Below are 288,358 nucleotides of genomic sequence, written 5' to 3'. Positions count from 1 at the left end.
CTTTGCTCTCATGAGAACTCTGGTTTTATTCATGTGCAAATGTATGCAGATGCACTTTAAATTTAGCTCATAAAAGTGGATGTTGACTGATATTTTTTATGGGATGTAGGTGTAATCCAATTGGAACCACTCATACATAACTCACCCAATTTCTTCAAGCTTTAGAACTGCACTATCAAAAAAAAAAAAATGAAGTACAAGGTCAGTACCAACATTTTGAGCACACTAAGAATAATAATTTTGGGTTGCTGGATTTAAGCTTTCAGTCAGGCAACTGTGCTGCCATCCTGAGGGCCTTTGTTGCTCAGCTGCTTTGTATAGGTGAGTGAAAGTGCTTAGAAACTTTAATGTTATCAAACTCTTCTTGCTTCCCTCAAATTTTCTCAGACGTTTTGCCTTGAGGTAGATTCTCCAAACCCACAATGAATTTCACTTTGGACGAAAACTAATGATGACCTAGGAATATAAGGGAAATCAAGCACCAAAGAAATTCCATGGCCTGTGCTACATTCTTTTAACTTACCGCCACATTCTTCAGATGTTTCCACTGAAGGGGAACCTCAGATATTTCCCTGAATTTCATTCCATACAACATTTCATTTTATGATGAAAATGATGTATAGATGGTATTTGACCCCTGTTAAATTAGCAAATATATATCATAATTGTGATAATTTATGTTAGAAATGTAAAGAAAAAGAAGGAACTTTTTATCACATGTGGTGGACCTGCCCCAAGGTGAAAGACTTCTGGGAAAAGATTTATAATGAATTGAAAAAAATGTTGAAATATACATTTATAAAGAAACCAGAGGCCATTCTTCTTGGAATAACAGGTTTGGAATTGCCCAAGAAAGATTTAAATTATTTTTGTATGCCACAACTGCCGCTTGAATTTTATTAGCAAAAAAGTGGAAAACGCAAGAATTACCTACGGTGGAAGAATGGTAGATGAAGATGATGGAGTTTTCGCAGCTAGCCAACCTAACCGGAAGAGTCCGCGACCAGAAGGAGGAGGAGGATCAGGAAGAATAAACAAAATTTAATGATTATTTAGTTAAATATGTAAAATTAAATTAATTGGAAATAGTTTGCAGATATTTAATCGGTTTAGGATTTCATATAAGTTAAGTGATGAATCAATATGTTTAATTTTAAAATTAAAAGATATAAGGATGTAAATGTTTTAGTTAAATTTCATTAGAACTTTGATTTGGAAAACCATTAAAAGAAAGTGCATGGAAATTCAACCAAGGGGAAGCAAGGAAGTCACTTAACAATGTTAATAAGTGTAATTTTAATAAGGTTATGATCCATGGTTTTTGTTTGTTTGTTTTGTTTATAATTTTGTGAAAATCAATAAAACATTTATATATAAAAAAACAACATTTCATTTTATGCCCATGCTTTTGTGGGAACTCTGCTGCCTAATAACATGTTGCAAGAAGTTGTCGTGTTCAAAGGCTGATTTTTTACCCAAAAAAATGCCATCTTGAATGGTCCCCCACTGCAAAGCAGGACCACCCGTCTACCAGGAACCTACAGATTGGCCTGAGAAATCTAGATTTCATATTCAGTAACTCGAGATGTTTTCTCAACACATCTGCTTGCCCAGTGCTCATAATAAGTTGTAAAATAACTGAAGAACGAATTATTATAGAAGAGTCTTTATTCTGTAGCCAACTCTTGATTTAGTAACACAATAGTTCCCAGTTGCATGTACATTTCTCTTTTAGTACAACATTTTGGAAAGAGACATACAAAAGGAAACAGTGATTCCATGTGCCACTAAGGTTCAAACATCCTATGATGTATTACAATAAGTAGATGATGATAGATAGATAGATAGATAGATAGATAGATAGATAGATAGATGATAGATAGATAGATAGATAGATAGATAGATAGATAGATAGATGATAGATAGATGGATAGATGATAGATAGATGATAGATAGATAGATGATGATAGATGATAGATAGATAGATAGATAGATAGATAGATAGATAGATAGATATAGATAGATAGATGATAGATAGACAGACAGACAGATATAGTCCCTTTCTTACTTTCTTGCTCTGTCTAGCCTTATATGCCTGTCATTATATGCCTCTGTCCTAATATGCCTGTTGTTTTTGTCCATAGAGTTTTCTTGGCAGGGATATGGGAGTGGCTTGCCAGTTCCTGCTCCAGGTGGATCACATTTAGTCAAAACTCTCCACTATGACCTGTCCATCTTTGCACAGTGCAAAATATGGTCTGAAGCTCAACATCAAAAAAAAACCTAAGATCATGGCCACTGGTCCCATCACCTCCTGGCAAATAGAAGGGGAAGAAATGGAGGCAGTGAGAGATGATGATGACAGCAGTCACGAAATTAAAAGACGCCTGCTTCTTGGGAGAAAAGCAATGAGAAACCTAGACAGCATCTTAAAAAGCAGAGACATCACCTTGCTGACAAAGGTCCGTAGAGTTAAAGTTATGGTTTTCCCAGTAGTGGTGTATGGAAGTGAGTGCTGGACCATCAAGAAGGCTGATCGCAGAAGAATGGATGTTTTTGAATTATGGTGCTGGAGGAGACTCTTGAGAATCTCATGGACTGCAAGAAGATCAAACCTATCTATTCTGAAGGAAATCAGCCCTGAGTGCTCACTGGAAGGACAGATCCTGAAGCTGAGGCTCCAATATTTTGGCCACCTCGTGAGAAGAGAAGACTCCCTGGAAAAGACCCTGATGTTGGAAAAGATGGAGGGCACAAGGAAAAGGGGACGACAGAGGACGAGATGGTTGGATAGTGTTCTTGAAGCTACTAACATGAGTTTGACCAAACTGCGGGAGGCAGTGGAAGACAGGAGGGCCTGGCATGCTCTGGTCCATGGGGTCACAAAGAGGTGGACATGTCTAAAAGACTAAATAACAACAACAGCTCTGTCCTTGACAATATCAAATGATGTACTTAAAGGAAAGAAACATCATATCTTTAAGCATATAATGGGGCAACGTAATGAGCCAAGATGCATGCCATATGTACTCTTGAAGATAAATTATGGAGGAGGAATGACAGTGTCTTGCAACTGAGGCTGTTTCTAAAATTAAATGATTTCAAATGGGAATTGTAATGTTACTTGGGCATCAGGCATTCCATCCCGGTGGCATTGCAAGCCAGCAGTCCTTATGACACACAAATGTCACCTTTTTGGTGGAGATTATGCTTCTGACAAAAGAAATGTCATGCTAGAATGCTTCAAGTCCCAAAGTGGAGAAAATCCTTGAATGATCTTAATCTGTTTTGCTAGATGTAAGAACAGTTTTGATGAATCAAGGCAACCCACTGGGATTTGCACTTCCATGGAGGTTGAGCCAACAATTTATGGTTCTAAGTGAAAATGAGATTGATAGCAGTTTTATGAGTTTCACTTTGCTACAGTTTCTTCCCCGTCCTGCTTTGGGTCAGTGTTTACTCTATAATGAAGAACTTTAAAAGACTGAATAGATGAAAAAATGAAATGATTAAATGAAGCAATTGAATCAAACATAACAAAATGCAAGGTCTGCTTAATAGTATCACAAGCATGGGCCAAGTGACTATTATGCCTGGAAGCAAATTATTTTAAATTATATTTGCATTTCAGGGTGTATATAAAACACAGAGCACGGGAGTGCACTGACAATCTCACAGAGGATGTAAATATTTGAAAAGAGAAAATTAGATCAGTGAATCTGGATCGTCACTTGTTGATAATTGTCAAATGTCACCAATGTATCATTTCAAATATTCGCCCATTTTCTGATGATTGTCAACTCTCTCAGCATTTAGAATATCTGCTGTTACAGAAGTTCAGTGTGCAGGATGTTTTGCAAGACTCATCTAGTTTATTCCAGAAAGAAAGAAAGAAAGAAAGAAAGGAAGGAAGGAAGGAAGGAAGGAAGGAAGGAAAAGAAAAGAAAAGAAAGAGACACTGTGCAGCAGGTGGTTCATTGCCATTTCAGTTTTACAAGCAGTGAATGGCCAGGATGAGATTTACCCAGGAACTTTTGGTTAATTCACTGAGTTTAGCTCCAAAGAATTGCCCTCAATCTGGTGTCCTCCAGTGAGCTGAATATAAACCAAAAGACATACCAAAGGTTTGAAGATATGTATTTTATTCATGGTGTGTAAAATACCAAGTTGGTTTACTTGGACTGCAGACAGCATCCATTGCATATATTCAACACAGTTATATGAGTAGCTCTGCAAAAAAATATTGGAATAAACATGCTTTGTTCTCCTCCCATATCCATATTGCACGGATTTCCTTAGATGCTGACATTTCTGAAATGTCATAGTTTATGAGGAAATAATGAAAATCCAGGTAACATGGCAGGCCATGGTGACCTTTCACTAAGAGATTGATATGAGCTCTTAAGCAAGCTTAGGAAGGAAATTCAGAGGTAAAGATGGAGGTTCAAATAAGTAATTGGGGACTTCAAAGGTCAAAGTTGTAGCAGCATTTGAATGAGCATGCTGAAGCCAGCCACTCTTCATTTTAACATTTCTATTTGGTACTTATTGCCTGCAAAGTAGCTTTGCAAATGGCTTAAACAGCGAAATACTGTAGACATTTTTAATTTTAACTGCAGCTGTCCCCCCCCCCCCTTCTTCCTGAGCACGTATCACACAGTCAGAGACTAATATCATCAAAATGAATCGAAACAAACTTACTGGTACTGAGATCAGCAGCTGGGCCCATTTTATCAATATGCTTCTGATCTTCCAAATATAACCATTTGAGGAAAGAGTAAAAGCACAGCAAATCTAGCAGATATTTTGAGCAGCTATAGAATACAAGAGTTGGGATGACATATGCAATAGCAAAAATTTCAGAAGGGTATGTTTGTGATGACTATTGTAAATTAGGATTTGTGTCCTGTAGAGGAAGTGACAAATCAGTCTATTTGTGTTTCATATCAGTTTTGCATGCAGTTGGTCATATAGCTCAGTTCTGTCCAGTTTTTGCACCTCAAGAAAATGTACATAAATTTTCCATTTAAATTGTACACACTTTCCTCTGAAGTACCTTTTTTGAACACATTTTGTGCATATTATTGCCCTAAAAATGTGCATGTTTTGAATGCATTTTCTCCTAAAATTAGCATTCTTGCGTTCATTTCCCCCCCTGAAAACATGCATTCTGTGCACACTTTTCAGAACCAAAACTGCTCCACAAAATAGCTGCATTTATCTCCACATACAAGTCCCAGACTGGTGAACAGAAGCTGTTTTACAAGTAATGGACTTGCAGATATTAGTACAGAGAAATACTTCCTAGTGGGCTCCAATTATTAACTTTACGTTTTGAAGTTCTTGCATTTTTTAAAGAAAACAGCACTATCTACAACTAGGGATGGATGAGTAACTTGATCCATAGGCATCTTAATAATTAGACTGAAAACAGCCCACTGCTAACATGTATGAAAATTAGCGTCATTTTTTTTTTATTTTAGTTTTCACCCCAACATTTTCAAAACCAAATTATGGACAGCACACCATCAAAATCATATCAGGGTGTTGTAAGATATTTGTAATGATTTTACAAAGACATGGTGGCTTCACCTTAGCCAGAAGGGCATGGTTTCCGAAGCCTTTGCTGTGATTCCAATCCAAGCAAAGCTAATCTGTCCCCCTGAACTGTACATAAGGTCTTTGCTCAGCCTCGGGTAAGTTCTGCTTTTAACCTTGCCTGACCAAAGGTTGTTTCAGGGTTGAGACAGTGCAACTGACTTCTGCTTTGCAAGCAATCACAAGGAGCAAGGATTGGGCTCAGGGTAAGCATAACAACCCTCTGGGAAGTCAGCCCTCTATAAGTGTTGGCTATTACAAATAACTCGCTGAATGCTAAGCAATTTCTTATCTGGCTCATGGGTCGTAACCTGGGCCTTGGGGTGACTTTATAGGGGAATGGTTTGTCCTCACACCCTATGATAAGCAAGAGACAAAAGCAGAGGTTTGTTGGCATCCCCAGTTGTCTGCATGCAACAAAACAGACCGAGGTTGAAATTGAATTTCAATTGCTGTCAGTTGCTCCAGCTCCTCAGCAGTCTCTCCTGTTTAGCAAAGTGGGCAATATAAAGTCAACTGGTGGTTAGAAGTGTGTTCTTCTTAACTGTGCCTGCCAAAAAAGCAGGCTCCAGACATCTCCAAAGCCCACATCTCACTGCTCTTCCCATAGTCAAACCTCTCTATCTTTCTCATATTAGCTGAACCTGAAGATGCCAGAAACATTGTTTTCCAGCCAAAGGAGCTGTGCTGCCACACTGTGCACTGAGAAGCACAATTTGAAAGAAAAAAGAACTATCGTCGGGTGAGGTGTTGATGTGTGTAATGAAATAGACAAGATGCCCATGACCTGGCAACAGGCCCTGGGCCTGGGTGGTTTTAATTCCTTCATTTGTTCGCTGCTGTTCTTCTTCTTCTTAAAATAAAATCCCTTCGTAATCTTGGTTAGAATTTCAATAAGCCACACAGCATGATGAAATCTGCTAAAAAGAAAAGTCAAGGAAAGGAAACCACTTCACAGCTCTTCTGAAATGGAAATGAGTGAAGATGACTATAGAAGTCCACACTATGCCAACCCCATTTGATAGGTGGGAGCAAACTCAACATAATTGCCATCTGCTAGCTCTTTCTCCACTGTAATGATGATAATGATGATGATCGTTATTATTATTATTATTAATAATACCCCACCCATCTGACTGGGTTTTCCCATCAGAATATTCTGACTAGGTTTTCCCATCAGAATATTCAAAACACGATAAAACATCTGAAATATACTCAGAGTTGAGAGTGGATTTCATGCTCTTTATTCAGCTCATAGTGGTGAGGAGGAAGGGAAGTTCCCCCAGAATGTCTGCTTTGTATACATTATTTACACAATGGGCCCCACGTGATTGGCTAATTCCAGGATTCTCCTGTAGGCCAATCAGGTTGCAGATTCATTTCCACCTGGAGCTGGTGGCTCCAGAGGACCACCATTAGGTGGCTCCTGTGGACCAATCAGACTGCTGCATTCTGGAGCCTATTGTTCCAGGACCAATCAGGCTGCTGCATTCTGAATCCTATTGTTCTAGGACCAATCAGACTGATGCATTTTGGATCCTATTCAACTCAGTACATAACAACATCAAACATTACAAACTTCCCTAAACAGGGCTGCCTTCAGATGTCTTCTAAAACTCAGATAGTTGTTTATTTCCTTGACATCTGATGGGAGGGCGTTCCACAGGGTGGGCACCACTACCGAGAAGGCCCTCTGCCTGGTTCCCTGTAACCTCACTTCTCACAATGAGGGAACTCCCAGAAGGCTGTCAGCACTAGACCTCAGTGTCCAGGCAGAATGATGGGGGTGGAGACACTCCTTCAAGTATACTGAGCCGAGGCCATTTAGGGCTTTAAAGGTCAGCATCAACACTTTGAACTGTGCTCAGAAACACATGACTCCTGCTGCCTTGCCTGAAAGCTGAACACTCATAAACAACACATTTCAGTCTGATATATGTATACCCTGCTGGTACTGCAAGAGCTTGTTATCATTCATTTATCTAATTGCTTTCCCATCCCCTTTCTCCCATTCTATTCAATTGCTGGTAGCCAGAAGCAATGGACTCCACCTGAAATATTTAGGCTGTCAGAAGCGTTGGTGGAGCTCTAAAGGAATGGCTGTAGCTCTGTGAGATAGTATTGTTTTGCATGCAGACCCCAGCATCTCCAGATAGGACTGGGAGGGAATCCAACTTGAAACCTTGTCAGTCAATATGGACAATACCGAGCTAGAGGAACCAAAGTTTTGATTGTTTATAGGGCAGATTCCTATGCTCCAAGCTGCTAGTGGAACTCCATCTTTCCTCTTCCATTTCTTTGCACACTTTTCTGGCTAACCATGGAAATCCCTGGTCTGTATGAAAGTTGTTTTATATTGATCATACCCTGGTCATGTGGGCATATAAAATAGGCAAGGCCACATATCGAACCAACTTCTATTAGTATGAACAACACACTGTATCTCTGGTGGGCTTTTTTCCCAGCTGGAACTCATTTCTGGAGGAGCTCAGGTGGGCTCCATTGCAATTCTAAGAAAATGAGGGATGCCACAAAGCCTTCAGAAATTAAAGAGGTGAGAACTCTCCCTTAGTTACTTGTTGAAACTCTTGGTAATTCTTGATATCCCACAGAACTTTCAGCTGAGGAGGAAACATCACAGTTGACTTCAACCTGCACTTATGCTTCAGATTTCACTCAATGCACGAGAACCTAAATATTTGCAGAGCTCTCTAAGAAAATTCCACTAGTTTGAGCCAAAACTCTTCAGAAACTTTTGCTTAATCTTGATTTCCCCCTCATCCCTCCCATTCCTTCTTTCCTTGCACACCATTTCTTTTTAGATTGTAAGCCTGAGTGCAGAGCTCAACTCAATATTGATTTATGAGAGCCGCTTTGACTAAAGGATAGAGTAAAACAAACAAGCAAACATATAGCTTTTAAAGCGGAGCAGCTTAACCCTATAAGCACAATAAGTTGAACTAAAGAAGAGGAGAGTCTGTCCTTGGGTGTTCTGAAAGGGAAGCCTTTGATATAGTGTGCTGATAAGACGCTTACTCTATTAAGCTATAGTGATTCAAACTTTCATGCATCATTTGACAGAGAAAATGAGAATTTGTAGAAGTAATAGCTAATGTAAAGTATATTAGTCTGCAATGCAGTTAGACAGGTGGAAAAAAAGAAGTTTACATGCTGATGCCATAGAGAAGAATACCAAGGCATAAGAACAGCCCTTTGTAATAGAATAATTGTGATTCAGTTGAAATATGGCTGAGAGTGACAACTCCACTCTATGGTTTCATGTGCTGCTGCTGCTGCTGCTGCTGTTATTTAGTTGTTGTTGTTTTCCCCAAAAAATGACACTCAAAGCAACTTACAGAAAAATGAACATTAAAACCAAGTATACAGGCAAGAATAAAACAGCCAAACAACAACAAAAATAATTTCAGGCCTAAAAATAAATCAGTGACCATACACATAAAACTTATGATGGAGAGAATGAGAACAGGGGAAGCTTTCCCCATAATTGAATTTCCACACTAGAAAAGGCTTAACCTGTTCTGTTCACCACCACCCCCATCTGTTAAGGGCACAATAACCCTGCTTACCCCCAATGCCAATCCTAAATCAAAGCTAGGGGAGTTTGGTACCCACCTACCTGAGAGTTGTTTGTTGTTGTTTAGTCGTGTCCAACTCTTCGTGACCCCATGGACCAGAGCACTCCTGTCTTCCACTGCCTTCCGCAGTTTGGTCAAACTCATGCTGGTAGCTTCGAGAACACTGTCCAACCATCTCATCCTTTGTCATCCCCTTCTCCTTGTGCCCTCCATCTTTCCCAACATCAAGGTCTTTTCCAGGGAGTCTTCTCTTCACCATAATTCAAAAGCATCAATTCTTCGGCTATCTGCCTTCTTTATGGTCCAGCTCTCATGTCCATACACCACTACTGGGAAAACCATAGCTTTAACTCTACGGACCTTTGCCAGAAAGGTGATGTCTCTGCTTTTTAAGATGCTGTCTAGGTTTGTCATTGCTTTTCTCCCAAGAAGCAGGCGTCTTTTAATTTCGTGACTGCTGTCACCATCTGCAGTGATCATGGAGCCCAAGAAAGTAAAATCTCTCACTGCCTCCATTTCTTCCCCTTCTATTTGCCAGGAGGTGATGGGGCCAGTGGCCATGATCTTAGTTTTTTTGATGTTGAGCTTCAGACCATATTTTGCTCTCTCCTCTTTCACCCTTATTAAAAGGTTCTTTAATTCCTCCTCACTTTCTGCCATCAAGATTGTGTCATCTGCATATCTGAAGTTGTGGATATTTCTTCTGACAATGTCTGAATAGACATGCATATAATTCTACTGAATTAGGTACACAGTGAATTATTATTGGTGCCTGATTCTTAGCTTCTGCATAGCAGGAGATATGCCTAAGCCTCTTTGTGACATTTCCCATTTGTCCCCGTGGAGGATTTCTTTATTATCCATTTGCAACTATTGCGTAGTGTATTCACAGATAATAAGTTCTAGGGGGTACCTGATCTCCGACAATCCCACCACAGGAACAGTGTATCCTGGTTGCTGGGAAACAGGGCAAGGTTAAACTGCAGAGTCTCCAAGGACTAGCAGATAGACAAAAGCAGGAAAGGTGCAGGAAAGGGGAGGAGAAAACAGCAGCTCATAAGGATCCCGGAAATTCCTGTTGCCTGGTATGCAAACAACTCACTGGTCAATCACAGCTTTCTGACTTTACCAGTTGGCTAACACTGAAAAGCAGGAGCAGTCAGGCTGCCCCATCTCACAGAAATTACTTAGAAGGGTACATTAACATTTTGGTTCATAACTTTTTTTTTCCAGGAGCGCTAGAGACTTACCGTATTTTAAAAGAAGGAAGTTTGGAGTCTCAGGCCCTTGCTGACCGTGGGCTGGCTACATCATTCATTCCTGTACCTGCCATTCAGCAGTCCTGAGAACATGTCTCACTTTCCGCAAGTTCTGCTCTGTCATTCAGTTGTGTCAGATCTGAACTACAAGCAGGTGTGCTAGTTGTTGCTCAGTTCCATATGCCCAAATTCATTTTTGGCTGAGGCGTGTTAATTGCTAAGCCTGCAAACAGCCTGTGGAGAAGATGGGGATTGGTGAAATATCTGCAATATCATAAAGACACCACTGACTTCCTTAGGGAGTGTAAATAATAATAATAATAATAATAATAATAATAATAATAATAATAAAATTATTTGTACCCCGCCCATCTGGCTGGGTTTCCCCAGCCGCTCTGAGCGGCTTCCGCAAATACCAAAAATACACTAATATGTCATACATTAAAAACTTCCCTAAACAGGGCCTTAATATGTCTTCTGAATGTCAGGTAGTTGTTTATCTCTTTGACATCTAATGGGAGGGTATTCCACAGGGCGGGCGCCACTACTGAGAAGGCCCTCTGCCTGGTTCCCTGTATCTTGGCTTCTCACAGTGAGGGAACCACCAGAAGGCCCTTGGCACTAGACCTCAGTGTCCAGGCAGAACGATGGGGGTGGAGATGCTCCTTCGGGTATACTGGGCCGAGGCCGTTTAGGGCTTTAAAGGTCAACACCAACACCAAGCAAAGGCATTTGGGAGGCTGGAAGTTTGCAGATTCCTCAGTCTGTTCTCAGACTCTCAGCTTTTGGTGAGAAAAAAGGCTGTTCTGGGGAAGAGAAGGTGGCGAGAAAGACATAGTCACCGAGGTGTGGCTCATTTTTGTATAAGGTAAGATAAAATTTGGGAAAGGGCACTTGAGCAGCCCGAACTTGAACATTAATTGGTGCTTTGAAACCGGGGAAAAGATTGGCAAGAGTTAAAATGATTTGTTGCACAGTCAGTTGTGAAAGTGACTTCCAGTGACAAAATATATTACAAGCCATTAAAACTCCTGAGCTTTTTGGACACATCTTCAGCAGCCGGGTGATAGGTATTTTCATTCCTGCTGCACTTCAATGCATCTGTAACTTGATGGCACTCATAAGCAATAACCCGAATTGCCTATCAGAGGAGCCATTTCCTCCTATTTACAAAAATGGGAAATAAATAATTTAAGGTGCCACCCGTCTTGTAATGAAATAAAGTGAGTATGGCAATGTGCATAATGAAGCAAAATACCCATAATACTTGACACCCGAAAGAGATGACATTTTGGTGCATAATGACTTGTTATGCAAAAAACTCACTTTTATCATCTCTTGACACTTCTCCTGGAAGACTTTTCCTTCACTCTGTCTAAATGTCTATTTGATTCGGGTAACTGCAAGGTCAATGCTTCAACCACAGGGACCAATCTAACCAGTTAAGCATCCTTTAGTACTACTGATGGAAATACAAGCAAGCAAAGCTTAAATCTCTCTCATTGAAATCAACTTGACTTCAAGATGGATTTCCCTTACAACGATTGGCTGAAACCGATCTCACACAATAATAGAATAATAATAAAAAATATAAATTCATTTGGAAGAAGGTATTTACCTTTACCGTTACCTATTTAAGGGGATGCGAGTGGCGCTGTAGGTTAAACCACTGTGCCGCTTGGGCTTGCTGATCGAAAGGTCGGCGGTTCGAATCCCCACTACAGGGTGAGCTCCCATTGTTCGGTCCCAGCTCCTGCCAACCTAGCAGTTCAAAAACATGCAGTGCAAGTAGATAAATAGGTACTGCTCCAGCGGGAAGGTAAATGGCATTTCCTTTACCTATTTACCTTTACCAGTCAGATTAAATCAAATAAACAAGGAATAATTGGTGTTTTGTTGGAGGGGATGCCAGGAAACAGGGAACTATGTTCACATGTGGTGGGGGTGTAAATATGTACAATTTTTTTCGGCAAAGGGTTTTTAAGGAGATAACAGAAATCACCAGTTTAAAGCTGACCAAATGTCCAGAGGTAGTGTTATTATCAATTTACGATAGAGTGGAAGGTTCACAGGCTATGAAGGACTTGCTCACAAATTTATTGACAGCTGCATGAATTATTATAGCTAGAAAGTGGACGGGGCAAGCAGAATATAAAATGGAAGAATGGTATAAAGAGGTGTGGGATATAGCTATTGCTGTGACAATAAATCAACACATGACATTAAGGTAAGATGGGGGAATATGCAGAAGAAATGATTTTGAGGAGATAGGGAGGGTGTTTGTAGAATTTGTACTGTTAAAATGGAAAGGGGTCAAACCAGTGCAAGATGTGTTGAAATTTTGGGAAGTTGGATAGTTACAATGGAATGGTCTCGGTGGTGGGGTGCACATTTTTGTTTTTATTTATTTATTATTATTACTTTGTCAAAAAAAGAATGCATAAAATAAAAAATAAAATATCATGCCTGGGTGCAAAATGTTAACATTAGTTTTATTCCTTACCTGAATGACTCCTCATAGCACGCCCTTAATGGATAGGATCCAAAGGCTTGATTTTCATTTGTTTTTCTGATGGCAGGAGTCTATAGGAAGAAGGCAACATTTGAACCCAGCTCACTGAACCCAAGCCTTATGAGGAATGTCTGAAGGAGATGGGTATGTTTAGCCTGGAAAAAAGGTGACTGAGAGGAGATGAATTTTAACAGGGAGAAATGTAAAGTATTGCACTTGGGCAAAAAAAATGAGAGGCACAAATACAAGATGGGTGACACCTGGCTTGAGAGCAGTACATGTGAAAAGGATCTAGGAGTCTTGGTTGACCACAAACTTGACATGAGCCAACAGTGTGACACGGCAGCTAAAAAAGCCAATGCAATTCTGGGCTGCATCAATAGGAGTATAGCATCTAGATCAAGGGAAATAATAGTGCCACTGTATTCTGCTCTGGTCAGACCTCACCTGGAGTACTGTGTCCAGTTCTGGGCACCACAGTTCAAGAAGGACACTGACAAACTGGAACGTGTCCAGAGGAGGGCAACCAAAATGGTCAAAGGCCTGGAAACGATGCCTTATGAGGAACGGCTAAGGGAGCTGGGCATGTTTAGCCTGAAGAAGAGGAGTGTTATTCTAAAGCAGCAATGCAGCAGCAAGCAAAGGCTATAGCAGCCAAGTCTGCTGCTTGTGGCTGGAAAGCCAAACAGGAAGTATGTGACTGTTGCCATGGAAACAAAGGGGCAGTCCATTCTGTACTGAGCACCGGATGTTAGCTCAGTGTGTGTGTCATATGACCTGTACAGGATGTACATGGGTGGAGTTTCTCTCTGTTTGTTGAACAGAGCAGACATGTTTTCTCTGTACTGAAGTGAAAGACAGGAATAAAACATGTAGCTACATTTCTGTCTGTGTCTGATTCCCCTCCCTGGGGATATGCTGGAGAGCAGGGAGGAAGAGAAGCAGTTGGTGTGTTTTTCTCACAGCCTGAGGAAAATCGCCGGAACGGACCTCGAGTGTTTTTCCTACCGGGAGTCGCCGGAGGGAGGTCAAAAGAATTCAGCCGGTGCCTGGAGAGATAGGCACATACCTCTGACCGGCACTGAATTCTGACATTGGTAGCAGAGGATGGTTGCTACGATCCATGGGAGTCTGCATCAAGGAGGCTGTATTCATCCCTCTCCATGGAAGCCTGAGATGGAGGCTGATTCTCTGCAGCTAGAAGCTGACCAGAAGAAGCTGAAAGCCAAGCTACGGAGCCCAGGTATGAGATTTTCGGGCTTAAGAGTGTGAATGCAGATTGATTAATTCTCTGCTTCATGGGAGCAACGTTTGGGAAAAACAGCTCCGAGAGAGAAGAGTCTGCATTCCAAACATTCCTGTGGTTTTTCCTGTCCAAGGAAAGGAATGTGGTTGCTTAGCAACGCAGGCTGGTTTCAAGATAAGGGCTGGAAGTCAGGCTATGCCCAGATAGGCACAAACAGCTCGTGTTTTGACTAGGCCTTTACAAAGGAACTGTGAAAGGGGACTTTCCAAGCGGCCAGTGTTATTGCTGCCAGGTGCACAGAGTGTAAACAAGCCAGCTTTTGGATTTTAGAGGCTTGTGTTTGAGAGTCAATGCAAGGACTCAAAATGGATGTCAAGAAGGGAGTTCTGCCTTCTCCACCCCTTTTGACCAGTGACAATTATGCATCTTGGTCTATTAAGATGAAGGCCTTGCTGCAGAATCAGAGATTGTTTGGGGTGATTGAGAACCCCATCCCTGCAGCACCAACGCCTGTTTGGGAGTCACAGGATATGAAGGCCAGAACTGCTATAATTCTGTGCGTGTCAGACTCTCAGCTTGTTCATATACAAGATTTAGAGCACGCGAAAGATGTTTGGGACACGCTGAGAAGGACACATCAGAGAGATGCAGGTTCTTCAGCGTTGCTGTATTTTGAGAAGCTGACTAACCTGAGGCTTGCGCCTGATGGAGATGTTCAAGCGCACCTGACGGAAATGAAATTTCTGCGTCAGCAGATGGTGGAACGCAATTTCCGTCTGCAGGAGGAAGTGTTTTGCTTCATGGTGATCAACAGCCTGAATCGGACTTACAAAACGGTTGCCAGTCAGCTGGGGTCTCTCCCAGCGCAAGATCTAACGTCGGACAGGGTCTTTGCCGTGGTTCTGAACGAACATGACAGACTTGCCGCCCTGGAAGTCAAGGACAGGGGGAGGGAAGAACGGAGTTCTAACACCCCCACTGCTGTAGCTACTGGAGGAGACGCTGTAGCTTTGAACGTTGTCCGATGCCACAATTGTGGACAGACTGGGCATCTTCAGCGGAACTGCAGGAAGCCACGTCAGAACAAAGGAGCCAAGGGAAGCTCCACGAAGTCTGAGGAGTCAGGCAGAAGTCATGCCAAGTCACAGGCGAAGCCTGCAAAGGCTTTGATGTCCCTAAAAGCCACACCACAAGTGGAGAATTCCTTCATTTTAGACACGGGAGCGACGGTTCACATGACCCATCGCAGGGATTTGTTTTCGTCGTTTAAGAAGCAAAGCTTCGTTGTACAACAAGCCAACGGTCAAGAGCTGGAAGCCACCGGAATCGGGACTGTGTATCTTAAAAGTCTGAACTTGACTATAAACAATGTTTATTTGGTTCCAGAGTTGAAGTACAATCTGCTCAGCGTTTCGCAGATTGCCAAGAAGGGACTAAAACTGTCCTATGATGATCAACACTGCGAGATCTACAAAGATGGAGAGTTGTATCTTTCTGCCGAAGAGAAAGATGGACTGTATTTGTTGACTTTTGATCAAAGTGATTACATGGATTGTAATTCTTGTGATTCTAACATGATTTCTTTTGCAGGTGTAGCCAAGAAGAACACCAAGCAGGTCACCTCGAGGGTCGACAAGGCGTTTCAGCGGGTGTATGCTGATGTGATTGGTCCTCTAGCACCATCTAGAGGCAATGCAAAGTATTACCTAATATGTGTTGATTCTTTTACAGGTTTTGTCTGGATTTATCTTTTGGAGAGACCGAAAGAAGCCTTAGAAAGGTTTAAAGAGTTTTGTGACAAAGTTAAAAATATGCATGATGCTGACATAGATTGTCTTTGCACAGATGAGAAGCCAATTTTTCTCTTACAGGATTTCCAGAGGTTCCTGAAGAAGAAAGGGATAAGACACAAAATTGCAGCTTCCGAAGAAGCTTGGAACAGATGTGTCTGTGTTAGAGTGAACAAAGAATTGCAAAAGGGAATGCATGCGCAATTGCTTAGTTCACATCTGCCACATGAGTACTGGGCTGAGTCGCTAATGTCATTTTGTTACACGTGGTTGAGAAAGGTTTCAAAAGAGTTGGGAAGTTCTCCTTTTGAGAAACTGTTCCACAGAAAACCTTCTGTTGCCCATTTCAAGGTTTTTGGGTCTCATGTGAGGACAGAAGCTCCAGGTGGAGTAAAGAATGCCAGAGGCATTTTTGTGGGTTATGAAAAGGGTCTCTACAGAGTAATTTTGTCTGAATCTGGCAAGGTGATTCTCACAAAATTTCTAGAGAGTGCTCCTGAACAGGAGCGAGTGATTGTTCACACATTTCCCACAGGAGATGATGATGATTCTGATGATGATGATGATGAGTTTGATCTTATTGAGTTCAGTAGTACTGATGATGACAGCGATAGCTCAGACAGCTCAGTTGTCACAGTCATTGAGAAGAAATCTCACATAATGACTAGACCCTCAGAAGAGGAGGATGAACCACTGATTAAGCTTAGTACTGGTTCTTCAGAGAGTTCAGAGGCTGAACCAGAAAGCAGAGAAGAGCAGCACCTCTTACGTAGGTCTGAGAGAGCAACGAAGGGTGTACCACCCAAGAGGTATTCAAAAGAGTTTGCCAACCAAGCTATTGCATGTGTTGCTGTTGTAAACGACCAAGGTCAGATTGAAGCTGTGTCTGAGTCAGAGACAAAGGCACAACAGAGAGTTGCTAACCAAGGTAATGCAGAAGCACTCATTCCTTGGAAGTCACACAACCAGAGAGGTACATTGGTAAATCCAGTGGCGGGTAGTTCCAAGGGTGGAACTGAAACAACAGGGGAGTGTTATAAGTATAACAACTGTTTGTTTTCTTCTCTGGATGACGCTTTGCTCGCAGCACGCATTGATACTTTAGGGGGAGTATGTTATTCTAAAGCAGCAATGCAGCAGCAAGCAAAGGCTATAGCAGCCAAGTCTGCTGCTTGTGGCTGGAAAGCCAAACAGGAAGTATGTGACTGTTGCCATGGAAACAAAGGGGCAGTCCATTCTGTACTGAGCACCGGATGTTAGCTCAGTGTGTGTGTCATATGACCTGTACAAGATGTACATGGGTGGAGTTTCTCTCTGTTTGTTGAACAGAGCAGACATGTTTTCTCTGTACTGAAGTGAAAGACAGGAATAAAACATGTAGCTACATTTCTGTCTGTGTCTGATTCCCCTCCCTGGGGATATGCTGGAGAGCAGGGAGGAAGAGAAGCAGTTGGTGTGTTTTTCTCACAGCCTGAGGAAAATCGCCGGAACGGACCTCGAGTGTTTTTCCTACCGGGAGTCGCCGGAGGGAGGTCAAAAGAATTCAGCCGGTGCCTGGAGAGATAGGCACATACCTCTGACCGGCACTGAATTCTTAAGGGGTGATATGATAGCCATGTTCAAATATATAAAAGGATGTCACATAGAGGAGGGAGAAAGGTTGTTTTCTGCTGCTCCAGAGAAGCGGACACGGAGCAATGGTTCCAAACTACAAGAAAAAAGATTCCACCTAAACATTAGGAAGAACTTCCTGACAGTAAGAGCTGTTTGACAGTGGAATTTGCTGCCAAGGAGTGTGGTGGAGTCTCCTTCTTTGGAGGTCTTTAAGCAGAGGCTTGACAACCATATGTCAGGAGTGCTCTGATGGTGTTTCCTGCTTGGCAGGGGGTTGGACTCGATGGCCCTTGGGGTCTCTTCCAACTCTATGATTCTATGATTCTATGATTCTTTGAGACAATCTAGGCCTGGACTCTGCGCTTGCCATCTGAGGCCCTTTTCTATGTCCCCATCCCAAGAGATTTGGTGGGTGGCAACACCTGAATCGGGCTTTTCTGCTGTGGCTCCCTGTCTGTGGAATGTTCTCCCCAAAGACACTCTTTAGCTGTTTATTTATTTATGCTGTCTTTATTATGCTTTTATTATTGATGCTCCATAAAATCCGTTCTTAATGCTGTATACTGCCCTGGAATATTTTGATAAAGGACTGTATATAAATCGAAGAGATGATGGCGATGGTGTAGATGTGCCAAAACACAGCTAGCCTTTGAAATTTGTACTTCTCTGAATTTGCAATGTTATTCTTCACTCAAGTAATAAGTACGAATATTTAAAGGGGAAATGTGTATGAAACGTATAAGCTGGTTAAAAAAGCATGCAAAAAAGCACCAGTGAGCAACCTGGCTGCTGAATTCTGCACTAGCTGAAGTTTCCAAACCGTTTTCAGAGAGCTATTTTATAGGTAGGTAGGTAGGTTGGTTGGTAGATGTATTTATCTATCTGTATTTATTTGACAGGACTGGATCATCCACACTACTTTATCAAGTAAAAAACACATGTTACACAGTGCTGGAGCAAGTGAGGCAGACATGTTGGTACCATTAATAACACCTGGAATGCTGGGGCTCTCCCCAGAATTTGTACTATGCAGCTCTGAGACAAAACACTGCATTTGTGAACTACCAGCTCACAAAAGACCTGTAATTACATTTATGCTGTCAGAGCTGCCTCCAGGTCCCAGCTCACAGAGGACCAACGCTAGGCTGTAGTTATATACAAAAGTCTTTATTGAGATTCAGTCTCCATTTCAAAGCCGCAGCGTGCAGCTCTACGTCCCGAGCTTAGACCGGCGAAGTCCTGTCTGAGTCTCCTCCCCCTCCACACCAGTTTAAGACTCTCGCTTTGCTCCACCTCTTCCTAAATTCCTTTCTCCTCTGGGCCCTCCTGCCCGCTAGGGTCTCATCCTTCCTCGACTCCTCTGACGCTGACCCTGACGATTCTTGCCCCTCCTTCCGGCGGGCTTTAGGACCTGGTTCCCTATCCGGGCTACCTTCTGTGCCGCTCGCCTGTACCTTTGAACTTGGCGCGCGCGCCCAGCCTGCAACTTTCCTCTTAACCGTTAACTCGCTCTCCGATGGAGGCGTGGTCCACCCTGACTCATCTTCTCTCGCTGGTGGTGCATATGTGGGCTCTGACACCTGGGACTCCTCCCCCCCACTACGCTCTGGTGGGGAAGCTGGTCCTGATTTGCAACTGGTGCTCTGGGAGTCCCCGCTGGCCCCTTGCTTCTGGGGTGTCCCCCTTGGGTCGCCCCTTGCCCTGCCCATCGGCGCCCCCTTCTGTGAATCTTCCGATTCGCTGGAGAGGCTCATGGAATCTATCGGGCTGCTGTCATATTCTCCCACGCTGCCCTCGGATTGCTCCCCCTCGCTTTCCATCTCCTCTCCTCCCTGCGCTCCCGCTGAGTCCCTGACATATGCTAATTTCTGTAGCACTTGATCTGAACAACACATTATTGTGAGAGCTTCTAATTACAAAATGCACATGATTCCAGCACGTGAATTTGTAAAGTGAAAATTGCAGAAGGGAAAAACAACAACAACAACAACAACAACAACAACAACAACAACAACAACCTGGTTCAGGACTGCACATGAAACTTTCAATAAGGAATATTAGCGAGTTTCAAAAAGGGAGGATGTGCACACTGTTCCTTTGTGCCTTTGCTGTTTTTCAAATGTTTTATATGAAATCACTTTTGCCTGAAACAAATAACAAAAACCAAAGCATCCTCTTCTCAGCATCAACAAAATAAACGAACTTGTGTAAATTCCTTGAGGGGTTTTCCTCTTTGCTCGGGATCGGTTTTGAAAGCATCATTCATTGCATCACTGGATTCCCCCCTCTCATTGTTTTCTATAAGCTCCAGGCGTTAAAAATAATAATAATCCAGATTTGCCTCCATATAAAATACAACGAAATTCATGTAACTCATTGTAAACAGATTCCCGATTTCTCCCAAGGTTACTAACCCAATTCTTAAATGCCAGAAAAAAGAAGGCATTTAAATATATATTGCATTTGCTAAGAGGACACTGCCACAAAAGCAGGGAAAGACACGGTGTTAATCTTAAAATACGTTGCTTGCCTTTAATTTGCAAAATAGATGGCTGTATTCTGCCATGTACACCTAGTTTCCCCATGAGCCCTTGCTTCCTATATGGGCACTGTGATTGAATTTTACCTATTTTGCAATGCCTCCTCCTAGAAATAGTGGGGTATTTGATGCCTGGCTCCACACAGCTCCAAAACCCTGAGCATTATGCATACCCTCCAACATTTCTCCAATAAAAATAGAGATGTCCTATTCCATCATCATCATCATTTTATTATTTATATCCCATTCATTTGACTGGGTTGCCCCAGCCACTCTGGGCAGCTTCCAACACATATAAAACCATAATAAAACACTAAAAATAAAAAATAAAAATGTCCATATACAGGGCTGTCTTCAGATGTCTTCTAAAGGTTTGTAGTTATTTGGTTTGGGGGTTGCACAACTCCATACCCTCCAGCATTTCTCTGGTGAAAATAGGGACATGCTAAGGAAAAGCGAGACATTCTGGGATCATGTCAGAGACTGGGGTGGCTTCTGCAAATCCAGAACTGTCCCTGGAAAATAGGGACCCTTGGAGGGTCTGCATTATGCAGGGCTGGCCCAGCCTGTTTTGCCACCTGAGGTGAAACAAGAATATTGTCAAGTTTAGCATTTCTCCCACACAAGACACAGAACGCTGGCAGTTTAAGTAAAGGTAAAGGGACCCCTGACCTTTAGGTCCAGTCGTGGCCACTCATCTCGCTTTATTGGCTGAGGGAGCCGGTGTATAGCTTCTGGGTCATGAGGCCAGCATGACTAAGCTGCTTCTGGCGAACCAGAGTAATGCATGGAAACACTGTTTACCTTCGCACAGGAGCGGTACCTATTTATCTACTTGTACTTTGATGTGCTTTCGAACTGCTAGGTAGGCAGGAGCTGGGACCGAGCAATGGGAGATCACCTTGTCGCGGGGATTCGAACCGCCAACCTTCTGATCGGCAAGTCCTAGGCTCTGTGGTTTAACCCACAGCGTTACCCGTGTCCCATTGGCAGTTTAAGTAGCTGAGGTTTATTTCTCAATAACAGACTTACAGCAGTCCAAGCTTCCACAACTCATCCTTCGCGGTCAGAGTCAGTTGACTCGACTGGCTTCTGACCCCTCCCAAGGCCAGATATATGCCACGTCCTTGTTGCGATGCATCCAAGGGAACGGGGGCAATTGGCAGGCCCCCAGCTGGCTCCAGCCCACCGGCCAATTGCTGGTCGAACTCCAGTCCTCGGTTCTGCATGTAAAATGTGACCTGAGCTTCAGAAGCCATCAGAAGCTGGGCACGCAAGGCAGCAGAGATAAGAACTCTTTGCAATGGAAGGGCAGAGAGAGGCTGTGTAAAGCGTATTCAGAAGCATTTTATTCAGCATCAGGAAAAAAGGAAAACATGTCTGCTCCCCTTCGTGTCCAAGCAAGAAGCATAAGCAAAAGCTATACACAAACAGATGTTCCCAGCAAGCTGTGCTGGAATGTAAACAGACGTGATGTGCTGGTCCAGGGGGAAGGTTACCATACTCTGGTTTCTCTTCAGATCGTATAAATCTTTTGCCTTTTACCAGGGGGAAGGTTACCATAGGGCGAGGTCCAGGACCTGAGTCGAAGGTCGGCAGACAGTCCTCCACGGACGAAGCGGGGTCCACAGCGAGGAACCGGGCAAGGACAGGAACTCTGGGGGAACAGGACTGGGTGCTGGCCAAAACAGCTCTTCAACAACGTTGCTCCCGCAACCTGGGACCAGGCTGACTGGCCTTTATGTTCTCTGAGGCCAGGGGCGGTGCCGGCCCCCAGGTGACCCGCCTCTCCTGGCCTTAAGGCGAGCACTCCTCCTGGGAGAAACCAGTTCCCTCCGCCTCTCTGCCCTGAGCCTCTGCAGCTCAGGAGAGGCCGGTGGGTTACTGGACCCAGGAGGAGACTCACCTTCCCCTGACAGGGCTGGGAGAGGTGCACCTGTAGGCAATGCGTCCTCAATCGCCTCTGGAGCCAGAGTGGATTCACCTGGTGTCTGCTCCTGAGGATCTGGCACAGGTGCAGGCGCTTCAGAATCAAGGCCCTGCCCCAGTTCAGCCGGCCCCGGAGGTGGGGACTCCTGTGCAGGCTGGGATTCTTCCGGTTCAGCCTCTGAATCGGATTCCCAGGTCATCACATGTGATATACAACAGCTCTACACATCTGTTTAGGTGTAACAGAACATCAATATCCTAACAGTCCTTCCCCACCCCCTGCTGGCCCGCCTCTGTACTAATCGCTTGCTTCTTGGCAACTCAGGTGCAGCCAATTCCTCTTCCTCTGGAGATTCCTCTCTGCTGGATGTGTCTCTGACAAATATGCACCACCACTGCCACCAGAATGTCCCCTCTCTTGTTGAATCCTGCAAGAGAGGAGGTGTTCCACAAGGTCACATCAACCCCAGGGGTTGGTAAGATGAGCATCAACACAGCATGCCAGAACGCCTTCCCTTTTACCAAACTCAAACTCGCTCAGCAATGCTTGATTTTCTCTGTCCCCGGGGCAGAAAAGATAAGCAGCAATGCTGTGTAGTGGAACTGCCCTCTCTCTCTGAGTTTGGCGAGAGAGGGACACCCTACAAGGCCTTCACAATCATCTTCAGTGTGGTGAGCCAGTGTGGTGTATTGGTTAAGAGCGGTAGACTCGTAATCTGGAGAACTGGGTTCACGTCTCCGCTCTTCCACTGCTGGGTGACCTTGGGCTAGTCACACTTCTCTGAAGTCTCTCAGCCTCACTCACCTCACAGAGTGTTTGTTGTGGGGAAGGAAGGGAAAGGAGAATGTTTGCTACTTTGAGACTCCTCAGGGTAGTGATAAAGTGGGATATCAAATCCAAACTCCTCCTCTTCTTCTTCTTCTCTTCTGACCCTGGGGTGGGGAAGTTGACTGGACTGGCAATGCTGTGTGCTGGAATTTTCCCCTCCCACCAAAACTCAGGAGGCTGTTCTTTCAGCAGTGGAAGCGGTGGGGCATTTAGGGAGCCACCTCTTGCAATTCCACCAGCTGAGGCAGCTGCTTTGCCTCATTGGTGAGCCGGTTTCTGGCATCGTGCCTTAACCATCATGAACTTGGCACTGGCTATTTTGAAAGCTCCCAAAGCCAGAGGCTGGGGCAGGACAGGTGCAAATATTTTATTTATTTAAAATAAATAAATAAATAAATAACCATTTATTCAAAAGTTACAATACAGTTACAATAAAATTTTCAATCAATATACAGTCAAACCTCTACTTACCACCGCCTCTTCTTACAGTTGTTCCAAGTTACAACAGTGGCAAACCTGGGCAATCATCGTTCGCACATGCACAGAAGCGGGCAATTGCCGCCCGCACCTGTGCACAATGGCGCCTCTCCCAGTGACCCATTTTGACCTCCAGACGGACCTCAGGAATGAATTATGGTCTCAAATAGAGGTTCCACTGTACAGTGGTACCTCAGTTTTTGAATGTCTCCGTTGACAAACATTTCAGTTTTCAAACGCCATAAACTCAGAAGTAAATGCTTCGGTTTTTGAACACACCTCAGAAGTCGTGCGGCTTCCGTATTGAATTTTCTGTATTGAGTTTTCAGTTTTTGAACGTTTCAGAACTCGAACAGTCTTCAAGAACGGATTACGTTCAAAAACTGAGGTACCACTGTATCTCCCCCACAGATACCTCTGTGATGACGAGGGTATGAAAATATCCTGTTCTTCTTCAATAAAAGAGAAAAGGGGAGACCAGATTGTGTCAAAGGTACCTTTTTTGGAGATGCCTTTGATTAGTCGTCGATGGTATATGAGGCGTTCTGATAGAGCACTGCTCCAGATGTTATTAATCCAAGCCTCTACTGATATCTTAGAAGTTTCCTTTCACCATTGGGCAATAACTAGTCTAGCTGCTGTGAACAGGAGGGGAAATATTTCTTTAGATATAAGGGTAGAATTTGGGGTCAAATCAAATGATAATAAGGCAAGTGCCCAATTAGGAGGGATAGATTGTTTAGTGATTTTGGAGGTCAGATTAGAAACTTTCCCCCAAAAGACCTGGACCATGGTACACTCCTACCTCGTTCTCCGCAACCTTTCCAACATAATGGTGAGCTTAAAGGGTTTATATTTCCAAGGCAAAGCTAAGGACTGCTGAACTCTTTGTAAAGCTGATGGAATAGTTCTGTTTCCCTTCTCCTCCTTTGCTGCAGTCTGATGGAATTTGTGGTGTTAGCTGCAGGAGAGTCAAAAGAGAGCACCTTGTTTAAGAAATTAAGATAAGCCAAACCCTTCTCCCTCCAAAAAGTTTGGGATATTTCTCCCATTTCCCCCTCATTCTGTGGGATCTGCACTCCCACCTCATATTGGGGAAAAGAGAAAACTAAAATATCAGCACATCTGTAAGCGGATTACCACTTTTATGATGAGATGTTGTTTAGTTGTTTATTCATGTCCGACTCTTTGTGACCCCATGGACCAGAGCATGCCAGGCACTCCTGTCTTCCACTGCCTCCCACAGTTTGGTCAAACTCATGCTGGTAGCTTCGAGAACACTATCCAACCATCTTGTCCTCTGTCGTCCCCTTCTCCTTGTGCCCTCCATCTTTCCCAACATCAGGGTCTTTTCCAGGGAGTCTTCTCTTCTCATGAGGTGGCCAAAGTATTGGAGCCTCAGCTTCATGATCTGTCCTTCCAGTGAGCATTTATGACGACATAGCATATGTTTAAATTGTTGATTCGGCGTGTGTACTTCTGCTCTAGACCTTACAAATCCCAACAGTTCTTTGGATTTGTTGGCTCAGAATATGAGAATGATCTTCTGACAAAATTCAGCTCCCACATTTCAACACATTTCAAATACATTGGGGAAAGGAGGTAAGTGTTATTTTACATTTGGGTACCATTTTCTTATTGGCCACTAGATGGAACTATCAGGAAAGACTTTCTCAAAAGTCCAGCTAGACACAGAAAAGAAACTAATGTCTGTTTCATTTTTCATTTATTTTTACATATGAATTTTGGCATCCAAATACTCTTTTACATTACCCTTTCTATTCAGTGATCTCTGCGTACAGCCTTTGAAGTTGTTCTTCCATATTCTATAGAACTGCAACTGCAATTATTCCAATGTTGAATTCAAGGGCAGGGTTGCCATACAGTGGCACCTCTGGTTGCGAACTTAATTCGTTCCAGAGGTCTGTTCATAATAATAATACTAATAATAATAATAATAATAATAATAATAATAATAATAATAATTTATTATTTATACCCTGCCCATCTGGCTGGGTTTCCCCAGCCACTCTGAGCAGCTTCCAACAAAAGATTAAAATACAATAGTCCTTCAGATATTAAAAGCTTCCCTAAACAGGCCTGCCTTCAGATGTCTTCTAAAAGTCTGGTAAGCTGAAACTGTTCTTATCCTGAGGCGCACTTTCATTAATGGGGCCTTCCGCTGATCGCATGCCTCTGGCTAGCGATTTCCGTTCGCATCCTGGGGCAAATTTTGCAAACAGGAGTAGCTACTTCCAGGTTAGCGGAGCTTGTAATCTGAAGCATTTGTAACCAGAAGCATTCATAACCAGAGGTACCACTGTATTTCAAAAAGTAAAAACCAGGACACTCCCCAAGTTGTTGATCTATTTTTAGGAAAACCCCAAATTCAATTTTTCGATTGACTTGCCTAAGATCCAGGACAAAGTGCCACATTTCGGAAATCCTCCCCCCCCCCCCGATATCATTTCTGCCTTTTAAATCCTGGAAATGTCTGTAAAAATCCAGACGTATGGTAGCCCTATTCAAGAGCTGATTCCCGGACCAGCTCACAACTCTTTAAAACAACCAAAAACAAATACGTATATAAAGATACCTTTTCCTTTTAAAAAGTTAGCAGAATTTTTTTCCTGATCTGCATTGAAGTCAGAAAATGTTTTGCCACCCTCTAGCTAATGTCGGAGGAAACTTCCCTTCCCTTAAGCGGAAGAATCCCAAATCTTCAGGAGGTGCTTGACTATGCTATAAAAATGCACTCAAGATTCTACATTGTAAGATACACAGATACCCATGAGAGCAACATTTGTGTGGGCGGAAATGAACATTACAATTTTCAGCAATAAGAAAACAATGCAGTAAACAGACTGTGTTATTTAATTAGTATAAGATTTTCATATATATTTATGCTAATAACTCTTTGGAGAAGAAGTGTTCAGAGTGTACAGATGTAATAAAATCCAGAGCTTAAAGAAAACTAGGGATGTATTTTAAAGTTATAACGCCACAGTAAAAACAGTGCTTATTAGTGCGAGCGAGCACAGTTATTTATCACGGTAAGTGGTGCAACGTGAGCCATAAAACCCAGTAAAATAGAGGTTTGCTCCATATGCTCATCAAGAGAGCAGTTTAGGTAGATGGATTAATATTCTCTAACCTCAGCCCTTCCTTGGAACGGAACAAGAAAATACAGCAAGAATTACTGTGCTCATATTAGCTGCAGACTTTGGGTATTCCGTGGTTTGGTAGATGATTCAAAGAAGGAGTTTATAAAATGGGAGAGGCCGCTTTCCTCTTTTGTGGCTCAGCTCAGCCACAGGGTTCCAGAATCGGATCAGGTGAACTCAGACAACACTCGGGTCCCTCCCTGGCACATTTAAGCCGACTGTGCTCCCAACCAGATTCCAGTTGGCAAATGATCATCCCACCCACCCTTTAAGAATGGCTGTGTGGGTTTGACCTTGCTGTGGAGTCTTAATTGGTCACTGTATTGCAGGCCAGGGAGAAATTTCCTTGCAGACAAATTAGTTCTGTTTGAGGATTTTGCCTTCTTCACACCAACTGTCATCACTTTGGCAGGAAAAGGCATGGGTTTGGATCCCTTAGTCTAGCCAGGTGGTAACCTTTTGCCATTGTAATGTGGAGAAAAGCACATCTTGGCAGGCCTAGTTTTCTCACCTTGCAACAGTGGAATATAGCAAAAGCGTCTTCAACAAAAAAAATCCCCTCATCAGCACATTGTTAAAGTGACAGGAACACTGACAGGAACATGTCAAAAGGTTGGTCAACCCTGGAATGGTAAGGTAAAGGTAAAGGACCCCTGGATGGTTCAGTCCAGTCAAAGGCGACTATGGGTTTGAGGCGCTCATCTTGCTTTCAGGCGCAGGGAGCCGGCATTTGTCCACAGACAGCCTTCCGGGTCATGTGGCCAGCAGAACTAAACCACTTCTGGTGCAACGGAACACCGTGACGGAAACCAGAGCCCATGGAAATGCCGTTTACCTTCCCATCACAGTGGTACCTGTTTATCTACTTGCACTGGTGTGCTTTAGAACTGCCAGGTTGGCAGAAGCTGGGACAGAGCAACAGGAGCTCACCCCGCTGTGCAGATTCGAACTGCCGACCTTCTGATCAACAAAACCAAGAGTCTCAGTGGTTTAGACTATGGTTACCAGACATCCTTGTTTCCCGGGGACAGTCCCCAGATTTACAAATCTGTCCCCAGACAAAATCCATCCCCGGAATGTCCCCGGATTTCATTTAATGTCCCGGATTTGTATTTTAAGTGTTGTAGATTTATTAGTAGGGAATGAATGTTGTGTGATTGGTTCAACGGCACAAGACATATGGGGACTTCAAGCAAGGCAAAATGGTGGGTGCCATGGCAGCGAGCAGCTCCTAAAGCCCAGAGCCAACTGCGCTACCAGGCTGGCTCCAGGCTGCTGAGACTGCTGCTGCCACCGCCACTGCCAAGGGGGAACCGGGGACACCTGGCGTGTCAACTGGGGGGACCCCTGACACCCCCCTGTGACCCAAATAGAGCCGGGAGTGAGAGCGCCCAGCCACCCGGCTGACTGTCCAGTGGCGCTCCGACACCAGTAAAACCCTGGAGTCGATGCAGGGAGAAGGAGGAGAAGGAGAAGGAGAAGGAAGAGAGAGAAAGAGGAAGGAGAAAAAAGAGGGGAGCCACAACCTTGCCGCACTGCCACCACTGAGGAGAGGTAGGAGAGCCTGACCCGAGTCTACTCCATGGCGGCTAGCGCTCCAAGAGAGCAGGATAGGGCCCAGAGGAAGGCTGCGCTACAGAAGAGACCACAGAAGAGAAGATATTTTTAAATAATAATAATTTTTTAATAACTTTCTTTTAAAAAAGTGCCCCTGGATTCTTTGGGGGGGGGAAATCTGGTAACCTTAGTTTAGACCACAGTGCCACCCACATCCCTAATAGAGCAACCCTGGAATAGAGCAACAAATAACAGGAAGGGAATATTTTTCTTAAACCCTCCAGCAAAGAAACAAACTCCTTCATCCCCATATTTTGGTGGGGGTGAAGCAAAATTATGTCGCTGCTTACTCAAGTGCATGCAAAGCACCTTCTGTTATCACTGGCTGAGGGAGGGGGGATGGGAGGCAGGATCATGGCCTAACTGAAACTGTGCAATGGCTGAGCAAACTTTCCATTCAGTATAGAAACTCTCCAGGGAAGAGACAGGACTTGGTAGTTTTAGGAATTCTGTCTCAGGATTAATAAAATGCATTCACAGCTATGCAGCAGGCATTTACAAGGTCAATAGCTTCTGAAAAATATAGAGCCCATTTGGTAGCTCTAAAGATGCTATACTTCAAGAGGCAGCAGTAACTACGACATGCGAAAACTAAGATGTATATTTTAATCCGAAAAACTGTATTAAAGTAAATCTAAGGAACTTTAGAAAATAAATACTTTCCAAAGTTGCTAAATCATTAAGTGCCATTAAATGTAATTAATGGTTTGTAATTTGTGTGTGTGCGTGCTGGCATCTTAAAAATACTTAATTCCTTTCACGCATAATGGAGCTATTTGTTATTCAAATTGCTTCAATCATTATAAGCGAAAGAGGTTTTAAAAGAATGCCAAGTCATTAATGCAAGCCCAAATTTTGAAAGAAAGTCATGCAAATGTTCCCAACGAAGTGCACCAGAAAATGAAAAAAAAATAAAAATCTAATATGTATATAAAATAATAGCTGCTGGGGTTTGTATCAGCAAAGAAAGGGGGGGAGGAGAAAGAGACCCTGTAAATAATGGCATGGTCCTATGCATGTTTACTCAGTAATACCGGTAAATCTCACTATATCGAATGGGGCTTACTCTGAAGAACACAGGAGCTGATTGCGTTGGATATCTACTTTTTTGTTCAGGGAGCTCAGAGTGCTGTTTTATCCCCCCAACAATCTGTGGGGTAGGTTAGGAGTAAAATTACAGTGGTACCTCGGGTTAAGTACTTAATTTGTTCCGGAGGTCCGTACTTAACCTGAAACTGTTCTTAACCTGAAGCACCACTTTAGCTAATGGGGCCTCCTTCTGCTGTCGCGCCGCCGGAGCCCGATTTCTGTTCTTATCCTGAAGCAAAGTTTTTAACCTGAAGCACTATTTCTGGGTTAGCGGAGTGTGTAACCTGAAGCTTATGTAACCTGCAGTGTATGTAACCCGAGGTACCACTGTATTAGCATGCTCAGAATTATCCAGTGAACTTCACAGCTGACTTTAGACCTGGGTGGGGAAGCATTTTGGGCTAGGCTTCATTACCAATTTGCGAGCCTTCTTGGGCTGCATAGCACTGGTTCGTGTGGCCACCCATATGCACATACCCAGCAGTGAGATTTGACATTTTATCTTTTAAAAGCTTACTTGCAGATGATGATGATGATGATGATGATAATAATAATAATAATAATAATAATAATAATAATAATAATAATAAAAAATTTAAATCCCGCCCATCTGAGGGGCTCCCAACAGAATATTCAAAACACAACAAAACATCAAACATTAAAAACTTCCCTAAGCAGGGCTGCCTTCAGATATCTTCTAAAAGTCAGATAGTTGTTTATTTCCTTGACATCTGATGGGAGGGCATTCCACAGGGCAGGTGCCACTACTGAGAAGGCCCTCTGCCTGGTTCCCTGTAACCTTACTTCTCGCAGTGAGGGAACGGCCAGAAGACCCTCGGGGTTCGACCGCAGTGTCCGGGCTGAACAATGCTGATGGAGACACTCATTCAGGTATACTGGGCCAGTTACTACCCTGGAAGCTGGTGGTAGCATTAACTCTGTTCAGTTTCTGTTAATTGATTCTCATGAAAACTTACAGATTCTGGCTTCACACAATTAACTCAAGGCAGTGTCAATTTACTCTTGGCAGAAAGCCAAGGTCTGCTTGACCTAGAAACTACGTACTCCGATTGGTTAACGACCAGCACTCAACTCTGTTATCTAGGAATGCTAGCACAGTTTGGGGTTAGGTGTGTTAGGAGTAGGAGTGCTGTGTATGGTTAAGAGAGAGAGAGAGAGAGAGAGAGAGAGAGAGAGAGAGAGAGAGAATTTATTTTACTTTGTTTTGTATGCAGAAACTCTGCTGGTTTCTTTTCCTTTTAATAAATCCTGTAAATAGTTATTCTGAGTCTAGCTGACTAGTCATTTCCACCTCAACTAGCTTCTTCGCTGTGCAGGAAAACTCTTCTACGTTTGGGCTAAAGCCATTAGAGCTATGCCTGACACTTCAAAGTTCCATGAAACTCTTCCCTTCCCAGATAGCCTCGCCCACAATAAGGTTTGAAAGAGCCTCTACTGGAGCCAATAGAAGGCTTTCGCCCCAATCCCACCTACCATTACAATACTGGGGCATTTACAAAGGAATGGTAGGGTTAACCCTTCTTTCCCCAGCTGCCCACCCTCCACAGTTAGTAGTGAAATGTCTGGGTTCAAAAGACTTCTTTTTCAATCCAAATTGAGTGGGGGGTTGAGGAGGGTGTGGTGTGAGCTGGAAAGAGAGGCTCCAAGGGTATCCAGCCTGAAGGTGGGTGGTCTCCCATCCTACTCATAGACACTACATTCTTCTTCATTTTTAAATAATATTTTTATTGATTTTCCAGATTTTCCATTGGAACATCCATTTTATAAATAAAATACAAAAGAAAAACATTTGGCTATATAAGCCCAAAACTTCTCTCATCCTCGATTAATGGTTTTCCAACCTAATAACTGTATATGCATTTTATTCTTATTAATATTACTATTGAATCATACTTTTACACCATCTATTTATAAATTACATTTAGTAATACGTGATAGTTAAAACCTACAAAACTTCTTGTAACCCTATTAGCAACGTCAAATGTTTACAGTTGTCTTTCAGATACAACATAAATTTATTCCAGTCTTTCAAGAAATTTTGGTCCTGCTTGTTCCAAATCTTCCCAATCAATTTTGCCAATTCGGCATGGTCCATTAATTTCATCTGCCACTCTTCTTTTGACGGTATCTCTTCTTGCTTCCATCGTTGGGCTAGTAATATTCTCACCACAGTTGTCACATATAAAAATAATGTTTTATCCTGCCTATGTATTTCTCGACCTACAATTTCTAATAAGAAGGCTTCTGGTTTTTTCACAAATGTATATTTCAACATTTTAAAAAATTCATTATATATCATTTCCCAGAAGGCCTTCACTTCCTTATAAATCCACCATATATGATGAAAAGTACCCTCTTTTTCTTTACATTTCCAACACTGATTTGTTCTATGCATTTTTGCTAGTTTCACTGGTGTTATATACCATCTTCGTAGACACTACATTCAGCCAGTTGTCAATAATGGATTATACCTGAGCAATTCACACAAAACTATGAATGAATGATGGGCAAAAGCTAAAGTAACCTGGACCTGGTGAGTATTTTCAATAGGAATAAAAAACGATAATTTTTCAGAGAAGCACTTCTGTCTAGTAGTGCATTATAGTAGCTTCCATTATAAGTTCTCAGGGATTTCAGAGCTCCTTTAAAGTCCTTAAGACCTAAGAATGCAGTAGGAATCATAGGGTAGGATCAGGAAATAAAACAGCCTGCAGAAAATCCACAAAAGAAGCTTCTTCAATCTTCTTCCAGCAACCCAAATGCTTTCCGGAATAACTAGAGCACAACTGTTGGAAATGACTCTCATGGCTTTCTGTAGTTTGCCGGAACTTGCTAGAGTGTCCATGAAAATATCTGGTTTCCATGGAAACCACAGCAAACAGAGCTGGGCTGGCAGGACTACAGGGAGCGAAGAGGTTCGTGTTATATGGCATTCCAGCAACCTGCAGAGAGGCTGAAAGCTGGACAAGATGAAAAGTTAAAAGCAAAGGCACACGCCAACTGGCCACCTCATAATGCTAACGTAAGAGAAAAAACAGACAGGCAAGCAGTACCAGCAACACCTTGTGCCTTTCTTCAGCAATTTCTTCCTCACTCATGCAAACTTCATTGGGGTATCTACTCCCCATTTCCTTTCCACGAATTGTCAAATTAAATGCTGGTCAAAATACTGGACTAGCATTACCTATTATTAATACACACATCACTATACTTACGATGCTTTATAACATAGCAGCAAAGCACAAGACTGGTCTTTGTTCAGGGGCACTTACACACCAATATGTAGAAAACTACATCAGCCAGGTGCATGCATGGGTGGGGAAGAGGGAGAGGTTCTTGGCTGGATGAAAATCTGAGCCAGGGAAGAACTCAGTGGCTGTAATATTTGCTTCGTGTTAAAGGACAAACACTGGGAGGTCTGTCTTTTGGACCAGAAAATCATGAGTGTTCATGACAACAGTATATCTGAAAATGCCATCTTTTTAAAAAATGATGATGTTAATGACTGGTAACAGAAGTCCATGCTGGATCCCTCACTCTAAACAAATATTTTTTTAAAAAAATAATGCAAGCAAATATCAAAAAAGTGACTATACACAGTAAAGATTTTCTTCCCTTAAACTCTTTGGACCCCAAAGACCACCACCAAAGGTCAGTCCCTCCTAATATGTGTAGGGGAAATATTTCCTTCCATTTTCAGTGGTCTGGCGTTCTACTCAAGTCTTGCAGGAGACTTGTGCAGAAAGGGCAGTCAAAAGTATCCTAATAGCAGAACATTGTAACAGTTGACAAATGCTCTTGAAGATAAAGATCTCAGGGTCCAGGAAGAAAGTGATATTTTGGGTAACTTGGTTCAAAACGATATACCCAGAAATAAGTCCTACTGAGTTCGGTGGGGCTTGCTTCCAAGTTATCATATATGGGATCACAGCCTAAGTCAGGCACAGGCAAACTCGGCCCCCCAGATGTTTTGGGACTACAACTCCCATCATCCCTGAACACTGGTCCTGTTACATGGGATGATGGGAGTTGTAGTCCCAAAACATCTGGAGGGCCAAGTTTACCTAGGCCTGTCCTAGGCCTTCAGTACAGATGTTCACAAGTATGCGGCCAAAATTGGCCCACCACCAAGCGGAAGCCACCACCTGGAGATTTCAATTATGGCATCCTCTATAGAAAATATGAAACTAACAAGGTCCTGGGTTCCAAGTTCTCCTACTGTTGAATGCTGAGTGAAGTTAATTGAGAATACTTCTTGTCCCTATTGTTGTCCATAGATCCAAGGAGACAACAGGACAAAGCGTTTATTTCACTGAAATTCTTACTGTGAGATTGGTCTCCTGGCTGTCTATGAGGGTTTTAATAATTTCAGCCTTTACAGCACTCGGGAGACAGTTTTGCCTGGCACTTTAGAAATCAGATTGCCTGGAGCTTCATAGAGGCTTAGTTTTGCTTTCTTTTTTTCTTAAAAAATGCTTTACAAAATGCTACTGAAATGGTGGAAATATGTGTGGAACTGCAGTCTAGAAATGTGTGAGCCCTTTGCGCAAGGAGGTTATTGGCTTTCACCAAATCTTTAAAATCATGTCCCTGTTCCCACAAATCCTGCATTATCACTCCAATACGAGCGATAGACTCGTAATCTGGGGAACCAGGTTCGTGTCTCTGCTCCTCCACATGCAGCTGCTGGGTGCCCTTGGGCTAGTCACACTTCTTTGAAGTCTCTCAGCCCCACTCACCTCACAGAGTGTTTGTTGTGGGGGATGGAAGGGAAAGGAGAATGTTAGCTTCTTTGAGACTCCTTAGGGTAGTGATAAAGTGGGATATCAAGTCCAAACTCTTCTTCTTCTATGTATTTCCAGACAAATGCTGCATCGGTTGTTGCTTATAGATGCACTCATAGAGGTACTTCTGCATTCATTCTTGACACCTTGTTTCCATACCTATTGAGCATGACACTTTCTTTAGTGAAAGGTGTATTGGTTGTGAGGCATGCTAAAAGCTTGAGGTGACAGTGGGGACTTGGATGATGGTCACCATTGTCTCAAAGGTACTGTTAACTCCCTCCCTCAATATATAACGATATTCTCCTGCTCTGTTTTTAGGGGAGAAGGAGCTGGGAACAGGGCCATCTTAAGCATATCCAGCGCCGTGGTGCAAAGCTCCCTCGCCCCCCCCCCCATTTCCAAGAGTTTTTTACCATTTTGTTTCTACAGTGAGAATAAAAGGGCACCTCCAGCGAGGGAAAGCTCAAGTGTGTTGGAAAGACAGAGTAATTCTGCTCACCTCTACTTAAAAACAACAGACAAGGAAAAAGAGATTGAGATATGTTTGTGCTGTTGACAGAATGTAATCTATGATTTTAATTGGGTCATAAATCTCTAGCTGGAAGGAAAAGAATTTGGGGGCTGTGAGAAGAACACTGCAGAGATTCTCGGAGTTGGAAAGCAGTATTAAATCTGCAGCGTGTTCGAAAATAGCCCACCTAGGCTGAGGGGGAAATGGCGAAGATCTGCAATGTGTTTTACTAGTGAAACAGAATGGTTTCTAGCAGACTGTCACTTGTTCCAAGACATCAAGGAAAAGGATGCTGAGATAAGACACATTGATGATACATTGGGCTAGAGATTTGGGGTATAATATTCAACTTTCATCTTGGGATAAGTTAGGGAAGAGGAAATAAAATTTTCTACATGCTGCTCATTGGAAAAAAAACCTATGTGACAATGATGTATCGTTGGTATTTAACACCAAGTAAAATTGCAAAAAATGTACAAAACAAGCTCAATTTTTTGTTGGAAATGTAAAACGAAGGAGGGTACTTTTTACCATATGTGGTGGAAATGTAAGCTGGTAAAGACTTTCTGTGAAATGCTATATAATGAACTAAAAAAAATGTTTAAAAACACATTAGTTTAAAAAAACCAGAAACTTTTTTGTTAGGTATAATAGATGAAGGGATACCAAGAGAGGATAAAAGACTTTTATGTATGCAATGATGACAGTGAGAATGCTACTAACCCAGAGATGGAAGGAAGGAGAAGAATCAACAAAAGAAGAATGGCAGACAAAACTGATGGAGTATGTAGAGATGGTGAAACTGATGGGGAAGATCCGAAACCAGGAAGATCAAGTATTTTTAAAAGACTGGAGTAAATTTTTAATTTATTTAAAAGACCACTGTAAACAGTTAAAATCTCTGGCAGGGATGTAATGACACTTGTAATGTGGGATTAACTGTGGTAACTATGGATATATAACAGATGGACAATGGTGAAAGATGAAGTAAATTTAATCTTAAATATGGAAGCCATGGAGGGAGGGAAGGAGGTCCGAAGGTTCGAAATAACCTTTTACTTTCGTGTTTGCAATGGCTAAAGTTAAAATGTATAAAATTGTGAAAAACCAATAATTTGTATTTTTTTAAAGAGAGAGATAAGCCCTCTGAGAAACTTTGAGATTCAGTTCTGCCCCAAATCACGATGGGAGAAGACAACAGCTGGGAAGAGACAGTACCATATATGGAAAGAAGGAATCTCCATTGACATTACAGTTTTCACATGAAGGCAGAATAAAGATAATAATTTGAGTTTCTCACTTGAAGCTTTATAAATAGAATGGAAATGATTAATTATGTAGCTGGGATTATTAAGAGATTATTACAAAGGGATTATTATCATAACTGAAATGTAACTGACATTAAGATTATGGAACGCAGTGATAAAAGATCAGAAATGCACCCAATCTACCATGCGGAGAGCAACTTAACTAAAATGTATTAATTGGAAGTTGATTGGCATTCTGATAATTATACAATTTGGGAATTAATTGTTATCGTTATAACTTGGCTATTATTGGAGGTATATTGGAAAACTATTTTTTAAAAAAAATCAAAAAATGGAATGAAATGGCACCTTCATCAGAAACTAGCTATTTTAAAAGGATGCTGTCAGAGCTGCCTCTAGGTCCCAGCTCACAGAGGACCAACGCTAGGCTGTAGTTATGTACAAAAGTCTTTATTGAGGTTCAGTTTCCATTTCAAAGCCGTAGCGCGCAGCTCTACGTCTTAAAGCCTAGACCGGCGAAGTACCGTCTGAGTCTCCTCCCCTATGACACCAGTTTAAGATCCTAGCTCTGCTCCACCTTTTACGCTGCTCTCTCCTCCTCTGGGTCCTCCTGCCCGCTGGGGCATTGCCCTTTCTGGACTCTTCCGACGCTGAGTCGCTTAGCTCCTCCCCCTCCCTCCTGCGGGCTTTAGGACCCGGTTCCCAATCCTCACTCTCTGCTGTCCCGCGCTCCTGTACATTTGAACTTGCCTCTCGCGCCAACCCAGTGACCTTCCTCCTGACCGTTACACTGCTTCTGTCACTGCTTCTCTCTTCCGGGATAATGGCCGGATCTGACCTCTCCTCCGTTGTCTGACTCCCTGATGGAGGTGTGGTCAGCCCTGCCTTATCTTCTCTCCCTGGTGGGGAATGCACTGGCCCCGATCCTTGGGACTCTTCCCCCCCACTCTGCTCTGGTGGGGAAGCTGGTCCTGATTTCCAACTACTGCTCTGGGAGTCTCTGCTCCCCCCTTGCTCCTGGGGCGTTCCCCTTGGGAACCCCCTACCCCTGGCCACTGGCGCCCCCTTCTGTGAATCTTCCGATTCGCTGGAGAGGCTCGTGGAATCCCTCAGTCCACTGTCCTCTTCTCCTACGCTCCCCTCGGATTCCTCCCCCTCGCTCTCCATCTCCTCTCCTCCCTGTGCCTCTGCTCCTGAACCCGACAGATGCATTCATCCAAAAAAGTTTTTAAAACACACACACACCTGTGTCCTTCAATTTAAAAAGTAATGTCTTGCCTCAGAAAGTAAATTGATTTTCTGAATATTTACACAGCATTGTTTCTATGCCCAGAGACAATTAATTTTTTTTAGTTTGCTCTTGTGTTGTAAAATATTCTTCATGTACTCAGAGCATATCCATAAATTATCTGAAGAGGTCACTCTGACAAGTGCAATTACTTAATGCAAAATAATATTTCACATTCCCACAGGCTAGTCAAAGGCATCCTTGAATGTGAGGAAGCATTCGATATGCACTCTCAATAGCTTTTGAATCACTGGTGCTGTGTACACATTAACATTTACCCCAGTTCCAGTGTTCTCCCACTGTGGGTATATGAAACTGAGTACACATGAGTTCCGCAGACCATATGAATTAAATAGTTTCCAAAGAAGAAATGCTGTTTGGTGCATCTCCCCTCAAACCAGGTTCCATCCAATTTGAAAATGGAAGCAGTAGATAAGTGTACACTTCAAACATTGGTAGTGCATTTAATTTGTTATTTATTTCAAAAAACGGATGAAGAATTTGTTCAGACTACCCTTCAAGCTCTACCGAACATCACAGAACTTACTTAGGAATCAACCTCTAGTCAGATTATGCACTTCTCAGGTTTGGAAATGCAGTTTTGCTGCACAAAAAGGGTAGAAAATGAGAATTGAAGTTATAAGCGCATACGTTATGGGAAATTAAGGGATTGGGAAGCATTGAAAAATGGGTATTTTATGACAAAAATGTATTCAACATGTGCATAATTTAAATGTGGTTTTTTTGGCATTCTTTAAAAAAAAAGCAGGCAAAACCGGATGAAATAGATTTATCATTTGCGTCACCAAAACTGAAACTGAACAAAATTAGTCTGCTTAGACCAGGCATGGCCAAACTTGGCCCTCCAGCTGTTTTGTTACTACAACTCCCATCATCCCTAGCTAACAGGACCAGTGGTCGGGGGTGATGGGAATTGTAGTCCCAAAACAGCTGGAGGGCCAAGTTTGGGGGTGCCTGGCTGAGACCATCCCTGTCTGCATCCCACAGAGAAACATAAACAATTGAAGTTTCCATGAATTGATCAGAAAGTAGGGATGGAATTCTGCTCCATCTCCACCTATGTACCCCCTAAACCTTTCTGGGGGTTTCCTCAAACCTGCAAAGCAAATTTAGGTGGTGTGAGTAAGTAAAGGGGGGGGGAGCAAAGGTGGACCTTGTTCTGGTCATACAACTACTCCCCCACCCCCAAAATGAGTGGAAGAGTATTTTGTTGGGTCTGGTGCTTTTAAAGTAAACCAGCCTAATATGTGCCCTTCAGGCTAACGCACAGAGCAGAATACAGTTATCCTTCAAATGTCACGCCTCCAAATTGTGTGATGCTGTTTTCGGCTCATTAACGTGGCAAGGGGAAGCATACTTTGGGGGGGCATGCAAGCAAAAATGCACTTTTTAAACTGTGGAACCACTTTGAGATATTTTACGGGAAGTGATTTATAAGTGGAATCAAATAACATAAAATAATAAATATTTTAAGATAAGAGGTACACGGGAGTGTGTTTTTAAGGGGAAACGTGTACAATTTAAAGTACATTTGGGGTGTAATTTTATAAAAGCAAAATGAGACCGAACAGATTTACAATTTAACAGATACAAGCAAGATATGGAACAGAAATAGATTGAGTGGTCCATCTGTAGAAGGAACACAAACATCTTCAAAATCTGTAACCCTGTTGTGACCTTCAGATGAACTGAGAATATGGGCTTTTGGGTAATCTCGTTCACATTTGGTAGTTAAGACAAAGTGGAGGAGTAGAGAAGTTTTGAAGTACTCATTCTACCTTTATAGTCATGTAATCATTGATTTTTCCCAATCCATAGTTATGCTGAATAGCATGATTAACTGAATACTATTCTACCTGAGTAGGATTATTATATCAAATGAACCATTAAATCAGATGTGCTCCGAACTGCAGTCCAAACCCATCTGCTCCAAATGATTGTGTTTACACATTCCTACACAGAATTATGGTCTGCACCACTTTGCTCTTCTGTGGAAGATCCTAAATAACCCATTTTTTAAATGTTTTCCTGAGCTTCATATTTTATGTTTTGCTAGATATTTGTTGCCTTGTACTAAAACCCTCTCTCAATAAACGTGAACATTTCATGGCAACTTCACTTCTTTCAGACATAACCCTCCAATCTTTCTCCTTGCCTTATTGAATTCTAAATTTAAAAACCCACAGTAAAACCACCAGATGTTAAAACCAGCTTTTGACAGACTGTGGGAGTCAAAGATTATTCATCCAAAGAGACTTGTGCAAAGTATATAAAACTTTTTCTTGTTGAATGGATATTACGAGACATGTAGTGGCTGGACCGATCTGGATTGTAATTACATAGTTTTAAAAGCTTTGTTTTTCATTATTAAATGTCTGAGGCTTCCTTGTGAAATCAATGACAATATTCTCTAATGCACTACTTGGGTTTATTTCTTGATATAAAACAACAACACAAGCTGTTAGTAGACCAAGTAATGTGAAATACCGAAGTATAGTAATTTAAAAACCTTTCTAGATTATAAATAGAAGACAATTTTCCACTGAGCTTGTAATCAGTCATTCTTTCCTAATTCTTCTCCTGTTCAATAGCTCTCTGATGTAAAAAATGCACAATGGACAAACAAATATTTTCCCTAACTATACACACGAAATATTTCAACAGCTCCCAAGTGGAATGTAACCAGATGATAACTTCTTCATTTCCAAACATTATGTGAATGTTGGGAAATTATGGTGGGAAATCAAGGTCCCGTTGTTCGGTCCCAGCTCCTGCCCACCTAGCAGTTTGAAAGCACGTCAAAGTGCAAGTAGATAAATAGGTACCGCTCCGGCGGGAAGGTAAATGGCGTTTCCATGCGCTGCTCTGGTTCTTCAGAAACGGCTTAGTCATGCTGGCCACATGACCTGGAAGCTGTCTGCGGACAAACGCCGGCTCCCTCGGCCTATAGAGTGAGATAAGCACGCAACCCCATAGTCGTCCGTGACTGGACCCAACGGTCAGGGGCACCTTTACCTTTATCTATCATCTATCTATCTATCTATCTATCTATCTATCTATCTACCCAACATGCATCACTTTATACTTGTTTACATTGAATTGCATTTTCCACACACTGAATTGAGTACAACACATTTACTCAGTTTGTATAGCTCCTTTCAGAGCTCTTCACAATCTCTTTTTGTTTTAACGACCCCCTCAGCAAAATTGGCCATCTCCATTTTGGAACATATTTTGGAACCTATTTTGGAAATGGATAATTTAGGAACAAGTTTCAAAGTACAATAGTTTTATAAAGCCTACTGAGATCCCTCCAGCTGCAAGGATTAAGGATGAACTTAGTTGCGGGGTGTGTGTGTGTGTGTGTGTGTGTGTGTGTTCAATGCCATATTCTTATTTTCGAAATACTTTTTTCTCTCATTGCCATTTAAAAGAGAGACAGAGAGAGATTGAAATACATTTCCACATTTCAGTCCTTGAAGAGATTTGGATATTCATGAAGCAGAGAGACTTTTATTTTAAAAGAAAAAGAAGGCATTAAGGAATGAGTGATGCTTGAACAGACTTCATAGAGGGGATTAAGTCCCGCTGCAGAGTTTTGAAAAATGGCCCAAACCATTCCTAAAGAAGGCTCTTTGTATTAATGCTTTAAAACAAAATGTAGACTTTTGAAAGGCAGAGAAATTCAGTCTGAAAACAAAGATAATTTAACACTATCCAGAATGCTGAATACACCCTAGTCAAGTACCGTATTTGCTTAGTACATAGGGTTGGGCAGGTCCATTAATGTATGGAAATATGCTTGTGAAGCTGCCCTTTCCATGGAAATGAAACCTTCTGCCCAAGGACCCCAGTAAGCTGGAGTTAGCATAGCCAGCATGTGATTCAAAGGTAAAAGGTAAAAAAAGATAAAGGACCCCTGGACGGTTAAGTTCAGTCAAAGGTGACTATGGGGTTGTGGCGCTCATCTCGCTTTCAGGCTGAGGAACCCAACGTTTGTCCACAGACAGCTTTCCGGGTCATGTAGCCAGCATGACTAAACCACGTCTGGTGCAACGGGACACTGTGATGGAAATCAGAGCGCATGGAAACACTGTTTACCTTCCCGCCGCAGCGGTACCTATTTATCTACTTGCACTGGTGTGCTTTCAAACTGCTAGGTTGGTAGGAGCTGGGACAGAGCAACAGGAGCTCACCCCGTCGCAGGAATTTGAACTGCCGACCTTCCAATCCGCAAGCCCAAAAGACTCAGTGGTTTAGACCACAACACCACCCACATGCCGAAATATCAACAGCCAGCAGGTTATACACCAGTGCTAACCCAAGCTCTGCTCCTGGGCACTGCATACAAGAATCCCTACCTCTTGCTATAAATTCTAACTAGGCTCTGCTACAATAAGGTTGTGCTGGTGTCAATAACCTCAAATATGGCTACACTGGGGTGGGAGTGGAGGGAAAGAGATTCAGCTGGCCTAAATTGTGTCTATAATAGTGACACCCATGGCTTTTTTTCAACCGGAACTCACCAGAACTGCATTCCGGCACTTCTCAGATGGGCACCATTGCCATTATAAGAGAACAAGGGAGGCTTTCATGATGAGTTCCAGCACCTCTTTTTCTAGAGAAAATAGCACTGGTGGTACCTGAAACATTTCCCTGACAGAGTTTCCCTTTCTGGTAGCAGAGTCAGAGATGTCTTCCTGTAAGAAAAGACATTGTTGCTTAACGAAAATAACTTAAACCATTTTATTCGACTATAAAACATAACAGAAACTTTGAGCCTTTAAAAGCAGCCAGCTATCTTTTCAATATTTTTGTAAACTAAGAAAATCTTTAATAAAAATACATTTATTTATTTTTTAAAAAGGGATTCAATCCAGTAGGAGGGTGCATACCTTGGTACTGGTTTGAATTAACAAAATAATGTTTTTTGTTTGATAGGTATTTTTAGCCTTGTGAATTTTTCGGTTTCATTGTCGTGCATTTTTCCTTTTCCTTTTTTCTTTTCTCTCTCTCTCTTTATTTCTTTTATATAATACACATTTATTCTAGAAGTTTGATAATATGATTATGTATACTGTAATAACTATCTTTAATCTAGAAATATCCAATGCAAGATTAGTTTGTGTTTTTTTCTTCGTTTTGTTTTTTGTATGTAATGTATAAAAGTGAGTAAAAAATATTCTTTTTTTAAAAAAATACCACAAACACACACTAGGGTTTCTTCTTCCCATAATGACTCTAGGTGGGTTATGGGTTATGGGTTGTCCTGCAGGTTTTAACTATTCACGTTAATGTTTCAGGCACTTTGGTACACCCTTGTATTGTTAGTCTTGGGATCAATCCCTATTATTCTCCCTTCTAGCTGTTCATCTTTACTATGAACAATAGATGTCTCATGGTTGGATTCCCAGTCAACAGCCCTTTCAACATCAGGTTCCCTTGGAGCGGAATGTAATTTGTAGAGGGCGACCCAGACCTTACAACCAACCAAACTTATAGATTTAAAAAATAATTTAAAAAAACCATAGAGATACATTCAAAACATCCCACCTACTTCTAAAAGGCCACCGAAAATTATATGCCAAAGGCCTGGTTATAGAGGAAGGTTTTTGCCTTTCACTTAAAAATATATAATGAGGGCCCCAGGCAAGCCACTCTATGGAGAGCATCCCGCAAGCAGGAAACCATTGCAGATACAGCTTGTTCTGGTATTGTCATCCTCCAGATCTCACATGGAGGAGGCACACAAAGAAGAGCCTCAGATGATGATCACAAGATCCGGGTTGGTTTATATGGGGAGAGACAGTCTTTGAGGTCTTGAGCCATTTAAAGGCATTTAAATTCTCAAGCGAAGCATTATCGTAGTATCACTAGCAGAAATAGCAACCACACTTTCGGTATCCTATTAGAGAAAATAGGAGCGTCTCCACCCCATCGTTCAGCCCCAACACTGAGGTCCACCTCCGAGGGTTTTCTGCTGGTTCCCTCACTATGAGAAGTGAGGTTACAGGGAACCAGGGAGAGGGCCTTCTTGGTAGTGGCGCCCTCCCTGTGGAACGCCCTCCCATCAGATGTCAAGGAAATAAACAACTATCTGACTTTTAGAAGATATCTGAAGGCAGCCCTGCTTAGGGAAATTGTTAATGTTTGATGTTTTATCATGTTTTTAATATTCTGTTGAGAGCTACCCAAAGTGGCTGGGGAAACCAAGCCAGATGGGTGGGGTATAAATAAATTATTATTATTATTATTATTATTATTATTATTATTATTATTATACATTGATGCCATGACACCAGAAGAGTCTGCTCCATTGCTCAATGCATTATTTTACTTAATTTAAACTGAACGCCATAAATTCTTACTGCCTAAGCAACATTTTTTGGGGGGTGGCTTCTGATTTTCACATGGAAATTTGTCTTTAAACAATGTATATGGTTTCACTGAATCAGAAGACAAAATGGTGTTTGTCCACATCACTGGGATGAAACTATAACTAGTTTTGGCTCAACGCCATCATTTTCACCAATAAAGGCATATTAAGCAGGCACACACAAAGTTGTCTGCTGCCTTATCGCTGGGACGTTAGGGTGAAAGGCAGGTAATAGAAAGCTGTGTATGAAATTTTGGAAATTTGGAATGAAATGCTGAATTGATTTGTTGCTGCACATTAGCGATCAGGCCTGACCCTAATTAGGCAGAATGAGGCTGCTTCCCCAAGAAACAGGTGCTGGAAGGGATAGGTGGGGAGCACTTGCAAGGTGATGGAAAACAACAGGTGTGATGGAGGATGCCACAGTTAAGGAGGGTGCCACCCTCTCCTTCATGAGTGATGCTGTATAAAATCTTGGCTGGCCCTGCAGAGATAGCTATCTAACTTGAAGTGGAAATGGCCAAATGCCACAGTCCATTATGATCACTTGCTTCAAGACCTTCGGCTTTAATTTATATGTGTGTGTGTGATCTTCAAAGTGCTGAGCAAACATCAGACTAATTCATTATCTGAACCATTTTACTGTAGATTCCAGGAGATGTGGCAATCAATTCAGAATTATGTTCCAGATTCTTTTTTTTAATCCCTTCCCATTTGCTATCTTCATCTACAAGATCAAAGAGAAGCCTTCAGCGTTTGAGCTTTGCCCATTTAACAATGTAAAAATGGCATGTCTCATTACAGGTATCAAACTTTACTAGCAGGATATATCACTGTAATTAAAATAATCTTTTGTGTAAGGAAATGGGCAGCTTCGGGAAAATGGTACTGACATGAAGTGCTTTCGGCTTTTAGGCAATTCATTGAAATTCAAAGGCTGCAGAGCAAAGACATTACAGCCTGATTACTCTTTGATGACCGGTGAAAATGGTGATTTTAGGTTTCCTTTAACTGGATGGAGGTTTGGAAACACCTTCCCAATAGGAATAATATTCTGTTACAGGAGTTGGCAGTAGGGTCAAAGCAGAAGACTGATATGACTCAGTCAAGGAAGAAAACTAGTTAACTGCTTGGGGTTCCACAACTCCCGTGTCACCTGCCTCTGCCATATAAATGTCTAGAACTGTCACTTTCAGAGGAGGCACACACAAAGAGACAGCTCAGATCAATGATATTCTCTGCATTCAAAGGGACAGAATCCAGAACTTCAAGACTGGTTCAATTAATAAACACTGTTGTAAAGGAAAAGAAGGGACATGGGTGGTGCTGTGGGTTAAACCACAGAGCCTAGGACTTGCTGATCAGAAGGTCGGCAGTTTGAATCCCCACGATGGGGTGAGCTCCCGTTGCTCTGTCCCTGCTCCTGCCAACCTAGCAGTTCGAAAGAACGTCAAAGTGCAAGTAGATAAATAGGTACCGCTCCGGTGGGAAGGTAAACGGCGTTTCAGAAGCGGCTTAGTCATGCTGGCCACATGACCCAGAAGCTATACGCCGGCTCCCTTGGCCAATAAAGCGAAATGAGTGCCGCAACCCCAGAGTCGGTCACGACTGGACCTAATGGTCAGGGGTCCCTTTACCTTTACCTTTAAAGGAAAAGAAGAGGCAAAGAAGTAACAGACATTAAACAAGATCATGAGAAACTTGATTCTTGATTCTTATTACACTTCTCAGCACTTCTCACAACTTAGTATCAGCTGAGACCCCAGCACTGGGATAGCCACTAAAGAGAGCACACCTCGTACAGTATATTAAGTATGGTAGTCAGATATATTTTCAGCCAGCACTGTGATCCCAGATGGCCCCTGCTCAATCTAAAATTCTGCTCAGGTATGACCTCACCAAATCTAAGCTTGAAACATGACTTCAGAGTGCAAAGGGTAGCCAGCATGGTGTAGTGGTTAAGAGCGGTGGACTCGTAATCTGGTGAACCAGGTTTGCTTCCCTGCTCCTCCACATGCAGCTGCTGGGTGACCTTGAGCTAGTCACACTTCTCTGAAGCCTCTCAGCCTCACTCACCTCACAGAGTGTTTGTGATGGGGGAGGAAGGGAAAGGAGATTGTTAGTCGCTTTGAGACTCCTTAAGGGGTGTGAAAGGCAGGAAATCATGTCCAAACTACTACTACTACTACTACTACTACTATTCTTCTTCTTCTTCTTCTTCTTCTTCTTCTTCTTCTTCTTCTTCTTCTTCTTCTCCTTCTTCTTCTTCTTCTTCTTCTTCTTCTTCTTCTTCTTCTTCAAGTTTATAAGCAACAGTTTTTAAAAATCCCTATTTCATGAAGGGCAAAATATCCCTCACTCCTCACTGCTAACTGAGACCTACAGTCTCTAGTGCCCTAGTGCTACAGTGTTAAATCATTCAAGTTGGAAGCTACAAGAAAGTCCTACTCAGAGTAGACCCATTGAAATTAATGGCTCCAAGTTTGCCATGCCCATTAGCCTCACCAGCTTCCTCATTGGCATCCAGTATGCCGCTTCAGAGATTATGATCATCTGTCCAATTTCAATCAAGTAATTGTACAGCACATAGCATGGTAATCCTTCCGAGCCCAAGGGGATGGCTCTGATAATGAGATTTCATTTCTGAAATCTTAGCCATGTCACTAAATCAATAAAATGAAATGAAAACAGAATTAAAATTATGGGCATAATTTTCCATGGTACAGTTTTGCTAGTTGTAGGTCAGGGAAGCGGCTTACTCGCGTGTTACCTTCATGGTCATCTTTTCTGGGAACACAAGGCATTAGGTCAAATGACCAGCAAGCTGGCCTAATGGACAGGGAGTTCAACTGAGGAGACCTGCACAGGGCTGTGTCTTCTCTCATTGCATTGCAGCATTTAAAGCAGGACTGGGAAGAGTCAGTAGCAACTGGTGAGGTGATGCTTTGGAGTACTGTTGCTTTCCCAGCTTCCCATCACAGTGGGTTGCTGGTGCTTACCATGAAGACAGGGGTGGGGCTGTCTGGTCTGGTGCAGCTTGTGGCAGTGGTGCCAGTCTACATTGCCCCAGGCCAAGCTCTTGGTAAGTGCCAGTGCACTAATACTTTGAGAAGCCAGGAGAGCAATGGTGCTCCACCCACACTGCCTCAGTTATTTTTCCACAAGGGCTGACACTGATGCCAAAATCCAGCACTGCCTGAGCTCTGCAAGTTCAGCTTCCTTCCGATTGAAGTCCAGAGTGTTTGAGGACCGGGACATTCGCAGGGAAACCAAAATGCTATTGTACTACCAACCTTACTGTATGCGTGTGAAACACGGACCACTTATAAACACCAACTCCAATTCCTCGAAAGATTCCATCAACGGTGTCTCCGAAAAATTTCACACATCACTTGAGAACACAGGAAAACTAATGTCAGTGTACTGGAAAAAGCAAAGATCACCAGTGTCATAGTCATGATCCCTCAACATCAACTTTGTTGGACTTGTCATGTTGTGCAGATGCCTGATTATCGTCTTCCAAAGCAACTACTCTATTCCAAACTTTAAAATGTGGGTAATGCGTAATGCTGGTGGTCAACAAAAGAGGTTCAAAGACTCTCACAAGGCAAATCTAAAAAAATAAACACTGACAACTGGGAAACACTGGCCTGCAAGTGCTCCAACAGCCTTTACCAAAGGTGTCTTGGGCTTTGAACTCAGGACGAAAGGGAGAAATGTGCTAAGAGGAAGGCACGCTTGGCAAACCCTCACCGTGATCAACTCCCACCCAGAAACCTATGTCCCCACTGTGGAAGGACATGTGGATCCAGAATTGGCCTCCACAGTCACTTACAGGCTCACTGTTAAAACCATGTTACTTGGCTACAAGTGATCACCGAAGAAGAAGAAGAAGAAGAAGAAGAAGAAGAAGAAGAAGAAGAAGCAGCAGCAGCAGCAGCAGCCTCAGTGGACATCACTGGAGAAAATGATGGTCCTCCAAATGTTGTTGAGTTGCTTCAGCTGTAATCCAGCTGTAATCCAGAAACATCTGGAGGCACCAACAAGTCACCTATCTCTGATCTTACAGCTAAGATACTACCAATCAACTAATGCCGAATAAAACAATTGACCCTTGCATTTGCCATGTACTCAAACTCCTGAAATGTTCTTGTGCCCATCAAGATTATCCTCGATTTAGCACCACCAATACATTTAAATAACATCTGCACTAGGTCGCATGTGTGCATAATTCAAGGTTAACTAAACCATTCATGGACCTAACATTTTCATTTCTGTTGCTTGATCTCAGCTTGACCCCAATAAACAATTTAACAGAGGGTAGAATGCAAAGAGGAGATCAATATAGGCTTTAACCTATGCATGTGCTGTACATTTGAGAGGGACATAATTTACATGTTAAATGGGTGTAAATGTGCAGAATGCCTTTTAAAAGGTTGAAAAGGGGTGCTTCCTGTCAGGCAGCTAAATAAAGTCTGGAATTGCTGGGTGTGCCCAAGAGGCAGTCATCTGTTCAAGCAGGCAAAATCCATTTCCAGGGTAATTAGCCCTGTAATGAAGCAGCGTGGTTCAGCAGATGTGTCAAATGTGTTGGCTTCCCTGAATATTTATGGATTCCGTCAGTGGTTCCTTTGCAACTCACCTGTTTGGCGATCTTGGACAAATCAGGGCCCAGCACAATTTAACAGTGGCAGATCCATGTGTTAAGCACATAGAAAGCAAGTTGGTGGCTGTCTGGTTTTAACACCAAATGGCAGGTGAGGAGTCCATCTCTACCTTCCTACAGAGAGCAGGGCTACAGATTGGTGAGTCAAAAGCACGTGTATGTGTGTTCTGCACTCCTTCTGGGTAAATCCTTGTTCTTGTGACCCCAAAACTGGCATTTTCCACTATTTTTCAGGAAGTTTTGAGTGTTTGACATTTTATTATGTTTTTATATGTGCTGGAAGCCGCTCAGAGTGGCTGCGGAAACCCAGCCAGATGGGTGGGGTAATAATAATAATAATAATAATAATAATAATAATAATAATAATAGTCCTTGCACTGCAGGATACCCTCCCCTCTCCAATATGTGAAGCAGCAATAATCACTGGCTTCAGATGCCTTGTAAATACCTGTCTTCCCCCCAACCCTCAGGCTTTTCCTGATCCATGAAGATCAGTACCTGGTTTTCATTTGCTTGAGTTCCTAATTTGTTTTTATAAGCTTTTATAGTATTGTTTCTTTTTCTAGTTTTATGTTGTTGTTTGTTTAAATGATATTCTTGCTTTTATGTTCCATGCCACTTGGAGATTTTTAATATTTTAATGCTTTAAAATAAATTAATTCTTAAGTATGTGTTTACATAGGGACACAGGTGGCGCTGTGGGTTAAACCACAGAGCCTAGGACTTGCCAATCAGAAGGTCGGCAGTTCGAATCCCCGCAACAGAGCTCCCGTTGCTCGGTCCCTGCTCCTGCCAACCTAGCAGTTCGAAAGCACACCAAAAAGTGCAATTAGATAAATAGGTACCACTCCGGCGAGAAGGTAAACGATGTTTCCGTGCCCTGCTCTGATTCGCCAGAAGTGGCTTAGGCATGCTGGCCACATGACCTGGAAGCTGTACGCCGGCTCCCTTGGCCAATAAAGCGAGATGAGCGCCGCAACCCCAGAGTCGGCCACAACTGGACCTAATGGTCGGGGTCCCTTTATCTTTAGGGTTGGTCAAATCAGTCTGTTGGAAATCCATGTCCCATATACATATGTTCATCTCTAATTCAATTCTGTCCCTTTACCTTTACCTATGTGTTTACATAGACATTTTCCTGCAGTTTTTTTAAAAAGCAGTTTAATGTGGAAATGGGACAGGATGGACTTAAGTGGAATAAATGCTAAAGTGACAGAGACTAGACACAGTCCGTGTCAAGTATTTGAGCACTGTGCACAGGCCAGTAGCTGCCACATGTTTTTCAGCCTGGCAGTCTGAACCTTAGCAGGCTTGAGCCCTTGCCATGCTAGCCAGAGAAATAAAGAGTACTAGATGCATATGAGGTGAATAAATAAATCAATACAAAAGAACCTCCTGATGCATTAAAACGGGATGCTTCAAAATTGGAACACTGAACAGAACTTTGGATAGTTCATTTGGATGTATTTTTGAGTCGTAATTGCGAGGAATTTCAGAGGCTATAATGACATATTGTTCACTCCAGAAAAAGAAAAAGAAAAAAACCACCCCTCATGTGGATAGAATTCACAATTAACGAGAATATGCAAAAATTCTAGATGGCAGCAGAATTGCTAATTGGATCGATTGTGTGCTATGTTAATGCTACACGACAGAGTTATTTTTGTGAATATGCTTCTCTTTGCAAGAGTTCTTTCAGTAAGTAAGCCCTTAGCTACAAAGCCTAGCCTAGTATTAAGTTGCTTATTTAAAAGAAAATGGTGGATCAAAGGTAGTTGGGTATAGGTATAGGTAAAGGTAAAGGGACCCCTGACCATTAAGTCCAGTCATGACCGACTCTGGGGTTGCAGTGCTCATCTCGCTTTATTGGCTGAGGGAGCCGGCGTACAGCTTCCGGGTCATGTGGCCAGCATGACTAAGCCGCTTCTGGAGAACCAGAGCAGCGCACAGAAACGCTGTTTACCTTCCCGCCGGAGCGATACCTATATATCTACTTGCACTTTGACGTGCTTTCAAACTGCTAGGTTGGCAGGAGCAGGGACCGAGCAATGGGAGCTCACCCCGTCGAGGGGATTCAAACTGCCAACCTTCTGATCGGCTAGTCCTAGGCTCTGTGGTTTAACCCATAGCGCCACCCGCGTCCCTGTAGTTGGGTATAGACAGCTATTAATGGTAAACATGGAATCACCTGGAATGCTGGTGTTCTGAGTCCATACAACTCTCAACATCACTAGGGATGGGGTCTTCAGGTATGGGAATACCATGGGAGCTGACCAGCATGAAAGGACCTAGCAGGTATGGTGTATCGATCTTCAGACAGGAAGTCTTACGGGATACGGACCCTGATTCAATGTCATGCCAGTTCCACTTTATTTATTTTATTAAATTTCTATAACACTGTTCATCTGAGGATCGGGGGGGCGTTACAAAACAAAAACATGAAAATACATAACATAGTAACAAACGAAAACAATAATCCCCCCCAAAAAACCTTAAAAGGCCATAGATTGTTTAATGAACCAAAGGTCTCGAATAAGAGGAAAGTTTTTGCCTAGTGCCTAAAGATATGTAAGGAAGGTGGCAGGCAAGCCCCCCTGGGGAGAGCATTCCACAAACTGGGAGCCACTGCAGGAAAGGTCCATTCTTGTGCTGCCACCCTCTGGACCTCTGGTGGAGAAGGTACATGAAGAAGGGCCTCAGATGACAAGCACAGGGTCTGGGTTAGTTCATAGAGGGAGAGGAGATAGTTGAGGTACCGTATATACTTGAGTATAAGCTGACTTTTTCAGCACATTTTTTATGCTGAAAAAGCCCCCCTTGGCTTATACTCGAGTGAGGCGGGCGGCAGCGGCAGAGAGCCGAGTGGCCTGAAAGGAGCCCTTTCTCACTGCTGGTTCCGCCACTGCCACCCTCCTTTCACAAGGGCAGGCACAGGAGCCGCAGTTGGGAGAGGCACTGCGCTGTGCCTCTCCCAACCGCGGCTCCTATGCCCGCTCTTGTGAGTGGCAGAGGTGGTGGCAGAGGGATGAGTGGCCCAAAAGGAGCCCTTTCAGGCTGCTTGTTCTCCCTCTGCTGTTGCCACCACCACCTGGTTTGTGGTCTGTTGAACTGGCTTATATTTGAGTCAATAAGTTTTTTGTGCCTCAGCTTATATTCAGGTCGGCTTATACTCAAGTTTATACAGTACAATGGCACCTTGGGTTACATACACTTCAGGTTACATACCCTTCAGGTTACAGACTCTGCTAACCCAGAAATAGTACCTCGGGTTAAGAACTTTGCTTCAGGATGGGAACAGAAATCATGCTCCGATGGGGTGGCAGCAGCAGGAGGCCCCATTAGCTAAAGTGGTGCTTCAGGTTAAGAACGGACCTCTGGAACGAATTAAATATGTAACCAGAGGTACCACTGTATTTTGTTCTGAGCTGTTTTGGGCTTTGTAGGTCAAAACCATGACTTTGAATTGGGCCTGGAAAGTAACTGGTACCCAGTACAGTCAGGCCCGGAGTGGCATTACATGCTCAAATCACCTTGTACCCTGCAAGGTAGCAAATTCTGAACCAGCTGGTTTCCAAACATCTTCAGAGGCAGCCTTGCATAAAACGCTTTGCAGTAATCTAACCTAGAGGTTACCAGAGCATAGACAACAGAAGTTAAGCCTTCCCTGTCCAGATATGGGCAAAGCTGGGCCACCAGTCAAAGCTGATGGAAGGCACTCTGTGCCACCAAGGCCATCTGAGCATCAAGTGACAGCAAAGGTCCCCCTAAGCCAGTGGTTCTCAACCTGTGGGTCCCCAGATGGGACTACACCTCCCATCAGTCCTAGCCAGCATGACCAGTGGTCAGGGATGATGGGAGTTGTAGTCCAACAACATCTGGGGACCCACAGGTTGAGAACCACTGCCCTAAGCTATGTATCTGCTCCTTCAGAGGAAGTGTAACCCCATCAAGAGCAGGCAACTTCCCATCCATCTTGTCTAAGGAACCACCCACTAACAGTGCCTCAGTCTCATCTGGATTGAGTTTTGTTTATTGGCTCTCATCCAGTCCAGGCAAGACAGAGGGCAGGGCTTCAACTGCAGCATCATTTATATCAATTGGAAAATCCTCCAGGGCTTTCTGGAAACCCATTGGATCCATCAGCCTCCAAGGGCGGGCCGTCCTAATTTGTCCCCCACCTCTGCAGAGGGGGGAAGTTGCTGAAAACCTAAATCTCAGCAGGAAGTGATAGGACCATTATCCCCCCCCACACACGCACACACTTTCATATCACCTTCTTTCTGCCCAGTTGAGAATACAAGATCCAGAGTGTGGCCTGCAACGTGCATTGGGCTGATGATATGTTGGGACAGCCCCATGGTCGTCATGGCAGCCATGAAGTCCTGGGCCACCCCAGAGCCAGTTGTCTTGGAATGGATGTTGAAGTTTCCCCAAAACAGCAGTCAGGAAGTCCTCAACAGGGCCTTCGAGACTAGCTCTGTCAGCTCAGGCCAGGACTGGGCACTGAGGAGGCAGGAGGCGGTAAACCAACATAGTCACTACTCACTGTAGTCAATAAAAGTTGTGGCCTCCTTTCACCCACACCTGTGTTGTCATTCTTATTCAATTGTTATGCAATCCCTTTCCTTCTTGTTTCATATCTATTAGATTGCAACAATGGCAAGGACAGTTCTGCCAAGCTACTCTGGGTGCATTGTTTGGCTGAGGAGCAGGAATATTTAAAACAAAATTAAGTAAATAAATGTGTGCGTCTGCCCCAACATTGTGGAACAGGAGAAAATTGCCAGGAAAGCATGAGAGAGAGAGAAAGAGAGAGAGAGAGAGAGAGAGAGAGAGAGAGAGAGAGAGAGAGAAATTTCCTTGCATTTTCAAGACAGAAGCTTGGAATGAATGAGTGAATTGTGAATTAAGTGGGATGGGGGTGGAAAATTCACCCAAGGCTAGTTTATATTATGACGGATATTTTATTACTTTTGTAAATTTGGGAGCAATAACCATTTTAAAGCATCATGAATATGCAACAAAATAGTCCAATTCCTATAAGCATTCTGTTCCTCTTCTAAATAATTGAAAGCTGCTACATCTTTCTTGGAATTGGTGGGGGTTCGATTTTTCATGCAATTTAACCAGACAGATGTCAAATGTTGTGTTGCACATATTATTTTTTCGTACAATCTTTTAAAAACTAAAGGCCTGTTATGCATGTTATCTGGTAGCACAAAACTTTGTCAAGTCCAGTCAAGTAATATTTTTTTAAAAAACTTATTTATCTCTAACAATAGATTCTCACTTCCCACAACTGCTTCTGAAAAAAGGCCAGTTTTTGAAAAATGATTTGTCATGTGGCATGGCAGGGGAGTTCTGAAGTGATGTTCACTTTTGCAAGCACCTCTACTCAATTACTCAATGAAGGAACCTCTATGAATAAACCTCTCCTTACCAAAGGTAGCACAAATCTCTTCTTTATCCTTGCTTAGGAAACTGTAAAGTGCTGTTGCTGAAAATTCGTTCTGCTTGTGCGCAACAGAAGGACTGGCAGAAAACTGAAGAATCTATGTGGTGAAATGCTCTTCCCTAACACTGGATGGAATGAAAAGCAGGATAAATGGATGAAACAGAAGGACGGACAATGGCAATATGTGGAAGAGTGTAGATCAAAATTAAGCTGTTGGAATGGGGGGGGGGGCGGACATAGGGAAGGCATCCCAGTTTAGCCAGGGGGGAAATCCTAAAATTGTACTATGTCAGAAACATGAAAGACATTTAAAGTGAAACCTTAAGATTTTAAGTGAAGTTGTAAAATTCCACTGGAAAATGTTAGGATCATGAGCCTATCCCCCCCCCCCCTCTTTTCCTTCCTTCCTTCCTTCCTTTTTTAACATTTGCCCATACAATGGTAATTGCTGTTGATGGATATAGTTTGGAAATGGAATTGTTTGGACTTTTATCAGTAAATGTCAAAATGTTCTGATATTATTCTCCAGACCATAAATTATTGAGATTTTAAATGGCTCAGAGAATAGTATTCATCAGCATTTTGACATAGGCTTATGGGAACTAGTTCTATATCCTTTGTCTCCTGACCAATGTGTTAGAAACTGGATGATTAAGTGAAGTTGCAAAATTTCACTGGAAAACATTGGGATCATCAAATTTCTAACACTTTGACCAGGAGACGAAGGATACAGAATTAATTCCTATGAACCCATGTCACAATGACAACCAGCCGCTGTCCCCTTACAAAAAAAGGCATGGCACTATTATTCCCCATCCCCCCATCCACATGCAAAAACGAGCACGAACCCCTTCATCTCACATTGTCTGTCTTACACTTACACATATTCTACCCATCATCTCTTCTCTTCCCGATTCCCTCTTTGACTGTCATTGTTTCCCCATCTGAACCAATAGGAGTGTCCCCCACAGGCTTAATTGCCAGACAAGTGGAGGTGATTTTTCAAGGCTCACAACATGTAAGGTGCAGAAGGTTAACCTTTTCTTCCTCAGTTGCCATCCCCTACCTACATGGTCATTAGGAAAAAAGGTTTCATTCACATGAATTTGATTTTTTAAAAACAGCAATAACAACAATATCTAATTGCCACATGAGGGCCTCTGATTTTTCAATGAGTTGTTGTCAGCCTGTACAAATCACACACCCAAGAAGCAAGTAGGAGGGGAAATATTCTGAGCAGCATTCACCTAACTAGCTCAATCAGTGGAAGGTGAAAGCCCTGTACGAGAACTTCCACTTGTACAACAGGTCTTCCACCACCCCCTTCCTCTTTTCCCATACCCTATGAAATTTGCTCAGGGTGTCAGGAGAAGATGGAGAGGGTATTGTTCCATCTGGCAAGCTGGAGTTTTTGCACAGATGGAACAATTGGAAACACATGACACAGACCTCCACCCTGATGGGCACATGGAAATGGGCACTTGAGCTTCAGATAGCATAGCTACACAGGGGGGAGTTGTGAGAGAAGTTGCTACCACTGTGACACTGCATAAGAAAATGGCTTTTATTAATTCACATAGTTGACACATGGAAGAAAGAAAAATAAAGAAACTGTTAGTGCATATGGCTGGGACAATAGCTGGTTCCCTACAACAAATATTACAACCATTTAAAATGCTGTCGTATGCAGTAGGCTACCGTCACATGCACGGATAGTTTTGTTGAGCAGTTTTGGCGTCATTTGATTTGTACACACAAACTTATAACAGCTCTTTCAAACAATATAGAAAACATAACCTATACATGAAACACTAATAAGGACTTCAAACAACAGGCGACGTTGTCCCTAACCTACTCAATTTGTCATGTCCCAACAGTTCTTTGTGTAGTAATATGTATGTACTCCTGTTATTTTAGTAAAAAATATATAAACATCCCTACTTATACTTAGGGATGGGGAACAAATTCATTTCAGCTTGCATTTAAGGATGAACCTGCCTAATTTGCATTTTCTGAAACAGTACACAAGCCGACACACAGTCATCCTTTGAATTCACACCTCCCCAAATTTTGCTACACAGTTTCTCCATCCAAGTAATGTGTACAAAAATGCATATACTAGAGTATGCCTAAAAATGCATATATTAGTGAAAATAACATACAAAATGCAGTTTATCTGGGGAAATTGCTTTGCAAAAAAGTATATAACAGGCAAAGTTGCATACAAACCTTTGTATATTAGGAGAAATTTGCATCAAAATGCTGATGAATTTTCATGGTGGCACTTTTAAAATAATAAATAATCACAAACATGGAGAACTAAATTTAAAACTGAAAAAATATGAGGAACTGACACAACCTCACAATTCTCATGTTCCTTCAACATGTGCATTTGAAGCTGTCCAAACCAAAAGACATTAACTGGCATGACACAGAAGCAGCTCCCATACAGTAGCAATAATGAATGAATCAGGCCATAGGTGTGGATAAATCTCAGTCAAGAACAACATCAAAGTTAACCAACTGGTTTTTGGCCTGCCTTAGATAGGATTAGGGCTGGATGAATTATTAGATTAACTACGCTGCAGAACATGACTCTAGCAAAATTATAGTCTAACTACTGGCTTAGACTACAGGGACGCAGGTGGCGCTGTGGGTTAAAGCCTCAGCGCCTAGGGCTTGCCGATCGAAAGGTCGGCGGTTCGAATCCCTGCGGCGGGGTGCGCTCCCGCTGCTCGGTCCCAGCACCTGCCAACCTAGCAGTTCGAAAGCACCTCCGGGTGCAAGTAGATAAATAGGGACCACTTACCAGCGGGAAGGTAAACGGCGTTTCCGTGTGTGGCTCTGGCTCTGGCTCTGGCTCTGGCCAGAGCAGCGATGTCACGCTGGCCACGTGACCCGGAAGTGTCTCCGGACAGCGCTGGCCCCTGGCCTCTTAAGTGAGATGGGCGCACAACCCCAGAGTCTGTCAAGACTGGCCCGTACGGGCAGGGGTACCCTTACCTTTTACTGGCTTAGACTAGGGGCAGACAACTGAAAATCTGTAAGAACTAAAAACAACCCACCCACCCCCAAAATCTGTAGGTCTCTTCTGGCTTTCAAAGCTCCTTCTCCAGTGAAAAAACTGTTCTCTCGTTTTCTTACAGAATGACTGTCTTGTGGAACAAATCCTTCTCCATACAGTAGCAGCATGGTGCTAAACTGTCTTTTGTAGAAAGATTACAAGCCTGTGGACCTTGAGCGACCTGTTGTCTGAACATTTCATAGGCCATCATACCTTCCATACATCTTGCTTTTTCAAACAATGCACAAGATCCTATCCTTAAATGGTGACCAAGGAACTGAACAAGCCATTTAATTTAACTTCAGTAGTGCTATAGTAGCAGGTACCCCCAAGCATTCTGCACGTCCCTCTTCATGACAAACGCTTCACAAAAACCCTCCCCCCAAATCCAGTGTACAAAATAGCTTAATTTTCTGCCTGAGTCTGATAAAATCTTCTGAACTTCTGCGTTTTCGTACATTGACAGCAAGCAGGACTGTGGTTACCAGGTTGCTAGGTTCCAAACTCAGGGAACAATGCTGAGCTGTTAGCCACACCACTCTCCTTTAGACTGTGAGTCTCTAGTACAGAGATTGATTGCTGCATTTTTATTTGTGATGCTACATTTGCCCTGAGTCTTTAAATGCTGAGGGCTACAAATCTAAACAAACAATGTTTTCAATTAGCCAGGAATTTAAATTGGTTGAAAAAGGCTATAGGAGAGATATGAAACGCGACGAACTTAAAGACAACGGAAATGCATACTGGGTTTTTGTCACCAAGCAGTGAATTTTCAGAACATTCGCTTTGAATTCCAGTTTTAAGATGTTAGGACTTGCCTGAAACTTGCTTTGATTTTTAATTTAACTGCAACAACCAGAAGTTTATGGTTGTGGGACAAAAAAATAACAACGAATGCTGTACACAGCATGGTTAAGAACTGAGCAACTTCCCCACAGCGGCTGACGAAAACCAGGATAAGAAAAGAATATATTAATTTCTAATATCTCTTTGAAAAAATAATCCATTTAGATTCCCCATTAAAATCCTCCTTTCACTGAGCAACACTCTGGGCACACTTGTTTGATTTTAGTCTCTCTTTGTTATTTTTATCTCCAAGACAGATTAATTTTTTTTGAAACCAGACCCAGCTTTTCCTAATCCTGTGGTTACGGTAAAGTAGTTGCCCGGTGTGTGTTAGCTGACCATTATGCCTAAAGGCTTGTATATAATAAATCCATCATCTTATTTTCACTGAATTTCAAAACAGCTATTTGTATAAAAAAGTCTTTTCATCAATGATCTGCGTGAAGCGTCAAAGCTTTGTTTCTTCCCTGGTGTCCTGTGCAACGGCGTTGCAGAAGCTGTTTTTCCGGCTGGATGAAGTGTTTGGAACATATGACAATGGATCTGGGCGGATCAAATATCTACAAAAATATAGACATACAGTTGCCATTAGATTTAACAAGAAAACTCCCAACTGAATTCACAGTGATTCCCTATCATAGCTAGTAACAGCACAACTGAGATCTATGTATAATGCATACCTTCCACAATTTATTTCAACAAACCAAGATGGTTTGTTGAGCAAGCAATGCTTCCTTCCTTCACTCCAATTTGGCTTCATGACAGTTCCATGAGTAAATAGACAAGATAAATGACATGCAGCGCTGGGTGCTATTGCTTGAAATATCAGGATTATGCACACTGGAAGCAGTTGTGATAAGTGTGTGGACGCCAAAATATTTCACTCTGCTTAATCCTCCAATTTCAAGCTGAGAATGTTAAAAAAAATGAGAATTCCCAGCTAAGCTTTAGAAACAAATGTTCTCTGCTGCATGAAAGTGCAAATTAGAAACTCAGTGAATTCTTATGTTTTATAACTTCAACTTACACAACATCGTTCAGTTCAAGTCGTGTGTCTGGAGAAGGATTGATCAGAATATAAGAAAGAGTGTTTTGATGATCATTCATTTCATCTATAGGAGAAAGAGAGGGAGGGAGAGAGAATAATAAAGGATGTGTGGCTTGTACTTCAAATGACTCAGACATGAAGGTCATACTTAGACCTATAATGGGTCAAAGCAGACATACCAAAACCGCCACTTTATTTTATTGAAAAGATAAGGAATAAATGAGGTGGTAGGGGAAGCAGAAAGTGAAAGAGAAATAGAGGGGTACCTCGGGTTACAGACGCTTCAGGTTACAGACTCTGCTAACCCAAAAATAGTACCTCAGGTTAAGAACTTTGCTTCAGGATGAGAACAGAAATTGCACGACAGCGGCGCAGCAGCAGCAGCAGCAGCAGCAGCGGGAGGCCCCATTAGCTAAAGTGGTACCTCAGGTTAAGAACAGTTTCAGGTTAAGAACGGACCTCCAGAACGAATTAAGTTCTTAACCCGAGGTAAAGTTAAAGGTAAAGGTAAAGGGACCCCGACCATTAGGTCCAGACATGACCGACTCTGGGGTTGCGGTGCTCATCTCGCTTTATTGGCAGAGGGAGCTGGCATACAGGTTCCGGGTCATGTGGCCAGCATGACTAAGCCGCTTCTGGAGAACCAGAGCAGCGCACGGAAATGCCGTTTACTTTTGATTTTTTTCTATCTCTGTGGTAGATTTTGTTATATGAATAGTGCCACAGACCACATGGGGGGGGTCTGCAAACCACCAATTTGGAACCTCTCGACTGGATTACTCTTGTGGTCCCTTCCAGCTCTTATAATTACATGAACTGAGAAAGCTATATTTAACCAATTATCATTGATCCTTTTATAAGCATTTTAGTAAAAAAAAAAGTTTATTTGTTTTTTAAAAGAAAAATGATGACCCTGTACAGAAACCTAGCAATGATTTGGAAGTGGCTACCAATGCGGGTGGCGCTGTGGGTTAAACCACAGAGCCTAGGACTTGACAATCCAATGGTCGGCGGTTCGAATCCCCAAAACGGGGTGAGCTCCTGTTGCTTGGTCCCTGCTCCTGCCAACCTAGCAGTTCGAAAGCACATCAAAGTGCAAGTAGATAAATAGGTACTGCTCTGGCAAGAAGGTAAACGGTGTTTCTGTGCGCTGCTCTGGTTCGCCAGAAGCGGCTTAGTCATGCTGGCCACATGACCCGGAACCTGTACGCCAGCTCCCTCGGCCAATAAAGTGAGATGAGCGCCGCAACCCCAGAGTCGGTCACGACTGGACCTAATGGTCAGGGGTCCCTTTACCCTGACCTTACCAAATTTGAAATATTCGCCAGATCTTCATTTTTTTCACAAGAAACATATTTTGCTTAGGTTTTCACCTGAATAATTTGGTGTATTCCAGAAACTTGGCCATTTCTTTGCTTATCACTAATTCCAGAAAAATGATGAAGAAATGAAGTAGCACCTGCCCCAATACATAGTTTTAAGGGACCTTATTTCTCTCCACTGAAAGAACTGTCCATTCATACCTATTCCCTGCTTTCTAGAGCTATTTATCTATCAGGGGGTCTGCCCTCTTATCCCACTATTTCTAAAGTTCACTGACGAGCCTTTGGCAAGGGAATGTGGCCACTTTCTTTCATCCAATGCATTGCTACATAAAATGAAAGTTGCATCTATCTTTAGAGAGGAATGTCCTACCATATCCTGCTGTTGAAAGTCCCAAATGTTTCATTCTGTTTTTCACCAGTTCAGCAAGTTCCTGCCTTTCTGACCTTCTGTAAAGATTCATTCTCTGCTGACTGATTTTCTCTGCAGTTTTCCCCGAGTGCTTTGGCACTTTTCGGCTCAGCCGCCGAGCCCACTGCATACTTTTCCGTCGCAGCAAAGGATGGTCTGACTGATCACTTGATGTTGAGTTACGATGGTTGCTACGGCAGTTAAACGGTTCTTTATTATCCTTAGTGTCCTCCCATTCTTCCACACTGATGGAAATTTGAGACTAAAAACAACAACACCAAAACATTCAAGAAATTAAATCCTTTTGAAAATGCTTTCCCCATTTATCATTTTTTTTAAAAAAAATAACTCAGGACAATGCCTCTCCCTTCCCTTTCATTTCCCTGCCTCCAGTTCCACTATTCAATACAGCCAATATTTGCCACAGTAGACCCATGATATGAATCATGCAAAAGAAAAGCTATGAATTTCTTTGGCGAAACTCATTGGACCAACGTTTAGACAATTGTAGGAAGAACTTGGTTGGGATGGAATCACTTAAGGCTGTATTGCACAAAATGCATGGTGTTGGCGAAAGAGTATGCAGAAGAACAATAAAGGGCAGAACATGAAGGTGATGGCTAAAGGCTATCAGGCCCAAATACTTTGGCATATTCATTCATTTGGGTTTGCACCTCACTTTTACTTTTGCCTGTTCCAACAACACATCTGCATTCAGCATAGAAGTGCAATAGGTTCACAGCAAACAGAGTCTGAGAAATGGCAATGGAAACAATGGAACAAGCTAGAAGTTTGTTCATCAGAGGGAGACTATTCAGATTCCTGAACCTGTTGCAGAACCAGATTCAGTTTTACGTTGGGCCCCTGAAGGTCCACAACCAAATGGCACAGCCCAACTGCCCTGGCTCTAAGCCTTTGCTGCATCAGGAGATCAAAGAACGTGGTGAGCACATGTTCCTTAGGCTCATGTATCTACTATTCCATGTGAGGGTCAGAATGAGTAAGCACTGGGCAAAACAGAGTGGAAGCTACAATAGTACAAGAACATAGGCCAGTTTGGCGCAATTTCCACATTCACAATGATATATTAATATAATGACAGGCATGGCATTTTGTTATCACTGATTGGGTGTGTGTTCATAATAGGAGAACCTATATAAAAGAGCAATAAGGTTTCAATGAATTCCTATGCTTTTCGTTTTCCCATAGCTGATGATATATGGGACAGAGTTCCCTGGTCACATTAAGAGTGTGATATAATTCTGAGGACTGGCTTATATTATAAATGAAATGCATGCACACAACATTCATAATTCTATAAAATCAGTAGATAGAATTTCTCATTTTGGAATGCCCTGTGGTCTGTATTATACACAATCAGGACTATATGCAATTGCTAGATTGCACTATTAACACAACCCCTTAAGTCGGTTTATTAAATTTGTATATCTCTTTCCACTAAAAAGTCCCAAAGCAATTTCCCTGCAAGTAAAGAATACAAAAGAACCCAGCAATTTAACATAGTAGCATAGGGACTGTCCAAATGCCCAGAAAAACAAAACATCTTTGCCTGGTGCTGAAATGATTACAAAGTTGGTGCCCGGCAGGCCACTCTGGGGAGAGCATTCCATAAACAAGGAATGGAGGCTACTACAAAAAAAAGGTCTGTTTTCTCATTATCACCCTCTGAACCTACATCTGAGGTAGCTCACAGAAACGGGACTCAGATGGCAATATCCAGATCTGAAAAGTTTCATATGGGGAATGTGATCCTGTAATTTTTGTGGCTCTAAGCCATTTTTAAAAATAATAAATTTATATACTGCTTTATAACCATAGGGTGGTTCACAGGCTTTAAAGGTCAAAAACAGCACTTTAAATTGGACCCTCAAACAATTTGTATTATTTTTGGCTAGCTACAAAAAGTGCTATCGATTCACTGTGATTTTTGATTTTCATCTAACAGCTCACTATTTTCTTTCTTTAGCTCAAGGCTGGCATGCACCCATGGCCAACTTTCTGGGGGCCACCAGAAAGGCAGTGGCTGTTCCACACTCTCACATCACAGACACACTCTCACACACATGACACATGCTTGCACACATACATAAACAGGGCCTCCACCTTCTCAGCTGACCTATACATACCAGGTGAAGAGGAGGCGTTATTGAACCCTCTCCTCTCATCAGATAACTTATCTGATAACTTGGAAGGAGATGCCACAATAGGGCACTGGGCTTCACACACAACAGTACTGTGTCTAATATATTTCTGTCACTGCTGACAAAATTGGTGGGGTCTTGGATGGGGAGATTAGGCCCCCCCAGGGTAAGCTGTTCCTGGTCTAGGCCAAGACTGGGCATATGGAAACATTTGACAAATACTTACTTGTGAAGCCATTTCTCGAGACTGATACAAAGTGAGGGGGGTCAGGCGAAGGGGAAAGAAAACAGAACACCATTCAAACAAGTGTCCAAACAATGAATACAGACAGACAATTTGTAGCGATCACAATATTGGGATTGTACAAATAAATGCATGGCTAGCTGTGTGTGTGGTGTAAAATATTCTTGCAATTTCAATTTGCAATTGTTTGAACAAATGAATGTGGGACTGACATAAGGAATTGTTTCCCACGGCAGAGAAGTGCCCTTGACCATCCTATTTGGTAAGGTAAGTTATAGATTTATAAAAACATTGTATTCACTCCATGTAACTCAAGTACATATATAATGTACAAACCCTCCCCACAGAAAAGCCAATTATATCATTATATGAAGTCCTAAAGCCAGATTTGTGGATCTCATACAAAGACTTTAGTTATATTGAGTGAATAAAATATTTATTAGAAATTGGTCAATTAATGGTTAGTCTTCAACCATTACAGAGCTGAGACTCACCTTTAATCCTAACCTGCAAAATAGAAACCATGTTTGATTATTATTATTATTATTATTATTATTATTATTATTATTACAGTATCTCTCTCTCCAGATGCTATCTTCCCATCTAACTTTCTCTTTGTCGTTTTCCCCTGCTATCTGACTATCCTGTTAAAGAAAAGCAGCAAACAAACTAGTTTGGTGTCACCAGTACACATTTGGCCAGCACAAGTCAGGGATGTACAAAGCCACTCTTGCCCACTCCCAAAATCAATTGAGCTTTTCAAGCATTTCTGTCAAAAGTTCAATATTAACACTTGATAAGCCCAAGTGATGGGCCACTCCTTGCTTTCCTACCTGCTCCCTCCATCTGTCTGAGGATGGGCTCAGATTGACACCAGATGTCCTGCAAGGGGTATGGTTCCATTTTAAGCCAAGCGACTTTGGACCAAGTCCCAGAAATGTAATGACATCAGGGAAGCCATGACAGAAAATTGCATTTCATTTTGAGTCAGGCCCAGATTGAAAGAGGTGCAGCTAGCTCAAAATGGGGCCAGCTTTTTTTGTGGCAAAACTTTCCGGAACAAGCCTCACACCACCCCTAGCCCAAGCAACAAAATATTTAATCCCTATTATTTTGTGTTAGATAATGTTTATGCAGTGTTCCTGCTTTATAACTTGATTAGTGACTCCTCAAGGCACAGAAAGTTCTCTCTCTCTAAAATAAAAACAAACTAAAAAAACTCTACATATCCGCAACTTTCATTTTCTGTTCCACAAATTGGCATTATGAAAAATTGTGGATTCTAAGTAACAATGGGCCTAATGGCCATCATAACTGAATGTGAATATAACTAAGAATGTAATAAATGGCAGAGTCACACATTATGCTGTTGGAAATACATTCATACCAATTGCATACCAGAAAATTTGTGCAAATTTATCTTACTGTAAATTATAACAAAAACAGAGGTGTACTGCAGGACTACTTAATTTTTTAAACAAAAATGGACTTAAATGAATAGACCTATGCTTTACAAGCTGTTTCTCATGCTTTAGAAGTATAGAATTACTTAACATTTTCACAAGGTTTTGAGAAAACAGATTCCTCAATTAAGTTCCATGGTAGTCAAGCTTTATTCTGATATACAAATAAGTGTTTCTGATACATAAGGATAATGTGAGCCTGATCCATGTTTTCACATATTGCACTGTCATATTTTAATGCCATAGTATTTTCCACTCAATGAGATTTAAGCATTCACAACTAATATAAGTTACCAACTAATAAGATAGTGCTCCAGGCAAATAAGATCTAATTTTTCTTACATTTTTCCACTACCTTACCTTCTGTTTGAACCAGGCCAAAATTATTATTCAGCACACAAAACTGAAGCAATGATACTGAGATTTCTTCCAGCTACAAGAGGTGTATGATTCCAACAAAAATCATAGCCTATGATTTCAACAGAAATTACTAACGCACTCCTCAGGGTTACACTGTTATAAAATAATAAATTCTCATAAGTGTTGATTGCTGAATTCGTTAAAAGCTATAAAGCTGTTGTTGAATTTTCCCTGTAACTAAATTTGAGGCAAAACAGAAGGTTGTAGCTTGGGCAAAGGTACGGTATCTGAGGAATTTCACTAAATTGGCCAGGAGAATTTCACATATCCCTAGAATGAAACAAAGCTGAAGATCTGCAATCAAGCAAATTCTTTCCAAGTATCAGGGCTGGTTTTATAGTAACTTTATGTCAGAATTTGCATCCTTCCTTGGCACACACTTTGGTGGACAAACATAAACATATGTATTGGTCTTTCGGAGATCTTGCCAGAAGCAATTCTCATGATTCTTGTAATGTAGGTCTGTATCTAGGTTTTATTACAATGAACTTTGTACCCCTTGCATTTTGACAGTTCTTTGATTCAGGTTGCAGTGACACATGTGAAAGAGTTTAAAACTTGCAATGGAGAAGTTGAAGAAGCACAACCAATGGCATAACAAATGTGTGGTGTGTCTTTGGATGATGACACAATGCAGTGGCAATAATAAAATGAAAAATAGCTAGTTTCTCACTTCCAATCTGCTGTTCTCCCCAAATGATCACTGGGAACTTAACTACTACAATACATGTGTGGGATACTGGGCCAGCTTTAGAACTAAATTCTCTAAACAAATAGTGAACAGGGGTCAGGAGCAACAGCAAACTGAATTTGTTTGAATTATATGAAGTGCAGGTTTCGAAATGTTTGAAGATGTGTGATGCCCTCTCACATTTTACATTTATAGATTCAAAACAGCACTGCTGTTTTGAAACTCTAGCAGAAAGTGTGAATCAGAGATGAAAGAAAGGTGAGCAAAACATAGTTAAGTGAAACCACTCTGTCACTGTTCATTGCAAATTACTTAAGTAATGTTTCTGAAACATTCCTGATCAGAACTTGTCTGTAACCCATCCATACCTCAGACGTTGCAAGTTTCTGTGATTCAGTTCTATAGATTCCAATAGGAATATCCCCCGTAGAAGAACAAAGCTTCTGGTAGAGCCTGGCGTACGTTCTGATCCACAAATCATCTTCTGTGATTTTCATCTAGACAACAGCAGCAACAAAAAGAGCCTGACTGCTTGGAGACGTTTTATTTACTCAAATGATATATTAACACAATTGTTGCAGCATACAAACGACTTATCCCAGTTGGTCACCATACATATTAGGCTACACTATCTCTTTAGACTCTGTAGATAAATCAATTCAGAACTGTATATAACTTTGCACCATCTGGAGAATATTAATAAAAATAATTGCTGGATCAATTTTTCATTTATGGGGTCAGTTTCTATAAAGCGTGTTCTCCCTCATGGAGAGCACGAGTTGTGGTTGGGGCTGACGAGACACCTCACTGTTGCTAGGCAAATGGTTTGGCCATCCTTTAAGCAGGGGCGGGCTGTTACTGGGGAAATCTAGATGTTGCCATTTGTGGATTGACAGCCCTATTTGTTAAATACAATGCTCGCAGAGACGAACTTCCTCTTTTCGCTGCTTACTTCGGATCACCCGCCCTCCCTTCCCTAATGTTAGGCTGTTTGCTTGACCTTGCTATGCCTGTCATGGGGTCATCTGCTTTGGGGCAGGGGCCCGGTAGGAATTTTGTCCATTTGGCTGATTAGTGTGTGCCATTTGGTTTTTGCCTACTGCGTAGCAAATTGTCACAACTTATAAGGTTGCGGTGAGGCATTGGTCTAGGAATTGGTTGGTGGAGGGGTATGGATTTGGCTGTGCCTGCCCCACCAAAATGCTGCTGCTGCTTCAAGGGTTTTCCGTTAAAGGAACCCAGGGGCTCGCCATGCATTTGTCTGAAACCCCCTGGTAAGGGGCTAGGGCCACGCAAGCCCCTGGGAGCATTCTGGGGACAGGTGAGGCATGGTTCCCAGTCCCATCTCTCTCCCCAGGTGACTTACCCTTTCTGACTTTGTGGGGGGTGCGAATGTCAGAGCTATCCCCGTGCAGGGTCAGTTAGTGCTACCAATGCCTAAGCAACCACTCACATTGCTGTAATTTGAATAAAGTTGTGGCCAAAATTATGCCAAAAACCTTAAACAAAAATTAAGTGTCAATTGTGTTTTTCTTTGGGGGTGTCTTGGGGACCTCGACGCGCAAATTCCCTTTGCCTCATAAAGCATTTGAGATTGTATCCAATGAAGTCATCCCGTTAGTGGAAAGGACTTCTATCTGTGCAATGTGGCTTCCTTTCTTTGTCCCCACCCCCTGAAATCAATATCTGCTTCAGAGAACAGGTTTGGAAGAGCAAACAGGGAGAAGGAGAGGAAGTCCAATTTGCTGCTTTGCCATTAAGCAAAAATGAATGCCTTGCACCTATTTTTGTTAATATGGTTTTCGGTACCAAAAGCAATCAGACAGCTACTCTTAGGGAGAAAATGCAATATGAAAAACAAATGAAGAAACAACCAAAATATCAACAAACTTAATTATATGGGATTAAATAAAAATACTTACAGAACAAAGAAAGCCAGAACCTGGTGTAGTATCTAAACCCAGCAGAAGTCTTGTGATAGATATCATGTAATCTTTAACAAAGGACTGCAAGTTTTAAAAAGAAAAGAACTTTAGTATATATCAGAGTACAGTGGTACCTCGGGTTACAAATGCTTTGGGTTACAAACACTTAAGGTTACAGACTCTGCTAACCCAGAAATAGTACCTCGGGTTAAGAACTTTACTTCAGGATGAGAACAGAAATTGTGTGGTGGTGGCACAGCAGGAGCAGGAGGCCCCATTATCTAAAGTGGTACCTCAGGTTAAGAACAGTTTCAGGTTAAGAACGGACCTCCAGAACAAATTAAGTTCTTAACCAGAGGTACCACTGTAATCAACATTCCTATACAGAATAGGTAAACACATATATTGCTTTTTTTTGTTTTTTTTGCAGTGGATATTTACTTTGTGGAGGGAAGACTAGCTTCACAACTAATGATGCACTTATTTTTTGAGAGCTTTATATAACTACTGTGTTTGCAGAAACATATTTTTCTTTGTCCATAGCAACCTTTTGAATTGTTTGCCATGCTCCCTCAAAGAATGGGGACAACAGCAAAGTATGGAATCCTAGGTTCCATCACATCTCCAATCCACCCGCCCCCACAGATATCAAGGATTTTTAGATAATGGCTAGCACTCAGCATAAACTCTGCAAAGTATTGTGTATGATGATCTACTAAACAACATACAATTATTAGTATGTGATGGACTGTATGAATGCAGCCAGGTCTGTAGTGGCGTAAGAACTTTTGAGATGGGTAGCTAGCTAGCTGTTCTCAGCTCAGCATCAATCCCATCCCAGAAGTATCAGCTTTTCTTCTATGTTTTGCAGCATGCAATAAACTGCTTGTTATTGTTGTCTCTTTGCTTTCTCAGGGTGAACAGCGTGACATTTTGAAACAGCATTAGCATTCTGGCACAGTGTCACAGATCCTGATGTTGGGGCAGACCACTGAGTTATGATGTTAGTATGGGGTTAGGATGCTAGTATGAATTCAGAAAAGGAATAAATTCTGTCCTTCACGATACCTGATACAGCAGGGTGTCCAACATGCTGATACTAAAAACTCTACCAGCAGCAAAGGGCAATCGAAACATGAATGCCAGATTGGAGCCCTTCTCTCGTTCTTTCTGTTCAAATGGGGAAGAGGGGTGGGTGGGAGAAAAAGATGAGAGAGAGATGGAGAGAAAAGAATTGGTAAACACTTCCAAACATTAAGTGAATGGCACACTGGGGCTTCCCACAGGAAGCATTCTGCCAAAGTAAACCTCTAATGCTGCTGCGGATTCATTCATTAAAACACTACTTGGAGAAATGCAGTGCCAGCTCTCGAATGGATTTTACTTCCTTCTGACCCTCCATTTTTTGAGAGATTGTCCTTGCATCTGCATACACAGGAGTGCCTACACACACACGCACACACACACACACACATGTACAGGTTCTGTCATCGCTATTATACTACTATACACACTCACTAAACTTTCAAGATGAAAAGCTTAGTCTCAACAGTATGGGGACAACTTTTTCTTTTGAGAGTTCCCATCACTTTAGCTCCTCAACTGGCAAGAGCATTTATTCAAGACTCTAATCTCTTTCCATTATACAGATTGGCCAATAAATACCTCCTGTTGTATTACCTAAAAGTTCAATTCTCCTACAAAGAAATGTTAAATTGAAAGGACAGCACAAAACTATGTCATAATACTGGGATAGTCACTATACTTTGTGCATTAAACATTTTAACATTTAACATTTAAACTTCCGCTGAGTTGTCCTGTGTCTTTTTCTTCTCTTTTGCACTTCATGATGTTTGTCTGTTTTTCTCCACCCCCACAATGCACCCATCCATATACACCTGGCAACTAGGCATAACATGTCATGCAACTGATGACAGATATTACTGTTCACAAAAGCTTATGTCACAATAAATGTGTTTAAATAAATAAGGTGTTATGGGACTCCAACCTAAAAGACCACCTAATACTTTTCATCATATAAAGAGAACAGCAGTATTGCCATTAGTTTTGGACTGGAGGAGTTCATTGCAACAGCTCCCATAGCTAGGCAACATGGGAGCGTTCAGTTTATCAGGATCGGCTAACAGTTGGAAAATAGGGAGCTGGCAAAGGTTGGTGCACTGGTTAATATGTTGGACTTAGGCTGGACAGAACTGGGTTTGCATGCCTCTGATCTTCCATGGAGCCAACTAGGTGACATTGGGTTACCCAACGTAAGAATCATATACAAGGTCGGATCAGTCCTCTAACACCTCAAGCTGACAAAACTTGCAAGTACTAAGCCATCGCAGAACACCATTGCTCCTGCTGTCCAAGAAAGCAACTGAGCCTCCTAAAAGATAAAGGTAAAGGACCCTTGACAGTCAAGTCCAGTTGCGAACGACTATGGGGTTGCGGTGCTCATCTCGCTTTACTGGCCGAGGGAGCCAACGTTTGTCTGCAGACAGTTTTTCCGGGTCATGTGGCCAGCATGACTAAGCTGCTTCTGGCGAAACCAGAGCAGTGCATGGAAATGCCATTTACCTTCCCGCTGGAGCAGTACCTATTTATCTACACCACAGTGCCACCCGTGTCCCGAACTGAGCCTCCTGCTCCACTACAAAGCTGAGAGAAAATGGCATCCACACAACATAGCAGCTGGAGCTCTTATCTTTCTCAACAAATCTCTGCCAAGCTAATAGCAGCTTAATCATATATGTGGCAATTCCTTCCCCCTGTAGGGCTGTGTACCAATGACTTTTCTTATGAGTCTTTGTTGTCAGTCAGTACAAATGCCCATTGTTTTCCGTCTTGGTGTGCTGTTCTTATCTCATAATTTGTCCCAACCACCCTGTGAGATAGATTTGCATGAGAGGAGGCTGAGATAAAGCCATCTTATCTAAGATCACTCCCTGAGGCACTGGCTGAGAGCTGATGTAAATTCAGCTCTTCCTCATCCAAGATCAACATCTTCTAATCCTCCATTGTGGTAAAGTAAATGTTAATATTTCCCTGTTGGAAGGAATGAACAAAAAACCCGTCCAAAAACTCCCACAGTTTGTTTTTTTTAAAAAAACAGGTTGCCCATAATTACGGAATTGCAAATGTTATCACAGCACTAACATGTCAATTGACTAGCATTCAACTTTACATCTGCTTTATGAATAATGAAACATGGCTCTGGATGTTAACTCTGGCCTTGTCCACCGAGATTTGTGGCAAACCGGTACTTTTTGAATTGCGGCAGTAATCGCTCTCATGCATTTTTAATTGATCATCCAAGTTGCACGGAGATAGAGATACAATTTACTCCTTGGCACCGTGAAAGCCACCACAGCAGCTTTAATTATTTGGAACCAGATCGTTCTGTCCTCCTACATATTTCACAGCAGAAGCCTCTGAAAGTGGAAAGACCGCAGGAGATTCAAGTTTGTGTGTGTTCTCTTACAGAAGAGAGCCTAGCTGTAGGACTTCTGAGATCTGTTCAGCTCCAGCTGCAGCTTTGAAGACTCTGCGCCACTGGTTACCAGATAAGGAGTTTCGGTAGAAAATGGATATTACCCTCAAAGTCTGCTTGTGAACTTCCCTGTGGATCCTACAAATGATGCTGAGTGAGCTTGGGAGATTAGTCTGACCTAGAATGGAAATTTTATGTTCTACTATAGCAGGGTTTCCCAAAGTTGGGTCTCCAGATGTTCTGGACTACAACTCCCATAATTCATAGCTAGTAGGACCAGGAGGCAGGGATTATGGGATTAAGTCCAAAAACAGCTGGAGACCCAACTTTGGGAGACCCTGTACTACAGGTTGACTTTTCACTGAGACATTTTCTGTGCACTCCAGAATGTCTTCTTGTCTCCCAACAAGTGCCAAACTGATGACCAATGGGTGGAACAATCCAAGGGATTCACATGGTGAGCTGTAACTGTTAGTGGGGCTACCCTCTACCAAGGCTTTCCCCCCATTAATGCCCCCCTCTGAGACAGGCCCAAACGAGTTCCAACATCTACAGTTGGGAACCATGTTTGGCTAGCTTAACCAAAAAAGGCAAGCGTCTCTCCTTGTTTCAACAAATTTGTTGATTACATTTATGTAGAATTTCGAGTTACAAAGGTTGGTGCCTTTTTTGACAATTTGAAGGAAGTCTAAAGTAACCACGTAATAAACAAAGCCAACAATTTTGTATGCAAGTTTGCCTAATATACACATCTTTGCAAACCATATTTTCTGTAATATTTTTATTTTCCCATATGCAGTGCATTTTGGAACATTATTTTCACTAACATATGTATTCATATTCAAACTTTACCTCAGCTGCGTTCATTTTTGTACACACTGTTTGGCAGGAGAACTGCATTGCAAAATTCACCAAAGTGTGAATTTTGAAGGATGGTCACGTTTCAGTTTGCATATTGTTTTGGAAAGGATGAATTAGGTAAATGTATTCCACTTCTTGTGTCTCATTCATGTTTTAAACACAAACTTAAATTATGTGCATATTGAAATATGAAATATTTGCATAAGGCTGCTTAAAATATTTGGGTGTGATTCATTTTGATCTTTATGTTACGATTATTTTGCATAAAAGCCTTTTAGAAAACAACTACACAAACAGTGGAATCAACAGACTGAGGACTAAATGCCTCAGGCTAACAATGGATTTTAGCAAACTGGCAACAATGTTTAACTTATTTCTCATCTTCTCTAATTGATGGGAAATGAATTAAGTTTTAATGGTAAAACATGAAGAGTTGGGCAAGGAAGGGGAGATGAATGTTGGAGCTTATAGGAAGCTTACTGTTTGTTTGTTTGTTTGTTTGTTTTTGAAAGGAGAGAGTTGACTATTACTATTATTTTTAGCAGTTGATTTATTCAGTTCTAGGTTGCCATATATTGAAGAGTAAAAAAGAGAACACATTTGCCGACTTCTACTTTTAACTATGGGTCGCTTTATGCATTAGATGACCTATGCTCTGGTACACAGAAACTTGCATCCCAATAAATATTCCAGTGGTTACTTAGCCATTTTAGAAGGGATCCGAGAAGAATACTAGAATGGTTTTCGTTAGATCTCCAAGTTACAGAACTAGTAAATGTCAGGAAGTTCTCCGAGTGGCATGGGAAATTCAGTTTCACTAGTTATGTGAAATAGATGTCATCTCCCAATGTTTCCTCCTCAGTTATTGAACTATTTCAGGCAGCTGAACTACTTTTTAAGTTAATTACCCACTTGCTCCTCAATAAGTATATTTAATATTATAAATATTTTAGATTTAGCTGCCATGTGTGGAAAGATATCTACAGAGAGTATAGGGCATACCAAAACCTTTCCACTCTCTTCCTTCAGCATATGTACATGAGAACCACACAAGGCACTGATGGGAAATCTCAGACTAGTCTACCTCCTAAGGTAGACTAACCTCAGTCAAGGCTCATAAGCTCAGAGCTCATGTTAAAAGATAAAGGGACCCCTGACAGTTAAATCCAGTCGCAAATGACTCTGGGGTTGCGGTGTTCATCTCGCTTTACAGGCTGAGGGAGCTAGCGTTTGTCTGCTCCACAGAGAGTTTTTCCGGGTCATGTGGCTAGCATGACTAAGCCACTTCTGGCGCAACGGAACACCGATACCAGAGCAGCACACGGAAACGCCATTTACCTTCCCGCCGGAGCGGTACCTATTAATCTATAATAAATAATAATAATAATAATAATAATAATAATAATAATAATAATATATTATTTATACCCCACCCATCTGGCTGAGTTTCCCCAGCCACTCTGGGTGGCTCCCAATTGAAAACAATACAGCATTAAATATTAAAAACTTCCCTAAACAGGGCTGCCTTCAGATGCCTTTTAAAGATAGGATAGCTGCTTATTTCCTTCACATCTGAAGGGAGGGTGTTCCACAGGGTGGGTGCCACTACTGAAAAGGCCCTCTGTTTGGCTCCCTGTAACCTCACTTCTCGCAATGAGGGAACCGCCAGAAGGCCCTCGGCGCTGGATCTCAGTGTCCGGGCTGAATGATGGGGGTGGAGATGCTCCTTCAGGTATACAGGTCTACTTGTACTTTTTGGCATGCTTTCGAACTGCTAGGTTGGCAGGAGCTGGAACTGAGCAATGGGAGCTCACCCCACCATGGGGATCCGAACCGCCAACCTATTGATCGGCAAGTCCAAGGCTCAGTGGTTTAGACCACAGCACCACCCACGTCCCATTGAATTCATGTTATTTGACCACAAAGAAATAATAGTGGTGGTCAGGGTCTTCCATTTCCTGTAACCACCTAGCACACAGGATGCCCACGGATGTATGCTGAGGGGAAGAGGCGAACATCAGCCTCTGTGGTCCCTCCATGGGTGAGTGCTTTACACAAGAAGGACTGGATCAAGATACATACGTGTGTGATTTTATATTGGAAGAGAGTGACATTGCAAAATGAAACCAGAAAATATTCCCATTCAGATAAAGCGTTCTTAACTATAACAGAAAGAATTCTAAAATGTAAGCACAGACCCTCCAAGTGTGCCTATTTTCCAGGGCCAGTCCTGGATTTACAGAAGCCGTCCCAGTTTCTGATTTGATCCCATAATTTTCATCAGAGAAATGTTGGAAGGCATGGAGTTATGCGACCCCTGAACCAAAGACATAAGTAACTATGCAACCTTTAGAAGACATCTGAAGGCAGCCCTATATAGGGATTTTTTTAAAAAAATGTTTTATATTTTTATATATGTTGGAAGCCACCCAGAGTGGCTGGGGCAACCCAGTCAGATGGGTGGGGTACAAATAATAAAATTGTTGTGGTTGTTGTGGTTGCTGCTGCTGCTGCTATTACTATTATTATTGAACAGGGCATCCTTATTTTCACGAGAAAATGTTGGAGAAATGTTGGAGGGTATGTAAGCACAAGGACAGTGGCAGCAATCCTGCAAGCAGTTAAAAATTGATTCACAGATATGTACTCTTCACTTGATGACTGCAACATCAAGGAATGACTCACATGTCTCAACAAAACAGAGCAGTTACAGATAGGTAGCCGTGTTGGTCTGCCATAGTCAAAACAAAAAATTCCTTCCAGTAGCACCTTAAAGACCAACTAAGTCAGTTCTTGGTATGAGCTTTCGTGTGCATGCACGTGTATCTGAAGAAGTGTGCATGCACACGAAAGCTCATACCAAGAACTGACTTAGTTGGTCAAAACAGAACAGACGTTACAACAGAGACAGAACCTCATGTCTCAATGGAGTCAGTTTACATACAGTATACAAGTGCTGATCATCTAGTGTACAGTAACCAAGTGCTGTGATTCTGAACTAGGACTTAGATTACTTAAATCAGGGATGGGTAACCTGTGGCCCTCCAGATGTTTTTTGGACTTAGAGCTCCCTCCGCCCCTAACCTTTGGCCATGTTAGCTGGGACTGGTGGTAGATGGTGTCCCTCAACACCCTAAGGTTCCCCACTCCTGATTTAAATTACACTAAAGAGAATGGATTTAAGAAGCTTCATTATGCAAATACTGCACCCAGTCTTCAGTGAAAGCAATGAACGCATGCTTAGACAGCCAATTTCCCTACTCCTTAATTGCAAAACATTTCCTAGCTATTAGGATGCTGTATGGAGGCTTTCTTGAGTTTTAATTTTCATGGAGAAACCAGAATGGATAGAGTTTGACTTCGGCATATGGTTGCCGTATTTTTCATCTCCACATTTTTCTGCTGAGCAAAAGGCTCTTGCTTGTTCAGATGCCAACTGTGATTGCTTAGCTATTTCCAAAGAGGAAAAACAAGGGAAGTTGCAGCTGTAGCGGCAGATGGAGTTCTCCTGTGACTCAGGGATTTCTTGCTTCAGAAACCCATTAAGCCACGAAGTCAATTTTCCATGTATGTTTGTACGCTTTAGCTGCAGGCAACTGCCTCATTTTTAGAGTCCCTTTGTAAAGAGGGGAGCATAGCAGAGGAATTAACAATCAGCTGTACAATGGACCACATAAGACAATTTCCTCTCAAATTTTAATTGCATTTCATTTTGCCTAAGGGAGTTCTCTGAAGCTTAATGAACTACAGCTACACCTGCAACAAAATGCGCTGTGGTGACTGGTAAAGGTGAAACGAATGGAAGGGAGAACTAACTGCAGCGACTTTCCTCACATGATAAAGAAGCTTATTTATTTCACCTTATGTCTCTACTTGTCGCCATGTGGAATTAGAGACTAGGCAGGAAGTCAATTAAGCAACTTTTCCAGGATTTTCCTAGTTTTTCAGGTTTTCTTTCCAAAATAGCATTTAAAGTTTTCGCAAGGTGGGGGAGCACTGTTCTGCCCCCATCTTTCTAGAATTTCCTCCTTATGTAGGCCAAACAAGGCTCAACATCATACTTTCAAGAACTACTGTTTAGGGTTGCCACCTTTGTTCTGGCAAGATATAGGGCAGGATGGGGTGGTTGCAAGAAGATTTTGTTTTTTTCATTTGGTGCTGAAGTGACTTCAAAGCAATCTATTACCATCTATTTCAGTCTAATAGGTCCTTCTGGAACTGGTCACACACAGAGAGATGTGCACATACACATGAATTTGTAAATGTGCCTGTGCTTGGCTACCCAGAGCCTTTCATGTATAAACAACTATCTGTCTTTTAGAAGGCAACCCTGTTTAGGGAAGTTGTTAATGTTTGGTGTTTTATCATGTTTTTAATATTCTGTTGGGAGCTGCCCAGAGTGGCTGGGGAAACCCAGCCAGATGGGCGGGGTATAAATATTATTATTATTATTATTATTATTATTATTATTATTATTATTTCACACACCCTTTCAAACACATGCCGTCATGTGTGGAGAGTCTGGCTCCCTCTCTGGTAACATCACAGATAAGAATTAACAAGCAGTTTATATTTTATAGTTCTTTTATTCAGGCATCGGGATGCAAGGAAAAATTCACATCCCTTCCCAAGGAGAGCAGTTGGCTACTCTAAATCCTCCTGCTTTCGTCTTCCACAACAGCCGAGGTGCCAACAGGAAGTTCTGCCTCCTCTCTGCATTCTTTGTTCTCTAATACAGTCGAACCGTTTAGTTCATGTGGATGGAGGGTCCTCTCCAATGGCATCTCTGCTATCTGTTCCCTCCCTTCCATTCCTATGGCCATTATCTTGTAGCTGGGCAACTCCTGCCTAAACTGCACTGTGTCTGAGTCTGTCTCAGCTTCTGAGACAGCTGCAGGCAAGGGGAGTGAATCTTCCCCCTCCAGCTCCTTTTCTGAGAGAAGCTGTTCTGCCTGGGAAGGTATTCCCCCCACACACACACTTCAGACCATTCCCTGACACATTTGGTGAGGATTCCTAACTTGACAGAGAGAGAGAAAGAGAGAAGACCTCAAATACAAGACAGACCTGTACCAATACAGGATGCAGCATTTTACATTGAAATACGGGACAATCGTATGTTATACAGGAGAAGTGGCTACCCTAACTGTAGTGCAATGTAATTAATAATAATAATATCTCAATATACATTTTCAAATGAGTTGTTGTTGTTGTTGTTGTTTAGTCGTTTAGTCATGTCTGACTCTTCATGACTCCATGGACCAGAGCACGCCAGGCACTCCTGTCTTCCACTGCCTCCTGCAGTTTGGTCAAACTTATGCTGGTAGCTTCAAGAACACTGTCCAACCATCTCATCCTCTGTCGTCCCCTTCTCCTTGTGCCCTCAATCTTTCCCAACATCAGGGTCTTATCCAGGGAGTATTCTCTTCTCATGAGGTGAGGTGGCCAAAGTATTGGAGCCTCAGCTTCAGGATCTGTTCTTCCAGTGAGCACTCAGAGCTGATTTCCTTCAGAATGGATAGGTTTGATCTTCTTGCAGTCCATGGGACTCTCAAGAGTCTCCTCCAGCACCATAATTCAAAAGCATAAATTCTTTGGCGATCAGCCTTCTTTATGATCCAGTTCTCACTTCCATACATCACTACTGGGAACACCATAGCTTTAACTATACAGACCTTTGCCGGCAAGGTGATGTCTCTGCTTTTTAAGATGCTTTCAACTGAGTTACTAGATGAAATAAAGAGTTTTATTGGTGTTGGATGAATTGCATTCGGCCGAAACTGACGGGCTGTTCTTAGTATATTCTCTAATGCTACATTTTACAAGGAAGACTGGTTACTACAAATATCGCAGGTAAGATTCGCCTTTTGTTGTCTGGGCAGGGTGGTACCTCCCCCTACCTGGCCAATCCCCGGGCAATGCCTTCCCAGGCAGGATTGGGTGATTGGCTGAAGTAGGTGGAGACCTCCAGGTATCCAGCCTGGGGAGGATGAAGCCAGCCCGTACTACCAGGAGCTGCACTGGGATCCGGGGGGCTGCGTGTAACCATGCAAAAGGCCTTTTGATGTGGGGAGCAGTCATTACATGGAAAATATATCGCATGGAAATATTACTGAAAAGATTACATGGAAAAGGTAAATATATTTTACCACTCCCGAGAATGTTGCAGTTCTTGCCATGCTCTCGCTCATCAAGCTTCAAATCTGTAATGGCCAAGTCCCTGGCACTTCTCAGTCATTCAGTGCACAAATGCAAGCACACTCAAGCATGCACATCTAATTCAACATAAGTTTAAATTTTCTTATAGCTTATAGATGGCTTGCATATATTTTCAGTCCATAAAAATGGGCTCTTAGGAGACAGCTAATGAATGAAATTGTATATAAGGACATTTTAAACAGAGAGCAAACAGAATGAAGGCAATTATGAAGAGTGTCTTCTGATAGCATGCTACATTAGAACTCAGAACAAAATTAGCATTGCCCCTCTTATCCAAAAGAATGCACATATATTAAAATTGCATATATTAGCTTCAATAATTTCCACAAATAATTGACTTAATACTTGATACATCAGTTTAGAACTGCTGTGCTAAAATTATTCCACTGCCCATTATTGTTTGCTCTTGCAATTAAATAGGCTGCTTAAAACACTTGTTGATTACTTTCCAGTTTGGAAAATCAGGACCTGAAATATTAAAAACCAGAGAATTTTAGCACACACAATCTCCCCACTCCCCACAAAACCCTGCCAGAGTGCTGAGTTCCATTTTGAATATATTGCATGAACAGGTTACAATAGTGGAAAGTATGTGATGCTGGCAAGTAATGTTTTTTGTTTTCTAAATCTGGCAACACTTGACAGGCAGTATGTAATGGTAATTAACATTTGACCACTGACAAAATTCATGTGGTAGTTGAAGCCTGCCAAACCCTTTTTTAAAAAAATCAAGAATGGCAATAAGCCTAAAACATTCAAATCTGAATTTTAAGACAAAACATTTCACATCCATAATTTGTCTTCTGAATTTCATTGGCAAAAGTTAATGTGTGATAAATGAAATCATGCATTTGCACCACTGACAATGGTTTATATTAATATTCTCACAATTACTTTGGTGGTTCTGGTGGTAAGGTTTGCAGTTCTGTGCAATATCATTTTTTAAAAAACAACAACTGGGAAATTATTTATCTTAGTTCTTTTTGAAAGGCATTAAATAACATATTTTAATTATAACTCAATACAGATTTATATTTTTCTTACCTTCTCCAATTTTGACAGAGCAAGAGAGTAGCAGTCTTTGGCCCTGAATTGCATGAATCTCATGTTGGCTGGGTGAGTTAATTCAGTTATTATGCTTAGACTAGAGAACAACCTAAATGTTTTTACAAGGAGATAATATAAGTTATTCCTCCAGTAACATCAACTGGATAAGATAAAACATGACAACATATACAAAAACTAATTACTTGTAGCTCCAAAATTATAATTAGTCACAAGGAAATAACAACTTTTGGCAGAGGCAAACATGTCCCTCTAAAAGCACTAATGTGCTGCACAGACTCAACATATTACTTTTAGAAGGGTGGCTTGTATAACATTTAATATGACAGAGAAGGCACTGAACAGTAATTATTTGAGCTGTGTTTGATAAATTATTCTCAGAAATGAGACAGTTCTGCAGAAATGGAAGAAAACCTGGATAAACCATTGAAATGGTTATGTAGCCTTTACTGGCTATAAAAGAAATAACTTTTCCAATATGTAAAAATATAGCTGTGTTGAAAATATAAATTACACTCATGATTCATGGAAGATGTCTAAAATGATGGCTCCATTCCAGCCTGTTAGGAAATCCCAGAGGCATCAACTGAGCTAGTCACAGAGCAAAACTAACATTTTTATTACTTTCTTAAAACTGAAATCAGCAGGAAAAAGCACAACATTATATTCTTTACGAAAAGGAAAGCAGACAGAACTCCAAAGTGTGGTTTAGGAACATACCTAATTCTAAGAAATATTGACTTAAATGGACATAGGAGGATTTGGATAGCATTCTACTAAATAATGATTAGGGTGAATTTCTTGCCCTTAAAAAAAAAATAGCTATTTTGATTTTCGAAATTGTTAAATGCTCTGGAATTAGTAATTTGAAATGGTTTAAATACCACATAGGAAATTGTACCATATCACCACCCATCTGAGAATTTGGGGAAGACTGGCTTTGTAAAGCTAGGGTAGCTTAAGTCACAACACACACACAAGCTTAACAACATATGCTGTAGTTTTGCTATGAAGGATGGAACCTGTTCAACCCACATTATAACTCAGTGGAGGGTTAAATTGCAGTTAATCTATCCTCTCCTAACTACTAAATCCCATCCCACAATGCTGATATTGTCAGCTGTATCCAGTGCTTTTTTTCTGGAGGGACGCAGGGGTACGCATACCCCTAAACATTTTGTGAGTCTAAGCTTGGCCTCATTAAGGGACAGTATTTCAATATGAGTAGGAAAATGAGACTATCCCTAAACATTTGTTTTAGAAAAAAAGCACTGGCTGTATCTATTTCAAAAGTTACAGGGTATATTTTCATGAGTCTGGGGTTCTGTAAGTGCCCAGCAAGCTAACTCACTGTAAAGATAACATTTCATATATTTGCTAAGTGTGGAATATTTAAAACAAGTGCTATGAAGCCATTAAGTATTCAGTAGCTACAAAACAGTCCCCTTGGCTTTGAGTAATTTGTCTTGCTGTAGATGCTGGCTCTCATGTGGATATACTGGAAACTGCCTGGCCTATTTGGTGTATTATTTATTTATTCATTAAAACAAATTCTCTCACACTTTCAGATAATAACCTTTTAGACCAGTTAACTACATGTAGAATGAAATCCTCTCTTTTCCCCCCTCGTTCTTAAATTTGTTAGCTGCTTTTCTCATAGAGGAACCCACAGCAACTTACAGTAAAACCAGTTAAGAACTTTCAGTAAATTTCTAAAAGAAACCCAGATAAACCTATAAAACAGACTTACTGATCCCACCTTGCTACAAGGTCACAATGCCACCCTACAAATTAAGCGACAAATGAGTAAAGAGAGAAGTGTTTGCCTGACACCAACAATTAGATAAAGATGGTGTCAAGCATGTCTGCTTCGGGAAAGAATTCCACAAGTAGAGAGGTGACCTCACTGAAAAGGTCGGATCTTGTGTTGCCACCCTCTGAACCTCCCTTGGAGGGGCCGAATGGTGGTGGAAGGGTCTGGGTTGGTTCTTGTGGGGAGGGCCAGTCCTTGAGCTATTGGAGTTCTGAGCTGCATAAGGCTTTAGAGGTCAAAATCTAGCATTCTAAATTGTTCAGACTGTCCTGACCCGATCAACATTCTGAGCTCCAAATTCTGTACCAGCTACAGTCTCCAAACTGTATTGAAAGGCAGCTCAATGCACAATGCCTTGTAGTCAAGTCTAGAGGTTCCCACAGGGCCTCCCCTCTTCACGGAGGGGAGGTGTTGTGAGCGGGAACTGCTTCCCGCACTCGCAGGGGGCGTAACTCAGCCCCCTGCGTCACTGAGTCCTGTGCCCGTGTCACGCTCAACAGCCAGCCTATACGGCTGGGTGGGGGCATGGCTTAGCTGTATTTGAACGACCATGGGCACACAGACTCTTGTTCCTGGCTTCCTCGAATCACCCACCCACCCTCCCTTAGGTTTTTTCCTTCGTTTCTTGACCTTGCTATGGCCTTCGGTTGGTCACCCTGGTTATCCAGGGGACCTGGTAGGAATTTTTTTCCGCTTGGCAGATTGGCACCAGCCACTTGGTTTTTCGCCTAAAGGTAAAGTAAAGGTAAAGGTACCCCTGCCCGTACGGGCCAGTCTTGACAGACTCTGGGGTTGTGCGCCCATCTCACATAAGAGGCCAGGGGCCAGCGCTGTCCGGAGACACTTCCGGGTCACGTGGCCAGCGTGACATCGCTGCTCTGGTGAGCCAGAGCCGCACACGGAAACGCCATTTACCTTCCCGCTGGTAAGCGGTCCCTATTTATCTACTTGCACCCGGAGGTGCTTTCGAACTGCTAGGTTGGCAGGCGCTGGGACCGAGCAGCGGGAGCGCACCCCGCCGCAGGGATTCGAACCGCCGACCTTTCGATCGGCAAGTCCTAGGCGCTGAGGCTTTAACCCACAGCGCCACCTGCGTCCCGGTTTTTCGCCTACCTCGTAGCAAATCATCACAACTTTGTAAGGTTTGGCGGTTAGGCATTGGAAAACACGTTGTGTGTTGGAGGGGAGGTTGTGGCCATCACCTACCCCTCTCCTTAAAGGGTATTCCATTAAAGGAATCTGGTGGTCGTGGTTCCTGTCCGATGCCCTGGTAGTGGCTAGGGCCATGGCTCGACCCCGGTGACTCTAGGGAAAAGCTTCCAGTTGATTTGCATCAACAAGCTCCCCCTACTGGTTGTTAACCCTTGTGTGACTCCCAGCAGAGCGGGCAGGTGTCAAGTATAGTCTGTCCGATCCAATGAATGCCTAAGCCAATACCACTCACATTCTATAACCAATAAAGTTGTGGCCTTCTTAGCCCATTAACCTAAATACTTGTGTCCATGTGTATTATTATATCTCCAAGCAGGGGCAGGGCCTTGACTCACAACCTAGAGAACAGAGGTTAGGCTGTTCCTGCCCAGGTAGGGGTGTAACTGGGCCACCAGTCAAAGCTGATGGAAGGCACTCCACACCATCAAGGTCACTGGATACTCAAGCAACATCAGAATTACTCCCAGGCTATATACCTGCTCCTTCGGAGGAAGCATAACCTCACTCAGAGCAGGTCACCTCCTAGGGAACCACCCACTAACAGTTTCTCAGTCTTATATGGATTAAACTTCACTTTTTGGGGTCTCATTCAGTCCATTACCAAAGCCAATCACAGGTCTTACACAATCGTATACAAACTTTAGGAGGGAGTTCCATGGAACTTGGTGGGGCTTATTACCGAATAGACATGTGTATAGGATTGTGTTGAACACTACAGTGGTACCTCGGGTTACAGATGCTTCAGGTTACAGACGCTTCATGTTACAGACTTCGCTAACCCAGAAATCGTACCTCGGGTTAAGAACTTTGCTTCAGGATGAGAACAGAAATCGTGCTCTGGTGGCGTGGCGGCAGCGGAAGGCCCCATTAGCTAAAATGGTACCTCAGGTTAAGAATAGTTTCAGGTTAAGAGCAGACCTCCAGAACGAATTAAGTTCTTAACCCGAGGTACCACTGTACTCAGAAGTAAGCCCTAATGAGTTCAGTGGGATTTCTTTCCTGTAAAGTGTGTATAGGATTGCAACCAAAAGCAATCATATAGGAGTCTTTCTCTCGTATTTGGATTCATCCAAGTTGGGTGAGTGCCATATGGACAAAACCCAAAATGGACACAAGTAAAGGTAAAGGACCCCTGGACAGTTAAGTCCAGTCAAAGGGGACTATGGGGTTGCGACGCTCATCTCGCTTTCAGGCCAAGGGAGCTAGCGTTTGTCCACAGACAGCTTTCCAGGTTGTGTGGCCAGCATGACTAAACTGCTTCTGGTGCAACGAAACACCGTGACAGAAACCAGAGCGCATGGAAACACCATTTACCTTCCCGCCGCAGCAGTACCTATTTATCTACTGGCACTGGTCTGCTTTCAAACTGCAAGGTTGGCAGGAGCTGGGACAGAGCAACGGGAGCTCACCCTGCCACAGGGATATGAACTGTCGACCTGATTGGCAAGCCAAAGAGGCTCAGTAGTTTAGAGCACAGCGCCACCCGCATCCCACAAGTAGACCAGTATGGTGGCCATTACCATGAGCATGCTAAAGGTAAAAGTAAAGGTACCCCTGCCCGTACGGGCCAGTCTTGACAGACTCTGGGGTTGTGCGCCCATCTCACTTAAGAGGCCAGGGGCCAGCGCTGTCCGGAGACACTTCCGGGTCACGTGGCCAGCGTGACATCGCTGCTCTGGCCAGAGCCAGAGCCAGAGCCAGAGCCGCACACGGAAACGCCGTTTACCTTCCCGCTGGTAAGCGGTCCCTATTTATCTACTTGCACCCGGAGGTGCTTTCGAACTGCTAGGTTGGCAGGCGCTGGGACCGAGCAGCGGGAGCACACCCCGCCTCAGGGATTCGAACCGCCGACCTTTCGATCGGCAAGTCCTAGGCGCTGAGGCTTTAACCCACAGCGCCACCTGCGTCCCATGAGCATGCTAGTGCTCTTCAAAGTGACATTTTGAAATGGGACAGGCAGCCCCAGCTCTACTGCTGTTGCTGCCATACTGAAGCTGTCTTGAGGATAAGCAGCATTTAAAAGTTAAAAGAAAAAAAAAAATAGCTGTCCTCCCTGCTGCTGTGGTATGAAATGTTTGGATGTTAAACTGTGGTCCCTAAAACAGCATGAGGAAAAATGCCTCCATTGGTTACCTGCAAAGGGAGTGGCAAAATGGGGCTGCTATCTGTCAATGATCTACACTAGAGATTAAAACAAGCATGCCACATGTTTAATTTCCCCATTCATGGCCATGACTAGATCTTTGTAATTAGTAAAACATAAAAGTTACCGTATTTTTTGCTCTATAAGACTCACTTTTTCCCTCCTAAAAAGTAAGGGGGAATTTGTGTGCATCTTATGGAGCGAATGCAGGATGCGCAGCTATCCCAGAAGCCAGAACAGCAAGAGGGATTGCTGCTTTCACTGCGCAGCGATCCCTCTTGCTGTTCTGGCTTCTGAGATTCAGAATATATTTTTTTCTTGTTTTCATCCTCCAAAAACTAGGTGCATCTTGTGGTCTGGTGCGTCTTATAGAGCAAAAAATACGGTATGTTGCACCTTCACACACTAAACACGACAACACTAAACCTTTTTCTCCACTTTCCAAAAATGTATTTTCTAGATCCTCACATTGCTGCTACAAAATTACTGGTATTTCTTTTAAAACATAGAGTAGCTGTTTGATTTACTAAGTCAAACTAAACATTTTGTTTAAATCATATATATATATATATATATATATATATATATATATATATATATTCTCCTAAATTTCAGATACGGGAGAAGGCTGCCATCTAGTGATTATATGCTACACACAAGCATGGACTAGCAGGAGATAGCAAATAATTCCTATTGCAAGCTATAACTAAACTGGAAAATGTATTTCAGTTAAGTGTGTCTAATTTTCCTTGGCTATACCAGTATCTTTTCTGGATCTTGAAAGCAAGCTTAATTGAGATTTCATCTGATTCTCCTGAATTTTCCTCTCACGGTTAGTGATTTAGAAACTTGTGTTCCTTTGAGAAGAAACAGGGCCTTGTTTGTTTGTTTGTTTGTTTGTTTAAGAAAGGGCAACCCAGATGTGGATTACTGCAAATTAACAGCTTGAAGGCATTTGTTCCTTGCACACAAAAAAATTAGTGAAGTAATTATGGGTCCAATAATGGCAATATTGGCAAGCAATTTCATCATGGTTAATCTTCAGGGTACAGATGACAGCAGGACTATAAGAAAAAATGGTGCTTGAAGGACTTTTTTTTTTAATCCACTGCCATCCAGTCTATTAATCTACCATTAAACTAGATGGTGTAAGGTAGCAAACTAAGAGCAGATTCACATACAGAAAATGTGAATGAATCGTAAAGGCAGAGAAAATTTACTCAGTTGAAGAGCTAATGACTTTTCACACAGAAGTTCCAAGTTTCATTCCTAGTGCCTCTAGCTAAAGAGAATCATTTAAGCCAGAATGGGTAGACATCCTTGGGCTCAGTGGGCCAATGGTTTCAACTCAGTATTGGGTAGCTTCAAGTGGAAGCGAAGTCATCCTGAAACTACAGAATTAAGCTCCAAGAAAATGTGGCTAGAAACAGAAAGGGCCATATCAGAACAAAGAAGAGACGGTGAATGCAGATTATATGTACTACTAAACAGTAGTGTACTGGTCTGTATAAAATAGCATAAAATGCTTTCTGACACCGCTCTCATGTGTATACCTAATTTTTGAAATGTCAAGCGGGACTCTTCCCATTGGTCTCGCTCCTGAAGTCTGCATGTTCAGTGAAACATTGGTAATGGAAGCCTGTGAGTTTATAGTTGTGCACGCATAGGTTTTCTACTCTGCTAGCAATCTCTTAGTTTACACACAGAAGCAGAGAGCTACTGCTCAAGAGCTACTCCTTAAACCAACACAACCTTCTTCTATAAATTCTATCTTCTTCTTTTTTAAAAAAAGAAAAGAAAAAGGGAATCAGGAAGTACTGACACTAGCTATGAACGTTGGGGTAGGTAGGTAGAAGAACATTTCATAGCAACAGAACTACTCACCAAGGAATAGTTCAAAACAACAGGCACCGTTGCAAAACCAGCAATGGCCATCTGTATTGCTGCAGTTTATTCATCCAAGATTAAAGGTAAAGGTAAAGGGACCCCTGACCATTAGGTCCAGTTGTGACCGACTCTGGGGTTGCAGCGCTCATCTCACTTTATTGGCTGAGGGAGCCGGCGTACAGCTTCCGGGTCATGTGGCCAGCATGACTAAGCCGCTTCTGGCGAACCAGAGCAGCGCACAAAAACGCCATTTACCTCCCCGCCGGAGCTGTACCTATTTATCTACTTGCACTTTGACGTGCTTTTGGACTGCTAGGTTGGCAGGAGCTGGGACCGAGCAACGGGAGCTCAACCCATCACGGGGATTCGAACCGCCAACCTTCTGATCGGCAAGTCCTAGGCTCTGTGGTTTAACCCACAGTGCCACCCACGTCCCATCATCCAAGATTACCAAGTGGTTAATTACACACGGTAGTAAATACGCCACTTGCTAACGTGTTACTGTATTCTAGCAGCTGCCACACAAAGTGTAGCAAGCAGTTGTGTCTTAGTAGTATGTATTCAGCAGAGAAGTAGTATCTATGATGAACAAGATGCGAGAAAGTGCAGGCCTCATTCGTACTGCCTGACGCCAAATGTTAGCTGCGGGGATGCAACCTCAAACCTATACTTGACTCACCCACCACAAGAAACCAGATTTTAACTGAACCTTCTGGGACCCAGTGATGAAAGACCTGGAGCAGATATAACATGCCATGAAGTTTCAGGCTTAATCATACTGTATGTGCCAACCAGGAGTGTCAACTTGAATAAAATATTGTGGGAGCCCAAGTCAGCCCTGCCCCGCCTAATCGATCACATGGGGTTTGGTTTGGTTTTAACAAATAGGTTGTTCTTAAATTTTATAAAGTCACACTCACACCATACATTTAAACAAAGCCATATCTAGGGGGTGGGGTAGTCAGGTTTTTTTTTGGGGGGGGGGTTGCCCTGGGTGCATTCCACTTAGCAATCTTCACCATAAGAAGAATATGCCATATGCAACAAAGGTACAAAAGTACTGCCACTTACCGAAAGAGGGTTTGTACATTTACAATAGTTTTAGCATCTGCCATATAGTCCTCTTCAGCACTCATGGTGCTTTCCTTATCCACCACGACCACGTTTGCAGCAAAGGTCACACCACACCTTAGCAAATCATCTAGGCTTTTGAAAACAGGGCGAAATGTTAGGCAATGTTAAAAACATATGGCTCGTCATAAAATTAGCCACATATTGTAAGCAACCTTTACAATATTTAGGAATTTGGAACCCTGGAGGTCAATTTACAACCTGTGGTGAGCTGATTGCCCTGCAAGTCGTTGAACTCAACCTTTGTTGCACCTTAGCATGCAAAAAAAACAAAACAAAAAAAACCCTATCATTTGCTGTTCTGGTGGCTCCTTATATACAATATGGAAGCAGAAAGCCAATATACGACATTTATTTCAACTGGTTTTCAAATGGTTGCCATAGGCCCAATGGTCATGTGGCATGACTCAGCCCCTCAGTAGATCAATGCACACTTTGATTAACTAATCAAGAGCCAGCCACAGGAATGCCCATTCGTTTCCTGCAACCCCAGCCTTGCAAGAGAAATCCCACCCTCTCACACTTTTAATAAGGGTTGACTTTGGTAGCAGCTGCTTCAGCGAAGTTGACTCAAGACCTATTTGAGTGTGCCTGATTGCATTGAAATCTTACACACAAGCACAAGGGAAGACAGGAAGCTCTGCCCCTTGTGTTGATAGCTCAGTTGCCTTCCACACTTTGGAGGGTGGTCTACAATGGGGGGGGCTCCTCTTCTCCTGGAGGCTCCCACCATGATTTATAATCCCAATATTTCAGGGTTCCAAGTTGTGCTTTCATTATCACCTTTCTGCTTTGTTTTGCTATTGCTGCACCCTGAAGTGAAAGGAGAGATGGTTGACCATCCCTGGAAGTCACTGGACCAACCCACCCCTGATTTGCAACAGCTGGCCTTGACACCAGACATCTGGGTGGGGTAGGGAGTTTAAAGGCGGGGGGGAGGTTATGAAAATGAATGTTATATTATATAAAATATAAATGTATTGTCTTATTTCTCCCACTCCCCCCCTATGATAATATATATTGCACTTCTCCTTCTCCTCCTCCTCCTCCTCCTCCTCCTCCTCCTCCTCCTCCTCCTCCTCCTTCTTCTTCTTCTTCTTCTTCTTCTTCTTCTTCTTCTTCTTCCCTTGGAGACCTTTGCATGACAAGTGACTAATAAGCCTAATATATGAAATGAAATGAGTAGAAACCCTTGAGTAGAGGAGGCTCCGCCCCCTTTAGACTTCACCCTCTAACTTGTAGGTGACAATTGTGATTTGCTTAATGTGCTTGTTCCCTACCAGGACAGACTTTGCTCAAGACATCGATTCCATAAAACATATTTTGTTGCACTGTGCAAAATATGAGCAAGCCAGGGCTGAACTGATACTACCCTTGCTGGTACCTTTCCCAGGAAAATCAGAGGCTCACTGTGTCAGGTTCCGATTGGAAGACCAGGCAAATGCTAGAACATTAACAGTGGCAAAGTTTTTATTGGTGGTTGCAAGAACCAATGATCCCTATTATTCTGAACAAAATGCTTCTTTAACCTGGAGGTAAGCTGTATGAATTGTGTATTGCTTTGTAACAATTTGTTGGGTCTCTGGACCATAATAAAGATTGCACAAATAAAGCTTGCTTTAAACCAGTATCTGAAACCCACATTAAAACCCAGTTTCAGATTTCAACAGCCAATGTCACTGCCAATATACTGCTTAACCAAAGAGCAATGTTTGCTTCATGGAGTGGGAAAGAAACAGTCTTTCTGAGTCTGTCATCCAACTTATTAAACTGTGGTTAATTAGGCATTGCATATGTACTGACCCACAGTATGATTAATTTCCCTTGGCTGATTACTATCTTTTGGGACACTATTTCTAACTAAAAAAGTAAAGGTCAATTTTAAAAAATGAATAAACCAGACATACTATATTGGATAGTTGGTAGGAAGTAATTACACAGCATGCTAGGAAGGGTGGCAGGTGCAACGTTTAAAAAAAAAGTTGGTAAAACTATTGCTTGAGTTGCATTAAGATGGCATTTCAAATAATCATATTTCATTTCCAAAGGCTTCTCATGAAACTGCATTCTTCCGGAAACACAGCATGATGACATTCTTCCCTGCAATGATTTCCCGGTGTGTGAAAGCATTTAATTTGCTTCTAAGATGTGAGACAAAGTTTGGCACTGCTTGACATTACGCAAGCCCTCACTGTCCCCTCCTTGCCTTGTTCAATCCACCAAGAAGGTTGTTCCATGGAAGGATTGCTTTGCACAAATTAAGTTCATTAATTGCACGCCCCGTAAGTTTTGGGTGAACACGTAAAGCAGGCACCCCCAAACTCGGCCCTCCAGAAGTTTGGGGACTACAACTCCCAACATCCCTAGCTAACAGGACCAGTGGTCAGGGATGATGGGAGTTGTAGTCCCCAAACAGCTGAGTTTGGGGGTGCCTGACGTAAATTGTGAACCTAACAAATACATTTGCAGGCGTTTATCATACATGAAGGCTTGTCAGAGAGACAGCAAGACAGAGGCTGTCTGGTAAACATACACTAAGGTTAAAACAAACTGGGTTTGTTTCCATATGGTGTGGGAAACTGCATTCAGACAGCTGACACCAGCAGCTTTCCATAACTGGCAGTCATGCAACAGTAGCAATAATTAAGAAAGCAGCAGAAGAGGAGAAGAGTTTGGATTTGATATCCCGCTTTATCACTACCCTAAGGAGTCTCAAAGATGCCAACAATCTCCTTTCCCTTCCTCCCCCACAACAAACACTCTGTGAGGTGAGTGGGGCTGAGAGACTTCAGAGAAGTGTGACTAGCCCAAGGTCACCCAGCAGCTGCATGTGGAGGAGCGGGGAAGCGAACCTGGTTCACCAGATTACGAGTCCACCGCTCTTAAACACTACTCTACGCTAGCTCTAGCACTTCAAACTGTTGTTCTCAAATTACAAGAAGGTCCATTGAAAGCATCCCCCACACCACTCTATGGGGGAATGTAACAGATATGGATGTTGCTTTGGAAACACAAAGAAACACTTTTGATGCTGATGCAAGCATGTAAAAACAGAAAGAGAGCCCTGTGGATGGGGCATACTAAATTAATATTGAGGTGAACATGATGATCTAAGATTCAGCTCCCAAAGACACTAAGGTGCCTGAATGCTTTTTCCAAGGTGTGTGGGTGTGGGTGTGGGTGTGGGTGTGGGTGTGTAGCAGCTAAACAAAAGTGCCGTTTAGTTCAGAATTTTGCACAAGAGAGAACTCCCCCCTTCACTTCAGGTCATTTGTCTTATCAAAACCACCCACTCTGAGAAGCTCCCCACCTCTTTTACTGTGGGTGGAGGAAACTTCCAATCCAGATTCTAGCTAGAGACAAGAAATTAAGTTCAGTAGCTGCCTAAATGGAATTTCCGGAAATAAAACGCCAAGCATACGTTGCTGTCTTTCAAAATTCACACTTATCTGAATTTTGCAATGAAGTTATTGAACCAGAAAATGTATATATTTAGGGGAATCATGCAGAAAAATGCACATCTTAGCAAGCAAAAGAATAATGTACAGCAATGCATTATAGTAAGGGGAGATGCTTTCAAAAACATGTATGCAGGGCAAAATTACATTAAACTGCGTCCCTGAGGAAAAAGCTGTGTAACAAACAGATGTAGGTACATGGCAAACAGAATATAAGATTGAGAAATGTAAGGTAATGAAAATTGACAAATTTGTGCATTACTAATTGCAGTGGATTTAGCTCCTCTGGGTGAAACAAAACAAAACAAAAAAGCAAAAAGCAACCCACACTCCAGGAAAGCACATTTACATCATTTGTAGCTTGTGTCTCTAATACTGCAATATTTACAGGCAAGTTCACATATTCAATTCCCCCTGTCACATACAACATGTAGGTTGTCTTGTATAGTCAGGGAATTGAGAATGCAAAGGCTAGAAAATGAACTCTTCACTAAATAATTAGACATTGCTGTTGACTTGGAAGAACAATCATTATGTGCTTGAACACAGATTCAAACGATTGACATTCTGTCCATGGTAAATTCAAATTGACTGTGATTTCTGCATCGTGAATGGACGTTGTAGGTATTCTTCACCGTACGTTCAGATGACAGCTTGTCAAGTTACAGAAAATGTTTCAAAAGTGGGTGAAACTAGGGCATGGAGCGCTGTGATCCATTAGCACGATGCTCCTAACTCACGAGGGACAATGGTGAGGCTCGACAATGAATGAACTGAGAATGCCTACTTAGAATGAGTCCCAGAATCCTCTGGAATCTTCAGGGATTCTTCATCAAAGGAATGGGTGCATAAATATACTAAGGGCTAGAAGGTTCTGAAAACACTGGTGTTCCCCATGTGTGTGTATTTCCAGTCAGGATATAGGCTTACTGGGGCAGCTAACAGGAGTTGAGACTACTTTGATTTCAAGTGTATTAGACCACAGTGCAAACATAATGATCTGCTACATAAATTATTAACAGATGAAATTAGACATGCAGTCTTAATATCATTTGAACAGATAAGCATTAAGATGCCAAATTACCACAATTTCCTCCCAACTCATTATAATTTTATAGCATTCTTTTGTATTTTTGCCAGGCTATTAACTTTTAATAACTGGAAATGAGAAATAACAGGAGAGAAGGTGGTCTAGACGGGATTCATTGATAAGTTATGCCGCAGTGGCGAAGAACCTTTGTACTTCTCACAAAAGGGTCTTTTGATTAATGTTGCTTTACTAAATTCAGATATAACTTCCAGCTTTAAAACCCGGCAGAAGATGCCATAACTACTACATACAACCTGTTTTCTTCAGTGTATTTTAAGTTTTCCAATTAACTAAGGATCCACATTGTGCCAGAAGGAAGAGAAGTTTAATGTATCAGCAGATTTTGCTCAAATAAACAGCATGGGCTGGCTCCGCTAAGTTGTGCTAAATTAGCTGAACTTAGATCACACAAACTGTGTTCAAGTTACTTAATCTGGACCTAACTCGAGATGATCAGGAAACACTGATATTTTAAAAAAATATTCAATATATATGGCGGCCTACAAAAATACTGGGTTGTATCCCAGTATCCCTGCACACTGTGTGTGCAGAGTTCTGCTAATGCAATGGGAATTCCCTGCTTTTCCTCTCACCCCTCAAAAAACACATTTTCTCCATAGGGTGTAGATTTTATGGGTGGGGAGGCAGCTTCAGAGGAGAGGATGGGAAAGTTTGATTGGGAAAGCAGAGTGGAGAAGAAACCGGGAGATGTTGAAAATTCATACAAAAATAGCTTATTTCCAACATATCAAACCAAATTGCTCAGATTACGATTTTTTATATGACAGCAACAAACAGCTGCTGAATTATACACCAATCTTAAGTGTGTTTCTCGTTTTTTAAAACATATATTAGCCATTGCTGCCAATAACAACTAAGACAGAGCTCTGCAAAAATTCCAAAGGCTGTTTTCATGTATCCAGGGGAATTTGCATCTTCTGTACTGATCCACAGGGAAGAGTTTGGGGAAACTTCCAACTTGGAACTAAAGGATAGCCTGCAGCTGTCATGTAACATTTCCCTCTGGGGAATTTCAATGGCAACACTTTTTAAATTTAAACTTCCCACAGTGCTTCAAAGTACTGGCACATGAGGGGTTCTACAAAGCATTTTGGGGAATGTAAATAGCAGCCGCAAACTGCCCCTCTGCTTATGGGCATGCCTTTGTTGTTCACCACCATGTAAGCCTGGAATAGGAGCCCACAGCAATGTAAGAGGGGATCACAAGCCCTGCTTGTAAGTTGATGAACAGATAAAATGGCAAGGGGGCATTTGATAGCACACCAAAAAGCCCTTGACAAGCAGAAGTAAAAGAATCTAATCCCAGTTCCAAACAAAAACTGGCTTGGACAAAAATGTAAGGTAAACTTGCGAATGTACCTTTTATCATACGTGGTGGTTGTTTAAGGTAGTAAAAGCTTTCTGGGAGGTGATATATAATGAAATGAAAAAAAAATTGTTTAAAATAACTTTTGTTAAAAAACCAGAAGCCTTTCTATTAGGAATTATAGGTAGAAATATTCCAAAGGAACAGAAAAGACTCTCTATATATGTGACAACAGCTGCTTGAATGCTGTTAGCCTAGAGATGGAAAGAAGAAAGAGTCACTATCAGAGAAGATTGGCAAACCAAACTTATGGACTATACTGAAATGGCAAAGCTGGCTGGAAAGCTCAGGAATCAAGAGGACAAAAACTTTACAAAACAATGGGAAAAATTTAATAGACGACTGCAAGCAGATGAAAACATTAGCAGGGTTTTAATCTCACTTGTAATGTAACAAATACTATGGAAACTATGGTTGGATATAAAATATAGATTATGGAATAATATGCAGTTCTAAATGTCGACAATGGGACCCATGGAGGGGATGGGAAAAGTCTCGAGATTCAGAGTAATCTCTGTATATGGATATACATTTGGATTGTATTTGTAAAATCAAATGAAAATGATTTTTTAATTAAAAAATGCAAGGTCAGTTTGTAAAGACTGTCTAGCTCCCTTTTTGTGGCATAAGTGCAAATGGAAAAGCGTGTTCTCCATAACAGAGAGCACGTGTTGCGTTTGGGGGAACAGGCCACCCTGCAGTGACTAGGCAAATTTGGTGAGGAACCCAAGCCTTTAAGTGGTTAACTTTGGGTTGCTGGGGAGTTTTGATTGTTGCCAATTTGGAGGAGGGGTCAGAGTCTTTAAATACAGGGGCCAGACGTAGGACGTCCTCTTGGCCATTTAGCACCGGATCACCCGCCCTCCCTCCCTTTTATAGGGTGGTTTTTTCATATCGCTTGACCTTGCTATGCCTGTCATGGGGTCGTTCGCCTTGGTGCGGGGGCCTGGTAGGAATTTTGCCATCTGGCTGATTGGCTGGTGCCATTTGGTTTTTACCTACTGCGTAGCAAATCGTCACAACTTGTAAGGTTGGCGGTTAGGCATTGGTTAAATTGGTGCTTGGAGGGGTAAGTGCCTATCCCTCCAAATGATGCGAAGGGAATTCCGTTAAAGGAATCCAGGGGCTTGCCATTCTTTTCGTCCTTGTCCCCGGAGTCGGACTTGGGCCGTGCAAGCCCCACCGGAACATGAGGGTGAGAGGTGATGGTCTGTGTCCCAGCCTCATTTTCTCACCCAATACTTGTTCCCCACGCTGGCTTCCGCTGGAATCCGGAAGGGCCAGCTCTGTCCTTGAGGGCAAGGACAGATAGTCATAACCAATGCCTAAGCAACCACTCACATTTTTTGTATTTTAATAAAGTTGTGGCCAAAATTATGCCAAAAACCTTAAACAAAAAATCATGTGTGAAGCGTGAATTTTTTGGTGGGTGGCATTGTGGGACTCAACACGCAACAAGTCTTTTCACTGGATGTACCCAGTTCTAAAACAAGGACAAGTTTTAAACAAGAAGTCACAGCAGCACATAGTGCAAGGTATTGTAATTATTAGACTAGCCACAAAGTGTGTGTGTGTGTGTGTGTGTGTGTGTGTGTGTGTTGGAGAGAAATAAACTCAGAAACAGTGTAGCTCTAGCTCTCCAAGTCCCATATCACACTGCATTCTTGCCAAATGTCTAAACCACTCCTGTGAATCATCCTAAATCCTTCATGTCATAGTGGAGTGACCTTGAATTCCCCGTGACCTTTTTGAGTCTCTGGAGAGCAAGACAGTATTGTAGGTGCCCCAGTGACTTGAAAGTGAGTCATGGTTACTTAGACTTGCAGAAATATTGTCCCCAACAATAGAGCCCCTTCCAAAGCAAACTGGAATCTGGGTCTCAGAAACAGGATTATTATTTTTTAAAGGGTAAAATAGTAACACAATGGTTCAGAAGGGTGAAGGATAAACACGCATGCAAATATGCTACCATTTGAACTATGACACCACACAGGGACACATGCAATTACACCACAGCACGGCACAGCACACTACAATATTGAGTGTTCCAAGGATTTTTTTTACCTACTTGTCAATAGAGCCCACCATGTAGTAAACCATTGGAAACCAACAGATTGCATCCAGAAAATGCATATCTGGCCTAAGCAGCAGATGGGTCACAAAGTGAAACATATTGTCACAAAGAGTCATGAACTAAAATGCTAACAAATGCAAATGCAATTTGGAAATACTATGATAACTCAAAGAACACCTTTTTTATTATTCATTCAAAAGGTTTATCTCATTACAACCCCAGGTAACAGGGGTTTTTACTTAGGGAAAACTATTAAATAAATATGATTATATACATATCAGTACTTCTAGCAAAAGTGTCAAAATCAGACGCTTTACAGGGCAGAATAAACCCTATGCTTAACGACACTGTATTGATAAAGACAGATACCTTTCCCACACATCCTGTAGGAATCACTTTTCTGCAACGTGGCCCCAAATAGGGGCTGCATGTTGGGTGGCGCAACAGTGTGCATAGGGCAGATCATATAGGCCTTTTTCTGCCTATCAGTACCTTGCCAGATGCTGCTGCAGCAGATTAGTAATATCATAATCATAATCATAATAATTTATTATTTATACCCCACTCATCTGGCTGGGTTTCCCCAGTCACCCAGCCATCATCTCATATAAAATGGCAACATTTTTGTGCACAATTTCATCCTCATGAATCCTGTTGAAATCAATAGGTTTTAAGTCTATCTAACTCAGTGTTGGATTACTGCGGAGTCGCTGAGCTAGAGGATCAGTAACGCTTTGTGTAAGCAAAACTTTTCATACATGCATTTTCAGGAGGCATGTGAAATGGCATAGTTTTCGATGCTTGCTGCTGAATTGTTTTGATTTTATGTTTTAACTGTCTTCCTGTGGGGAAGGACAGTGTATAAATATAAATAAATACATTTGTGAACCGTATTTTGTCAATATTCCCTTTTTGTTGTCGTCGTCAATATACTGAGAAACGGCAACACAGGGAGAGGGAAGTGTGCTACAGAATACTGGGGGGAAACAATACTTTTAAAATGTTATATTTAAAATATAAGCCTCACAAACAGGATGTAGTGCAAGCACTAGAGGGCACTGTGGTTTTAAACTCCAAATTTCAGCGCAGTGTGAAATTTTCAGAGGTGACATTGAAACAATATCTTAAAGACATTTCACACATTATGATTCCCGGAAAGGAAGAGCTAGAAAGAGATCTACTATTGATCATAGGTTCAAGATCTTACATTAGTGAAGGTTGATATTATGAGACTATACGGCATAAGGAAGGGAATAGTGACAGTTCAGGGTTCTTGCTCTTAACGGGGCTACTTCTTGTGTTCTTGTTTAAAATATTAAAAGCTACCCTTTGCAATAACGTAAAAGCGACCTGTTATTATTAGCTAAGCCTTTGTCAGGGCAAATGCATTCCAATTTATGCTACGGTTACCAGAATTTTTTTAATGAATCCGGAGACACTTTTTTTTTAAAGCTGAGTAGCAACAGGGAGTCAGTAGTGGGGATGGTGAGGCAAAAGACCCTGGGCCCAAGCATACATGCATATTGTATACAGGTGTAAAGCCCTTCTTTCGCACCCTGTGAAACATAAATGTGCAGTTTTGTTAAAAAAACTGGCCAACGGCCACATGCCCGTGACTCCCCAGCCTTCCCCGATCTCCTGCCCCCTTCCCTGTTTGTTTTGACAGGCTCAGGAGTCACAGGTGGGAAGCTGTTGCCCAGTTTTTTAAAAAACTCTGCGCATTTATGTTTCACAGGGTGCAAAAGAAGGGCTTTGCACCTTGCCTGGCAGAGAAACCGTGCACCTTGCACCCCTCCTGGGCAACATCCGCCCGCCCGTAATTCCCGAGCCTTCCCTTATCTGTCAAAACAAAGGAGGAAGGGGGCAGGAGATCTGTACCGTCGGACGTCCCTGGTTCCCCTTTGGCAGTGGCGGCGGCAGCGAGCAGCTCCTGAAGCCAGCCAGAGCCAACTGCACTACAAGGCTGGCTCCGGGCTGCTGAGGCTGCCGCTGCCACGTTTCGCAGGGACAGATTTGCAAATCTGGGGACATTCTGGGGACAGAATTTGTCCAGGGACAGATTTGCAAATCCGGGGTATGTCCCCGGGAACCGAGGACGTGTGGTAACCCTAATCTACGTTTCCCTGTGAAGCAACCGTACCTATGCAGAAGTTCAGAACGTGAGAAACAGGCTACCATATTTTTCACTCTATAAGACGCACCAGACCATAAGACGCACCTAGTTTTTAGAGGAGGAAAACAAGAAAAAAATATATTCTGCGCAGCGAAAGCAGCAATCCCTCTTGCTGTTCTGGCTTCTGGGATAGCTGCGCAGCCTGCATTCACTCCATAAGACGCACACACATTTCCCCTTACTTTTTAGGAGGGAAAAAAGTGAGTCTTATAGAGCAAAAAATACGGTATCTGGTGGAGGTTGAGTTGAAAGTGGGCTGAAAGCTTGAATTTGTGCAAAAAACAAACAAACCCACAAAACTGTGTATGCATGCGCCTGTGTGAAGGGTGGCGGTGGACTCTTTCAAGATGAAATGTAACATTTTGCAATTCCCAGTAATACGAACGGCAAGCTAATATGTACAGATGATCCTTCTACAGCTCATGCGATAGCCATGTTGAAATTTCATTTTGCCGTATTTTCAAGGCAGTTGCACCTTAATCTGTCATATCTGAAGTTCACCGTTGGTGCATAGAATAAACACTTGCTGCTGACCATCTTCAAGGTACTGATGCCATAATACTTCCAGTTGAAAACCACCCATTTAATGAATTAGCCAGGGATAATGTAGAACGTAACTGTGCCCTGAATATGAACTCATATCAGTATATTAATAATAATAAAAACAGCATTTAAAATCCACTTACGGATTATCTAGTAGTAATACTATTGGATTGAGTTCTTTCTTTGGTCTGTAATAAGCCCTGAGAGGAACGATAAAGTTGTAGAGACCATTCCCAGCAGTCTCTGCAGCCACTATTATGATTTTGTTTTTGAATCCGTAGGCTTTGGCATCTTCGTAGTAATTATGTTGGCATCCCTAAAACCAGAAAGTTAAAACAGGCACCATGGCCTCTGTTTACAGGAGAGACTGCAAGAAGACTTCATCCTCAACATAGTAACTTGATGGTAGCTGAATTTGTTGAATTTAAAGACCTGCCCACTTCATGAAATATTGTTGCATGCACAACAGAGTACCTATATTGAACAAACTCATCACGTTCAGTACTATAAAAATGGAAATAATAATAATATTGTTATTTATTCAGATTATTGTAAGATAACCCTCAATGGGAGAATGGTTGATGAAAACCTATGCAGAGACGGCAAAATAGACAGTGCTGATAAAAGACACAAATTTATTATCTTTTAAAGAAGAGCAGAAACCTTTTCTAGTCTATATAAAACGTTATTTCCCATTCGTGAAGACCACAGAGGGGTTTGAAGTGTAAGAAAATAACAGAAAATATAAAGAAACATGTAAGAGAAGATGAACTTGCATAAGATGGAACCTTCAAACAAAATTGTATGTAATTTGGGTTATAAACATTAATGTTGAGTGATCAGGAAGTCACTCATTTTGTTGAATTGGAGTATAATTGCTGAGTAACAAATGTAACTTTCTATATGGAAAAAAATATTATAAAAATATTATTGTAAGCTGCTGTGGAAATACTGTAAGCTGCTGCAGAAATTCTAAATAGACTGAACAGAAGTTTAAAATGTGATAAATAATAAGATGAGCTTATAGTTAATTTGATTTTGAGTTCTTCCTGGGCCACACAGATGAACATTCCCCATATCTTCCATGCTGCTGTTGCATGATGGACAATTCAGACATGTTGAACATGAGAAGTTTGGTCTCATGTTTGCACCGGACTGGAACCAGACAGGGCAGTTAAATATATCCTGCCGTATCTGATCAAGGAAGTACTTTCTGATCTAGGTATGTTTCTCATCTTCTTGGACATACATGCAGACAAAAGGTTTTGCTTCCTCCACACCTATGAATGAAACCTAGCTCTTAATTCCCTGCCCCTCTCAAAATAACCCATTGATTACGACAGAATCATAGGACTCTGAAGCCTAACCCCAATTTCAAGGTTGCATCTACCCTACATGGCATTATATGGCAACTGTACTCTCACAGTATATGAAGCTTCTGCCCCTTCAGAAGAACATCTCTGGGTAGGGCAAGCCCAGTGTTTCCCAAACCTGGTCTCCAGGTGTTTTTGGACTACAACTCCCATCATCCCTGACCACTGGGTCCTGCTAGTTAGGGTTGCTGGGAGTTGTAGTCCGAAAAAGCAGCTGGAGACCCAACTTTGGGAAACTCTGGGCTAGACTAATATGTGTGGGGCCGTGGCAACCATGTTTCTACATGGCAAGCCATGAACCATGCCAACAAAACTGTGTAACAGGCCTTATGGACTTCATGTTGAATTATCTAGGATACAAATGCAGCCATGTGCACAAAATAAACACACAGGAAACACTTTATACAAAACCGTAACTTTACCTTATCTAACCTTAGGCAGCAAAACGGCACTTTTTCATGAAGCAAATGGCAGAAGGTGGGAGAACTTCCTATGTACGGGGAGTAAGGGGGATAGCCTTTCAGATACCTAAAAGAAAGAAATGTGTGGTCTTATTATCACTCTCAGCTACTTATTATCACTCTCAGCTATGAGCTTCCTCAGGACACATTCCAGTACAGTGGGGACTCCGCTGCCTAGGACCCTCGTACCTACGGGACCGCCTCTCCTTGTATGCCTTTATGGACTTTAAGGTCCATAAATAACACCACTTTGGAGGTCCCAAGCCTCAAGGAGGTTAGATTGGTTTTAACTAGGGCCAGGGCCTTTTCAGCACTGGCTCCGACTTGGTGGAACGCTCTGTCACAAGAGATTTAGGCCCTGCAGGATTTGACATCTTTCCGCAGGGCCTGCAAGATGGAACTGTTCTGCCTGGCCTTCAGCTTAGACTCACTCTGACCCCTTATATGGGATATGGTGTATAAATTTTCCCTTGGCTTTTTTGCTGGCCCATGGAGGACCGGCATGGATAGCTGGCTCAGGTGAATATCTGATGTTTCCTCCCTTTATGGTCTTGATTTATGGGCTACTACTAAAATGAGGCTCCATTTTAAGCTGTATTTTAAGCCATATTTTAATTAACTGTTTAAGTGTTTGTTTGTTTGTTGTTGTTGTTTTGTTTTTTCTATTACGTTTTATTGTAATTCATATTTGGTGTTAGCCACCATGAGCCCAGCCTTGGCCGGGGAGGGCGGGGTATAAATAAAAAAATATTATTATTTATTATCAATATCTTTCCATGTACGTTGTAGCCTCCTTTACCTGAGACATAGAGTTACTATGGAGAATATTCCAGTTTTTATACAGTCTCACTAGTGTCCCTATGTAGCAATCTGGAATTTTAAAAAAGCTACTGCGTATCTGCGAAAGACAAAAACAAAACAACAAATGGGCTTTCCTGGTTCAATTGCTCTGCCTGTGATCTCATTGCTGCCTCGTTTTTTCCTAAGCCCGTTTTCTTCTGACTCTTCAAACAGAAAAACTCAGCTTTGGATTGTTGATCAAATCTTACTTTGCATATACAACCATCCCTGTTTGCATACCCTGACCTTTTGGCTTCGGACTTCCTGGCTGTTACCTTCTGTTGTCCTTTCGGTGCACTCTGTTCCCTTTTCTTTTACTTCAGAAAAACTTGCCTTTGCCAAAAGGGAACTGATTCTGCTGATAACAGTTTCCAGTGGGTGTCGTAAGTTCCACTGTATAAATGCATATTTGTACCATTGGGGCCGCGAGTTCCCTCTCCCCTAATTTTAATTTCTGTTATTATTAGTCATATGCAAGATTAAAAATCAGGATTTTACTGCTTTGTTTGTCTTTTACCGCTAACCATTTTCTTGAATTCTATCCTTCAGCACCAAGTACATATTCTGGGGAAAGCTGGTGCATGCCTCACATGAAAATATTAACATTTTGTTTCTAATTATTTCTATCACATCTAATATCCTTTCTTCAGCTCCATGCTAATAAAACACAACTTATTTATGTGAACGGAACATACTCAAGGCCATTCGAAACTTCTTCGTCTGAGGGAGTTGTTTCATCTTCTGACTGGTCACTTAAGAGGTCGCAGGTATGAATTGCAGAGGTGTCAGCAACCTCCAAAACGGGTGCTATGCTGGGCCTCCTGCCTGTTTTTCCTGCCTCTGAAGGAAGGGTTAGGGTAGCCACGCTCGGAGATCTGCAACTTGTATCTTGCAAATCTATAGCCACAGTACCTGGAAGGAAAGGCAGAAAAGAAACAAAACAAAAGTGGGTGCGGGGCGGTGCATAGCTGGAGGGCCAACATATTTGATTTGAAGAAGAAGAAGAAGAAGAAGAAGAAGAAGAAGAAGAAGAAGAAGAAGAAGAAGAAGAGTTTGGATTTGATATCCTGCTTTATCACTACCCGAAGGAGTCTCAAAGCGGCTCACATTCTCCTTTCCCTTCCTCCCCCACAACAAACACTCTGTGAGGTGAGTGGGGCTGAGAGACTTCAGAGAAGTGTGACAAGCCCAAGGTCACCCAGCAGCTGCAAGTGGAGGAGCAGAGATGCCAACTTGGTTCACCAGATTACGAGTCTACCGCTCTTGACCACTACACCACACTGGCTCTCAGAAATGAGTTGAAAAATATAGTAATATGCAATTTGATCCAGAGGACTAAGAACCAAACTTGATGTGATGTCAGAATTGCAACCCTTGCCATGGACAGGTCAGGAGAGACCTGAACCCTCCATCTCCTATACTTTTCCCTCCCTTACCAACTCTATGTAAGGATCTGTGGCTGGAAATCTGTGGGGGGGGGGCAGCTAAAAATTCCTGCACTTAAAAAAAACAACACACCCATGGAATGAAGGGTTCAGTTTCCACTCACTTCAAATCACTTCCCAATATCCACGTCATATGGGATTGGCAAAGTGCCGGATTTATGTATAAGCTAAACAAGTTTATCTTAGAGCCCCCACACTCTTGGGTCCCCCAAAAAAACTTAAAGGAAAAAAATCCTGGATGTACATTTCCAAAATATAAGATAAAGAAACAAATAAAATAAAACAGTGTCTTGTGTTGTGCAGGCTCCTATGATAAGTAATGCTAGCCTGCTCCTCAAAATATTCAACACAAAAAACAGTGACAATTTGTTGTTGACAAAGGACAGCTGGACATATAAAGGGCCCCATTACTTTCAGTAGCTTAGGGCCTCATCAAACCTAAATCCGGCCCTGAATTGGCAGGACGTGGACTGAATCACATAAGTGTAGTAACCTACCAACATTCTTATTGTTTATTTATTTATTTAGATTTGCATACCACCCAATGCCCACAGGTCTCAGGGCAGTTCAGAAGATAACATCACAATATAAAAACACAAAATACACAATCAAAATAAAAACAAAAACAACCCAATAACCCCCTCTCAACACATTTTAAAAGGGTATCAGATGCTCGTCAGCCAAAGGCCTGGTTAAAGAGGAATGTTTTTGCCTGGCGCCTAAGGCGTATAATGGTGAACATCCCTGGGGAGAGCTTTCCCTTAGTTATGCATTAGCCCATGGAAGATAAGGAACACCCCTTCTTCTTTTTTTGAGGTGCCCCATCGCAATAGTCTCAGCCGACTGTAATATGAGAGGACTGCTTTCTCCTCAATGGCATCATCAATCCCTGTGAAACACTCAGCAAGGCCCACTAAGATAATTATTCCCTCTGAATTTTGGCAGACTGATAATCATTGCATTGATTACAATTCCAGGAGAGGGACCAGAAAAAGAGAGAGATTTGTATTTAATTCCATATTGCATTGTAAGGGTGAACACTTATCTGGGTGGGCGGGATGAAGAGCCCACCCATTTTAACCCAATCAAGGCTTTAATGAGCATGGGAGAGACTTGAAATGGGCTGCAATTATTTGAGCCGAAGGCTTGGATTACCTGTTCTAACACTCACTCTTTCTGTAGCTATTACTTGAAAAATCAGCTTCTGAAAAATAGAGCTGTTCCCCTCTCAATCAGTACATGAATTGTAAGATTACCTTAAGTAAGGTTTGAAATAACAACACAGGGCAAGAACACCGAGTGCTTTTACATAAAGTGATGTGCAGGAACTTCGATTTGACTCATCTAATTTATTTGAGGTTGTGTCAAAATGCTGTCTCCGATTAACATTTTATGGGGATGTAGTCAACACAGGCTTAAGGAGAATGTACCATCAATGTAATGGTATTTTTTGTGATACACAGATGACATGAGAAAACTCGGTATACTTGTTTGTATAACATTATTCTTGTTTATAAAACCCAATAAAAATAAATAAATAAATAAATGCAATACTAAGAATGGGGGGAGGGGGGATAAATCCCATTGCATTAGTGTCATTTTTTTAATGTCTTTTTTGTTTTCATACTGTGATTTTATCTTGTGAACTGACCTGAGACCTGTGGGTATAGGGCAGTATACAAATTTATAATAGTTTTGTATTTCATACATTACTGGTAGTCTCATACCCAAAACTGCTCAGAAATTAATTTTTTTTAAAGTGCAGATTTGAAAGGATTGACCTGCCATCTTGACTCAAATTAGTGTCTGATTGTGTCCAAACCTGGTCCTTGATCTTGGGAACCAACATACAAAATTTGGTTATAATATCTTAAGAGATACCCAAATACATAGCGAACAAACTGCTTCCCAAGACATATAGCAGATTTTATTTTGTTGCTTCTTTTTTATATATTTTAACAAAACCAGCATCACTTTATGTTTGCTTACCCATACTAGCAATTATGCTGTGCACTGGCAACCGAGAAGGACCATGATAAAACGACCTTGACATGTGATTTCTCCGATGCTGCTCTTGCTTCTTAAAAGCTGAATTTTCTTCTTTTGTGATGTTGATATAAAAGCATATATCTGAAGAGCTCATGATATAGCGAGGCCCTGGGTTGAGCAAAATATTTTTGTTGTCTTCCCTCCTGACACCAATTAGACAGACACCAAACCTTAATTTAAAATTTGTATATATAAAAAAGTGGTTAGGAAAAAATGGAACAAAGTGCAGGATGTATATAAACATAGACCTAAAAATAAATTTATTTTTGTATCCCCCACATTATGTGGAAAGCTCAAGTTGGAAATACATTACTGCCCCCGCAAGGTTCCAATATCAGAGAGTTTGTGCCCCCCCCCCTCTGCTGCTCACAAAGAAATTAGAGTTGAAAGAAGCACCCTCTTGCAGCCAATACTCCACTCCTTCACCATCTAATGAATCTTACTGGTCCAGTAAATGTCGCACCCTCAACTAGGATCTCTTAGTTCTCTATACTGTAATACAGTGGTACCTCGCAAGACGAAATTAATTCATTCTGCAAGTTCTTTCATCTTGTGAATTTTTCGCCTTGCGAAGCACGGATTTTGGAAAAGCTTCATAAACCTCAAAAAAGGCTACCACACCGCGTGCTATGAGTTGCTCCTTGAAGTCAAGTCGCAACTGCACCCCCTGAATGCACCCTGGGTATTAACGGTTTTAAGAAAAAGGAAACAAACTTGCAAGACGTTTTTGTCTTGCGAAGCAAGCCCATAGGGAAATTCATCTTGCGAAGCAACTAAAAAAACGAAAAACTCTTTCATCTTGCGAGTTTTTCGTCTTACGAGGCATTCGTCTTGCGAGGTACCACTGTATTTGATTGTGTGAACTGCTTTAATTCTATCATTGAGAGGGTGCAGTCTATCTTGCAAACCAGAATGTGTCACACGGGGCTTGCGCAAAAAAGAAAAGCAATGGAAATGGCCCTTAAAATGTCTATTTTGTTTTTAAAGGAGCTCAACCACTTTTGTAACTTGTCCAGACAAAGTTCTCATGGTGTCCATTGTCCTCATAATTGTTCCATCTCTTTCTCATTGTTTTTCGACTTAGGCTGCGTCCAAACTAGGGTGCTAATGTCTATTTGTGTTGCTGTTTCCATGTGGAAGTTTGTGAGCCTTCATCCACACATGGGCATTTCAATTTTATGCTTCTAAAATCTGTCTAGATTTTAGAATGGGGGGGGGGTGTTTGAGGTGTATTCCCACTGTGTACTGCTGTCTCTTCCCCTCGGTTATTACTTTTCTGTCCACAATAAGATCCCAAAATCTGAGACCCTCTATGGGCATGTAAGCAGGTATTCATTTACTTGTGTACTTCCATTTTTTTTTCCCCTATTTTTTTAAATACAAGCTTCCCTGTGTACCACATTTGCACAAAAGAGCAGTAAAAAGTGTGTGTGTGTGTGTGTGTGTGTTGCTTCAAAGCTTAGCAAGAATTTTGAGTTGCTCACATGAAAGATTGCTGCTTTCTTTCCTCCTACTATCTTTTCCTGTCTCCTGTACCTGAAAGGTACTACAGTTGGTGCCACTGTTATTTTGTGCAAGAGCAGTTCTGCAAAATACCTGCTTTAAATGAAATATAAAAATACTGTGAGCCTGCCTTCAACTAGTAGAAAAGGGTAGGCTGCATAATTTCCTTTGGGCTGATGGAAACAGATTAGATGTAGGGTGTGTGGTGATAGATGGCAGCCAATGAATTGTCACAACATTTGTAAAAACCAAACACAGTGTGCTTCAGAGTGTCCACAGTTAGTTAACATGTGATTTTATATTGGAGTGTCTTCCTTTATTGATTAACCACAGCCCAGCAAAATCTGAATTTAGTAGGGAGAGTGGGGGCTGCTGCTTGAATAAGGACAATTTGTGGGCACTGCCCCCCCTCAAAAAACCCCATAGAGACACAAGCAGTTTCAGATCCACATTAAACTCCAGTGTGGGTGAGTCCTAATTTTCTTTTTGTTAAATTGTGAATTTGTTCCATTTTCCATTTTCTTTAAACTAGTTATTGATCCCATATGCATTAATTAAGACCTATCTCAAGGGCTCCAAATCCACTTTTTTGTGGGGTGAAATGGTTTCATATTTGTGGAAGGATATACAGGTGCAATTATGCAACTAAAGCATTAACCCTTAACCAGAACTCTTAGCTCCAGAAAGAGAAGATATAGAGGTAACACACAAAGTTTTTCTGTTTTTTTTTTTTTTAAATGGGACAATAAGAAACTCGAACGTGTGAAAGAACAGTGTTCTGGACACATCCTCAAGTACGTATTATTCAGTGCATATAGGACTTGAGAAGTCAAAACTAGCATCTTGGACTGGGATAAATATAGGATGCCCTGAGAGGTATCATCTTACAATACCATTGTCATCACAGCCTTTTACTCATCCCTTTCATATACTGACGAAATCACACAAATTGCCATACAGTCAGCATATTTTCAAGCTCTGCCTTGCACAGAATTAGTTCCCCTCAAATTATGTTTGTGATGAAATGCAGCTCCTGCATTATAATGACATCTCAAGGGATATAACAGGGAAATGTTTTAAGCCTTTTTCATGTTGCACCAGCTAATTTCTCTAATCAGACTCTTAATCCCACCCCCTGCCCATAAAATGAAAGAAGACTCATATTATGCACCATATTAAAATTGTGTTATTATTGCTGAGCAGAGACCTATTTTCAGGTCCTTTTCTCACTACAAAGTGTTCTTAAAACCTATTTATAAACAATTGAAAACAGGTAAAGAGAAAATAGCTTTGCCTCTGATGATTTAGAACATTGCTTGCATTTGTGTGTGTGTTTCTGAGCTTTATACAGTAAGACAGAAATGGTTTGTCCTAAAGCAAATCCATCTAAGTTCATACGCTGTATGCTGTGTGGCACAGGTGAAAACTATTTTTCAGATCAAGGTCTGTATGCTCATCTGGGAAACCTTCCTGGGGTCACATGCCAGAGGGGCCACAGAAAATAGTGGACAAAAAAATATTAAATTCCGCTTTCTACAGAAGGCTTGTTTCTACACGCTCACATACACTCTCTCTCTCAAACATACCTCTCTATCTTCCATCCAGGAAACCTAGAGACATTGTGAAAGTTCAAGGACACATTCCACACAGGCAAAAACCCTCAAGGAGGGTGTCATTGTGGGCTGGCGAGGAGTGTGGCCTAGGGAGAATCCCAATGGCCAGACAAAGAGACCCAGAGGAATTGAGTTTCCCCACAAATACCCATTTACCACTTGGCAGACTAGTTGTCTGTACCGTTTTTGCCAAACTGTAATGGGAATGCACCACACTTTTCTGAGCATGACCAGAACTCCAAGGAAGCTATTCTTGAAACAAGAACTTGTGTGAGATGCAAGAACGTCTTTCTAAGTGTAACTCACTGAGAAAGAACACTCAATTCTGTCCTCTAAAAAGAGAACATGGCGGCTCGAACCACTTTTGGGGACACTACCACCAAATGTGGCACATTACAATCTTTTACATCTTTCTGTTTTGACACTTTTTTTGCTTGAGATGACATAGAGCACCCTCCCCATTTATGTGAGTAGTTGGGGACTACTAGTTGGGACCAGGGCTTGCACAGGAGAGAAAACCAAATTTGGGGAGCATGATGTGGATTTAACATGGCTATGGCCATGGGATTTGGGAAGGGAGGAGTGGAGTGCTGAATTAAGACTTTTAGAGAGGCCCTGAGCACTTAAAATATTTTGGTGCCTCCATATATACAGTATCTAATTAAAAATATAAACAATAATAAACAGTAAAATAAAATTTTGGTTTTTTAAATGAAACGAAACCTACAGTGGGATGGAAAACAAAGTCTTCAATCAGTTCCTGTAAACTAATCTTACGTGACACATCTGCTTCTATACTTAGTAGACACCCAGCCTGTCTTGTTGCCTAGTCGTTCTGTTGGGATTTTTAATATCCTTCAGCTGAGAAAATGAATGCTCAGCTGAGCAATTTGTGACCATTCATGTTAAAAATCTGTCAATGGAAAATTTCTGTGTTGCTAACCTTCCCTTGATGCCTCAAGCACGTGTTTATTTTGCTTAATCCAGCCCTAGGGAAGTGGTAAAGTGGGCATAGGCAAACTCCAGCCCTCCAGATGTTTGAGACTACATTTCCCATCATCCCTAGCTAACAGGATCAGTGGTCAGGGATAATGGGAACTGTAGTCCCAAACATCTGGAGGACCGGAGTTTGCCTATGCCTGCGGTAAAGGAAGACCTCTCAGTGCATAACCAAACAGCAGATCTCACTAGGCGTCAGGTGGTTTTTCAATACATAGGATTTCTGATGAGGGCTGAACAACTGGATCTGTTGTCTCTTCGATATCAACCATATCAATGCCAACTGAGATCAGGACCATGGCGTCCAGGGAGAGCACTATTTTCCCAGTGAAAATTGCATTTATGAAGCTCTTATCTGGTTTGGCCCAGAACAATCATTATCAGCCCCCAAACATATAGGAACTGGCAAGAAACTTCCAGATGAGAGTCTACACTCGGTAGTCTACTTTAAGAATGCAGTGAGAAAGGTGTAGTAGCTTCTGAGCTACGGAAATGGTACAATTTTAAATTCCAATGTACCCAACCAAGGCTGTCTCTGTAGCATACATTCACATAAAACCCTATCAACTGAGGTGCAGGCTTCTTACTAACAGGCCAAACAGCCCTGTGCATTCCAGTCAACCAAAGAAAGAGTTTCTGAAAGGAAGTCACATTAAATGCCACCGTTAGAAATGAAACATACTTTTTGTGTGCATGGAAAGATGCATATGTGAAACTCTTTCCCTCATATTCAGCAAAAAATACACTCTCCTCCAGGATAATGTGATACACTTCATTACCAGAGCATCTGCCGTACATTTTCTGCCACTGTTCTGGGGATTGTTGGCCCTCCCTGAAACACATATAGAAGACAATATTAAACAGTTTCACCATGCAGATGGATGGTGGATTCATGACATGAATGGAGCCTCTTCTCCGCCATTGATCGCATGGAGATGACGACAACCTTCAAGAGTGCCAAGAAGAAGTCCAGGATAAAAAGTCATGCATGGAATTTACTGAGGTTGGATTCCCACTCTGTCACAAGCCATTTTATAGTCTCTCCAACTTCCCCCGCAGGGAGGAGCGGAAGAAAAACAGAACAGCTCAGAGAGTTGCCTGCCATCTTCTTCAGGCTGACTCTCCCTCCCTCAGCAGTTACCTCAGAGGCACCATCTTGTCTTGAGGGGAAGAGAGATCTAGCTTTCTAAAAGCTGCACACGCCTTTGCATGGTCTCTACCACATCGTTCTGTCATTTTAGCTCTTGTTTTTAATTTTAATAATTTTAGGTAAACCATTTTGTGAGGTTGGCTTGAAAAGCAGTATACCTGAAATAAAGGCTTAACTCCCCCCCTTTTTTTACATTACAGTATAACATTTTTCACTTCAAGACGAATATCCTGCTGTGGAAGTCTGCAACGGGAAGGACACGCTATGTAAAATAGAAAAACCATCTGTGATAAGGAATTAATAGTAAGAAGGTTTAAAAACAGCAAAACTACACTCCCCCCCCCCCGATCTTATGCTAATTAATTCCTATTTGGTAAAGAAAACCGCCAAATGATCATGGGCTCAGGACTCCACACACACTTGGCTGAGCACATTAATGCTAATGAAGCTATGTTTCTCTTCCCACTTTCCCTTCAGTGTTCTCGTCTGGCAAGCAAAGCTGTTTCCTCCCCTCCGCGTCTCTTAGCAGGTGCCAATGAAATGGGAGCCATTAATATCTTGACATTTGCCTGCCTCAGTGTGTTGTGGCGTTTGGTCCACGTTGGGCGATGCTCGGCTGCCACACAAAAGGCTAAACACTCCCCTGTGAGCAAATGGCAGTGTTTTATTCAGAGGGCTCCCCACTCCCACCTTGCGACTTTTTAATTTTATTTATTTATTTATACTTCTTCAGCATACAAACAAGCATTGAATAAAATGAACGAATAATACAAAAACAGAAGAAAATACAAAAGCGAAATGACAAGGATAAAAGCATAAACTACAATAAAAAAAAATTTAAAGCATTACATTCTTCTAAAAAAGGAAAAAAATAATACTGAAAAAGAAAAAAAAAGAAGAGGAAAATTGACTTCCAACTAACTCCATGTGGATCTTTATTCCTCATATTACTGATTGTCTGTAAGGATTAAATTTTTAGAGAAATATTCTAATTACCTGTGAGATTTTTATTCTAAGCTAAACAAGTATGAATCTGAGAATCAGTTCTCTTCATATAATTCATAAAGACTTCCCATTCTCTCCTTATTTTCTCGGTAGAATAATTTCTTATTAAACCTGTAAGTTCGGCCAATTCAATATATTCTTGAATATCTTGACTTTTTAATTTTCTTAAGCAGACCCAGCATTCAACTTGAGCACCTGAACCAGCACCTTAATACGGTCAAGTAGCCAGAAATAAATTTACAGGAATTATTTCTTTCTTATTATTTGTTCTATTATTCTCTGAGTGAAAACATCCCACACCGCCATACTTTGAGTCATGTGGTAACAATCATACCAGCCAAAAAAGTCTACAATGTGAGAGGGTCCCGCCCTCTCCGCTGCTACTACTAACATAATAAAGGCACACTACTCTACTAAAGGGAAGCGGGTGGCGCTGTGGGTTAAACCACAGAGCCTAGGACTTGACAATCAGAAGGTCGGCGGTTCGAATCCCCGCAACGGGGTGAGCTCCCGTTGCCCGGTCCCAGCTCCTGCCAACCTAGCAGTCCGAAAGCATGTCAAAGTGCAAGTAGATAAATGGTACCGCTCCGGCGGGAAGGTAAACAGTGTTTCCGTGCGCTGCTCTGGTTCGCCAGAAGCGGCTTAGTCATGCTGGCCACATGACCTGGAAGCTGTACGCCGGCTCCCTCGGCCAATAAAGCAAGATCAGCACCACAACCCCAGAGTCGGCCACGACTGGACCTAATGGTCAGGGGTCCCTTTACCTTTACCTTTTACTCTACTAAAAAGGTGTCTTTGCTTTCATACCTTTTGCTATTTTTATTTTATTGATTATGGAATATGACGTCCCTATTTTTATCGGAGAAATGTTGGAGGGTATGGGGTTGAAAACTTGCTTCCAGTCTCGTAAGAGAAATGTTTTCTGGGGGAGCAACACAGGCAGAACTTCCCACAGTGCAAGGAGAAAGACATAAGGCTTTATCTCCAGCAGATGGGGAGGAATATAGATGGCAAAGCTATTCCTAAAACAGCCACGTCATAAACAAGGCCTAAAAAAACTCCTTAAACTAAGGAAAGATACAAGATATATGAGATCAATAAACCAGCTTCTCCCAGTAATCCATTTGGAAACCCAGACTGTTCTGCCAATTGAACAGCACAGCAACACAGTTCTAAATATAGAGGGAAATGTTTGGTCACCTGAATAAGTTCTTCTAAGAAAAATAAAATAAAATGTGATTTTCACAGAAGGAACACTTCTAGTGTGCACCTGCAACAGCAGATCATAATTTTAAGGAATTTTATACTTACTGCCCTCTTGAGGTATGAACTAACAAGGTGATGAGCGTGGATGTAGCTGGGCAAATACAGTTTAAAGCTAGCATTGCATATTTGAATTCCTCTTCGCACACAACGTGATCTGCAAGAAAAGCGGGAGAATTTTATGTAAGGCATGAATTGCTAGCTGGCAGCCCACAGGGCAGGTGTGGGCCCTGAAGTAATTTTACATTCTCTCTAGTGGTCCTGCCAAGTTTGAGCCAAGGCTTTGTAAAATGCCTTTGTGCAGTTGCACTTGTAAGCAAAAGGGTGAGAAGGAGAAGTGTTCTACAATGTCAATATTGCATCTTTGCTTTGTATTTTGAACAGGGTAGCAAGCAGATAAAGAGAGGGACTTCGTGGTGGTGGTGGTGCCATATCTGTAGAATGCTCTCCCTTGGGAGGACCACCCAACACCTGGGATGTATTTTTTAGTGCCAAGCAAATACCTTTTTAAACATTTTCTCAAGACTTTTAATCATTGTTGCATTGTCTTATTTGCACGTCGAGGTCTCCAAGCCACCCCAATAACTCACACCACACACATCAATTTTTGTTTAAGGTTTTTGGCATGAATTTGGCCACAACTTTATTTAAATACACACATGTGAGTGGTTGCTTAGGCATTGGTTACGACTATCTGTCCTTGACCCAGGGACAGAACTGACTTCTGGATTCCAGCGGAAGCCAGTCAGGGAGAACCATATTGGGGAGAAATGAAGCTGGGCACCAGTTCCTCATCTCTCACCCTCATGCCCCCTGGGGCTTGCACGGCCCAAGTCCGATGCCAGGGACTAGGACGAAAGGATGGCAAGCCGCTGGATTCCTTTAACAGAATTCCCTATGCAGCACCACCATTGGAGGGGTAGGCACTTACCCCTCCACCAACCAATTTGAACCAATGCCTAACCGCCAACCTTACAAGTTGTGACGATTTGCTACACAGTAGGCAAAAAGCAAATGGCACCAGCCAATCAGCCAAATGGACAAAATTCCTACCAGGCCCCTGCCCGAAAAGCAGACGAACCCATGACAGGCATAGCAAGGTCAGAGAGCAATGACCCCCCCCCCCTTTTCAGGAAGGGTGGGTGGGTGATGCGGTGCACACAGCCCAAGAGAGCTGCGTGCCCTGTATTTAAGCCCTCTGACCCCTCCCACCAATTTGCAACATAACAAACTCCCCAGCAACACACTTTTGCCCAATCACAGCTCGTGGCCTTTAACCAAACAACAGTGGGGTGGCTGCAGGCCCCCACCACAACACGTGCTCTCTGTTATGGAGAACACGCTTTGTCCCACTTACATTTATGACCCACTTACATATATTTCATAATGGAAGCAAAACTGGCATACACATGGTTCTGAAATGGTCACCCATTCATGTCCTGATAATACTCGGAGCTGTTGAAAATTATAGGGATAGAACCACCTAAAATGTATAGAAATTTATCCATGTATGCGACTACAGTGGCAAGAATGTTACTTGCCCAAAAATGGAAAGAAGAAGAAATTCCAGTGAAAGAAGAATGGATACAAAAACTTATGGAATATGCAGCAATGGTGAAACTTACTGGAAGAATAAGAAATCAAGATAACGAACTTTTTATAAAAGAATGGAAATGGTTTATTGAATATTTACAGATAAACTGTAAACAGATAAAAACACTGGCAGGATTATTGTAATAACCTGCAGCTACATAAGAGTATATATTTAAAGAAGATGAATAAATGAGTAAGCTAAGTTAATTTGGATATGCAAAAGATATTAAAAATAAATTTAAGGAACTGCAGAAAGAGGGGGAAGGAAGTCAAGTTTTGAAATGTCAAAATGATTGTAAAATCAGTGAAATGCATATATCTGAAAAGTAATTTTTTTATAAAAAAAAGAAGACTCAGAGATGCTTAGCTTCTTCAAACTGGTGGCCACATGTGTGTTTAGACGTGGGGTGGATCTACACTCATGGTTTTTAACGTTAAGGAAGGGTTAAGGAATGGTTTTTGATAACGTATATGGACATAAGGCATCCTATTTTTAATATTCATAATGCATTATTAAAATTTGACACCAGAAGCTTCAGCAGAGCAACCAGCAACCACCAGCAGGGAAACAGTGTTTTGACTATATAAAAAAACCAACGTAAAAAACACTCTAATTCACAAGTATGACCTGTGACGTTTCAGAACGACATATCCAATATCATTCTAATAACATTAAATAGGTCAGTGTAGATTCAGCCCTGCTGTTTCCATTCACTACTCTTTATGAGTTGTTTTTGTGGTAGTCTGCTATGATATACAATAGTTTAACCTCACAAACCTTCCTGGAATTTACAACGAAGGGCAGTATATATATATTCTTAAAACAAGTTTTTTTAAAAATACATGTAAGATGCACATGTAAAGATATGCTTGTAACATGCTGCATGCTGCCCCTAACTGCTTATGGAGGGGAGGGAACCTAAGAAAAAGGGTTCTCAAAGTGCCCCAAATATTTTTTTTATTGCCCAGTGCATTTTGTAAACCAGGAATTCCTTTTTTGGGTGGTAATCTTGCTTAATAACAACCTGCAAAAATATAGGGAGAAATTCAACGCTGCACTAAAACAAGCGTTCTGCTTGCTTTCCCAACATAATAATCTACCCTCTGCTTCCCTCGTATGCTGCTCGGGGAGGTTCTCCTGACCCCTCCAGAGTTGATTTGGGGAGCATGTGGGAGAGGAGAAAGGGGAAAGCCCCCTTCTTTCAGCAGGAAACCTTGAGTTGGCTCCCAATATCAGAACTGTTTAGTAGAACCTACCCTACAGAAGAAGGGTGGCACTGTGGGTTAAACCACAGAGGCTAGGACTTGCTGATCAGAAGGTCAGCGGTTCAAATCCCCATGACGGGGTGAGCTCCAGTTGCTCGGTCCCTGCTCCTGCCAACCTAGCAGTTCGAAAGCACGTCAAAGTGCAAGTAGATAAATAGGTACCACTCCAGCAGGAAGATAAACGGCGTTTCCGTGCGCTGCTCTGGTTCGCCAGAAGCGTCTTAGTCATGCTGGCCACATGACCCGGAAGCTGTACGCGCCGCAACCCCAGAGTCGGTCACGACTGGACCTAATGGTCAGGAGTCCCTTTACCTTTACCCTACAGAAGAGTAGCTTCTTCTTTTTTTTTTTTTTGACAAATGCAACCTCCTTTCTACCTCAATTTGTTGGAGGCATAGCCCTGCAGAAGCACTGAAATTCCCAGAAAAAGGTGATGTCTCATGAGGAAATTACTCAGGGACACAGAATGGCTAGAGGGGGTTGCCTAGACAGATTAAGTTAAGTTAGTTTCCATTTATCTGCTACGCTATTGAGAGAGGAGGAGAGAGGAGTGTCATTTTGGATGGATCCATTTTTGTGTAACCCTCTGTCAGAGTGAAAGTATCAGCCTATGTACCATTGTCTTGAACTGAGGTAACATTTAACTATAGTGCATATTATTATTTATTTCTTCTTTCTGTTTATATATTTTACTGCTTACCCTTTTTTGCAGAATCTCAGTAAAAGCAATTCTTTTTTTAAAAAAGAGAGTGATGCTGTTTAAAAATGCGCATTTAAAAAGTAACATTTAGCCTAAGTTACTTCTAGACTTGTTTTATATATGTATATATCCATGTACTCAAGTTCATGGTTATGATATTACATTTCAAAGCTATAAAAATGTGGACACACAGCCATGAAAAAGAAATTGAAATGCAGCTCCTTGATTCATTTCTATAATTAAAAACAAAACGAGGCAAAACATAAGATTAGCCTCATCCGCATATGTCTCTCCTACATAAATACATTTTTAAATGGTAATAGGAAGAAATTAATTTCTGGTTAGATAAATATATTATGAATATTGTGCTCTCATATTGCATGATCACATCCCACACAGATGCTCACAGGACACAACAGCAGAAGCAGACTTTGGTAATACTTGATAGGACAGAGCCCTGAGCGAAGCCAAAGTTTGGTGCCCCCAAATGAATATTCTCAATGATGGATCTTCGCAATTTTGTGCTCTGCTAGGCTCAATGTTCTGTATGGGGTAACTGCCAACATTGCCCTAAATCTGGTGCTGACAACTGAGCAGATGTGGGGGACCTTTGGCCCTCTAGATATTGCTGAACTACAACTCCCAACATCCTTGGCCATGCTTGTTAGGGAGTTGTAGTGCAACAGCGTCTTACCCACACCTGCAACAGAGCAGGTAAAGGTAAAAGTTAAAGGACCCCTGGACAGTTAAGGCCAGTCAAAGGCGACTATACGGTTGCAGCGCTCATCTCGCTTTCAGGCCGATGGAGCCGGTGTTTGTCCATAGACAGCTTTCTAGGTCATGCGGCTAGCATGATTAAACCGCTTCTGGTGCAATGGGACACCATGATGGAAACCAGAGTGCACTGAAATGCCGTTTACCTTCCCGCCGCAGTGGTACCTATTTATCTACTTGCACTGGTGTGCTTTCGAACTGCTAGGTTGGCAGGAGCTGGGACAGAGCAACGGGAACTCACCCCGTCATGGGGATTCGAACCGCTGACCTTATTGGCAAGCCCAAGTGGCTCAGTGGTTTAGACCACAGTGCCACCCCCATCCCATTTCTGCAATAGAGCATTTGGTCATGAGACATTCATTGCTCTTGCTATTCCCTTCTATGTTACTCCAGTTTCGTACCCCCCCCCCCCCGCCACCTGCCTTTGACTTTCCCACTGTTTAAATTTAGGTTTTTCTTTTTGCTAACATTGTTCTAGAAGTTGAATGAACATTTCTGGAGTTAGATAAGTACCGGCACCTTTTTTTAAAAAAAAATAAAAATTAAATGTTAAAAGTGTGGCAGTTACTGTAACAACTTCACGGAGAGCAATGGCACCTTTTTTTCTATATAAAAAAAGCCCTGCTAAGGTGGCAATGGTGGCAGTGAATAATTTGCAGAGATGCCATTCATACTGGCAGCCAGTGCTATCTAGAAAAAGAGGTGCCAGAACTCACCATGAATGCCTCCTGTGTTCTCTTATAATGGCAATGGTGCCCACCTGAGAGGTGCCAGAACTGAGTTCTGGCAAGTTCCGGCAGAGGGACAGGGGACTTGCTAGCAGCCATAGTATGTAAGCCAGCTCTCCCAAGTCTCTGAATCCAACAAAATTCATTTCGGTCTTATTTATGACCTGAGAAGTTAAATAACCTTGAAAATGTATACATGTTAAGTGGTCTTTACTCCCACTGAAGAAATGAGACTATTCCTGATTTCAGTGATCTCAGGTTTCACAAATGTTCCCCTGCCTCATGCAAGTCAATTGAGTAAATTCAAATGCTTAATTGGTTTGCTGAAAGTTTGAGGCTATACTGACTGTCTTTTTTTTTTTTTTTTTTTTGCCTCAGATATACAGCCATCACTTCTCTCTGAAATTAATGCATTCTACAAGCAGCACAGTACCTTAGGTCTAATCTTTTCTCTGTATAACACAATAAAAAGTACTTTTAAAAGTTGTTGGCATAACGAGTAATAGCTTTGATTCTCCACCCCCAGCTTCCCATTTCTTTATTTTTTACTTTCAGAACAATCTTCCATTTTTCTTATCCCTAAATTGCTTTTTAGAAGTATGACTTTTCTCCGTAGGGTTATCTCATTTTCACGTTCCCAGAAATATTGATTTCCACTAACTTAATCCACATCTCAATTTGAGAGGAAAACCTAATCTAGTCACTGTTGGGCTTCTGAGTTAGATTTCTTTTTCTCATTCGCGGACTGCAAAGTACTTTATCTCCAAACTGTGCATAGGCAACGTAAGATACAGTCCTGTCTATAGTACATGCATTATTCTGTTTTTGCTGGATAACTCTAGAGTTTTATTCAGATTCTATCGAAAAGAGCAGGTATCTATAATGCACACATGCACCAGAAACTCTATTACACCTTACATATTGCATAAAACAGGGAAATAATCTTGAAGCTCAAATACCCAAGGGACATTTATCAGCCGCAACCTGTCCTGTTTTAATATGATTGTTGTTGAGCTGGTTCACATGTAACACTAAGCCAAACTATGGCTTAGTATGAGTGTGCAAGCTTGAGGGATCCCAAAGACTAGACTGTGGCAGCTGCATTCCACCTTCAGTCTTCCTCCTGCTACATGGATATACGCCAAGTGATGGCTTGGTTTAGCATGCCGTTGAAACCCAGGCTCATGCTTTGTCGCTCTCCAAACAAACCACAAGTTTAAATCCTAGAACAAACCTTGGTTACAGCTTCAAGGACGCGGGTGGCACTGTGGTTTAAACCACTGAAGCTCTTGGGCTTGCCGATCAGAAGGTCAGCGGTTCAAAACCGTGTGACGGGGTGAGCTCCCGCTGCTCTGTCCCAGCTCCTGCCAACCTAGCAGTTCGAAAGCACACCAGTGCAAATAGATAAATAGGTACCGCTGTGGCGGGAAGGTAAATGGCGTTTCCATGCACTCTGGCTTCTATCACGGTGTCCCATTGCACCAGAAGCAGTTTAATCATGCTGGCCACATGACCTGGAAAGCTGTCTGTGGTCAAACACTGGCTCCCTCGGCCTGAAAGTGAGATGAGTGGCGCAACCCCATAGTGGCCTTTCACTGATCCTTTCCCTTTCACTTTTTTACAGCTCCTGGTTTGAATGGAGCAAAACAAGGCATGAACAAGACCCTCCAAGTGTGCCTATTTTCCAGGGACAGTCCTGGATTTACAGAAGCCATCCCGGTTTCTCAACGGATCATGGAATGTCCCTAAGGAAACCATTTATGGAGGAGAGAAATCCTGTCCCCCAATCCAAGGAGATATGTGACTATACAACCTGTAGAAGGCAGCCCTGTATAGGGAAGTGTGTTTTTTTTTAACATTTAATGTTTTATTATATTTTTATAGATGTTGGAAGCTGCCCATAATGGCTGCGGCAACCTAGTCAGATACGCAGGGTATATATAATAAAATTATTATTATTATTATTATTATTATTATTGAATAGGGCATCCCTATTTCATCAGAAAAATGTTGGAGGGCATGCATGAGCCTCAGTTTGGATTGCATGATAAGCCAAAGCATGGTTTAGCTTACAGCAATGCAGGAGGAGGAGGAGGGAGGGAGGGAGGGAGGAAGAGCAAAGTGACTGTGATCTGGCTTGTTCCCACTAAGCTATAGCTTGGCTTAGCAATATGTGTGAATCAGTTCATTGTTGCAGCATGCATCACAATCCTGTTGTATGTTTGCTTAACTAAGTTCACATTGATTTGCAGGCATAACAACACGTAAGCGGTACTAAACACAGTTTATACGATCGGTCTCATGGGGCTTTTTCAGATCAGGAAGTATGGGCAACGGGGGAGACTGAGGAGATGTTTACTGAAAAGAAAAGTTCATTCACCATCCTGGGCCACCTTGCAACAAACAATAAGGTCAGGTCAAAATCCTTCTGCCACAGACAATCTAAAGAAATTCTCAAGCAACTTGAGAATGAAGCAGAAAGATGGAAGCCTCTTTTGTCAAAGAAGGAAATCATCTGTAATAAGAGATGATGTTATAGGATTGGGGCCTTATTATTATTATTATTATTATTATTATTATTATTATTCTATTAGAAATCTGAAGGGACAAGAAATTAACCAGTTTCTACCACCAGGAAAAGAATGCAATTGCAGTCCTTGATAAGCAATGTGTCGAACTAAGGCCTGAATATCCACTATCTATCTACCTATCTATCTAATCACACAATTCGATTTCAGGGAATCTAAAGTCATTTATGCTCTGTGAGGGTGCACCTATGCATTACAAAACAACAATAACAACCCATAAGGCTGTCTGGCATTGCTACTCCTTCTTCTTCCATATCATTCAAGGCAACTTACCTTTGCCCTGATCATTTTCATTTTCATTTATTCAGCTCTATCACTCAGTGATGTCAGATCAACAAATGAATTGAATTAGGCATCATAGAGAAGATGGAACTCAATATTTGACTCTGCCCCATTTGTGTTACATGCAGTTTTGGCCCCACTTGCTTTATTGCACCATTTGACCAAGCTATGACAATCCGACGTGTTATTTTACCCAAATTGTCAGAGATAGAGCTGCTCATTGAAGGCGACGTCCAGTTACTCTTGACTGGTAATTGCATGAGATTTCTGAACAAAGGGAACATTGGGGAAATGTAATGAGAATAATAGGAGCCAAAAGACAAAAAGAACCTCCTGCTACAATTTAGTGCATTTAATGAGCCACAGAGAGGGATGCAATTCTGTAATGGAAAATTTCTAGCTCTTTTCACTTCTGTACTTAACTGCTGGGCCAGTTCAGCAAATTAAGTGTTTAGACACCCAGGTAGGAGATATAGCTGGGGGGGGGGGGATGAATGGTTTTGCTAGTATGGAAGAAAGATAGAAAGGATTGTCCCATTCTAAAACACTGCTGGGCTTAGCACAAATAATGGACATGCAGTGGTGCCTCAGGTTACATACGCTTCAGATTACATATGCTTCAGGTTACAGACTCCGCTAACCCAGAAATAGTACCTCTGGTTAAGAACTTTGCTTCAGGATGAGAACAGAAATTGTGCGGCAGCACAGCAGCAGCAGGAGGCCCCATTAGCTAAAGTGATGCTTCAGGTTAAGAACAGTTTCAGGTTAAGAACTGAAGGAATGGGTTTCCCAAACCCAAAACTGACTTTGTAGGCAGTTTGAAACTGCACCAAAATCCCTATTTTTCCTTAGCTAAAATGCTTTAGCATTTGAGCTCTGGAGCCAAAACCCAGCTATATAAACAAGTGCTCAGATCCCTCTCCTTTATCAGTTTGTGACAGCAAGGATGGACTTCACTGTACCAGTAGAACAGGGAAGACATGTCTGTGCCTTATCTTATATCCTGACCACAAAAGACGCACAGACCTAGTCTGGGAACAGCGCCAGAGGGTGTTCTTGGAGATGGTGACTTGCTCCAAGATAAGAGTAGGAACAGGAACACCCTTTTATGGTCAGAAGTATAGGAAGGAATACCCTTTTATGGTTAAGAGTGCCGGAGCAGGAACATCTGTGATGTCAACCTGTGTGTACAAGCTGACGTGGCTGGATTCCTGGGGAAGGGGGAAGAGGGTGCCTTTCGGATATATATACTGCATGTAATCTCTCATTTCTTTGGACTTGCTGTGGACTGAGCACGCAAGTGCCTTTCTGCTGTTCCGGAGAGCAGAAATAAAGAACTCTTTCTCTGAACCAACCCTTGGTGTCATTTGACTTCCTTCCTCCTGTCTGGGAGCAACGCAGACCCAATCGGTGAACGCCGATAAGGCTACAGAACGGACCTCTGGAACAAATTAAGTATGTAACCAGAGGTACCACTGTACTGTAAGTGTAAATGCATAGAAGGTTTCTAGCACATTTGAGAGCCATGTGGATCCTTCTGTATGGCAGAGGAAAGGGCTGAACAGAATGAACTTTTACTAACTACTGTTTGTTTGGTATTCTACATTTTCCCAACTGGGCTGGTACATGATGATTGCACATGTTATTACACATCACTTAGGCAAAGCACTGTGTAAATATGATAATCGCTGCCACCTGGTTTTCTTGCTTTGTAAGTGCCCAATTACAGGATTAGGGTTGCTTACATGGATGGGAAGCCAACTAAGTGATATTGAGGAACAAGAAGTAACCTGAAGCTAAACGAACAAAATCCTGGAAGGTGTTTATGCCTTCACAGATGTATTTATCAAGCAGATATGAAAATGTTAAACTACTGCCCAAATCACAGTATATAAGAATAATTGATTTACTTATTGGAGCTGGTAGATACTACAAATGATTTTAGACTCATTTGATTATACTCCACTTGAAATGAAATTTATTGTTACAAAGTTACAAAAGTATTAAGAATTGTTACTATTTCAATTAGCATAGAATTTTTGGTTCTGAAAATCATCATAAACCGCATTGGTGCTGCAATGCAGCTAAATCAAGCTGGGATGTTTCCACATCAGAAACGGGACAGATCCTGCAGAGGGATTTTCAGGAGACATGCCAAAAGAAGAATACAATAAAGCAGGTGGGGAGGGAAACTTTTGAAAAATTCCTTTTTTGTTTTCAGTACTTTGTGTGCTACAAAATAGTTGCAAACCTCAGAATGTGAACTAGTTTCATTGAAATTGTGATGGCCTGGGAATCTGATTCAGAAGCTGAACCTGAGGAGTCCCCACCTCCAGAGCCGGCTGAGCTGGGGCAGGGGCTTGAACCTGAAGGGCCCTCACCTGTGCCGGATCCTCAGGAGCAGACACCAGATGCATCCACTCTGGCTCCAGAGTGATCGAGGACCCATTGCCTGCAGGTGCTCCTCTCCCAGCCCTGTCAGGGGAAGGTGAGTCTCCCCCTGGGTCCAGTAACCCTCCAGCCTCTCCTGAGCTGCAGAGGCTCAGGGCAGAGAGGCAGAGGGAACTAAGTTCTATCAGGAGGAGTGCTTGCCTTAAGGCCAGGAGTGGCGGGTCACCTGTGGGCCGGGACCACCCCTGGCCTCAGAGGAGATAAAGGCCAGTCAGCCCAGTCCCAGGTTGCGGGAGCAACGTCGTTGGAAACCTGTTTCTGCCAGCACCCAGACCTGTTCTTCCGGAGTTCCCGACCATGCCCGGCTTTTTGCTTTGGACCCCACTTCGCCCTTGGTGGACAGTCTCTAGACCCTCGACCCAGGACCGGACTCTGACCCCCCCCCCCCGGGACCAGCACAGAAATGCATGATGTTCTGTTTGCCCTGATGTTTGCGAGTTTTAGCTGTGCTGTTTTGTTTATTAGCATTTATAAACTGCTTAATGTTTCAAAAATCTCTGAACAAAGCAAAAACGTAAACCCTCAACAATATAAAACACATGAAAACACATGGAAGTGAATAAAACAGAAAACCAGAGGATTCAAACATATCAAATAGGGTCAGCCCATCAGTGAGGCATAAAGCCATTTGCCTTGGGTGGCATTGCTGCTGTTGCATTGTGATGGTAGCACAGGCACAGATGAGGATGTTGTTGCAGTGGCAGGGCTAGCAGCATCATATGCGCAATGGTAGGAGGAGGGACTGGACAGGAAGGAACCATAGATCTGCAGTTGGGGCATAATGGAAGTGGAGTCAGTGGTGTTTTGCCCACAGTGGCAGAATGTCTTAGGCCAGCCCTGGGTTCAATCTTATGCACCACAGAATTCACTTGGTGTCCTTCAACAAGACCCTCTTCTGGTCTGCACGTAAATTATTGTCTTCAAGTCGTGCTACAATTATGAATCAGGATGTTCAGTTGTAGCTCCTTATCTCCCGTGGATTTTACTGTTTGGTGGCAGGGGTCTTGCAAACACATGCAACCCTGATACAATTTATGTGCTGCCTCCTAGAAGTTGTTTTGATGTTGTAAAGGTAAGGTAAAGGACCCCTGGATGGTTAGGTTCAGTCAAAAGTGACTATGGGGTGTGGTGCCCATCTTGCTTTCAGGCCGAGAGAGCCGGCATTTGTCCACAGACAGCATGAGTAAACCACTTCTGGCACAACACAACACCATGATGGAAGCCAGAGCACATGGAAACACCATTTACCTTACCGCCACAGCGGTACCTATTTATCTACTTGTACTGGTGTGCTTTCGAACTGCTAGTTTGGCAGGAGCTGGGGCAGAGCAACAGTAGCTCACCTCGTTGCAAGGATTCGAACCACTGACCTTCCAATCAGAAGCCCAAGAGGCTCAGTGGTTTATGCTGGGACCTTAGGTTGAAGAGTAACTAAGTAAATAAATTACTACTAGTAGTAGTAATACAATGCCCATCATCCATGACCATTGGTCATGTTGGGTGGGTCTTAAAACATCTGGAAGGAACCACATTTTCTCTCCCTGTCTTGGATTAATAAAGTGCTTTCTATGGGTTCTGTCCTGGAAATGTCAAGCTACACTGATAGGAGTTGGTTAGCAAGGTCCACTTGCTTTGTTGTTGTTGTTTAGTCATTTAGTTGTGTCCGACTCTTCGTGACCCCATGGACCAGAGCACGCCAGGCACCCCTGTCTTCCACTGCCTCCCGCAGTTTGGTCAGACTCATGTTGGTAGCTTCGAGAACACTGTCCAACCATCTCGTCCTCTGTCGCCCCCTTCTCCTTGTGCCCTCCATCTTTCCCAACATCAGGGTCTTTTCCAAGGAGTCTTCTCTTCTCATGAGGTGGCCAAAGTACTGGAGCCTCAGCTTCAGGATCTGTCCTTCCAGTGAACACTCAGGGCTGATTTCCTTAAGAATGGATGCGTTTGATCTTCTTGCAGTCCCTGGGACTCTCAAGAGTCTCCTCCAGCAACGAAATTCAAAAGCATCAATTCTTCGGCGATCAGATCGCCACTTGCTTTAGGACCACTATTTTAGGAAACACCAATGATTACTGCATATACTGAGTATAATGGGTAGATTAGAGATGTGGAACCTGAGGCACTCTAGATGTTGTCAGATCACAACCTCCATCCGCCCTTACCACAGCCTATGTTAGTTGGGGCTGATAGTCCAACAACATTCAGAGAGCCACAGGTTCCCCATCCCTGGTATAGACCAATATTATTGGAAGAGGTACGTCTTCTGGGAACCTCTGTATTCTGTACAAAAGCTACCATTCAGCGGATGCTTAATTTTTTTAAACAGCACTAGCTGCAAAGAGTGAAGAATCTAATAATATGTACACAAACATCTTTTTAAAATTATGCTTCCCACCAAAACTCAGCAGAGCCTTTTTGAAGCTTTGAGGTAGTTGAGAGACAGCATGTGTACAAGAGATCCTAAATATCAGTTACCTAAATTTTGTGCATTCTTTCATCTTAATTCCAATGTGAAAGTCTCTTCATTAATCTCAGCGGGTGCTTGTCGCGCTTTGAGTACACAGCAGGGACCACATGTTCCTGGAAAAAAGCCAGCCTTCCCCATTTCCTTTGCTTGACAAAGTGCCTTGTAAGAATATAGTGTGATGCACACAGAGGAGTCTCAGCTTAAGAAAATATTATCCTTAGACGCATATATTTCTGAAGAGATGCTGAGTGTTCCAGACATCAGAGGTACAAAAGTTACAAGCTCTTTATGACAATGCTATTTCACTTTTTCTCATCTTGAATAAATAACAGTGTGTCCACATTTATGCTGTAGCACAGAAGGATACCATAGCCCACTTTAAAATATTTGAAATATTAAGTGGTATATAGTTTTAAATAAACTACTAAATAGAGCAGGATAAAGTGCAGGAAAGGACAGCTAACAAACATTATTATGGGGCTGGCACAACTTCCCTACAAGAAAAATCCAAAGAATTCTTGCTTTCAAAAGAGATGGCTAATGGGAATAATAACAGAATGGTGGCTTTCAAAATATATTTGGATAAGTCTGGGATGCTTGAAATCTTATCTTTTTAAGCTTTATCAGTAGTTCCTCAGTGAGAATATACATTACAGTGGTACCTCTGGTTATGAACTTAATTCGTTCTGGAGGTCCGTTCTTAACCTGAAACCGTTCTTAACCTGAGGTACCACTTTAGCTAATGTGGCCTCCCGCTGCCGCCGCCACGCAATTTCTGTTCTCATCTTGAAGCAAAGTTCTTAACCCGAAGTACTACTTCCAGGTTAGCGGAGGCTGTAACACGAAGTGTTTGTAACCCGAGGTACCACTGTACTTATTTGTAAACTACCCTGGCAATATTTAAGGATAGTAAATAAATCCATTGCATAAGAAGTAATCAGTAAAGCTTCCCTGAGAGATGTACACAAGGTGGTAAATCTATGTCTGGACTATATACAAAACAATTCCCCACACACCAGGGGAAAGAGTTCTGGAGTGTCCTACCTGATATATTAGTTCTCTCTGTGCAGAGATTTATCTGTTTAATTTTGTATATAGGAGCATTCAGCCATGTGAACACCCACCTGTAGCCTGACGTGGTATAATCCAGACACAAGCTTACCACGTACCCTGCAAGTATCCCAATTTTTCAGGGACAGTCCTGGTATTACAAAAGCCATCCCAGCTTCTGATTTGATTTAGGAATGTTCCTGTTTCCCCTGCTAGTGCTGCTGCCACTGAGCTTGGGAAGGAGGAGGACGAGACACCTGTGCCAAGCTGACAGCAGTGGCAAATGCGCACCCCGTTGCCTCTCCATCAGAGGTGGAGCTAGCTGCTCCGGCACCTGGAGTGGTGCACATTCTGTGCACTTGGGGGTCGTGGGGCTAGCCACCCACAGGGGTGGGGCGAGCGGCGAGTGCCCCTAGGGGTGCCGTGAGTGGCAAGCATCCCAGGGGGGTGCCGCGAGTGTCCCAGGGGTTGCCACGAGCGGTGAGCATCCCAGGGGATTGCCACCAGCTGTGAGCATCCCAGGGGGGTGCCAGAAGCGGCAAACATCTCAGGGGGCGCTGCCCATGGTGAGTGTCCCAAGGGGGCAGGGCAGCAATGTCACACCCCCCCCCAGGGATGACACCCAGGGCGGACCACACCCACCATATCCCCTTCCTCGGCCAGTGCTCTCCATAGCTGCTGCTGTTGCCAGTCTCCTCCCTGGGGCAGCTCGTAATTGCTGCTAGAGAGCGGGAGAGGAGTTAAGAGGCTGTCACTGCCAAGGCCCAACCCCATGTGATGTGCCAGCTTTGAGGGGCAGGCAGAGGGCAGGGCCGTCCTGGGCGGGAATACACAGGGAGCAGAGTGAGTGGAAAGGAAAATGGTTAAAAGCCCAAATTTGGGCATCAAACCTTGTTGAAATGAATTGTAACACCAAATGCATAAACAGGACAAAATGGAATTATGGATGATCACATGTCAAAATGATGTGGGCAGACTGGAAATGTCCATCCCTACTGACCAAAGTGGATTATCACCAGTATCCCAGACATACCTGCAAATTTGATGTGGAACTTGTTTTCAGGCTTCAGTATCTGAACATACAGAGGACAGTTTGGTGCAAAATCTTTGACAGCCCAAGCTCTTAAAATAGTCTGATGATCCTAGGATGAAACAGAAGACACCATGTAAGACAAACATGTTTTCTAAAGCTCAAAATGGGAAATAATAATAATAATGGGATTTATCACGTTGGTTGAACTAACAGGTCATTGTTATTATGTTTTAAGAGAACCTTCTTGTTGGGACATATATGTTGGGAATTATCACTCCAGATTTCATACTTTTATTTATTTAGTGTAATGAAAAAGGAATTTCCATGGCTGTCACACCAACAATCAATTATAATAAAAATCACAGGTAGATGCTATTGTCAAGAATAACACAAAGCAAGTGAGACTCACAGGCTTCTCTCTTGGATAATTTTAATATAAATCAGTTGACCAAATAAAGATTTAGGAACATTTTCTGGCTCACTCGGGGTTCCAAAGAAATTTGGGAAACAGGTCAAGGTATCCTGGTCCTTGCAACTTCCCTCAGCTACTAATGTTTAGCATTGTCATATGGTAAGAATGAGGAATTTGTGACCCTCCAAATGTTGTTGGACTACAACTTCCATCAGTCTCGGCCAGTATAGTCAATGGCATAGGATTATGGAAGTTGTAGTCTGGCAATATCAAGAGAGACACAGGTAATGTAACAATTACTGTTACATGAACCCATTAAAGTAATAAACAGGATTATTATCCCCTCACTGCAATGGAAGGGTGAAACTGAAATTGAGTCAATACAGATTTACATAAGGGCACCTGTTAAATGTTTGAATGAGGCAAAAATTGAGTTGGGAGAACGCTGGCTTGTAGAGTTTCTACTATTTGCTGGTACACCAGCTCTAAATATAAAATAATTGTGTTATTATGGATACTAGCATTGAAATTGAATGCCTGGTAGGTGTCCATGACAGCTACACAACCACCTTACAAGCAGAATCACACCCGTGATGGAGGACATCGTTTCATAGTATAATTGTTTCTCTGCAATGATAGGGGAAAACCACTGATTCTCTAATGCAGCTAATGTAGAACTGCACCACCATATATGAAATATCCTCCTCAGTTGTAATTCTTAATTAATCCTATACAATATTAAAAGGGCATGAAAGAAACAGAAAATTCAAGAAAACCCTCAATGGACAAAGCGAACAATTTGCCATATATTTGAGATTAATATTTTGGCCTATCATCTCTGCACATCTGCCAATGACCAGATGTGATCCCGAGGCAATGTTTGTAATCTGAGGGAAAGATTTCTGTGGTGTAGGAACGTTTGGTAAGAGAGAGTTTTCTTCAAAAATAAACAGTCAATTGTGAAGCTGCTCTTGCTAATTAAATATAGTAAGGTAAACAGACCCCTGACCATTAGGTCCAGTTGTGACCGACTCTGGGGTTGCAGCGCTCATCTCGCTTTACTGGCCAAGGGAGCCCGCGTACAGCTTCCGGGTCATGTGGCCAGCATGACTAAGCCACTTCTGGCGAACCAGAGCAGTGCACAGAAACGCCATTTACCTTCCCGCCTGGAACAGTACCTATTTATCTACTTGCACTTGATGTACTTTCGAACTGCTAGGTGGGCAGGAGCTGGGACCGAACAAGGGGAGCTCACCCCGTCGCAGGGATTCGAACCGCCGACCTTCTGATTGGCAAGTCCTAGGCTCTGTGGTTTAACCCACAGCACCACCCATGTCCCTATTTAAAAATAGTAGAAAACTCAGTAATCCTGGGCATTCATAGGGGTTCTCTTAGAGATTGCCCTTATGAGATTGGAAAGCCATGCTTAGCAAGCGCTCAGTTCAGATTTACATGCATACCATTCTGTTAGAAGGGAGAGCAGCTGTACCTAGTCTTGGACCTCTGTTGAAAAATACAGTATGATCATTTTTGGTCCTATATATATTGCATAACACAAAAAAAAACATGTTCTGATGACATTAATATAAGTCTAGAAGGAAACTTTGTACAAATCAGAAAATTTGATCGAGGAAAATCTCTAAAAATTGTTCTAAATTGTTTAGATGAGGGATTGGGGCTCAAGTTAAAGGTAAAGGTACCCCTGACCATTAGGTCCAGCAGCGGACGACTCAGGTTGTGCGGTTATCTCGCTCTATAGGCCGAGGGAGCCAGCGTTTGTCCACAGACAGCTTCCGGGTCATGTGACCAGCATGACTAAGCTGCTTCTGGAGAACCAGAGCAGCGCACGGAAACACCATTTACCTTCCTGTTGGAACGGTACCTATTTATCTACTTGCACTTCACGTGCTTTCGAACTGCTAGATGGGCAGGAGCTGGGACCGAACAATGGGAGCTCACCCCATTGCAGGGATTCAAACTGCTGACCTTCCGATCTGCAAGCCCTAGGCTCTGTGGTTTAGACCACAGCACCACCCGCATCCCAACAGGGTACAAGTTAGAACCATCCTATTCGTAACTAGGCATGTCAATGGAGGATAACTTAACAGAAGTGCTATGTTGGCTATATAATTATTAAATTACCATGTTGAGAAAACATAAAGTTATACATTTTCAACCAAAATTGTTATAACAAATCACACATACACACACACACTTAAATATATGGGTTGTGTTTGATTAAATTATACAGAGTAGGCCCACTGAAAATAATGGACCTGTTTTAGCCATGCCAATTAATTTCATGGATCTGTTCCGAGTAGGACTAATGTTGAATCAAACCTGAGAAGGATGAGGATGGGTTGGTGGAATTTACTCATAAAAGACCAACAAATTCATCTAGTTTCCAAGAAATTTCATGTGTCTATATCTATGTATATTTCACTTTCATTTCATAATTCTACAATCAATTACTCTTAGCAAATATAAAGAGCTTGACTCAACAGGACTCAAATCAAATCAAACAGTGCTAATACATTTAAATGCTCCATTTTTGAATTGCTGTTAACGTCTAAAACGTTATTATCGGAGCTCCATATCAGTTTTTTCTCCTTTTCCCATTTTCAAAAGTACAATTGAGGGTAATCTCTGAGACCTAATGATGCTAAGAAATGAAATGGATTGTATAATCATAAGCTTGCTGGTGTCAGAAAAAGAGAAAGAAAGGGCATTACCAGATAGGAAGGGCTCCTTTGGTTTGGTACCCATATTAAAATCTCAGTCAAAAATTCAGGACTATAGATACTTTCAAATAACAGTGCTAATACGTGCAGTTGGGTTAGAATAAGTCAATTCTCACAGAGAAGCAAAACAGTGATGTAATGGGTGCCAAACACAGGAATTTGAGGCTCTGCAACAATTATTTGATTGGTGATGATATGTTATGTTAAAATGGCTTCCAATGGCTTCCAATGGCTTCCAAGCAGGAACAGCTTTCAGATTTATTCATTTATTAGGTTAAGAATGGTTTGAAAGTGAATAAACCTTCCTGATCCAGAACTCAAAAAAGCAGCAGTAGGTCAGGGTCTGAGACAGAGAGGGACATCTCCCTCACAATTCAAAAGACAAGACCTCCAGGATACAACATATTCCTCAACGTGTCCTAGGTACATTCATAAAGAATGTTCAGCAGTAATTGCAGGCCAACTGCCTGAGCACAATGCTATATATTAAAAAGTTGCTTCAGGGAAACTCAGAAGCGCTTGATGGGCAGTTTTGCCAGTTATGACATTCTCGGTGCATTCAATAAGAGGAAAATACTAACCAATTCCAGGAACAGAGGCAACAACACAGTGATAGAAGAAAACAGAACACAATGCCCTGGTTCTACCTGAAGAATATTAGGCAACCGAGTTAAGGGACCAGTAAATAGTACAGTGGTGCCCCACAAGACGAATGCCTCGCAAGACGGAAAACTCGCTAGACAAAAGAGTTTTCCGTTTTGGAGGTGCTTCGCAAAATGAATTTCCTATGGGCTTGCTTCGCAAGACGAAAATGTCTTGTGAGTTCCTGCGGGTTGTTTTTTCTTCCCCCCCCCTTTTTCTAAGCCGCTAAGCCGCTTATCCGCTAAGCCGCTAAGCCACTAAAAGCTGCTAAGCCGCTAATAGCGCTAAGCCGCTAATCCGTCAATGGGCTTGCTTCGCAAGACGAAAAAACCGCAAGACGAAGAGAATCGCGGAACGGATTCTTTTCGTCTTGCAAGGCACCACTGTATATAAAAATGTTGAGTCCCTTGCTCCATTTATACTGCTGATGGGGAAGCCACTGAAATGTGCCTCTTCTCTGTGCCCAGAGGTCCACAGGGGCATGGGCTGTAAAACCATTGCCATGAGGGGTGGAAATATAGATCACATTTGAGGATGTTTATTCAAACTTATTTCCTTCTATCTAAATGTAAGGTTTTTGGAGATTTGCTGGAACTAATCAGAAGCATGGTTGGAACTTAGACAAAAAAAGCAAGCCAACATTCTTCACAATGAGACAATAGTGGTCCAGACCGTGTACTACAAGAGGAGTGGAAGAGAAAGAGTGAACATGGACAGGAAATTCTGGGATGTAGAGTTAGAGCAACATGCTCTCTTACCCACTACAAGTCCCAGAGTTCCTGCCAGCACTTCCAGCGCACAGGAAAAGAAGGGTTGTCAGGACGTGGTAGCAAAAAGAAGGGACAGAGCACTCATACAAAAATCGACAACAGGTGTGTTAATTGTGGGACTGAGGCCTCTACAACTCCCCCTCTCCCAATGTCCACTGGGATGGAGCTCAGCTCCCTGCCCCAGTCATCACACATGCAACATGCATGTCACACTCACAGAAAGTTCATCACACACGTGACATCAGCCCCCCAATGTTGGGTGCAACTCAAACCCCAAACCATAGGTAGGTGGGGTCTTTTCTTCTTCACAAAGCATAGAAGTGAAACCAGATCTCTGAAACAGAGAACAGTGTATAAAAGAGACTGCCTCTCAAGACAGAAGGATGTCAGCAATTGCCTGGGAGGGATTTTTAATTTTTTTTCTTTAATGTTCTCAGATGAGCTATGGTTGCTTCCTCACCCCACATCTACACAAAAATATATATCTAGTAGAATTTAAACCCAGGATTATTCATGCCCTACACAAAATATTGTGTTCCTAGAACAACAAGCTAGATCCCAACTTTCTAGAGCACCTCATACTTAATACTTTTTCCGCATAAGGCTTAGAATGGCCTTCCCCAAGACCCAGTGGTATTTTTCTAGAGAAAGAGGTGCCATAAGTCACCATGAATGCCTCTATTGTTCTCTTATAATGGCAATGGTGCCCACCTAAGAGGTGCCAGAACTGAGTTCTGGCAAGTTCTGGATAAAAACGGGCCTGCCAAGACCTAGGAAGGCTACATGAACCAAGCATGTGAATTGATAGAGGATTACTCAATACCTGCATATACTTGCAAGGAAAATGTTATCCTATTTTCCCTGAGTGTTTCCAAGGACTGTTTTTTATTTTAACTGATTTTCTTATTGGAGAAGTTAAAAATCAAATAACTCCAGTAAATACCTCAGCATGTATAAAACTATATCTATAGATCAGAGAAACTAGAAATAGGAAAAAATGAAATAAATAAAATAATTACAGTACCCACCCCCAGGCTTTTTTCATAATCATCTGTACTCTCCATAACATTTGTTCCAAAGGTTACAAAATGATCTGCACATTTATATTGATAAAATGATTTGTTCCCACTTCTTAAAAATCACCCATGAATATTAACATAGTTTGAATAAAACCCATCTTCATTTATGTTCAAAATGTGACACATTTTCTTTTTTTAAAAAAAGGAAAATTCTCCCACTGTGTGTGTGTGTGTGTGTGTGTGTGTAATATGAAATACTTAAGAGCTAAGGCAGTATTTAAAAACGATTCTTATATTAGACATTCACTGAGAACTGTCTTCAATAGCCCTTCATGGAAAGGCAGACAAAGATCTAATCTGGCAACATGCACCACCTACGGAAGACTCAATGGTAATCTAGCAAATTTGTCTCCAAATTTGCTCCACTAGGCCAATGCCATCATAGCTGGAATTGAGCAAGTAGGGAGACAGAGGATTTCACAGTTTGGGGTTCCTGGCAAGGGCTGCCCTTCTGTTCACATCCACCTCTGCCTTCTGCCATCTCCTTGGTGCAAACAAAATCTGAGTCGAGGATGCTGCTGTTGCCAAGTCCCTGCCCCAACTTTAGCCTTTCTGATGCATTTGGCCTGAACTTTTGAGGGTAAGGAATGCGTACCAGGGCAAGAGGGTGTGTCCGTGTTGGCTCCATCCCCAATGTTCCTGGGCAGTGCTGGTCCACCCCCAATCAGAGGCGGAGCTAGCTGCTCTGGCACCTGGAGGGGCACACATGCTGTGGGGTGGGGCGAGCGTCTTAGGGGCGAAGAGCGAGCCGCCTATGGTGGGCTGCTTCCTGGGCGGGGGGGAGGGAGCCACACCGCTTTGCCAGCAGCCTTCCTCCCTTCCCTCTTTCTTTTGACAGCTCGGGGGAGGCTCCCCCCCGCAGGAAGCAGCCCGGGAGCAGAGAGCAATGGCGCACTGCCCGTCCATGACTCCCAAGCCTCCCCCGAGCTGTCAAAATGAGGGGAGAAGGGGGGGAGGCCGTCTGCAAGGCGACACAGCTCTGCCCCTTCCCCCGACAGCTTGGGGTAGGCTTGGGAGTCGCAGGCAGGCGGTGTGTTGATGTCCCCCCCCCTCAGTGATGACACCCAGGGCAGACCACCCCCTTGCCCCTTCTTCTGCCCCCACCCCCAATTTTCCTGCACTGAGTGCAAAGATCAGTAGGAGACTTCTAAGCATGCCTGCCTGAACAACCCTCCATCACAACTAGAATGATGCAGGGCACTCATTGGCAAGGAAGCTTTTAAGCATGTCTAGTCTTTGGACAGGGATGCGGGTGGCGCTGTGGGTTAAACCACAGAGCCTAGGACTTGCCGATCAGAAGGTTGGTGGTTCGAATTCCCATGACGGGGTGAGCTCCCGTTGCTCGGACCCTACTCCTGCCCACCTAGCATTTCAAAAGCACGTCAAAGTGCAAGTAGATAAATAGGTACCACTCCAGCGGGAAGGTAAATGGCGTTTCCATGCGCTGCTCTGGTTCACGCAGAAGCAGCTTAGTAATGCTTTCCACATGACCCAGAAGCTGTATGCTGCCCCCCTGGCCAATAAAGCAAGATGAGCACCGCAACCCCAGAGTCGGCCACGACTGGACCTAATGGTCAGGGGTCCCTTTACTTTACCTAGTCTTTGGACCTCTTTGCTGAGCGTGCAAAGACTGAAAATGAAGGGGTGAAATCAGCACACCTTGGGGAGTTGGGGCCGATACACACAAATGCTGGCTTCCTACACCTTTCTTGCTATTGCGAGTTATGCTGTATGCCTGAAGATGACTTTTGTTTGATTTATGCATCTTGTATAAAGTGATGATACTGATAATTTAATAATAATTTATTATTTATACCCCGCCCATCTGGCTGGGTTTCCCCAGCCACTCTGGGAGGCTCCCAACAGAATATTAAAAGCACGATAAAACATCAAACATTAAAAACGTCCCTAAAGAGGGCTGCCTTCAGATGTCTTCTAAAAGTCAGATAGTTGTTTATTCCCTTGACATCTGGTGGGAGGGCGTTCCACAGGGCGGGTGCCACTACCGAGAAGGCCCTCTGCCTGGTTCCCTGTTGCAGCCTGCTTCCAAACATTTATGTGCTTGTTCAGTTTTGTTTTCCCCTGCTTTCTTCACTGTATACACAACTGCAGGAGTTGCATTCAGACCACCTGATTCGTATTTTGATCCCACTGAAGTCAGCGAGGAAAGGTAGCCATTACAGTGGTACCTCTGGTTGCGTACTTAATTCGTTCTAGAGGTCCGTTCTTAACCTGAAACCGTTCTTAACCTGAGGTACCACTTTAGCTAATGGGGCCTCCCGCTGTGCCACTGGCACACAATTTCTGTTCTCATCCTGAGGTAAAGTTATTAACCCGAGGTACTACTTCCAGGTTAGCAGAGTCTGTAACCCGAAGTGCCTGTAACCTGAGGTCTTTGTAACCCAAGGTACCACTGTACTACCTTAAGTCCCCCATTCAATGGGTATTCATCATAATTACTTATTCTTAATTCAGCCCATATCATAATCATGTCAACATACACAGGGAAACTCCACCCTTTACATAGCAATCACATTTGTATCCATACTGACCATGCTCTGGCTGGTGCTTCCTGCAGCAAAGGTCAAAAGCACATGCACTAAACATGTAAAGCAAAGGCATGCATACATGTACACACATCCAAGGACCAGGGCCCAAGCAGCAGTGTGAAAGCAACACAGGCGCCAGCTCTTAGGGGCTCAGCCCCCCAAAGTATGCAGGGACAGGGCTGCACCCCCCAATATTGAGGGACCGGGTCCCGTCAGGCCTCACGGGCTCTTCCCGATGCATGTGTGACACCACACGCATGTGGCGAGCCCCCCTCCAATGTCTCATGGAACTCAGCACCTCTGGATAGTGACAAACTCATTTTCCCTGTAATGTTTTTGAGCTGCCCTCATGTCTTCTTTCGATATTACAATATTTACTCTCAGGACGGTACCAGCAAGTCATTCCAAACTTGAGAAAGATTGACTGTTCGTCAGAGTTTGGCTTTCTCAAGCTGTTTGTAGGATTCACGGTTTAGTCTCACCAGACTCTTAAATTGATAAGAATTAGAAACTATTTCAACAGGATGGGTTTTTGTGACAGGAATAATGTTTCTCACACAGTTCTAAAAGTAAAATAAAACAGCATAGTTGGAAAAGGTCTTATCATGTCAGTTCACAATGGTGCATCTGTATTAAACCATTGCGCCTTCATCCCAGTTAATAAAATATATATTTGCTCTTAATGCCTATATTGAATTTAAGGTTCATGTAAGATGATATTAATATGTGGCATCTCATTTTCTTTAGATTCCGCCCCCCCCCCCCCATGATGCCCACTACACAGATTGCAACTAAGAGACAAAGTTGAGTTTGAAAAGTTAAAGCCCATTGACCAGAATTCTGTGCTCACTTATAAAAGTAACAAAGGAATATTTCTATTTTAGTAAGAGAAAGATGAATTGACACACTGTAATAGGACCTAATCTTTCTAATACATATGGTGTCATCCAACTAAGAACAGATCTATTGACCTCACTGGGCTTAAGTTAGTCATGACTAATTTAATTATCCTATTTGGTCTATTCTAAGTATGACTCAGTTGGATACAAACCATAACCATTCACTTATATCCTGACTTTTAAAGCATTCCCTAAAAGACCACTGAAGCCAATATCACAATTACACGATGAGAGTGGCGCTTTGTGTGTGTGTGTGTGTGTGTATCAGTAAGGACAGAGCAAATACATACAGCCAAGCTCTCATCAATTCATTGCATACTCATCAACTGCCCTGGACAGTGGTCAAAATGGCCACCACAATGTCATGCTATTTCAGGGGAGGGGCATAGCTCCCCAAAACACACTTTTGGGGTGCCATGCATGCAAAAAGTGCTTTTGGTGAGGCCGCAACCTCACACAGGTCACGTGGCAAATGTGTTGATCTGGAAGATGGCTTCCTGGATTGTGTCCACATTGTGTTGGAAGGTATGCATGGGGTAGCTTGCAATGGCCACTGAAGGAAAATGTGATTAGGTGAATTGGTCTAATACTAAGGGATGGAATTAGCTCACACTTTGCATATGGAAGATGCCGGGTTCAATCCGATTTGAAAGAATCAGATAGCAGGGGAATGAGAAATTCCTCTCCTTAAGACCTCATTAAGCTTCTGCTGGTGAGAGAGGACAATGTTGGGCTAGACAAGCAAATGATCTGGCCTGGTCCAAGACAGGTTCCTCCATCCCTAAAGTTCCATTGCTACATCTGTTGTTATTTCACGATTGGTAAATAAATGATCTCTAGGAGCATATACCCTGCTCACCACTTTTTTATGGCAGATAGATTAAATAAGCAGGTAACATAAGCATAGCCGTCAACGTTTCCCTTTTTTTAAGGGAAATCCCTTTATTCTGAATAGGATTCCTCGCAAGAAAAGGGAAAAGTTATGAAAAGGGAAAAGCTATGAACATAAGTAGCTTTTCTTTTATAATGACTTATGTTAGTGTGAATAAAGGGGCAGCAGCAAGAAACTGCATGCTGCTTCCTATTTTTCAGAAATCATTTAAGATTTATATTTTTCCATGGCGCAGCTACTTAACCCCATGTGAAAATGCAGTTCCCTATTCAGTAAGCGTGAAAGTCACATTGTAAAGGCCAGGAAGTGAATTCTCAAGCCTTCTGAGAGCCAACACACTCCCCCTTCCCCCCAGAAAAGTGAAAATTGCAGGCAGACGTTACCATTACATTTGAAAAACTGACATTTTAGAGTAAGAACTACACACTTTCAGAGAAAGGCCTTCCAATATTTGATCATTCTGGATATAATTCCTGATTGGAGGCAAACCTATATGATCCCCATTCCTTGGATCATCCCCACTACCCAACAGAGACACACAAAAAAGGAGAAAGACTTGGAGGGAAGAAGAACACACTTCAATTATCAAGGGAGCTGTGTAAAAGTCAGTAGAATGAATGTAAGCAGTGAAAAGCGTGGAGCTGAAAGAGGAAGTGGGAAAGAGGAGAACACTTCAAACTTCCTCCTTAAGCTAAGTCATTTTACAAAGAAACAAAGTTAGCAGCCCTCTTCACCTCATGGTCTAGGTGTAAATGAATGGGCACTGGGGAAAGACTTCAAGAAATGCCATTGCACCCCTGGGAACCATGCCAGCAATTCCTTACTTGTGTCCCTTCATACACATTATCAGTATCATCAGATAACCAAACACTAGCCTGGTCTCAAATACTAGAGGCTGTAATAAAAATAAAAATAAAAATAAAAATAAAAATAAAAATAAAAATAAAAATAAAAATAAAAATAAAAATAAAAATAAAAATAAAAATAAAAATAAAAATAATTAATTAATTAATTTCTATGCCGCACTCCCCCAGCCAAAGCCGGGCTCAGAGCGGTTAACAACAATAAAAGTAACACAGCATTCTAAAATCAATTCATTCTAAAATTAATTCAGAATCAAATTAATGGCAACCATTGGGTTCTATGAGGATTACCAAAGGAAGGGGTCAGACTGTGCCTTGGCTGTTAAAATGTTTTCTGCTGTCCCTCAGCAAAAAGTAGAGTGGCTTACCACAAGGTAATGACAGAAAGGAACATTAAATATAAAACCAACAATAATAAAATGGATAAAACAGCAGTTAAACAACAGCGACATCTAACTCAGGGTAGTGAAATAAACACAAAATGCACAGCTAGCTTGCACTAGATGATAAAAAGCCTGGGGAAATAAAATTTAAAAAAATTGTTGGACCAGATGTTCAAGTGATAGAACATCAATATAATGGAGGGCAGACTGCATGCCTTCTTCCTTGTGTATCAGTGCTATGGTATCGATAAAGTTTCTACTAAATCTTTTTATTGTCTTTCAGGTGGAGAGAGGGGTGGATAGGCTACATAGATGTGGTCTGCTGCAATGCTGGCCCTCCATTTGCCATTGAGCTGCCAACTGATGAGCTTAGCCATTTGTGAAATCGAAGAATCCAAAGAGCAGCGGAGATAAAGATACAATTTTTGACTATTTCAGTAGGAAAGGCAGGGAGCTTTCAGGAGTTTGAAATTCAGCGGAAGTACCCTTGGCTGGGCCTAGGTTCACAAATGAAATACATGATGAATATGAGACTGTAAAAAGGGGGAAGCGTTGGTATAAGCAGTGCCGCCACGACAAGGCCCTTCCCCATAGGCACTGGTTATAGAGGAGGTAAAAAAAGATCCAAAAATTACATGGGGTCCAAGTAAGATATCACCAGAGGAGACATTTCCCAATGGTCAGATGGTAAAGGGTTTTTGCTACGGTTCCTTCCTGTGCAAGCGTTGCCCTTTTCCTAGGAAACATAGCACTGGCATCAGCAGGAGTCATGCGAGACCTTCACCCGTACATTATCAGAGTCATTCAAGACCAGATCATAGGGACTGAATTTCCACACTGTTGTGGGTAATGTCTGAACTGGGTGATGTTCAAGTGAAGCAGGAATGCTGAGAATCTGCCTTTCTCTCCAGGTTAGCTGGAGTGTGAAGTTGGTTTGATAAGACCATGATGCGCTTTCTTGCCGCATCTGCAAGAGCCATTAAATTAAGTGGAGACTTGTTCACCCTAATATATATATATATTAACTGTGGTTTTTAATCCAGCTGCTGCAACTGGATACACTTTAACTGCTCTTCCTGATTTCTGCCCATGTATTCGTAACAAATAATGAAGTCGCAGAAGAAGCAAATGCGTACTAAGAAAAAAAGAAAGAAGAAAAACTTACGGCTGCAGTTCGGTCCACTTCGCAGCGGCTACTTAAAATGAAACAGGCCTCAGCATCATCCATCCTAAAAATCATACGAAAACATTAGCACAACATTCTCACACGGCCTATTGATTTCAATGGAGACATCATCAGAAGTGTGGAGAAGTACTTTAACAATCTGTGGGTGCATGTGTTTTGTGAAACATAGGGAAATATAAAAAAATAGCATTAAATCTGCTATTATTAAATAGCATTAAATCTTTAAGGAAATGGCGCAGGAGCAAAATTCTTCTCTGGTATTCAGATTTCCAAACAGATTTAAACCAGTAAAAAACTAAACGGGTGACACAATTCCAGAACAGTTACAGAATCACATTGTTCAATTGTATTTGTCCCTAATTAAATTACTGGATGTTTTATTTCCAGTCTGTTTCCTAATGACCCAGCATGGAATTTGTAAAGCCAATGTATCTTTCTGGATAGGACTTGCCAAGGATTTGTATGAATACACCGTGAAATAGGCCGGTAAGCAAATCAAACATGAAAGGGACTTTGGCTAAAATAAGATTAGCTGTTCTGCTGCAACATTAGTAGAAGGAACAGAAATGGCATGCTTTTGTAAGTGTAACGGCAAAGCTTGACTTGTGGCAAACACAAGTGGCAAAAGCTAATATCAATGGTTTAGGGCAAATTCAAATGTTTCTTATTCATTTAAAGCATTTATTTCCTGCCTTTACTTAAAAGGAAAAAAGAAAGCTCACGCTGGCTAACAAAAGCAAGTTAAAAATAAATAAAACCTAAATGACCAAAGACAGCGAGAAAAGGAAAAGGTTGCAAATAACTTTACTGGCATTACGAATGAAAACTTTTCAAAATACTAGGATAAATTTAGAAGGGAAGGGAGTGAGGCTGTTGAGGATGACAAGGTGCACGATTGTTCTGTCTGTCTGTTCCCTAGAGAGATGATTCATTAAGAACCCTTTCGGGTTAGATGGAGGTTAAAAAGGAAGCCACTGGGGCAGAAACGTCCTTGCCCCTATCTGCTAGGAGAAACCTCATTTGGCTTTCTCTCAGAGCCATGGGTCGCAGGTCCAATATCTTGCTCAGCATCTCAGTATTGCAGAGTCTGCTGTGCAACGGGCAGTCCAAAAGAATATGGTCTAGTAAATCTGGTACTCCTTGATTACAGGCACACAGACGGGCTTGATAAGGAATTTGCAAGTATCCACCTGTGGACACTGTGGAGGGGAAAGCATTTACTCTTGCCAGCATAAAAGCTCTTCACTGGGAAGGAAGTTGAAATATACTCAGAGTCGCAAAGTGATTTCATGCTCTTTATTCAGCTCATAGTGGTGAGGAAGAATGAATGAAAGTCCCCTCAAAGTATCTGCTTTATATACATTATTTACACAATGGGCTGCACATGATTGGCTAATTCTGGAATTCTACTGTAAGCCAATCAGGTTGTGGATTCACTTCTATCTGGAGCATGATTGGGTGGTTCCTGCCAACCAATCATACTGCTGCATTGTTCTAGGACCAATCAGACTGCTGCAGTTTGGATCCTATTCAACTCAGTACATAACAGAAGTAGTAGGTCTTTTAGGGAATTGGCACCAAATCCATAAGAAGTAGTTATGCCTAGGGCCTCTGGAGAACAGGGTCTCGGAGTGTGAGGAGACAAATGCTGTTTTTTATGCTTGATTGTTTGGAGTATGTAGCTAGGAAAAGGTTTAAAAGGCAGATTTGTCCAGCAACACACAGAGACCAACACTGCAAGTGAGAACACAAACTGTGCAGGATCTTAAATCTATTCATATTCCAAAAGGCATCCTAGGAAGGAAGCTGTTGGCGATTTTGCTCAGGGAGCTGAGCTTAGAATCGAAAGCCCACCCATCCCATCAGTTGTGGAAGCAATCTTATTTTTACACCCCTTCCCGAATCTTCCTGGTTCTCTCCATCAGCAAAACACACCCTGTCCTCTATTAGTTTCCCCACCACCCCCATTAAACACTTGAAAACAAGAGAGCCAAAATTACTTCCAGAAAAGAATGGAACAAATGGCTTTGAAAAGAATTCCCATGCAGCTGCTTTTAACAAAAGATGAACTACACAGCCACTAATTTTCGCAAGCCTGACATGCAACATTTTCCAATAGAGAGACTACCGAATAGTATGCAAATTGGGATAATGAGCAACAGAATAGATTTAGGGTGGGTTTTTTGTGTGCTACTAGCAGCCAAAACATACCTAACACTTCATTTACTAGAAGGGTTACTGGCTTCTTATCTTTTACTATATCCTCATTATAGAGAGAGACAGACGTACTGCTGCTTAGCAACTTCCTGGTTTATTTGGGCTACATTTCTTATAATATGGCCTATTAAGCTCCCACAATGCTGCCTCTCACACAAAGCATTAAAAATGCTCTTGTGAAGGGTACATTCGATTACATGTTTTGCAGGGAGAAAAGTACATCCTTGTGGTTGCTTGGCTTTGGGGTTATTATAGGATAAAATTCCTGTGATTATGTTTAAGGGACAGGTCTTTTGGTACAAGTTCACCGTGTAGCACATGGAACATGACAAAGCGTGTTCTCCATAGCAGAGAGCACGTGTTGCGGTTGGGGATACAAGCCACCCCGTTGTTGCTGGGCAGATTTGGATAAAACCCAGGCAGCGAAGTGGTTAAATTGGGTCGCTGGGGAGTTTTGAATGTTGCCAATTTGGAGGTGGGGTCAGAGACTTTAAATGCTGGACGCCCAACGTTGGGCGTCCCTTGGCTGTTTGCACCGGATCACTCACCCACCCTCCCTGTAATGGGGGGGTTTGTTTGCTTGACCTTGCTATGCCTGTCATGGGGTCGTCTGCCTTGGTGCAGGAGCCTGGTAGGAATTTTGCCATCTAGCTGATGCCATTTGGTTTTTGCCTACTGTGTAGCAAATTGTCACAACTTGTAAGGTTGGCGGTTAGGCATTGGTTAAAATTGGTTGGTGGAGGGGTAAGTGCCTACCCCTCTAATGGTGGTGCGGAAAGGGAATTCCGTTAAAGGAATCCAGGGGCTTGCCATTCTTTTCATCCTTGAGCCAGGCATTGGACTTGGGCCGTGCAAGCCCCAGGGGGCATGAGCGTGAGAAGTGAGGGACTGATGACCAGCTTCATTTCTCACCCAATACTTGTTTCCCATGCTGGCTTCTGCTGGAATCCAGAAGTAAGTTCTGTCCCTGGGGCAAGGACAGATAGTCATAACCAATGCCTAAGCAACCACCCACGTGTGTATTTGAATAAAGTTGTGGACAAAATTATGCCAAAAACCTTAAACAAAAATTGATGTGTGATGTGTGAATTTTTTGGGGGGGTGGCATGGAAGCCTTAACATGCAAAAACGGTGAATCTTGGACTGCATTTGAACACTGGTTTTTTTAAGCACCATTTCTCTCCCAAAATATATAGAAACTATTTCTTTCTACTTTTTTCTTTCAAATTGATTTGGAGTAATTAATAGCCCCCCCCCCCCAAAAAAAAAAATAGTTTCTAGGCATGCATCCATAGTATATTCCCAGAGAAATGGAAGTGTATCTTGTAATTAAAGGTAAAGGTACCCCTGCCCGTACGGGCCAGTCTTGACAGACTCTGGGGTTGTGCGCCCATCTCACTTAAGAGGCCAGGGGCCAGCGCTGTCCGGAGACACTTCCGGGTCACGTGGCCAGCGTGACATCGCTGCTCTGGCCAGAGCCAGAGCCAGAGCCAGAGCCGCACACAGAAACGCCGTTTAGCTTCCCGCTGGTAAGCGGTTCCTATTTATCTACTTGCACCCGGAGGTGCTTTCGAACTGCTAGGTTGGCAGGCGCTGGGACCGAGCAGCGGGAGCGCACCCCGCCGCAGGGATTCAAACCGCCGACCTTTCGATCGGCAAGCCCTAGGCGCTGAGGCTTTAACCCACAGCGCCACCTGCGTCTTGTAATTACTATTAAAAAAAAAGGAGGCAATTTCAGGTTCATAGAGCTCGCCTACTCCTCTTAATAATGTGATCTTGTACATGTCTGCTCAAGAGTAAGCACCACTGTTTTCAATGGTATTCCCAGGTATATAGCAGGAATGGGAACCTGTGGCTTTTTGGACTCCAACTCCCATGAGCCCCAGCAAACATGGCCAGCCATCAAAGATTATGGAAGTTGTGGTTTAACAATTTCTGGAGCATCACAGATTCTCTCTCCCTGCAAGAAATGCTTGCTGAAAAGTAAATCCTAGTGCGTTCAACTGATTTTACTCCCATGCAAATGCCCACAGAATTTTATGCTATGAGGCAGCATACAAATGCCATTGATAATGCCATGGCTGCAATCCTAAATCCACTTGCCTGGGAGCAAGTCAAATTTAACTCAGTGTACATCTTACTTGGATGGGATTGCATTATACAGATCAACCCATAATCAGTTGTTAGCAGTGTTTGAAACTCCCATTATTCTAGGCACATTTTGCGACAGGACCATATAACACCAGTCCTGAGAGATCTGCATTGGCTCCCAGTACGTTTCTGAGCACAATTCAAAGTGTTGGTGCTGACCTTTAAAGCCCTAAACAGCCTCGGCCCAGTATACCTGAAGGAGCGTCTCCACCCTCAACATTCAACCCAGACGTGGAGATTGAGTACTGAGGGCCTTTTGGCAGTTCCCTCATTGTGAGAAATGAAGTTACAGGGAACCAGGCAGAGGGCCTTCCTGGTAGTGGCACCTGCCCTCCCAGCAGATGTCAAGGCAATAAGCAACTATCTTACTTTTAAAAGACATCTGAAGGTGGCCCTGTTTAGGGAAGTTTTTAATGTTTGATGCTGTATTGTGTTTTTAATATTCAGTTGGAAGCTGCCCAGAGTGGCTGGGGAAACCCAGCCACATGGGCAGGGTATAAATAAACAAATTATTATTATTATTATTATTATTATTATTATTATTAGCAGTTTCTGAGCTCTGGGTGCACTACTGCACTTAAGATTTCAGATTAAAACTGCTGAGCGGAAGGAAAGGAGGGCCTTTTTCTGCCTCCCCACTTCCAGCTACTCCAGCTGGAGAAGAGACCCTCTTAAGAATATTAGGAGGGTGGGCAGGGGAAGAACCAGGCCATGTGAAAAATGTACCTATTATTTTAGCTGCAGTTCATTCATTTTCAGCTTTGTATTCTTGTTATAAATAGAGTGCACCTAGACATTCCATTGTTGCCCCCATAACCTAGGTTTAAGGTGCTATTTTATCCTAGCTTTCATATCTCAGTTTCTAACACTGCTTGTTAGATTCTGGATATGTCTCTTTTTAAGGGGGAAAAACAGCAACTCACCAGCATTGCATTGAAGCCCTAGATATAGCAGAGAAAAACTGAATGTGGTAACAGAACTGGTGGTGATTACATTTCTAGTGTCAAACAAGTGCTCACACCATTCTGAGATAATAATTCCTCACAAGGCCCCAGATTTAGAATTATTTACATAAGCAAAGCACAGGTCCAAAGCTGATGCAGGTGAAAAGCAGAAATAAATTGATGGGTAGATTCTTTCCCCTTCTATGACTTGACTGACATCTTAAGACAGCTGATGTGAGGTCAGGATCAGTGAAGTCGATTACATTAGATACCACTGGTCAACAACAAATTTGTTGTCTGTGTTTTTTCAGTTGATTTAGGATGAATCTGATGCACTGAATCCAAAAATCACATTGGTTTTGCTCAATCAGGTCAAGTTTTTGAGCTATGGCCACATGTCATTTTTTTATGTTTTTGTGTGTGGAGGGGACGCAGGTGCCTAGGGCTTGCCGATCGAAAGGTCGGCGGTTCGAATCCCTGCGGCGGGGTGCGCTCCCGCTGCTCGGTCCCAGCGCCTGCCAACCTAGCAGTTCGAAAGCACCTCCGGGTGCAAGTAGATAAATAGGGACCGCTTACCAGCGGGATGGTAAACGGCGTTTCCGTGTGCGGCTCTGGCTTGCCAGAGCAGCGATGTCACGTTGGCCACGTGACCCGGAAGTGTCTCCGGACAGCGCTGGCCCCTGGCCTCTTAAGTGAGATGGGCGCACAACCCCAGAGTCTGTCAAGACTGGCCCGTACGGGCAGGGGTACCTTTACCTTTACCTTTACCTATGCTTGTGTGGAGCATTTTAGAAGACGTTGGTGGGGGTAAAATGCCATGTCGAATAATTGTTTTGATTGGAAATGATTATTTTAATGACAAGAAGTATTCAGGTCCGATAGTTCTGGGTGATTATGTCGAAAAGGGATCAGTTTGAAGTCATAAAACCTCAAAATCTTCCATAAATTGGTGTGGCAAAGCATAAAGTTGCTTACCATGCTTATTTTGGTATTAAACTTGGTGACCAGGATAAAGCTTGGGTGCCACACATGGTGTGCAAGGCATGCACTGAGACTCTACGTGGGTGGACCAATGGCAAGAGGAGTCTGAACTTTGGAATTCCCATGGTTTGGAGGGAGCCGACAAACCATGTCACTGACTGCTACTTCTGCGCTGTTGATGTGACTGGGATCAACAGAAAGAACCGAAGCAGCCTCAAGTATCCTGATCTTCAATCAGCACGTCGTCCTGTAGCTCATTGTGATGAATTTCCAGTGCCTATCTTCGGAGAACTTCCTGACATTAGTGACGAAGATGCCTCCAGTGTTGAAGGTCATGAAGAAGAAGTGGTTCTTGAAGATGATGCTCCACATCCATTTTCCCAAAAGGAGTTGAATGATCTAGTTCGCGACCTCAGCTTGTCAAAGGACTCTGCCGAACTGTTGGCATCCAGATTGAAGGAAAGAAACCTCCTCTCTGACAGTGCTCGCATCAGCTTCTTCCACAACAGGCATCAAGAGTACCTATGTTTTTTCTCGGAAGAGAAGGACTTGGTGTACTGTGCAGATATTGCACAGCTTCTGCTCAAGCTTGGAGTGCCACAGTACGAACCCAAAGATTGGAGACTGTTCATTGACAGCAGCAAGCAATCACTGAAATGTGTTCTGCTACACAACGGCAACCAGTTTGCCTCTATAACCCTGGCTCACTTGACTACACTGAAGGAGAACTATGAAGAGGTGAAGTAAGTGCTGGAGAAAATTGGTTATGATCAGCATAAGTGGTTTATTTGTGTTGACCTGAAGATGGTGAACTTTTTGTTGGGACAACAGTCTGGCTTCACCAAGTACCCATGTTTTCTGTGCATGTGGGATAGTAGGGACCGTGCTCAGCATTACACGAAAAAGGACTGGCCTGTGCGGGAGGAATTTGTGCCTTGCAAAGAAAGGAACGTTATCAACGACCATCTGGTGGAAAGAGACAGAATACTCTTCCCACCGCTGCACATCAAGCTCTGCTTAATCAAGCAGTTCACCAAGGCTCTGGACAAGGATGGTGACTGCTTCACTTACTTGTGCCAGGCTTTTCCAGGATTGACCATGGGGAAGTTAAAAGCTGGCATCTTTGACGGTCCTCAGATCCGTCAGCTCATCAGAGATCCAGAGTTTGGAAACTCAATGAACGAAGTGGAACTGGAAGCGTGGAAGGCATTTGTTTTGGTAGTGAAGAACTTTCTTGGCAACAATAAGGCCAGAAACTATGCAGAACTTGTCAACAACATGCTGACTGCTTTCAGAAACCTGGGCTGCAACATGAGCGTCAAGATGCACTACCTATTTTCACATCTGGACCAGTTTCCTGAGAACCTGGGTTCAATGAGTGATGAGCAGGGGGAGAGATTCCATCAGGACATGAAAGAGATGGAGGCCAGGTATCAGGGTCACTGGGACGCAGTCATGATGGCTGACTACTGTTGGACTCTGAAGAGAGACCTCCCTGCCTCTGAGCATTCCAGGAGTTCCAAGAAACGGAAGTTCAAGCCCTGAAGTTTGAAAAATGGTGAAGCAACATGCAATTTACATGTACTTACCTTTATCAAAGCCCACCATTCAGTTTACAGTAATCGATGTTTCTATCAGGTAATTAATATATGTTGTTGAAAAAACATTTTTTTCTCTTAAAAACATTTTTAGGATGATATGTGTTGACAAAAATCAGCTGATAATGCCACAAAAATGTAATCAATTTTGTCTGATTTTTTTCAAATAAACATAGCACAAAAACCTAACCTGATGGAGAGAAACGGATGCCATTTCCTGATTCAGCATTGCAAAAATACCCTAAATCAATTGCAGAAATCTAGACAACATTCAAAAAGTAAAAAATTGTTGCCCAGTGTACTCATTGAGCCTAGTTTTCTATCTGCCTGCCTGATGGGGACGGCTCTCATATACTTTCACAAAGCAGGAAACACCCTACCTCAAGAATTAAAACAAAGGAAAAATCCTTACATTAAAAGTACAGCATGATTAATTGCTGCTTCTATGGCTGCTTCCAAAGCTGCTCTAAGTCCTTTTTTAAAAATAAGGACTAAAGCAATTTCATTGCATATTTTAAGGGGAAATTTTGAAAACAGAACATTTAATCACATTAGCAGGTCTCCAGTAATGATTGGGTCCACTGACAGAGGGACACAATGAGGGTAACCTTTGAAGTTTCAAGGCAATACCCCAAAATTGCCTCTGTTCCCATTTCACTAATTCCCTTCACCATTGGATATCACCCATTGAACCGAGAAATGTTATTTTCTCTGATAGAAAGGAAATGAGGTTCGGAAATAAGCTAAAACCCATAATATACTTTCCCACCTACAGTGGTACCTTGGTTCTCAAATTTAATCCGTTCCAGAAGTCCGTTCCAAAAAAAAAAAAAAAAAGCTTTCCAAAACCAAGGCGCACTTTCCCATAGAAAGTAATGCGAAATGGATTAATCCATTCCAGACTTTTAAAAACAACCTCTGAAACAGCAATTTAAAATGAATTTTGCTATCTAACAAGACCATTGATGCATAAAATGAAAGCAATAAACAATGTACTGCAGTCACACAATCAATCAATCAGTAGGTGAACTGGGTTGCACACAGTCACAAAAACAAAAACAAAAAAGAGCCGCAAAGACAAAAATGCAAAATAAATAGCAAAAACAGACAGACCTCAGTGTAACACTCAAAATGGAAGTGTGGCAGTCAAACCGGAAGTGTAACACTAAAACCAGAATATGTTCGGGTTCCAAAAAAAGTTCGCAAACCCGATCACTTACTTCTGAGTTTGCAGTGTTTGGATTCCAAGTTGTTTGAGTACCAAAGCATTTGAGAACCAAGATACCACTGTACTTGTTATTGTCATTCTGTTCTCAAGGAAAACTAACCCCATCCACCTTCAGCGTATTAGCAGCACTGTGGGGTGTCAGTCTTCTTTGACCCCCCATCACCAAAGATGATATCACACTCAAAGTATTTTAGTGTGAATGTGATAAATATGTCTATTATACAGGCACTATGTGTTAAGGAGTCATGATGGCTGGTAGCTCGCTATTCAGTGGTAAACTCAGGTTTGCCTGTGCATAGTACATAAAGGTATCCCTAAGGGTGTACTTTTCCCTAAGGCAATTCCACTAATTCAGATGAAACCAAATTAAGAAATTATATATAAAACACATTCGCACATTCTCTGCTTTGGCCCAAAGACCCCGCGGAAACAGTTTTGAAAGCAAAACACAACAGGAATAAAGTAAGAAGACCAGTAAAATTCAAAACTGATTTGCTAATCCTTAGAATTTCAAACATTGTTTCTTGACACTGTTAGGAGAAATGACTATCCCAAACGATATAAGATTTCAAGCAACTCCTGCTTTCCATTTTGCCTCTAGCAGCTATTAATGAAGATAAAAATAATGTAACAAACAGCAAAAGAAAGGGGGGGAAAGAAATAAAAAATAGCACTGATATTTTTGACCTACTTAGCTCTTAGCAGATCCTGATCCTTCAGTGCGGAACCTTGAAGATAGATAACTCTTTGGGACCACATTGGAATCTGGAGCACTCTTCGAACTTGAGCATCCATCTCAGTGGGGCATAATATGACCACATAGTAGTCCTGCAAAAACACATATGAGAAGGAACAGAGGAAGAGCAAAAGAGAATGCTATATGGATATATCTTTTGCCAGTAGAACACTGTTTTGTTTTTTAAAACTTTTAGTAGCTAAAAATCTGGTGGTGTGAAAGGAACATTTATGACAGGTAATTTATATTCACTTTCAGGTTCTCTAAAAAAAAAAAAAAAGGAAACGAAAGGAAATGGTCCCATGCTATTTAGTTCCACGGTGATTTTGCCGATGCCAAAGCTGTCCAGCAAGATATTGAAGTAGAAAGCTATGCACCATGCTGTGATGAATACAAATCACTTCCCAAAGCAAAGTGTTTGGTTTTTTTAAGCATTGCAGGCCATGGAAAACAATCTGTGGTTCTTCAGAAGGAAACATGAATTTTACATGTTCCCAAAGACATCTCACCATTCCAAAATAAAAATAGAAATAGCTATGGGCACTGAACAAGCTCCAGAAACCCCAACAAAAGGAAAAATTGGGTGCTCTATCGGTTTTCAACATCTGGAATAACATAGTTTTTTGTTAATGCTGCTTGACTTTTGGTCTAGTGAAGCTGGCCAAGATGAACATTTCAAGTCATGCCTGAACTAAATGTTTTAGAAGATAGTCTGCAGGAGATTTCTGCCTCAACTGATATTCTGATCTGCTTGGATTACCTGTAGCCTAGGATGAGCATAGAATTCGTTTAGGAAATCCATGAGGAGGTCAATCTTAAGAGAACTGACACACAACACCACGTGTTTTTCTGTCTGAGCTCTGTGTCGACTATAATTTCCACCTGATTTTTGTCTTTCCATCCATAAATAAGCGAGCTGTTCAAACTGCAAAATAAAAAATAAAAAATGGAAAGGTAAGAGTGATTTGTGTATATTTCAGTGCAAATGTCAAATATGTAGATCCCATGGAGCCAACAGAGCAGACACAGAGAGACCTTGTGGTCCAGTTGCCTAGAAACTTTTATTTGTGGTGTTTTAATCTGATGATTTATGGCTCATTCACATATGCGGATCACACATTGATTCAGCACTCAGTGAATGATACTCATGCATGGAAGAACTGTCAGCAAGAGTTATAATATATATGTTATATGAAAGCAAAAAGCAAATCCAAATTCACAGGTTTAGAGGCTCCCTTCACAGTAAAGCTTCTTAGTTATGCAAAGGTAGGACTTCAGGCAGAGGATTGGGCTATAGCCTAATCTACTTGCATTTGGAAAGCTAGAATTTTTGATACGGTTTTCCAACTGCATTCTGAAGAAGTACAGTCCTTGAACTGAAAGGTATGTGAAGAGTGGCTCTGATAGGAGAGGCAAGATTGTGGGGTGAAATGTCTTGAGCCACAGAGCACAGTGTGCATGCTTGCCAAAGGCTAAATCATAAAGAACTGCAAATCATGCCAGGAGGTTATTATACTGTTATGGGTTTCTAATACAGTCGTTCCTTGGAAGTCAAATGGAATCCGTTCCGGAAGTCCGTTCGACTTTCAAAATGTTCGGAAACCAAAGTGCAGCTTCTGATTGGCTGCAGGAAGCTCCTGCAGCCAATCAGAAGTCACAGAAGCCCCATCGGACATTTGGGTTCTGAAGAACATTCACAAACTGGAACACTCACTTCCAGGTTTGCAGCGTTCGGGAGCCAAAACGTCCAAGTATCAAGACGTTTGGGATCCAAGGTGGAACTGTACTAAACAAATCCTCACCATTAAGCAAATATCATCGACAAGAACCACCATCAAAATGCCCAGGGTTTATAACTTGCAATGACTTCGTGTGCTTGTGCCTTGTGTGCAGAAACACACAATGAACTCCTTATTGGATCAAAGGTATCATACCACTTTAAACAGTCATGGCTTCCCTCAAAGAATTTTATTGCCTTTATTACTGTAAGCTGATTTGAGAAGCTTTTGCAGAAGAATAGCCAACAAATATCCTAAATAAATAAAAGTAATTAATTGGTTGACTGTGGTTGATAGGTTCCAATTCCCCCTGTCTCGTATGGAGTGGGGAATATTATACCTGCATTTTATGTTAAAGATGAAGTAAACATTGAAAATTAAATTCCTAGTGAAGTTTTTTAAAAAATAATTGTTTACAATCTGTATCAAATTTCTGAATTCAGTGCATCATTCTGTGTGGATGCAATGAGTTTATGTTTTAATCACATTCCACATTTTTACTGCACTGTCAAATGACTCGCGATGCCTTCGGCTAAGCAATAAAGATCTGGATGGAAATTAAAACCAGCCAAAGATGCGCTTGCAAAATAAATAAATAAAAGGGAAGTGAGTGTGTGAGGGGTTTCAGGTTAGGAGTGAGGAGAAGCAAGGAATCAGCAACACAAACACACACACACACACACACACACACACATTCTGCTTCTGAAACAGGTGTTTTTGGTTCCTCATCCAGTCTCTCTTAAACTAAACAAGAAATACAGAATACAAGTTAAATACATTTTAATTCATTAAATACCTCTCAGTAAAAAACAACTAATTTCTTCCAAAAGTAAGGTATAGGATCTAGGGATTTAAACTAGCCAAGGTACGCTCAGAGTGGACCAAGTGAAATCCGTGGGCATGATACTAGTTTAATTCTCTTGATTTCAAGGGGACTGAACGGAATATGATTTAGTTGCATACATCCATACATGCTTCAATGGAACAAAGACGAAAGCTCACTCATCCCAAGCAGATGTGAAAAATGTATTCAATGCTTATTTCAATGTCAACAGAAACCTTCTCCAGTAAAGAGGAAACACCAGAAACTGATGCTTTGTTCGTACTGTATTTTTCGCTCTATAAGACGCACCAGACCACAAGATGCACCTAGTTTTTGGAGGAGGAAAACAAGGAAAAAAATATTCTGAATCTCAGAAGCCAAAACAGCAAGAGGGATCGCTGCGCAGTGAAAGCAGCAATTCCTCTTGCTGTTCTGGCTTCTGGGATAGTTGCGCAGCCTGCATTCGCTCCATAAGACGCACACACATTTTCCCTTACTTTTTAGTAGGGAAAAAGTGAGTCTTATAGAGCAAAAAATACGGTAAATGCAAGAATATGTATATGGCTATTTTGAAAAAATCGTGTAAAATGAACATTTCACTTTTAACAATGCATCCCTATTTACCCCCCCCCCCCTTTTTTATAACGAGGGGGAAAAATTACCTGTATTGGCAACACCACAAGGGCAACACAGATCATAATGACAACCAGCAGTTTTGAAGGCCAGATCTTGGGAGTAACATCCCCAAAGCCCACAGTGGAAAATGTCACTATGCAGAAATAAAGGGAGTCAAAGAGTGTCAGCTTGTTTCCTGCTCGTTCCAGATGTTGAATTCCACAAATACTATGTAAAGAAAAGAATGAATAAAAACAAAAACAACACCTGTAACTAGGGGTAGATACATACTAGGACAATTATGCTTGGGAGGGGATCAAATCTTTGGCACACATCGAAATACACTTGTTGTCAACATAATAATATTTCACAATTCACAAACATGGCAGAAAATTTTGGTTCCTTCTTTCCTTTTCTTCCCCACCTGTCCATTAGAAGAACTTGTAGCCAGGAACTGCTCCAGAATGTCAGTATTTTGCAGGAGGGATTCAGTTGCACATCAGAATTTTAGGTTTGGGTAATAAATGCACTCTGTTACCCTGGTGCAACGTGTCCACTTTTTATAAAGGGCTTTCTGTGTTTTGGAAAGTGTTGGGGAAATGAACACAGGGCCGTCTTTAGATATGCACTGCCAGGGTGCACAGATCCACCCAGCGCCCCCAAATTTAGTTTAGCCCCCAAATTAACTTTGATTATGCCTTATGTAACTATTATCATTTGATAAATAGCGCTCCAAATGCACGGCTCCAAAAGGAGTTTGTGTGTGTGTTTTGTTTAAAACCAGCTTTTCCAAAGAAGACAAAGAACACATTGGGAATCGGTGTAAAGACTCCATGCATGCGCTTACGGTCACAGGGAGGTGTCTGAAAAATGAGATGGGCACATTGAGATATGCATTGTGCGCATACGTAAGAGAGCCATCTCAGGCAGCCTTTCATTGTGGAAGCAACCTTATTTCTAAAGGAGCTGGGAGGGTCCTTGCGAGCGTGCATATATGAGTTCTTCTTGGGCACGCTCCCATCGCTAAATAGGCGCATTCTGTTTCTGTCTGTCTCTCCCTCTTTCCTGTCACTCCCCCTCCTCCCGGCTTTGGTGAGTGAGGCTTTCCAGAGAACTCTCCCTGCAGCAGCATTAGCAGGCAGGTGGCGCAAGATCAGTTGTGTCAAAGGTGCCCCAGAATTCGGCGCCCAGGTGCCCCACACCCCTTGCACCCCCAGGTAAAGATGGCCTGGAATGCACTAAAAATGATGAGGGGACTAAGGGAAGAATTGTAGGCACCCTGCTAGCAAATACAAACACTTATTGTTGTATAGCAGCCCCACAAACAAACAAAGCAAAGCAAATATTTAGTGAAGACGGGATATAATGTAACCTCCATTAAGTTTTGTGCAAGCTAACCAGGATGAATGTGGAGGGGCTCTCAGAACTTGTACTGAAGTGTACCCCCACACTGCAAATACTTTTCCTTCTTGTGCTACATCAGTTTAGATAGTGGACTGCCGTTTTTCCAGATATGACCAAAGGAGCAGGGTAGGGGAAAAAAGAAAACTTTAAATAATGTACTCCATTTCATGCTATGTTCTGTGTGTTCTTTAAAAGTGACTTCTGGGTGTCTTTAAAATTCATGTATTTCAATATTAATATTACCGCTTTACAGTGGTACCTTGGGTTACATACGCTTCAGGTTACATACACTTCAGGTTATAGACTCCGCTAATCCAGAAATAGTCCCTCGGGTTAAGAACTTTGCTTCAGGATGAGAACAGAAATCGTGCTCCGGCGGCGCAGCAGCAGCAGGAGACCCCATTAGCTAAAGTGGTGCTTCAGGTTAAGAACAGTTTCAGGTTAAGAACGGACTTCCAGAATGAATTAAGTACTTAATCCGAGGTACCACTGTATCTCAAAAGCTGATAGACACCTTGGAATTGGTAGGATCTACTAAGCAGCTGAAATAAAAGTTGTACAAGGGTCTCATAATTTTCTCCACATTCCTGATATTTTCTGTTAGAGAAATTACATTTTCTGTTAGAGAACTTGTTGCATTACAGCCATTTTTTAGGGGTTTAAACCTAAAAAGGGATTTAAACCACCATATTTTGTTAATCAACACTGTGAATTTGACTGTGCAGTGAAGAAATGCTATTATTATCAGCTTATGTCCCTTGTTCAGTTAGGTAGAATTGTGTGGTCCCAGAGGCAAGACCAGGTGAGTAAAAATTACCAGGTGCTGAAGACTAGCTGCCAGGTCTTTTAAACGTGGACACAGAATGGGCATGGATATGGATTTTGCAAGCAAATGCAATTAGCCAATTTGCCTCATTCCTAGGTTCTACATGCTGTATTTATGCTTAGCAGAGAACATCAGGTGCTGCGTACACAACAATGGAAATCAATTCTTCAAATGAACTTTATTTGAAATGCCTAACTTTGACACTGCATCTGTTAGTGAATTTCATATATTAAGATGAGTCTGCAAAGGACTGATGCACATGCATAATAACACATCACCCAATGGGTAATCACAATGACTTGTGGCTAAATGCACAAACTGCTTCTGAAAGAAAAGGGTTAAGAGGTGAAATGAAAGCTCTGCAGAGAATTGTTTCAAACAGGCAAGCCATTATGCTTGCTGTGAGATGCACATGCACTTGTAAGAAATCCTTACAAAGAAATGTAATTTTACCAGTAGATATAATACTGGTATGTGGTGTTCTGCTCTCCATGGCATATGGATCAGTCCTATATGCTATACATATGACATATGTTGTGCAGACAGACTATAATTCAGGTAGAGCATGCATGTTGCCTGCAGAAGGACCAATGTTCAATGCCAAGCATCTTCTGTTAACGGTAAAGGTAAAGGTAAACACGGGTGGTGCTGTGGTCTAAACCACTGAGCCTCTTGGGTTTGCCAATGGAAAGGTCTGGGGTTTGAATCCCCACGACGGGGTGAGCTCCCGTTGCTCTGTCCCAGCTTCTACCAACCTAGCAGCTCAAATGCATGTCAGTGCAACTAGATAAATAGGTACCGCTGTAGCAGGAAGGTAAATGGTGTTTCCATGGACTCTGGTTTCCGTCACGGTGTTCTGTTGCACCAGAAGCGGTTTAGTCATGTTGGCCACATGACCCGGAAAGCATTCTGTGAACAAACGCCAGCTCCCTTGGCCTGAAAGTGAGATGAGCGCCGCAACCCCATAGTTGCCTTTGACTGGACTTAACCGTCCAGGGGTCCTTTACCTTTTCTTTTCTTTTTTACCTTCTGTTAAAGCAGAGGTTCCCAAACTTATTTGACCTACCACCCCTTTTTTAGAGAAAAATTACTCAATGCCCCTCAGAAATCTACCTTCTTTAAGCAAACAAATGAAGATGCAGTAACAAATTTGCATTCTTTTATGTATCAATATGTCTACCTCCATCCTAAAGGTAAAGGTAAAGGGACCCCTGACCATTAGGTCCAGTCGTGACCGACTCTGGGGTTGTGGCGCTCATCTCACTTTATTGGCCGAGGGAGCCGGCGTACAGCTTCTGGGTCATGTGGCCAGCATGACTAAGCCACTTCTGGCAAACCAGAGCAGCACACGGAAACGCCGTTTACCTTCCCACCACAGCGGTACCTATTGATCTACTTGCACTTTGACATGCTTTCAAACTGCTAGGTTGGCAGGAGCAGGGACCGAGCAATGGGAGCTCACCCCATCACAGGGATTCGAACCACTGACCTTCTGATCGGCAAGTCCTAGGCTCTGTGGTTTAACTCACAGCGCCACCCACGTCCCATAAAAGGATGTGTCAGAAGTGTGATCTCCATCCTACAACACAGTAAAGAAAGATGAAGTTGTAAATAGGCAGACAAGCTATGATCCACTTCCTGAGCCTCGGTGAAGCTGAAAATGGTTCACCCAAGCCCAGGAAAACCCCTGGCCTCCAATACGAGGCATGGTCACTGTCCCACAATGGCGCCCAACCTGGATGTGTCATTACATAACAGGTGGAAATTTCCTTCTCTTCTTTCAAAATTTCTCCTTTCAAAATTTCCTTCTCTTCTTTCCTTATGCTTCCACCGCCCCCTTATTTTTATTCAATGCTCCCCCCTCCCCAAGTCTACTACTGCCTCTCTGGATCCTTCCAGTGTCCCCCAGGGGGTGGTATCGCCCACTTTGGGAAGCACTGTGTTAAAGAATCAGGTAGCAAAAGACACAGAAAGACCACATCCAAATAATGGGAGTGCCACATGCAGTCTTAATGGTACTGTTTCAGCAGGAAACATTTTCCCGAGCAGGCAGGATTTCTTCAGTGAATGCTATTTGGATTGGAAATATGCAATGCACTACCAAGAGGCAGCTTATGTCTGATCAAGATTATGATGGTTCACTGACTTTGCCCACAGCATAAAATTAGGCGGTATTCAGATTCTAGTGTGTATATAGAAATTCATTCAAGCCTGCAGCATACTTCATATCCCCTTCCCCCCATCTTATCCCCAGGAAGTCAGTCAGCAATCCATTTATTGGAAGGGAATTCAAGCATGGCAAACATGGATCTAATGGCTTGCCTTTATACCATATCCCAACATTTACATAAGTAATTCTGTAGACAAGGTTGAATACATATGGCAGAAATACCTTTTTTGTTGTTGTTTCCCCAGTGAAACTAATTTATGCTCATTTTTAAATTGTTCTTTCCCAAAATAAAATTTATGCCCAGTGTTCTGCCATATTCTGTCTTGGCTGTGGATGCACCCATTACACTCAGATTGACCTTGGGCAGAGTTAACAGGTCTTTTCATAAATTTCAGAAGACCATGACTGCCAGGTTCTCTCTGGACTGTGAATATACCCAATTCAGACTCAATTGACCTTAGGCAAAGTTATCAGGACTTTTCATAAACGTCAACAGGCTATAGCTAAAGCATATTTATTCTTTTGTATATCCCAAGATACACAGTCTCAGTATACTGTAGAATAAACTCTTTCAGTGGCGCAGTTTAGGGGGGGAAAGTTATGCTAAGCTACCATCGGTGCTATTTTTCAAGAAAATATGGTGTTGGAACTCACCACGAACACCTCCCTTGTTCTCTTAGAGGGGCAATAGCGCTCACCTGAGAGGTGCCAGAACTGAGTTGCAGTGAGTTCTGGCTCAAAAAAAGCCCTGGCTCAGAGGGAATGAGGGCATCCTAACCAATTTTATGACAGCCAGGAGAGACTAACTGTGCAAGCTTAATCATTTATAATTACATGTAAGTCCTCTTGAATTCAGTGGAGCATACTCCTAGGTAAAAGGGGTTAGGATTGCAGATTTAGACGGGGAGGGGGACTGTGGGTATTTCCTTAACCCTAGGTACAAACCAGTATCAGATTAGGCAGTGGTTGAAGAGGAAATAACTGTAGTGAAGTAAAAGGTCTGAAAAGAAAGGGAGAGAGGAAGTGAGAAACTAAGGAATGAAATGAAAATGTCGCTGAGGGACTGGCTCATGTTACCTAATCGCCAAGGAAACCACTGAGGCAAACTCATATGACACCATAGGGACAAGCACATGGATCCCACCTGACGAACATCATACTGTGAAAGGTAAAAGGTAAAGGACCCCTGGACAGTTAAGTCCAGTCAAAGGGAGCTGCAGCGCTCATCTCGCTTTCAGGCCGAGGGAGCCGGCGTTTGTCCACAGACAGCTTTCCTGGTCATGTGTCCAGGATGACTAAACCGCTTCTGGTGCAATGGGACACCGTTATGGAAACCAGAGCTCACAGAAACGTCATTTACCTTCCCGTTGCTGCGGTACCTTTTTATCTACTTGGTGTGCTTTTGAACTGCTAAGTTGGCAGGAGCTGGGACAGAGCAACGGGCGCTCACTCCGTCGTGGGAATTCGAACTGCCAACCTTCTGATCGGCAAGCCCAAGAGGCTCAGTGGTTTAGACCACAGCTCCACCCGTGTCCCCGTGAAAGAAGGTGAAATTAAGGTGAAGGGATCTGTGCAAGTGGCCCTGCTGTGTCATTCCGAAATATAGATACTCATCTGAAGAGAATGGGATCTTGCAATGGACAACTGGTTCCTACATCACTGGCATAATGTGAGAAGATCCGGTGTGCCTGTAGATTATTATTATTTAATTTGAGTTTTAGATAATGTCTAGAAATTATTCCAACAAACTTGACAGATCGACATACAATGCTATGGCCACCTCATGAGAAGAGAAGACTCCCTGTAAAAGACCTTGATGGTGGGAAAGATGGAGGGCACAAGGAGAAGGGGACGACAGAGGACGAGATGGTTAGACAGTGTTCTCGAAGCTACCTACATGAGTTTGACCAAACTGCGGGAGGCAGTGGAAGACAGGAATGCCTGGCGTGCTCTGGTCCATGGGGTCATGAAGAGTCGGACACAACTAAATGACTAAACAACAACAATAACAAACTTGAGGAGTTAAGTGCCTATCATTTTGGAAGCAAATGTGGCAACCCCCAAAATAAGGCTGTGATTTCTATAAATTCAGCAAAGTTATGTTTAAGGATTTTTGTTTTATAAATTTTAAAAGGAAAAAGAAAAAAGGATTTGAGGTTCCAGGATTCTATGACCTATGGAATTTGAGGGCACCGTGACAAGAAAGTTCTAGAGTATTGCATTGCATTTCATGATCTTGAAAGGAACCTTCTTGAATGTTTAAGCCAGAATGGGAAAGTGTTTCTGTTTGTACCCAAATAACAGCCAATTCAAACATTACCTCAGAAGTATGGCTGCAAAGAAGGCTTTTTTGTTGTTGTTTTTTATGTGGCCAGAGTTCCAAATGGCTCTGGTAACATTTCTGTCTTCTTCCTCTGGGAATCTTCCTGATCGTATCCAAGAGACAGCTCCCTAGCTGGCATTAGTAATGGTACTTTCATGTACAGCCACCAGCTGCCCATGTTCATAGGCAAGGATGAGCCGCTAGCAAATTCAGACACACATTTCTGTTGTCTCTTGTAGCTGAATTTCCCTTAAAGGTTTTGGGAACTGAAAGAGCAGCAAGAAATATGTGCTCAGACAAAGCCTGGCAGCTTCCCCATGTAATCTGTTACACATGTAGCATAGCTTGCAGGCATGTGCAGAAATTTAAAAATTGGTTATTCAAAATTATGGCTCAAGTTCTAACAAAATATAGCAGAATGAGAGATGGAACTACAGGGCTTCTACAGGGCGAAGGAAAGAGGTGGCTTCGCCCTGCCAGACCTGAAACATTATTATGAAGCATCTTGTCTCTGTTGGTTAAAGGACTGGATAACACTAAAAAACAATAAATTATTGGATTTAGAAGGGTTTGACAACAGGTTTGGTTGGCACGCATATTTATGGTTGGGGAAGAAGAAAGTTCATAAAGGTTTTGCCAATCACATTTTTAGAGGTGCCCTAATAGAAATATGGGACAGGTACCAAAATATTCTGGAACCAAATGTACCTCGTTGGTTATCCCCACTGGAGGTCATGAGTGTCAAAAAGATAAACATGAGAGAGGATTGGATGACTTATGGGGACATTGTAATTAAAGAAGGGGGGAAGTGGAAATTGAAGCCATATGAACAAGTCAAAAAATATGTATATGATTGGTTGCACTACTTCCAAACAAATGAAATGTTTAAAAAGGATTGTAAAGAGAGGAGATATATTGAAGGAGAGTCTAGATTTCAAAAAGAAATAATAAATAATGATTATAAGGTACTGTCAAAAATGTACAAAATGCTATTGGAATGGCAAACAAAAGACGAAGAAGTTAAATCGGTTATGATACATTGGGCCAGGGACTTTGGTTATAATATACAACTAGCAGATTGGGAGAAAGTATGGAAGGAAAACATGAAATTCACTGCATGTATGACGATAAAGGAAAATATTATGAATATGGTATATAGATGGTATATCACTCCCGTTAAACTAGCAAAAATGTATAAAACCTGTAATAAATGTTGGAAGTGTAAGGAAAGGGAAGGGTCGTTTTACCATATGTGGTGGGAGTGTAAGAAAGTAAAAGGTTTCTGGGAAATGATATATAATGAGTTGAAAAAGATGTTTAAATATATGTTTGTGAAGAAACCAGAAGCCTTTTTGTTGGGAATCACAGGAAGAGAAATCAATAGAAGTGACTATAAATTTTTCAATATGCAGTGACTGCGGCAAGAATCTTAATGGCCCAAAAATGGAAACAAGAAGAACTACCGACACTGGAAGAATGGAGACGGAAACTGATAGACTTTGCTGAACTAGACAAATTGACAGGAAAAATTAGATACCAAAAAGACCACAAGTTCACTCAGGACTGGAGAAAGTTTACGATTTATCTGGAAAATATTTGTGATGAGCAGACAACGCTAGTTGGTTTTAAAGAGGCTTTGTGAATGAGAAAGGGTATTGTAAAAGGGAAAAGAGCCGTAAAGATTTATAAACTGGCAATACGGTTATAAAGGAAATGTGGAATAAATATAAAAGTATGAGGATTGCAGAGGGGGCAGGGGGAAGTAAAAAAAAATTGTTTATCATTTTGAATATGAGTGTGTTTATATAATTTGTAAAAGAAAAATTCTCTTAAAAATTAATAAAAATAAAAAAAGGAACTACAGGGCTTCCCATAGGCTCTGCTGAGCGAATAGCAACTTTTGGTTTCTCCTCTCTTTGCCATTATAGTTGGTTGTTAAGAGAACACTGTAGCTGTAGAATTTGGGTTTGCTGTTTTCCTCCTCCCTTCCAAGCTCTTTTCCTCTTGCATTCAGTCTTTTAGATTGTGAGCCTGAAGGAATGGGTTTCCCAAATCTAAAATCTGACTGTGCAGTCAGATTTTAGATTTGGGAAACCCATTCCTTCAAGCCTGTGGGTAAGTACCATCTTGTTACTGGTATGTGTAAGCTGCTTTAACTAAATCATAGTACTGTAAATAAAAAGATTGAAATGATAACCCAGGTCTGTATACTGTTATTTCATATTATTATTATTATTATTATTATTATTATTATTATTATTTTGCTGCTAGGAATATAGATGTCCTGGAAAGAGAGAAGATTTAACTCCGTGTTATAGTAACCATTGTCCCCTACAGCAAGGGCAAATAATTCCAACAGAACTGCAGTTATCATCCCGAAGCAAGTAATACACAGAGACAGAGGAAGAAGTGAGCACCAGGAGAGGGAAGAATGATACCGCTAACCTCTTAAAATAATCACATTCACAAACTACCTGAACTTTGGAGCATTGAGTCATTATTTACCGAAATCTTTATCTAGTTCCCGTAAAGAGGTACTTTCATTCTGTATTGACACCAAACTTCTTGCCAATCTTTTTCTTTTGCAAGTACATCTTTCCTAAGTGTAACATCAAAAAAAACCTATTGGGGGAAAAAAGAAATTGGAGTTCTTCCTCAATGACAGGAAATAAGACAAAGGGGGAGGGGTGTTAAAACTAGAAGGCTTACTAAATCTTTGCAGTAAAGCATGAGACTCTAAATCTCAAAGGTCATGGGTTCAAGTTCCACATTGGGCAAAATATTCCTGCATTCCAGGGGGTTGGACTTGATAACTTTCTTGGTCCCTTCCAACCCTAAAATTCTATGAAATGTGCACCTCAGAGTGAGAAAAGGAATGCCACAGAGACAGAAAATAAGAACACAGCTGAATCAGAATGCACTGCCTGCTTCTAAAAGTTATTCAAAAAGGTCATTTGAGTAAAATATACTTTCAGAAGAAATTGCCACACCTGCAGATGCCATACTGAATGGTTCTGAACCAATTTCTAGTGATGCTTTATGATGATTACTAGCCAAAAGGTCTACTAGACGTGTGTCAACAACATATACTCGTTTCTATTGGCAGCAGCAGATGGTGAGAGAATTACCTGGTTCAGAAAATAAGTTTTGTGCAGCTGGTAATGATTGGAAGCAATACAAAACTAACATTATTTCCCCTCAAAGTTCTTCCGAAGCTCAGAATGGAAAGCACATTTCTACACATGAGCACAGTGTGCTTTGCCTTCAAGAGTAAATAAGTATTTTAGTCACAGTCCTGGACACCAGTTTCTGCTGAAATATATCTAAGCAAATATGTTTGTGGTGGTAGGATACTCAAGACTCGAGGGACCATGAGGGAACAAACAACCTGTGCATCCCATGATCTGGACTAACAATATACCGTTCATTAGAAGCTCTACAAACTTATTTCCTAACTTATGTTCTGTCTCATGTCTTGCTGTAAGCTATAGTTTAGCTTTCAGTAAGATGTCTCTCTCTCTCTCTCTCTCTCTCTCTCTCTCTCTCTCTCTCTTACACACACACACAAACACACAGATTTTCTTCTTGCACTAAAGTAAAGGTAAAGGGACCCCTGACCATTAGATCCAGTCGTGACCGACTCTAGGGTTGTGGCACTCAACTCGCTTTATACGCCGAGGGAGCCGGCGTACAGCTTCCAGGTCATGTGGCCAGCATGACTAAGCTGCTTCTGGTGAACCAGAGCAGCACACAGAAACACCGTTTACCTTCCCGCCAGAGCGGTACCTATTTATCTACTTGCACTTTGACATGCTTTCAAACTGCTAGGTTGGCAGGAGCTGGGACTGAACAACCCGTTGCGGGGATTCAAACCACTGACCTTCTGATTGGCAAGTCCTAGGCTCAATGGTTTAACCCACAGCGCTACCCGTGTCCGGTTTTAATTGATACAGAGACTTCTGGAAGGTTGCATTTCTTCTTTTTCCTACTGAGAACATTCCCAAATTGTTGTCTCTATTCATACATGAGTAACAGAATTCAAAGAGCTATGATTCTGTTCCAGAACTGGTTGTCTCTCCTAGTAACAGTCAGTATACAATGGGATATGGGTTCAGGCCTTGGGATCAAATGTTCCCATTCATAGGAGGTTGAGAGAGACTGGGGTGGCCAGATTGCTTCTCATGTAAGCTATTGCTTTTTGAAACCCCTCTTTTCTACACAAGTATTAAAATTTGCAATAGCTCTGTGGCATGACCCATGCGTACAAACATATTTCTGCAGCTCTAATTTGTCTCATTTCTTTTTTCTTTTTTTTAAATAATTTTTATTAACAGTTTTGTTTAAAATTACAATGCCAATAAACAATACAATATAACATCTCTTGACATAGTTCTCTTCACTTCTTTAGACTCCCTCACATCTCCCGCTCCTGCGTTCCTGTTTATAAATTTTTTTCCAGCAAATTTATCCCCTTATTTCTATTCTTATTATCTACTTTTCCAATGTTATATCTCTGATTTTAACTATCCTTTATTCAAATCATGAAAAATTTAAATATAACCTACAACTACCAAATTTTTTTATCCTTTCTTAAATTTAGCTTATCTTCATAATTCACTTCATCTAGCTTAATGGTGCCCAGTTGTTTATACTCTCGCATCCTTCTTAACATTCATACAATTTACAATATTTTTGTAGATAAATCTTGAATTTCTTCCAATCTTCTTCCGCCATCTCTTCTCCCAGGTCTCGGATTCTGCCAGTCATCTCAGCCAGTTCCATATAGTCTATCAGTTGCATCTGCCATTCTTCCAGTGTGGGTAGGTCTTGAGTTTTCCAATGCCTGGCAACAAGTATCCTTGCTGCTGTTGTTGCGTATATAAAAAATGTTTGATCCTTCTTTAACACGTTCTGGCCGACAATACCCAAAAGGAAGGCCTCTGGTTTCTTAGGGAAGGTATACTTAAATACCTTTTTCAGCTCATTATATATCATTTCCCAGAAAGCCTTCACTCTAGGGCAAGTCCACCAGAGGTGAAAGAATGTTCCTTCATTTTCTTTACATTTCCAACATTTGTTATCAGACAAGTGGTATAATTTTGCAAGTTTGACTGGGGTCATATACCATCTATATATCATTTTCATAACATTTTCTTTCAAAGCATTACATGCAGTAAAACTCAGCCCAGTAGTCCACAACCTCTCCCAGTCCTCAAACATAATGTTATATCCAATGTCTTGTGCCCACTTTATCATAGCCGATTTAACTGTTTCATCTTGTGTATTCCACTTCAACAGCAAGTTATACATTTTTGAAAGTACCTTAGTCTTAGGCTCTAACAGTTCCGTTTCTAACTTCGATTTTTCCACCTGGAATCCTAGCTTTTTATCAAGTTTGAAAACTTCTTTAATCTGAGCGTAGTGTAACCAATCTCGCACTTTGTCTTTCATTTTCTCCTGACTCTGCAATTTCCAATTATCTCCATCTTTTTCTAATATTTCCCAATACTTCGGCCATTTGGCCTCCATATTGAGTCTTTTCCGGGCCTTAGCTTCCAATGGTGAAAGCCACCTTGGAATTTTGTTTTCCAATAAGTCTTTGTATTTTGTCCAGACATTAAACACTGCTTTTCTGACAATATGGTTCTTGAAAGTCTTGTTAATCTTAACCTTGTCATACCACAAATATGCATGCCAACCAAAAGCATTATTAAAACCTTCCAGATCTAATACATCCGTGTCTTCGAGAAGCAGCCAATCTTTTAGCCAGCAGAAAGCTGCGGCTTCATAGTACAACCTTAAGTCTGGCAGGGCAAAGCCCCCTCTTTCTTTCGCGTCAGTTAATATCTTAAACTTAATTCTGGGCTTTTTGCCCTGCCAGACAAATTTAGAAATATCTCTCTGCCACTTCCGAAAGCACTCTGTTTTGTCCACAATTTGCAAAGTTTGAAACAAGAACAGCATTTTTGGCAATACATTCATCTTTATAGCAGCGATTCGGCCTAACAAGGAAAGTTTCAATCTTGTCCAGCTTTCTAGGTCTCTCTTAATTTCTGACCAACATTTCTCATAGTTGTCCTTAAATAAACTCAGATTTTTTGCTGTTATATTTACCCCTAGGTATTTTACCTTTTTAACCACATTTAACTCTGTCTCGTTCTGAAACCTTTCTGACTCTATAACTGTCAAATTTTTTTCTAATACCTTAGTTTTTTGCTTATTTAATTTAAATCCCGCCACCCGCCAAATTCTTGAATCAATTGTAATACTCTTTTCATACTAGATTCTGGCTCCTGTAATGTCAAAACCAAATCATCTGCAAAAGCTTTAAGTTTGTACTGTTTCTCTCCGACCCTAATTTGTCTCATTTCTACCTCTCTTCCACCAAAAAGTGAAAGGCATAAGGATTATGGGAAAACATTTGGCCATAACATTTTATCATCTCATTAGCAAGCATGGATTTTTATACCACACATATGTATATATGCCTTCCTCTATAATAACAACTGGTGAAGAAAATCAAATGATTTTAAGAAAATAAATGCACACGGTAAAGTTTTGTTCTGTGTGGTACAGCGCTGTTCCCACAAAGCCTTCTTCAAAATCTGTTACTAAGTATATTAAGGAAGATGGCAATATCATTTTGTTGCTTTGGGGAAGCTGGATGTTCAGTGATTGCCTTCAGATGATAGTCAAGTTTTCTCTCATTCTCACTGCTTGGACAAATGATCTCTTCACCGATAAAATTACTCACAACCACTCTTTCTTAATAGCAACAGCTCTGGTTTCCTCTTCTTCTTCTTTTAAAAAGTGGAGATCTTCAAAGCTAACAGCGATCTATGAAATATCTTGATATTGAAAAGATATAGCTAAAAGCTAAAGTGATGGGAAACATGTTATCATGGAGCAATTTCTACTGCATCCCGCACAGCTCTCCACACTTGGCACTCCAGATCTGAAACGTACAAAAATAAAAGACGCCGCATTTGCAAAATGTTCTCTAGCCCGATATGGGAGTGGGAGATGTTCTTATAAAAAGAACATTCGAGGTGTTTTGTTGGGCACTCAAGCCCTGCAATTTGGAGAATGTCCTCAAGATAAGGGATATCGGTGACAGCCTTCACTGTGATTGTTCAATCTCTTTGCTGTGCCAGGCAAGGGTCTATTTCAGTGTGAATCATCCAGGAACAGCTTCAATGGAGAGGCTGTTAATCCAGCCCTTGGCTTTTGTTTAGATTGTTAGGGCAGTGATTGAATATGATCCAGCTAAAATTAGTCCTGATGAAAGCAACCGAGTAACTTATTTGTGGAAAACGTGATAGTTTTTCAGAGGAGACGGTCACAAGCAACTGTTATCTGGATTTGTGGACTTGGTGCGCAGCTGTAGCATCTGTTTGTTGCTATAGGATTGGTCAGCTCTTTGTTCTGGTGCAAAGTTCATGTACACATTAGTGTTTACTCCAGCTCCAGTGTGCGCCCGCCACTGGTGTTTGAAGCCGAGTGCACATGCCGTTAGACATCATCCGAGGAGGCAGGTTTAGTCGTTGTTTGAAGACTATCCCTGCCTCCGGGTCTGGCCTTGACCAGATGGATACTGGAATCAACAGGGGAAACCTACATGACCTGAAGGTGTTGCTGTGTAATGCCAGGTCAATGATGAATAAAACCACTGCCATCCACGACCTGATTGTGGATGGAGGATTTGACCTGGCATGTGTGACAGAGACCTGGTTGGAGGAAGCAGATGGGCCTGTCCTTGCCGCTGCTTGCCCACCAGGTTTCTCTTACGCACAGCAACCCAGGTCATGTGGGCGGGGAGGGGGGGTTGCAGTGATTTTTAGGAAGTCACTAGCTTGCACCAGGCGTCCTACTGGGAAGATCCAGTTTTCTGAGTGCATGTTCTGGAAGTTGGGCAATAGGGGCAGTACAGGATTCCTTTTGGTGTACCGACCTCCCCGCTGCACCAAGGATTCCCTGTCTGAGCTGCTTCAGGTCGTGGCGGATTTTCTCCTGGAGACACCTAGTTTGGTTGTCCTAGGAGATTTTAACATCCATGCCGACACGACCTTACAAGGGGCTGCTCAGGACTTCGTGGAAAGCATAGCCTCCATGGGGCTGTCCCTGAATAAGTTTGGCCCAACTCATAGTCATGGACATGCCTTAGACCTGGTGTTCACCTCTAGGGACGTGGGTGATCTGACACTAAGTAAAAGTGAAACAAAAGAAGTGCCATGGTCAGGTCACTTCCTGGTGCAGCTGGACTTCTCCGCGACCCTTCCCCTCTACAGGGAGGTGGGACCAATTCGGATGGTCCGCCCCCGCCACTTAATGGATCCAAATGGTTTCCAGAGAGTGGTAGGGGATGCTTTATCCCATGTTGATGGCCTTTCAGCTGATTCCCTGGTGGCCCGCTGGAATGCGGAGTTAACCAGGGCTATCGACTGTCTGGCTCCGAAGTGCCCTCTCCGATTGCATGGAGCCCAGACAGCTCCGTGGTTTTCTTCGGAGCTGAGGGCGATGAAACAATTGCTGAGACGGCTAGAGCGTCGGTGGCAAAAAACTCACTCCGAATCTGATCGGACACAGGTTAGAGCTCAACGTCGAGCCTACCAAGTGGCGATAGCGACGGCGAAGAAGACTTTCTTCACCGCCTCTATTGCATCTGCAGAAAATAGTAGCAGGAGACTCTTTCAGGTGGTTCGTAATTTAACGGAACCACCTTTACCACCGGGGCCTTGTAAAGACCCCAAGATCTCCTGCAACGATTTTGCAAAGTTTTTTGCAGATAAAATCACTCATATTCGGAAGGAGCTAGACACCACCGTGGGAGCAGTGCCGGGGCGGGAGAGTGCTAGAGCTCTGTCTGGTCAAGTTGCATGGAATCAATTTCAATCCGTTACCCCCGAGGATGTGGACAGGCTGCTTGGACGCGTGAAACCAACCACCTGTCTCCTGGATACTTGCCCATCCTGGCTAATAAAAGCAAGCCGGGAAGGGCTGGGCGATGGGCTCTGCGGGGTGGTGAATGCTTCCCTCTGTGAGGGAACATTCCCAGATCCGCTGAAAGAGGCGGTCATTAAACCGCTTCTTAAAAAACCATCTTTAGACCCGGCCAGTATGGCCAACTATCGCCCAGTCTCAAATCTTCCTTTCTTGGGCAAGGTGATTGAGCGCGTGGTTGCTGAACAACTCCAGGCACGCCTGGAGGATGCGGACCATTTGGATCCCTTCCAATCGGGATTCAGGCCTCATCATGGGACTGAAACTGCCTTGGTCGCGCTGGTTGATTATCTCCGGCGAGCTAGGGACAAAGGTGAGAGTTGTTTCCTAGTTCTGCTGGATCTCTCAGCAGCCTTTGATACAATCGACCATAACATCCTTCTGGACCATCTAGAGGGGCTGGGAGCTGGGAGCACTGTTATACAGTGGTTTCGCTCCTTCCTCCTGGGCCTTGTTCAGAAAGTGGTGGTGGGGGATGAGTGTTCACACCCCTGGGCCCTCACTTGTGGGGTGCCTCAGGGTTCCGTCCTCTCCCCCATGCTTTTTAACATCTATATGAAGCCGCTGGGAGAGATCATCAGGGGGTTTGGACTGGGTGTCCATCAATATGCAGATGATACCCAGCTCTACCTCTCTTTCAAATCAGAACCAGTGAAGGCGGTGAAGGTCCTGTGTGAGTGCCTGGAGGCGGTTGGAGGATGGATGGCGGCTAATGGATTGAGGTTGAATCCTGACAAGACAGAAGTACTGTTTTTGGGGGACAGGGGGCGGGCAGGTGTGGAGGACTCCCTGGTCCTGAATAGGGTAACTGTGCCCCTGAAGGACCAGGTGCGCAGCCTGGGAGTCATTTTGGACTCACAGCTGTCCATGGAGGCGCAGGTCAATTCTGTATCCAGGGCAGCTGTCTACCAACTCCACCTGGTATGCAGGCTGAGACCCTACCTGCCTACGGACTGTCTCGCCAGAGTGGTGCATGCTCTGGTTATCTCCCGCTTGGACTACTGCAATGCGCTCTACGTGGGGCTACCTTTGAAGGTGACTCGGAAACTACAACTAATCCAGAATGCGGCAGCTAGACTGGTGACTGGGGGCGGCCGCCGAGACCACATAACACCGGTCTTGAAAGACCTACATTGGCTCCCAGTACGTTTCCGAGCACAATTCAAAGTGCTGGTGTTGACCTTTAAAGCCCTAAACGGCCTCGGCCCAGTATACCTGAAGGAGCGTCTCCACCCCCATCGTTCTGCCCGGACGCTGAGGTCCAGCGCCGAGGGCCTTCTGGCGGTTCCTTCATTGCGAGAAGCAAAGCTACAGGGAACCAGGCAGAGGGCCTTCTCGGTAGTAGCGCCTGCCCTGTGGAACGCCCTTCCAGCAGATGTCAAAGCAATAAATAACTACCTGACATTCAGAAGACATCTTAAGGCAGCCCTGTTCAGGGAAGTTTTTAATCTGTGATATTTTAGTGTATTTTTGGTTTTTATGGAAGCCGCCCAGAGTGGCTGGGGAGACCCAGCCAGATGGGCGGGGTACAAATAATAATAATAATTATTATTATTATTATTATTATTATTATTATTATTATTATTATCCATATGCATTCTCTAGTTTCTTGAGAAATCCTTCTGTTTGATGCATTTCCCATTAAACCAGGTTCCATTGGATCTGAAAAACACACACTGCAGTTAAGCTGAGAGTATGTATGTTCGAGACAGTGCCAGCACATATGCGGATAACAACACAGGTGCAGATGAGAGCTTATTTGAATAGGAGCAGGTGTCAGGGAGCCAGCCAGCAATAAATCACACTGAGTATGTGAAGTTAACTCTTTATTAGAAGATGCAGGGCCTATTCTGGGGAGCCAGGCCTAATGAGCACAGCAACTTTTCTTGGTAGGTCTTGCTCCTATGGGGCAGTTGCGCTTCAAGACCCCTAACCACCCCTCAAAAATGAATACACAGTGACATGGGATTTTACTGGGCAGTTACTGGGCAAAATTTATGGCTTAGGCATTGGAATCATTCAAACTATATCAGACTCCCACCTGCATCATGGGGAATCTGATAAAAGGGTGAAGCACCACCAGAGGGAGCCCCGCCGATGTGAACCAACTCCAGCTCACCCCTGGGGTCCTGGTATGGCCCTAGCCCCTACCGCGTGGTTTTGGACAAGACCCAGGCCAACCCCTGATTCCTTTAATGAAATACCCTTGAGCTCGGAGGGGCAGGTGATGACCACACCTCCCCTCCCCACACATTGCTGATCCAATGCCTAACCGTCCAACCTTACAAAGTTGTGACGATTGCTACGTGGTAGGCGAAAACCAAATGGCTCTGCCAATCTGCCAGATGGAAAAAATTCCTACCAGGCCCCCATTGCAAAACAGGCGACCAACAACGTCCATAGCAAGGCCAATGCACCAGATAAAGCGGGGGTGGGCGGGTGACCCGCTGCGTGAAGGCAAAGAGGTCCAGGAAACATCACGCAGGGATTAAATAATGTTTCACAGCCACCCCCAAGTCAAGCCATTGGCTTTAGGGATCAAGTGACTGCGAAACGACCAATCAGAGTGGAACAGGACATAGCTCTGCCCACACCAGGAGGTAGGAGATGCCTGGGGGCCCGAGCGCAACGCATACCCTCCTTGTAGAGGATTTGTGGAGGCTGAAAATCCCCACCTTCTCACAGCTGCCCAAATCTCTTCTTTGTTTGTTACTATGTTATGTATCTTTGGTTATATATATATATATCGTAATCCATCCTATGAAGCATGCAGTTGAGCTGCATGGCCTTGTGACCATGTCAGCACCTGGAGGGGTTCATTTCAATCTTTCCCATCTAAGTGAAGAAGTACAGAAGGTGTGAGGGGGAGAGTGGAAAGTGGGGTGTTTTTTCTCTTTCCATCCATTGCTCTGTGCTCCATTTTTCTCCCCTCATGGAAGGGAGGAAAAGAGGAAAGTGGTAGATGTTTTCTGAAAAGGGCAGAGAGGAGCACTGCATCCTTCAGAGAGTTCATTTTCTAATTTAAACTGCGAAGCTATTTCTAATCTCCCCAAGGAAGGAAGGCGAGAACTGCCCCTAAAAATCGATAGAGAAATCCAAGATTTTAAATGTAGCTGGGAAGGACCACCAGCGCAACAACCTCATTGCCCTTCAAAAAGTAGTCAGAAAGAGAAAAGTTCCGGCTCTTTGTAACTCAGTTCTTAATTGAGCACAATTCTAAACACGCCTATTCAGATGTAAGTCCTACTGAGTTCAGAGGAGCTTAAACCCAGGTAAGTGGTGTTAGGACGAAAGCCCTAGTTCTCTTGGTCTTGCGTCTGTTAGTGATGAACTGCAATGCAAACATAAAACAAAGACTACTAAACTCCACAAAATGACATATTGTTGACTTCTGAGGCCACGGCTACACATTAAAATTCACTGGAGTTGCCAATTATAGCCAGATTTTTACTTGCCTGGTCTGTACCACGTTGGGCTCTAACACTGGACAATTCTCACAGCTGTTTTGGGTTCTTCCCAACCAGTTGGTGGAAATGCTATTCCAACGGCAAGGGTTGAATCGGAATGTGGACTGCCTTTCCAACTGTATAACCAAATAAAAGTTGCAGTCTGTCCCAACCCACAAATGTGTATTTGGTTTGACCGTTCCTGCCATGTTTCAACCATGACGTGGAACTGCCTCACAACAACTGGCTACTCAAAAAAGGCAGCCCCAACAAATGGAAAGCCTTCAAACCACAGGAGATCAGTCAGAATCATGCAGATACTGGTTTTAACAGCCAATTTTAGCCATACTGATTTAAGTTCTAACTTACTAGTTTGAGTGAGGAGGGTGAGCTTTGGAAGTGGAGAGACTTCTGCACTGATAGAGGGCCTCCATGCACTTTAGAACTGCCATTTTCCACAGAAATGGCAACACTAAAGGCAGAGCTAGCATACCAACCACTGAATGTTTACTTATCCCCTCACCAGAAGGCCTGAAGAAGGCTTATTTCTTTCCAGAATCAGAGCGATCACTGGACATCGTCACAAAAATTAGATTAGATTACCGTCCGACGTTTTAAAACCCGAGGCTTTCCTTTATTCCTCTCACAATTTAACTACGAAAAAAACAGACTACAAGGGAGTACTCAAATTGCCCTGAGTACATTGTTGTTGTTGTTGTTGAATGGCAGTATATTAAGTTATCATAATAAGTAAGTAAGTTAGTAAGTAAGCGAGTAGGGATGATGATAGCAACAAGAGACAACAAGCAGTATTATTTCCAGAGCAAATAAGCTAAGCTAATGATCACTTTGCAAAACTCTCGACCAAAACATAATTATGTTTTGCAATATGAGCGGAATAGCTGTTAGTCACATAGCTTGTTTGTGTGCATCAGGGCACGCACACAAGCACACACATTTAAAAGAAAATCCTCTGCCTGTTATGACTGAATTAATTGCATGACATGACTGAGACCTTAGCTGGCTGACTGATTTATCGTCAGCTGCAGCCGTCTCTAGGCTTTGATGCCACAACCACTGGTGATTCCTGCTCTCTGACTTGTACCCTTGCACCACCTAGACGATGTAGCTATATACGCACAACAGTTTTCTTTTAAAGTAGGCAAGCATAGGCTTCTAAGGGCAGAGTCATATGCTACCCAAGATGCTGTTTCCTTATGGTTGCATACAATATCAACGTTAGCAACATACAATATGAAGAAAAATTATATTTATATTATTAGGTTTTCAAAAATCCAGATCTTATCATGTGCTTTTTAAAGCACCTGTGAATGTAACAACAACAACAACTTATTTATACCCTGTCCATCTGACTGGGTTGCCCCAGCCACTCTGGGTGCATATACAAAAAAATAATAAAGCATCAATCATTAAAAATGTCCCTATAAAAGGGAAAGGACCCCTGGAAAGTGAAATCCAGTCAAAGGTGACTATGGGGTGTGGTATTCATCTCACTTTCAGGCCGAGTAAGACAGTGTTCGTCCACAGACAGCTTTCTGGGTCATGTGGCAGCAGGACTAAACCACTTCTGACACAACAGAACACCATTTACCTTCCTGCCATAGTGGTACCTATTTATCTACTTGCACTGGCGTGCTTTCGAACTGCTTGGTTGGCAGGAGCTGGGACAGAGCAATGGGAGCTCACCCCATCACAGGGATTCGAATCACCAATCTTCTGATCGGCAAGCCAAAGAGGCTCAGTGATTTAGACCACAGTGCCACCCGCTGCCTTTCACCTTTTTAAAATTTACCTTTTTTCACCTTTCCCCCCTATACAGGGCTGCTTTCAGATGTCTTCTAAAAGTCAGGAAGTTGTTTATTTCCTTGACATCTGATGGGAGGGTATTCCACAGGGTGGGCGCAACTACTGAGAAGGCCCTCTGCCTGGTTCCCTGTAACCTCCCTTCTCGCAGGGAGGGAAGCGGCAGAAGGCCCTTGGAGGTGGATCTTAGTGTCTGGGCTGGATGATGGAGGTGGAGACGCTCCCTCAGGTCTACAGGGCCAAGGCCATTTAGAGCTTTAAAGGTCAGCACCAACCCTTTGAATTGTGCTCGGAAACATACTAGGAGCCAATGTAGGTCTTTCAGGACAGGCTTTATATGTGTAGCTGCCACGTTCTGTATCAGTTGTAGTTTCCGAGCCACCTTCAAAGGTAGCGCCACATAGTGTTGCAGCAGTCCAAGTGGGAGATAACCAGGGCATGTACCATTCTGGCTAGACAGTGTGCAGTCAGGTAGGGTCTCAGGTAGTGTACCAGATGGAGCTAGTAGCCACCCTGGACCCAGAATTAACCTGAGCCTCCAGGGACAGCTGTGAGCCCCAAATAACTCTCAGGCTGTGCATATGGGAGGAGCTGATGATATAGGAAAAATCACTATCCTGATTTGGGGTTCTGGTGCCAACTTTCCACATGATCTCCACACTTTATGCATTACTTGAGAAGCATAAGGCACAGCCATAGGGGAACAGCATCCTTGCCACTCAAGTTATCAATTAAAATTGAAAAACCATCGCCATGGAACCTTAAGGTATATATGCAGATCTAGATGTCTATATTATAGCACAAGACCAGTGGAAGGATCCTGACTGCTGACACCATTTCATAATGCAAACTTGCACTGGCAGAGCAAGAACAATGCCGTGCTATAAACTTTTATCTGTATTTAGAAACACTGATCCTTTTGAAGCTATAGAATAGAATCTGGCCAGGATGTCATTAAAGAACAGAACTGTACCCAAGGTACTATTTTTATTTCAGAGTGCTTGCTATGCACCATGGAAAAAGGAGAGTAGAAATCAAAGCTTGAAGTCTGGTATCCTCCTACATTTATTTTCCTCATTCTTTTCACTTCACATATACATTTCTGTTCCAAACCAAAGGATGTATTTCTGATGGCCTGGCCTGCTTGCTTTAGGAGGAAATGAGAGGCATCAATAAGACTCTGCCTTTTACTCCTGCCCAAGACTGTTCTGAAACTGCAGTGTAGCTGACTGCCTGGCTGATGATTCATGGGAAAAGAATACAATTCCTCTTTACTTTTCTACAGTTTTGCCAACACAACGCAACAATGGTAACGCTAGGGAAAGGGGGTCATTTACTACGACTGTCAAGAGGAGTTGGTGGAAGATGCCCTATTTATAGAAGCACAGTAACAAACACAGCTTGCACTCTGCAAGCATAGACATGCCCCCACTTCTGTGTGGGTGTGGAATGCTTCCTTCAATCTGAAGCTTGTTAAAATGCTCACAGCATTAAAATTGTTAAATATACTGTTTGCCCCATTTTCAGAATTGCATCCTAGAATCACAGAATCATAGAGTTGGAAGGGACCCTGAGGGAGAACCATATACAGTCTTACCCCAAAAGTCAAACAGAATCCGTTCCGGAAGTCCATTTGACTTCCAAAATGTCCAGGAACCAAGGCGCAGCTTCCGATTGGCTGCAGGAAGCTCCTGCAGCCAATCGGAAGCCACGGAAGCCATGACAGATGTTTGGCTTCAGAAAGACGTTCACAAACTGGAACAATCACTTCCGGGTTTGCAGCGTTCAGGAGCCAAAACGTTTGTATCCCAAGACGTTTGACTGAGTGCCCCTTGAGTTTGTTGGAGAAAGATTGCAATTGCATGAAGTGCAATTTTGTGCACATCTTATTCTACCCATCTCCAATGAATGCCCTGTTTAAGACAGTGTTGTAGTTCAGACATTAATTATGATATCCTACCCAGAGTTGGTCACGACTGGACCTAATGCTCAGGGGTCCCTTTGACCTTTACCTTAAGCAGGGCTTAAATCACAGTTTTCTCAGTTTGGGGGACACCAGAAACTATGGTTTAAGAAACCTTGCTACCCTCCTCAAAGCTTCATGTGTGAAAGACAGCTTTCAAATTTACAGAATGATTACCAAGAGTTCCCAACTAATATGTGGGAATGAAGCATCAGTCCCAAATGTTGTCTTACATGCAGATTTACTCAACTTGTATAGCACCTTTCTTCCAAGGAGCAAAAGGCAGCATCCTGTGCATATAATCATAGAATGGTACAGTTGGAAGGGACCAAAGGGTCATCTAGTCCAACCCCCTGCGATGCAGGAATCTTAGCTAAAGCATCCATGGCAGATGGACAACCAACCTCTGCTTTAAAACCTCCAAAGAAGGAGAGTCCACAACCCCCCAAGGGAGACCGTTCCACTGTCAAACAGCTCTCACTGTCAGAAAGTCTTTCTGTATGTTTATTCAGAATCTCCTTTCTTGTAACTTAAAGCCATTTGTTTGAGTCCTGCCCTCAAGAGGAGGAGAAAAGAAGCTTGTTCCCTCTTCCATGTGACAGCCCTTCAGATATTGGAAGATGGCTATCATATCTCCTCTCTATCTCCTCTTTTCCAGGCTAAACATGCCCAGTTCCTTCTAGTGCACCTCATAAAGCTTGGTTTTCAGATCCTTGATCATCTTGGTTTTCATCTAAGTTTTCAGACTTTACACCAGGCTATTGCGGTCAACCACTTTGATCCCAAATTGTTCTTCCACTAGCCCAATGGGAAAGGGAGGCTATTTCTCTCCTCCATCTCTCACCATACCTGTAAGTGTATCTGTGAAAGCAGCAGCAGAGAGGAGGAGATGGTGTGGAGAAGCTAATTCACTAAAACATGACCTCCACACAATTCCAGTTTGCACAAGTTCCTGGAAGCAACTGCAGGGAAAGGGGTATAGCTGTTGGCTTATGAACTGCTTACTGGTTTGTGCTGTTCAAACTCAAATCCGTCTATAAGATCAGGCTATTTGCTTCCCAGGTAGCCCAAATTGAAAAAAAGCCCCTTTAGAATTACGTACAGTAAGAATATCACAGTTCCTCTAAGAAATTCTGAAGACCAACAGCATGATTTTAGCCATGTGAACTCAGAAGAAAGTCTGCTGAATTTCCTCGGGCTTACTCCCAGGTAAATAGGATCAGGAGTGCAGCTTAGGGCAAAAAAAACTATTGAAAGTGTTTCTTTGAGAACTCAAGACTGGGTGGGAGAGAGTTCAAATAGGCCTCAATATCCTGCATACATTTATTGATGTTCAGAGACTGCTTCACCCTGAAACCACAGCAAATGAACCCACAGGACTCAAAAGAAGACCAACAGCTGAAACCATTCTCAGGGTAACCTGTAAAAACATATCTCATGTTGAGTGTGTGTGAGGGGGTGTTTTCCAAATCCTTAGTGTTAATAGGCTCATATTAACTTTATCTTAAAATTTACCAGGGATTAATTCATGTTACTTAAGATATGCATGCTTCAGACTGCACAAATCTAAACTAATGGCTAAGGGACTGAGCTGCAACCTTGAAAGCCATCCATGAATTCACTAGGTGGCCTTCGGCAAGCCACTCAGTCTAATCTATTGGCACCATATTGCTTGTTACAATATGGTGTCAATAATACCAGTCTACTTACTGAATGATTGAGGCAATGTGCTTTGAAGACCCTAGAGTCCCACACAATGGCTGAATAATTATTATTGCAGAGAAACAGATTGTTAGGTCCAAGTCCCTCTCATTTCATACAGTGTTTCAATTTTACCTGGTCCATGGAGACGGGAGAGCAGGAACAACACAAAAACTCGTCACAGATGCACAGAATTTGGAGTGACATAGAATAGGACAAGAGAACAGCTTTCCAATGGCCCAGCTTCTGTCAGTTTAATTTCCCAGTCAGCATACTGGGGGAAATAGTAAGGGGTGGATGGCAATTTCAGACCAGCTATAGTGTGCACCAATGTCATGCCTACACCTGTCAATGTGGGGATAAGGCAGGAATGCTGGTCCCAAACTTGGCTAAACCTTGACTTGACATTCCCAAGACCCCTTAATGGTGTTCTTAGTGAGAAGTCGAGAGCTCACCTCAACTTAAAGGTAAAGGTAAAGGTACCCCTGCCCGTACGGGCCAGTCTTGACAGACTCTGGGGTTGTGCGCCCATCTCACTTAAGAGGCCAGGGGCCAGCGCTGTCCGGAGACACTTCCGGGTCACGTGGCCAGCGTGACATCGCTGCTCTGGCGAGCCAGAGTCGCACACGGAAACGCCGTTTACCTTCCCGCTGGTAAGCGGTCCCTATTTATCTACTTGCACCCCGAGGTGCTTTCGAACTGTTAGGTTGGCAGGCGCTGGGACCGAGCAGCGGGAGCGCACCCCGCCGCAGGGATTCGAACCGCCAACCTTTCGATCAGCAAGCCCTAGGCGCTGAGGCTTTAACCCACAGCGCCACCTGCGTCCCCTCACCTCAACTTAGGTAAAGGTAAAAGGACCCCTGACCATTAGGTTCTCATCTCGCCTTATTGGCCGAGGGAGCCGGTGTACAGCTTCCGGGTCATGTGGCCAGCATGACTAAGCCACTTCTGGCGAACCAGAGCAGTGCATGGAAATGCCATTTACCTTCCCCCTGGAGCGGTACCTATTTATCTACTTGCACTTTGACGTGCTTTCGAACTGCTATGTTGGCAGGAGCAGGGACCGAGCAACGGGAGCTCACCCCGTCGCAGGGATTCGAACCGCCGACCTTCTGATCGGCAAGTCCTAGGCTCTGTGGTTTAACCCACAGCGCCACCGGCGTCCCTTCACCTCAACTTACCTTCTGCTAAAGATCTTGCCCAGAGCCAACCAGAACAATTGTGACAAAAACGGAGAGCATTTTAAATGGATCAATGAACACTGCGGTGGGGGAAGGTGAAGCCCCTACTCTGCTGATCGTATATTGAGTAAATTCACCTGGCATAGTCAATTTGTCTTTGGTCAAATGGCAAAATCCAGAATGACCAAGCTGACCAGTTGCACTGGAAATGTCCCCCAAGCTCTCTAGCACCCTCATCCTTGCTGAGGAACAGGATACACCCCACCCCACCCCCCAGTAAACAGAACCCCAGGGCTATCCATGCTTTGCAGGCTGAATTGATAAAGAACATTCAGATATTCTTAATTACTGCAATTGCTCTGCAGAGCGCAACAAGCAAATATCAGTGTATGTGTGAGAAACTGTCCACAATATCAATATTTGCTGGTAGCTATCTATAAATACAAACCTAACTTTTGGAAAATCCAAAGATACAGCAACATAAACCAATGGCAGATCTGCTGAGGGTTGTTTTAAGGCCAACTGAATATGATTTCAATTAATATTGCAGGCTGTTGCAGACGGATTCGTTTCCTTAGCAAGCAATTGTGTTATAGGGTGTGTTTTCCCCCCTTGTTGCTGTTTAGTCTATTTCTTTTCCCCTGTCTGGAAGGGTCATAACAGGGACAGAATAATTTGGTGCATAATCAGCTTCCAGATGCTGAAGGCAGCAATAATTGCTGTGGTTCAACTTGCTATTTTCTCCATCTTTTTGTGTCGGCTACAAAATGCAGGCTGCACCTGAACGTCATGTTCCTCTCTAAATAGTTCTGTTCTAAACAGCTCTCTTCACCTTGTCAGTCACAGACCATGGCTTGCTCTCAAATGCTTTTGTTTCCCACAACCAGCCAGGCACTAGTGTGGAGACTTGCTTCATATTCTATCAACTGCTTGTGTAATGTTAGAAAGCGAATCAGATCCCAGCAAATATCAAAGGACATGCTCACCGAAGAATACTTAAAAGCTGTGTTTCACACAGCAATTAATGCCACACCAAGACCCCACCTGCACTATACATTTAAAGCACTATGATACCATTTTAAACAGTCATAAAGGTAAAGGTAAAGGGACCCCTGACCATTAGGTCCAGTCGTGACCGACTCTGGGGTTGTGGCGCTCATCTCGCTTTATTGGCCAAGGGAGCCGGCGTACAGCTTCCGGGTCATGTGGCCAGCATGACTAAGCCGCTTTTGGCGAACCAGAGCAGTGCACGGAATACAGTTTTATATCCATATCCGTATAATACTGTATTCTTCGTTCAGAGCTACAGTTTCAGAGTAGTTAATCCCTCTCCCCAGCAAGCTCTGTGAACTCTCATTCTGTCAAGGGAATATAAATATCCTAACAACTTTCAGCACCCTTAAACTACTGTTTCCGTGATTCTTTGGGGGCAGCCGTTTAAAGTGGTATGATCATGCTTTAAATATATAGTGCAGATGGGTCAGGCTACTGTGGAAAAACTTGTAACAGAACTAAACACATATTTTCAATAAAATAAAATAAAATAAAATAAAATAAAATAAAAAAGTAGAAAGGCAAAACAGTAACATTGGGAATGTTTATCAGGACTATCTGACTAATTAAGAAATGCAGTATAAATATTAGATCATCAATCCCCAAACTTCAGAGCATGGGAAGTCACCCCCCAAAAATATAATGATTATTTGGCTTTTATTATTGTATTATAATTTCGAATGTTTTAATGGATTCATTGGATTGCTACATTGGAAAACTTAATAAATATTATTTTTAAAAAAAAGAAAGAAAGGCAAAACAGTACGGTGCAAAGTGTATACGGAAAGCAACAGCTAAGTCTTAGATTTTGCTTTTCAAGTTTCACATTTGGGGTTCCGGATGTTTGGTAGGAAGAAGCTTCAAACCATCAAATTATAGATATAATGATCTTCCAAAATGCTTCCTGCCTGCTCCAGCCAAGGTTGTTTATAACATTTAGCTCCACTCCTATGCTGAGGGTGTATGACAAATAGCTTTCCCCTTTTCAAGGGTCTTAATGAGTGCTGTCCTATGCGTGACTTCTCTGAACTGGATATCTCTGGAACATAACAAGCATCATTTGCAAAACAGCGAGTCCTGCTTATTCTATGATTAGAGGAATTTCCTTACATAAGCTGCAGGGCTGACATTTTCTTTCCTACTGCAACCAAACATATAAACACCCTCCTTCCCTAAACTTTTGCTACCACAAAATACATGCCTATAAAAATGTAATTAAAACTTTTTTTCTTGAAACAGTGTAAGAACGGAATTACATTACTACTAGTAACATCACCACATACTACTTACCATGTAAAGATAAGACACAGCAACGTAGATATTAAAATCAGAACTTGGTTAAACATTGCAGACTGTGTACGTTGGATGGCTCTATGGAGATCATTCTAGATTAAAAGAAAAGAGATGCATAATGTTCAGAAATGCTTTTTATATTAAATATTAAATATGCCACAACTAATCTAACTTTTGTCAGTATTTCATATGCAGATATACAACCTGGATTCCATGATTTGAAGCACTGCAGTACTGCAAAGGTTCACATTTTATTTATATATGAAATATTATTTGCCTTTCTACTGAGGCATTCAAAATAGCTACAAAGAAATACAGCAAAAACCAGCATACCCTTTTTTAAAATAAAGCTCCCAATCAGTAGAACAATCACTCTAAAATACAAAACTGCTACAATAAATTACAGTAAAACCAACCAGTCTAAATTAAAAGAATCAAATAATCAGAATAAAAGTCTTTTGAAATAACAACTTTGGCTCCAATCCTGTACATACTCAATGCACTCAACGGGACTTACTTCTGAGTATACACGTAAAGGATTATGTTTTTGGACTGGCAACCAACAAGAAAGACTGCTAAGCATGGATTAGGAGCCAAGTATAATTGGTATTTGCTCAAGAAACCATCAGCTCCAACAGTTTGGAGCCAGAAAAAAATAACCAGCAAGGCAAAAGGATTAATGCTGGACCAATAGTTTTATTATAAACATAGGCAAGGCACTTGTTTTCCTGAGAAGTGAATCTAAGTAAACCACAGGGAGGTAAAACAGAAGGCTGCAAATTCCAACAATAAAACTACTTCAGCATTTGAATGGAAATTCAAAAACCAATTAACCTGATGTATTGGATTTAATCCAAATTACTCCCATCCATTTTCAGTGGCACTTCACAGGCTGGAATTTAGGTGTTGTGGCTTAAGCAGACTAATGATCTAGGTTTGTGATTTCTACAGATATGAGTTTTGTTGTCATTTTTCTTAAATAAGTCCTTTGTTATACTTACAATCATATTCTCCAACGCATGTTTGGCAAGCCAGCAATTTAAAAACACTGGGATAAATAAGTTTCTTAATGCAGGGCAGAAAATCTGAAGGAGAATGCAGAAAGACATTAAATGTATTCAGCTAACTTTGCCAGTAAAACTGCACAGAATGTACAGAAACGGTAGTTTCATTTTAAAAGATCTAATTTCAAGCCTTATTGCAATGCCACAAGTAAGAATTTACCTCAGCAGAGATAACTTTTGAGATATTTGTTCTACTCTCTTTTCACCCTTGTGGGGGAAAAAGATGGAATCCTATTAAACACATTTACCAGGAAGCTTTTGGGCCAAACTAGATGTGTGCACAAACACTTTATAATCATTTGTGAACTGAGATCCATGCAGCCCATATGGAAATGCTACTATTAAAATAACTTATTTATACCATTTAAATAGCTTCCCTTTATGTGAGTGGTTTTCAACCAGTATGCCATGGCACCCTGGGATGCCTTGAATGATGGTCAGGGTTGCCGCGGGCAAGACTGGCCTCTATCCCTCTCTTAGGGTTGCCATATTTGAAAAAGTAAAAACCAGGACACTACAAAAATTCTTTTTTTTTCAGGAAACCCCCTAAATTGCTGAGCTTTTTAAGACAAGCTGTCTTTCCTTCCCTCCTGACTCTGTTGGCCTCTTGGGTCTTTGCTTCCCGAAGGCTTGCGTGACTGTTGCTACAAGCTTCCCAGGAAATGGCGCCTCTGGGGCTGGCCAGGGGGTGCTTCCCAGGCCTTTGTGGGGCAGTGTGAGGAGACACCTCTTTGGGGGGCAGGGAGGGTAGCTCAGGGGCCAGGGGGCAGCAGTAGCTGTCCCCTCCCAAGGAGAGGGGAGAGGAGAGGAGGCTGAGGGGACACTCCACAAGGGAGGGGGTGTTGGGAAAGGGGCGAGGGGCTGCCAGCTGCGTAGGCAAGGGGTGTCATTACTGGGCTCCTTAGCCCCACAGGGGTGCCGCAGAAAGAATGCCGTTGGTCAAGGGAGCTGTGGACCCCCAAAGGTTGAAAACTTCTGCTTTATGCAATCAATCAATTAAACTGATTTAAGAACATAGTAATGAGGCTTCACTATAACTACAGTCATACCAGAATGGTTACTTCCGGGTTTCGGTGCTTGCTAATGCGCAGAAGCACTGAATCACGACCCTCGCATGCGCAGATGTGCAGGTTGCGAACGCTGCGGGTTGCAAACATGCCTCCTGCAAGGATCACGTTTGCAACCTGGGTGTCCACTGTATGGGTTTTTTTAATAGATAATAACAGATGTGAGAAATATAGGGTGGGATTCAGTGTTGCACTATTACAAACATTCTACCTGAACAAGAATCTCACTTTGCCAGATGGAATGATACCCTCCCTCTCCTCTCTCCTCCTGCTATTTTGGGGTTTCTGCAGCCCCTCTCCCCAAACCGATTTAGGCAGGGGCAGAGGGAAAAGCATTGTTGTGCAAGCAGAAGTCCTTGCACGAAGCTTCTGCTGACAGGGTTGCTGAGGTGATTCCTGCCCAATATTTATAATCCCCCTTTGACCCTAGGTGCTGAACAATTATTACATTTCAAAAAAGCGTGTTCTCCCTAACAGAGAGCACGTGTTGCGGTTGGGGGAACAGGCCACCCTGCCATGACTAGGCAAATTTGGTCAGCAACCCTAGCCTTTAAGGGGTTAATTGGGTTGCTGGGGAATTTTGATTGTTGCCAATTCGGAGGAGGGGTCAGAAGCTTTAAATATAGGGGCCAGACATGGGGACGTCCTCTTGGCCATTTTGCACCGGATCACCCGCCCTCCCTCCCTTTAATAGGGTGGTTTTTTCTTGATCGCTTGACCTTGCTATGCCTGTCATGGGGTCGTTCGCCTTGGAGCGGGGGCCTGGTAGGAATTTTGCCACTTGGCTGATTGGCTGGTGCCATTTGGTTTTTGCCTACTGCGTAGCAAATCGTCACAACTTGTAAGGTTGGCGGTTAGGCATTGGTTAATTGGTGCTTGGAGGGGTAAGTGCCTATCCCTCCAAATGATGCGGAAAGGGAATTCCGTTAAAGGAATCCAGGGGCTTGCCATTCTTTTCGTCCTTGTCCGTGGAGCCGGACTTGGGCCGTGCAAGCCCCACCGGAACATGAGGGTGAGAAGTGTGGGTCTGATTCCCAGCCTCATTTCTCACCCAATACTTGTTTCCCACTCTGGCTTCCGTTGGTGTCCGGAAGGCCAGCTCTGTCTCTGAGGGCATGGACAGATAGTCATAACCAATGCCTAAGCAACCACTCACATTTTTTGTATTTGAATAAAGTTGTGGCCAAAATTATGCCAAAAACCTTAAACAAAAATTGATGTGTGAAGTGTGAATTATTTTGGGGGGTGGCACTGTGGGACTCAACACGCAACAAAACAAAAGTAGGCTATAAACTTGCAAACCAAATTAACAATGTAATAAGCACAAGTTGCTGTGAGGTGGGGGAACCCAAATGTTTAATAATGAAGAAAGAAGAGGAAAATTATATCAGATTGAAAATAGCCTCAAAAATAAATTATTTCCCCCACTAATTAAAATTTGCTTCAACCAACTCAAATTAGGCCTACCAATTAATCAATCAAAATGTGAGTTGATTCAACTAAATTAAGCTTGTAGCTTTAAGGGAAATAATTACAGGATCGCACATTCAGTCTGAATTCTAGAATTTGTACTGCTTTAAAATAACTTCACACTTAACCCAGATTGTGTGTTAAATGGATGAGACTTACTGTAATTATGAAAGGGATAGCATTAATAATTTCCAACAGGAAAGGCATCCGCACAACTTGTTCCCATAGGTTTCCCTTGTAAAAATGAAGGCAGAAACAAAAACACAGTACTATCAACCGTTAATATTTTGCACAGCGACAACGCAGGGTATGCAGTGCCACACAGAGTGATGCACGCAGCGAGTGACATACTACAAAATTATGCAAATGCACTCCACTGGGGGGGGGGAGTTAACTGGAAAAACTACCAGATTGTGTCTAATGCTAGGCAGGCTCATCAATATTTGCAATGAACCTTGTTTTTAAAAACAGATACAAAGAAACTCTCCTACTTTTTCTTTCATGCTACAAATGTAAACAAACATAAATTAATTATCTTTATTTAGAAGCACATTAACAATTTCCAGCTGATAAATCAGGAATGGGTAATTACTATTAGGAAGTTAGGAATGGAACTCTCTAAACAAAAACACTGGGGGCATTGGCTATAGTTCCACAACTCACAGGAGCTTTCTCTCAATGTTAAGGGACACCCCCAAGCACTCCAATTTTAAAAATCCATAAGGAGGTGGAACCTTTGAAACAACACTGCTTTTAACAACCTTTAAACCATGGGTAGGTAAACTAAGGCCCGGGGACTGGATCTGGCCCAATTGCCTTCTAAATCTGGCCTGCGGACGGTCCGGGAATCAGCATGTTTTTACATGAGTAGAATGTGTCCTTTTATTTAAAATGCATCTCTGGGTTATTTGTGGGGCATAGGAATTCGTTCACCCCCCCCCCAAATATAGTCCAGCCCCCCACAAGGTCTGAGGGACAGTGGACCGACCCCCTGCTGAAAAAGTTTGCTGACCCCTGCTTTAAACGCAACTAATAAAACCTGTTTGCAAACCCATTTCTTTTAACGGACAGAAACAGAACTGTCCCATAGGAAAGTGGCTTACTTTCATGGCCAGCCTAACACATTTTGTTGCCTGAAGCAAGAAACAAGATGGCACCTCACCCTTTCTGAGTACATCTGATTGACTAGTATAGGACCTGTGGCAGACATACATAACTCTGATCTCCAACAGATGCCAATAATTGAGAGGGGGCTCAGAAAGAAGGGGGGCTGCCCCTGCTTTCCCCTAGCATCTATCGCTAAGGGCAACTACCTCATTCCGTCTAATGGTATGGTTAGTGCTACACGATGCCCATCGTCACCCCTGACCTACAGATATGTTGGCTGACGATGATGGGGGTTGGGATCTAAGGTGATCTGGAAAACCCCAGGTTACTATAGATATGGAAGAATGTAGCCATAAATACTTACTTTATAGCTGAGATAGCTCAGGAGTGTTGTTTCCAATAGACTTATCAAAGCCACTGACACCTGGAGAAGTGAGACACACGTGAAATCTTGTGCAATAATACCTGAGGATTAGGCAAACTTTCAATAAGTGTACATCGGGTAAACCAAAACTAGCTGATTTGTGGGAGAAGTAGCTATCCTGCAAGCTTTCAATAAAGCCTTTGATCTCTTGAGCTGGACCTGTCAGGGCCGTCTTTAGCAGATGTGGTGCTCAGGTGCAAATATCTACCTAGCGCCCCCAAATTACCACGGACAGTGTTGGGATGGCCATAGCTGCGCACTGCCAGCCATCCGGGGGAAGCACAATTCTCCCCCATGCCGCTGTGGGAAAGCAATCCCTGCAGAGGCTTAGGAGTGAAGTTGCACCCTTCCCATGCCTCCTCGGGAGGAGAGCGATCCCTGTAGAGGCGTGGGAGGGAAGCTGCATGGCTGCCAGCCTTATAGTTGGCGGGGCGCAGCTGGCAGGCATGTAGGGAAAGGGGAGGCAACCGGCAAAGCTGCACAGCTCCCCCACTTGCTGGGGCACCCCTGAGAGGCCAGCGCCCTGGCGCGACGCACCACTAAGCCCTATGGGAAAAACATGACTACAAGAAACTATTCCTTGCATGATTAATTTCAGGAGGCTTCAAAAAATCAGTATCTGTTGCTTAAGTCATTGACAGCTTTTCTAGAATTGCACTTTTAAAAAAAGTTGTAGCCAGTTCAAAACTTAAAAACATATCAGAAACAAGTTTAAGCCCTCACATTCAAGACTTGTGAAGGTTCTTTTCATCTTCTCAAAACACAATGTTTCTCAGATGAATTTGCCTCAGTCATCTCAAACTAACTTCAAAACAGCTAGAAAAAGAACTCGCTGGCCTAAAATAACATCATGCACTCAATAAATACAGGATATTCTGTGGACTGGCATTTGTAGAAACATATCCTCACCAAGTCTGGAATCTTGAATAAAATTAGCATGAGAATTTCTAATTTTAAAAAAATGTCTCTTATTAATGAAAACCCAACATCCTGAACAATTGCATAATCAGATTCAGCACAGAGATTAGGAGTTGTCAACGTATAAAAATAACAGCAGCATCCGAAAAATGTTCAGATGCCACCAAATCAGTGCTGGTTGAAGTGAATCATATGCTGCCAGCACCCAGTGATTTGGCACTAAGAAATGTTTCATCTTCAGGACAGAGAATTCTAATCTCCTTGACTTTCAAATTTCATGGGTGGAAAATAGGCTCTAGTTCCACTGCTTTGTATGGCCAGAGCTCAGAGAGGCACAGTTATTGTTCTGCTGCCCAAGAAAAGGGCACCTATCTTCTGTGAACCTGGCATAAAGGTAAAGGTACCCCTGCCCGTACGGGCCAGTCTTGCCAGACTCTGGGGTTGGTGCGCCCATCTCACTCAAGAGGCCGGGGGCCAGCGCTGTCCGGAGACACTTCCGGGTCACGTGGCCAGCGTGACATCGCTGCTCTGGCCAGAGCCAAAGCCAGAGCCAGAGCCGCACACGGAAACGCCGTTTACCTTCCCGCTTGGAAGCGGTCCCTATTTATCTACTTGCACCCGGGGGTGCTTTCGAACTGCTAGGTTGGCAGGCGCTGGGACCGAATGACGGGAGCGCACCCCGCCGCAGGGATTCGAACCGCCGACCTTTCGATCGGCAAGTCCTAGGCGCTGAGGCTTTTACCTGCGTCCCAAGTGAACCTGGCATAGGCAGATGCTAATAATGGGAAGGAGGTGAAGAAGGAACAGTCCTAGGCTTAGGCAAGCACATATTATGGGCATTCCAGGACTGTGCATGGATAAAGTTGGTCCATTTGTTAGGGGATCCTGACACAAGTAAGATACTCTTCCTTGTGTGGGAGAGCTCTAGCTATGTATCTAAGAATGCATGCAAAGGTAAGGGAAAGGGAAAGGATCCCTGGATGGTTAAGTCCAGTCAATGGCGACTATGGTGTTGCAGCGCTCATCTCGCTTTCAGGCAGAGGGAGCTGGTGTTTGTCCACAGACAGCTTTCCGGGTCATGTGGCCAGCAGGACTAAACCACTTCTGGTGCAACGGGACACCGTGATGGAAACCAGAGCACACGGAAACACCATTTACCTTCCCGCCGCAGCGGTACCTATTTATCTACCTGCACTGGCATGCTTTTGAACTGCTAGGTTGGCAGGAGCAGGGACAGAGCAACGGGAGCTCATCCCATCGCAGGGATTCAAACCGCCGATCTTCTGATTGGCAAGCTCAAGAGGCTCAGTGGTTTAGACCACAGCAGGGGTGTGGCTGCTTTGTGCATCACCACAAGGAGCAGGCTAGCTTATGCAACTTGGCAACACACCCCCATATATAACTTCAACATGGGTGGGATGGTGAAGAGGTCAACAGAACCCCAACCAGATTTTATGATGAATAAATATCCTACATTCATTAGACTTGAGCCAAATGTAAGGTTCCCTGCCCCCCACTCCTAGTCTCACAGATATCACTAGGACATGTTACTTCAGCTAATTGATTGTGCTGTGTTAAATTAATGGTGCATACCTAACTGTTAAAAATGGGTTCATCTCACTATTTAAAAGCTAAATAAAAGTAATGATAGACATCTGGACTGAACTGTTCAGCCTTAACTTGCTTGCAAAGACTCCCAGAAGTATATGGGTTATATGAACTGCTGTTGAGCAGGAAGATCTAAATCCCATATGTACGAAATGATGAGAAACAAGATAATGAAAGACTAGAACAACAATAAACTTATACTAAATGGTGAAGGAAAACAATAAAAAACCTGCATTATTCAGCCTTAGCAATCAAAAATTTCCAAACGTTTGGAAACAACAGGTAAACAAAATTCTGGTTTCAGGAACCACATAAGCCTAATTGATTAGGAAATAATTGCTTGTATCCAGGAATGACTAACAATCTATTTTTAAAAATTACAAGGTAGAAGTAATTTTAATGGAAAATATTGCAAAGCAGCAACTCCGAAACATGCAAATTTAATAAACAAGAAAAGGCAGATCAGAAAAAGCTATTATTTTTGTTCTTAACTCCTGTCTAAAGTGATGTTGTGTTGCATGATTACACATTTCCACACCCCGTAACACATACACAAAAATCAAAATGTGTATGTACATGTGCACGTACACATGAACCAGACAGGGTCTCCTGGGCAGGAGGAAGAGAATGTCATCAGAAAGATCAATCCAACATCTCATTCCCATCTCTCCCTCTGTAATATCCAATATCTAATACCTGTCATTACATTAATTTTGTGTTTCATGCCCCCACCATCAACAGGCAGTGATGGAGCATGGGGGTGGAACACCATTATTGCACAATACAGTGTAAGCCATATTAAACATTGCGGATGATGGTTTCCACCTAAAAAAACCCCCAAAGGAATTGTCCTTTCACCTGAAGGCCATTGTATTGGTGCCCAGCTCCCAATCATTTCAAAGGTGCGTAGGAAAATAATAGTAGTAGATTAGGCTCATGATTAGCAAGACTGAGAAAACCCCTAACTAATGAGATGATAATATTCTGCCCAACAGCCTATATTCAAAAAGAAAGAAAGAAAGAAAGAAAGAAAGAAAGAAAGAAAGAAAGAAATTATTTTCTTTTTTTAAAAAAACAAACCAACAATGTCACACAGTGTCCAGTTTATTACAAGCTTTCAGAACTAAGTGAAAATGTATCTCTTAAACGGAACACTGAAAGCCGACAGCGATTTACACAGCCCAACTATAAACTAGTGTCTTGTAATCTATACTACTGCTTCAATAGCTCTTGCACAGTTCATATTCCTTTTTGTGTACTGGATAGGCAGGTACATTCCTCAGAAAAAACGCAGCACTCCATTTCAAAACCTGATCTATAGAAGACACTTTCTTTGAGGCTAGCAGCTTTTCAGCTGCAACTTCATGCCCAGCTTAGGTGGACAGAAAAACATGGCCAGAACTTTGGTTGAGTTCCAGAGGGCTGCATGCTACATGTTTTGACCAGGACGGTGTATGGTTCAAAGGACTTTGATTAGAAATAAAATTGTCGACCTTTATCCTTGCACTGGAAATGCTCTGACTGTGCATAGGGATCTTTGAACACCAGTTTCACAGAGGGATCCTTTGCCTGTCTACTCAGAAGTAAGAACCATTGTAATCTCAATCATTATAAGAAATTTAGATTAGGCCTGGCTCTCTGAATGTAACTTTCCTACACATCCCTTGGTTTGCTAACTGAATAGCGTTCTATGTTGTTTCCTTTAAGTACCCATGATTCCTGACGCACACACACCCGGGATAATATTACTAAGCAACATCTGAATGAGCTGTATAAAACGTAAGCCATATATTACCTGTAATCCCCATAAAGGTAAGCTTCTGTTCACCCAAAAGATAAGCGACCTGTTAAATTACAGTAACAAAATGAATACATCTCCAACGTCAGGCTCAAATAAGCCATAGGAAAGAAAACTACCCCCCCACACACACAATTACACCCCCTATGCCCTATAAATGTTTTAATTCATATTGTAACAAACACTAGAAACCTACAGCCAAGGAACTGACTGACAAGTCCTAGTCCAGTTATCAGGCATCTTTGAACCTCCAGATGTTGCTGAACTTCAATTTAAATAAATTTTAAATGTGCAGAATAATAATAGTCTAAAAATTGGATTGTCTCTCCTTTTTTTGCAAATAATCGAAGTGGAATAAGAAAGATTAATTGCACTTCCAGTGTACTGTTGAAGAGGACTTGGAAAAAAAGCATCCAGCAGTTATCATGCAATATTTTTTATAGATGAATCAATAATACTTACTCATTAATGAAATAACCCAAAGAAGTAAACTCTCCAAAGGCTTCACTATCCATTTCAAACTACAGTGAACCATTAAAAACATACCTTAAAAAACCTGTTGTTATTGCTTCAAATGGCAAAACCTGGGAGAGCGTAGTTTAATTCTAGCACAGCTGTAGACTCACTGAGCTCTCATACGATCTAAGGTGATTTGCTTGTGCCAAATACATGTTTGTGATGAATCGTGGGGGTTTCTGGATTCAAATTTCCAATGGTTCATGTTCCTGACCAATTTTCCCCAGCATAACGATTTCTAACTAACTATCCATTTTGCAGAAGCACAGTTCCTGTTTAGACCAATATGTGTATTCTTTAAGAAAAGTGCATTATTGTATCTTAGCTCAAAACATATTACTGTTCTTGTAAATACAACCTTAAACTTACCAATCTATCTTGCTGGAAGTGTTGTTCTGACTGGAACATCCCCAAATTAATTCCTTGCTACCAGACATCCAAATATAAAATCCATTTTCGTTTAGATAACGGTGTAATTGCACAACAAAAATGGTATTAAGGGGGAGAGGGGGAGGGAGAGGGAGAGGAAAGGCAGACAAGATAATTAGCTAGCTGTAACAATACTTTTTTAAAAATGGTTGTGAAATAGCATGCAGGACAGATGCTATAATGTCTTGTCTGAGAAAGGAAAGAGGTTAAATATGAGAAGAAGGAGTGATACTAAGCATAAATGCAGGAAAAGAACTGCAACTAAGGATGGGGAGTGTTTATTGATAGAATAAACAAGGTATCAGAAAAAAGAATAAGGCATTAGAAAGTTAAACTTGGGATATTTAATACATATAGTCAAGACAACGGTCAGGTTTAGACAACATACAAAACCATAGTTTAGTGTGATGAGAATTAGCTATACCAAGATTTGGGCTTCCATGCTCGCCCTGTCTCCCAACGCTAGAGTGCTCATATCAAAAAGTTTCGCTTCCAATTCCAAATAGCATGTTGGCTGAACCCTAAACTATGGTTAATGCTAACCATGTTTTCGAATCAAAGCACCCTTGTAATCCCATGGCTTTGATTTTTGCTTGCTCCAAACAACGCACAGTTAAGATGAACTAGCTTTTTGGTTAGGACCACACAACAAGCTGCAATTAATCTAAACTAGAAGGGAAAGTTTCCAAATTCATCCTTGTGGTGGGGTGCCAAAGGAAGGATGCTTCTTGTTCCCAGCTTGTTCCCAGCTCATAACATTCAAAGTGTGCCGTTATTGTGTACGCTATGATTCCACAGGAAAGCAAAATATGGCATTGGCCACCAAAAATAATCAACTTCCTGAGACTCTCAGCAGTCCTTCTTGAAGTTCAGCAAGTTTCTATCTTCACATTTGTGAAGATGAACATGAATGGCCAACACCTGCTGAAATATCGTAACTCAAAGGAGTAACTAAATAAGATTCCCTGTGATTGGGAATGTTTAGCACTGTTATACAGCATTTTGCATCTCCCCACAGTTAGTGATGCTATGAAAAGTAGGAAATGTTCCAGAACATATATCAAAGACAAAATAATGGGTTGGATTCAAATGTGCCTCTCTCTCAGAAGAAATGTTCTCTTCCCCTGACATAAGAGCTTTTTTCCAATGGGGTGGAAGAATGCTGAATGAGAAAAGCCTCTCCAAATTTAGAGGACTTCCTCTGTTTGGCCAAACAATTGTGTAAGACTTAACACAACATGTAACAATACAGTGGTACCTTGGTTTGCATACGTCTTGGTTTGCATATGTTTTGGATTGCAAACACGCAAACCCAGAAGTGCGTGTCCCGGTTTGCAACCTTTTTTTTGGGATGACAACACATTTTTATGGGATTACGAACAATTTTTTTTGGAGGCCCCATTGGTGAAAGTGCGCCTTGGGTTACAACCTGTTTTGGTTTGCAAACAGACCTCCGGAACAGGTTATGATTGTAAACCAAGGTACCACTGTAACGAGTAACATTTATAATATGGGCCTCATTTAAACCAGAGGCTGATTTTATTGGAATTACATCTTGCATGAACATTTACTTCACGTAGCAAAGCCAGGTAAAAGATGTATCTCTTCTCCCATACATTTGACAGATTGTGATAAACGCTCTTGCTACTTATTGAGGAAACGTTTTCTGCGGATGATGTTTTTGCTGTTTATCGCTCATTATAATGGTTTTATTGCATTTTTTTATTACTCTGTCTTTTGACTCTTAAGTCAGGGTGCTTCTGTAGTGAACAAATAATAATGATAAGTATAATAAATATTGCACTTAGAAAAATATGTGTATTTTTATGCTATTAATAATATGATAATATATATACTTAATGCTGTAATAATAATACAGGGTGGTATTCAACCAAGTTTTATTTAGAGTAGACACGATTGATATTAAGGAACATGAGTGAGTTAGGTTCATTTATTTCAATCAGTCTGAGTAAGCTCTAGCTGAATACCACCCAAAAACAATTATATTCTATGTCCTGAGATGTCCCTGAAATTAAGCTGCAAAGGAACCGCCTTCATCTATGGACTGACTCATTGATGCCTTCTCATTGAATCCTGCTTCCTTCAACTGAATTAATTGTATGAAACAATCATTTTCTTATTTCCCCTTTTGAAATAAACCTGCCTCCCACGCCGGGTGTTCTTATGTATGTATCCATCATTTTCATGTCTGCTTCATAAACCTGATGAAAGAACTTATTGCTCATGAACACTCACCCCAAAGAAATGAACTGCTGCCCTTTTAGATTAACACAGGACACTTTCATCAATTTTCATCACTGAAAGAGGATTTGCAGACCCTGATCCGCAATGTAGAATGGCGATAAGATGCTGCAGAAAGTGTGGTGGTCCGCATGCAAAAGCCAGTGGTGCTTGCCGCCATAAAGTCTCAAAACTGGGTTGCTATACAGGCAGGGCAGAGATCCAGCATCCAAAGCCATTTCCCTCAATATACAGTGGTACCTGGGGTTAAGTACTTAATTCGTTCCAGAGGTCCGTACGTAACCTGAAACTGTTCTTAACCTGAAGCACCACTTTAGCTAATGGGGCCTCCTGTTGCTGCCGCGCCGCCAGAGCACAATTTCTGTTCTCATCCTGAAGCAAAGTTCTTAACCTGAGGTACTATTTCTGGGTTAGCGGAGTCTGTAACCTGAAGCGTATGTAACCCGAGGTACCACTGTAGTCCTGATATGACTGGGAGCTGGTGCAGCTAAAAACCAAAATCCCTGCCTGCCCCTCTTCTACCCTGGCTTGCTATAGAACCCATTCCAGCCTTGGTCCAGTATATCTGAAGGAGCGTCTCCACCCCCATCATTCTACCCAGACACTGAGGTCCAGCACCGAGGGCCTTCTGGCGGTTCCCTCACTGCGAGAAGCCAAGTTACAAGGAACCAGGCAGAGGGCCTTCTCGGTAGTGGCGCCCTCCCTGTGGAACGCCCTCCCACCAGATGTCAAAGAGAATAACAACTACCAGACTTTTAGAAGACATCTGAAGGCAGCCCTGTTTAGGGAAGCTTTTAATGTTTGCTGTATTACAGTATTTAATTTTTTTTTTTTAAACTGCCCAGAGTGGCTGGGGAAGCCCAGCCAGATGGGCGGGGTATAAATATTAATAATAATAATAATAATAATAATAATAATAATAATAATATAATATTATATTATAATATTATAATTATTATTATTATTATTATTTATACCCTGCCCATATTTATACCTCACCCATATAATAATAATAATAATAATAATAATAATAATAATAATTCCATGTTTAGGATTGCTTTCGAATATAGGCAGCTATTCAAGAATTTAACCCTCTAATTTAAAGGCTACCCTGCTGGCATTTGATAACAAATGCATAAAAAGGGACGCTCAGTGGAAAATGGAAGTAACCAACCCAACAATGTAATGGCCACCTGAATTTTCAGAAGTCTATTCTTATTTTTCTCACCCTCATTATATTTATCTCTCTTATATTGGTATCAATATCTGTTCGGATGGTATTGTTGCAAAAACAACAACACCCCAAACCCTCTGCCTTGTATTTTTTGTTCACTACTTAGAGTTAAAGGGCACCTTTAAAAACCAACATCTTTTTTTCCCTGAGATGTAATTTGTTGTCATCTTTAGGGATTTTTATTCCTCTGTGGAGGGCTAAATTGCTTGATCTTGGCTGTGGAGCAGCATAGATCAGTTCTCAAACTGCTATCCAAATAAATAAACAAACTCTATAACTTTTGCCATTTCAGACCACTGAACTTTATTGCCGTTTGTCAGATTTTGCAGCCCATGCCTTTCCTTTCCCCCTCTGAGACTGTCATTGCACACAAACACAGACATGAAAACCCCATGCAATGAAAAATATTCATGTGGTCAGTGTCGTTTTGCTTCTGTGATTTGAGCACTAACTGATATGCTTGTGCATATCAGTAGCCTGTAAGAAGGAGGGGGGAGAGAGAGGACATGAACTGAAAACTGCGGCAAACTGCACATGGGCTGGTTCTGAAATTAATATGATAAATTCTCCAAGTTGAGCTGGAAGATGAGGCACAATCAGTCCATGGGAACAATAACAGACACAGAACGGGTACACCCACGCATACCTAGTGATTTGCAGGAATCTCCATTCCTCCTGCCAACATGTCTAAATTTTTGCTATTACTAACCAAAAAAAATTAGGATTTAATATGAAACTAAGTGTCAGTTTTTGAACAATTTTTGTGTGTGGCTATAATTAGATTATACAGTGCTCAGTTTATATGCTAGCTATTTAAAATGAACAGCACTAACAGCCTCTGTAGGCACGTTCCTCATGAATGCAACCATTTGGGGGAACTTATGCAAGGAATCATTTGTTTAAATTGCCTAGTCCATTAAAATAATTGCATGTATTTTGAAACAACTTATATTCGAACATATCAAATTGGTCTCTATATTACCCCAAATGGGTAATAGAGAGGAAAGGAGAGGAAAGTACCATTAGATGCTGCTAAAAATAACAATCCCAAGAAAATTCAGGGCTCCTATGAAAAAAAAATATTATCTCAAAATTCTTTTGAAGTATCACCCTAGCCAGACTGATGGTGATTAAGCCTATCCAAAAATACCATGCCATGCTATTTTAAAAGCCACTGTGACATGTCATACAGAAAGCCAGTAATTTGACAAACTTTGAGTAACATGAACATAGGAAGATGCCCTATACCAAGTAAGAACATTGGGTCCATCTAATTTTGCATTGACTACACAGACTACAGTGGTTTTCCAGGACAGAAAGTCTTTTCCAGTCCTATTGGGACATGCCAAAAATTAAACTTGGGATATTCTGTGTCCAAATAGATGCTCTACAACTGAGCTACACTCTTTCTGTTGATATATGCTTGTATAATAATTGAATAATGTATTATTGAGCAGGTCTTTCATAAAAGCTGTTAAAAATATATTTTTTGTTGTTGTCTGCATTAAAAACAATATTTGCTGAATACACCAGCACTAACATTGTGGTGAGGGGAACATCCAAGAAAAAAGGCACTCATTTTTGTCGCATCTTACGTACCATACCTGTTCAAAATAATTAAAGTTTTCCACCTTTGTTTTGTATTATAAGCCATATCTTAAAACTCTCTATTTTTAGAAATGGCCCTTTGAGGCTGTAGCCACTAACCAAACCACTCTCAGGTTGTGTGGCCAGCTCAATGAAAACCATGATTTAAGAAGTACCGTTCACTCCCAATTTGTCCCAATTTCAGAAATAAAGAGAATAGGTACTCCCTCACGCAGTATTGCCATTTATATTTCCCCTTTCATGGGGGGGGGGGCACAGCTCCACTGAAGCCTCAATAATTGTTGCATTCTTTCTAATTTCAATGTGCAAATACTACTTTCTTATCTCTTGGACAACTCCTCCAGAAAAATCTGCAAGGGGAGAAATTCTGAGACACGCTGAATGCATTGGAGCAACTGGCTGGAGAAAGACATTGGAATAATAAAATAACAATAATCTAAAATGGCACATGATTAAAAGGAAGACCGCATGTTTGAAAGCTCTTAAGAAGGCAAGACACAAGGAAAATGGTTAGGGAAAGCCAAAGAGGAAACAAGAATATAAGAGGCAATCAATGAGATGTAATGATCTCTGACAATTTTTGTAGACAAGGTCTTCCCCTTCTACGAAGCAGCACATTAAGACAGAAGAAGTTGTATGTGAACTCAGAGGAACAGAATAATAAAAAGACAGCATTCAGACAGTTTAATTTCTTCACAGTTACACATGTTAAAGTCATATCAAAATAGTCTACTGAGCTTTGGCAAGTCCAGTCTTATTACTTGGAATTACTAAATGACTTGTGCCTGTGCCATTTCTATTCTGCCACGGGAAGTGAACTAGTTCAGACATAATGCTCAAAAATGGTTTGGCAATATATGAGCAATCATCGTACCCTGTGCTCCCATCCTTCACTTGTGTGCTCATGCCATAATTTTATCTGAACTGGGCAGAATATGGTTTGCTCAAACCACACAGTTGAAATTCTTCAGGAACACTCACATATCTGAAACAACGTGCTAGTAAAAATTAATAAGAGCCAATAATAGTGACCTAAATACAATGCACACATTCCAGATGTGAAAACCCCTTCTGTTAAAAGGTTTGTAACTCTTTTACCTGTACTGAGAATGCCGCAAGTGTTCTGTGAGACATACGACAGGCAATGCAAGAAATGGTCTTAAAATATGCTGTCCCTCTGCAATTTATCCACATCACCACACATTGGTGATAATTTTTTTCTAAGATTCTTGTACTTTCTGCTCCCCCCACCCACATACAGTAAATTCTATGCCTATAGCTAATACAGTTTAGCCTATAGCTAAGCTATGCCTATGGCTGCTACAGATGCACAATTAAAGCTCAGTGATGAGTGAAACAATTTATGAAGCATAAACTGTTGAGTGAAACAGTTCATGAAGCATTTTGAAAGGCAAATAAAAGAAGAAAACATTACCATCCGTGTTGTTGAGATGGATCATCCAGGAGCACTCGTACTATGTACAACAAACAGCTAAGCAGCTTGAGTGAAAAATTGAACAAGCGTATCCGGAGGCCTATTATAAGAAAGACAATGAAACAAAGTGAAGGTTTTGTGGAATTTATAAGTCCATACTCACTGTAAAGTGTGTGGGGAGGGAGGCCTAAACAGGGATGGGATGAGAACGCTCAATTATTGTGAAACATGGACCACTTATAAACGCCATCTCCAACTCCTCGAAAGATTCCATCAACGGTGTCTCTGAAAAAATTTACACATCACTTGAGAAGACAGGTGAACTAATGCCAGTGTACTGGAAGAAGCAAAGATCATCAGTGTTGAAGCCATGATTCTTCAACATCAATTTCATTGGACTGGTAATGTTGTGTGGATGCCTGATTATTGTCTTCCAAAGCAACTACTCTATTCCAAACTCAAAAATGGTAAGCGTAATGCCGGTGGTCAACAAAAGAGGTTTAAAGACTCTCTCACTGCATGTCTTTAAAAAAATGTAGTATAAACACCAACAACTGGGAAACACTGGCCTGTGAGCACTCCAGTTGGACAACACAGCCTTTACCAAAGATGTCATGGGCTTTGAAGACACTTGAACTCAGGGTGAAAGGGAGAAACGTGCTAAGAGGAAGGCTCGTTTGCCAAACCCTCACTGTGATCAACTCCCGCCTGGAAACCTGTGTCCCCACTGTGGAAGAATGTGTAGATCCAGAATTGGCCTCCACAGTCACTTATGGACCCACTGTTAAAATTGTGGTTATGGAAGACAATCTTACTTAGCTTCGAGTAATTGCCAAAGAAAAAGAAGATTACTCACTATCTTGGTTACAGTTTTGGTAGACAGTCTCTTCCCTCAACTCACAGCTATTTAACACTAATAGAGGAAGAATCGAACAGTGGGATGGGGCAGCTGAAGATACCAGAGTAGACATTTGCTCCAGATCAGATGGCTTCTTTCCTCACTCCACATTGCCATGTAAAACCAACTGTCCTGTGTTAGGTAATGAAGAGAAGCTGGCAGGCAGAGTCATCTCCACATGCTTGCTCCTACTTCATCTGGACTATCCATTCCCACAATGGGACCATCTGACCCCAATTGCCCCATGAGGGAGATCGCTGGAGAGAGACTAGAGTGAGAAAAGATACTAGCAGATGGCAGCCAACTGTTTTGTTTCTTGAGTGTAGGGTCATTAATTCTTCTGCTACATTTGTGTTGGGAACCACATCAGGGATTCTGGTTGAAAGTACAACCAAATAAATAAATAAAAGTAATATGTTTGGATCCTACACAAACACCCTCCCAGTATTACTTTTGTGCAGAAAACGCATATGGAAGACTATAAAATATTGAACAACATTTGTTCAGAATTGTAGCTGCTCACAGACCACTTAAAAATCAGATAATTGAAAACTGGTGCTGAATGTACAATTTCATATCTTCAGAGCTTTAATAATAATATTTTTTAAAATATATATATATATATTTATAACCCGCCCTCCCCAGCCAAAGCTGGGCTCAGAGTGGCTAACAACAGTAAAATAATACAACATTCTAATAATACAGTAAAATAATACAATATTGTTGGGAAAATGTTAATTATTTAAGACAAAACACCCTTGGCCACAAAACAGTGCTTCCTTCCTATCTATGAAACAACACCAGGGCATGGGGGGTGGCGAGTTTGCAAGAGCAGATTTGCTCATCTGTTCTTGATGAAAGTTAGTTTTCATTTGCTCAGGACTAAGAGAGCTGTCGGTCACTGAATCATGCACAAATTATATTATAGGGTACATCTGAAGCAAAGAAAGCATTTTGTATTTTTTCAAGTTAGAGAGAGAGGAAGAGCATCCAATGTATATACAAGTTATATACAGAGAACATCCAATTTAAACCGTGCCGACTATAAACAGATATGGAGTTGTACAATCCAAAACAATAACTCTGAAACCCTCTGAAACATTGTTTGCCATGAAAATGAACAGATGGCCCTGGTGCAATTACCGTCTTTCAGCTTAATAATTAGCCATCAGGCTAAATCAAGGTGCTGGTTTTGCTGTACAAAGCCCTATGCAGCTTGAGACCAGGATACCTACGAGAGAGTCTCATCCCCTATACACCCAACTACTTACTACAGGGCATCCCGCAGATACCTGTCATGGGCCAGGAGTCAGCTGCGCTTGCTGAACAGCAGCCTGAAGGGGGAGAAGGCAGAGTGATTCCACCCATCACCCTTCAAGAACTCAGAGGAGAAGGCACTGGTGAGAACCACCTGGCTTCAGCCTTCTTAAGCAGAACTTCCAGCAGCAGTCAGATGCTGGTAACAACACTTGCAATTCATGGCTCTACGTTGCTGCTTCTTGCTCATCTGGACCCTTGACCCCATGAACATTGAATTCTCTGACCCCTGGATCATCTGACCACATGGAATTGCTGTTTGCCTGCCCCTAGGACTGGACCAGACTTTGGATGCTGAGTCTGCCTCCAGGCAAGTACACCTCAGAGACTCTTCTGGTTGGCTGGTCTACCACTCCACTGAGCTCTGCATGTTGATGCTCAGCAATGAGACTACGACAGTACAGTGGTACCTTGGTTGTCAAACTTAATCCATTCTGGGAGTCCGTTCAACTCCCGCACAACTCCTGCACTCAATCGGAAGCTGCAGAAGCCATGTCAGAAGTCCAGCTTCCAAAAAACGTTTGCAAACCGGAACACTTACTTCCAGGTTTTCGGCGTTCAGGAGCCAAGCTGTTCAACAACCAAGGTACCACCCTTAGGAAGAGGTCAGTTCCCCGCAATGACAGGAGTTGGGTCTTTAGCCTTTGGCATTCTAATGTCTTTTTGGCGTCCGTTGAAAGCTTGAAAAATGAAGAGGCCTTTGGAATTGGTCCCATTGGAACAACTCCTGGGAATGAGTGACTAGCTGCTTCTGTTCTTAAAGGTTAGAGATTTGAAAGGGACCACAGTAAGACAGAGCAAGCACCAGTGTTTGTGGTGGTGAGTAAGAACTGCACAGAAAGGGAAGGAAGCTCCTGCTGAGATATATCAAATCTCTGACAGGCAGGCCAGTGCCTCTAACAATTTCTTCTGCGTATTATCCTCCCAATTCATCTCCCCCTTGACATTCTTCAACAAATGTTTCCTACTCTGTTAATATTGCCATCTGCTGAAGACAGCTGATGAATTCTAATGACACTGTGAATTTTTAGTAATCTATGCAGTTGACACCTTTCTGTGGTGTTTTTAAAATGTTTCAGAATAAACATTTAATGTCCCCAATACTATCCATTTTCCCCCTGGGAGGCTGTATCAGTCACAACCATAAATTCCCATTAATGGGGTGCAGTAGTGGCCATGTGGAGAAAACAACAGCAATACTCTTCTTAGAATAGTTAATGCATGTATGTTAAGGCTGAGGGCTACTCAGTCCTTTTCTTCTAGAAAAAGGGTGTCTGTACTCACCATTAAGTTGTTACACACCTTTAACCAGTGTTTTTCTCCTAGGAAAAAAAGGTGCCGATACCACATACTCTTGAGTACCGCCAGGGGAAAAAAGGACTGAGGGTACTCATGAGGATTCTGATTATAGCTATCAATACAGAAAATGGAAACAGAACATTTTTTCAAAAGAGCTGCAGGCTCCTTTCTAAGGCCACCTCAAATTTTCACTGCCACGCCCCAGCACCTTTTCATTTCTGCTCTGACTGATTCTATACTGTTTGTATTCTGCCTTTCCTCTAATACGTTCATGGTGGCTTACACTGAGGAGAGACTGGGAAGAGGAAGAACAAACAATTCTGCGAAGTAGGTTAGGCTGAGAAAGAACAATCTGCCCAAGGTCTCCTGGTGAGATTTGTGGCTGAATGGGAAACTCAACCTAGGTTTTGCCAAGCTTAGTCTAACTCTGTAAGGAATGCCTCCCTATCAGTATAATTTCCTGCCAGTCTCTTGCAGCTAGAACACACCTGGACTTGGCCAATGCTAGCAGTGAAGCAGAAGCGGACAGCAGAAGAGGAAGAAGAAGAAGAAGAGTTTGGATTTGATATCCCACTTTATCACTACCCGAAGGAGTCTCAAAGCAGCTAACATTCTCCTTTCCCTTCCTTCCCCACAACAAACACTCTGTGAGGTGAGTGAGGCTGAGAAGTGTGACTAGTCCAAGGTCACCCAGCAGTTGCATGTGGAGGAGCGGGGACACGAACCAGGTTCACCAGATTACAAGTCCACCGCTCTTAACCACTACACCAAACTAGCTCTCACTGGAACCAAAGAGGTGGCACTTTGGGCAGGGATGGAGAAGCAGTGGCTCTCAAGGTCCTATCAGCCTTAGCCAACACTGGCCAATCACTATGGGAGTTGCAGTCCAACAACATATGGAGGGTCACTCTTGCCATCCCTGATCTAGAGCATCATCTTAATCTTCCAAGAGTCTCAAGCATCAAGCAGCCTGTGCCAGAGCAATGGGGGCACAGCTAGGGAATGGTCTGCCTGAGAGGTGAGCAGATTCCCTACCACTGAATGTTAACTGTAATTCAGTTTTTAAGGATCATGGGCTTTCCCCAGACCTTTTCATTACTCTCCCTCAATCCCAGTTCTGATGTTTACCAGAGCTGAACATCCTGCTCCCATGGCATAAAAGTGATCAGATCCATCCTGTCTATTTTGCTTGGAATGTAGAATGTGTGGGGAGAGGACTCCAGCCTGATGCCCATATGCGTGCAGAAATTACCATCACAAATCTCCCTCCCCACCTTCAAAAAAAAGGGGATGGATGGACACTTGATTCAGATTCATGTGAGTTTCCTGTATCACATTGATTCGGCCATCTACGACTCCCAAAAACATCTCAGCTGGATCTATGAAATGACATGGGGTCCTTTACTTTTGCCTTCCATGGCAGGAAGGCAAATGGCAACCATGATGTGAGATTCAAGGTCTGTGCATCCCTCCTCCAGCAAATGGCACAGGAATTCTAATGGGAAGACAATCCTTTTTCTCTTACTTTGGCTTCCAACTTTGCAGACTCATAAACCCAAATAGTCCTGCACCTTCATTTTCTTTGCGTCCATTTGTCCAAAGTCCCAGAAATATTTTGTTGCTGTTAGCCAAGGTTTGCCTCCATTTCTTGGAGAAGACCAAGCAATATTGTAGCTCAATTCAAGATTGCAAAGTGGTAAATCCTACTGAGTTCAATGAGTCTTTTCCCCTAGGAAGTATATTTAGAACTGCAGCCTTAAAAAAAAAAAAAAAACGTTGGACGACTCAAATAAAAAGATTGCAGATCTTTTACTATTCTGATTTACTAACAAACATAATTAAGAGAAGCTTTCTATTTCCTCTGGGGGACAGAGAGCTGAAGACACAGAGAGCCTGATGGTTTTAATGGTAATTGAATTGAATTTTACAGGTGGCGTGAAATTTCATTTAATGCACAGACACAAAGATGCACACCTGCACCTCTTGCTGGGCGTGGGGGGAAAAGACACCCAACAGGGTGGGGAGGAGACAAGCAACCTTTGCTGAAAACGAACCTTGATTTTCTAACGACGTATTGCTCGTAATAAGATACACTGGCAGTCAAGCAGAAAATTCAAATCAAGGATAAAAAAATAACTTTCATTCAGCTCAGAGGCATAGCAAGTTTAATTACAATGTCTAGGATCGATTTTGTCAGAGGATTCTTTGCGAGCCTTTGAATTTTACAGGATTACCTGTCTAATGAAACAATTGATGTTACAGCACAATTATCACTTGGCTCAATATCTTTCTAACTTGCTTTTGGCCCAGGCACACAATTCACCCACCATGAGAAGGTCACTTTAAGTGGCCCTTTGTGACGTTTGTACACATTTGTTCAGTGTTTAGATTGAATGACTTTTTCCAAAAGTCACAGGATGTCCAAGTTCTATAGTGATGTGGATAATGTTCCCTGATCAGCACAGCAAATGAATGCATCCCTGACGGATGAAAGCCATCAAGGGGAATGATTTGCAGTGGCCTCCATGCTGTGTCCATATCTTGCAAAATCCCCTTTAGCCCCTCTATACAGAGTAGTGAGGAACCTTTTCCAGCTAGTGGGCTGGATCCTGACCTCCCGCAACCCCACAGGCCATTCTGACTACTGATGCCATTATGATGTCAGGTGACAGCTTCAAAGGAACTGGCTGTCAGTGTCAATCTCCTGGTCGGCACTGATAGCACACCCTAGTGATGGATTCAAACAGCACTTGCAAATGGAAATTTTCCTTCTGCAAACTGGCAAAAGCTGGGGAAAAATGTATGTGCACAGGTGCAGAATTAGAGATTCTATTAAGTTATCTTTTCAAGCTCCAGTCACTACCCCTTTATCAAAAATAACCTTTGCATAATTACCTGTCCCAATTTGCCTTTGTTTATGGGAGCATTCACACCTAAGCATTTTCAATTGAAGCTTAATGAAAATTTGGCTTTCAAAGTAGTATAAAGATCAGAACAAAGCATAAGAGATGCAGAGCAGATGCAGAAAGGGAGGACTATTACACCGGCGAAGGTTTTTGTTGTTTTGCTATTGTGTAAGTAATGAAAATCTTGACTCCCTGAATACATAAATAAATGGGGAAAGGCTATATACTCTGCAAAATCTGTATGTGGTGACTGAGTAGAAAGTCTGGGTTGCAATTATAAAAGAAATAAAGTAGTTAATACATTAATGTAAGAGGTAGAACTAAGAACTGAAGAAGCATTGACAGTAGGTCCAGTGCATGGTTCACACAAGGCAGCAACCTTGCTGAAAACTAGTGTGACCTGAGGCTCGGTCAAGAGACCGTGTGAGAACACAGCATACATGTCATAGACTAGCTGACTGCAGAGGAGTGGTGGGAGATGCCAGCTGGGGAACCCCCCTGGGAAGGAGGCTCAGAGGCAGGGGACTGATAGTGGGATGACAATGGTGGGAGGGAGAAGAGGGAGCAGACTGGGAGAAGGAGGTGATGGAAGCTGAAGACGTAACAAGGTTTAGTGAGCAGGAAGAGGCAGTCCAGACTCAGAGGCAGGGGGGAGGGGGGGCCAGGAGACAGAGATGAGACAGGCAGCTGGAGAATCTAGGGAGTTTCCTCCTGCTGCTATGAATAGCTCTCCATCCCGATTATCTCCCAGAACATGCGGAGAAATGAAGACAGCAGAACAATGAGAGACAAGATAACAGAGTCTTAGGCTCTGGGGAGCAGCTTTAGAGAGTGGTGGGAAGGCAGGGACCTTCTGTTGGGGCAAGACCACTAGGACTGAGCTGTTTTGTTTTTTGAAAAAAGAGTTTACTTCACTGACATTGGGTTCTTTATTGTTTTATTGCTGACCTACGCCTGACTCCAGCTCCTGACAATGCACTGCCTTAAACTGTCTGGAAGAAGTGAGGACTCTAAAATCCCAGCCCAATATATCCCAGTCTGATCACTGAGATCATACAGAGGAGTATTGTTGGTGGTCCACCATGTTACAGATGCCTGTCTAGCCTCAACTAGAATGTAGGCATTTAACGTCGCTGGCCCCATGCTAGTGAACACTTCTCTCTTCTTCTTTGGTGATCACTCATAGCCGAGTAGGATTGTCTTCCATAAACACGGTTTTAACAGTGGGTCCATAAGTGACTGTGGAGGCCAACTCTGGATCCACACATCCTTCCTCAGTGGGGACATAGGTTTCTGGGTGGGAGTTGATCACGGTGAGGGTTTGCCAAGCGTGCCTTCCTCTTAGCACATTTCCCCTCTTTCACCCTGAGTTCGAGTGTCTTCAAAGCCCATGACGCCTTTGGTAAAGGCTGTTCTCCAATTGGAGCACTCGCAGGCCAGTGTTTCCCAGTAGTTGGTGTTTATACTACATTTTTTAAAGATGTGCCTTGAGAGAGTCTTTAAACGTCTTTTGTTGACCATTTTGCTTACCATTTTTGAGTTTGGAATAGAGTGGTTGCTTTGGAAGACGATAATCAAGCATCCACACAACATGACCAGTCCAACAAAGTTGATGTTGAAGAATCATTGCTTCAACACTGGTGATCTTTGCTTCATCCAGTACACTGGCATTAGTTCACCTGTCTTCCCAAGTGATGTGTTAAAATTTTCAGAAACACGTTTGATGGAATCTTTCGAGGAGTTGGAGATGGAGTTTATAAGTGGTCCACATTTCACAAGCATACAGTAAGGTTGGTAGTACAATAGCTTTTTAAACAAGCATTTTGGTTTCCCTGCGAATGTCTAGGGGAGATTCAGCAGACACCCATGCTTTGATTTTCAAGCATCTCTTGAATACTCCCCACCCCTTCCATCAACTGGCCTATACTGTTGTTTTAAAAAAAAATCCATGAATGTTCTGTGCTGCTTTTACGTTTTGCATGGGGGTGCTGTTCCTGACCCCTGTCTGTGTCAGTGGAGCACGCATAAGCCCAGCCTCAGCCCTGTTCTGCTCCATTTTCGGGCCACTTTTGGGTTGGAAACGACAAGTGTGTGCATGATCGCATGTCAGTTGGACACATGTAAAATGGCTACTGCCCGCATGATTGCTGCCATATTTTATGGGTGAGTGGTATAGGAACATTTTTCGTTAAGTATATATAAAATCAGAAAGCATATGTTTCCAAGAATCCCAGATACAGTCTTATGAATCATGAAGAATCTCCAACTGATTTAAAAAAAACAAAACATACACTTGAACTCAAGTGGTTAAGAGTGACTTGACATTCAGATGCAGTTCAAGTGGCTTCAACGTAGCTTAAGGATAACACTCAAAGTCCCACAAAAATACCTCCGTGGAACCAAAAGTGGAAGCTGTGGAAGTGATGGGTGAACCTTCTTTAGCTTGACTCTGATACAAGCAAACAATGATAGCATTATTGTAGAATTTGCATTCAAAACTGAGACTGTGACATAAAGAGGTTAAGACCAGACAGAATAGGTGGAGAGTGTTTACAGGTTTCCCTAGAATGGCAGGTTTTAAAATTAAAAATTCACTTGAGGGAGTGAGGATTACATCTAATAGGAAAAACGATGTAACTTTTAATTGTATGTGTGAGTGCATAAGAGAAATGCTTCGTGGATGGATCCAAACGCAATGTTCAGGAATGTAAGTTAAAAAGGATATCTATGTTTGGGACTCCAGAGGTCCAATACTAGGTAGGGTAACTGGGGCATTGGTCTGACTTGGACTCTCTCACATTCAGCTTGCTGTAGAAATATCCAGCAGGATCTCTGGCTGGATTCCTATACTTCTTGGCAGCCATGAAAGGAAGCTGCCTACTTCAGCTATCTTAAAGCTGGCACTGTTTGTAGGCTGCACTTCCAGAAATGTTCCATTGGCCAAGATATAGTGAGAGACCTGCTAATTCCTCCCCCCCCCAAAAAAAGACCCCCAAAACAGTGTATTTTAGATAAATTGAGTCTTTGAAGAGGGGGGGAAAAGACAGCAAGGTTTTCTTCTTATTGTGGCATTGTGCCTAGATCTGTTTGTCTTTAGCACCTGGATTTTTATAGAGCTTCATGGTTATACAGTGGTTCCTCGGGTTACAAACGCTTCAACTTACGTTTTTTCAGCTTACGAACGATTGTAACCCGGAAGTAAGTTGTCCAAGCTCTCGGAGGCCTCGCCGCTGCCTGGAGGCAAACCCGGACATCGGCGGGACCTACGGAGCTCTCTGAGGCCTCCGCGAATGCCAGGAGCCAAGCCCCGGCATCTGTGGTGCCTAGAGTGGCTCCGTGGATGCCAGGAGCCAAGCCCCAGCATCCACGGTGCCTGCAGAGGCTCTGCAACTGGGCTCCAGCCGCAGGAGCTCTCTGAGGCCTCCACGAATGCAGGGAGCCAAGCCGATTGTGATTGTGGAAGAGGACCCTGAGCCCCCTCCAAACAGTGAGTTTGGAAATAAATTTTAATTTTTTTCATTTAAAATACTGTCTTATTTATTTCATAGTACAGTACATTGATTATTGCCTTTATTTTATGGATCAATGGTCTCGTGAAACAGTAAGATTCATGTTAAATTGCTGTTTTAGGGGGTGTTTTTTCATCGTCTGGAACAGATCAATCCACTTTCCATTACTTTCAATGGGAAAGTCCGCTTCAGGTTAAGTACAGACCTCTGGAACCAATTAAGTACTTAACCTGAGGTACCACTGTATATTAAAAGAGCATGGGATGAGGAAAGTTTGCAGCATTAAGACACTGTTGAGGCTGTGCAAATATTAAATTGATTAAATACATAAGCAACAAACAACTAGCAAGCAGACTGTGAATTTGGGAACACAGGGTGGCAATCAATTAATATTTATTCAGAACAGACCCATCAAAAGTAATGAACATGACTACATTCTCCTAGTGATGTAACATATAACCACTTCTTATCATCAGCAAGCATTATTGTTTAGAGAAGGGTTTCCCAAATGCTGGTTTCCAGCTGTTCCTGGAGTACAATTTTCATCATCCCTCATCCTGCTAGCTAGGGATGATGGGAGTTGTAGTCCAACAACAGGTGGCAACTCAAGTTTAGGAAACCCGGGTTTAGAGGAAGCGCTATTACACCCACACGTAGTAAGAGAGAGAAAATGCTTACTTGATCTTTGGTTTTTGATGAAAAATAACTTTAGCCTCTCTTTAAATGTGTTTTCATTCATGTAGAATTCAACTTGTACTCTAAAAAGAAAAGAAAAACTTTAGGTAGGAGGCTGATCATAGCATGTTAAATACAAAGACATGACAGTTACATACATGGCCTTTCGGCGTTTGCCCAGCATAAAAACCACGAGCACAAACTTTGTAAAATTCAGAAGCATCTTCAAACAATATATTTCCAGGGAGTTACTATGGCCAGAAATTCATCTGCATTGCTTTGCATCTCTTCTCACCCCTTGGCCCCTGGAACACCATCTAGTAGCAGCAATGAATCCAGTGTTATTGTGACTGGTTGTCCTGATTTCTTTAAACCGACAACTAATGGGTGGCCACAGAGTTTCGAAAAGGCACATTCATGCTCCTCGGTGACTGGAAACTTATCTTACAACACCTCTGTATTTCACAGGAGAGAAAGCAGCAAGATAAATTTGGACAGAGAACCAAGAGTTTTGAATGTCAAATTTAGGTTGACTGCTGGGTGATGCTGTAATCCAGGGGTCAGAAAACTTTTTCAGCAGGGGGCCTGTCCATTCTCCCTCAACCTTTGGGGGGCAAGAGTATATTTTGAAAGGGGGGGAATGAATTCCTATGCCCCACAAATAACCTAGAGATGCATTTTTTTAAAAAAGCATACGTTCTACTTATGTAAAAATACTCTGATTCCTGGACCGTCCGTGGACCGGATTTAGAAGACGATTGGTCCAGATCCAGTCCCCAGGCCTTAGTTTGCCTACCCATGCTGTAATCTGACTTTAAAGTGGTGTAAGCATAGCAGTTGTGCAGCCCTCTTACAGAGTCCTCACCCTGGCCCCAACCCCATTCTGCTTATATAAAGGTAAAGGTAAAGGGAGCCCTGACCATTAGGTCCAGTCGTGACCGACTCTGGGGTTGCAGCACTCATCTCGCTTTATTGGCCAAAGGAGCAAGCGTACAGCTTCCAGGACATGTGGCAAGCATGACTAAGCCACTTCTGGTGAACTAGAGCAGCGCACGGAAATGCCGTTTACCTTCCCGCCGGAGCAGTACCTATTTATCTACTTGCACTTTGACATGCTTTCAAACTGCTAGGTTGGCAGGGACCGAGCAACAGGAGCTCACCCCGTCGCGGGGATTCGAATTGCCAACCTTCTGATCGGCAAGTCCTAGGCTCTGTAGTTTAACCCACAATGCCACCCACATTCCTGTAAACATATACCTGTAAATAAATCAGACATTACAAGTGAGCATAGGTTTCCAGCTTCCCCTCATCCAAAAAAGGAGGGAAATCCCTCTATTACTACCCTGGACTTTTCATGGATTGGGAAAGTGGAAAGTGTTTATCATTATAGCCCCCTTCACATGCTATATGCATGAGGAGAGTCCAAACTGTGGTCATCAAAGAAAGGGTGGTATATAAATTTAATAAATAATAAACAAATAAATTAATGGGGATCAGGCCACTCCCACCCCCCCAATGCTCCCACCCCCCAGGTTCCACCTCTCAACCTTGACATCCACTCCTTAGGCATGGGCATCTGCCATGGGGAAGTCTTCCATAGGAGTTGGGAGACCACATAGTCAAGGTCTACACAGAGATCTATGCACAGAGGTTTCCCACAGCCCAAACATACTTGCCCCAGTATGCAAGGAGGAGAAAGAAACGCACACAGCGGAAATGGAAATGTCATTAACTCTGGGCTAGGGAAGAGGTTTTTAGATTGGGGTCTGTGAGTTCCATTTGGAAAGGTTGCAGCACAGTCAAAGATGTCTGTTACTCAGCCCCACACTTCCTTTCCTTAATGTGATGATGGAGGGCTAAGACACAGCAGCACAGAAGCAAAGATGTGGGTCTTTTGTTGCGCATGAGTCAGCTGGCTCCAGGGTTTCCATGCGCTTTGGCTTCCATCACAGTGTCCCATTGCGCCAGAAGCAGTTTAGTCCTGTGTAGGGGTCAGATGGGATTACCATGAGGAATTATAGAATATACATCAGGCCATTGTGTCCACGATGAAGACATTGTGTTGACTGGGTTTGATATATTGATGATAATTTCTGATTAAATCCCATAAGATTCTGCATTCATGCCCTTTTCATGCCCTTTTGACTCTACTGCCCATTTTTCTCTCCTCACGTCACGTACACAGCAGTTGCTTCGCCAGGCAGGCATCCTGTGCCATAAAAATAGTGGGCAGGTTCTTTGAAGTAGTTTCTTATATATATAATCTTAAAATGTTAATCTTGGAGCCAGGAAACAGATCTCACATGAAGGTCTTTCTGGCCATCCTTCTTATCATGTGTACTGATTGTTTATGACCTCCAGAGTTGCTTTATTCGCTCCTTTGTAGTATTCATTCATTTACCCCAAAAGTATGCATGGATAACTAGTGTTTATAGTTTAACTTTGTCCCCACTTGAGGTTTGTTTGAATGCTCAGAAGAAATCTGATTGGTTCTTACGAACACTCTGTAAAAAGCTTTTTTGTGAATAAAAACGGCCTGGGCCAGGGGGCTGCAGATTCGGACAAGCACAGAGAGACACGATTATATGCAGCCTTCCCAGAGTCTTGCTGGTTCAAGCCTCTATGTGTATTCTTATTAATCAGAGTTCAATCCTTCCTTTACTTTGCAAACGCAACAGTCCTGCTGGCCACATGACCCAGAAAACTGTCTGTGGACCAACGCCGGCTCCCTTGGCCTGAAAGCGAGATGACAGCTGCAACCCTATAGTCATGTTTGACTGGACTTAACCTTCCAGGGTTCCTTTGCCTATACCTTACCTAGTTGCAACTGGACCAACACCAGTAGCAAAATGTGCCTGGCGCCTGGGGAATTTTGAACACTGCTTTCAACACATGGGGTTGCATTGAAAGCTAGTTTTCCTCCAAGGAGACTCATTGAAATTAATGAACCAAAGTAACCAAGGTCTATTAATTTCAGTGAGTCTGCTCTGTGTAAAACATAGCTGGATGAAATCCATGGAACCCTTTCACACCTATAATGTGTGAAGGTGATTTATGTTTCTAATGTTAGAACTGTTGCTACACTTTCATAGAAATGTTGGACACATTAGCAGGGCAGCTGGCATTCTCATAAGCCTCAAAGGTGCCCAACGTTCCCTATGTACCGCATTTTTCCATGTATCAGACGATGTTTTTTTTATTATTAAAAGTTTAAAATTGGGGGTTGTCTTATACACAGACAGTGCAGAGTGGGGATGGCCGATTGGTGTCAGCCGCGAGCAGGAGATTGTCAGTGGTGATTGGGCGGGTGCTTGGTAGCTGTGGCAAGGCCTGCTGGCGATTGGCTGCTGCTGTAATTGGGTGGGTGATTGGTGGATGCTGGCAGTGAGCGGGCAGACAATTGTTGGGTTTGGCGAGTCATGTGATTGTTTATCAGCAGTCAGGGGGGTGAGTGATTGGCGGCAATTCCCCCCCCCAAAAAAACTCAACAATTCTAACCAATCTTCCCCCATTTCCTTAATTTGGGTCCCCCAAAATAGGGGTTATCTTATACACCGGTGTGTGTGTGTTATGCACAGAAAAATATGGTAGTAAGTCAAGGCCTGGCTATGTATTTTGGTTCACACACAATTTAACAGAGACAATGCTAATTTGCAAGTTTATCCAACGATCAGTTTTTCCCAGAACAAATCTAGTGGTTTTCCCAAGGCTTGGCAGTGGAAAAGTTTCTATAACCAAGGGTCTCCTCCTGGAAATATTACCCTGTAAGGAAACCAGTTGTATAAACTCAACCGTAGCGTGACTAATATAGTGGCACTTTTAATCCTCACATTGTTTGATGTCATGCCGCATTCAAAGCCACAGATTCTACTTTTCACAGAAAATTTCAAGTAGGTGAATAAAGGCATTCAAGTTCACAAGCCTTGGTAATTTAACTTAAAAAGGAAGCAAGTATTCCCACTTCAGGTGGTTTTGAGCTGCATACCTATATTTTCAGGAGGAAAATTACAGCACTCATGTGACATAAAAGAATAGCAGGCTCACAGTGCGAGGTGATGGCATGCTAATGAGGAGAGCGAGTGGGGGAGCCAATCGCTTTCCTATAAAGCACCCATTATGAGTGGCTCTGATAACCTAATAGTGCCCTATTCCTGCTTCTCATTCCTTAGCAACCACAGCTGCCAAGCAGATTTGCATTCCTGTGTGATAGTTTTCATGACAAACAAGGATGGCAAAAGGCAAGCAATTGATTATTTGAATACCTCAACACCCTTTCATACTTCACTGACAACTTGTCGGTTCCTCCAGGCAAAGTCTGCGCCCTCCCCCCTTCCTTGTCACAAGACTAGAACAAAATACCCACAGCAGGAAGTATAAAAGGAAGGTGGCCGACAAGCAGGTAGACACTCTGGAGGTGCATAGTTTAGACTATGAAAAGCAATGATAGAGTTCTGCAGCCATGTCATTCCTTCCTGTAATCTCCAGGTAAGATGTGAAGCCTGGGACTATGCAGAAGAACCCCACATTGTGTCTACACCCCATACACCCCGGCTTTCGAATAACTGATGCTCGAGTGGAGAGCTGCAACAGTGTGGGTGACTCCTATTATGTGGTTTGGAGTGATGCAAGTTACTGTAATGAGGCAGGAAGCATCAACATTCATGAGGGTCCAATATCATAAAGGTGATGTAAGAACTCAGTTCCTGAAAGGCAAGTTACAGATATACTAAAGGAACCCAGCAGACCTTGGCTACATAGAGGGTGGTGCTGTGGTCTAAACCACTGAGCCTCTTGGGCTTGCCAATTGGAAGGTCGGCGGTTTGAATCCCTGCAACAGAGTGAGCTCCCATTGCTCTGTTCCAGCTCCTGCCAACCTAGCAGTTCGAAAGCACACCAGCGCAAGGAGATAAATAGGTACTGCTGTGGTGGGAAGGTAAATGGCATTTCCATGAGCTCTGGCTTCCATCACAGTGTTCCATTGTTCCAGAAGCAGTTTAGTCATGCTGGTCAAGTGACCTGGAAAGCTGTCTGTGGACCAACACCGGCTCCCTCGGCCTAAAAGCGAGATGAGTGCCACAACCCCACAGTCACCTTTGACTGGACTTGACCATCCAGGGTCCTTTACCTTTTTTACCTTTTATATAGCATTCAATGAAAAGAGAAGGACTCTCAGAAGCTGGCTGAAACAAATGTTCAATCCTTGCCTGACATTTACTTAGGTTTAAATGTAATTCCAGCACTACACGTAAGTTACGTAAGGGCCAGAGCTCATGCTTTTGCTTTGACTGTATAAATGTGGATCTCAATCCCCAGTTGAAAGGAGCTCAAGCAGCAGGGCTAAACAAAAGCCCTGTTTGCCTACCCTCTCCCCTGCGATTCCAGTCACAATGAAGATTTTTAAATCACAGAAGGAGCCTATGTAAGTACTGCACACAATGTTGTGGAGGGTGGGGTGATTAAAAAACCCCCAATCTTCCTGTCAGACTGGGAATATCCCCAGTTTAGGGTATTCAACCATACTTCATCAGAGTTTTCTTTCAGCAAAGCAAGCGGCTCACGTATATTCCAAAGAAAGCTATAATAATAAAGAAAATGGTAACCCCGTAACATACTGTCTGAGAGAAACTAAAACAACATCGTGAGGCAAGAAGGACAGTTGGCCTCTCTAACTGAACTGAACTGAACTGAACACTCAAAGGGAGGGGCTACTTCTGGAGCAGAACACAGAAGCCCCAATCAGATGACAGACATTCTACTATTCCCCCACCCAGCCCCAACCAGATGACAGACATTCTACTATTCCCCCACCCAGCCCTACCCAGAAGACAGACATTCTACTATTCAAATTAGACCCCAGTGTTTTTCTTACACACAACTCCATGCAACAGAAGTTCAACCTGGAAGACTTTGGGGACATTGACACAGGGGACATGACCAGTGCTTTTATTCTAGAAAAAAAGGGCAGGTACTCACCAGCAAGCAGGCAGAGGGGCCAGCCCATGGTGGGGCGGGGGTGAAACCTGGCACCAATGCTGGATGGTGAGGGCAGTTTAGCTGTTTGAGGCCCCTTGCCTATCCACCCACCTACTGGGGCACTGCCACTCAGGTGAAGAACCTGGTTTCGGGAAGGAGGCAGCAGAGTTCCAGGATCCTGTCAAAGCACCAACATCTCTAAGCTGGGCAAACACTTCCTGGACTTAAGGAAGGAGGTGCAATGTTCTGATGGGGTCCAAGAGCCCTTCTGCCACCTCCCCCCCCCCGGAAGGGTGGCAATACTGTGTGCCATTGCGTACTGCCAGAAAAAAGTATACATCTCCTCTCCCCACACCTCCACTCTTCATGTGCATGATTGGAATCGCATGAAGGGAAACTGGGCTATGACGATCTCTTCCCAAAACCAGCAGGAATTGCTGTCAGAATTGAGAATACTGATCTGGGTAAGCGAATGGTCTGATCCAGTATTAAGCAGCTTCATGTGTTCCTGTCACTAGCATGCACTCCCTGACAAATTTCCCCTGAAGGAATGCAGTCCTCAACTGATTCAGTTTAAGTGGGGAAGCAAATAAATAGGTTTAATCAAGAAGCAATAATGAAGAGGATGAATGGGCCAACGATGCTTAGAGGACACTAAACTCAACACACTCAGAAAAGTTTCAGTTGTCCTTCTGGCAATAAAGCTGCTAGCACCTTTGCAAAGCTAAGCAGGGTCAGGTATGGTTTTGAATCAGAAGGGGGACCATGTGTTGTGATTCTTGCATTGCCGGGCATCGGACTAGATGACCCCCAGGGTCCCTTTCAACTCTACAATTCTGCGCCTTTCTGATTCTATAATGGACTCCTTATTGCACACAGGGACCTCTTGATGCATTTTAGCACACTAACACAGCTTCACAAAGGAATCTTCAAAAGTTACCAGCTCTTTTTACTAGCCATAAACACATGAACTGCTCAAACATTAGCAGTGTTGAAAGTCAGCAACAGCCTGAAAGGAAAGAGCCATCTTTCAAAGTACAAAATATTTCCCTGTCTGGTCACTTGGAAATTATTTTCTTTTATTTGTGCCAAAGGTGCTCAAAAAGGGGGCAATTTTAATCCTACACCAATGGATCTCTAATGAATATAAAGTAATATGCAGGCAGTCTGCATACAGGGAGGTAGGAATCACCCATTTGCCATGGACTGACCACTTCCTGGTGAAGTTTGAACTCGTACCAGCTAACCTACCCTGCAGAGGAGAGGTTAAGATGGCCCATCCTGGAGACTAATGGAAATGGATGGATACCTGAATGCTCTGGGTGTCCCTACAATGGATAGAGTTAGTGATTTTGCTGAGGATCCTGTCTCACTGTGTAATGGTGGGATGATGAGGGCCATCAACACAACCCTTCTTATGATCCTTCTTTAGCATAGTGGAGCCCGGGAAGCTCCTGGGCTACTGAAGAGCTGCAGGTGATGAAACAGTCAAGAAAGGACTGGGGCAAGTGGCATAAAACTTGAAGCCGGCAGAGCACTTGCTAGGGCAAATAATTTCACCTATCAAGTAGCAGCTGAGGCAGCTAGGAAGAGGTTCTTTGTTGCTTCCATTGCATACATACAAACACACACACACACACACACACACACACACACACGAGAATCATGAAATCATGACATCCAAAGCACTAAGATCTCACCCTCTGTCAGATCTATGTGGTCTAGAGCTCATCTTATAATTTTCTGTTCACTGGGTCCATGTTTATCATTTTCTGGGGAATAATTCAAGAACAAAAATCAAAGAAAGGCATTATTTGATACTTAGAACCACTGCTTTTTTCAGGAGCTCCTCAAAGGTACGCAGGACTGGCACCTCTTTTTTTCATCATTAAAAAGTGCGGCACTTCCTGTAACAACTTCATGGTGAGTACCGGCACCTATTTTTCTAGAAAAAACCAGCACTGCTTAGAACTACTAAGGAAATATTGCTACTCTTCGCAGCTGTGCCAAGTTCTTACAATATCCAAAACTAAGATCCTCTAAGCATGAATATTCAGAATAATTACTTTCAGGTGAAGGTACTATACTAACAGCCAAACAGCAGACTAATCCTGAACGAAGGCAACAGAACTGCAATATGTAAAAACCTCCACCTCACCATACTAAGATTTCCAAAGCGATACAGAGATTTACTAATGGATACATGGTCTGTGAACATTTCACTCATCAATCACCCTAACCTGCCATCAAAGTCTAGACTCAAAATATGTTGGCACATTAGGGCATTTCACAATCGAATAATCCTGTCAAAATCCATTTTTATTCATCTATTCATGATAGAAATGTTTGACTTAAATGAATGCAATTTATGCATCCTACAAGGCTCGGATCCCAGGCACACTCTCTTCTCTTGTAGCCGAAATTTGCTTTGGATAAAACAGGAAATTTACACAGTGATCGATTGGAGTGCAGAAGATCCTGTGGCTCATTATTTCTAGAGGTAGCCTCATTACCGCGACAACCCATTACAATGTCTTTTTTATTTTACATCCTAGGAAAGTTCAGACTTGGAGATTTACAGCACCTTGAGATGACTCACAGCATTATAATAGCAATAAGCACCTAACTGACTTTATTTGTAGTACATTTTAAAGCCAATTAAAGGAACATTAAACCATCTCTCAAAACAATGTCACATGGCACAAGGTGATGTTTTTGTGCTGGCTACAATTCAGCAATTGAAGAAAGACGTACAGTAGCATAACTAGTTTGCAACTCATGAAACGTGAGTTCTTTGTGTGGTTTGAGGTTGGCACTAGGGGAGAACTGGGCTCTTGAACCTTTAACAGCTGCACAGCAGCTAGAAATCCAATGGATGAAGCTTTTTCTAGTACGGAAATCCAGTTATGGGGAAAGCTTCACCTATTAACAATATGCCTGCCGTATTACTTTGTGTGTGGCCCTCAATTCACCTCAGGTCCTGTGCCCCACTCAGACAGGAGGGTAACGATTTGTATATAACTGAAGGTGTATGCAAATTTTGTGGAAATTTGTATCCGCTTTTGCAAATGGGGAAGAGAATCCAATCCATACAGTGTACTGGACCTAGAAAACCATGTTATCATCACTTCTCACAGCAGGTGGAAGAGACTGCAGACAATAATACTGGAAGGGGAAAGGGTGATGGAGTGCACAATTGCCTTCCCCAATGCACTGAAAGAGTTAAAAGGTAGGCTAGCCATTGCCCAGGCTGAGATGGGGCAAAACTCAAATATGAGTACAGCAATATGAAAACGGCAATTTATGTATATAGTCCATCAGTATTTTCATACACAGCAGCCTTCATTTGAATTCTTTTCCATTGCAGGGGTTGGACTTGGGTCCCTTCCGACTCTACAATTCTACTATTCTATGGTTTTTGTCAAGTGCCTGAAGCGGTTTATTTAATACCTTTTAAAGTTGACTGTTGACAAGAAATAGTCAGCAGGTATTCTTTTCAATCTATGACAACAGATCTTCCTACACACACTCATTCACACTCTGATATGGATTGACAAAAGCAATTCAGTTGAAAAGTTATCACTGGTGTCAACAATGACAATTGAAAACACTAGAACTTAAAAATATAGGCATGGCTATACAGAGACAGATTATCGGAGGAGAGGAAGGCAATAAACGCCTGCTTAAAAGAAGGTGAATGTTCACAGTTGCATGAAAAGTGAGGTGGTGAATGCCAAAACGGTGGAGGCCAAAGAGGATCTTGGAAAACCCAGAGGCTGGGAAGGACTAGCAAAAGCAAATTATGGAGCATCAAGTATGAGGAAGATCCTGAGGAATCAAGTGTTGAAAAGCCATCGCCTCTTAAAACATTCCAGTGAACGAGCCATAAATCTCCAACATCCTAAGGGCTCTACTGTCAATGCAAAGAGATAGAACAGCTGACCTCAGGAATCTCCTTCCCTGCACAAGTGCAAATTAACAGTTGGAAGCAGATAAAGAGATTGGGAATATAAGAGCTAGAACAGGAAAGAGAAACAATTCAGTTCCCTTTTGGGGAACAAGATTTTCTATTTCAGTTCTTCTCCTTTTCTGTCTTCTACTGTTGATGTTGTTGCTACTGATTTTCACTATTTTTTCAATTATACACTGCTTAATTGTATGTAAAACCTTCAAACGGATTACAAAATATATACAATATACAGTACATCAAAATTGCCCCCCAAAATCAAAGTTAAAAACAAGTTTCAAAAATGAGGAAAAAATAAAAATAATTTGCCTGAAGTCAATTGACGTGAGTTCCATGATTGTTTCATATGCTTCCTAGAACTAAATAAATTATAAAACAAATATGTGAACAGAGTGAAAAGTATATGCTAAAAGAGCAGTAGGCTAGAATTATTCTTAAGGCACTAGTTTTTGGGGGCAGGGGGAGCTCCCGTTGCTCGGTCCCTGCTCCTGCCAACCTAGCAGTTCGAAAGCACGTCAAAGTGCAAGTAGATAAATAGGTCCGCTCCAGCGGGAAGGTAAACGGCGTTTCCGTGCGCTCCTCTGGTTCACCAGAAGCGGCTTAGTCATGCTGGCCACATGACCCGGAAGCTGTACGCTGGCTCCCTTGGCCAATAAAGCGAGATGAGCGCCGCAACCCCAGATTCGGTCACGACTCGACCTAATGGTCAGGGGGTCCCTCTACCTTTACCTTACAATGAGAAGGGGAAACTATTCCATCAAAAGAGCATAAGAACATGAAAAAGCCAGCAGCAGAAGGCCAGTGACCCTTCTTGACCAGCATCCTGTTCTCACAGTGGTCAGATGCCCATGGGAAACAGGATTTGAACACAAAACCACTCTCCACTCCTGCGTTTTCCAGCAACTGGTATTCAGAAGCATTGTTGCCACCAATCATGAACACTCCCAACTGCAAACTGAAGTGTTATAGCCCAGAAATACTGTAGCTTTTACCACCTCAGTAACAACAACGCCCAGGGCAGGCTATTCAATCAACTATTTACTGAGACTGAGAGGAAGAAGAGGAAGAAGAAGAAGAGTAAGAGTTTGGATTTGATATCCCGCTTTATCACTACCCAAAGGAGTCTCAAAACAGCTAACAATCTCCTTTCCCTTCCTCCCCCACAACAAACGCTCTGTGAGGTGAGTGAGGCTGAGAGACTTCAGAGAAGTGTGACTGGCCCAAGGTCACCCAGCAGCTGCATGTGGAGGAGCGGAGACGGGAACCCAGTTCCCCAGATTACAAGTCCGCCACTCTTAACCACTACACCACCACTGGCTCGTTCCCACCCAGTTTTGGGTGACAATAGTTAAAATGAACCATTAGCCCATTCCACCCACATTCTGCCAGCTTCCTCACAAAAAAATACCATTGGGGGCCTTGTCAAAAGCTTTACTGAATTTTTACTGATACACTATGTCCACAGCATTCCCCGATCCACCAAGCCTGTAGCTCCATCAAAAAACAATGAAATTTGTCTTGCATGATTTGTTTTTGAGAAAGCCATGCTGAGTCTTAGTAATCTACTACCCTTTTACTCTGTTCTGAGAAGGTAAACAAGCATTAGTAAGTTTTCTCTGGAGTTTGATGTCAGTCACCAATTCAGTTCTTCTATATAGTTGTGATTTTTCTCTCCTGTAAAACATACTTTGTTTCTTAGTGATGTTACACTTCTTCTGAATTGCCACTTGAAAAACAGACATACACAATGGGCCATTCACATTTCACATTCCTCACAATATTTCCTGAAGGAATTAGCTTAGTGAATAAGCTGTTGTTATTCTCAATCTGGTGTTATTCTCTTGCGAGTCTTAAACACATTAAGAAATAATTGTTCACAATAATTACTTCAGTTACAGACCATACCCTGAAAATGCAATAAGAACTCCTCCCCACTCCTCTGGTTCCTATATTTACATCCATCATTTTAAAGCAATTAAACAATATGATTAACACCTGCCAGGAGGCTCGCACCAATTGAGAAAGTTGCAAGTGTTAATACACAAACCAGCATTGCGTATTAGACTCTTGAACAACACTATTCCACATGTCTGTGAGTGTCATTTGTCTGCTTTCTCTTTCTGAGCGAACAAAATGAAATAAAAATTGGAACACGAAATAGGAAGTGGAAGTGGAACAGGAGTGTAAGGAGACAGCAATTTCTATTCTGGGTTTGTCGCAATCAGCACTTTCCCCCATTTCTGCTGCCGCTAAATAGCAAATGTGGGACCTTCTGATGCAAAAATCATGCACCTGGCCGTGCCCCCTTCTTCTTACTCAAAATTGCTATATTAGTGCTATATTGGGGTTCACATTTCCATGGTCTCATGGTAAAATGAAAATACTATATTGGTATATGGTAAAATGAAAATACTATATTGCACTACCTAGCTGTTGTGAGAGCATTATTCCCCGCTGGGAAGAAAATGAATCACTCCCCCCCCCAAAAAAAAAAAAAAAAACCCACAGAACAAAAGAGGACACAGCTTCCTGCAGGCTTAATTATACGTATAGATAATTCAGAAATACAACTTAGAGATATAGTAATTTCACTAGGGTGGGGTGGGAGAGAGACTGTGACCACATAGCCTGAGTGCCTCCTCAGTCTGTAGTTCATATCACACTGGTCTTAAAGGATCTACATTGGCTCCAAGTACATTTCTGAACACAATTCAAAGTGTTGGTGCTGACTTTTAAAGTCCTAAACAGCCTTGGCCCTGTATACCTGAAAGAGCATCTCCACCTCCATTGTCCAGCCCAGACACTGAGGTCCAGCTCCGAGGGCCTTCTTGGTAGTTCCCTCACTGTGAGAAGTGAGGTTACAGGGAACCAGGCAGAGGGCCTTCTCAGCAGAGGTGTCCTCCCTGTGGAATGCCCTCCCATCAGATGTCAAGGAGACAAAGACTATCTGACTTTTAGAAGACCTCTGAAGGCAGCCCTGTATCAGGAAGTTTTTAATGTTTGATGTTTTACTATGTTTTTATGTGTGGAAAGCCATCCAGAGTGGGAGAGAACGTGTCAGGTGTGGGTGTAGCAGCCAGGCTCTGTGGCCAATAGGACTTTGCAGGACTGGGGCCTTCCTAAGTTTGTTCTGAAGAGGCAAGGCACGGCCACACAGGTGAGGCTGATTGGTAACTCACAGCACCTGGTGGCAAGAGTTGGGAAGGGATATAAGGTCAGCATTTCCCTTCTGCTCTTTGCCACAGCAACACGCTCCCTGCCTTGTGCTTCTTGTTTCCTGATCCTTGAACCTCAGCTTCTTGACTCCTTGCTTCTTGATCCTTGGATCCCTGACTTCATGCCTCCTTGCTTCCTGACCCTCGGACCCTTGGCTTCTTGACTCCCAGCTCTCTGACCCTCAGACTCTTGGCTTCCTGACTCCTTGACCCCCGTTCCTGCTTCCACCTTGCCATCTTGCCCCTGGTTCTGATGTCCCTTGCCAGGACTTTGATCGCCATGAACCAGACTGTGACAGTGTGATGGCCTGGGAATCTGATTCAGAGGCTGAACCTGAGGAATCCCAGCCAGCACAGGACTCCCTACCTCCAGGGCCAGCTGAGCCGGGGCAGGGGCTTGAACCTGAAGGGCCCTCACCTGTGCCGGATGCTCAGGAGCAGACACCAGCTGAATCCGCTCTGGCTCCGGAGGTGATTGAGGACCCATTGCCTGCAGGTGCTCCTCTCCCAGCCCCGTCAGGGGAAGCTGAGGTTGCCTCTGGGTCCAGTGACCCTCCAGCCTCTCCTGAGCTACAGAGACTCGGCAGAGAGGCAGAGGGAACTAAGTTCTTGGAGGAGGAGTGCTTGCCTCCAGGCCAGGAGAGGCGAGTCACCTGTGGACCGGGGCCACCCTATGCCTCAGAGGAGATAAAGGCCAGCCCGCCCAGTCCCAGGTTGCAACATCGTTGGTTACCTATTCCTGCCGGCACCCTGTCCTGCTTTCTCTCAGAGTTCCTGACCACGCCTGACTCCCTGCCTTGGACCCTGCTTCTGCCTTGGACCGGACACGGACCACGCCGCACAGTAACACGCCCCCCCCCCCGGGACCAGCACAGACAGAATGGACAGCAGGAAGAGAAGTGAGAAGGTGAACTCAATGAGGAAGAAAGCTGAGGTCACACACATTCTTCAAAAAACAAACAACCTGGAACCAGCCCTGTGTTTTAGATAAAATAGCAGAAACCACATGTAAAAATGAATCAATGCACAGAGCAACAGTTCATATGATGCCTTTGCAAAAAAAAAAAAAAAAAAAAAAAGGTCTTCAGTGATCATTCTGTAACATGTTAAACTTAATTTTAATTTGTTTCCCGTAAAGAAACAACTGCTTTAAACATATGGTGCAGAGTACCTATTTCTATACAAGCATTTCATGGAGAAGATAATTATAACATGTATAGAAAACAAAAATATTTGCTACAGTAGATGCCTAGAATTTAATGAAGGTCTCAGTTCAGACCAACTGATGAGGCTGTTTTTTGTTGTTGTTTTGATAGCTGAAAACCGAAGAAACAGATTGTCACTGTTCAGTGGTATATGTCTGAAAAGAAAGCAAATTTATCTCATCTCACAAAATTCACCTGGGACCATTAGGGATGTTTACAAACGAATGCCAACATTCATTGAAGTCTGGAGCCTACAACATACACAGTCAATTTTTTGTTTGATTCCTTGCGACATCTAGATCCCTCAGTTCTTTCTTCTGCCTTATTGCTGGAGGTTTCTATAAGAGTATCTCTCTTTTCATTAAATGGCATTCAGCTTAAATACCAGACATAGCAGCAAGTGCCTTAAAAACCCTGGCAGGCCATATAAACACTTCGGAAGAAGACACCTTGTGCTAAAGCAGAAGTTACAATTCTATTGTATGCTATAGAAAAGGCAAAACGTGTTCTTGAAAGCAGAAAGTTCTCTTTCCCAATGAACTCAAATAATTTAAGTAAAGAAGGAGATGAAGAAGGGGAGGAGGACAGGGAGCATGGGCGACTATGTTTAGCAATGTTCAAATTACCTCTGAAAAACACCATGGCAGATGGGATCCTAAATATACCACAACACCGGAGAGCCAAAGAAAATGGGTGTTTTCTCCCCTTTCAGATTTTTTTACTAATTAAATTACAATGCGGTCTCTCAAATAACATGGCTTAGATGTCTCTCTTTGATTTTTTTTATTTTTTTATTTTTTATTTTTTTTGCTAAAAACAGTCTTGCACTTAATTTTTAATGGCTTTTAATGGCAGGCAGGTGCTCAAATCACTTTGCAAAAATCAGAATTGTAGCCTAGGTAATTACCATCAACGTAAGTGGAAGGGTCTGCCAAGAATGCAAAATTTATCCCTGGAAAATAGAAACTTTTATTTTCGAGGTAATATCTAATGCACGCGATATGTTAAGAGATGATCATACAAAACGCTTCGAACTTTTCAGCTCAACCTCAGGTTTAACTATCCCATTGTATTGCTATATCTGTAATAAGGATGTCATTTCAGTCCCTTACTTGAGCACCAAAGTACCAGCAGCATAAACGTGAATACACAGGGCTTGCTACAAGTTAGCAGCCGCTGCTTCCCAGTCTACATTAGAAACACACACTAGCACAATTACCTCAGTCCAGAATCGAAGCTTGGAGGTTCAAGTCCCGGAAAGGGTACAAACGTGGATCCACAGGGAACTAGTCTGGGGGACATGATGCTTTTCTTCTGCGTTCTTTTGAAGTGAATTTGGTTTCTGCTTTTCCACTCCGAAGTATGAGCTTGAAGAGGTTTTCCCCCACGTTTATTGGGATATATTTACCTCCACAGTCTTTTTCACGTTTTGAGTATAGTTTTGCTTTTACCAACAGCTTGAAACTCAAGACTGCTCAATAGACTATTAAGGGTTTTTTGTTTTTTTATGAGGCAGGAAGGCCAGTGCGTTGGTTAACGTGATTATTTTGCAGAGCCCTGCACAATCATTAGTACCAAATAAGTTGTCACAGAACAACATTTTGTTCTTCCTGTGCTTCTTTGCCTTTCTTGTCCCCTATATGATTTATAAGCTAGGAGGAGTACATCGTCCTTAGGCTTATTACATTATCAAAGAGGTGAATTTATACATTTATTAAACTTTATTAAATTTATTCATCACTCCCCACAACTAGAGGAGGCCCCAAAGCAACTCGCGGAAAGAAAAGCAAAACAATGACCAGATGTAACAATGTATCCAGTAAAACAATACAAATTTACAAATAGTTTTTGTTTTAAAATGCTTTTTTTCAAAAGAAAGGAAAAGAACCACCCCTGTCCAGCACAGACATCAAAAGTAGCCACTGAAAGCCAGAATATTATTGTGCACATAAGTAAGCTTTCATATGGTGGAGAGAAAAAATGGCAATTTTGACACCAGCCTAGCACAGGAGAGCATCTCAAAATCAGGAGCAGGGGAGGGCTACCACAAAAAGGTCTATTCTCTTTAAAGGTTCTATCAGTGAAGGACGTCAGATGGCAATCCCTGGATCAGAGTAAATTCTTATGGGGAAAGGTGATGCTTGAGGAATTGTGGGCCTGAGCCAGGAATAGCCTTTGTATCACTTTGTGCGTAAACAAATTGGAAACTAGTGCATTTGGCTAGAACTGGAGTTATAAATTCAGAGTGCCAGTTCCAGGAAATAATCTGACCGTGGAATCTCACACTGCCTGCCGTTTCTGAACCTTGTTCAAAACAGAGGCCAAAATACAACCCAGTATCGTAATCTGCCTCTGCAGTTACCAAAACAAAGATCACAGAAACCAGGCTATCCCCATTCAAACAGGGTCACAGCTAAGGAACCAACCCAACCTCGTAAAAGGCATCCCATGGGGACAACAGTAAATCCAAGAGGAGCTCCAAGCTGTTCACCTGCTCCTTCTAGAATGGGATTCCAAGAAGAAAACAGCTGCACTTCAGACAGAGGAACCAGCCACTAACAATGTCTCTGTTTTAGAGATTCATCCAGTCCATTGTCAAGGTCAGATACTGGTTCAGCACATCCACCGCCACACTGTTTGAGATGAAAAGGAGAAATAGAGCTGTGTTGTCCTCAACGTACTCATGATGCACTTCAAAACTCTGGATGACCTCACTCAGCAGTTTCAGGTAGGTGTTAAGCAGCACAGTAGATAGGATTAAACCCTGCAGAATCAACAGTGGAGGCGTCAAGTTAAGCTAGCAAAAATGTATAAAACTAGTAATAAATGTTGGAAATGTAAAGAAAAAGAGGGAACATTCTATCATATGTGGTGGGAACGTAAAAAGGTGAAATGTTTTTGGGAGTTGAAAAAAATGTTGAAATATACACTTATAAAGAAACCAGAAGCATTTCTATTGGGAATGGTGGGAAGTGATATAAATAGAAAAGAATGTAAGCTTTTTTTATATGCAGTAACAGTGGCTAGAATACTATTAGCCCAGAAATGGAAGCAAGAAGAATTGCCAATGATTGAAGAATGGAGGATGAAGTTGATGGACTATGCAGAATTAGACAAATTAACAGGAAGGATCCGAAACCGGCGAGACCAGAAATTCACCGAAGACTGGAGTAAATTTATGAACTATATGAAAAGTATTTGTGATGATCAGACGACGTTTGCAGGTTTGCAAGAAGTTCTGTGAGGATTATTGTTGGAAATATTGTAAAAATGGAAAAGGGGAGATGACAAGTTAAGAGAGGTAAAGACAATATAAAATTAAGTAATGCATAAAAAGAGGTTAAGACGGAAGATCATCGGAGGTCTGATGGAAGTAAAAAAAAAGTGTATTTGTAATAAGTTTTGTGGTACGTTTTATAATATGTATGTTAAAATTAATAAAAATGTATATATATATAAAAAAGTGGAAGCTTCAAAGAGCCAAACAATATTTACAGAACAAAACCACCACCAGCATACCCTTTCCCCGTTCTTCTTATCAAATTTGTTTTCAAAGGTAACTGTGCCCCACTCTTTCCTCTATTCTACCAGGTTTATGTTATGCCCCCCCCATATCTGTGCTCTTTTACACAAGCAAGCATCCCATCTTGGCTTGAAGTCTTTTTAGCATCAGCATATAAAACAGTGTATCTTTCCAAATGCCTTTGTTATGTGTGTTTTACCCTACACTGCTTTGGCCTCTTTGAATTGCTGCCGTGAGGCTCTACATTCTCCTCCATTTGAACACTCAGAAACATTAAACCCTCATCCCTGGGGGATGATTTGCTGAGAACCAGTCGCTTCTCATCTCCTGTCAATTAGTTCAAATAATCTGCCATCTCCCCCCCCCCCATTTTAAGTACCAACACTTAAGACCCATCCCGGTTCAGGTGTGATCTGTTCCTTCTGTACAGACAATATTGATCCAACATGATTGGTTTCAGTGATATTTTTCTAGAAAAACTGCAGCTGAAACTCACTAGGAATGTCTCCCTTGTTCTCTTATAATGGCAAGGGCACCCACCTGAGAGGTGCCGGAACTGAGCTCCAGCTGAAAAAAAGCCCTGGTTGGTTCAAGAATTAGATTAGATATTTCTAGAACCTTTGCAGGCATCATAGGACTGTGCCCTAATTAAAGTATGCATGTAGAAGTAGCTGCACAGTTTTAAAAAATGGCAAATGAATATATATATACACGTATGTATGTATGTCTCAGTGTGTAACGAGGACTATGTTAAAGGTAAAGGTAAAGGTACCCCTGCCCGTACGGGCCAGTCTTGACAGACTCTGGGGTTGTGCGCCCATCTCACTTAAGAGGCCAGGGGCCAGCGCTGTCCGGAGACACTTCCGGGTCACGTGGCCAGCGCGACATCGCTGCTCTGACAAGCCAGAGCCGCACACGGAAACGCCGTTTACCTTCCCGCTGGTAAGCGGTCCCTATTTATCTACTTGCACCCGGAGGTGCTTTCGAACTGCTAGGTTGGCAGGCGCTGGGACCGAGCAGCGGGAGCGCACCCCGCCGCAGGGATTCGAACCGCCGACCTTTCGATCGGCAAGTCCTAGGCGCTGAGGCTTTAACCCACAGCGCCACCTGCGTCCCTTGCAATGTTACAATTGACTAAATAGGCAGTGCCATTTCTGGGGAGCTATTTGACAAGAAATTAAAAACAAGCTGTAGTAACAATTAAGATAAATTGTATTTTAAATGTAAGTAGTCAGATAGAAAAAAATGTCTAAATTGGATCTGTAGCAGCTATGGTCGCATTGTGCCAATAAAAATTATAATCTTACCCCAGATCATTGATACTTCCAGTAAGATTAGGAAACGGAATCAACTGAGAACTTGGCAGAACTTAATTGCTCAATTTAAACAGAACATATAGAGATCTAAAGGCATTGTAATAACAGGCATATGACTGAAGTTTATTTTCTGGGAGAAGAGGGATCTGACTGTGCCAAATATTAAGTTATGCCATCATGCTAACAGTATCCAGTGGATATCAAAATGGATAAGTAATCCAGAGAAAGTTGGCATCAACACTGAACAGAAAACAACCAAATAGTTTTGTTGCAGACAAATTGGAAATCTGAATTTAAGGAAGGAAAGGATCTTACTATTAACATTTTGAAGTACCATATAGAGCATTACAGCATCAAAAATGCCAGAGTCATGCAACAGTCATAGTTAGAATAAATGTTTCAATGTCATTCAAAATAAAACAGAAGGAAGAATCACAACAGAAGGAAGAAAAAGAGTACCCAAATAAATGGAAAAATGGAACTGTACATTTGCACGTGTCATTATTGCCTTCTGTATTACTAGAAAGCAGACTTTTGAAACTTGCATTGTGTATTATAGGAAACGGCTAGTGCTAAGACAATTTGAAGCCCATAAAGAAACAGGACGCACAACTACTGTTTTCAAATCCCATTTCCAGAAGAAGAAAGAGCCTTTGTCTGTAATAAGAGAAGTGTGCTTACTTTTAAATTTTGATATTTTAGCTCTGCACCCTGGCATACTGCACTAAGTGCCACTAACAACAGACGTCTTAATGGGTTAGGGGGCTCTTTGTGTAGTCCTTCTTTGAAAATGTAGACAGTCCTGCTGCATTTTAGGAGGCCATCCTGTTCAATCTGCTGATCTCCTGCCCTGACACAGCTCCTGCACATATGTGTATAAAATAGTGTGAAATGATGCTTTGGACAGCAGAAGTTCTTGGATGCTTCACCAATTTTGCTATGGTGCCTTCTAACTGAAGGTGCCAGCAGTCTTTCCCAGTCCTGCTACCCAATATCCATTTAACAGCACAGGATACACTTGACACTTCCTGCATGCAAGACACAGGCTCTGGCATCAAACTACAGCCTGTCCCCATATGCCCTTATTCAGGTGATAGGACTTGTTCACTGCCAAAGTAACAGGCACAGCTTCATTTTAATCAGACTGTTTAATACAAAATCACAGGCACACATGCAGATTAACTCCAAACCACACATATGCAAATGAAGCAATGTTTGGAAAAAGACAGAATGCATATTTGAATTTAGGGGCAGCAGTAGATACGCTGGACAGTGACTGGAGAATCTGATAAACCCTGTATGTGTTAGATCTCTTCAGCATGCAGTACCACTCTCCAGATCGTGGCTTGTGAAAACTCCCACCACCATTTCAAGCGCTCCTTGAGAACAAGCTCAGAATAAAAATCATGTGTTTCGTCTTAGCTTCACAGGAATCCAGATGGCCGTGCGGTTAAATTGGCAGAGGCCAATCTATTTCATTCAGCATTATCTTAGGAAGTCTATATAAGCAGCAGCAGAGAAAACTGAACATGAATCCAAAAGTGAAGCCTGGGACAAGCTTCAATTCATAGCATCAATTTTAGGAGAATCGTTGACATCCATTTTCTAGCCAACGTTGTAGGCTGGCTGCAGAATATAGAGAGATTTTCAACTCAGTTAGTTACTCCGGCAATTAATTATAATCACTATTGTCAGCTCAATACAGAAGTAATTTGAGAATGCTAGTTTCGGGTTCTGCTGCAGCAAATCCATAGCTTTCCAAGTGAGATAAATGCTGTACTGCGTGGACCAAACTAAATGTTTCATGCAAATTCATGTATGGCTCCAGATATTTAATAGGAACAAAGAGCAGTGCAGATTTGATCGGAAGAGTAGTCAGTGAGGAGAAATTGCTTAATCTTTTTCTCAGGGACCAATTTTCTAATTAAGATCACCTCAACTTGCTTTTCTCCCCCCAACACACACTCACAAGACAAAAAAGATTTTCGACAGAAGGAAAAACAGCTTGGCATGGGTGATGGTGGTAATTTTGAACTGTAAGAAAACACCTCTCCCCACCTAGTCCTTTGCTCCCAATGTCAGCCTCCCTGGATTTATTTATTTTCTTCTTCAGTGAAAATCAGTCTTGAAAAATATATACAAAATAACCAGTTTGGCCCCAAGGCAGAGGAATGCGAAGAACTGGCATCTTTTATTCATGGATAATATTCCCTTGTTTAAACTAGCCACAGCCAATGAATTTGCTGGATAAGAATGAAGTGGCAATTTTTCCATTTGCAATGGCCAGCACCACACAGACAAACATGCACAAGTAATATATAGAAAGACTCAGAACAGAAGAGCTGGACAAAAAGGCACGCAAATCTGAAGCAGCATTCAGCATAGCAGTTCACCGCTGGATCCCAAACAGAAAACAAACCCATTGGGATACTAATGCTGTAATTTAATGCCTACTTTCCTGAAAGTAAGCCCTACTATCAATGGTTATAACAATGCAATCTTAAGCATCCATGCAAAAATGCAGCTAGTATAACCATTCCTGTTTATACTTAATGGAAACTAAAACTACTAAATTTGTGCTATGTTAGTACTCTGTGTTTCCTTGTTTTCTTTGCTGCATGCACAAAACACATGCACACATTTATAATGTATGATTATATGCCATTTTGAATACCACTGTCAGGCAACTGCTGTAAATCAAGCCAATTGTTTGTGCTTAGTTCATCAACATCTCCCATCACTTAACAATAATTATACACCATTTAAAGCGCCCTTTCATTTATTGCAAATTTCTTTCAGCAGACCTCCCCCCCCCCCCCCGATGATGTCCCATGGTCTTCTGGAAACATCCAGGTTTGATTACTGTAATGAACTCCACATGGGGCTGCCCTTCAAACTGAACTGGGACAAAATGCTGCAGCCTGGGTGCTAGTGGGTATCCTGGATATAGCCTCCATTCTGAAAATATTACATTGGTTTCCCATAGTCGTCTAGGCCCAATTCAAGATGTGAGTGTAAATATTTCAGGTCCTAAACAATCTAGGCCTCAAACATTTAAAAGAATGCCTCCTCTCATAATGACCAGCCCAACTGTATTGCAAGCTCTGGTTGTGCTATGCATGCCCAATAAGATTCATGAGGAACGGGCCTGTGGGCCGACTCTGTCTTTGGTGGCCCCTCTTCTGTGGAACAACATATCCCATTAGTCTATCTAGGTTGGTACTGTCCACATTGACTTCAGGCAGTGGTCTCTCTCCCACCTACCTAGTCAGGTGCACTAGGCATTTAAATTTATGTTGCTAGTTCACTCATAACTGACTTCTGCATTTTGATTTATGCTCTTTATCAAGATTAGAACCGTAGGCGACCATGCCGCCCATGTCATTCTCAAAAGATTATGCTACCTTTTCCCTTTGTGGACATAATTATGAAAAGGTCCTCTTTAAGTTTCATGGTGCTCATGTAATGATAGAAGTGGGGCAGGGTGTGGGGAGAGAGATACACATCCCACTGTACTGTTTACCATTATATTGATGAGCAAAAAAGACAGGTGGTTTTCAGCTGGCTTGATGCAGTCATTGACACCAGTCTGTGTGCTGTCATTGACACCAGTAGGGATGATCAAGAACATGGACAGATGATTACTTGAGACTAGGGCTGGGCGATATCTGGTTTTCAACATTGTGATATATCACGAACTAAACATTGTGATATACTGATATACCATGATGCCCGAAATAAGGATGGCACTATGTAGAAGCATCAGCTGGCTTCACTGTTTTTCCTGCATCATGTTTTTTGCATTCCGCACACACACACATGTAAACACACACATCATGATTCACGTTATATTGCCAGATCAAAAATTATGGAACCAATAACATGATATGGACTTCAAACCAGTTCTGGACGATATATTGCCCAGGCCTAGTTGAGACAGGCCCCCTCCCTGCTGAACTTCCGGCACCTATTGGATACTTTTTTGTTCTGGTAGGTATTTTAACTGAAGTCTGATTTTATAATTGTAATATTATCCGATTTTATATTTTTATTGTTTCTTTACTGTATTTCTTGTACACCAGAACACCAGGCAGAGGGCCTTCTCGGTTGTGACACCCACCCTGTGGAACGCCCTCCCACCAGATGCCAAGGAAATAAACAACTATTTGACTTTTAGAAGACATCTGAAGGCAGCCCTGTTTAGGGAAGTTTTTAATGTTTGATGTTTTTAATATCCTGTTGGAAGGCACCCAGAGTGGCTGGGGAGGACAGGCCAGATGGGTGGGGAATAAGTAATAAATTATTATTATTATTATTATTATTATTATTATTATTATTATTACACCACTTAGAGACAATTGTAGCTAAGTGGATTATAAATGGTTTAAATAAATAAAACAAACAAATATTGTTAAAAGCAAAACGCCACTCAGGACAGCTTACTGATTATTAATAAACAAAACAAAAAGCACATCATGGAAGCCAGCAAAGAAAGCCAAGAAGTCCAACTAAATCTCATGCAAATATAAGAAGCAACCTCACTGTCAGCTCCAGAACCAGAATGAGCAGCTGAAATAAAATAGAACCAACACTGTCTAGACTGATGCTGCACAGAGAATCCCGCCAAGCAAAGCAAGGACAAAAACACTCTATCACCACCCACCCCTTGTCCAGTCAGGTCTCAGTAATACATGGCAGGTCAGCCTGTCGTTCAGGAACAAATCCTGAAAGGCTGTAATTTTTTCACTGAGCGACTTAAAATTCAACAGCACAATTTTAAGGCCAGAAAGATGTTCACCAAAGTACCCAAGATCCCAACAGTTCCCAAAGAGACTTGAAGATGAAGTGACTGGCATTCCACCCTCCCACACCTTCTAATTTAGATGCCCTACTTGGATCCTCCCAAAATATATCCCTGCTATCTCCCCAACCGCTTATCACCACAAGACCTTCATAAGGCCGCTGAAAGAGAACGGTAAAGCAGAGAGAATAAATAGATATATAATTAGGTATACATAACAAATCTGCTAAAAGAAGAAACAACTATTAAGGAGTTCAGAGGCTTCCACAGTAACTCCACCACCTGCCCATCCCAAAAAAGCAGGAAGATCAAAACTTTCTGATTTCAATACCATCTCATCCCTACATTCATCAGGACCAAATATCAGGGCCAGCTCCAAGGGCCTTCTGACGGTTCCCTCACTGAGAGAAATGAGGTTATAGGGAACCAGGCAGAGGGCCTTCTCGGTAGTGCTGCCTGCCCTGTGGAACGCCCTCCCATCAGATGTCAAGGAAATAAACAACTATCTGACTTTTAGAAGGCATCTGAAGGCAGCCCTGTTTAGGGAAGTTTTTAATGTTGGATGTTCTATTGCATTATTATTATTATTATTATTATTATTATTATTATTATTCTGTTGTTGTTGTTGTTGTCGTCATCAACAACTGAAGAAAAAAGGGGGCACCTGTTTGGGGAGGACACATCTCAGTAGAATGCCTCTAGGGAAGAACAGTTTGTGTAGCTATGAGGGGGAGGGCAAAGATGAAATTTACTTTTGTGACACCCCTCTGGTGGCAATTGACCTCAACAGAATATAGTGTAAAACAAGAAGCTGGTATTTTACAGGTAGCACGTGTGAGGAATCCCTCCAGCAAAGGAGCTTTGCAAGAAGTTCTTTCTAGGTGGGAAACCACTTTGCAAGTTCTCTTGTTGTATACCTGATGCCTTCTTTCTCTCCGTCTTTAAACTCCCAAGGTTGGAGGTTTAAACAGGGAGCATCAGAAGACCTGCAAAGCCCTTTGAAAGCCTCCCCATTTAAATCTCCAATAATTGAAGTTTAAGGGGGAGTGTGGAAGAGACTTTCAAAGCTTCCCAAAGCATTTTGACAAGTGAGTAGTACAACCCACCTACCAATTATACAATGGCCTAATGATATCAAATGATTAAATGAAAGGTTAGTGGTTCTACCCACCTGTCAAATTTGTCTCAGGAGGCTGATCCTGATAATGATCTGGCCCACAGAGCCAAAAAGTTTCCCCAGTTCTGTAATACACCCATAACCACAACTGGAGAGAATTCAGCCAGGAGTTACCTCTCCCAGGGGTGTGGCTATTTCCTGTGTCAATATTGCATCGGCCTTGCATCTCTGCAATAGGTGAATAAACATTCTCTCCTAGCAAACTGCCCTCCACTTTACCCAGTTAGGAATGGAATGGTGATTTCTGGGGAAAGAGTGATGCTTCTAGCATTTTTGTACGCCAGTTAGATGTAGTCTCAGAATAATGCCACTGCCTTCGTAATGGCTCTAGGATAGGTACTGTTGAAGTACTCCCTGACAGAGTAGGACATGGGTAGGCAAACTAAGGCCCGGGGGCTGGATCCGGCCCAATTGCTTTCTAAATCCGGCCCGTGGACAGTCCGGGAATCAGTGTGTTTTCACATGAGTAGAATGTATCCTTTTATTTAAAATGCATCTCTGGGTTATTTGTTGGGCATAGGAATTCGTTCATTCCCCCCCCCAAAAAAAAAATAGTCCGGCCCCCCCACAAGGTCTGAGGGACAGAAGACCAGACCCCTGCTGAAAAATTTTTCTGACCCCTGGAGTAGGAGATGTATTTCACACTGTGGTTTAAGTTTTTAAGACAAACTTCAGTCCCACCCCCACATCTATGGCATCCATAAAGTGCCTGAATAAAAGAGTTTAAGAATCACTGACTTACAGCCAGACAGGAGAGTCTTAAGTCTCTCTGCCTGCCTAAGCTTTCCATCTGTAAAACAGAAACAGTTGCATGCTACTTCAGAGGCTTGTTGCAAGGACCGATGAGGAAAGGAAATGCTGGTTCCTGACACAAACTTTAGAGACAGGAAGGGCTGCAAATCCAAGTAATAAACATGCACGCTCCTTTCAACACCATTTCATTAAAGGCAGCAAAAAAAAAAAAAGCTTAAGAATGTACAAGCAATGTAAAACATTTGTTTGTTTGTTTTGCTGTTGTGGTAAACTGCAGATATTGTAAAGTGGTTTCAGAATGGCCTGAAATCTGGATAAATTATGCAGTCCACAACAGTTTGCCAACGGAAGGAGACAAATAACTGCAGTCCAACATCAGAAAGGTACCAAATAAGTTACTATAGGAAATTCACTTGTGCTAGTCAGAGTCAACAGGGGGGGAAACATCAACAGGTGACAAGACCTGCAAGCTAGATTGTTCATGCAAATAAGGTAAAAGACAAATATATCTGTATATAAATAGATCAAGAGAGGCAGCACTCTGCTACATTAAGGGATAATTGAGGGGAAAAACACACAGATAACGGGAATGCTGCGAAGTGAACATAATGTACTTGCATTTTTATAAGGCAGTTGGCAGGGTTCGGCGGAGATGTGTACAAAAAGGTACCGAATCGTAGCCATATAATAAAAGAGAAACTAAATAAACAGGGCAACGTGACTTGGGCAAGAGAGAGGGAAAAGGTTTCCAGGTTTCTCAGAGGCCGGTAAGTTTATAGGAAAGCCAGAGCAGCAGTGCAATTACATATGTAAAAGATTTAAATTGGAGGACAAAGATGGAAAATGCAGTTTAACGATGGTATATTAGCCTTGAAGTAAGAAGGAAGAGCAGGTGATCAATACTGAAAGGGAAATATGATGTGCCAGGAGATGAGAAGCGAGGAGAGGAGAGAAGAGAAGGGGGAAAGCCTTTCTCGTTCACTTCATGAGCAGAGCAGTCTTTCCCATTGGTATTAGTGGTTCATTGCGCCGGCCTCTCAGGGGCGCCCTAGCGAGTGGGGGAGCTGCGTGGCTCTGCATCTGCTAAAGATGGCCCTGGTCCCGGTCGTTGTCCTCCTCCTGCTTCCTGGCAAAAGGCAGCACGCAGCCTCCCCAAGCTGCCTTCTCGGGCACCCCAACACCAGAGAGCATGTCCACCAGCATGTTTTCCTGCTCGATTGCCGCCACCACGCCGGGGATCAGGGTGGTGGGGGAGGCAGAGAACATTTTCCACTGCCCCCTCCCTTGTTTTGGATTTGCTGGGGGGGCGACGGAGGGATCTTTGCACTACAGTGCCGGATATGCTCATGAGTGTAACAAGAGGGGAAAGAATGGATCCAAGGCCTCATCTAAATCGAAGGATAAAAGAGAAGACATGAGCAGAAACTTGTCCCTGATTTAACTTCTCCCTCTGAGATACACTTCAGTTTAAAATAATGTCCCCTATTCTCAAGTAGAGAACTGCTTTTCACTGGTTTGTAGAGTGACCCAAAATTGTGTAGTTCCACAGAACCAACATGCTCCATTGTCATACACAGGCACATTCTCCAAGAACAAGTCCATCCCAGCTCTTCAAATTGTGGAGTCTTCTTTCTTCCTCGGCAATCACTTGTCCTTTCACAGTGGGGACATAGGTTTATGGGCATGAGTTGATATGATGAGGGTTTGCCAAGAGAGCTTTCCTCTTGAGAGCCAGTGTGGTGTAGTGGTTAAGAGCAGTAGATTCGTAATCTGGGGAACCGGGTTCGCGTCTCTGCTCCTCCACATGCAGCTGCTGAGTGACCTTGGGCTAGTCACACTTCTCTGAAGTCTCTCAGCCCCACTCACCTCACAGAGTGTTTGTTGTGGGGGAGGAAGGGAAAGGAGAATGTTAGCCGCTTTGAGACTCCTTCGGGTAGTGATAAAGCAGGATATCAAATCCAAACTCTTCTTCTTCTTCTTCTTCTTCTTCTTCTTCTTCTTCTTCTCCTTAGCACATTTCTCCCTTTTGTCCTGAATTCGAGTTCTCCAACTGGAGCGCTCGCAGGCCAGTGGTTCCCAGTTGTCGGTGTTTATACTACATTTTTAAAGGTGTGCCGTGAGAGAGTCTTTAAACCTCTTTTGTTGACCACCAGCATTACGCTTCCCATTTTTAAGTTCAGAATAGAGTAGTTGCTTTGGAAGACGATAATCAGGGATCCGCAAAACATGGCCAGTCCAACGAAGTTGTTGTGGAAGAATCCTTGCTTCAACACTGGTGATCTTTGATTCTTCCAGTACACTGACATTAGTTCACCTGTCTTCCCAACCTACAGCTCTTAAAATTGTGGAGTGGCAGGCAGTTCTCCATTTCAAATGATTTTCTGGGTGATTCAAAGTGGATTCCCCTTTCTCCTTGCATCTGCCCCCACGTTTCCTCCTAGGTTCCCCTTCTTTGCTAACCTCGCCATGTTTTTTCTTGGCTGCTGAAAATGGCTGCTGGGTTTCCAGCCTGAACAGGAAGAGAAAACCCCTTCCCAGATAAGCAATTCTCCCTGCATATTCAATTACTTAAACTGGGGGAGAGGGAGGGAGATGTGTTATCTCCTTGCAGCTTAAGGAATCATGAGAAGTTGGACTCTGCTCACTTGCATCACCAGAGGCAACCCCTCCTTTATGTCCCAGACAAAAACACTTGACACTTGCTTCCCCTCCAGTCATCTGGCAATGCAAGTTTGGATCTGCAATGGGCTCTCTGCTGCCAAACATCCATGGTAGGGTGAAAGCAGTCCTCACCGCAGAATCAACTTGATCCTATGCTGTCAGCCAAGGTTACAGGGAGGATCAGCCAGGGTCTTCAAAGAGTGAGACTATTGCTCTAGGCTGACTGCTCTGAGGACAGTTTTTAAGACAGCATCTTAAAAAGCAGAGACATCACCTTGCCAACAAAGGTCCGTATAGTTAAAGCTAAGCCATTTCCGACCTGGGAGGAGAGGGGGTTGCGGGCTAAACCCTCCTCCCACACACGCGGGGGCGGGGCCTTGCCCCCGCGTGGACAGGGAATCCCCGGGCGTGCCTTCCACCCCATCCGCCAATCGGTGGGCCGGGGAGACAGGGCCTAGCCCATTTAAGGCCAGGCACACCCGGGGACCGCCCTCTTTCCCCTTTCCCAGCTGAGCGGTTTTCCCATCCCACCCACCCTTTAGGATTAGCTAGCTATGACCTTGCTATGGACTTCGGTTGGTCGCCGCAAGGGGCCTGGTAGGAATTTTTCCAATTTGGCACACTTCGAGTCTTTTGGTTTTTTCGCCTACCTTACGTAGCAAACGTCACAACTTCCACGGTATTGGCGGTTAGGCATTGGCAGGGGTTAATTGTTATGCAAATGAATGGGGGGAAGGAAGCGCCCTCACCTTCCCCAATGGAAAGGGTAGTCCGGTAGAGGACTCCGGGGGGCGTTGCCTTGTCCGAAACCTAGGGAGGTAAGGGCCCCCGGCACGCCCCCGAGCGGTGACACCCGTGGGATCCTAGTTGGTGTACTTCAACAGGACTCCCACGGCTTGTGGACAACCCTTCCCGGTCTCCATGCCGGGTAGTCGATAGGAGCCAATGTCTAAGGCCAATACCTTTCAATTCTGTAATCAATAAAGTTGTGGCCTTTTTATGCCCATTAACCTTAAATAATGTGTCCAGTGTCTTCATTTCTCATGGGGGAGGGGACTTGCCACGCAATGGTTTTCCCAGTAGTGATGTATGGAAGTGAGAGCTGGACCATAAAGAAGGCTGATCGCCAAAGAATTGATGCTTTTGAATTATGGTGCTGGAGGAGACTCTTGAGACTCCCATGGACTGCAAGAATTTCAAACCTATCCATTCTTAAGGAAATCAGCTCTGAGCGCTCACTGGAAGGACAGATCCTGAAGCTGAGGCTCCAATACTTTGGCCACCTCATGAGAAGAGAAGACTCCCTGGAAAAGACCCTGATGTTAGGAAAGATGGAGGGCACAAGGAGAAGGGGACGACAGAGGACGACATGGTTGGATAGTGTTCTTGAAGCTACCAGCATGAGTTTGACCAAATTGCAGGAGGCAGTGGAAGACAGGAGTGCCTGGCGTGCTCTGGTCCATGGGGTCACGAAGAGTCGGACACGACTAAACGACTAAACAACAACAACAACAAACTGCTCTGAGGAACTTACTCATCATCTAATAAGGCATAGGGTCTGTGTGTAGCTCTCTCAGACCACTCTTCCAAACCCATCTGCTTCTATGCCAACCAACTAGCAGTACCAAAGGTATGGTAAAACGGCTTACAAAAGATAAGCTTGCACTCACTACTGACACCTCCCTAATTATAGGAATTAAGCATTTAATTCTCAGTGTTGTCATTCTGAAAATGAAGCCCTACTCCTTGCAATGGTTGGTGATTCACTTCTAATTGACTCCTTAATTCACTACATTAGCACCACACAACAGCCTTTAAAGACAGCATGCAAATGAAAAGCAAGAGTAAAGGTCCTCATATTTTTTTTTTGCATTTATAGCAGCAGACTGGTAAGATGGACACAGGACAAGTGAGGAGCCTTCATTACTGGTTCCTTGCATCTATGGAATAGAAAGGGATGAAATGAAGAAGCCAGGAAGCATTAAATACAGGCCAAAATAGTAATCAATACAATGTGCTGGGCTGTGGAAGAAACCATAATGTCTTTCTGTTACTAGGTCAAATGACTTTTGTCCTTCAGAGATGAACCCCAACTCTCCACAGTGCAAAAAGATATAGAGATTTTGGGAACCAATTTTTAGCACGCAAAATTAATCCACACAGGCCTATTTTGATAGACCTCAATTGGATAGCAGTCAGAACAATTTTAGTAACTCCCAGGTTCCTGCAACAGAGTCTTGCCCTGTTTGACAGTCACCATAAAACGCCTTTAAAAACACTCTGCAATGGGCAGATCAGGAGCATGAGGAAATGATCATTGTTACAAGCTGCCCTGAAATCAGTGAATGAGACTGTTCAAGGACTCAGGAACCAGGATGCTGTCATAATAGCTAAATGGAACCCCCCCCCCCCCATGTGTCATGTTGAAAGGCAGTGCTAGGAACAAAACAGCCAGAGAAGCTCTTTCATACGCTGCTTTTGAACTACAAAAGGCATTCTGCTGGTCACCGCTGGATGCAAAGTACAGGACCACTTGTACCCTACTATGATCCATCAAGACTATCATTATATTCCTGTAACTGGCGGAGCTAGGCAAAATGTCACACTTTCTCTTCCCTGCTGCTATGGTGGTTACTAGAGCTGTACAGCCAAGGAGCTCAATTTTATCAGTTAATTTTCACTCAGCATAGAACGTTTCCATGTATGCTGCATGTTATGTATGCAGGCATTGTAGACCGAAGCCAGGCTGAATCTCAGTCTTGGGTCATGCCTAAAACCACCTGCACTTCAGTACACATCCTGGGAATTGCTGCTACAATGCTTGGATTGGCTGTTATGCCAAGACCATATAACACCAGTCCTGAAAGACCTACGTTGGCTCCCAGTACGCTTCAGAGCACAATTCAAAGTGTTGGTGCTGATCTTTAAAGCCCTAAACAGCCTCAGCCCAGCATACCTGAAGGAGCGTCTCCACTCCCATCATTCAGCCCAGACACTGAGGTCCAGCTCCAAGAGCCTTCTGGTGGCTCCCTCACTACAAGAAATGAGGTTACAGGGAACCAGGCAGAGGGCCTTCTCAGTAGTGGTGTCTGCCCTGTGGAATGCCCTCCCATCAGATGTCAAGAAAATAAACAACTATCTGACTTTTAGAAGAAGTCTGAAGGCAGCCCTGTTTAGGGAAATTTTTAATGTTTGATGTTTTATCGCATTTTTAATATTCTGTTGGGAGCTGCCTAGGGTGGCTGGAGAAACCCAGCCAGATGGGAGGGGTATAATTAATTTGTTGTTGTTGTTGTTGTTGTTGTTGTTGTTGTTATACAAAGAAGCATTTGAAACTATGCACAGGAACTTGCAGCCTAAAGTGGTTCAGTCCAGGATTCTACCTCTCAGCCTAAAGTGGTTCAGTCCAAGATTCTACCTCCTCAGCCCGTACAGTATGTACTGCAAAGCTCAGTGCAGAAACATTAATTTCACATGCATATGCAGTTTCATGACACTGTGCTGTTATTTTGGAGGAGACCATGAGAATTATTACAAGGAAGTCCGTACAGATTCCAAGAACACCCTGGGCTAATATGTTTTTAAAAAATCATATGTTTTGTAAACAGTCTCAATCCAGAATAAGTTTGGTGCATTGAAGTACTAAGGGATAAATGCTTTGGGAATACAGGATTGTTGCTAGTTTTCTTGAAAGAAATTCTTGCAAAAGTGGGATATAAAGTCTAATAATAATACAAGTCAGCAAATCAGAGATTACGGAATAATCTCGGAAAAGTTCTTCAAAAGTAGTGCCTGAAAGCAGAGACACTATGCGTACATATGTAACGCCCCCTTTTTAAAATAAAAACATTTTTTAAAAAAACAACAACAACTAGTGTCTATGAGAAACTACCCTGAACCTCCATTGTATGAGCCTCATTGGCTGGCTGGGGGTATCTTGTTAATGCAGGTTTCCAAGCTGGCAATAAATAAAATGCCCATATGAAACAGATATTCACTTATCAACAGTACAGTGGTACCTCGGGTTGCAGACGCTTCAGGTTACAGACTCCGCTAACCCAGAAATAGTGCTTCAGGTTAAGAACTTTGCTTCAGGATGAGAACAGAAACCGTGCAGCGGCAGCGCGGCAGCAGCGGGAGACCTCATTAGCTAAAGTGGTACCTCAGATTAAGAACAGTTTCAGCTTAAGAACGGACCTCCAGAACGAATTAAGTACGTAACCAGAGGTATCACTGTACTGCAGTTTATACTGCAGACTGTATTTTACTCTCTGAACTACCCTGAGTTCTTACAATGAAGGTTGGTGTTAGGTGAGGCCAAAGCATAAATAAAGAGGGAGGGTCAGAAAGTAATGGTAGCTTAGCGAGTAAATTAGAGTTATGCAACAGAGTTACTAAGCAGTGGGTTGGAGAATGCGTCAAAAAGAAGGGTGCTGGTGTCTGTTTTGAATCCAGTGCTGTGGCTATGGGTAAAGTCAAAACTTATTGTATTGCTGGTGATCCATCCATGGTAGGCTTAGGTTCTATATATGTGTAAATAAACAATACAGTGGTACCTCAGTTTTCAAACATAATCTGTTCTGGAAGATGGTTCCGAGTTCTGAAATGGTCAAAAATCGAAAACTCAACAGCTGACAGCCAGGCCTCAGGACCTTGCACTCAGCAGAAGCCACGTTTCATGTTTGACTTCCGAGGCGTGTTCAAAAACCGAAGCATTTACTTCTGGGTTTACGGCATTTGAAAACCGAAATGTTCATCAACAGAGACCTTCAAAAACCAAGGTACCACTGCAGTGCTTTTTTTCTTTAAAAAAAAAGTTTAGGGGTACTCTCATTTTCCTACTCATATTGAAATACTGCCCCTTAATATGGCTGTAACTTAGATTCACAAAATGTTTAGGGGTATGCGTACCACTTCGTACCCCTCAGGAAAAAAGCACCGTACCACTGTATATCAAACAGTCGCCACAGTGTCTGCTGTGCCTCATTTTTCCCAAACCCTGGGTGAAGCGCACCTGGAACCACCGGAATCTCACGCTGCTGTGGAGATTGGGTTGGCGTGTAACGATAATAGATTATCTTCCTTTCTGCTGGTTTCATAATGAAACGACATAATGAGACCAGCATAAAGGAAGATTAAGCCAGGTAACAATAAACCCCACAGCATTAAAATCACAGTAGTGGCAATAAAACATCACTGTTTAACTAAAAGCTCAGGAAAAACAATAGGTTTAAACAGGTGCCTAAAAGCATGTGAAGCTGTTGCCAGGTGAGGTTATCTAAGAAGGGAATATTATAAACAGGGCACTGTGGGAAAGGCCCTATCCATCCTCGCCAAAGGCAGGGACATATTTAGAAGTGACTAAACAGATTGTCTCTAAATTTATGGAGGTTTATGATGACACAACCTTGATGGCAGAAAGTGAGGAGTAATTAAAGAACCTCTTATTGAGGGTGAAAGAGGAGAGCGCAAAATATGGTCTGAAGCTCAACATCAAAAAAATGAAGATCATGGCCACTGGTCCCATCACCTCCTGGCAAATAGAAGGGGAAGAAATGGAGGCAGTGAGAGATTTTACTTTCTTGGGCTCCATGATCACTGCAGATGGTGACAGCAGCCACAAAATTAAAAGATGCCTGCTTCTTGGGAGGAAAGCAATGAAAAACCTAGACAGCATCTTAAAAAGTAGAGACATCACCTTGCCAACAAAGGTCTGTATAGTTAAAGCTATGGTTTTCCCAGTAGTGATGTATGGAAGTGAGAGCTGGACCATAAAGAAGGCTGATCGCTGAAGAATTGATGCTTTTGAATTATGGTGCTGGAGGAGACTCTTGAGAGTCCCATGGACTGCAAGAATTTCAAACCTATCCATTCTTAAGGAAATCAGCCCTGAGCGCTCACTGGAAGGACAGATCCTGAAGCTGAGGCTCCAATATTTTGGCCACCTCATGAGAAGAGAAGACTCCCTGGAAAAGACCCTGATGTTGGGAAAGATGGAGGGCACAAGGAGAAGGGGACGGCATGGTTGGATAGTGTTCTTGAAGCTACCAGCATGAGTTTGGCCAAACTGCGGGAGGCAGTGGAAGACAGGAGTGCCTGGCGTGCTCTGGTCCATGGGGTCACGAAGAGTCCGACACGACTAAACGACTAAACAACAACAACAATGTAGGGACAGTTATATATTACAGCTATGTGCCTCAGTTCCATGATTCTAATGAGATCTAAGCAAATAAGCTCCCATGTATCATGCCAGTAATTAACATTGTGGTTCCAAACATTAACTTCAAGTAATACAAAATGTTCACTTTTAACCACTGCATGTAGCCCTTTGGAATACACAGCCTATGCAAAAGAGAGAGAGTGAGAAAGGAGAAGTCCGTTTCTGTTTAAAAAAGCAGCTAAATGAAAAACCATTTCCGTATGGAGGGATCTGGCAAATGTCTAGACTTTTCTTCTTCATCCAAAAAAATTAAGCCATTACTGCTAGTAGAAAGAGCCATTTTTCATACGTAGTGAGGATTAAGCCAAAGAGAAATATTAAAGAGCTTATGATCATTTCCACTGAACATAATGGGATTGGATAATTTATATTTTCCATCTCATCAGAATTCTTTTATTATGAACTCTAATATATCACCATTATTCAGCCCTTAATGGATTCCAACTATCATCTGGGGAGTTGCCTTCTACTGCAGGAAAGTTGAACAATCGACTAGGCAGCCAAAACGGCATGTCTTAAATTCCTTCAAGAGACTTATAAAGACATTGCATTGTGCTCGTCCCTCAAAATCTGGAAAGTCAGCAAGCTATTTTAACTAATAAAATGTCAATCAATGGAACAGGCAGCATTTCTTTCTGTTGGTAATGTCATCCCTGGCGATATCATTGTATTGGGGACAATGCCAGAGTTTCCAGCATCAGAAAAGCAGGGAAAGCACAGGCACCAGAAATTAAAACAGAACAGGAAGTGACCAAAGCTATTCTTTGCTAGCAATGAGCGACTCTTTGAATTTTGTTTCTATCTATTTCCTGCTCTTCCTTTCCTTAGTTCTGTTCACCACATCTTGACGCTAGTTTGCAAAGGATTTTTAAAGTCCTCATGAGAATTCATTAGCATTTTACTGCAAATTTCTCCCATTTTGTATGCAATATACATATTTTTGCAAGCAATTTTCCCTAACTTGATTTTTTAAAATAATAATAATAATAATAATAATAATAATAATAATAATAATGCATGCATTTCATGCACACTTTAATGTAGTATATGTCTCTTTGTACATGCATCATCTGGCTGAAGAACCACACTGCAAAATTCAGAGAAGTGTGACTTTTGAAGGATGACGGTGTTTTGCTTTACATATTGTTTGGGAAAGGTAGATTTGTCTTTAAATATGAACTGAATCAAATTCCTCCCCAATCATTATTCCTCACTGGGGTTTTTTCTTTTTTGCCCCTTTGCAAGAACTATTCAAGTTCTCTGCTTGCACAAGTGGTTGCCTAGATTCACCAACACATCTCACCTTGCCAATAATAACTGTTGTTGTTGTTTAGTTGCTTAGTCGTGTCCGACTCTTCGTGACCCCATGGACCAGAACACGCCAGGCACTCCTGTCTTCCACTGCCTCCCGCAGTTTGGTCAAACTCATGCTGGTAGCTTCGAGAACACTATCCAACCATCTCATTCTCTGTCGTCCCCTTCTCCTTGTGCCCTCCATCTTTCCTAACATCAGGGTCTTTTCCAGGGAGTCTTCTCTTCTCATGAGGTGGCCAAAGTATTGGAGCCTCAGCTTCAGGATCTGTCCTTCCAGTGAGCACTCAGAGCTGATTCCCTTAAGAATGGATAGGTTTGATCTTCTTGCAGCCCATGGGACTCTCAAGAGTCTCTTCCAACACCATAATTCAAAAGCATCAATTCTTCAGCGATCAGCCTTCTTTATGGTCCAGCTCTCACTTCCATACATCACTACTTGCCAATAATAACTAGGGCTCTGCAAATGTTGCTGAGCATCTTCATTCCTGCCTTGAAATAACTGGTAAAATACAGGATATAAATGTTTTCAAACATACATACACGCCATAAGCCTCACAGGGATCTGAGAGCAAAAGCCCAACAGCACCTTTCTTGAATGACACAGGAATAACAAGTGTATGCAGAGAGAGAAAACTGGTTTGATGCTTAAGCAGCAACATGAAAAAATGACTTTAATGGCAGCCGAAACTATAGTTACTAGTAATTTTGTACTATGCACTGTGTAGATACCCACCTCTGGTGACCAAGCCACTAATTAATAAGCTCAGTAGAATAAATAAGTTAACTGAGTTTTAATTTAGCAGAAACAACTGAATGCACAGGCATTAAATGGACCATCATAATAATTTCAGACCATTAAAAAAAAGAAAGGTCCAGCAAGCCAAGATTCAATGCTGTAAGGCACATTTTAATGAATGTTTTTAGCCACTGTAAAAACTTGCAGAAGATTCATTGAGATCTTTTTTAAAATAAAAAAACCCAAATGTGCCTGCAGATACAGTAACAAAAGAAGTTGGTTGTTCTTTTTTTTTTAAGGCAGCAGTCAAACTGACCTTTTAATTCAAACGTTGCTAGCTTACACCTTGCAAAATCTAGGTCAGGTTTCCAGATAAAAAGCATATATAATAATTTCTACATGCCTTTATCCTGCAAGCTCAGACTGGTGGTACAAGATAAAAGAAACTCCTCCTTAATCTTGCTAGGGACAGGATTTAATCATACCTGCATATATGGGGAGGGGGGTCCAAATTCCTTGAGCAAACTTGTGGTTGACTTCTGTTTCTCATTTCTCTATCAAGGATGATCAACTACAGTCGTACCTTGGAAGCTGAATGGAATCCATTCCGGAAGTCCATTCAACTTCCAAAATTTTCAGAAACCAAAGCACGGCTCTTTTTAATATAATATCACCGTTTAACCACTCAATATTTTTGTCAATTGTCTTCCTTAGGCAGTTGGAGGATTTTTCTTTTGATTTTGGAAGTATGTTGATGAATAATAAATTACACCATAGGAACGAAACTCTAGACAAATCGAGTGGCACAATGGTGTTAGTCTAGCAGCACAAAACAGAATTTCTGAGTAAGAAACCTAGGGGAATTTTGAGAGTTTGGCATATCCCCCCCTCGGTTATAAAACAATGAAACAGACTTGATTATCCTTTCACATCTAAAATAGCAGGCTCAGCCATAAGTATGTGTGGGAGTTTTGACCCTTTGACGGTCTCAAAGGAACGTTTTGAGTTTCACAGTCCATCTCAACTGATGTATAAGTGCTCTGACTACAAGAGGAAGAAAATGCAGTTAAAGCCGTGAAGTGTCCCCTGCCTACTCGCTTTTGTTTGTTTCCTGATTTTTACTTTTTGAAGGGCCGTATGAAATGACACGCTGTAGCAAACTGTTTATTAACTGAGTAGATGGCGTCTCCAAATTAAATGCCTTCAGGTCACATGAAATACAACTTCAGGTTCACTGATCATTTTTATCCCCCATTCCATATGGACCCTCCAGTAAAATACCGGTATCTGCAGGCTACAGGGACATAGGAAAGTGGCAGGCAAAATTACATGTGCAATGGCAGAAATACATGGGGGGAGGGATTTCGAGTATTTTCCCCACACAGCACCACGGAACAATGAATCTATCATGCCAACAATACCAGGGACCAACACATGGCCAAGCTAGTCCAACACATAATAATAATAATAATAATAATAATAATAATAATAATAATAATGTAATGATTTTATTACTTATACCCCACCTATCTGGCTGGGTTGCCCCAGCCACTCTGGGCAAGCTTCCAACACATATAATAAAATGTCAAACTTTAAAAGTGGAGCTCCATGCAGAAGAACATAAGCATCTGAACTTATTCCAATAGCAAGGAAAATCCCAAGGTGTATCTGTGCATATGTTTATATTACGTATGCAATGCAACTGTAATATGGAACCTGTTCTACATGCAGAAGTAAAATAATAATAATAATAATAATAATAATAATAATAATAAATTTATTTATATCCCGCCCTCCCCAGCTGAAGCCAGCTAAATAACTATGCTTCCTTAAAGATCTCCTCAAAATGGCAGGCTGGCAAGAGTAATTTGTCCTTTCAGAATGCCCCTTATATCACATTGCTGTAATTTGTCTGTGCTTAGCATTTACATAGGGCTTTCAATGTTTTAATCATATCTAATAATCTGTCATGGTAATCCTGTTAAATGGACCAGTATTATTCACCCATATTATGGATGGCTGGGCAGGATGTGTGGGGAGTGGGGGACTGAAGCCAATAGACTGTGGATTGCTCTATAAGCCACCTTATTTTACTTTTTATGTAAAGCGTTTTTACCTCATACTTCAGCCAAAAAAGCCTCCCAGAGTGCCTTTCAGATCAATAACAACAGAAGACATTCTTGCCCTCAGGCTTACAAACTAAAAGAAGCAATATGAAAGGCAAGAGGGATGGGGAAGGTGGAGGTATAAAGCAACCTCAGGCACCAACTATAATTCTTAAAATGACCAGCTGGGATAGAAACAGCAAATTTGAGACAGAGGCAAGCTGGCAATCTCCTTGAGCTAGCTGTCCCCTGCATAACAGTCCACACTCTAAGCCGCTGACCGCTACTAAATTCCAATACTATAAAGAATTATATTGTTATGAGTTCGGGGCTGCCAGGCTCCCTGGGACCTGTAAGTGTTAGAAAATGCTCAAGCCTTCTGGGTCCAGCAAAAGTTAAAATATAAGCTGGTCTGGCTTCCTTGTGAAGTAATTGCCTGGGAGATGAGCCATTAAGAGAGAACAAAGGGAAATGTGATGGGCCATTTGTTGTTGTTGTTGTTTAGTCGTTTAGTCGTGTCCGACTCTTCGTGACCCCATGGACCAGAGAGAGGACTCTGTGCCAGCTCAGAGGTAGTTAAAAAGGTAAAGGTAAAGGGACCCCTGACCATTAGGTCCAGTTGTGACCGACTCTGGGGTTGCAGCGCTCATCTCGCTTTATTGGCCAAGGGAGCCGGCATGCAGCTTCCAGATCATGTGGCCAACATGACTAAGCTGCTTCCGGCGAACCAGAGCAGTGCACTGAAACGCCATTTACCTTCCCGCCGGAGCGGTACCTATTTATCTACTTGCACTTTGACGTGCTTTCGAAGTGCTAGATTGGCAGGAGCAGGAACCAAGCAACGGGAGCTCACCCCGTCGTGGGGATTTGAACCGCCGACCTTCTGATCGGCAAGTCCTAGGCTCTGTGGTTTAACCCACAGCGACACCCGCATCCCCCAGAGGTAGTTAGAAGACAAAGAAAAATTTGAATTAGGGTGTTAGAGTTGGCTGTGATGTGACCAAGGGGGGAAAGGTTGCAGCCTGATAAAGGCAGAAAGCTGGAGAAAGGAAAGTACTGTGGTTGATTTCTGCTTTAATCCAAGGTTATGGCTATGGGAGCAATAAGATCCAATTGGGGTGTTAATGCTATGAACCCCTCCATTGTAGGCTCAGGTTGCATATATGTGTAAATAAACCACATATCATAAAGACATCACAGTCTCTGCTGTGCCTCATTCCCAAAAGGAAACATGACCCTGGGTGGGTTCCTGGAACACCTGGAATCTCACACTGCTTCGAGTTTGGGGCAGCTTGAAACAATATACATTTTCTTTTTTACTGCTCCTTTTAAGTTTAAGTCAAACTAAGGCGTATTCTCTCTCTCACTCGCTCGCGCTCTCTGGTCTCATCGTGATTTAGATTTGGTATGGTGAAAAGCAACAGATAAAATTGCTCTGGGCAGGATCCAGCTCTCAAATTACCAGCTGGACATCCCTACATAGTTTGGGTGGGAGAAAAAATATCCATGCAACTCATTGGTTTTATAGGATACGTAGTAAAATCGATGAAAGCTGAAATATTTCAGACAAATGTTTCAGACAGTTTTGTTTCCTCAAGCTTGTATAAAACTTTATGTGTTGCAGAGTCCCCCTCCCTGCCTCTCAGAGGGTGTGAAGCTTATAAGTTTGCTGGGAACATTTTATAGTTTGATAAATTTGCCATTATTCCTTCAAGTTAATTTTCTGAAATTTCCAATATTATTGCCATCCAGGTTTCTGGTGTATCAAGTTTGCAAAAGCCTCTGAGCTCGTAAACAATAAATTCACTCAAAGCAAGCAAATATTAAAGACAACGACAAAGTTCAAACCACAGGGATTCAACTCCTACAATGCTAGCATGACCCTTTCTATAAGGGCTGGCCTTGCAGATTACGACTTGAATAAACAAGGGCAGTGCATCTGACCCCTTATTATTTTGCCTGGAGAAAGCATGCAGTACTGCAAAACATCACCATTTGCCTCAATCAAAAATGAGAAATGGTCTACAGATATTTATATGGATGCTGTTCTTAATATTTTTTCAGGGAACTGTAATGTTAATGTTAGTGTCTGGAGGCGTTTAGAGGATGGATGGAGGCTAACAGATTGAGGTTGAATCCTGATAAGACAGAAGTACTGTTTTTGGGGGACAGGAGGCGGGCAGGTGTGGAGGAATCCCTGGTCCTAAATGGGGTAACTGTGCCCCGGAAGGACCAGGTGCGCAGCCTGGGAGTCATTCTGGACTCACAGCTGTCCATGGAGGTGCAGGTCAAGTCTGTGTCCAGGGCAGGTGTTTATCAGCTCCATCTGGTACCCAGGCTGAGACCCCACCTGCCCGTGGACTGTCTCACCAGAGCGGTGCATGCTCTAGTTATCTCTCACTTGGACTACTGCAATGCGGTTTATGTGGGGCTACCTTTGAAGGTGACCCGGAAACTACAACTAATCCAGAATGCAGCAGCTAGACTGGTGACTGGGAGCAGCCGCCGAGACCATGTAACACTGGTCTTGAAAGACCTACACTGGCTCCCAGTACATTTCTGAGCACAATTCAAAGTGTTGGTGCTGACCTTTAAAGCCCTAAATGGCCTCGGTCCAGTATACCTGAAGGAGCATCTCCACTCCCATCGTTCAGCATGGACACTGAGGTCCAGCTCCAAGGACCTTCTGGCAGTTCCTTCCCTGCGAGAAGTGAGGTTACAGGGAACCAGGCAGAGCGCATTTTCAGTAGTGGCACCTGCCCTATGGAATGCCCTCCCACCAGATGTCAAGTAAACAAACAACTATCTGACTTTTAGAAGACACCTGAAGGCAGCACTGTTAAGGGAAGCTTTTAATGATTGATGTTTTAGCGTATTTGTAATATTCTGTTGGGACGCAGGTGGCGCTGTGGGTTAAAGCCTCAGCGCCTAGGACTTGCCGATCGAAAGGTCGGCGGTTCGAATCCCTGCAGCGGGGTGCGCTCCCGCTGCTCGGTCCCAGCGCCTGCCAACCTAGCAGTTCGAAAGCACCTCCGGGTGCAAGTAGATAAATAGGGACCGCTTACCAGCGGGAAGGTAAACGGCGTTTCCGTGTGCGGCTCTGGCTCGCCAGAGCAGCGATGTCACGCTGGCCACGTGACCCGGAAGTGTCTCCGGACAGCGCTGGCCCCTGGCCTCTTAAGTGAGATGGGAGCACAACCCCAGAGTCTGTCAAGACTGGCCCGTACGGGCAGGGGTACCTTTACCTTTACCTAATATTCTGTTGGGTGTCACCCAGAGTGGCTGGGAAAGCCCAGCCAAATGGGCAGGGTATAAATAAATTATTATTATTATTATTATTATTATTATTATTATTATTATTATTATTTCTAGAAAAGCTCTCTGATTGATATTATTCCTGTGTCCATTTATTTCTGCTTGCAATGGTTTTTCTCAGACTGTTCCCTAGTTTGAACTTCCAATTACCAATGGACTTCACTATCCAACTTGCAGCAGGCATTGATGGATGAGTCAGGGGGAAGGGACCTACTTACATGAAGTAGGACAAGCTTTTTGCTGTTCTGTGTGCTCACAAATAGATGTCATCTATTACACCTTCTTTGGTGGTGAGGGGGGATTTATTATTCTCTCACTATTCCACATACAGTGGTTCCTCGGGTTACAAACACCTCGGGTTACAAACACTTCAGGTTACAGACTCCGCTAACTCAGAAGTAGTACCTCGGGTTAAGAACTTTACTTCAGGATGAGAACAGAAATCGCGCGGCGGCAGCCAGAGGCCCTATTAGCTATAGTGGTACCTCAGGTTAAGAACGGACCTCCAGAACGAATTAAGTTCTTAACCAGAGGTATCACTGTATTAGTCCATGGTATGTATGGCACTATACGTCAGACTTTAAACCAAGTAGCATTTGAACAGTGGCTATTTTTGGAGGAGCTTATTTAATCCTCGGCCATATAGATTCCCATGCTTTAAAATACTTTAAGTGCTCATGTCTGCACAAATGCACACATGGAAACAATGTCCTACTTGTGTGTTCATGCCCTAGCATGGACTAAGGTCTGTTATAGGAATTCCAAGGTCTTAAATATAGACCTTATAGATAATTGCACAAGGTAAACACACATACATATAAACCGCATGTCTAAAATAGTACAAGAGAGCAATCGAAAAGCCATTTTGGCTGTCCTAAAGACTCTCAATATTGCCGCTGCCTCCTTAATCCCCCTTGTCCAAGAACAGATAGGCAGATAGCAATCAGGGAAGTTCCTGAAGCGATTCCTCTCCTATATCTATGAACCCCCTCTGTATTAATTGTCTTTGCCCAGATGCTCTGCATTGAGGGATGCTCTGCACTGAGGGATGTCTGACAGGCATCCTGATCGTCTTCCCAGGAATATTACACCTTGGCTTGCCTGAGGCATGGTAACTCCACTTTGTGTGCGATGTAATTTCTGATTGTTTGTAAAGAGGAGGTGCTTCTTCTCCAAGCCAAAATCCAAACCCTTAAAAGAGATGTTTCTTCTTGGTTCTGGGTCTCTCTTGCCTCCTTGCAAGGAGGGGAGGGAGCTCTGTTGCAACAGAAAAATAAAGATCTGCCTTGTTTTCACTGCATCCTGCCTACATCCAGTCATCTCATGGACTTAGGGGACTCAGTCCATTGGGGAGTTGGGCAGCAAAAGCCAGCCACGCCTATTTTTTCTATACAGTGGTACCTCGGGTTAAGTACTTAATTTGTTCCGGAGGTCCGTTCTTAAGCTGAGACTGTTCTTAACCTGAAGCACCACTTTAGCTAATGGGGCCTTCTGCTGCCGCTGCGCCGCCAGAACATGATTTCTGTTCACGTCCTGAAACAAAGTTCTTAACCCAAGGTACTATTTCTGGGTTAGTGGAGTCTGTAACCTGAAGTGTCTGTAACATGAAGCGTATGTAACCTGAGGTACCACTGTATCAGGTCCATGATGACCCACCTAATCCAGCATATCGTTTCCACTGGGAGCTATCTTGTTTTCTTCAGAATATCACAAACAGGAAAGAAAGACTGAAGTTCTTCTTCCGTATATCTGGAATTCAGAAATATGTTGTCTCTGTGCATGGAGGTAATGTTTAGCTGTTATGGCTAATGGCTGTTGACAGGCTTATCCTTTGTAGTGACAGTGGGCTCTTTATTAGCACTTGGGAGTTGGGAGAGTTTATGTGCTTTCAGAGAGTTCTTTTCGGCTCACGATGTTGCCGCATGCATGCAGATGGCTCTGCGTGTGTGCATCTTACTGCCTTTCCCCCCAGGAAATATGGTTCCCAGCATCAGCCAGGCCCGAAATCTGTTTATAAATGCAACACAAACAAGAGAGGGTTTTAAGATCCAGAGGGGAGCAACAACCTCAGAAAACATCTGCCAAAACTAACACACACACAAGCAAGGAGGAGAATGTAGTCCTCAAACAAACAAACAGAATCTTTAATTGAATGGTTTTATCATGTAGTTTAGAGCAACCAAGAATATGAATTTAACATTACAGAACTCCTGTGTGTGCCTCTGGAACCAACATGAATGGGTTGGTTAAGCTCAGTAGAGAAGAGTCACTCAGTGGAGAGCTAGGATGAGGAAAGGAAAGCTTGGTCTTCTGCAGAATGGAATAATGTTTATGGGCTTATCACATTGTTTAAGAGCTGAGTGTCCTTCAAGCTGCAAATCGTAAGTTATTTGCTATGCCTCTCCTGTTCCATTGGGATTAAAGCTGTTTGCAAAGAAGCAACTCTGACATAGCTGCTTGCCAGATTAAAGGTGAGTTTGGTTTAAAAGACTGCAATATTTGCAAACAGGAATTGTCCAAAAATCTCTTTAGGTTCAGGAGGTCTTCTGCATTGTTCATTGTTGTTGTTTAGTCATTTAGTCGTGTCCTGCTCTTCGTGACCCCATGGGCCAGAGCACGCTAGGCACTCCTGTCTTCCACTGCCTCCTTGTCATGGAGAAGGGGCTTGAATAACTCAGAGAAGCTATGAGCTATGCCATGCAGGTCCACCCAAGACGGGACAGGTCATAGTGGAGAGTTTTGACTAAACGTAATCCACCTGGAGCAGGAACCAGCAAGCCACTCCAGTATTCCTGCCAAGAAAACTCCATGGACAAAAACAACAGGCATTATTCGTACGTGAAAACAAATTACTTGCACATTTAGTTCTTTGTGGGCAGCTGTTGTATTGTTTTGTATAATTAAGGTTTCATCCAAAGAACATTTGATCACTTTAATGGTGCTTGCAAGGTCTCCACACCCCCATAGACCTAAGTCCCTAAGTCCCATAGGCCCCGCACTGGCAGAAATTACTCCTACAAAACAACCAGCTCTGTGGTTCTGCTCTTTGAGTGCATCTGCAGAATCCAATTTACATTCCGAAAGAAGTTTCTCGGGTAGGTGGCAAGGTATGATGATGCCAAATTCATAATACATCCAAATGTTATGAGAAGGACAAATTTGTGTTCTGAATCAGGAATCTTAACAACATTGTTAATCGTAAAAATTGTCGTGAAAAATATCTTATTGTAGGGAATGCCTTATGGAATCCTTCTTACTCACTTCTCAGTTTGCTGTCTGTGAGGTGGAGCTGCTGGGATTAAACCTACTTGATATGAGCTAAGTAAGGTAAAATGTAAAGGACTCCTGGATGCTTAAGTCCAGTCAAAGGTGACTATGGGGTTGTGGCGCTCATTTTGTTTTTGGGAGCCGGCGTTTGTCCACAGACTGCTTTCTGGGTCAAGGGGCCAGCATGACTAAACCACTTCTGGCACAACGGGACACCATGACAGAAACCAGAGCACCACACAGAAACACCATTTACCTTCCTGCCACAGCAGTACCTATTTATCTACTTGCACTGGCATGCTTTCAAACTGGCATGCTAGGTTGGCAGGAGCTGGGAAGAGCAACGGGAGCTCACTCCGTTGTGGGGATTCAAACCGCCGACCTTCTGACCAGCAAACCCAAGAGGCTCAGTGGTTCTTCATGTGCTCTGATAGAAGGAAAGATGAGGCACCTAGGGGAATCCTCCCAACCCCTGCAGACCCTAGAATCTGAAACAGTGGCCACATGGTAGAGTTCTGGGTGGAGAGAAATCAGTCACACAAACACACAAAGTCTCAAAGTTCTATCGCTTGTCCTGACATGGATGTACCCTGAACTTTTGAAGCTTGTCACCAGTGATAAGATACTCAGAGCAATCCTCTGCTGCTATCAGATGTCAGCCCTCTCTCCCAAAAGCCCTTCTGCACATAGGAATTCCACAAGCAGCAGCTGGAGTAAATAGCTACTTAATGTTTCAAAATTTTATTCTAGGAACTCTTGATACATGGTGTGGTAGTCTTCTATATGGTAGTGGACCTCTACCTCTACCTTGTACATAGCTTTGAAATTCGTTTCTACTTTATATGAGTTACAATTTCTTCTACCTTGCTTGGAGAATCTTTATTAAAAAGCAGAACCTTTAATATTAAACCAGTAGAGAAGTTTCCATTATTATTAATTTATTGCTTTATTATTATCCAGGGAATGGTGTTGAAGGATGGATGGGAGAAACAGGGTTATAGAGAAGGATTAGTTGTCCTGCCAAAATATTCTTTAGGCTGCAACCCTATATGTACTTAGAAGAAGAAGAGGAGTTTGGATTTGATATCCCACCTTTCACTCCCTTTAAGGAGTCTCAAAGCGGCTAACATTCTCTTTCCCATTTTCAGTAGTGGCACCTGCCCTATGGAATGCCCTCCCATCAGATGTCAAGGAAACAAACAACTATCTGACTTTTAGAAGACACCTGAAAGCAGCACTGTTAAGGGAAGCTTTTAATTATTGATGTTTTAGCAAATAAGCCCCAACCCACATAAACGATCACATGACATGGTGCACACAGACCATTGGAATGGTAATGTCCATCAACCGGGGGGGGCTCAAATGTTTTATTGGGGAGCTGAAGACCCCTCAGCCCCTAGGACTTGGCTCCTATGTGAAGAGGGGTGCAGATAATGAGATCTGAAGGAAATTAAATACATACAGTACTCAGGCTGTTCACAAGAGCAGTTCACAACAACCTACAGTGAGGGGAAGAAGTATTTGATCCCCCTTCACCTGGACCCTTTCCCCCACAACCAGTAATGTATTTGCTCATTTGTTTGACTTCGTGTTTTTCAATGACTGTGGTTAATTGAAAATGAGTAATGGCATCACTGGGGTCTTTTCCTAGGGATCAGGTTTGGGCCCCCAAACAGAATTTGGGATGCTCCTTGTTATGTACTGAAGTTCTCACCCTGGGCCAGCAGGGGGATACTGTAGATAGTTATGCAAATAAGGGATCGAAAGTGACATTCAGTGATTGGATAGTTTTAGAAAATTGTTACAGTAACATTGTACTGGACCTCTATATAAGCAGGCTGACAGTTCTGTTCTGGCCTGTGAATAAACAAGAGCTGTTTGAAGAATCGCTGTGTTGTCTGATATGCTCACCCACAACTTAACACTCCTGACCTGGCAACTGTGTGTAGGTAGCATAGCTGTCAACATTTCCCTTTTTTTAAAGGGAAATTCCCTTATTCCGAGTAGGATTCCTCGCAAGAAAAGGGAAAAGTTGACAGCTATGGTAGGTAGCCAGATCTAAATTGAGACTAGAGAGCTGATTCTTCAAATCAGGTGTCCCAATCAAATCAGGTGTCCCGTTGTTTTGGATTTGGCTCTGGCTTTTGCTAGGAGCTGAAAGATGAAGATTGAAGCACAACACAGAGAAGCAAAAAAATAGGAAAGGTCAGGCCTGGGGAGTTAGAGGGAGAGTATTGAAGGCAATCTTACACATACCTGTTGCCTTCTGTGACTGAAGACAGTTCTGGAGCCTGAATCCAAATACTGCAGTTCCCTAACCAGACTCCAGATGTAGGAATCTTCAGGACCTAAAGCAACAACGTCTAAGCCACAGCCATCTCACCAAGCTGCATGAAGTGGCCCTGCAGCTTTATCTTTTGATCTGATTCAGAGATAAAGGGCTCTGTCTACTTGTTAGAGATCTCCTCTGAGAAGAAGATATTTTATCTCCTATCTCAGTGCTAAGCACCACAGTGCTAAGGTCGAAGACAAAGCCTGCCTGAGCTTTAAGACTTTGTTGTTGTTTAGTTGTTTAGTCGTGTCCGACTCTTCGTGACTCCATGGACCAGAGCATGCCAGGCACTCCTGTCTTCCACTGCCTCCCACAGTTTGGTCAAATGCTGGTAGCTTCGCGAACACTATCCAACCATCTCGTCCTCTGTCGTCCCCTTCTCCTTGTGCCCTCCATCTTTCCCAACATCAGGGTCTTTTCCAGGGAGTCTTCTCTTCTCATGAGGTGGCCAAAATATTGGAGCCTCAGCTTCAGGATCTGTCCTTCCAGTGAGCACTCAGGGCTGATTTCCTTCAGAATGGATAGGTTTGAAATTCTTGCAGTCCCTGGGACTCTCAAGAGTCTCCTCCAACACCATAATTCAAAAGCATCAATTATTCGGCGATCAGCCTTCTTTATGGTCCAGCTTTCACTTCCATACATCACTACTGGGAAAACCATAGCTTTTACTATACGGACCTTTGTTGGCAAGGTGATGTCTCTACTTTTTAAGAAGCTGTCTAGGTTTGTCATTGCTTTTCTCCCAAGAAGCAGGTGTCTTTTAATTTCGTGACTGCTGTCACCATCTGCAGTGATCATGGAGCCCAAGAAAGTAAAATCTCTCACTGCCTCTAACTGTGGCTTCTTGTCCCACATAGAGATTTCTCAGGAGACAGATGAGGTGATCAGGCACTCCCATTTCTTTAAGAACTTGCCATAGTTTGCTATGGTCGACACAGTCAACGGCTTTTGCATAGTCAATGAAGCAGAAGTCAATGAAGCTTTAAGACTAGAAGGAACCATCTCCAGCTTGGTGCTGAAGTGGGGGTAGGAAGAAATGCTGCCTTTTACTTTTGCAACAATCTGGGCAAAGCAAAAAGCAGCATTTGCATCAACATCCAACAATGAGGTGGGCAGGGTTAGCAATACTGATTGTGTCTGTGTATGTAGATATATTATTATTATTATTGTGCAACGCCCTCCCACCAGATGTCAAAGAGAAAAACAACTACCAGACTTTTAGAAGACATCAGAAGGCAGCCCTAGTTAGGGAAGCTTTTAATGTTTAATAGGTTATTGTATTTTAATATTCTGTTGGAAGCCTCCCAGAGTGGCTGGGGAAACCCAGGCAGATGGGCGGGGTATAAATAATAAATTATTATTATAATTATTATATGTAAACCAATCAGGAAACCAAGCCTTACAAGGAGTGCTTGAAGGAGCTGTCCATGTTTAGCCTGGAAAAGAGGAGATAGAGAGGAGATATGGTAGCCATCTTCCAATATCTGAAGGGCTGTTAAATGGAAGAGTGAACAAGCTTCTTTTCTCCTGCTCTGGATGGGAGGACTCAAACCAATGGCTTCAAGTTACAAGAAAGGAGATTCCGGTGCAACATACGGAAAAACTTTCTGACAATAAGAGTTGTTTGACAGTGGAATGGTCTCCCTTGGGGGGTTGTAGACTCTCCTTCCTTGGAGGTTTTTAAGCAGAGGTTGGTTGGCCACCTGCCATGGATGCTTTAGCTGAGATTCCTGCATTGCGGAGAGTTGGAGTAGATGACCCTTGGGTCCCTTCCAACTCTACTGTTCTGTGATTCTATATTTCTATGTACAGTATGCTGCCTTTTGCTCCTTGGAAGAAAGGTGGTAAACAAGTGCAGTGCAGTGGTACCTCAGGTTAAGAACTTAATTCGTTCTGGAGGTCCGTTCTTAACCTGAAACTGTTCTTAACCTGAAGCACCACATTAGCTAATGGGGCCTCCCGCTGTTGCCGCGCCACCAGAGCACGATTTCTGTTCTCATCCTGAAGCAAAGTTCTTAACCTGAGGTACTATTTCGGGGTTAGCGGAGTCTGTAACCTGAAGCATCTGTAACCCGAGGTACCACTATAAATCTGCATGCAAGACAACATTTGGGACCGATGCTTCATTCCCACATATTAGTTCCTTAAAATGAAGAAGCTGGGTGACTCTTGGTAATCATTCTGCAAATTTGAGAGCAGTCTTTCACACATGAAGCTTTAAGGAGGATAAGCAAGGTTTGTTAAAACATAGTTTCTGGCAGTTTTAAAAAAAAAAAATATTGGAAAAATAAACTGGAAAAAAATAAATACAGTAAACAGACAAAATTACAAAGAGTCACAAAATGTTTAGGGGTATGCGTACACCTGCATACCCCCAGGAAAAAAGCACTGGTTTCTGGTGTCTGAAATACAACACTGTCTTAAACAGGGCATTCGTTGGAGAAGGGCAGAATAAGATTTGCACAAAATTGACCTATATGCAATTACACTCTTCCTCCAACAAACTCAAGGGGCATATATAGTTCTCCACAAGGTCTAGCCCAAGTGAATAGCCCAAAGTCATCTATTTAACATCTGTGTCCAGATTTTTGATAGTTCAAGGTCATAGGAACTTTGCCAACTTCTTTTATATTTTGATCCCAACAAGAGTTTAGGTTTCTGAATCGTTACTCATCTATAGTCAAAAAGCACTACCTCCAGGTGAGCAGGATTTTTAAAACTGGGCAAGGAAAGGGTCTTTCCCCCCCCCCTCAAGTTGCTGCTGTATCACAATGGTCTTTACATTATTACACACTGGCAGATAGGTTAACAACAAGCTGAGTGGATTAATAACTTTCAGAAACTTTTTTGCAAGGTCAGATTACTCCCATTAGCTTGAACAGAAAACAGCACGTATCCATATTTTAACTACTCAGCTACTTCCTTATCCCCAGTTCCAATTTAGGAAGGGTGCTGAAAATAGCACATGAGATGCTAAAAAACCGCACCTGTTAGCGGGAATCATTTAATTTAATGTTCTTTCATTTCCTTTTACAGAGAGCGTAAAACTCGTTCACTGGATCTGGCCAAAGGCCCATCTAGTCCAGCACCCTGTTCTCACTGCTATAACAAGGGTGTCTCTGGACCTTAAATCGAGGCTCATACAACCAAAAATAATATTTAGAATATGCTGGATTACGTTTGTTTAAAAAAGGGCTATCAACTGTTGGAGAAGCAATAGAGATAATTCTTCTCTAAAATGTATGTTTTTTCATTGTCCTATATTGAAAGATTTTTGGCAGGAGGTAAGTGAAACCATCAACAGAACTGTATGGAACAACCTTACATTTACAGAACTAAATATCCTCTTGAATTATATACCCAGAACATGGAACCTTACAAAAGGACAATACGAGTGGACTCTTCGTGCCATTTTCTTGCTGTTTAGTCATTTAGTCGTGTCCGACTCTTCGTGACCCAATGGACCAGAGCATGCCAGGCCCTCCTGTCTTCCACTGCCTCCTGCAGTTTGGTCAAACTCATGCTGGTAGCTTCGAGAACACTATCCAACCATCTCGTCCTCTGTCGTCCCCTTCTCCTTGTGCCCTCCATCTTTCCCAACATCAGGGTCTTTTCCAGGGAGTCTTCTCTTCTCATGAGGTGGCCAAAGTATTGGAGTCTCAGCTTCAGGATCTGTCCTTCCAGTGAGCACTCAGGGCTGATTTCCTTCAGAATGGATACGTTTGATCAAAATTGGAAACAGAACTGTTAGATCCCAAAACTAAGATATTGTCAAGAATGTATAACTTGCTGTTGAAATGGAACACTCAGGATGAAACGGTGAAATCTGCTATGATAAAATGGGCACAAGATGTCGGACACAACATTATGTTGGCTGACTGGGAACAGTTATGGACCACAGGTATGAAATTTACGGCATGTAATGCCTTAAGAGAGAATATTATGAAAATGATTTACAGGTGGTACATGACACCAGTCAAGCTTGCAAAAATCTATCATTTGCCCGATAATAAATGTTGGAAATGTAAAGAAAATGAAGGTACATTCTTTCACCTCTGGTGGACGTGCCCAAAGATTAAAGCTTTCTGGGAGATGATCTATAATGAAATGAAAAAGGTATTTAAATATACCTTTCTGAAGAAACCAGAGGCCTTTCTCCTGGGCATGGTCGGCCAACTGGTGTTAAAGAAGGATAGAACTCTTTTTATGTGTGCTACAACAGCAGCAAGAATACTCATTGCAAAGTATTGGAAGACACAAGATCTACCCACCCTGGAAGAATGGCAGATGGAGGTCATGGACTATATGGAACTGGCGGAAATGACTGGCAGAATCCGAGACCAGGGAGAAGAGTCGGTGGAAGAAGATTGGAAGAAATTTAAAGATTACTTACATAAATACTGTAAAATTAATGAATGCTAGAATGATGTCGGAATGAAGTTAAGTGGTTTTAGCAGCAATGTTATAAAGGAGTATGTAAAAATGGATTGTTATTAGGTGAGAATGCAAAGTTATAATACATTAAGGTAAAGGATTAAGATAAAAATAAGGAGGGAAAGGATTTGCTGAATAAACTAACTGAACTGGAATACAAAAAAAGGGAGGTGTGAGGAGGTCAGGGAAACAAGCAAATGAAAGACAAGACATGAAAAGACTGATTTGTTTTTAACTGTTTTTATTTCTCTGTATTCTGTATTTTTTCTTTTTCTTTTTCTTATTCTGTAATCTTTTTTTGGAACTTTAATAAATATCGTTTTTTTAAAAAAACAAAGTATTGGAGTCTCAGCTTCAGGATCTGTCCTTCCAGTGAGCACTTAGGGCTGATTTCCTTCAGAATGGATATGTTTGATCTTCTTGCAGTCCATGGGACTCTCAAGAGTCTCCACCAGTATCATAATTCAAAAGCATCAATTCTTCGGCGATCAGCCTTCTTTATGGTCCAGCTCTCACTTCCATACATCACTACTGGGAAAACCATAGCTTTAACTATACGGACCTTTGTTGGTAAGGTGATGTCTCTGCTTTTTAAGATGCTATCTAGGTTTGTAATTGCTTTTCTCCCAAAAAGCAGGCGTCTTTTAATTTCATGGCTGCTGTCACCATCTGCAGTGATCATGCCCTTACCACAGCTAAAAAGACTGATACTGATGAATTGGAAAAATAAAAATGCGGCGATCTACTCCAATTGGATTGAAGACTTATACAAACTTGCAACACATGAACAACTTGCATGTAAATGCAGATTTGCCATGGACTAATTCAATGTTATTTGGAATCCATTCTTGCAAATGCTGTAATTGGTTAAGATCTGGTGAAGTAAAACAACAATTTTGTAAAGTATAAAGTTTTGGGGGTTTTCTCCTCCACCATTTGTTTTCTCTTCTGCACGGGTTCTGTGTCTCTTTTTCTCTCTTTTATTTAAGTCACACATATACAGTGGTACCTCTGGTTACATACTTAATTCGTTTTGGAGGTCCGTTCTTAACCTGAAACTGTTCTTAACCTGAAGCACCACTTTAGCTAATGGGGCCTCCGGATGCTGCCACACGATTTCTATTCTCATCCAGAAGCAAAGTTCTTAACCCGAGGTACTATTTCTGGGTTAGCGAAGTCTGTAACCTGAAGCATATGTAACCTGAAGCGTATGTAACTCAAGGTAAAGGTGAACAGACCCCCAGTCGTGACCAACTCTAGGGTTGCGGCGCTCATCTCGCTTTATTGGCCAAGGGAGCCGGCGTATAGCTTCCGGGTCATGTGGCCAGCATGACTAAGCCGCTTCTGGCGAAGCAGAGCAGCGCACGGAAACGCCGTTTACCTTCCCACCGGAACAGTACCTATTTATCTACTTGCACTTTGATGTGCTTTCAAACTGCTAGGTTAGCAGGAGCTGGGACCAAGCAACGGGAGCTCACCCCGTCACGGGGATTCGAACCGCCGACCATCTGATCGGCAAGTCCTAGGCTCTGTGGTTTAACCCACAGCGCCACCCGCGTCCCGGTAACTCGAGGTACCACTGTATAATTATGTACTTTTTGAACCTTCAATAAAGATGTTTTAAAAAAAAAAAACAGTGGCCAAAAGATGTGTGGGGGGAAAACCAGGGAGAAAACCGGAACACGAGAACACACTCCCCTCCCATGGTTTCCAGCAACAGGAATTCAGAACCATTATTGCCTCCAACTGTGGGGGCAAGAGCACAAACATCATGGGTTGGAGCCATCAATGCTGGGAGCTTCTCCTCCATTAATTTGTCTAATCCTCTTTTAAAGCCATCCAAGCTAATAGGCATCACTACCTCCTGGGTGAATGAGTTCCATATTTTGCGCACTATATGTCAAGAAGAAAAGTTTGTATGTGCAAAAAGAAAAAGGGAAAAAAATGACTAATGGACGTTACTAAGGTACCTTACTGGCATGAAATTCTACTCAATATTGATCCAGAGCAGATTCCAATGTATAGTGGTACCTCGGGTTACATACGCTTCAGGTTACATACGCTTCAGGTTACATACTCCGCTAACCCAGAAATAGTGCTTCAGGTTAAGAACTTTGCTTCAGGATAAGAACAGAAATCGGGATTTGGCGGCACGGTGGCAGCAGGAGGCCCCATTAGCTAAAGTGGTGCTTCAGGTTAAGAACAGTTTCAGGTTAAGAACGGACCTCCGGAATGAATTAAGTACTTAACCCGAGGTACCACTGTATAGTTAGCAGAGTAAAAACTTAAAACACGTTGCAGGATTCCCCCAAAAATAGACCCAAGGCAATTGTATTTCAACCAGCAGAGCTTTACTGAAGGCAAATGAGCATAATGGTCACATATCCAATACTGTACATTCAGGACTGACACTGTCCATAAGAAATCCAGTTGCAGCAGACTTAACTTAAACTTACAATAACTTATAACAAGTCTAAACCTTAACACTAAGCTTACTATGTACAGAACACCACACCAGAAGGAAAAGAGATAGAAAGAGAAAGTGAAACCCAGGCTCCTTCTGGCCTCTTATTATAGCCAGCATGACCTGGACAGAAGAGATAACAGAACCAGTTTAAGCCAGCTGTACTCAGCTTCTCTGAAGGAATAACCCAAATATCATGAACCTTCTTGCTTGTTTCTTTCAAACAGAGAAGCTTCCAGAACCCTCTTGAATTAAGTAGAATAGGAAAGATCTCTACACATTAGATCAATACTTTCTGCACCAAGAAATGCAAACTGACACTTACATTGTCCACCAAAACGAAAGCTAAATCAAGACCTGGCCCAACAGTTCCCAAATCTAAGTTAGGGTATTAACGGGAGGTTAGCGTACAGGAAGCAGGCACTTAAGAACCTCATTTATTGTTCATGTAACACACATAGATTGTTTACTGCCATCCCCAGCAATTTCTGCAGTTTCCTCCTGCAACACCTAGATGCTGTTTCATTCCAGAGACTACACAACTTTGTTGGCAATTAGGGTGAAGTGCTGCTCAAAAGAGGAAGTGTATTAATTCTCCATTTCCACCCCTCTTGGAGCAGCCTTAATCCCCAAAGTTCTTTTTTAAATTCAGAGTTTTTAGAACCACGTAGGGAGTTCAGAAAAGGGAGCTACAGAATTGATAGGAGGGAACAATTGGAATATAGATACGCCCCACCCACACCAAACCCACATTCTCATGACTTAGCATTAACATATCCTGGACATTAGCAACAATATGGTGGCTAAGGAAGACATTATTGTCTCCTGTTGGATTCGCTTTCCTCAAAGCGAAAGCCTAACCCTTTTCAAAAATTGCTTGATTTCTTTATGAGATTGGGCATACGGCATCAGAAATCAATAAACATTTCCAAGTCACTTACAATCAATTATGTAGTTAATGTTTGTTTTGATTTCTCCTTGCCTCTCTAAAACATAAGTTGACTGCCACTCTGTATTCATTAGACAGTACTTTAATAAGCCATCAGAGTACTTGAGACAGGAAGCTACAGAATATATCAAGCTCATATTACTGTATTTGGAAAGAAAGCTGGCAGAGGGGTGGGTCAAATCAGAGCATCTCTGCAGCAGGATCTGTGATATAGAGACTGAGGCTCAAATTCCAACTCAGCATTTAGCTCACTAATAGGGATATTGAGAGGATAAAATGGGATAACCCTGTTTCACTGCCCAGATAAATTACAAATGCAATAAATTATCCAATCTACTCCATACAAGATTTTAAACATTTTTGGTGCTCTACAAACAAAAACTAAAAAAGTTTGGGGTGACAAGCAACATGCCAAATAGACAACCCAGCAGGTTCTAATCAACACATTATATTGTGTAAAATTTTAGGGGTGGCCACCTCTCAAGAGACTGTGATCTACTTTCAGAATTAAAAACTGGCTGTGATCTACCCCTGTTTTTTAGGGGATCAGCTCAAAGTTGTTGAACTTTTTTTAGGGAGGAGAAATTCCCTGTTTTTTGTTTTGTTTTTAAGGGTTTTTTGGGAAACTTCTGGTTTTGGGAGGGGAGGTTAAAGGCAAGGGACAAAGGGCTAAAGTCACTCACAAAAAGATCGCTATGGATGAAAACAGCAGCACAGAGATCAAACAACAATAGAGGGCAGGTCGAGGGGGTGGGCAGGAGTCAGTTTTAGTGACACTAAGGAAAGGGAGCCAGAGATTGACCATGATCTACCAAAACCTTGCAGGGATCTACCAGTAGATCACAACTGACCTGTTGGAGATCCCTGTATCATACAGTTCCATACATTCATGTGTCCAAATATTATCTTAGTTTTTTAGCTCCAATTTTCTCCTCTCCTGGTCTGGGAGTTGAGAGTGGATTTCTGTTTAATTATATTCTGAGAGTCAATTCTATTGTGTACTGTTATATTCTAATGGATTATTGAATAGTGCATTATTTGACAAGTTTTTTTAAAAAAACAAAAATCATATTTTTACTGTGACTTGTTTGTATTGGATTGGATTGGATTGTTATAAGATGTGTGAACTTTGTTGTGTATGTTTTTTATTTCTTCAGCTTGTAAACCGCCTTCTGTGTAGCAATATAGAAAGGAGGTATTTGAAAATGAAAGGAAACAGCAAAATGAAAAAAAAACAAAGGTGCCTCAACAGTCCCTGCAATATATTTTGATTGTTAATTCAGATGTCACCTTATAGTCCATTATTGTTGTATAACAATGCCATTTTAATGTGAAAATAATGGAACAGCTTGTCAAATATTCTGTCATGTTCACAGCAAAATCCTTGCAAATGGCTTTGAAGTTGACAGCTGAGGATGTTTATAGTGTTCTAAGCTGCAAAATAAAGTGCTTCTGGGATTTTGTGGCCTGTCTTCAACACACGTCATACCACAACCATTTATCTAAATAAGCTAATACCTTTTGTCTCGGAACACGGGCTTTTATATATTAAAAAAAAACTAGAACAAAGGAAGAGCTCAGAATAGAATAAGAAGAATATGTTTCACATATATTCTCAAGCTACATCCATATGTAGCAAATTTTTTCTCCTGTTTCACAGCAGTAGTATAGGCCAAGCATTCAGGAAAATTATAACTCTTGGGTATTTGAAAAGCTATATTGGAGTACTTCGGAGCTTGTGTACATCGAGAGACAGAGAGAAAGAGAAATGAAAGGTCTCTTTCATTACTGCAGAAACACACCATCCTGTTCAAATAATTCATATACTGAAACTTTACGAAGCAATATGGTTCCGCCAAAGCTTGCCTCAGTGGCATTTTTTGACCCGACAGGTACATGATTTCTATGGCTGTACTACCAAACTGATTAAGGTTTTAAATGATAATTTTAGTGATCAAGATTTAATATATATTTTTAACTGCCGCTATATCTGAATTGTCTCTGTTATACCCAATTGCAATCCAATGTATTCCTGTTGTGTTTTATGATTTTCCTGATATTGTAAGTGAGCCAGAACTGTTCTGTGACCGTAATAATAAAATTCTATTCTATTCTATGGTTCGGCCAATATGTATGCATACGCTATTGACAGATTTAGGCTGCAATCCTGAAATGCAGTTTCCTGGGACAATGCTCCACTGGACACAATGGGATTTACTTCTTTCTTTCTTTTCATTAAATAATTTATTCATTTTCAATAACAATCTTCCAATTAATGACAAATTAAATCAAATCAATCCAAATTACAATAATAATATACCAATTATATATTCCAATTATAAAAAAAGTTTCTAGGGACTTTCCATGTTCCAGATGTCTAGAGATAATCATCCTCATTCGTGTCTCTGCATTTTCGGTATATTTCAAATTCAAAACTAATATTATCCATCTTTATGCTCATTCTAATCAGCCATTGTTTCTGTGGCTTGCATCTTCTGTAGCAAAGTTTTATTCAGTGCAATCATGTGCTTTTATTTACTTTTAAATAAAAGAAGTGCAGGATTGCACTGAAGAGTGCTTGCGGCATACCAGTCTCAACTCCCTGCTCCAAAAAGGCGGGATTCAATGCTAAAAAAAAAGGTTCCTGGCATCTTCCAAGGATTCACCACAGGCCTGTTTGCCATGTCAGAGACCACTGGAGCCAGGGGTGCCAACTTGAATAAAATATTGTGGAAGCCCAGGTAAGCCCCATCCCACATAATTGATTACAATACGTTGCACACATTTCCTTTGAACTGGGGACATATGGTCCCCAATAGATTACCTCCCCGCCTCTGAATTGTGATCTTCAACAGAGAACGATTCCACACTTCTGCTGAACACGAATGTGGCAGATATGTGAATAAAGAAATATGAAGCCCCTTTGCTAACAGCAGGCACCCTCCAAGTTCATGGCTTTGCTAATCCTGGATGGCACTTTCCGCGTCTTCAGAAGATGAGGAGGTAGCCTTGAAGCTTCTGCCATCCCTATATTATTTCTCTGAAAGTAGATATAATGACAAAGACCACAAAATAGAAGCTGTTCAGAACATAAGCAACAGATACTCGACTCCAGCTCTCAAATGCTATGGGAAAGATAAAATGCTTAATAATAATAATAATAATAATAATAATAATAATAATAATAATTTATTATTTGTACCCCGCCCATCTGGTTGGGTTTCCCCAGCCACTCTGGGTGACTTCCAGAAAATATTAAAATACAGTGGTCTGTTAAACATTAAAAGCTTCCTTAAACAGGGCTGCCTTCAGATGTCTTCTAAAAGTCTAGAAGTTGTTGTACTTTTTGACATCTGGTGGGAGGGTGTTCCACAGGACGGGTGCCACTACCAAGAAGGCCCTCTGCCTGGTTCCCTGTAACTTGGCTTCTCACAGTGAGGGAACCACCAGAAGGCCCTCGGAGCTGGACCTCAGTGTCCGGGCAGAATGATGGGGGTGGAGACACTCCTTCAGGTATAGAGTTCAGCATGCAGGGCTCTGTTTCCCTGAATTTTTCAGAAACACACCCCTACTTGTATTTATTGTAGTTTTTGGCCTAATTTAATGTTAGTGGCAAGGTGGAAAGATATTACAGAAAAGGGGTAGTAGGGGAAAAAACTTGAATGGGTCTGGGAATCAGGAGTGGAGGAAGGGGTGGGTGGTGGGTGCGGGTCACCCCGGGTGTCACCACCCCGGGCGGCACCTAACAGGGGGCCTTCAGCGCCCCTGAGCCACGCGTCTCTCTTGCCCAAACGGTCCACTCGCTGCCTCCCCCCCCCCAGCTGTAGGGTGGCTGAGTGAGAAGAGGCAAGAGGCAGGCACACTCTGGAGGCCCCACCTTGCGCCCCGCCCCTTTGGGCGGCTCACCCTGCCCTCACCCCGCCCCTGGGCGCACTGCCCCAGGTGCCTGAGCAGCTTCCTCCACCGCTGCTAGGAATGGCATAAGATACAACCCAAACTAGTCAGTTGCCCATTTCCCATGCCCCCCCCAAAAAACCATGTGAGTTTGTGAAACTCAATTAAAGTCTACCCAAACAGCAAGCCCAGTGGGTGGGGGCACAGACAAGGCCTGGGAAGAGAATGGAATTGCTGAAATGCCAGCTTGTCTTAAACAGAGTGATTCTGTGACCTCTACAAGGTTCATTTTGCTATGGTTGGGCATCCATTCTTATAAAAAATGATTTAGAATGCAATCCTATACGTGTCCACTTAGAAGTAAACCCAGCTATTTTCCTTCTCCCAAGTAAGTGTGCTAGATTGCAGGCAAACAGAGATAGGGAAATATTTATTTTGATTTTTAAAAATAAAAAACGTTATACAGTAAGGGGATGTTTATACAAAATCAGGGGGGGCAGCTTATTTAATTTTTCATTTTAGTAATTTGTTTGCCAAATTTCAGCATGCAGCATAATTTTCCGGTGTCAATTTCATCTTAAAGAATTGCCCATCTGGTTATATGCTAATTATATGGTCTTGTTATCTACCATGCAAATAAGATTAGCATGGATACCAAGAAAAACACTTGAAGGTTAACTGCAAAAAGATTACAGCTGTGATCCTTAGAACCAGCCTTCTTGTCACAAATGGTCCATTGATGGACAGGACGCTGAATAAATGCAAGCACATTAAATTAGCTGGAAGCCCAATTTCCAGACATGGACTTGCCATCTTGCTACAGCCAAGATGAAAGCTGTTAGAACAAATAATGTAGTTTGGGGCTTCTTAAGTTTAAAGTAAGCACTCACTTAAGGACTTTGGGAGGATGTGCCCCCACATATTACATGAGAATATTAATATTTTCATCGCCATCGTCATTATTTACAGACCCCATTTTAGGATACAACCCTCACAAACCTAAATCATCATGAAATAAAATGCATATTAACAGAAGAAAAAGCAGCACGATGAAGCAACATAATAACTGTAACATATGTAGCTCAGTTAATTAGAAACTAAATTAATAGAATAGCATCACAAAATTCTATAAACTATGACTAGTAAAACAGTGCAAGTAGATAAATAGGTACTGTTGTGGCAGGAAGGTAAATGGCATTTCTGTGCGCTCTGGCTTCCGTCACAGTGTCCCGTTGTGCCCGAAGCAATTTAGTCCTGCTGGCCACATGACCCGGAAAGCTGTCTGTGGACAAACGCTGGCTCTATCGGCCTGAAAGTGACATGAGCGCCACAACCCCATAGTTGCCTTTGACTGGACTTAACCGTCCAGGGGTTCTTTACCTTTAAAGGTAAAGGTAAAGGGACCCGTGACCATTAGGTCCAATCGTGACCGACTCTGGGGTTGCAGCGCTCATCTCGCTTTATTGGCCGAAGGAGCCGGCGTACCGCTTCCGGGTCATGTGGCCAGCATGACTAACCCGCTTCTGGCGAACCAGAGCAGCGCATGGAAATGCCATTTACCTTCCCGCCAGAGCGGTACCTATTTATCTACTTGCACTTTGATGTGCTTTTGAACTGCTAGGTTGGCAGGAGCAGGGACAGAGCAATGGGAGCTCACCCTGTCGCGGGGATTCGAACCGCTGACCTTCTGATCGGCAAGTCCTAGGCTCTGTGGTTTAACCCACAGTGCCACCCGCGTCCCTCTCACTTTACCTTTACCTTTACCTAAATATTAATAGTTGTTGTTGGTGGTGGTGGTGGTGGTATCGTCATCATCATTACTGAATAGGACATCTCTACTGAAGAAATGTTGGAGGGTATGACAACTTCAATGACAAATTAAAAGGGTGGGGCATTGAAAGAGGCAGCAGTAGTGGTGGAGGCCAGAGAAGGAGGCAAAGGGAGCATGGGGGCAGAGGAGAAGTTGAGCGGCACACATCTCATGGGCCCAGATCTGCCGCCCCCCCTGCTGCCTAAGCCTGCCACCTTGAGGCAATTGCTTCACCCACCCTCACGGGCAAGTAGGCTGTGCCAACAATGCCTTTTACTAGCCCACCTACCTAGTCATAGATTTGCATAGCACATCACTGGCCTGAAGGGTGAGGAAGTGAGAGAGACAAACCCACAAATATTTTCTCGGTTTCAAAAAAAATATATGGAAGAACACACAAAAGCTTCCCTGCTTGGCAGCAATTCTTACTCGCCACAGGCAATTAGGCCTGGGTATGTGGAGCCCACTGTTGCCATTTCCCAGTGCTCTACAGTTCACTGCATCCTGAAAACTAAACAGAGGAAAGAGGTGAATTGAACACAAGAACCTTTCCATATTAGGGCAGCTCCATGTGTTAAAAACCTGTGCCAAATCCCCAAGTAAAAATACCATTGGAAAACACTAGCCTGACATCAGTCATAATTAGGATGAGCTTTTGCCAATCTGCTCGGGTAGCTCAAATGAAAATTTAAGCAACAGAAAGCAATTTCCACCATTAGACAACTATCAAAACAACAAACCTCCAAGGTCTACCGCTGTTCTTCTAGCCAGCTGCGTTTACGGTACCCAAGTGCCAAAACAATCAAAACCTTTCCACTATTTTCTGAACCTTTAGTACTGTTTTCTCCCCTACAGAATACTTTATTTATACCTCTAGGTTCTTTATCGTTGCCAAGTGATTTACAAGACCGTTTGCTATTTTTTATCGTCCAAACAGGTGCTTATAATATTGTTTTTCTCTTAGCCTATTTTGCATGTAAACAGAAAGCCTGCTCTCTCTTTTAAACAAGTCGCAACGCCGGCAGGGGGATAATACATTTTCTTTTGTAAAGACAGCTTGTACTTTACAGCCATGTGCATAAGAACCTAAAAATACAACGTGTACCTTGCTGAGGTCAGCCCAAAAGCTCCAGCATTGCTCAGCCAGAAACCCTAGGAGGCTCACAAGCCGAGGAAGATGGAGAGAGCTATCCCTTTGAGGCTCATTTCTACCCTCTTTTTAGTCAAAGGTGCACTGCCTCCGATGTGATTTTAGCACTAACAGTCATTAACAGATATACCCTCTATGAATCTGAGTAATCCTTTTAAAAGCTGTTCAGGCTAGTAGTCATCACCACATTTATTGGGAATTCCCTAAGTGAATTTGCAATGTACCCTTTCCAGCAACTATTATGGATTGATAGTAGTTTGCCCATTTAAGTCACAGAACTCTTGCCCTCCTTATGCGGAACATTCACTTTCCAGAGTGAAATATTGTTCACATGAGCTATCTGAAGATACACTTCAACAACGTTGTTTCTGTCCCAAGTACCTACTCTGATCCCCTCCCTGTCCAGCTACTTAGCAGACACAGGCATTACACAGTCCGCAAAAGAAAGACAAACAGTGCGATACAAAGTCAAGATCTCCAGAGATGAAAGGATCGGGATTCAGCGGTTTGCGGACTTTCAGGGCTAAGCCAGGGCTCAGTTGGGACTGTGAAGTGATAGAAGTCCCTCACTCTGGCTCAGCCAGCAGAATTTACACTGGTGTAAGTACCTCCAATGGGGACGCGGGTGGCACTGTGGGTTAAACCACAGAGCCTAGGACTTGCCGATCAGAAGGTCGGCGGTTCGAATCCCCGCGACGGGGTGAGTTCCCGTTGCTCGGTCCCTGCTCCTGCCAACCTAGCAGTTCAAAAGCACGTCAAAGTGCAAGTAGATAAATAGGTACCGCTCTGGTGGGAAGGTAAACGGTGTTTCCATGCACTGTTCTGGTTCGCCAGAAGCAGCTTAGTCATGCTGGCCACATGACCCAGAAGCTGTACACCGACTCCCTCGGCCAATAAAGCGAGATGAGCGCTGCAACCCCAGAGTCGGTCATGACTGGACCTAATGGTCAGGGGTCCCTTTACCCTTTACCTTCAAGTACCTCCAAAAGAGGTACTCCAATATATATGTGGACTGTCCCTGGATCAAATGACTCTTCTGGAAGTTCTCTAAGCTCTTAACCTAGCTCAGGGTTGTCATCTGAATTAGCCTGATGTTCAACTGAGAATCAATCGCAGCCAGTCCATCATTTGAAAAATAAGACTTTAGAGCCGTCTTTTGCAAAAATGGCAACTAGACATTCCCTTTTGGTGACTGCAGCCTTGGTTTAAGGAACCATTTGGCATCTAGCTTGCATATCTGAGTTTCTAACACTGGTTGTAGCAGGAGCAGGATGAGGCAAGCAGAGACTTAGACCTATTCTAAACTACTTTCGTTTCAGTACCAAGACCTAGCAACCCAAAAGAAGAAGGGTGGGGCAAGTCAAATCCCTGAATAAAGGTAACTTAGGCTTGCTTTGGCTGGCTCTGTTCATGTCGGCACATATCCCTGTACATGCAGTTTTCTCTCAGTGCCATTTCTTCCCTTCTATAGCACTAACATGTGTATTAGAAAAGTGGGAGAAGAATCATATATGTATTTTGCTTTTGCATATCCAAAATAAAAGCAAATGGCCATTCATCACCTGCCCTAAACTAAGGAGTAACCAACATATACTACAGATGTGCAGCTTCAGATGAGATAATTCATTTGTGCATTTGCATGTGTGGATTGTAAAAAAAAAAAAAAGGTTAACCAGTTAATGGTTCAGGATTGTTTAAGATGACTTGTCCCTAAATGTTGGTTCAGCTTTCCCTAAATGTTGGTACCAACTTCAGGATTTTGGGAGCCCTCCAGCAAGGCACCTATAATATACATATATATATATATATATATATATATATATATATATATATAAAAATCTGTCAAGGTAGATGCTGAATAAATGGCTCAGGCTTCACACAGGCAAAGTATCGAATATCCATTGCAAAGATTTTCATCTCTGTGGCAAGCCTTGCCTTGGTATCACCACGGGCAACAAAATGTCAATATCTGAGTGTGGGAACTTGCAGAAGGTCAAGTCTCTCATTTACTGGTGCCGAGGGGGGGGGGGGAGAGATAAAAGACCACAGCACAAAACACAATTATGAGCACATTAGCTCTGTTAAACCAAATGGAGCTTAAAGTGTGCATAAAGAGCCAATTTTCAAAGGGCAGCAAAGTCACACACACCTGGCAAGCCCCCAGCCCCTTCTTAGCAAGATGTCCCTTCGGCATGATGTTTGTCTAGTTATGCAGCTCCTGAATTTGGATTGGGTATAGACCCACTGTTATATCAAAGAGAAAATTGCTTTGAAAAGGTTACATCCGTAGGAAAACAGAGCTTGTAAAAGGGAAGATAAACATGAACATCTACTAATTAACGGTGCAATCCTCCAACCATGTTAAGCTAATCCATCGTTTTTCATTGTATGCTCTGGAGATATCAGGACACAATTTCTATTTAACGCCAGGATTATTTTTTCCAGGCAGAACTCACCGGAAATCGGCTCTGCCGCCTCTTAGGTGGGCGCCACTGCCATTATAAGAGAACGAGGGAGGCATTCATGGTGAGTTTGGGCACCTCTATTTCTACAAAACCAGCACTACTTATTGGCAAGTAACTGAGCAAGCCCAGTGTGAAGAAGGATTCATATTGTCCCCTCCCAAACCCCACCTGTGAGGGGATCTTGACCTTCATGGGCCCACTTAGGATGCTCTGGCTAGATAAATGATTCCATAGTCCCATCAATTTGACACCCATTCCCTTGCAGCCTGTGACAGGAGTGCAGGATCCATTTGGGGAGTTGCCTGAAGCTCCAAACTTCAACCAACACAGCCACCATTAATGGTCAACCCACAGCATTAGGAGCATCCTGCTGCCTCCATCTCTTGGATATGTCCCTCTCAGGCACCCAGTCATCTGTTCTTCTCCTTACAGCTCCTGTTTCTCCACCTCCAAACAGGTTATTTGGCCCAAGGTTCCGACAGAAAGTCAATAACAAGCAGCAGCCAAAGGCAACCATGAAAACACACCACAGGGGAGACAACACACAAATCCGAGCCAGTCAAGGTGCTCCACAAAAATAAAGCATGGTTAGCCACAGTACCACTTCCCCAATAAGCAATGTCTGGGTGGATTGCAGTACCTGCCTATCCAAAAATGCCCTATAGAGGTTGGAATTGGACTTGTGCAGGAGCCAGTGTGGTGTAGTGGTTAAGAGCGGTAGATTCGTAATCTAAGGAACCGGGTTCGCGTCCCCGCTCCTCCACATGCAGCTGCTGGGTGACCTTGGGCCAGTCACACTTCTCTGAAGTCCCTCAGCCCCACTCACCCCACAGAGTGTTTGTTGTGGGGGAGGAAGGGAAAGGAGAATGTTAGCTGCTTTGAGACTCCTTCGGGTAGTGATAAAGCAGGATATCAAATCCAAACTCTTCTTCTGTGACAGGAGAAATCTCAAGAAAGTTCCCTCAGCTGATGCTTTCTGGGGACTTCATCTATCACAGTGTCCCTCTGATTTATTGTAAGTCTCCTGGGTGGCCTGTCTCTTCTCCTGACACCGGTGAAGACTTCTTCCTGTTGATTTTTCATTGCAGGAGGCAGACCATCTTGCTATGTTTGGGGAGCTATTTTCTCTGCAGAAGAAAACCTTGCATGCTCACAATCAAACCCTAGTGAGCTTCAGAGTTCACCTGGGACACTTCACAGACTCAGGAACCCTCGTTGCACTCCTGCTTGTACAGAATATGGCCTAAAATCCATTCCAGACTCTCTTACATCTGCAGCCTGATCAAATGTAGTGGTCCAATTCCCTTTCTGGGAAGTTCATTAAGAATTACTGCCGTTGTCACTGTCAAATGCCAGCTAAACGTCTAACAAACACAGTTAGAAATGGCTTAATATATTCACGGTAAAATAATTGGGGTAGGGTGTGTTTTTTTGTTATACTGACTATTAGAACCAAAAGAGCAATTTTAATGAAGTGCAAGTATATTCCCACAATGACACCAATTGTGTAGGAGAGCTATTTATACATACCCCTTGGGGTTTAGCACTCACGGCATTAGGTGGAAGGTGATCGCTGCTCATTATCTTACCGTTCTAGCAACAGAATTGTATTTCCGACCTCAAATCATCATCCTGTCACATACTGGAAATGGAATATCTGGGATAGGATGGCTGTTCATTATAAGCTACTCAATTAGGTGGGAGCAATATAGCCCAAATCTGCACCGAAGGCATACGCCATAGATCACAATAGGATTTCCAGTCAATGTTCTTCTGCTCTTTCTTCTCTTAGCAATTAGCTTGAACCAAACTTAAGCATCCAGTTCACTTGAAAGTAAGTTCTTCTTCCTACAGCTTGGTCTAACGCAGCAGTAAATCTCACTGAAGTGGACTCCTTTTGGAAATGAAACATTGTCCCGACCCATAAAAATGTTGTTCAAATTTTACTAGCAGAACTCTTTAAAATAAAACGGAATACATCAAAGGATAAATCCAAAATAGCCATGCAAGGTCTTGTGCTGTCCAGCAGAAAATTCTGAAACTTCAAACTGTGTCTCTCCCCCATTCCAGGCTCCATTGGGCTTAAGCTATACAGCTGTTGGAGAGCCATTTACATGCATTGTTCTCCCTGTAGCATTCAGAGACACTAAAAACACCACACCTTTGGAGGTGGTGAATTTGCAACCCAATACCTTCTTCACATGATCAGCACAGAGTAGAAAAACAATCAACAGGTAATCATTAACTAGTTGCAGCTCAGAGAGAGCTCTTCTTGTTTTCAATGTTGCCTCATGGAAAATCACCATGTTCACACTGTTTTCACCAAGACAAATTTCGACATTCTCATTTCAGTGTCAATTAAACCATCTATACTTAACAATCTGTGGCCCTGCAGATGTTGTTGGATTTCAACTCCCAGCAGCCCTGACAGCACAGCCAATGATTGGGGAGGGTGGAGCAACATCTGGTTTGAAACCCCTGTTCTAAAAAATGCACACATGATCTACTGAGTGAGCAAAGTATTCAATAGCGCTATGTATTATGGGCTGGAAATTACATCCTTAAAGCATATGTGCCCAACTGAAAAGTCTGCTGGTAAAATATGTTCGTAACTCACAAAAACAACCTTGCCAAAGCTAAATTCTTTCAGTTGTCCTCACACCAGTTTTGCACTTTGTTCTGTTTAAAACGCTATTCTTTACTGAAATGTGCTCAGTTATGTACTTGCTAATAGCCAAATGTAGTCACACACACAAATATGAATTTGGTAGAACTGAAGAAGCCCCTCTCTCCACACCCCAAAATACTCTATAAGCTGCTCTTGTTCATTACGCTGCAATTCTAAACACTTAGTCGGGAGCAATCAAATTCAACTTAGCCTGGTTTTCTTCCAGGTAAGCAAGCATAGCATTATGTTGCAAACTGCTGAGCTCCAGGCAAGTTCTTCATATAGCCCTCTTAGCTTATACAGGCCTCCTAGCTTCTGCTCCTGCTCCACCCTTTCCCCAGGCTTTCTTATAACAAAAGAAAGAATGAACACCACCATATCTCAGCACTAGAATGCACTATCCAAGGTTTATCAGTTGGTTCGCCAAGCTGAGTGGCTCTCCTTCAAGTCTTGTAGTTTTGCCACATCTAATTTGTTCTGATGACACGAACCACACAATACCACCAAGTGAGAAATCTTTTTAAGTAATGTGATTTTTGCAAAACTCAGACTGTAGAGCTGCTTAACTTTACTATAATAGTACAGTTATTTATAAAAAATTCAACAAGTGCACTTCTGGTCACATGCAGTGTGTAGAGAAGATACAGGCAATTTGCCTACATTTCTAAGCAATACTGGGGGGGGGGGTTCTTGGCCAGTATGGCTCCCCATACTTTCCACCCCACCCCCCTAAAAAGCAAAGTTTAGAGTGTTATTATTCGGTTGTAAGCACCCCTTCTGCCCATCTTCCCTTCTCCTCTTCACATAGGAAAATCCAGTGGGAAGCTTTTCATTGTTCTGTGTGTAAATGCCAGAGGTATCAAAATAATTTGACCAGCCTGGGTATTATGCCCTTTGATTTTCTGGGATGGGGAATGCATTTCCCCCTCTGCCTCAGACAACAAAGCATTTGACGTCCCCTAAATCACACCTGAAACTTCTCCACACCACACTTAATTGTGTAGGTATGAACAAAGACACCTGCTTCTTGGGAGAAAAGCAATGACAAACCTAGACAGCATCTTAAAAAGCAGAGACACATCACCTTGCCAACAAAGGTCCATATAGTTAAAGCTATGGTTTTCCCAGTAGTGATGTATGGAAGTGAGAGCTGGACCATAAAGAAGGCTGATCGCTGAAGAATGGATGCTTTTGAATTATGGTGTTGGAGGAGACTCTTGAGAGTCCCAAGGACTGCAAGAAGATCAATTCTATCCATTCTGAAGGAAATAAGCCCTGAGTGCTCACTGGAAGGACAGATCATGAAGCTGAGGCTCCAATACTTTGGCCACCTCATGAGAAGAGAAGACTCCCTGGAAAGGCCCTGATGTTGGGAAAGGTGGAGGGTACAAGGAGAAGGGGACGACAGAGGACGAGGTGGTTGCCAGTGTTCTCGAAGCTACCAGCATGAGTTTGACCAAACTGCAGGATGCAGTGGAAGACAAGAGTGCCTGGCGTGCTCTGGTCCATGGGGGTCACGAAGAGTCGGACATGACTAAACAACAACAACATGAGCAAAGAGTCCCCAGGAAAGCATGAACCAAGGGTTATTGGACAGCTCCAAGCAGGCATCACTAGATAAAGTGTGCACCCTGTAGTATCTGCACTATGATCAGTTCCACACAAGTGGAACCAGCCCACTTATCAATTCCCAACTCTCACCCTACCGCCAAATGACCCACACAGACTAGTCCTTAGCACAAAGAGAAGATTATTAATATAGCATCATAATGTGCATTACACTTTAGAAAGCAACAGGGAAAACAGTGAAGGCAGAAGGCAGAGGAACAAGGAATAAATGTGAGAAATGAATATTGTATTCTATTTACAGCAGCCCACAGAGAGGAACTGGAGCAATTCTATAGCCACGTGCACACATATTCCTTTAGGAAAGGGGCAGAAAGGCATCATATTTGCCAGTGACACATTTGTGTTGTTATCATTCTCCAAATAAATCAGTGTTGGCCAAAGCACAGCAAAAGAGTTGTCTGCCTCTCGAGGGACCACTAGGTTATGCAATCCTTCTTCATTAAATATTTCCTATCAGTGAGGGCTGACAGTTTCTATGGCAATGTAACCAAAAATTTCCCCAAGAGCAATAATGTTTCTATGAAAATATGTACACACTAGTCATCCACATAAGTGCTAATGTCACAGCAAAAAACAAAAAGTGATTTACTTAATTGGCACAGTCTTTTGCAATTCAGATCTGTGAACTCTTTCATTCTCCATTTAAGCTAAAATGCCAACTGAATATTTTCAATTTCTGCTTAAGATAATGAACCATTGTAGCTATTTCAAGCATAGGAAGTCAGACATTCCCATAAATACTAACCAAAGTATTTCAAGGAGAAAATATTTAATTTTCTTCTGATTCCCTAGGGATACTCTAGTCTAGTTTATCCATGGCAGCTCCACAAAAGGTTCACAATCCATGCTTCCCAAATTCTGATTCCATCTCTCAACAGCAGCAGATACAAAAACTTTCTGCATGAAAGGGGAGGCTTATGCAGGAGCGATGGGCACACATGAAAAGCTCCTGCACAATTCATGTGTGCCATCACCCTTGAAAGTACTGATCACTTGTTGATGGGAAAAAGTTGGTGTCTGTCTTGGCTCTTCTCCTTGGACTTGAAACTGGACTCGTAACCACATCTGGAAGTTTGAAAACCTTACTGAGCAAAGCACTAAAAGGTGAAGGTAAAGGACCCCTGGACAGCTAAGTCTAGTCAAAGGCGACTATGGGGTTGCAGCACTCACCTTGCTTGTCCACAGACAGCTTTCCGGGTCATGTGACCAGCATGAATAAACCATTTCTGGTGCAACGGAACACTGTGACAGAAGTCAGAGTGCACAGAAATGCCGTTTACCTTCCCGTCGCAGTGGTACCTATTTATCTACTTCCACGGGCATGCTTTCGAACTGCTAGATTGGCAGGAGCTGGGACAGAGCAACGGGAGCTCACCCCGTCATGGGGATTACCGAACCGCCGACCTTCTGATCGGCAAGCCCAAGAAGTTCAGTGGTTTAGACCACAGTGCCACCCATGCTATAGTGTCCCAACATAGGGCAACAGGCTACAAGTAGGTGACGCATGGTGGAGTACAACAAGACAACGCTAGGCATAGCCAAGATGTTGATGCAACACTAGGAATGTGTCCCCCCCTTCTTTGGAAGAGCAGGACAGGGACATCTATTTGCGTGGTTCATGTCCTGAGCCCAGGACTAGGCAAGCAAACAACTCTTCCTCTGCAGAGGCCGCTTCTGTGATGCACATTTGCAGCAGGGCTGATGCTGCCATGACTTTGGAGACAGATGGCTCAATGCTAGACCTTTACCCAGATGCCTCACCAGGAAGGGAGGCCACCCTGTTGGCAGAAGCCAGATGCAACTCCACATTGGGAGACATCAGGCTTCGGATATCCTGTGCCATGTGAGCTGAGTGCTCATCTGACACCCTGCTAGGCCCCACCCTGGGATCCAAGTCGCTTCCTCCCAGTCTGCTGGGACACTCTTCTGGGTCAAACTATTCCTGGGATCCTAGTTTCTCATTCCCCAGACCCTATCTGTGACCATCAGACCTTGGGTCATCCTCCTGCAGACCCAGAAGCCAATCAGGGCTGGCAAGAGTGTCAACCAATCAAGAGGGAGTGGAAAGTTAGCACCTGAGAGCTAAACTGTCAGATAGGACTTGGTTAGAGCCTGGATAGGATTTATAGGGCTAAGAAATAGCTCGGCTAGGGATTAGCTTGGGTGGTTAGGGAGTTGCTAGGCAGGGCAATTCAGTTTATTTCCCTGAAGGGAAGTAAGAGATCCTGGAAGGGGCTGTAAGTGCTTTAGAACAAATAGCCATTCTAGGAGGAATTAGTTTAATCAGAAATAAGGTTTGAAGCAGACATTTTAATTAAGGTTCTTCGTTTCTTCTGTAAAGTGTTTGTCTTATTTTTTTTGGAGTTGTATGCTCCAATTATTATTATTTTATTAAGAATATTACAGTGATTTAAAGTAAAAGAGAAAATACATAAAGAATTTAAAAGGTAGAGGAAAACAACAGTAACCATGTGACAATAAAAGTTAATTAAGATTACAGAACTGTATAATATATATGTAAATGGATGAACTTATTGTTTCCCTCAAGTATTGATTCATGGGTCACCATGGTTTCAATAAATATGTTCCAGCATTATTAAATGTGTCCATACATAAGCTTTGTCTGAAAGGTTTCAAGAGTTGTCATCTCATCTATCCACTGATCAAAAGAGGCCATATTTTTGTCCTTTCAGTGTGTCAATATCAATCACTTGTAAAGTGATTCTGACTGAAACAAAATGTTGTGCCTTAGCAGAGTAACCATTAAACTTTAACCCTGATCAATTATGTTTAAATACAATTCCAGTTTTGTTTGCAAACATGCCCCATCCTTATTTTGATCCTCTGTTTCAGGAATGGATATCACATGTTTCCCTTTCATATCATTAAGGATCCTTACTGCTGAATATTGGTAGGCACTGACGCGGGTGGTGCTGTGGGTTAAACCACAGAGCCTAGGGCTTGCCGATCAGAAGGTTGGCAGTTCAAACCCCCGAGACGGGATGAGCTCCCGTTGCTCAGTCCCTGCTCCTGCCAACCTAGCAGTTCAAAAGCACGTCAAAGTGCAAGTAGATAACAGGTACCGCTCTGGCGGGAAGGTAAACAGCATTTCCGTGCGCTGCTCTGGTTTGCCAGAAAGCGGCTTAGTCATGCTGGCCACATGACCCGGAAGCTGTACGCCTGCTCTCTCAGCCAATGAAGGGAGATGAGCGCTGCAACCCCAGAGTCGTCCGTGACTGGACCTAACGGTCAGGGGTCCCTTTACCTTTACTGCATAGAGAGAAATACAGACCTCTGAAGTGATACTGACAGAAAGTGTCTAAGCTTTAAGCATCCAGTGGGAACCCTTTTTTCCCCAGTGAAAGCCATATTCCCTTGGGGTCAAGGACTGCATACCAGCCATAGGCAAAGCCAAAACCAATGACAACATTCTTTTAGATTAACTAATCCAGAATTAAGACCATTTTGCTTCAGTGGTAAGCATCAGATTAGAATTACCAATTCCAGGCAGATCTACTTGGAAGGAAACTCCATTTGGATTGATGGCTTTGCAAATAAGCACACCTTTTTCTCTACCCAAATATATCTGCTGTTCTTGAAAGCCAGTGAAAGGAATTCCTTTCATCACAGAGACAAACATAGGAGAACCCTACCTATTTGTTCTTGGCTTGAGAAAAGACTTCTATTCTCCCAGGCAAACAATAAGGGTGGGAAGGGGAGGAAAAAGGAATCAATTTCTTTGTAGCAAATAAAATGCTGCCCCTTCTACTTGTTCTGAAGCCGTGTAGAAATGTGTTTTGTTGTGAGGGAGAGGGCTAGTGAACACATGCTAAAACACAAGGAAAAAGAAAGGGGGAAATGGACAGGAAGAAATGAACTTTGGTGGGATGCAAACTTCATGTGCTGGTCCCAGGGGCTAACCGAGAGGCGAGGTCCAAGTCCAGTCTGAGATCGATGGTGTGGCATGGAGGCTGTCCGTCAAAGCTGTAGCTTGGTCCAAGGCGGGGAGTCGAGTGGGGTCTGGAACTCTGGCAGAAGAGCAGGACAGGGTGCAGGAAGGAACAGCTAGCAACAACGTTGCTCCTGCAACCTGGGACTGGGGCTGATTGGCTTTTATCTGCCCCGAGGCATAGGGCAGCCCCGGTCCACAGGTGACTCGCCTCTCCTGGCCTGGAGGTGAGCACTCCTCCTGCCGGAACTTAGTTCCCTTCACCTCTCTGGCCTGAGCCTCTGCAGCTCAGGAGAGGCTGGAGGGTTACCAGACCCAAAGGCAACCTCAGCTTCCCCTGATGGGGCTGAGAGTGGAGCACCTGCAGGCAGTGGGTCCTCCATCACCTCAGGGGCCAGAGCAGACTCAGCTGGTGCCTGCACCTGAGGATCCAGCACAGGTGAGGACCCTTCAGGCTCAGGCCCCAGCCCCGGCTCAGCTGGTTCTGGAGGCGGGGACTCCTGTGCGGGCTGGGATTCCTCAGGTTCAGCCTCTGAGTCCGCATCCCAGGCCATCACACTTCAGAAGGGAGCTGCATAAATTGAGGCTGGAGTTGCATGTGGCCTCTGGGTCACAATTTACCTACCTAGGCACTGCATCACCAAAAAAGATGGCAGTATTACATTTTCATCCAAAGAAATAACCTTACTAAATTTTACTCCAATCTATACACCTCCCGCAACCTGTCTGAGCAGGAAATTAGAAATTTCCACTCAGGACTGATCATGCCAACCTTAACTGGAGAGGAGCAAGAATTTGTGGACAGTCCTATCACCCCAGAGGAAATAGAGATGGTCCTCAAAAAACTGAAACCACACAAACTCCATGCCTGGATGGAGCAGACTTCTACAATAGATTTACAGCAGACTTCTACAATAGATTCAAAGAAATCCTTATACCGTACATGACCCACATTATCATAGGGGCCTCCATCCCAAAAACTTGGACCTCCTCCAAAATAGTCTCTACCCCCAGGCCTCTGAAAGATAGCCTCAAAGTAGAATCATACCGCCCAATCTCACTAATAAATCAAGACTACAAGATATTTGCATCAATCTTGGCTAACTGACTAAAAAGCTTCCTACACAAATTAATAGCCCCAGACCAGGCTGGCTTTGTCCCTGGTTGCAACATAACAGACTCCATTAGGAAGTTGCAGAATCTGGTTGAACACAGCAAAACAACCAAACTCCCACTGATGATCATGTCCCTGGACATCCTCAAAGCCTTTGATTGTTTGGAATGGAAATTCTGCACCTAATAGAGGTACAGTGGTACCTCAGGTTACATACGTTTCAGGTTACAGACTCTGCTAAGCCAGAAATAGTACCTCGGGTTAAGAACTTTGCTTCAGGATGAGAACAGAAATTGTGCTCCGGTGGCGCTGTGGCAGCAGGAGGCCCCATTAGCTAAAGTGGTGCTTCAGGTTAAGAACAGTTTCAGGTTAAGAACGGACCTCCGGAACGAATTAAGTATTTAACCTGAGATACCACTGTATTAATCAACATGAAATTTGGCCCCAACCTGTGGTTTAACTAGCCATCAAGGGGAATAGCACAAGCACCCATTCTCTCATCACTGAAACAGAGCAGCAATAAGTACACAGATGTTTGCTGCATAGTATTGCTCAATGAGGCCAGCACTTCCCCACCTTTGGTCCTTCGATTCTGTTAAACTACAAGTCCCATCATACCTGACCATTGGACCATACTGGCTGCGGTCAATGGGAGTTGTAGTTCAACAACAACTGGCGAGCCAAGGTCGGGAAAAGCTGGATTCAGCAATACAGTGTGGCCAAGTACTGATTCACATATACATACTCATTGATTGATTATGGGAGCAAAAAGCATCAATTTGCACATGCATGGATAGAGTATTCATATCAGCTCACATCGTAAATACTTTTTTGTGTGATGTCTGCTTATACATTCTGATGCCAATGATATGGCTATGAGTAATCTAGTGATGGAAATGCATGTGGAAACCAGATGCAAGAACAAGTTCATATGAGGTTATAAAAACTTCACAATAGCACAGGAGTGATATGCACCTATCAAACATGAACCATCCATTTAACATCACTGAAAATCAATGTTCTCATGAAACAAACTAAGGCTACAATCCTAACCCTACTTACTTGAGAGTTAAGCCCCGTTGAATTCACGAGGACTTACTTCTGAGTCAACATGATTAGGATTGCAGCCTTATTTCTGAAAAGAATATTTCAAAGTAGGTGTGGTAGCAGCCAAGTATTGTCTCTGGAAGCCTCAGTAGGCTTCGAGATGCAGAGTTGCGTGGATTTATTTCTGGAGAAGGATTATAGAGCAGCAGTAGACTAGGGCTGGATCTAGACACGTAAAAAAAAAAAAACGTTTCAGGGAAACACATTCTAAACTTCCTAAAGGGAAATCACGTTGGCCAAAGATGGGACTCGACAGCGCCATCCAGTGTCACAGTGTTATAACGCATCTAAAACACTTTTTCTTTACCCATGTAGCGGAGTCCTAGATGTTTAGGAAAATGAGGTTCAGGTTCATAACTGGCATCTCCTGTTAGAAGAATCAAAAAGCAAAATATATTAAAGGCCTCCGCCGGAGATTCTGGAGAGCCACTGCCAATCAGAGTTTACAACACTGGAGTGGATGGGCAAATAGCCTGATCTGGTACAAGGCAGTTTCCAGTGTTCTTAAGTTCAGGGCAAGGCATGCTACAGAAAACTCATTAGGATGCACAAACCAGTGCAAACACGGCACTGTCACAGCTATTTATAAGGACTGGTTTGCTCATCTGCCTTCTTTTTCTTTTTCATAAGCATATGAAATTGCTGGACGAAAACTCATCACATTACATCTTAATTACCTGAACTTGCAATTTGACCAACAGATGTGCCCCAAGCGGACATACCACAGTGGCCCCCATTTCAGCTCAACAATTACAGTAGTCCAAATCTCTGCTCTGAGATATTGGCTAGGCAATTTTAGCAAATTAAATGCTACGTGCTTCTGTACAATAGTGCACCAACACCTGTGATCTTCAGAAAGTGTCCTTTACTGAAGCATCTTGTTTTGAGAAGTGCTGCTTGATAAATCTAGCACGGAGTGTACAAGAATCCACTGATGTCACTTTCACGCTACAACTTAAACAAAACACTATGAACACCTATAAAGACTCCTTAAAATCAGCAGTGCTTCCTTTCTTTAACTTTCATTTGCCAGCAATCAGTTTTAATGATGCAGCCAGAACCATATGTGCACTTTTTACAACAAAAGTGGTTTACCGACCATAAAAATGGTAGGCGTGAGAGAGTCATGTTGGCCTCCCTTAGAAAGAGCTCTTCCGTTTAATGGCAAACAACTTGCTTTTATCTCTTCAATACTCCTGTTCCCCCACTTGGAGTCAAGAGACATAGCTGCTCCTGCTCCTGATTCATGTCTTTTCTGCCCCTCTTCCTCATAATATCTAACTTAAAACATTGTGTGACACAGCGGCATCACCAGGGATCCACAAATTTTGTCTCGCCTGGGTAGCCAACTCAAAATGTCTTTTTTTTCCAGAAACACAAGGAAGACCAGGAACAATTCCTTGCTCCCCTCTGCAGCTCGAAGCTCAGAGTTGCAAAAAAAAAGAAAAAAAAAAGGATCTCTATAGTATCAGTAGTTTTACAACAACCAACATATTTGGGATGGTCTTATATCATTCACATTCCCACCAGCAGTCAGAGGTTAAGGAACTGCAATACCTGACAAACTTGGCCAACTGGCACAGGCAACTCTACAATTTCATGATTCTATGCTGAGATTTCTGCATTGCAGGGGGTTGGACCAGATTTCTAAAAAGTCCTTCGGGTCCCTTCTAACTTCTAGATTCCACTTACCATATACAGAGTGGTCTCTCTCTCTCTCTCTCTAATATAGCTATACAATTGGACTTTAAAACTGCCTCTCAGGCTGCAAACCTATACCCACATACCTGGGAGTAAGTCTCATTGTACATAATGGGACTTCCATCCAAGGAGATATTTTATAGGATCATACAGATAGTAACACAATTTGCCTACAGTTTGCCTTCTGGTTTGCTTTAATTCTGATGCATATTTTCTCCCTTTTATTATTTTATTCCATTTTACATAAAATATAAATGAAAAGGTAAAATTGGTGGGTGGGAATCAGAGAGATCTGCTGCACAAGTTTTTGGGACAGCATCTTGGTTGTCCATCTCGCTTGGTTAGGAATATTCTCTGATTGTACACAGCTGCAATAGTGCTGGATTTCATGTATCAGTCAGGTCAGGGGTGGGATTAGATGTTCTTCCTAGTGCCATGACTCTCTGACATATTCCACTCAAGCAAAAAGGTATCCATGCAGGTTTCAAGGAACACTGGCAAGATTGTTCGCAATCAGCATCCACCAAGACATTTCCCCCCCATTCTGAATTTCAGTTATCACTGTAAAAAGATAGGATATCTAATTAACACCTGAGACAAGGTAGCTCAGCCCCATCAGGGAAAGTAGGCAAGAAGAATCCATTCTTAAAATGTGGATCATGGAGAAAGATATTCTTGTGATCAATACCATTTATTTTTTAAGACCCTAAGGAGAAAATTGCAAGGGACTCGGCATACCTGAGTTCTGCAGGACTGCTGGAGAAAAACAGGTGTGGACTTTAACATCCATTTGGCAGAAGACCACTGACGCCCCATATAAGAGCAAGATGTGCTTTAAGAGACAGAAGCTTGTAAAATGGACTTTTTAGAAATTTCTCACAACCTGGCCAGAAGAGCACCCACCAACCTGAGGTCAGGATTCACAATCAGTGCAATGTGGAACAATACACCATGTTTTTAGAAGTGCATCGCAATCTGAGCTGACAAGCATCAATCACCGTGTCATATATGGAAGCAATGCATTTATTATTAGACATCCCTCCCAATATAAGGGACACGTGATACAGAAGGAGCAATGCTCAACACGGGCACTGGGCTTCAGATGGCACAAGCTGATGGAGAGAAAGGGAGAGGGAGAAGGGGGAAAATCACTGCTAGTAGTTTCATCCTTTCCTGAAAAGGGAAAGCCAGCCTGGGTAAACACTTTAGGGATCTCTCACACATCAGAGGCAGATAATCTCCTGCGTGAATTGGGAAGTACTGAAGGGCATGTGTGTATCCTCAGACATAAGGTAAAGGTACAGACATATATCATGAAGGGTGGTAGGAAATGTAGCGTCCACAGATAAGGAAGAAGAATAGTATGGGATAACAGCGCTATCACACTGCCGCGTTGTGTGTGTGTGTGTAGACATACACACAGACACACAACAGCAGTAGGCTAGACTTTACACGGGTCTGCAAGACGGGCACAAATGCGTGTGCGCGCACGGAAGAGTAACAGGTACAAAGGGCTGGCGCAGGCTCAAGTGACACTGAAATGCCGTGGGCAACTTCGAGGAGCGGATAAACATCAGGGCGCCGCCGCCAGCCTAAGGAAATAAACCCCCTCAGCAAGAACACGCGAGCCGTTATGCATATGCACGGGAAACGTGCGGGTGCAGCTGCGGGCACGCATGCCAAGCCCTCGCACGCACGGACAGACGGAGTTGCAAGAGGAGCGCTGCATCCTAGCATCATTGCATCTCTAGGCGATGCGTGCTGCAAACAAAGGGCAAAAGTCAACAGGGGCACCTTCCTCGTCTCGAGGAACATCCCCTCGGAGCAGCCTCCCTTCCACCTCCCCCCCAACTCACCTGTCGTCGTTCTGCCATCCCTGATCGCCCAGCAACAAATCCCGGAACCTGTACCTCGGAGGAAGCGGGGGGACCTCGCTCTCCAGATCCACCATCCTGCCTTTAGGAGAGAGGGAAATAAACCCTCCAGGCTGCAAGGTACGAGCAGCAGCAGCAGCAGCCAGCAAGCAGACAAGACGGCGGCAGCAGCGACGCGTTTGGAGCCGAGAGCGGAGAGGAGGCGCCGCCGGCGCTGCGGGGCTCTATCTTTTCCCCACAGGTGAGGCTGTAACTCCCCGCCACCTGCTGCGCGAGAGACCCTCCCCTCCTCCAGCTCCCCCGCCCGAGCGTCTGAAATCGCAACAGGAGGCAAAGTAGGAGGGGGAGAAGCGCGCGCGCGCGCTCCCGCGTGCGTCTCAGCCAACCGGGCAGCGCCTTCCGAGGCACGCGCAGCCCCTTCCAGCCGACAACAAAAGGCTCGCCTTGCTCGCTCCTATCCTCTGCCAGCACATCCCCAGCCAGCCATGCAAATGCCGTTTGGAGATGCCGCTGAGAGCGCAGCCAATCGGCGACCGCCCGGGTGGGGAAGCGGAGGTCGGTGACGTCGGCGGGAACCTCGGCCCGTCCACCAATAGCGAGCCTCGCTTGGTTAGCCGAAGGAGGGCAGAGGGGGGTTTCCTCGTGCAGGCCAGGACTGAGCAAAGTGGCTGGGGGAGAAGCAGCCGGTTAGCGGGTCTGGAAGATGCGCTCAGGATAAACCTGCATCCAGTTCTATTAAGTTCTTTGAGATTATTCCCAAATTAATGAGTTTGCAGGGGGGGTTTCCTCTCCTCTCAAACTGGATTTGCTCGTAGGATCATAGAACTGTAGAGTTGGAACCAGCAATGCAGGAATCTCAATATTCATGGCAGGCGGTCATCGCAACCTCTGCTTTAAAATCTCCAAGGAACGAAAGTCCACCACCTCCCGAGGGAATCCGCTCCACTGTCGAACAGCTCATCCTGTCAGGAAGTTCTTCCTGATGTTTAGTCGAAATCTCCTTTCTGCTGTGCCTTGAACAGTAGCTTCCCCGACAGAAATGTGTGCATTTCTTTGCCTCTGTCACAAATGGTTCTTCTGGAAAAGGAGTTGCTGCTGAGAGCCATACAGTCATTTTGAAATTCAAGTCAAAACTCAACTACTTATACGTTTACATGTTTCTACATACAACTCAACAATCTTTAAATAAAGAAGTGTTTAATTTCCCTAATGCAAAATTCCAGTATATAGGAAACAAATGCTACGGGGGGGGGGGGAGGAAATCATTGTGCCTTGTGCCAGTTTCTGCAATAAAGCATTTTTTACTTTATCTGCTTACACAGTAACCAGTGTTCTAAATAAGGATTCTCTGGTTGTCAAGAACTGTTGCTGTTTTCCCTTAAGGAGCAAAAGCAATTTAACAACAGAGGTTAATGCAGCAAATTCAACAACCTTAACCTTTGTTATTTGATTTTATTTGTGAAACTTGAGTCTAATAACTTGGACATTTTGCATAATATAGAAATCTGCATTCATTCTGTCACATTTTCAACATCTGAAAATATTAGTTCAATAAATCCTGTTCGTTCTTTCAGCAGTCATACACTCTATAAACAATTTCTAAAACTGGGTCTCTTTCAGA

The 288,358-nt window shown here is 42.7% G+C and overlaps 1 protein-coding gene and 2 long non-coding RNA genes across 7 annotated transcripts; 2 read left to right on the top strand and 1 right to left on the bottom strand.

The window, feature by feature from the left end:
• Nucleotides 1-55,204: 55,204 nt before the first annotated feature.
• On the top strand, nt 55,205-57,085 carry LOC307218993. The gene is made up of 2 exons (XR_013840233.1): nt 55,205-56,296; nt 56,701-57,085. It is a non-coding gene; the product is annotated as an uncharacterized lncRNA (long non-coding RNA).
• Nucleotides 57,086-57,288: 203 nt separating this feature from the next.
• Nucleotides 57,289-287,269, bottom strand: KCNT2 (potassium sodium-activated channel subfamily T member 2). Of its 5 annotated transcripts, XM_079981179.1 has the most exons (30): nt 286,720-287,267; nt 207,653-207,732; nt 197,046-197,145; nt 190,447-190,503; nt 189,559-189,607; nt 185,178-185,237; nt 183,866-183,940; nt 181,107-181,190; nt 180,103-180,197; nt 151,969-152,149; nt 149,466-149,630; nt 148,661-148,797; nt 138,830-138,893; nt 126,435-126,543; nt 111,551-111,659; nt 108,767-108,916; nt 103,910-104,139; nt 101,171-101,387; nt 99,597-99,702; nt 97,945-98,117; nt 95,080-95,151; nt 87,017-87,151; nt 78,870-78,981; nt 68,318-68,419; nt 67,247-67,330; nt 65,693-65,821; nt 62,733-62,753; nt 60,306-60,606; nt 58,590-58,674; nt 57,289-58,122 (listed from the first exon to the last, which is right to left on the bottom strand). In XM_079981179.1, exons 1-30 carry the CDS (start codon nt 286,812-286,814, stop codon nt 58,011-58,013), a joined length of 3,489 nt encoding a protein of 1,162 aa, XP_079837305.1. In that variant the 5' UTR covers nt 286,815-287,267; the 3' UTR covers nt 57,289-58,010. The 5 variants fall into 5 exon arrangements, with proteins under 5 accessions (XP_079837305.1, XP_079837306.1, XP_079837307.1 ...); XM_079981180.1 differs by lacking the exon at nt 62,733-62,753 and having other exon boundaries at nt 286,720-287,269; XM_079981181.1 differs by lacking the exon at nt 95,080-95,151.
• On the top strand, nt 212,993-217,697 carry LOC307219017. The gene is made up of 3 exons (XR_013840261.1): nt 212,993-213,068; nt 214,717-214,964; nt 216,990-217,697. It is a non-coding gene; the product is annotated as an uncharacterized lncRNA (long non-coding RNA).
• Nucleotides 287,270-288,358: the final 1,089 nt, after the last annotated feature.

The sequence above is a fragment of the Podarcis cretensis genome (assembly GCF_951804945.1).
Source record: "Podarcis cretensis genome assembly, chromosome: 6".
Taxonomy (NCBI): Eukaryota; Metazoa; Chordata; class Lepidosauria; order Squamata; family Lacertidae; genus Podarcis; species Podarcis cretensis.
Note: the sequence above shows the minus strand (reverse complement) of the source record. Positions and strands in the feature narration are given on the sequence as shown.

Excerpts from the sequence above, each read along its gene's own strand:
- KCNT2 (XM_079981179.1), bottom strand. The coding sequence starts at position 286,814 with ATGGTGGATCTGGAGAGCGAGGTCCCCCCGCTTCCTCCGAGGTACAGG. Across the intron at positions 138,894-148,660 it reads CAGGATCTGCTAAGAGCTAA|GATGGATGATGCTGAGGCCT; the intron begins GTAGGTCAAAAA and ends TATGATTTTTAG. Across the intron at positions 101,388-103,909 it reads CAGCATAATTGCTAGTATGG|GTACTGTGGCTATAGATTTG; the intron begins GTAAGCAAACAT and ends CTTTCCTTCCAG.